A 288,358-nucleotide genomic window follows, 5' to 3' on the forward strand; every position below is an offset into this window, starting at 1 on the left:
TAGCAGTTTTGGACCTTGGAGTTGTAATAATGCAAACAGTAATGGCACAGGAAGTCAAACTGCATTTGATCTTAGGAATAAACAAATAGAACAAAGATTACAAGAACTGCGTCATGAAAGATACGTGAAACAGGAAACTGATTTCTTACAAAAACATCACACTTGGAACATGCAGCAAGCTGCTAAAAAAGCTGCAACTGCAAAACTTTCCCAATATCCAAATTACCAACAAAGAACTCCGCAAACACGATTTTACGCACAACAGCATCCGATAGTATCGTCTGGTCGAACATCGTCTGCAATGACATGGCAGCAAATGCTTGTGGCACATTCAAGAAAACAACACGCCCAATCGAGACCAAGGTATGCACAGCAGTCCACCCGACCAGGATTCTCGCCTAGAGTAGGTATAAACCTAAATGTACCTCAAGTACGTCCTCCGCCTGCTCCAAAACGTATGATTAGACCAGTTAGTAAAAACAGCGATCCTAGACGAAAACAAATCATGCTCAAAGAACGAAAGCGAATCCGTGAACAACAAAGAATTGCGGCAGAAAATCGATTAAAACAAACAATAAAGATACAGGATGCTAACTTAAATGTACCAACACATATTATTAGTAGTGTTTCGGACTCTAAATCAAATAAAATTGTCAGTAATGTACCAAGAAAACATTTTCAAACGAGAACAAACATTAATATGAATTATGAAAGACGTGTGCTTGCTCCAAGGAATAACGTAATTTTGAACCCAGCCAAACATATACAGACACAAAACGGAGTATCAAAGCCAGGTAATTATGTAAATGTACCAAAGAGGCAGCAATTATCTAGAAGGCAAATGACGTTGAAAGAAGAAATAAAAAGTGTTCCAAAGTTTGTTCATCGCAAGCCTGTAGAAACGGTTATAAGCAAACCTAGTTTACATGATAGTGTGCAAACACCTGTGAAACGAGAAAGAATTAAACCAAAACCATCACCCAAGAAATCTGTGCAATCTGTAGTCTCGCCAGGTACTGAGAAACCAAAGAGAAAATATTATAGTGCACCGAATGTACAGATGATCGGTGGATCGTGGAACTTATTCAATATGAAAAATTCAGACATGAAAATTCCATGGAGAAGTTGGATTACTGAAACTCGTAAAGATAGAAGAATTGAAAACAAAACAAAAGTCCAAGCAAAAATTATAAATTCTGATGTGAAAATTGAAGACAAAAATTTAAAGAAAACGAAAACACAACAATTGATGTCACCAAAAGAGTGGGAGAATGACACGGTACAAACGGAAATACTTTCTACTAAAGCACCAAGTATAAGTAAAACTATAAAACCAATAAATTCGTCAAAGGCTAACATGACAGTTGTCGAAAATATAGTAAAACCGGATATAAATTTGACACATTCCCAACAAGAAACGTCAACTCCGGCGTTAAACAATTGTCAACAAAATGTTAATTGTTTTTTACCTGACTGTTTATGCATGACAAACAAAAATCCGTTTGAAATAAAAAGAAACGAAATTCCCCAAATTGTGTACATCACTTTTGAAGGAGACATAAATTTTCTTTCCTATTCAAAAATGAGGTCTTTATTCAAGTCTCAGAGAATAAACCCAAATGGTTGCCCTATTAGTCCAACCTTCTTTGTTTCCGAATCAGGAAGTAGTTATAGTCTTGCGAGAAATCTTCAACGTTATGGTACTGAAATAGCCATGCGTGGCTCTAAAACCCATTACATGGACAAGGCTTCACTTACATCTGACATTGACAAGCAAATACAAAACTTTGTACAACGGATTGGAAATCAGGGAAGATCACTTACTGGATGGAGAAGTCCTGATTTGAAAATTCTCGGTGATGAACAGTTTGAATTTTTCAAAAACAAATCTATTTACGATTCTTCCTTAGTTCTCGATCGGTCAATGAAAGCTTTCCCTTTTACTCTGGATTTCGGTTTGGAAAAACACTGTAAAGATATGAATGTGTGTCAACTGAATGGACATCAAGGAATTTGGGAAGTTCCCATCATTCCTCTTTTTGGATTTAACCAATCTGAACCTTGCTTGTATGCCGATGAATGTTCCAGTCAGCCAACCAACACCAAAGAGACTTACCAGTACTTGTTAAAGAACTTTGAAAAGTACTATCATAACAACCGAGCACCATTTGGGTTACATTTAAAGCAAAACTGGTTTCATTGGTCGTCTAGTAAAAATTTGGCCGGACTGAGTAAATTTCTTGATACCATACTGGAATATAATGATGTTTATATTGTGACTATATCAGATATGATCGAATGGCTTAAAAAACCTACAAAAATTTCAGATATATCAAAAACCAATATATGGAATTGTTAATGTATACGTTCCAAATGTATATCGGATATCTAGAGCTTCAATTGACTTTTGAAAGGTGCATTGAAAATATGATGTATGCTCCCCCTATCAAACATTGCTGACCTTATGCTTTCTTGGACAATCAAATCAAAACGGTATATCATGCTGTTTTAATCCTATCTCTATTGTTTTATGACAAAATTGATTTATTATTTAAACATGGAAACCATATCAATTCCATAAAGCAGTACTGATCAACTTCAATTAAAAAGAAACAAAAAATATATCTGTGATAACAATTTTCATCAGTCATTATTTGCGTCCAATAAATATTTATATAAATTGGCTTATGTATAATAAAAAGGGCATATCAAACTGAAGTGTAACAGAAATGTTTATTGTTTTAGAACAGTATAAGACCAAGGCGTTATCTCGTGAGAAAAACACACATCAGTTAAACATTATGCATAGATAAAACAATACAAAAATAGATGACTCAAATATAATAAACCTAAAACATCACGTAAAGTCCTGTATATAAGACAACTTTCAATGATATACCTAATACAGCATTACCTGGTATAATGAGATAGCATTAAATAGTGTACATCAAACAAATATATATCATTTTGTGTGTTTGTTACTTCTGCATTGGCAAGATGTAACGGGGGAGAGTTGAGATCTCATTTAACATTTTATACCCCGCCGTATGTATACGCATGTCCAATTCAGGAGCCCCTTGCATTTGTTATTCATTTATCTTTTTTAAATTTTAGTTCATTTGTGTGTTTCGGAGTTTAGTGAGACGTTCATTTTTCCCTGAACTAGTACACATTTGTATTTAGGGGTCAGCTGAAGGCCGACTCCGGATGTGGGATTTTCTCGCTGTATTGATGACCTGTCGGTGGCCTTTGGTCGTTTTCTGCATTTTTGGTTGGTATATTTGACACATTCCTCATTCTCAATTGAGATAAAAGGCATATACATTTGACTTACATAAAGGCTATATATATCATTTATTGCATGTAGTTAAAAAAAAGAACCAGATCGTTTGCTCAAGGAGAGACGAAATATACCAGAGGGACATAGAGGGACATTCAAACTCATACGTTAAAAATAAACTTACAACGCCATGACGAGAAAAGGACAAGTCCTTCAGACAAACAACAACATTGAAAACTAAAGGCTAAGCAACATGAACCCCACCGAAATTTGGGGTTAATCTCGGGTGATCCAGAAGGGTAAACAGATTCAGCTCCACTTGCTATTGTTCTAACCCTTAATAGCACCTTATGTTCTGTGATGGTCATGTACAGGCCTTGCTCATACTTGTATTATCATTGTTATTTTTTTTATAATTTGTTTCTAATGCTTCGGATGACTTGGCTATAATAGTATTCATTGTGATTATGCGACTGGATATTTTAAAATAATAAGATGGAAGTAATCAACATCCAATTCTTCCTGTAATACTACATGTAGCAATCAATACTGAATTACAGTAATTAAAGATACGAAGGTTTTATCATGAAGTTCTACATACACGTTTCGACGACGTAAGACACATCAGCGGCGAAAGTTTTAACCAATAAAATTGAAATATATCATTTTCTTCATATATAGTTGATTTTAAACTGAAATTTTACTCTGATCTGAAAAAAATGGTTCTCTACTCCTACTGTGTCTGAATTCGTATAATAAAAGAAAAGGTTAAGGTATATATGGGGTTAAAGGGGGAACCTGTTTTTATACAGACGCCAGCATTGTTCTTTATTTGATGAGTTATCAGCACTGTACTTACATATGATCGACATACATAAATAAACTATTACATAAATTGAACTTACGGCAATAAAAGTCGAATTTGATTTTAGTGCTTATTGTTTTAAATCAGTATCGTGTCGTCTCAATTAAAAACCACAAATCCAAAAAGTATTGATGACAAAAGGTTGTCGCATACAGTCATGACAATGCTTTGATGAGGTGTTAATTTGATTGACAATTTACAATATTACTACATATTTTACATTTATATATGTATATAATTGATACATATTTTTCTGAATGGCAGATTGTACATCAGAAATAATTTACAGTAACATTTTTGTGTCAGACTAAGTGACAATAGGAAACCGATGAAACAGACATGATAAACAATGCGCTAAAAAATCTTAATTGACAGGAGAAAAAGAGGAATTTCATACTGGCTTTCTTATAAAAAAAAATCTAAATTTGTGACTCCCTTTAGAATACTAGTACATTGAATATTTTTTTTCCTATAAGGATGCTTGCGTTTTCGCAAATATTTGGCAGTCTTTGTTAAGTTATGTATTATGAAGAACGTGTCTTGTATGATTCAGACACTTGCTTATTGATAGCCGTATGTGTATAGATGGGGTTTTCTTTTTAGTTTTATTGTGTCATCGGACAGTTGCTTCAACGAAGAAGGCATCTTATACACATTAATAATTTAGAAAAAAAGAAATCAAATAGCTTATGAAATATTAAACAATAAGAATTTAAAAGACAATTGCTATATCATATTTATAATGGAAAATTTACAATGCGTGGAGAATTTTCCACAATAAAAATGTGGACACATGGAAAAATATAACAGTCATGTTTACTAGCTAAATGGTTTAACATGATTCAATAAGTCTGATTAGTGACTTCATATTTTACAAAAAGTGAGTTAACAAGCAAAATATATTTCAAATAAAAAAAAACTAAATTTATAGGCTTTATCAAGTTTTTGTATCGAAAAAATTCAACCTTGTGATTTTTTTCTAGTTAGAATAATGTATTTACTGTTCTCTTATAAAGTATAGAATACTTTTAAAAATATTAAACTTGTGCTAAACATTATTTTTCAGTCAACAATAAACAAATAAAAAAAAATCAAGAAAGGCATGATAGTTATAATGAGCATTTTCAAACTGTTTATAAGAAATTCCTACAAAAAGTCCGTACAATTCAGTTATAGGACAAAAAAGGTGAAACGTATCATACGTCAACAGTAAATTAGTAGATGAGAGTATCGGAGACATCTCTCTGTTAGGGAAACCCCAATAGAGGTAGCACAACAGTATAATTCACGTACAATTGGGCGTTTGTGTCTTTTAAATAAATAAACAGCTTTCTCATTTAAAATCCATTACATTGAATAAAGTACTAAACTAGGATTAAATACTAAAGAAACATCTCCAAAAGTTAAAGCACCATAAGCTGCATGTTTCAAAATCGTTATACTTAAAGGAGAATTTACTATTCTTATTTTTATATACAATAAGGATAATCAGCTTGTGAGATATATGAAATGATGGTTTATTTCAAAAGTTCTTTTTGCGATGAAGTCATATACTAGTCCATAGAATAATATACCAGTTAAAGTTGCAAATAATCTCTTTGATTCATTAGTTAAACTCATAGCCTTATATAATTCAGATGTTACATTTTTGAACTCCTATATAACAAATTTTAGAACCAAAAAAAGGGCAAATAACTCTGGAAAACAATTGGATCCTTTTTATTTCATTGATAAAACACCTTTAGAAAAGTTACACCTACAGTTTTGTAGATATACAATTGGTATAAGAAAATCTTCACTAAATTTAGGTGCAAGAGCTGATCTGGGGAGACTTCCTCTGGAACTAAATATTAAATTTCAATCTATATTGTATCTTATATTGTCAATTGTCTCAAAACTTAGACTCGGCAGGAATTTATTCTTGATTCTCATATGTAAAACATATAGTAGAAGAAGCTGGTATGGACTTGGACACTTTGAAAACATATTCCTCACAAAAGATAACTAAAAATATAACAAATAATTAAAATTGAAGCATTTTTATGAAAAACTAGAAAATGATAAATTATCAGATATAACAGCAAACTCACTATTTATAAACATGTAAAAATAAATAATACAGAAGAAAAATATTTAACTTGCTCAAAACTTGAATTCAGAAAACTGATAACAACATTTAGATTAAGTGAACATAATTGTTTATTCTTTAGTTTTCTATGTTGTGTCGTGTGTGCTATTGTTTTTCTGTTTGTCTTTTTCATTTTTAGCCATGGCGTTGTCAGTTTGTTTCAGATTTATGAGTTTGACTGTCCCTTTGGTATATTTCGTCCCTCTTTTATTAATTATAGAAAAGGGAAGATACCTTAAAATACCAAGAGAACAAATTGAAGATGAAATTCATTTCTTAGACTATTTGTTTTGTAATAGAAACCATAATAATAGAAAAGTTTATTTTGATATTTTGATAAACGAGAATATCCACTTGATAAATATAAATGACTTAGATAAAATTAGTTTAAACATATTTATTAAGAGTGGATTGGGAAACAAATTCTGCAACTAATATTGATCCCTTTCCACTTTGCGGGTGCGAGTGTTGCCTTATAGCGGCATTAGCCTGCTCTTTTTCGAAATCTACAAGGATGTCTTTAACGTGCAACAGATATGGCTCTCTCTTAACACGGGCCAGCCTTTTATCGTTCCCTTCCGACGGACTATATCATCGTTTCTCAAGACCATACTCGCAAATGGTGTCAAGGGAGTGCCGGAAATTCAGTCCCTGAAATTTTCATCCCGAACCGGCAATCGAACCAGGAACCTTTGTGTTAGTAGTCCGATGCAGTATCCACTTTAGATAAAATAAGGTTAAAATAACATATATACTCAACCAAATTTCATACATTCAGGTAAATAAGCTAGGAAGCAGTTTATTGAACTGAGGACAGGGAACTCTTGAAATATTTACTTTTATTGTGTATATTAATGATCTTGTTGTAAAATTTTATTTTCATTTTGTTATGTTGTGTCACATACTATAAATATGTAGTTTTATGGCAATAAATATTTGAATTAAATTGACTTGTTTATTTCAACATAAAGAGTTTACAAAATATGCTACAAAACTGTGACTCACAAACCGCACCCAACAGTAACCACTGGATTACATGTTCCTGGTTTGAGACAGGGTACTATAAGTGCCTTATTGGGGTAACACATATATGAACACAACCCCATAACCTCCTTCCCTCCTCTTAATGTTTTCCTTGGGTGTAAATATAAATACACACAAAACAGTTGACTAATCATATCGGAACTATAGTAATAAAAACAAACATATAAGTAACCAAAAGCTAATTCAAAGACATTAAGACATTAAACAGTACTCCCTTAATTGATTGAGTATATGCCATAAGCAGTATGATAAATTCATGACCATCAGTCTCTTTACCATTGTTATATTCTGTTAAGGTGTAAACTAAAACTGAATATTTGATAAATTTAGTTTTTTTCATGCGAGTAGTTTAGTCATTTAGCAAGATAATTAATTACCACCTTAAATGTTAATTTATTTCATATCATGCAACTTATTATGACCTTAACAATTTTTAATGAATATACCAAACAATTAGTCTACGAGAATTATGTAATTTGTTTCCGCTTCAGCACATCTATATACCTTTTGGTTTATTTCTGTAAATTTTGCACATCATTTTGTTTTCATGACATTATCAGATCATGTTGTTTGGTTTAATTGCCAATGATATAATTAGCCAACAATGTCAAAATGAAGCGGATTTATAAAGAAATCGCAGGTCATTGCGGCCTTCAACAATGAGGAAAATTATTACTGCTTACTCGGATATAAACGGTCTGACAAGTAAACAATGTAAAACAATTCAGACGAAAAGTCTAACGGCCTGATTTTATGTGATAACATTAAACAGAAACACATATGACAGATAGTAACCAACGGAAACACTAAATTGGAGGTTGCTTACTTGGGACCAGCAACCAAAATCTCGAGACTGAAGCAAAACATGGAGGGGTTAAACAATGTCATGTATTGTGAGATCTCAACCCTTCCTTATACCTGTAGACAATACAGAATAAACATATTCGCAGCTATACGCTATACGCACAACATTTATCCAAAATATGCTCGCGACCAAAATGCAATATATGCGTAGTGTACCGGTACGTTAAGGCAATTTAAGCATGACAAGCAGATGTTAATTTATTCAGGGAATATACTGTAATTAAACATGAAACTTATAAAGTATACTGTAATTAAAAATGAAGCTTGTAAATATGAATTATAGAGGTTAAAGTTGTATGTCAGTGAAACCGCAACTCTATGATAAAACAAAACAATGTTCGTCTGATACGAATATGTATTCCTTATAAAACTCAACACAGTTACTGTGTATCAAAGCAGCAATATTAGCAAACTGGTATGTGTTACAAGAGGATGTTCACATAAATAAGTCAGAGATGGGTCCGATTGCTTATTGATTAAATTACAATTACTTTGCCAATTGTACTATTAAATTATGACAAAATTAATGAAAGCAGTTGATTAAATTTATGATAACATTGGCAAGTTATTACGATTACATCTGATTTACAATGAATTTCATAATAATTTCAATTGCATTCTTTATTACTTTAAGCACATTATGTTTATCAGTGCAATAAATACAAATACATTTTTATATAACACAACATGACATAATACATCAGAGAAGCAAATAAATATCAAGTATTGACCACTAACAGTTCGGTCCTATGATCAAAAGTGCTTTAAACAAGAATTTTCACAAATTACGCATTTTTTATTACATTTTCAGCGTTGAGTAGTTGCACTAATTTGAACGACTATGGACGTCTATAATAAAAAGGTTTAATAAACTGTCTCCAATAGTCTCTATAGCATTCTTATTGTAAAACAAAATGGAATTCATCTTCAGTGATATTCAAAGCACAAAGAGTATACTTTCTATTTAACCTATTAACACCATGATAACGGCCTGCTTCAACAAACAAATGACGTAAAGACTAATCTAAGCCGAGTTTAGGTACACTCTAAAATTCAAAATTTTAGTTAGATAATTCTGTAAATATACATTGTTGGCAATATATTTATATAAATAACACTTAGAAGAAATGTTCATTTGATCAGTCAAAGTCTGTTTTGATTGATTATACGTTTTTACAAATAATAATAAATTGTTTTGATTATACCAAATCTTATTTAAACCTAAGTTAAAAAGTTATTTTAACGAGAGAAATTTATGTATCACTGAAAACTTATTACACCGGGGTTTCGATATCACAAACTAGTCAAAACATTTACTAAATTTTATCATCGGTATATGGACATCATTCGTAAATATAGCTTAACATGCAGACTTCTTAAACGTTCAGGTATTTCATATCCAATTTTTCATGGAAATATTCTATATAAAGCTCCAAAATGTCAGTATTCACCTCAGAAACTAACAAAACCGTTACATAGACTTATTAGGAAGGGATACAGTTACGATACTGTTGTCAAGTCATTAAAGATTGCATATTTTGGCGTTAATATTGATTCACTTATAGGGTCTTTGCAGCGGAACTAAACACATTTATTCAAAAACCCGTTTTTTGGAATGACACGGGTTATGTTAGTCATATATGTTATGATGGTGTGATAATAAACCCCTAACGGGAAGGATTGTGCCTGCTATTCATATGATGAAATCATAATCTTTCAATCAGTTTAATTGAAGTCTGGAGCTGGCATGTCAGTTAACTGCTAGTAGTCTGTTGTTATTTATGTATTATTGTCATTTTGTTTATTTTCTTTGGTTACATCTTCTGACATCAGACTTCTCTTGAACTCTGACATCAGACTTCTGTTGAACTGAATTTTAATGTGCGTATTGTTATGCGTTTACTTTTCTACATTGGCTAGAGATATAGGGGGAGGGTTGAGATCTTATAAACATGTTTAACCCCGCCACATTTTTGCGCCTGTCCCAAATCATTGCCATTGTTAGTCTTGTATTATTTTAATTTTAGTTTCTTGTGTACAATTTGGAAATTAGTATGGCGTTCATTATCACTGAACTAGTATATATTTGTTGAGGGGCAAACTGAAGGACGCCTCCGGGTGCGGAAATTTCTCGCTACATTAAAGACCTGTTGGTGACCTTCTGCTGTTGTTTTTTTTCTATGGTCGGGTTGTTGTCTCTTTTGCACATTCCCCATTTCCATTCTCAATTTTATTGTTGTAGTTGATCAATCCAACTACGTCTAATACTAAAGAAATTATAAAGTTGTTCCCTGTAGCAGTTTTTAAGAATGCAGTTGCTTGTGGATAATAATTATAACCAGAACTTCACTCTTTTGTACATTCTGAAATATATCAAAGGATATCTGCCCAATTCAAAATAAACCATAACATATGTTGTACACTGTTTGACACCTTATATATTTTTGCAAAAATCAAGTTGTATTTTTTCTATATTTTTAGCTTTATGAAAAAACCCAATATTTCACAACTATAACATAGAATACTACTAATGTAAGTATCAAACAAATTCAAATATGTAAAAACATTCAAATACAATGACGAAACCTTCGACTTAAACCGAATACAGCTTTTCTAGTTTGCTCAGCGAAATGTTTTTGAGCTTTTTGCAAATTTACCGTTCAAATTTACCAGTACACCAAGATAACAAAATTCATCCATTTTGTCAAAAGCCTTGCCATCCTGATATCAAATTTCTTCGTCTTTCACAAAACCTCCGTTTCTAAATACCATAGTTTTTGTTTTGTCAATATTTACAGTAAAACACCATTTTCAAGTATATAATAATAATGTGTCTTACATATCTTGCAAGCCAATAACTGAATCAGAAAATAAAATCATGTCATTAGTAAAACTTCATATGGTTTATTACTATAACGTAGGAATTCTATTTCAAAGTCATTGACATATAACGAAAAAAGTATAGGAGAAAGAACTTCTTCTTGCACAAGACCAACTGAACATGAAAACTGCTCAGAAATAAACTCATCAATTTACACGCATATTTTTACTGTAGAATACATTGATTTTTAAACAGACAGCAATTTGCATGTTATACCAACTCTTGATAGTTTCGACCATAAGTTAAGTCTGGTTATGGAGTCAAATGCCTGTTTGAAGTCAACGAAACAGCAATATAAACGTTTTTTTTCTTGGAACATGCTTTCTGGGCGAGTGTCAACAAACAATAAATTGCACCAACAGTGTTGATACTGGGTCGAAATCCAAATTGTGTATCTGTAATAATATCATTATACTCAGACCTTTTTTAAGTCTTGAATTTATAATAGATGTGAACAGTTTCGCTAAATTACTGAAAAAACTGATTCCACGATCATAGTTCGCTGGATATGACAAGTCGCCTTTTTTTAAAACAGGAATTAACTCTACGAGTGCCCAAGATTTCGGGAATGTCCTGATGCTAATATCTTATTTAATATTTCCTCTAGGAACGGTAGCAGAATATAGTTTTTTACCATCAATACCACGACTTTTATCACGTTAAAGATTAGAAATACACTTCAGAATTTCATCTTGTGTAATAATAAGTTCATCATATGTTGTGTTGGAAAGGGTCTCTGGAGTATCGACTGTCACATTATTACCATCATTTATGACCAAAGGAGTAGGTCCGGTAAGACAATTTTTGGGCCAAAAAATATAGCAGTTTTACAAAGTTGTTAAAATGTAAACTTTTAGATATTTATTGGAAAGTAGAATACTTTTGCTACATAAATGTGGGCTGATTTTGACAATACGATGCACATATATCGGGTACTAGCATCATTAAGTCATGCTAAATTGCTGAAATATTCATAATTTAAGGATTTTAGTTAAAGTTTAGACGGTTTCCGTCTTAAATGGAAGTGGCCGCATTTGTACTCATTCATAAAAGACTATGCGGTATGGCTTTGCTTATTGTTGAAGGCCGTACGGTGACTTATAGTTGTTAATGTCTGTGTCATTTTGGTCTCTTGTGGATAGCTGTCTCATTGGCAATCATACCACATCTTCTTTTTATATATATAAGGTTGAGGATGAACACGGCCACTTTCATTTTTTACAAAATATCATCTGCAAAGTGACATATTATGGCATATTTGATAGATTTTTCAAGTTTAAGCATTTTTAGCGTCTTTAGTGACTAAATCAGTTCAAATCTTCGACTTAAAATAATTAAATCGACTGAAGTAGACACTTTTAATGTTTAAAAAGTGTCCAAAATCTTTTATCAGATGAACCTGGAATTTGAGGACCAAAATCGGCCCTTATCGGACCTACTCCTTTCTAAAATGCTCGAAGAAATCTGAAAGTGACACATCAGAGGTTTTGGCTCTTTTCTTTTGAAACAGTTTATAATGTTTCTTTGGGTCAAGCAGCTATCATATCACCCTCTTGACATTTATATTTTCGTTTTAGTTTATTTTCCAAACGCTTGAATTGTCTTTTAGATGATGATTTTCAACATGTTTACGGTGACCTATAGTTGTTGATGTCTGTGTCATTTTGGTCTTTTGTGGATAGTTGTCTCATTGGCAATCATACCACATCTTATTTGTTATATTGTCTCTATTAAATTAAATTAATAACCCATTTTAATGATGCTGATATATAGATTATAACTGTAGCATGTCGTGAGAAAGGATTTTATTCGATAATTTTTTCTACATTAGGAAATGCCTGTACTAACTCGGATATATGACAGTTGCTATCTGTTCATTTGATTGTTTGAGCATTTGACTTTCCATATTGAATTTTCAATGCAGTAAAGTATTTTGTAATTTTACTTTTTGACATGTTATTAATAAACTCATCATAGATACCAGGAGGAAATTTTGTGCGTTTCGTCTACAAAAGACTCATCAGTGACGATCGAATCCAAAAAAGTTTAAAATGTCAAATAAATACGAAGTTGAAGAGCATTGAGGACCAAAATTCCTAAATGTGTTGCCAAATACAGCTCAGATAATTCCTCCCTGAGGTAGAAAAGCCTTAGTAATTCAAATATTCAAAAGTTTTGTAATCAGTTAATTTATAAATATCACCATATTCATTTCCTCACAGAAGTACTGACTACTGGGCTGATAATAACCTCGGTAAATTAAATCTCCACCAGCAGCTGCATCGACCCAGTGTTTGTAAATAAATTCATCATAGATACAAGGATTAAATATTGCATTTGCGCCATACGCGCGTCATGATAACTTCTAAATAGTCCTTTCAATATAGCATAAATTTGACCCTAACCTTGAAGTAATTGCAACAGAAGATTTTAAGTTTTAATCTTTAGCGTTATATCCCAAATATAGAAAGTAAAAAGTCCCATAAAATCTTACTTGAAAAAAACTTTTAAAAAATCATTTTAAAATTCATATGGAGATTTGCATTGATAAGAGATAACTCTGCACAAAAGGCCGAAATACCAATAAAAATTGATTCAAAATTATAACTAAACCGCTTCTATTCACCATCGAATTAATTCTTGATATTTTAACCGTCTTTAGAGTATAATAAACAACTCTAAAGGTGTTTTAATATCTTTTATCAAGCTACAACTTAGTTTTCATAATTCATTAGTTGACCGTTTATTAGATTTATCAGCATGTAAAGGTAAAGAATCTCAAATTGAATAAAACTAACTAAGCATATATTCTTCTTTTTGCGGTTTAAAGTTTTCTTCAACAAGTTAGATGCTGAACAAATATAATGAAAAGATATAAACAATACAAAGTATTAACATTATTTTTTTCAAAATGGTCACACAGCCATAAATTTGCAACTTCATTAATCAAAATTGTGCAAAAGAATAAAAAAAAACTTCGGTTTTGTAAATTTCATGAGCAGCATATTATATGATATAGTCAAGTACGAACTTATAACCCCATCAACGTATCATATTTTATATGAATTTTAAGAAAATCAACCAAAAACTGACAAAAAACCCTCATTTTTAGGAGTTATCTCCCTTTCAAATGTTAATTTCCATCAGAAATTAAAATGCAAAATTTGAGTTTTCCTAAAATTAAATTTTATGGGACTTTTTTTGTGTGTATATTTTGGGCTTAATGCTGTAGATTAGAACTAAAACATTTCTGTTGCAATTAGTTTGAGGTTCAAACTTAGTTTGACTTGACTAAAATTCATTGATTTAATATACCGCAAAGATTCACAATATAATTATGTACATAAACATTTTGTCACTGGTTATGGCCCTATACCCTTTACCATTAAATAAGTATAAACCTTTGAAATATTTTGACTTCGATTGAAAAAATGTTTCGTTATAACTTTTCTGTAAACTTCCAAATTGTTTATGTATTTCAGTTACAGTGAAAACATTTTTAATTGTAAAAGTATTATCTAATAGTCATTGCATTTTACATGTAACTACATGTATATGATCCAATTTATTTTAAACAGCATATTAAGAAGAGGGGACTAGAGGAAGACACATATTGCGCCAAGCACACAATAGGTAATTAAAATAAAAAGATACTTTAATTGCACCGTTTCCTATCTGTCAATTCAAAGGTTACTATAATCCCAATATTAACAAAAGGATTATAATTCAGGGTTAAAGAAAAGTAAAAAATAAACAAAACAGTCATTATCAATTAAAAATCTTTTAGTTGTGAATATTTGCATAATACTTTTTAGTTAGGCTAACAAGGACTTTCAATATTGCAATTTATCAAAGAAGTAAATGAATCATCTAAGCCTAAACTAATATTACATGTAGCGTGAATTATTTACGATAAAAACCTATTTTCAATAAAACTGATTCCCTTGAAAATCTTCTTTTTTATATAACAAAACAATTGTCCTCATACCTTCACATAAATCTAATACATCTAACATTATAATAATAATCCTTATTTTGAGATGTGTCAAAAAGTTAAAAGTTGTCTTTGTATGTCCAGATATAACACATGTACCACTTTAAAATGTTAACACAATTTTATGATTTTTCCCCATTATAATCAGATTGTAATCAAAAAGTAATCAGGAGTACAAGGCATTTTAAAAAGTAATTGATGAAATTAAATAACATGCATGTAATCAAATTTTTGGCTGATTAATGATTACATTGATTACTTGAAAAAAAATGTATTCTATTACATCGAACTAATGATTACAATAACAATTACCCGAAGTCTGATATACATCATATACGCTATAGTTTTAAAAGGATATTCCAATATCAAGGATATGTTTGCCAAAAAATAAAAAAATAAAATATGAAGATACATTTACACACTATTAATTATATTTCTATATAAAATAAATACGAGTGTAAGTTTTTAGACAGTTGGTCATCTGTTTTTATGAATGAATCTGATCTGGGATCACAAGGGTTACTTTTTATTATAATAATTACGTTCCTGTGACTCCGGACAAGAGGATATTGTAGAGCTCAATATCAAAGGCAATGACTAGTATCATAATTCAATTTGTGGTCTTGTATGCTTTCCTTTTCCAAGTTTCAAGGAATCTTATTATAGTTGAGCTTCATTTCTAAAAGTCTGTCTTTTTTCGTTTGTTCACATACTTGTATCATTGCTCATTATTATTATTTCAAGTTCTTATATTATCATGCGGCTTTTTATTTGTAGCATATATACAATATATGCATATTTAATCAATATGTGTCAGTATGTCACATTGTAATTGTAGCTGTAAACCGAGCGTAAGTATGAGCGTTGATGTCGTATCTTGGTGTTGCTCGTGGATATCGAATTGGTATTTTTTTCGCAGAAGTTTTTTAATAACTTGAAATGGGCAGTTTGGCATTTGACGCCATGTATTCTTCTGGAACATGTGTCGGCCTGTAAATGTAAGTAATTATTGATTGAGCAAGAAAAGTGTCAATGAGAACAACATTTGTTTTTGGTATTTTGTTTAATATTTTACAAAAGACAATAACAGACATAAATGGAAGTAACAAAACATAATCATTATAGCTTGAATAGCCTTAAATTTTCAAGTGACAACCACCATTTATCTATAGTATTAAAGAATTATTTTTCATTGTTAGGGAGAAAATACTTAACAATACATTTTGGTTCTAATCTTATACAATTGACAATACTCAACATTTTGTTATTACATACGGTTTACTCCTGCATATCTATAAGAATGAATAATATTTAAAAAAAAAATACAAATTATTTTGAATTGTTTCGTACAAAAGTACCAAATCTGTTACACCAAATGTTATATCACATGCATGTGTAGTATGGCCAATCAATATCTTGTAGCTTATGCAATTTACAAAGTATATCAATATGAGCAATCTGCACGGATACGTTCCACTCACAACAATTTCACTTGAATTTGAATGCATGTGAATTTGACCTCAAACGAGCTTATACGGAAAACTCACATGAACTGAGTATCGTGTAAAACTATAGTAAATTTCACATGAAAATCACATGCTTTTTTTTCAAAATTTTAAATTTTAAAAATAGTAAAATTCAATTAACATCTATATTATAAAATTTGGTCAAAATCATGAGATTCGCGTATAAGCTGACTTGAGGTGAATTTTACGTGAAACGATTCACATAAATTTCATGTGAGATTCATATTGAAATCATGTGTGCAAATTCTGCTTGTGTATGTAGGGTGGTTCTTGTATATTTATCTTGCTGCTTTTGCAATATCTTTATAAATGACAATCAAGGGAATCAGAACAGATTAAGTATCATAGACCTAACTTGGTAAATAAAAAGACAATTCACCGTTTCAGAATCTAATGCATCCTGGGTGATATTTTTAAAAGTGTACACCAAAACGTCCTGGTTGGTTAAAAATGTCATGAACAATGAAAATTTAATCAATGAAGTGACGTCATTTTCATTTTGGGGAACGAACAATGAAATTACCCATGATAATTTAGATTCTGAAACGGCCAAATTGAAATTCATTTGTTGCAAATCAAAATAAGGAGACGTTGTAGGGTTTCCAATGATACAACTTTCCATCAAAGACAAAATGAAATGAATTTTTAGGTCAGTACAGACTCCCATACGTCCTTAAACATTGAGAAAAATAAATACCGTATTGTCGGCTATGAAATATGAAACAATTTAAGTGAGAAAACAAATGGTTTAGTTTAAGACAAGATAACTTACGAAAAACAAATATGGCAGATATCTTAACCAGCAACAAACATATTCTATACTTTAAACAGGCACAACAAGAATGTGGCTTGGAAAGTTGTGTAACAGTACAAAATAAAAACAAATTAAATGTATAAAAGTCAGTTGAAAGAAGCTTAACTCGTCTGGTCTGAGACTACTTTACTATGTTATAACAGTTTCAGATCAGATGGATACAAATAGAAATATAACTAACAAAACACACATAGTTTATCACGTACTCACCTTAAGACCCTGTAATAACCTTTTTATCGAAGAAATCCTAGTTTAATTAAGATAAAATGGAGGTATCTTTTGTGACATTTATTCTTGGTTTAGATTTATATGAGGAGTTTGTGTGACTTTGAATTATGTTTTTGACTTGCCTGTTGCAAATAGAAACTATTGTTAGAAAGAAACCTTGGAGACCGTTAACTACGCTATTAATATACGACAAAACAATGGAATCCACATTCGACGAAATAATACCAACTATCCATGACAATCCAAGAATGAAAAATAATTTGAAGTAAATGATAAAAGTGACCCTGCTTTTATGGTTATATGTTGCTAAAGTTGATCCTTGTTTAAATAATTCTACCTTAACCAAGATCAAAATGAAACAAAATAGACTGTAGGAAAGGGCAACACCTACCGGAATAATGTAAAAGTACAAAAGCCCATCCTGTTTAGTAATCCAACATAAACCTTTTTCGCCATAACCTAGATGTGAATATTTGACGTCTAAAATGATAGATGTGACTACAACTATAAACGGAACAATAAAAGCAAATAGTCCGTATATCTTGAAACGCCTTCTTTCGGTTTTCTTTTGGTGTATGGTGTAGTGCTTCATAGAGACCATTCGTCTGGCGATATCAGTTGAAATAACAACAGTCCATGTAAAAACACTTAACCAAAGAAAATGGTGGCAGACTGATATTACTCTAAGAATCATCTGATGTAGTGGCACGTGTCGGCATACAAGAAATACCGCTTGGGCAAAGAATAAAGATGTCGAAAACATGACAATATTCTTTCCATGGAGGTTGCGTAATTCTTTAAAACATATATAACACGTTATCATAAACAACAAAGATAAAAGGGAGACAATCATGCAAACATCTGATATGCTATTAATTGCACTGTACAGTGATGATTGATTGGAACACACGTATAATGTGTTGTCTTGCACAAAATGTTCTGCTGGTGTTACTTCTCCGTTTATTAACAGTGTCCCATTGACGTATTCAAATTGGCTACTGGAATAAGCAGTAAAAAATATGCATTTCATAGTACTTTTCGAAAATGCATCCTCACACACAAACAAAGTTCCGTTTTGTATGAAATGATGTCGCGTTACGTCAAAAAATTGTCCCAAAATAGAGTAAGTGCCATTTAAAATACTGAAAAAATGCGCTGAATATTGAAAGAACCGTGAGCAAGGTTTTGGCGCACAATATGTGATAACTGATAATGAACTTTCTAACAGAGTCAGAGAAAACCAAGAATAGAATATATCAACGCCCTCCTTACCAGGAACTAAACCTACAACCGTTTGGTTATTGTAATCAATTTCCACCGAATGCAATGTTACAATGTATGTGTACTTTGTGCACAAAATTGTGTTTTTGTTTTCGAAATTATCCAAAGACGCGGTTGTTAAATACGAAATATTTAACGTATTCAGTTCCTGTATCAAATGATACAAAACAGTTGGATGCGTTACATTAAAGATAAGAATAGACACTAACTGGGTTTCGTTTTCTGCCCTGAAAATATCTACATTCAGAGCAAATAATTCTAAAACTCCAACAGCTGCATTAGAAATATTCTCAAATTTTGCTATTGTTATATCGGTAATGTTTGCATCAGTTTGGTTAATTTTCATTATTAACCGATACCTTATACTGATATGCATATTTTTCGACAGATGAAGTTCATTAGGGATACATTGTGATTCATATACTATAAAACCACTTGGACAAGACATTTGTGTACATGACATCGTGATAAAGTCGAAGTGTAGATCTTTTGGGCAAGTGATTTGTATCAGGTTTGTGTCTGAAACCAGTCCATGTCTATCGTATGCAAAAAAGATATCCAATCCCTGATACTTTGGTCGGTGGTCATTTAAAAGCCATTTGCTAAATTCACATGATGGATTCAATAAAAAATTGTCATTCAGACAACCAACACAATGCCGATTCTTGAAAGTGATTCCTGATTTAATCGGTTCTAAGTAAGAAGGACATAGAATACTTTCGACATTTGGTGTTTCGTTGTCGCATGTTTCAAACTGATACGGATAAGGTGAAATACACTTGTTAGGTATCAATTCATGTTGGTTAACATTTTTTTTCACATAGCAACCGTCTAATTCTGGTGTACGAAAATCGGGACAATAAAGAGTGGCATTCCAAAACTTTATATCATTGATATTGTACCCATGACATAATGCACAAAACATATTACGGAAAGTTATTTGATATTTCTCGAAAATTTTTATATAAACTGGAATGTCCCATACATTTCCAAACCGTGTATTTCTACATTGATTTTCATGGAAATAGTTACCATAATTATCTGGACAGGTAACAATAACTGTAAAAAAATGATAACTTAACTCAACTAGTGTACATTCACCGTATTGAGCCATCATTTCAGCTAGTTTGATTTGATGTGTGTCGTATCCCAAGCTTTGCAACGCAGTGGTTTTATTGCTAATCCTTTCTGCAAGTATAGCTTCTTCGGATGTGTTAAATAATTGTTCTAACATAACGTAACAACAGTCATTGAATATAAAACAGTGTTCATCACACGAGCATATCCAACTGGAACAATTTAGTCTGAAAAAGAATCAACAGATGACTTGAATCGAAGAGTATATATATAGCATGTTTCTCTATTGTCATAAAAATTCATAATATCTAATAAAATTTATAGATTTAGCTAACAAAGTCCTTATATTTCAATAAGGTAACTTTTGTTAGTGGAAAATTGTTTTAATGTTAATTAGTCTTAAATTAACAATTGTTTGCTTTCCCCTCTCTGTGATTAAAGTAAGATAACTCTGGTCAATTTTCCTAACATTCAATCATTATGGAAAGATGACATAGTTATGTTTCCATTTATAGTCTTTTTCAGAAAAGTTCTAATTGTTTTGGGTAGGTCCAAATAACAATTTTACACTCTAGCATTCGGCATCAGTCAGAAGATTCTGGAATAAAGTGATGGCTATGGTGTACTGTTTTGTGTTTATGCGTATGTGTGTTTGTGTTAGGCGTTATTACACTTCTTTCATGTATTTGTCTTAAGGGATCGAGTAAAGCAGATAAGTTACATCAGCTATCTGCTTCATTTGAGTTCTGGCATAATGGTATACACCATCAATCTTATCGATCTTAGAAACAAATACCTTTACGAGTAGAAGGACGAATGCTGTCGAGTCAATAAAATGATATGGAAAGATTTGCTAAATAAGTGGAATGAACATATAAGTAAGCCTTACTTAGCCATTTAAATGAAGATGAACTGTACAATCTCTCTATTAAAAGCTTACGTCAAAAGAAAGGATTGAAAACCAATGTTTTTTCCACGATATTTTAAATGAAATTTAGTAGGAATAACAGGGATCAACGGACATAGTCTGTAGTAACTAAAGCCATCTTCAGTAGATAACAGGACCGTCATCAAGTGTATACTTTATGTCATATTAGTAGTACTTAGCACCGTCTTCAAAAGTACATAGCACCGTCTTTAGCAGATTTCAGCTCCGTCCCTTCTGGTACCTATCACAGTTTTCTGTAGTACATAGAGCCGTCTTCTGTAGTATCTAGCGACATCGATATCTTAACTTATTTGTGTTTGTGCGTATGTGTGTTTGTGTAAGGCATTATTACACTTCTTTCGTGTATTTGTCTTAAGCGATCGAGTAAAGTCAATTAAGTTACATCAGCTTTCTGTTTCATTTGAGTTCTGGCATAATGGTATACACCATATCGATCTTAGAAACAAATACCTTTACGAGTAGAAGGACGAATGCTGTTGGACTTTTTTTTATGCATACCACAACTTGAAACAGTGTATTCTTGACAGCATAATTAATGTTTTTCACCGGCATATTGTACCTCAAATTAAAAGTAGGAAAACAGTTTTTTTTTAATAATTTCCATGGCTTTAATAGAGAACAATTTCATGAATACTTGGAAGATGCTTTTTCTGTGACATAGTCACTTGTTTCAGAATATTTCCCCCTATATACCTTAATAGTATATTAAGGTATAATAATTACATAAGATGTATTTTTCATAATAATACTTTATTCTGATTGGCTAACTGCACACAGGAGTCAAAATTGGCGCTGGTCCGGTGTTCCGATGCCAGTTAAATTTGCGTCGGACCAGTAGATTTTGTCAGCTGGTGGTCCAATGGACCAGTAGAAATTTGTCGATAAAAATCACTAATTGCATCGCAATCTCAGTTTGTATACTAAAAAATACCTGCGACATCAATTAAACGGTACCAGGGGTTACTCAGTATTAAAATTGATCAAGTTAATTAATATATCGGTTCACTTCACAACAACACAAAGTGTAGAAATGTTTGGAAGGAGTTAAACCGCTGGATCTAAATATTAAGGGACATTCAAGAGGAAGATCGGAATAAAGTCTGAGGTGAACCTTGTTAAGAATGATTGGCGATAAAAATTGCTTCCAACTATTTTGTCAGATCTAACATTCATAATGTTTCACACTGAAGATAAAGAATCATTTGATCCGGTCCCGGCTATTGAACTGTGGAACATTTGCGCTCCAGTCTGACGACCTAGTCAGGCACCTTATACTATTGTCGTCGTAAAGCGGATTATGATGATTTGAAAGACAATGTTAACATTTTTGCTGCCCCTCATTCTGATTTTGATAAAGAAAAGAAAGTCATTGGAATTACCAAAGACTTTCTTGATCTTGTCTATAACATATGTAAAAGAAAACATGAAAATAAAAGTAAACATCTTTCATTTATATTAGTGTGTTTCAAATTAAATATCTTCTGCGCTTCATACATAAGAGGGACGAAAGATACCAAAGGGACAGTCAAAAATGTACTTCGGTCAACGTTTTTACACCCCAATCAAGTTACAAAAAGAGGCATTCAATTCATAAATAAAGAAAATTTTTATTTTCAAACGAGTGCCTGTGATCTGCAATTTAGAGCAGTTTGTCTCATCGCTCTAAGAATGAAGGCAGATTTGCCCTGATTTTTTTTATCATTATGATTTGCCTTGCATTCTTTTGACGTATGAACACGGTATGAATACTTACAGATAACAAAAACATATTTATAAGATAACAAAATAATTCTTTTTATTGGTATATATTAATTTTAAACATTTCAAAACAAATAAAAGAAATTATAGATATACATAAATAATAAATAATAATTAATAAACTAATGGAAGATTCGAGTATCTTGTACATTACAGATTTTGAAACGATTTTAAATTCAATAAAAAAAAAAAAAATGTATAAGATAAAATTATAACCCTGTTCAAGGTAGACAATCAACATATTGACTTTATGAAATTTAACATAGGCTCATAGTTCAAAGGAATATAACTCGTGTATACAAATGACACATCAATCGAATTATTTAGCTGCGAATTTGTGCGCCACCTTTAAGGAAGATTCTTAATTATCAATGTAACCACAAGTTGTTAATCTATAGATACTGAAGACTAATGAACGCTTACTACAGTCAAGAATATTTGTTTGAAATTTGTTAACACTTACTCAGAAAAATGCTCGAACTACTTGAATTTCAAAGCTCATAATTAACGTGTTTACACACTGTGAACTTATCCAAAAATATATTTATTTCAAATCTAAATATTTCGACATGTTGTTTACATTTTATAAATTTTAGAATTCTATAGTGTCACAAATTCCGGTTAAGATTTGACTAAATTCCAATATCCTGATATCGTCAGGTAAATATGCTAAAATATATATATAAACCACTAGTCTTCGTAACTGATTTAATGTATCTAATTATGGTTAACCATTATTTTAAGCCTGAATTTGTAGTATTGGTATTGTCAACTGATATTGTCATACTGAGTATAAGATGCACAGTTTTCTCCACTTTCAAATTATTTCTGTTTGAACCCTGTCGAAATTGAACTTTTTTCATTAGTGGTAATATTAATTATTTAGAAAACAAAAAAAAAGGCCTGGAAGGGTGCAATTTTTTATCAACTCCATTGTCCCATACATTTGTTATATATAGGTCGAATTCTGTAATGAGCTGTTTTTTTACATAACAGGAAGTTACCCAATAATGTTTACGATATAGTAAGTAACAAGTAGCAGTGGCGAGCAGCGAAGTTTCGCCGGGTAAGAGAAAACGATAAACTGCGAGATTATTATCCTTCTTACTATACAAATCATGTATGTTTGGAAAAAATGCCTGGAATAGTGTAATATTTAATATATTAACACCATTGTCCTATATTAGTTATATATACACATGATTAAGTTGAATTGTTTGATTCGTCGTTGTACCCTATGTCGACTTACAAATTTTACCTCTTTAATTTAGTATCATAGACATAAATCTTTCGCAAGTTGTTGTATCCTGTAGGTTTGTATAGAATTTTTGTTGCATCCAAGCTCCTTTTTCCCCACAAGGGGTGATCCGGCCAACAGGATGATCTTACACTGACACACCGCGTCCTCATTTGAAAACTATTACTTATCCTTCTGTGTTATTAGATGAGTCTATACTCATTTCTCTAACTGTATACTCGTTTCTCATATAAAGCTGAGAGTCACTTAAAGCATATATATTGTATTCACATGTTCGAGGTAACGAAATATACCGCATTTATTCTGAAACAAACACAGGAGAAAATACGTCTGTATTTTTTAAGATCTCACATTTAAGATAACCAATGTAACGACTATCAGAAATCGTATAGCTGTAACCAAAAAATTGCAAAGCCAGAATCACAACAGATGCGGATAGCCAATCCTTAATTAAAACATCGAATGATACAGTCAACCACAGTTAAGACTAACACAAAGTACAGTCTCAACACGAAAAACAACTAATCAGAGTTTAATATTTTGGTTTATTGATGAGTTTGATTTGTCATTGATATGTCATATTATGCTATCAAAACTGCAATATTATCATCAAAGGTCTCTTTTAAATTTAGCAATATTATCTCGTGCACATTTTTTCACACTTAAATACCAAGTGATAAAACAAATTTCAGATTTTTAAGTTATATTAATATGCAATTTTTGTTATCGTATGTTCGATACTCAAGCTATACAACTATTTGTTAATCTCTTGTTTTTTTCTCGGTAATGTTTTTATGTCCCATAACTCTTATAGCGATTGATTTTTAATACATAGCGATGAAAAAGCACTTCGACAAATATTTTCAACTGTCTGTCACATCTGTCATATTCATCTTCATACAAGCATTCTTTACCGGCCAAACATAACTCAATTTTACAAATGCATGTACGCATAGTTTTTATTTTTTTTTAAATACACGCTCTTATTATTTACTTTATTATTTACAATATTTATATTGCGCATTATCTAATTAAAATTACTCCAAGCGCTTAACATTAAACAATCAATGCAGTTAAAAAAAAAGGTGTTAGACATTAAAACAATCAATGCAATAAAAATGAAATAAAATTTTGAAACACATATAAAAAACAAAAGGAACAGAATAGTTGACACATAAATGATTATATTTAAAAGACATATTATACTACAACGGAAATAACAAAGTTAAAAAGTCATTGTCAGTATGAAAGTTACATGTAATCACTGAAAGCGAGTCTAAAATAATGGGGTTTCAATTTTTTCTAAAAAAAAAGTTCGATTGAGTGTTCTTATATTAAAACATATTGATTAAAACAAGCTTCATCTGATAAAATGTTTAAATTCAGTCATGTGAAATATTTCTTTAATAAAAATAAAAATAAATCAGCTGAATTATTGAAAAATGTCAAGAAAAAGAATGATTAACAGCAAAATTCCTACCTTGGACAGTATGCCTTTATCGGTTCATAATCGTTATTCTGATCATTATACTTTTCTGGAAGAAAACCAGTTGCATTCTCGTAATTATAATCATCAGTTTTTAAAATCATCTTATATGAGAAAGTGCTAGTTGGTTTCCATGGCTTAGTTGAATATGATTTAAATCCAGCAGTCTCGGTGGTGATAGTTCTGTTTCTTTCATTTTTCATTGACTGGACGTTTCTATTTAGACTATTGGTGTTGCCATGATTTTGTAATTCTGTGGAAAACGTTTGATTTGAATAACTTCTTGAAGATTTTGTTTCTCCAATTATGACTGAAATTTAAAACATAACATGATTTAGCCTGGATGTGCTTTCTCTGAATCGATTTACCACATTTGGACAGCGGTATACTTACGTTGCCTTTTTTAATTTGATGAAATAGTGAGTTGATAAATAAGACTAAAAAATAAACAAGGTTACGAAATGTAATGTAGATGAGCTATAAAATTCAAAGGAAGCAGATCGCGTCTTCACAATAAATAGTTCAGTCACATGTGTAATTGTGTTTTAAATACTTGTAATCTAAATGTATTTCTGTGAAGTTAGCATGGTAATTTTACACTTTTATATCCCAGAGTAAGCTTATTTTCTGCCCCACAAATAAAAATTAAGATGAAACTAAGATACTTTAGTTTTACATTGTCTAAACTGCACAACTTACCGGTCTTAAGAATCATTAAAAAGATGTAGCATTGGAACATATAGACTTCCATTTTGATAAACTAAGATAACATTACTCAAGTCTGGTGGATTTATACTCTTACTCGAGAGTAATTATTTGTTTTTTTTATTTCATATTAAAGAAAGCACCATCTGATGTTTCCCACAGGCGTGTGATCAAATGAAAACATAAAATGTAATTAAAAATATTTTTTTGCAAAATATTGAAACTCCTGAGGACGTTTGGGGTATTTAAATGAAATTTTATTATAAGAATTGACCATAACTTTCAGGAGTATATGTTTGATAAATGATACGATACCATAAATAATTGTTCAAGTCTACTTTAGACATGCGATATTGACAAAATCAAAATCATATGTTTGGCTGGTTTAAGACTGAAATACATTACTTTTGAAAATATCAATCACAATAGAAACTAAACCGTTTTTGCAGAATGAAAAAAAAAGTTTGATTAATCACACGCATTCTTGTGGTAGCTTTCTTGATACACGACTTTGATAATGATCTTGTCGCGAGTTAATTATATATTTTCATTTTCTGTCTTTCGTGTGCAGTACTGACAATATTACTTGCTTCAATGTATGTTACCAAATGAGCTAAAATGTAAAAATCCTTGGTTGTGGATTGGTCTAGCATAAAAACGTATGGTTTGCTTCATAAATGCTCTATATATTATTTAATTTAGTTAAGCCTTCCAATTGATATTTTATACTGTGTCTTTCTATGTTGTGATTTTATAGTATTGTTTCAGAAAAGGGAGAACTTCAAGGTTTGGTACCATTAAAATGTTTACTCTCGCTGCAACTGTTTGTACCTGTCCTAAGTCGGGAATCTAATGTTTAGTGGTTGTCGTCTGTTTATGTGGTTCATATGTGTTTCTCGTTTTCTCGTTTTTGTATAGATTATACCGTTGGTTTTCTTGTTTAAATGGTTTTACACTAGTAATTTTTGGGACCCTTTATAGTTTGCTGTTCGGAGGGAGCCACTGCTCCGAGTTGAAGGCAGTACTTTGACCTAAAATGGTTTACTTTTATATTGTTACTTGGATGGAGAGCTGTCTCATTGACACTCATACCACATCTTCCTATATCTATCTATAATTGATAAAAGGGTGTAGTTTGATGAATGTAGCCATTCAATAACAGAAAAGGATATCTAGAAAGTATCATGTGGCATTTAATATAGACAAGCGGGAATGTAAGGGTATTTTTAAATAAATTACGCAATTATGTAACAGAAAAAGATGTCATGAGAGTATTGTGTGATCTTTAACAATAACTTGTGGAGTGTAAGGGTATACTTAAATTAATTCAGCAATCCAATAAAAGAAACAAAATATCTAGAGGTAGTATTTGACATTTACATTACACAGTTTGGAGTGTTATGGTATACTTTTATAAATTTAGCAATCCCATTATAGAAAACGATATATTGAGGATATTATAAGGCGTTTTCTACAGCCCAGTGGGGTTGTCATGTTATACGTAAATATATTCAGTTATCCGATAGCTAAAACAGATATATACAGGGTATACTATGGCATTTATCACTGTCCATATGGGGTGATAGATAAAGGCAACAGTAGCATGCCGCTGTTCGAACTTAATAAATCCATTGAGCAAAAACAAATCCGGGTAACAAACTAAAACTGAGGGAAACACAGCAAATATAAAAGAAGAACAACGACACAACAGAAACAAACTAGCCAAACCTCGCGCTTTAATGGCAATGTTGAATATAACACTAAAATAATAATATTACATGTCAGGACTAAAGTCCAAATAAATGCAAGAACATTCAGGACAGAGAAATACACAAAGAAACATTACAATAAGACATTTCGACATGTTAATAGTTATCAAAGGTACCAGTCTTATAATTTAATACATCATACGTGCGTTTAATCTACATAAGACTAACCAGTTACGCTCAGATCAAAATAGTATAGAAAGACAAACAAGTATAAAATTGAAGAGCATTGATAACCAACAATTCTAAAAAGTTGTGCCAAATACGGCTAAGACATCTATGCTTGGGATAAGAAAATCCATAGTATTAAGAATAGTTCTTACTTTTGCAAACAGTAAAATTATAAAAATTAAAAACCAATTGTTCAGAGAAAAATTGAAGGTCTTTCCACATAAAATAAATTGTGAAATGAAGCTAGTTAATTTATACTCGTGCTATACATGAGCGGTTTCGAAATACTTTTAAGTGAAATAAGGGAGATAATTAGCTACTTCCGGTGAAGTTAATGTCACTTCCTGTCTCATATGATAGCTTTTTTCACACTGATTCCAAAAATATATAGTTTCTATATACTTTTGCCTGTAAACCAGGAGATAATTGGCCACTTCCGGTTTATCGAAAGTCACTTTTATTTTTTAGTGATGAGAAAATGTATCAAACATACAAAATATATGGATTCTGAGTTCTTTTATGAAAAGAATAGCGAAAAAATGCTACTTCCGGTTTTCTGTCACTTCCTGTTGTTATTTTTCAAGGTCATATGTCACCAAACCTTTTGTTAAGGGTCATTTGGCTTTATAATGAACCAATTTTAAGTAATTATCAACTAACCTTATAATTAGACATTTATGGGACACTAACTCCTATAAGATACCAATACATTGTATCAGACCAAATGTAACATATCTTTATTATCATAAAGCAAACATTTTGCACTTGTTCTTTTATACATATCTTTTAAAGTGTTGGAGAAAATGCAAAAATAAGCAAAAGTCAAAATTTAGAACTTGACCTTGACCTTTGACCTTGACCTTTGACCTTGACCTTTGACCTTGACCTCATTTTCTAAGTTAGTCCCTAAGGACCTCAAATGAAAACATTTCAGGGTTATACAATTTACGGTTTATGAGTTGAAAAGACATACCAACAAATTTAGTTTGTAAAGGTAGAAAACTCCTATAGAATTTCATCGAATCGCTTCGATCCAAATTAGCCAAACATTCCTTAGGATTTAACGAACAATTTATAAAAGAAATTTAGTTGATATCATTATCTGTTACGAAGGAGATGCACACATTAGATAAACAGTGAATAGGGAGATAACTCTTAGCAGGGTAAAATTTAAAACCGCATAAACTGTACGATACTATATAAGATATATCTAAGCGACAAATTGCTGAACAAAAATTTCAAGATGTGGCGAAAAAAGAATTAATAATAATCAGAACAAATACAATAGGTCTTTCCACAGAAAAGTGGAAAGACCTAATGATCATATAATTCATGTTCTTGTCAACACCAAAGTCACTTTTTTAAATCACTAATTTACAGGAGATTGAAACAGAAATGTTTTTGTATTTGGAAATCTGAACTTTACAAAGAGAGATAAAATAAAAAGTATGGAAATAAACTAAGAACTTACAGATTGTTTAAAGAAATGTTTGTATGGAAAGATACTTATTTATTTGAATGAGGATGACAGGCGACTGCTCACTAAGTTCAGAGTCAGTGCACATAAATTAGAAATTAGACATTGAAAGAGGCAGATATGTGGGTCTTCGAGTGGAGGATAGAATATGTAAATTATGCAACACTGAAGTTGAAGATGAAACTCATTTTCTTCTTCAGTGTCCTGTTTTAGAAATTAAAAGATCTGAATATATAAATTACTCAAATAAGGTTAACAAAAACTTTAAAACCTCCTAAATAAATCAAAACTTATATGGTTAATGTCAACTGAGGATAATGTTATAATTCAAAAAGTAAGTTTATTATTGTGTACTTTAGTCACCGGTAGTTTGTTCATCTATATTGTATTGTAAATAAAGGCAACAGTAGTATACCGCTGTTCAAACTCATAAATCCATGGACAAAAAACAAAATCGGGGTAACAAACTAAAACTGACGAAAACGCATAAATATAAGAGGAGAACAACGACACAACACTACAATGTAACTAACACACACAGAAACGGACCAAGCATCAGACAAAATCCCACGAGAATAACAAATATAACATCAAAACCAAATACATGAATTTGGGATAGACAAGTACCGTGACACGTCTTATCGCAATGTCAATTTACACTCAAAAATAAGAGAAAACAAACGACGCAACGTTAAATTGTAACACACACAGAAACGAACTATAATATAACAATGGCCATATTCCTGACTTGGTACAGGACATTTTTAAAGGAAAAAATGGTAGGTTGAACCTGGTTTTGTGGCATGCCAAACCTCGCACTTTAATGGCAATGTTAAATATAACATAGAAATGACAACATAATATTACAGGACTACAATACAAATAAATAGGAAAACGTATTAGACAAAGAAACACATGATTAATGAATAACAAAAAGCATCAGGTTTAAAATTTAATACGCCAAAAACGCGCCTCGTCCACACAAGACTCACCAGTGACGCCCAGATATAAAAGATCGAAAGCGAAAAAAAAGTACAAAGTTGTACAGCACTGAAGATCAAAAGTTGTAAAACTATATATATTATTCCTGTAGAAACTATTCTGCTGAAAAAGGCATGAGTTTGTTTGATTGTTAAATAATCAATGTAATCAATATGTAATCACTTGTATGAAATTGAACTTAATTGTACTGCTCAAAATATTGGGCGTCATAATTGACAATAAAATACTTTTTTGTATTTGTATCTTTAACACTATAAGAACAAACAAATATAGTAAAGAAGTACAAAAAAAGGCTTACATCAAAGGTAACAACTTCAGTAAACCTTTTATTTATTTATGTAAAGACAAATGACCATAACAGTTACTGACAGACCAGCTCCAGGCGTCAAATAAACTGATGTATTTATATAAATTTGTTTTTCTGTGCGTTATAACGATCTTGTTTTTTTTTTTGTACACTGCTATTTTGACTAGTTCCAAAAGATACAGTTTCATTCATTTATTTAGTTGAAACTTTATGCAAATAATATTTGGGGTCTTTTTTCTTTCTGAATCACTGTAATTCTCAATTTTGTTTGGATTTACAATGTCAAAGCTTTATTTCGAAGAGTCTCACTTTTTTATTTGTTCATATACTTGTATCATTGCCTCTTATTATTAATTCAAGTTGTAATATTATCATGGGGATTTTTATTTTATACCTTTTCTTTATTTTTATACCTTAGCCATGTTTCACTGATGAGTCTTATGTAGACGAAAAGCGCGTCTGGTGTATTAATTATAATCCTGGTACTTTTGATAACTATTTTGTATCATAAATTTGTATTTATTCGGTATGTATTCGGTATGTTATCATAATGAGTCACATTAGAAAATAAAGTCAAAGAAATAATAGCTGTATACCGAGCATAAGTGTTAGCGTTGGTGACGTATCTCGGTGTTTCTGGTTGGTATCAAATTGATAAATTTTGCTGAAGTTTTCTAATTACTCAGACATTTTGGCAGTGACGCAATGTGTTCCTCGGAAACATTTGTTGGCCTGTAGATATAGGTGATGTTCGGTGATGTTGGGTTGTTGTATCCCAAAAGGTTGTCCTTATTATCGTTTCGAATACGTCAACGCCCTGGTTCATTCATATCGGGATAATACGGGGTGAACATATATCAAAATAATTGTAAGTAGTAATTGATTGAGTGTAAATAGTGTCAATAAAAACAACCTTTTTTGTATTTTTATTTTATTTTATACAAAAGACAGTAACAGACATAAATGTAAGGAAACATAACATAATAAATAATAGCATTAACATTTCATTAAAAAGTGTCAACCTCTATTTACCTTTAATATCATAGAATAACACTGCATTTTCGTTCCAATCTAATACAATTACTAATAATTACAATAATAAATACAAATACTCAACATTTTTTTCGTCCATACGGTTTACTCCTAAATTCTATAAGAACATATACTATCTAAGGAAATTGATTTTGAACTGTTTAGTACATATCTAATTTATCTGTTACATCAAATATTTTATCACGTGAGTCAATCTTTCGCAAAGTAATCCAATAATATTAGTAAGTAATATCAAAAGTAGTTCTCGGTGTATATAATGAAGTAAAGTACTTATTAAATGGTATTAAGTTGCGACGTAAAAGTAACTTTTTTACAATTACAGTTATCGAAGAAGAATACCGTTATCTTTTGAGTTCTTACCGTCACAATCAGATAACGGACTGAGCTCAAGAACACGTTTTCGCTTCTTTTTTTTTCAGATCATGGCAAGATGATGTACAGCAATGGAAACAGCAATTGAAAAATGATGTAATTCGTATCATTTCATAAAATATGACCATTAAGATAGAAGACAATACATCAACCAAAGTAGCAGAATCACAATACGCATTTGACAAAAGGTGAGGCAAAGAAACAGTGAGGTCTTCAACATTAAATCAAAAGATAAAAAAAGGTGAGATCTTCAACACTACACCATAAGGTAAAGAAACAAAAAAAAGTGCGGTCTTCAACACCACACCATAAGGTAAGGTAAGGAAACAGAGCGGTCCTCAACACTACACCATAAGGTAAAGAAACAGAGCGATCTTCAACACTACACCATAAGATTAAGGAACAGTGAGGTTTTCAACACTACACCATAAGATACGGTAAGGAAACAGAGCGGTCCTCAACACTACATCATACGATAAAGGAACAGTTAGGTCTTCAACACTACACCATAAGGTAAAGGAACAGAGCGATCTTCAACACTACACCATAAGGTTAAGGAACAGTGAGGTTTTCAACACTACACCATACGATAAGGTAAGAAAACAGAGCGGTCCTCAACACTACATCATAAGGTAAGAAACAGCGCGATCTTCAACACTACACCATAAGGTAACGGAACAGTGAGGTTTTCAACACTACATCATAAGATAAGGTAAGAAAACAGAGCGGCCGTCAACACTACACCATAAGGTAAAGAAGCAGAGCGGTCTTCAACACAACATCACAAGGCAAACGTACAGTGATATTTTCAACATTAACACCATAAGGTAAAGGAACAGTGCGGTCTTCAACACTACACATAAGGTCAAGGAACAGTGAGGTTATCAACACTACATCATAAGGTAAAGTAACAATGAGGTCTTGAACACCACACCATAACGTAGGTAAAGAAACAGTTAGGTCTGCAAGACTACACCATAAGGTAAAGGAACAGTGCGGTCTTCAACACTACACCATGAGGTAAAGGAACAGTGAGGTCTTCAACACTTCCCCATAAGGTAAAGAAACAGTGCGGTCTTCAACACCACACCATAAGGTAAAGGAACAATGCGGTCTTCAAGGTAAAGGAACAGTGCGGTCTTCAAGGTAAAGGAACAGTGCGGTCTTCAACACTACACCATGAGGTAAAGGAACAGTGTGGTCTTCAACACTACACCATAAGGTAAAGAAACAGTTAGGTCTGCAAGACTACACCATAAGGTAAAGGAACAGTGCGGTTTTCAAGGTAAATGAATAGTGAGGTCTTCAACACTATACCATAAGGTAAAGGAACAGTGAGGTGTTTAACACTACACCATAAGGTAAAGGATCAGTGCGGCCTTCAACACTACACATTAAGGTAAAGAAACTGTAAGGTTTTTAACACTACACCATAAGGTAAAGGAACAGTGCGGTCTTCAACACTATACCATAAGGTAAAGGAACGGTGAGATCTTCAACAATAAGCCATAAGTTAAAGTAACAGCTAGTTTAACACTACACCATAAGGTTAACACTATGGTCTATAACATTACACATGTGTTTTTCGTATAAAAATCGTGAATATACCAATTATTATTTGTTGGTAAAGTTCACTTGAAATTCATATGAAAAATTTCACGTGAGTTCCATGATAGGTGAATTTTAAGTGAAATGTTTTAACATAAACTTCATGTGAGATTCATTTGAAATTCACATGAGCAAATTTTCCTGTGTATTCAGTGTGGCCCTCGCTATTTATACCTTATAGCTCTATATTGTGCTACTCTTCCAATATCTTTATAGACGGTCATCAAGATAATCAGAGGGGATTGACTATCGAATGAAAATAATGGGTTGAATATAATAATAAGGATAATAACAAACAGGTCTTTATTTGAGACATCCAGGCAAATAAAGAATGGGGCGTGATTACAAATGTTTGTCAGCACTTAATTCATATAATGGATGGATACAAATTGTTTAACAAAAACACAAAGTTTATCACGTACTCACCTAAAAACATGTAATAAACTTTGCATCTAAAAAATCCTAGTTAATTTAAGATAAAATGGAAGTATCTTTTGTAACCTTTACTTTTAGTTCAGATTTGTCTGATGAGTTTGTGTGACTTTGAATTATGTTTTTGACTTGCCTGTTGCAAATAGATACTATTGTTAGAAAGAAACCTTGGAGACCGTTAACTACGCTATGTATATACGACAAAACCATGGAATCTACATTCGACGAAATAATAGCAACTATCCATGACAATCCAAGAATGAAAAATAATTTGAGGTAAATGATAAAAGTGACCCTGCTTTTATGGTTATATGTTGCTAAAGTTGATCCTTGTTTAAATAATTCTACCTTAACCAAGATCAAAATGAAACAAAATAGACTGTAGGAAAGGGCAACACCTACCGGAATAATGTAAAAGTACAAAATCCCATCCTGTTTAGTAATCCAACATAAACCTTTTTTACCATAACCTAGATGTGAGTATTGGACGTCTAAGATGGTAGATGTCACTACAACTATAAACGGTACAATAAAAGCAAATAATGCGTATATCTTGAAACGCCGTCCCTCAGTTTTCTTCTGTTGTATTGTGTAGCGCTTCATAGTGACCATTCGTATGGCGATATCAGTTGAAATGACAACAGTCCATGCAAAAACACTTAACCAAAGAAAATGGTGGCAGATTGATGTAAATCTAAGAATCATATCATCTAGTGTCACGTGTCGACATACAAGAAATATCGTATGGGCAAAGAATAAAGACGTCGAAACCATGACAATATTCTTTCCATGGAGGTTGTGTAATTCTTTAAAAAATAGATAACACGTGATCATAAACAACAAAGATAAAAGGGAGACAATCATGCAAATATCTGATATGCTGTTAATTACACTGTGCAGTGATGATTGATTGTAACACACGTATAATGTGTTGTCTTCTACAAAATGGTCTGCTGGTGTTACTTCTCCGTTTATTAACAGTGTCCCATTGGCGTATTCAAATTGGCTACTAGAGTAAGCAGTAAAAAATGAGCATTTCATCGTACTTTTGGAAAATGCATCCTCACATACAAACAAAGTTCCGTTTAGTATGAAATGATGTCGCGTTACGTCGAAATATTGTCCCAAAATAGAGTAAGTGCCATTTAAAATACTGAAAAAATGCGCTGAATATTGAAAGAACCGGGAGCAAGGTTTTGGCGCACAATATGTAATAACCGATAATGAACTTTCTAACAGAGTCAGAGAAAACCAGGAATAGAATATATCAATGCCCTCCTTTCCAGGAACTAAACCTACAATCGTTTGGTTATTGTAATCAATTTCCACCGAATGCAATGTAACTTTATCTGTGTTATTTAGACATGTCATGGTGTTTTTGTTTTCGAAATTATCCAAAGATGCGATTGTTAAAAACAAAACATTTAACGTATTCAGTTGTTGTATCAACTGAAACAAAACGGTTGGATGCGTAACATTAAAGACAAAAATAGACGTTAACTGGTTTGCGTTTACTTCCCTAAACGTATCTACATTCAACGCAAATAATTTTAAAATTCCAACAGCTGTGTTAGAACTGTTCTCAAATTTTGCTATTGATGCATCGGTAATGTTTGTATCAGTTTGGATAATTTTCATTGTTAGCCGATATCTCTTATTGAAATGCATATCATTCGATAGATGAGGTTCGTTGGGGATACATTGGGATTCATATACTATGAAACCACTTGGACAAGACATGTGTGTACATGACCGCATGGTAAAGTCAAAGTATAGACCATTTGGGCAAGTGATTTTTATCAGGTTTTTGCCTGAAACCAGTCCATGTCTATCGTATGAAAAAAAGATATCAACGCCCTGATAGTCTGGTCGGTGGTCTGAGAAACCCACTTTGTCAAGTTCACATTTGGGATTAGGATCTGATTGGGGTACATTGTAATTCAGACAACCAAGACAATACTCATTCCTGAAACGGTATAATCCTAAGATAACCGGTCCTACAAAAGAAGAACATAAAATACTTTCGCCATTTGATGTTAAATGGTCGCATGTTTCTAATTTTTCTGGATAAGGCGAAATACACGTATTAGGTAACAATTCATGTTGGTTAACATTTTTTAGTACGAAGCAACCGTCTAATTCCGGTGTACGAACATCAGGACAATGAAGAGTGGCATTCCAAAACTGTATATCTTTGATAGTAAACCCATGACATAATGCACAAAATATATTACGGAAGGTAATCTGGTATTTCTCGGAAAATTTTATATACACTGGAATGTCCCATATATCTCCGAACCGTGTATTTCTACATCGATTTTTAATGAAATAGTTAAGAAAATCATCCGGACAGGTAGCAATAACTGTAAAAAAATGATACCTTAACTCCACTAGTGTACATTCGCCGTATTGAGCAATCATTTCTGCTAGTTTGATTTGACGTGTGTCATATCCCAAGCTTTGCAACGCAGTGGTTTTATTTTTCATCCTTTCTGCAAGTATATCGTAGTTCAATGTTCCGAATAGTTTGTCTAACATAACGTAACAACAGTCATTGAATATCAAACAGTGTTCTTCACACGAGCATTGCCAACTAGAACAATTTAGTCTGAAAAAGAATAAAATATTACTAATGATACGTATTTTTAACCTGAATTTGTAGTATTGGTATTTCATCTGAAAAAAAATATCATGCTTATTAAAAGATGCACGGTTTCCCTTGCTTTCGAAAATATTCTGTTTGTACCCGTCGACCTGGAACTTATTAACTAGTGGTAATATTATCTATTTGGAAAACAATAGTGTCAGGAATGGTGTATTTTTAAATCAAGACTATGGTCTAATATTAGTTATATATAAAGCCGAATTCGTGTATTCGCCGTTTTTACGTCATGCCGGCTAACAATTTGGAAACTTACCTACATTTACGCCTTATTTTAAATTAATATTTTTTAGTATTCGTATTATCGTCTTAGACAGTAGTGTTGATTAAAATATTACAGCCGGAAACAATGAGACATAATTAATTTAGTAGTGTCAACCAAGGATTTGTATAGTCAAATCTGTATAATGCCGACGTTTAGGTGTAATTATGACCTGTGTATATGGGCAAGAATTCTTTAAGAACTGTTTGGTGTCCACTATGTTTATTTGTAGGAAACATATAAAAAGACAGGTTTAGACACATTTTAAGACATGTATTTACACATTTATACCTTACACATCGTTTCGTGAAGAAAAAAAGAATGAACTTAAAATGAATTGGCACCAAGTAAAAAAGCCTTAAACATCATATTTCAAGTTTTTTTGAGTCACAAAAAAGTGTGACATTTTATACATGCACTTTAATGTGTCTGTATAACAGCTTATTTTACCATATTGTATAGTGTAAATGATTCATAACTTATATATAATAATCAATTTTCCAAAACAAATCATTCCAATGTAATTGTTTGCTACCATTTTTGTACAATGAAAATTTACTTTTTTATGTAATATTTGGTGTCAAACATTGTTACATGCAACCATTTATAAATTGCAGCAGCCAAGGACTTTAATGTTGTCTTATAATATTCTACATTAATTTCCCGTGTCTGCGGGAGATATGAAGATTTGTTCAACAAAGAATATTCATATTTCGCGAGGGCTCTGTCCGAGGGAAATATGATTTTTCGACGGTGAACAAATCTTTATATCTCCCGAGGCCAAGGGAAATGAGTGTTTTATTCCACTGCCTATCCTTTTTTTTTACTGGAAGTTCTTAAAATAAGATATAAGTTTACATAATTGTTTGCAGATGGGTGTTTTATAACTAAACACAACATACACAATGATAATGAGAACTGATTAAAAGTCAATTATTCAAATAATTCACTTTTAAGATCTGAGCTAGTTTTTAAAAACGAAATCACTGTACTATCCTTAAAAAAAGTGATCAAACAGTTTTAAAACATTAATTGTGGGTAACGTCGCTCAAGGCAATCCCGACTTTCAGAGGTGAAAATGACACTAAGAAGGGAATATAAAGTTTTGTCCGACGTCACGTGGAATAGTTTCAACCAATTAGATGTTGATTTCGCTATCAAAATCAACATGCAGTGGAATACTATTCTTTACTTACCCAGTTTATGAAACATATCACACTTTCTTTAAATCTTTGTGTGACTTATAATAGGAAGGCCAAGAAATATGTCTTAGATACTGGTGTCAATCAAATCTTACAAATTTTGATAAAATATTTCATAAATGGAATGCTTCCAGTTACTTTTATTTACTGCAATAAATTAGAGCAACAGTAGTAATTCATAAATCGATTGCGAAAATAACAAATCCAAATTATAAAATAAAACTGAGAGAAACACCAGTGTATGTAAAGTGCGGATCCTAAAATATCATTTTCACTGTATATGCCAGAAATTTTTGATGTAGAATGATAAATAAATAGACGACTTTTTTTTTGTTTTTGAAGAAAACGAAGAAAATTAGTTAAAAAGTATATGTTAAGAAACACATAATACTAATAAAACAAAGTAAGAGATGCGAACGGGTTTTTTTCGCGCCTAAATCCAAATAGCTGTGAAATATATACCAAAAATAGGTGAATATTTAGGACATTTCACGAACAGATCGTGCAGGTGTTTTATAACTAACAGGTAAGATGTTGTTGCAGAAAAAATATTCATTTCAACACAATTATTAAAGTTGTATAACGTAGAATAGGTTTTGTCATTCAGTTTCTTCATACTGAACTGAATTCCACTATGATGCTTTCTTTATGCGAGTCATGTTTACTGTCGAATAATGATACTATTCTTTCATTTTCACTGTAGAGCGATTCATTAGTATTGTATATGCGGCGCATTTTCACTGTATGATATATTTATTTTTTTATCTATTACAGCGTATTTTTTTAAGCATGTAAAGCAAGACTTTAGTTAGCGTGCTTGCTTTGTTTTTTTTTGTACAATCATTATGATAACACCCAATTTAATTCAAATATAATAATTATATAAATACAGGTTAAACTATGCCGATACATATTGTTTAAAGATGTCAATCTTATTTACAAAGTTTGTATAACTTTATAACTTGCTGTTCGGTGTGAGCCAAGACTCCATGTTGAAGACCGTATTTTGACGTATAAAGGTATACTTTTATAAATTGTGACTCGTTTTGAGAGTTGTTTCATTGTCACATATGACATCTTATCTATCTGTGGCTCAACCCGAAACGAGACGGGATAAAAAGGGATAAAAAACACACTTTTTTAATATATTTATAATGGGCTTAATATGAGTCATAAAAGAGTAGAATAGTGGGTCGTGTTGGCGTATAAGCGTGACTCGGAATTGCCGATTTTTTTGTAAGCGTGACACGTGATAGTCAAATGATTGTGTCGTGAAAACGAGAAATAAAGTATAACGGGACACAGAAAATTTAAAAAAAAATGAGAACTGCATAGTATAAGCGGGATACGGGAATATGATAAAGCAGTAAGCGGGATCAGGGATTAGACCCCCTCCCCACCAATGAGACCCTAGAATAAGATATTTTTTTTATCTTCATCCTATTGTTACAGTCATGCCTTCAATAACAAATGTATCCCATGCATGCATTTTTATAGACAAAAGACCTTATGGATATTTGGGGTTCTTTGACATGCTGAATCTAACCTTGTATCCAGTTTGGGGATTTTTATCAAGTTACCGAAATAGCCCACATAGAGGTCCAAAGGGTCTAAGATCATCAAACATGAATAATAGCATGCATGTTGTGTACAATTACCCAAATGTGCATTGTTTGACCTCTGTGGTAGTATCCACTCGCGGATCTAGAAATTTTTATAAGTAGGGGTCCAATGACTACGTAAGAGGGGGCCCGCTCCAGTGATTCCATATAAAAGTAACCAAATGTTTTCCCAAAAAGGGGGCAACCCCCTGTCCCCCTAAATCCTCTTCTGGTATCGAGCTGTTCATTACGGATAATTTTTTTTTTGTATCAAGGGTGCTCTACTTCACGTACCAATGCAAACAAAAAAGTTCGCCCACACCTTACATTTCTTGTTTTAATGACTGTGGATAATTTATGTCACATACCGTTTCACGTTATACAGTTAAAATCATGCAAGCAACAATCGAGTCGAGGACATTTGTTCTACCAAAACTGTCTTTTTCAACTGGGGAAAGTTAATCTTTTATAAGCTTTTCTGTCACCATTGCGTTTCAAGATGCATATTTCTCTGTTCGCAAGTGTATTTATTGCGTGTAAGATAACGTCCTCAAATGTACTCGTCTCTATTTTACACAGACTGCACCTAAACTCCGCAATATCGATCTTTGACTTCAAAAAAATACAGAAATATCTTTTAATTTTTTTTTAAATCAAGGAAAAACGTAATTTGAAGAATACAATATGACATTTTGAGAAGCGTTTTTGTTACAAGTTTGAAAAGCTATATACATTTTTTTGTATTTGATAAAGAATGAATGAGGAGTTTGTATTTCAATTTGAAAATACATTTATCATAAATTCTAAAGTCATCAACTAAGTTTTTTCATTTGTTTCAAGTGCATTTATCACATAATTCTACAATAAAAATTCCTCGCATCTTCGAAAATTCCACATCAGAAATGACTGCACTAACAGTGATAATTCATCGCATCTATAGTTAAAATGGATCGCTTTCAAAAATCGATATGCTATATTATGTTGCTTTTATAACACTTATTTGAACTTTAATGCTATGTTTGTACATAATAAAGACATATCACAATGAAAATATGTAAAAACTTTCCCTTCAAATCAATTAATTTGGTATTTTCAAAACGTAAACAAATACAGTTTTCCCATGATCCTTTATTCTACAATAGACATACCCGCATATGACAGTGAAAATGAACTAGCTGGATTCGCACTTTATATACACTGAACACATAAAATATAAGAGGAAAACACAATTAAAAAATTATTAGATAATTTTAAAATCTGTACTTATATGAATTCAATTTATACTATATAACGAAAATTAAACGGATCTTGAAATGTGCATGTAACATTGTCAATGTTACATTCAACAATAAATATAACAGTATAATAATATCTATAAGGTCATAGTTTTAAGATATTTAAATTTATTTTAGATAGAACATCACATACAAGATAATAAATAACAATGAATTTTGTAAATTATAGAAATAATGTAGATTTCTAAATGTATGTAACTATTTCAGTGGACACGAAAAAAATCAATGTTCTATATACTTCAAATATCTTCCAATCAAACATAAACAGTAGTAAATACTTTAAAGCGTAAGACGTGGTCCATAATCCATAAACCAAAGAAGATTATATATTGTAATGGAAATAAATGACCGTTGGATCTATGGCTAGCAACGAGCCAAAGTTACATGCATCAAATGAAGCTTTAATTCTATTTTTTTGGATGTTTATTAATATAGTTAATTCAGAAAAAACACTCTGATCCCATCAGCCATGAAATATGCTAACTAGTTATCAAAGGTACAAGGCGTATATTATAATAATCCAGACGCGCGTTTCGTCTACATAAAGACTCACCAGTGACGTTTAGATCAAAATAGTGTTTACCCACAACCAGTACAAAGTTGATTCGTCTACATAAAGACTCATCAGTGACGTTCAGATAAAAATAGATTTTACGCACAACCAGTACAAAGTTGAGAAGCATTGAGGACCCAAAATGCCGAAAATTTGTGCCAAATACGGCTAAGGTAATCTATGCCTGTGATAAGGCATTAATCAGTATTTCGAAAAATTTATACTTTTGTACACAGGAGATTATAAGACAGAAGCAAGATATTTTATTTGAAACAAAAATAGATATGCACAAAATTTACAAATGTGACAAGTGTAACATTGACCCCCAAAAAAATAGTTTTGGGTATTTTTTCCTTTTAATTGACAAGACATGATTTGTCATGCAAGAAGTAAATTCACCATCACCTCACACCATAGCAACCATACATATACTATTTTTATTAAATGAGTATTTGACAACTGAAATAACCTTGGTGTCAATGTTACATACTTCATATATCAATGAATATCGTATTATAAAGTCTTAGAAGACATATTTCCAAAAGTCTTTTTTAATGTCACACCTTATGTATGTTAAGTGAATTCTTGCCCATATATCAAATTCCAAATACACTCTTTGGTGATACGCTAGATATGTGCACAACGTACAGATTGTGTGTATGTAATAGGTAATAGGTGATATACACTATTGGTGTCAGTATCGGATTCGACCAGGATCTTGTTATTGTGCTTATTCAGTGGGCTTTGATGTATCACAATAGCAATGGCTTATTTATGATAGAAGTTTTCATGCCGAAGTTAGACTTTCCCAATCAGTGATTCATATTATAGTAAGTCATTACTTTGTTTGAAATTCATTACAAAGACATCAACTAACTGGAGCTGGTTGTTAAGTATGACTTTTTATTTCACAGCACTCTCTTTATACTGACAACTTTTCACTTAAGTTATTTGTTAAAATATTTTACCAGTTGATCAGTTAGTGAAAGAAAAATTCCAACTGCTCTCTGGTAAACTGTTTTAGCCATTGCTATTGTGATACCCCAAAGCTCATTAAATAAGCATAGTTATAAATTATAATACAGTTACCTAAGAATCAGACAAGCAAAAAGTACCATCTCACCACTTAAAACAGCTATTCAGTGTAAAAGTGTTTTCTTTTTTTGGTTTGTTGATGAATGTGATTTATGATGGATATGCAACTTTTGAAATAATCCTATTTTACTTGTGCAAAATGATTTATATTGTCTGTTTTTGTAATTTCTCCTTATTTTTTCCCTCTTTGTTTTACATTTCTGAGTTTGTTTTGTGGTATTATAGTATGTTCGATACTCAAAATTAACAACTATGTGTTAATCTCTTGATTTCCCTCTGTAATATTAATGTTTAATGTTACTCTTAAAATTTAGCAATTAAAATACACTTCGACAAAATATTTTCAAACGTCTGTCATTCTTTTTTTTTTATATTCATCCTCACACAAGCATTTTTTTTCACGCCAAACATAACTAATTTCACATATGCATGCAGTAAAACATAATACACGCACCTATCTCCCAAAAAAATGTTTAAAACAAGCTACATTTGTAGAAATGTTTAAATTTAGATATGTGATATATTTTTTTAATAAAAGGCAAAAGAAATCAGATTAATTGAAAAATATCTACAAAAAATGATTGATTAACAGTGACATTCCTACCTTGGACAGTATGCCATCTCATAGTCATACTCATATTCGTCATAGTGATCATAATGAATTTCTGGAAGGTCATTGTGAATTTCTGGAAGGTCATTATGAATTTCTGGAAGGTCATTATGAATTTCTGGAAGATCATTATGAATTTCTGGAAGGAAACTAGTTGCATTCTCGTAATTATAATCATGAAGGTCTTCCGCAATCGTTTCCATTGTACTGGGTGATGTCGTACTATTGTGATTATCTAATTTATGGAGATCTGAAGTTTCGTCAACTCCAGGCTTTATTGAAAAACCGTCACTTTTTAAAATCATCTTATATGATGAAGTTTCAGTTGGTTTCCATGGCGTAGTTGAAAATAACTGATTTGTCTGCCGCTTTGATCTTTTTATTTCAGCAGTCTCGGTGGTAAAAGAACTCTTTCTGTCATTTGTCATTGACTGGACGTTTCTGTGTAGACTACTGGTGTTGTCATCTTCAATATTTTCCGCATGATTTTGTAATTCTGTGGAAAACGTTTGACTTGTGTAATTTCTGGAATATTTTGTTTCTAAAACTATGACTGAAAATTAAAACATATGATTTAGTTAAATAAAAAATGAGTTAATAAATAGGAATTAAAATAAATGTACAAGGTTACGAATTGTAGATGAGCAATAGAATTCCTAGAAAGCGGTCCTCACAATTCATAGTTCTGTCACATGTGTATTTGTGTTTTAAATCGTGTAATCTAGTTAGTTTTCTGTGAAGTAAGCATTGGCATAGTACACTATTATGTTCCAGAGTAAGCTTCTGTTATGCCCCAAACATAAAAGTACGATGAAATTATAATACTTTAGTTGATTGGTTGGTTGTTGGTTTCTTAACGTCCAGTGGCAAATATTTCATGCATATACAGGACGAGAACAAGTTCACAATAAATACAATAGGTAGACCATCTGGGATGATGGTCGGGGAAATTTGGACTGCCACTGGAAAATGAGGATATATTGGATAGGGACAGAAAATTTGCCTTGCAACAGGCCACCTACGGACCCCTCAAAGAGTTGTTGCAAGGGTTCTTAACGTGCAAAGACTGTGGCACTCTCTGTACACGAGGCATCGGATTTAACGTCCCCATTCTGACCGGACGTGACTGCGAACTTGATACATCCCGCACAGCCAAACGGACGCCCCACTTCGGCAAGCGTTTTACTGCTGGTCGGGAGAAGACCAAGTGACCATATCTCTATTCCCCAGTCACCCTTGGGGAATAATACTTTAGTTTAACAGTGTCTAAAATGAACAACTTACCAGTATTAAGAATCATTAACAAGACGTAGCATTGGAACATATGGACTTTCATTTTGGTAAATATAGGTAAAATTACTCAAGTCTAGTGGATTTATACTCTAACTCCAGAGTAGTTATTTGTTTTTTTAATTTCATATTGAAGTAAGTACCATCTGACGATTCCCATAGGCAGGTACTTAATTTCAAATAAAAACATAAAATCTAATTAAAAATCATTTTTGTAAAAAAATTAAAACTCTTGAGGACATTTTGGGCATTTAAATGAAATAGATTAGAAATATTTTGTAAGACTTGGCAATAACTTTCAGGAGTATTTGTTTGATGAATGATACCGTACCAAAGTTATGGTTCGAGTTTACTTTAGACACGTGATATTGAAGAAATTAATTTCATATTTTGGCAGGTAACTTACTGATTTCCAAAATGAAAAAAGGTTTTTTTTCATTAGTTTTATCGGTCACATGTACTCCTGTGGTAGCGTTCGTAATACACGGATTCGATTCCGACCATGTTGTGAGTAAATTATATATTTTCAATTGCTGTCTTTCATGTGCAGGAAGATTCGATGTATGTTACCAAGTGAGCTAGAGTATATAAATCTTTGTTTGTGGATTGATCTAGTATTAGTACTTCAGGCTGGCCTCCATAATGTTCTATAATTAATTACAGGGAATTTAAGGGTAAACTTTAAAAAGTTACCAATCAAATTATAGAAATAGACCAGTGGGGGAGGGGAGGATGGGTGTATAAGGGTATACTTATATAAATTCAGCAATCCAATAGCAAAAAATATCTATAGGTATTATATTGCATTTAACGAGGTCAGTGGGGGTGTAAGGTAATATACTTAAAAACATTCAGCACTCCAATGACATTAAAAGATATCTAGAGGTATTATATGGCATTGACAATAGACCAGTAGGGTGTAAGGGCAGACTTATATACATTCAGCAATCTAATAACAAAAATGTCTAGAGGTAGTAAATTGTATTTACCATGGACCAGTGAGGATGTAGGGGTTTGCTTAGATGAATTGAGCACTCCAATAACAGAAAAAAGATTTTTAGAGGTACAACATGACATTAAACAAAGACCATCGGGGGTGTAAGGGTATACTTAAATAAATTCAGTAATCCAGAAAAAGTTATCTAGAGGTAGTATACGGCATTTATCATAGACCAATGTGGTTGTACGGGTACACTCATATGAATTATGCAGTTCAATAACAGTAGAGGGTATTTTGTTGCATTTATCATAGGCAGTGTCTATACGATATGTCGGTATCTTAATTTTCACCAGAATAGAAATATTGTGAATAAATTTGAAAGTCCACGATAAATTCCCATAAGTACAATCAAGACAATCTCCTTTCTATGGTTATATTATTTCGTTTCAGTATAATAATTCTATTTATCAATCTGACATGAATTCCTCCCAACTTTCGTATGTTGTTGTTGTTTTCTATTCAAGTCAATCATTCCAAGGTGTTCTGTACTCCCCATGACAAATTAAATTACGGTATTTTGAGTTTTTTTTAAATTTATATTTTTGACAATAGGAAAATAAAAACGATTTTTTGCGGCTCTACCATGCTAAATGTCGAATTTTAATTTATTTTTTCTTCACGAATCAGACAAAATTAATGATTTAATACGATTTTATAATTTGATTTGCAATTTTAGCTACTAGAAAATAGTAAAAGCCGTTTTTAAAATATTAACAATTGTTGTTTCACGCAGTTTCTTTGATACATGATTGTTTCGATTATTGTCTAAGATGGTACATCTTATTTTTAAAAATCCACAGGTATTTTATGAATTGAGGTCAACAAAAATAAAAGGACGTTGCAACTGTACATGAAAAAGGTACGATAACAATTGGAATTGGCAATTGATTAAAACAATATGACCGCCACATGCATTTACTAAACGAAGTTTTATTAGTGGGAAATAAATTGAAAGATTATGATTTGAATACTAGTAAAAGAATTATGATATTGGCTTTTTTCTTGTTCACTTTGCAACGACGTTTTAAAAAAATGTTTATTTTCGTTGCGAAGTGGACATTCTATCATGGACATCAGTTAAAAATTGTCTGACACAAATCTTTTTGAACTTTTCTAAATATTTAAATACTTTTTGTGATGTTCCGATGTCACAGTAGCTCTTTGACAAACCATTTAAAAAGGAGAAAACATCATTATAAATTGTAATGCAATGTGATGCGACTGTCGTACAAGTGAGCGGTTTAGCTAGCTATAAAACCTGGTTAAATCCAACACTTTCACATAAGAAAATGTCTGTACCAAGTCAGGAATATGACAGTTGTTATCCATTAGTTTGAAGTGTTTCAGCTTTTGAATTTGTCATTTGATAAGGGACTTTCCTTTTTGAATTTTCTTTGAAATTCAGAATTTTTTATTTTACTTTTTGTATGATACTTTGAAAATTTTACTAACTTGTGGACAATAAAGGCATTTTTTTCAGCCCTTCGGTCTAATATGTTCAGATATTCCTTACCACAAAGCAGACTCAAAGGTTTTTCGTTGTCTTTTATTAATACAATTCAAAGACTGAGATAAGAAAAGAAAAAGAATAAATATGATATTATCACAATTTAAGCCCTTGTGAGTTAAAGAAGATATTTTTTCAAAGAAAAAAAACCCGCTTTATTTAGCAGTACAATAGTTTAAAGGCAATATTCAGAGGCCAACATCCAGTTACATCATTAAAGATGTCTTAAGTTGATCAGTCCCTGTTCTATTTATAGTTTTTTGTTTAGTAGGCATATCCGATATACAAAAACTGACATTTTGGTGAAGCCTACTTTATTATTCAGAGAAACTTTGAAAAGGATATACCTTTCAATGGAAAATTAGTTTATAATCAAACAACTAACTTTATAAAAAAATATTAAATCCAAATGCCTTTTGTCTAGTACCGGTTCATGTTATAAATACACTCATGTATTTGTATTGTAAAACGGTCAATTGCAGGATAAATATATTAAATGTTGAAGCAGGTGCTGTTACCCCTATCATTTTTGTTGTCGAGGAAACAATAATTATTAATGCTGACATTATTTTAGAAAAAATAAATCAAAGAACATTCAAAATTTAAAAAAAATAAAGTTTGTTTTTTTGTTAATGAGGTTAATTATAAATTACTAGATAAACAAATTAACAATCCGGAAGTATTATGTGCGAATATACACGTATAAATTGTGTAACAGTTAACATGAACTCTGACTTAAACTGAAATGTTTCCCCGTAGCCGGTGTAATGGAGTGATAAGTAGAGTAAAGTGGTCATTTCCAGGTGATCTCATAAATATCCGGCTTTGACAACCTTCTTTCTCCATCAATTAGTAGCATAGCGTGGATTCTGAGGATTTACATGTTATATTAATATTGAATTTGGAAGGTAAGCAATCCTAGTTTTTTACATACAACATTACCATGATTACATGACTCAATTTTTTAAAATTTTCATTCACATACAAACATTAGATCTGAAGCAGACTAAATTGAATATCAGGTAATCTTTCTCTCAAATTCAATGAGATTAATTTGATAGCCTTAGCTTTAAATTATTCAGAAAATGAACGTTATTTTTAAACGCGTGACATTAAGGTGTAGGTTAATGTCAAGTTATTTTCATGTTTCCTTGGAAACTTCTTTTAGAAGTCTGCCTCCGTTGGAATAAAGGATAAAACAGCAAGACGATTCGCGTAGTTTGATCCATAAGGAATGCCGTTGAAAAGAAGCGACCAAACGTAACAAATAAATGTCATGTTGTAAATGAAAACAAATCGAGCATCTTGATAATATTGGTTTCAAAGAACTTTGTGAGAATCATATTAGTTCCCTTTACACTCCAATCAAATACAAGTCTTATTTCACCAAACAACAACGAAATGCACAAAAACAGAAATACTATAGCCTGTCATAAGTGAGAAAATTCAGTTTATTGCAGAGATTATCATACATTGTACAGCTTCTTAACGTAAAAGCTGTTCATGTTGTTAAACTCAAAGGGAGAGATTTTTTTAAATGTGTTTTTCTTTTAAATTCTCTAGAATTTAGTTTTATTTTATCTCAGTGTTTTAAATTCTTTACTGTGGAAAACATGGAGAAGGCAACTACATTTGCCTCTGAATAATTATGAAAAAGAACGACCAAGCCGCCATGTGTAGTTCTCTTACACTAGAAGTTATCCACTTTTATTTGTAATTGTAAATAATGTCAAAACACACTTGACAAATTATATCATTTTCTTTGTAGGATGTTACTCTTCAACAAATTGTTCAAGTATTACAATTTAGTTGTAACTCTTCATTGCATAAGATATATACTTTCTGTCGGTGAGTTTAAGTAGTTATCTGTAAACAAACTACACTTGATATTTAGTAACAGCAAATAAACAACACACATGAAAACAAAATAGAGAATAATTCATATAATGGTAAAATTGTCAAACTTCTGCTTGGTCCCGTATACGTTATGACGACAAATTATCAATAAATTGGCTTCTTGGCTTTTGCTTCAAACAAGTCTGGGGTGTTTTGGGTTTTTTTTGCCTTAAAGCATGATAAGTTTAAGTTTCAGTTGGCCCTAGACTGACTTTCAGTGATTGTGGGTTTCGTGTCAGTATTGTGTCTTCAATTTATGTGTTATTTTTTTGTTTTGCTGTTATTGCTGTGTGTCAATCTTATGTTACAGTTTGTTCTTGAAGTGTTATTCTGTTTTATTCTGTTTGATTTTTCTGCCATGACTTTAAAGGAGTTTGAATGTCCCTTTGTTGCATCATTTCGCCACTCTTTTTCTGTAATTTAGAGTTGTCGTTGGTTGCAATCTAACATATTTGATTTCGTTTTTTGTTTTGTTATATCAGGCCTTTGTATTTTCGATTGAATTGTTTTACATTTTTGTCTGTTTGGAGTTTATTAGCATACTATATGATGTGGATGTGCTCATTGTACCTCTGCCTCATCGGTTTGCTAGTTGTGTGATCAAACTTTGAAGATGCACGTCAAAGGTCAATTTAGATAATTAAAGCATGGAGATTAAAAGTTACCGCTATGTAATTGTTATTTTCTATATATTTGCTTCGATTATGTTGGAAGAATAAACATAAAATGAAATGAGGTATTGTTAATGTATTGATGAGGCAGCAACCCAATGACAAAAATAACAAAACGGTGTTAAAAGGGCAACATACAACCCTCAGCAATAGACAAACGTCTTTTTTTATCGTACCAAATATAAAAAATAAATGTAAAAGAAGTTAACTAAAACAATCAAAAAGAAACCTGCAAAAATACACCCACCAAATTGAATGTCTCAATTTAACCCCAAAAAACATTAGCAGTGGCGGATCCAGAACTTTTCCTAAAGGGGGGCACTGACTGACCTAAGGGGAGCCCGCTCCAGTCATGTTTCAGTGATTCCCTATATAATCAACCATATTTTTCCCACCAAAGGGGGGAGGGCCCTAAGTCCCCCCTGGATCCGCCTATGATTAGGATATGACATATGCAAGCAGTGTTGAGATTTTTGAGAAATATTTTTTGTGGAAGGAAACTTCTGTGGTCATTGTAACCTGTATAAACACGTCCATATGTAAGTTGAAGTGGTTAGTAAAATTTAACTACATAACTATGTCAAAGTTTACACATTATTGGTAGGTTTTGGTTTTTTTAAATCCGTAAATCCGGTATCACGATATTTTATAGTATCAATTGAAATACAATCATGGGAAGATATTTATACGGCACAATAGAAATCCACTTGAAAAAAAATTGAGTCACTCCTTTAAAAACTTTAACAGGGAAATAATTACGGGGTAATGGGTTCAATATTATTGCACCTTCTAATGTCGAGTAACGTGCATTAAACATCAAAACTGGAAGCATGGACCTCTGGCGTATTCCACAGTACTTTAATTTTTTTTAAATACAAAGTAGTATCTAAGATATGATTTTGTAGTCCAGTTAAGTAACATGCACATTCCATATTTTGTGATTCACTTCGTGAAAGGTTACACATGAAATGGAATTAGTAATATTTCCATTAAGTATTGCCTTGCAAGGATATTTAATTGATATACATTTTACAATAGATTTGATTGGAAACTATAGCAGTTAACTCCCTAAACATAAGTTTTATAACGCATTTTATAGAATTTATATCTCACCTGGTAAGGGTTCGTAAAAACCTGTTTATGGAGTTATTTGCAGGCTCTCCACCCATAAATCATTTTTATACTTAAATAATCCCATACAATTAGGAACGCAAGAAACAACTTTTAGTTAAGTACACTGTATATCACAGATGCAAAACATTCGTAATATGACTACCAATATAGTGTTCTCTCTCTTTAGATCATGACCAAACAGTGTATGTTCTACTGAACATGACAGAAGTGTTCCTGAACTGTTCATCGAGTAAAGAGGTATAATATTCCTTAATTTGTTTTTCCCTTTTTTGTTGATTGTTCTTCAAAAGAATATGTGATTCAAGTGTTTCTTCTAAACAGTAGTAGTGAAGAACATTTTCAGTTGTGTATGATAGGATCTAACTTACTGATAACACTACATATTCACATAGTAGTAAAAGCTCAAGATAACCACATTGCAGGGTTCGACATAAACAAACCCAACAACACTGAAAAAGGAGACAATTACCAACTTAAGTCAATTTCACTGTGCAGTATGTCTCTTTTTATAATTAGTAACTATATAAACTAAATAATTGTATTTTTTCCTTAGAGGAGATAGGTTGTGTCGGGGTGTCATATCATGGATGTACTAAACGAAATGTATATCCTTAAACGATGTCTTTCTCTGGTTAACATTATAACTAACAAATCATATGTTCACATGTGTAATTATGTCTTTTGTTTGGGTTAAGCCATTTCGATTGATATTTTATAGTGTGCATTTCTATATTTTGATGTTACACTATTGTTTCAGATAAGGGTGGAGGTTTGGTACCATTAACACGTTTAAACCTGCAGCAATTGTTTGCACCTGTCCTGAGTCAGGAATCTGATTTTTAGTAGTTGTCGATTGTTGATGTGGTTCATAAGTGTTTCTCGTTTCTCGTTTTGTTTATATAGATTAGACCGTTGGTTTTCCCGTTTGAATGATTTTACACCAGTCATTTTTGGTGCCCTTTATAGCTTGCTGTTCGGTGTGAACCAAGGCTCCCTATTGAAGACCGTACTTTGATCTATAATGGTTTCTTTTTATAAATTGTTATTTGGATGTAGAGTTGTCTCATTGGCACTCATTCAACATCATCTTATATCTAAATCATTCACAACATTTCAGGTAGCATGGACACGTGGTGAAGAGGTTTTAGTTCAGGGAGGAATGAAAGTAACATCTGATCCAAGAATCCAGTTGATAATAGATACACATGTAAAGAGGCTACATATCAAAGATATAACGAGCAACTATACCGATGTATATCGATGTGTAGATTATATCGCGGGACAGATAAAGAATATTTCCATTGTAACGTATGATGTTTTTGTAGTTGGTAAGTGTTGTCATTTTCATGGGGAAATGTAAAGTTATTATATTTTTATCGTTGTCATGTCTACATCCATTGTTGATTAGATGGCTGTAGTTTTACTGTTACCTTTATTTCAGACATGTATTTTTTAAGCATGCAGTAGTTTTGCAAAAGAAACATACATGTACAGTAGTTGTCGTTTGTTTATGTAATATATACGTGTTTCTCGTTTCTCGTTTTGTTTATATAGATTAGACCGTTGGTTTTCCCGTTTGAATGGTTTTACACTAGTAATTTTGGGGCCCTTTATAGCTTGTTGTTCGGTGTGAGCTAAGGCTCCGTGTTGAAGGCCGTACTTTAACCTATAATGGTTTACTTTTTAAATTGTTATTTGTATGGAGAGTTGTCTCATTGGCACTCACACCACATCTTCCTATATCTATATTTATCAATTTATTTTCAAAACCTATTCTGGTGTACATTACTATAGTTCTACTATGTTACACGAGGCTAACTATTAACGTAATGGTTCTGTTGCATGATCAGTATACTGCAAAGTACGAGCTTTTCATTTAAAAGGGAGTAGGTGTGAAAGTTTGAAGTCGGAAAAAGTAGGATTTCCGTGTCATTATTCCAAAGGTTTTTCATGATTATTCAAGTAAAAAGGAAAATAACAGAAATACCGAATTCCAAGGAAAATCGAAGCGGAATTGATAAATCAAAACCTCAAACAAATCAAATAAATGGATAACAACTGTTATATTCCTGACTTGGTACATGAGTATTCTTGTGTAGAAAATGGTGGATTAAACCTTGTTTTATAGCTATACCTATTCCTCTCATTTGTTAGACAGTCTCATAGAATTCCATTATATTGACTACAATGTATGAAAAAACAAACAGATATATAATAGTTAAAAACGTAAAAAAATAGGTGTCCAGCAGTTGACCTTCTATAAAAACAATGAAATATACCGACAATTAAAAACAAAAAGGTATATAGACAAAGCAAATTAGCAAAAACAACAATGACGGGATGTACCAGTATCGAGCCACGTCACTACAAAAAATAAATAAAATAAAATTATACTGTAACCCTTTATTAAGACGATAAATAACGCCAGTACTTCAAGACCATCGTGTATATTTTGTGAAGTTGATACGGAATATTTATGAACAAACTCTTAGTTGATACAAGGTCGAATACAGTTTCAATCTTTTAGATAATTTACACTTTTGATGTAAACTTAGCAACATAAATGTATCGATGTTAGCGCATTGTAGCTATTATTAAGGTAAGGATAAACATAAACTGTTACTTCTAAATTAAATGTAATTTATGAAACAAAATGTTAAACAAGCTTTACACCAGTATACGTGTGTCAATGAGACAGACATCCAACAACGAAAATACACAAAAGAAACCAAATTTTTTTCTAAGGATCTTGTCTATATTGTCCAGCTATCTTACAAAGTGTCAGTGTGGGAATTAGTGTAAGCTTCTTGTTGCATCATTATTATAGAATTCCAATAAAGGAGATGTGAAGAAAAAAATAATGTCTTTTGATAATAGATTTTGTTTAAACGTTGTAGAGGACCTTTATATAACGGACAATACAGCCAGCTTTACAGCAGTAGAAGGGACGACAGTTAAAATGACTTGTCCTGTTTATGGGAGACCCGAACCAAACATTAAATGGTACATATGGTACATCAGTAGTAGTTATTTACAAGGTATTCACATATGTAAAGACAAAATACTCACTCACATAGGGAAATAAAGGATGCTCGTCCCGTGTACGTCCTGCATAAATCATTACGTTAGATTACATTAGACATTAGTAGAATTTGTATAATTATCACAAATATAGTGTACAGAGAAAAACGCTAGATAGACGACAAAAAGTGAGAAAGGACATATTGTCACGGCAGACCCAAATTGTGTAATCAAATATTACATGTTATATCAATATGGACAAATGATAGTTACACACAAATATCATATCAATAGCAATATGGACAAATGATAGTTACACACAATATCAATAGCAATATGGATAAATGATAGTTACACACAAATACCAATAGCAATATGGACAAATGATAGTTACACACAAATGATAGTTACACAAAAATATCAAAATGAGAAGACAGAAATAAAAACAAACATGTAGCAATGAACGAAAAGTTTTAAAATATTTAATAAAACTACTATTTTTGACAATATGCTTCAACTATAAAGTTATCATTTAAAATATCTTCATATATATTATATAGTTCTTAATACATTGTAAACTTACCGTACACACTAGATGACTGAATCACTGATATGAATACATTTATACCGGTAATCAAACCCTTTTTATAATTAAATGTTTTTTAATTTATGTAATTCGTTTTGTTGTAGACATCGGTATATCTGGAAATGTGTTAGAAATACGAAATTTTACCAGGGATTGTGGGGTTCCTTATATGTGCATAGCGAAGCATAAACTAACCAAATCTTTAAATCATACTTGGACGCCTATGCCAGAATGTAAGTTTATCTCGTGTAACAGCCTATACCAGAATGTAAGTTTATCTCGTGTAACAGCCTATACCAGAATGTAAGTTTATCTCGTGTAACAGCCTATACCAGAATGTAAGTTTATCTCGTGTAACAGCCTATACCAGAATGTAAGTTTATCTCGTGTAACAGCCTATACCAGAATGTAAGTTTATCTCGTGTAACAGCCTATACCAGAATGTAAGTTGATCTCGTGTAACTTTACTCTTTCCTGTGATTTTATCATTGTATTCTTCTTCGTTGTTTTTTTAAAGCAATTGCTTTTATGCCGTCGCGTATGGCCATCTTTGTGACCCAGATCAGAGACTCCGCCCAGATCAAGCCATAGTATTTTGTTAAACAGGCTCCTGGTCAGTCATTCTTTAAGGTTTATGTACCCTTCTGTAGCCATTTTTGTACGAACTTTTCAAACTTCAATTGTATCAAAACTACAGATATAATGAATAATAGAGATAGGCCATTTTGTACATATTCCAAGGGGAAACTTGATGCAAAGCATTATTTTTTACTGTTCCATTGCATTTAATAGAAAAAGAGGACTTTGTGGCAAATAAATCAAGATTTTTATAGAAAATCCACAGCCTTTATCCTTGTACTCTCATATTTGGCAATTTGATGACTGATAGATATAGGATTATTGCATGCAGTGCTAGCATTGATTTCCTTAAAACAAGTTTATAAATGTAGTTATTGGTTAAGACAAGTATAAATATGGCAAAAATCAAGTACACCTTTTAGGGTGCGCTCGACTTTAGTGACTCAGCATGAGGTGTTTTGGAATTTACAGGTTACTTAGAACTTTTTGTAAAAAATAAACACTAGCACATCATAGAAAATCAAGTGAGTAATTTATGTTTCAAATTTTATAACAAAAATCTCTATATTAAAGGCTGTGGATTTTCTATAAAAATCTTGATTTATTTGCCACAAAGTCCTTTTTTTCTATCAAATGCAATGAAACAGTAAAAAGTAATGCTTTGCATCAAGTTTCCCCTTGGAACATGTACTAAATGGCCTATCTCTATTATTTATTATATCATTAGTTTTGATACAATTGAGGTTTGAAAAATTCGTACAAAAATGGCTACAGAAGGGTACATAAACCTTAACACCTATGTATGTTTTCTAATGCAATACATAGCTTGAAACTTTAAAAAAAAGTTAGTGGATTTAAGAAGTTTCAGAATATGTTCTTGTAGATGTATTTTTGTATTTAAAGGGTCAACCGTTTGACTATCAAATAACATAGAAGTCCGAGTGAAAAAAAGTACATTTTAATAAATGCGATTCCGTTTTCCGCCGTTCGTACGATGATTCAACAAAATATGGATTCATTTCAGTTGTTGATTTAGTATTGAAAATTTAACTGAATTATCTCCTAATAAATACGTTTTTTTATGTTTAATTTGTGTTTCTTTAAGAGGTCAGGTGCTCTTGTTCATTCATAAAATTATCGTTCATTCATACATTTATCGTAAAATCAAAATCACTACACAGGTTAATGCGTATGTCAAATTATTACCTGTAATCTAAAAATAGACAAACTTTATTTGCGCAAATAATTTAGCGGAACGAAACCCTTGTTGAAAACACATAACAATAAGTTCGTTTTCCTTTTCTGTCAAAACTCCGTAATATTTATCGATCACCTTACTAATGAAATGGACCCGTCCAAACGTAGTAGATGCCAAGTCGGTCCAGATGAAGAGATATTTACAATTTGGAATTTTCTAGTTTATTAATACATAGATTGAAAAAAAGTACGTCTTTTTAAATATCATGATCAAAACTGGGTTTGCATAACAAATGTCAGATGAAACCATTATCCTCGTCTTTTCAGTGAACAAGTCTACTACGTTTGTTGACACTCGAAGGTCCACCGTGTTAGCAATTTTATTTCACATGTTTTCGAAATATTGAAGATCATTTTTCGCAATGTTTCCTGAAAATTGATAAATATCAAAGCAACGTAGAGCTGTTTGTTCTTGTTCGTATAATAAAATTGAGAATGGAAATGGGGAATTTGTCAAAGAGACAACAACCCGACCATAGAAAAACATACAACAGCAGAATTAAGGTCACCAACAGGTCTTCAATGCAGCGAAAAATTCCCGCACCCGGAGGCGTCCTTCAGCTGGCCCCTATACAATATATATACTAGTTCAGTGATAACGATTTAATGTCATGTTTGTCTGTGATGACCCCCCTTTTCGGGATTGCATGAGAATTGTAGTTATCTCGTACCCACATGCACTTGTTTCTATCCATAGGAAGGTCGACTATCCATATAAAACTATTTATATGGATAATAGACCTTCCTATGGATAGAAACAAGTGCCTGTGCTCGTACCGCATCAGAAGGACACATATCAACTGAGCAATAATGTTTGGAACTTAGTTTTAAAAATGATGACAAAGTAACATTATGAAAATATTTTTATTAAGCTGAAATATACATTTATTCTTTACATGTTTATGTCTTGTAAGATATTTTATTTCTTTCCCGTTTTTTAACATCTGCGTCTGGAAAGTTGAAATGTTTTAACTTAATCATTTGTGTTAATGGTTAAATATAAATTAATAATGAAAATTGTTAAAATTAAATCAATAAAGGAAATTATTGCCAAGGAAGTTACAAACACTACCAGGGGATAATCCATGATGATTTCTTTTCGAGTTATATGTTTCAGCACATGTATATTTGACCCCAACTTTAGCCTGGTAAACGTGTTGTCTCCTTTTGAAATATAAAACATATTAAAAATGACTTTCTGCTAAAGTCTTTTATTTATATAAAGTTAAAACCTTCTTACTTTTAACTAGACAACACTCATGTCAGGTTTAATTCTTGTATATATGTGGATGAAAAATAAAAGTCCCCAAACATTAACATGGCAGCAATTGCTTTTACAGCCTTTAAGGCTTTGATTTAAGAAAGGATATAAAAGTCATTGTTTATCATAGATAAAATCAAAAGTGAGAGAAAAATGACAATACTCTTGCCGATCAAGAAAGGTGAAACATTTATAATTGATATAAGAGGATGTGGTATGAGTGCCAATGAGACAATTCTCACTACCTTTATGCCATATGCACTATTGTTGCACTGTCACTGCCAAACAAACTTGTATTTTAGGAACCATCTGTTTTTCACACAGTATATGATTCAACAGTTCTATTGCAATGTAATGCAAACTTGGTTTCTACTCTGAGATTACTTGCATTTACTGATAGCTATTTCAAAGTCAATAACAACGAGCAAAATCCATACCACACCATTTACTGATAGCTATTTCAAAGTCAATAACAACGTGCAAAATCCATACCACACTATATAGTAAGCTATAAAAGGCCCCGAAATGACAAATGAAACCATTCAAACAAAAACAAGAAAATTAACACCCAAATTTATGTACAAAACAAAAATAAATATGATATACATCAATATATGACACCCACTGAATAACTGGCCCCTGACTTGAGATAGACACATACAGAATGTGAAAGGGTTAAACCTGTTTGTTGGCGCCAACCCCATCAAATACGTACTTAGCATTTGAAAATTGAAGTTTAGCAAACACATGTTTGTATTTAGTGAAAAAGTTAAGGTACATTTCTTTCATTTTCAGTTCCACCTGATATCACTGCGAATGCTGCTTCGCACAAATTCAACACAACGAGTGAAGGAATCTACTTTTCAGCCAAATATAGTGATGAATTCAAATTGTCATGTAATATCACAGCAAATCCGTTTTACAATGTAACATGGACTAAAGGTGATGTGTGGCTAGCAAATATCAATTATATGGATGAAAAAAGGCCAAAAATTGACACAAATACAAACGTAGCTATGAGTTATGATTGTGTTTTTAATTTAAAACCTATCAATCAAAATGAACATACTCATAAAACTTCTATCGTGAGCCGTCTTACAGATCCAGTCATGTTTGGTGAATATAAATGCATAACATCTAATCAATATGGTTATGATGAACAAATCTTCAACATTATTCAGAAAGTTGGATAAAATAATTCATATGATTAATGATTTTTTTAATATTTTTTTGTTACTGCTATTTTATCTGGGTCTTGCCAAATATGGTTATATACGGTTGTGATTTTGCTATGAAGGGTTCGTAAAATAACCAAATGTGTGTGATCAGTCGGATTATAGCAATTACTAACTGTGTGTTCTCAGAAAATGAGAACAATACTAAAATGTGTGTTTTCGGACGGATGAGTAAAATCACCAATGTATGTGATTTGTCAGATGAGAACAATAATAAATTTTAATAAAATGTTTGTGCTCAGGAGATTGGGAACAACAATAAGATTGATGTGCCCTGTCGAATGAAAACAATAACCAAATGTGTGTGCTCAATAGATGGGAATAAAAAAATATGTGTGCTCAGTCGGATGAGAACAACAACTTAATATGTCTTGCCAGGCGAATAAGAACAATAAGTTACTCAATGTGCGTGCTCAATCGGATTATAACAATGACCAGCTATCATGTATTGTCAGTTGGGTGAGAACAATTGCTAAATGTGCGTGTTCAGTCGGATGAAAACAATTGCCAAATGTGCGTGTTCAGTCGGATGAGAACAATTGCTAAATGTGCGTGTTCAGTTGGATGAGAACGATTGCTAAATGTGCGTTCTCAGTCGGATGAGAACACTAACTATAAACGCGTGCCTAGTCGGAAATGAACAATAATGTAATGTGCGTGCTCAGTCGGAAAAGAACAATAACCAAATGAGTGTTTTAAGTTAGATAAGAGCAATACAATATAATGTGTACCCGATAGGATACTAACAACAATAAAATGAATGTTCTCTGTCGTATAAGAAAAAAGCAATAAAATGGGTGTTTTCAGACAGATGAGAGCAATAAACAAGTGTTTCTGCTCAGTCAGATAGGATTAATCCAAAAAGATATGTGTACAGACCCTAAGTTCTTATTTCGTGTAAAGTTTGGATGAAGACTATAGTTGTAACGTAATTGTCCTTCGTAACGTTAGTTCTACATTTTGGTTTGTTCAAAATTGTTGTTATAGATCATTTATAATTTCAAAAATAAAGTTAGACTACTTGATAGAAAAAAAATATAGCATTCGTTTGTTTGTTTTAAGGTCAACGTCTAAAAGCCTACATGTCGTATATATTCATGATAAGAACAAACTGACAGTTATTTAAATAGACAGGTTCTGCCAATTGGACCAGATGATGTAGAGGGTAAATAAAGACAACAGTAGTATATCGCTGTTCGAAAGGTCAAAAATCGATTGAGAAAAATCAAATCCCGTTACAAACTAAAACTGAGGAAAACACATCAAATATAAGAGGAAAACACCAAAGTGCAACAAAAAACCAATCAACAATGCAACACACACAGAAACGAGCTGTAAGATATCAATTGCCATTTGTGAAAGATTTAACCTGCCACTGAAAAAAAATTTGTGGAGACATGTTACACTACAAAGGTCAACCTTCATCCCTATGAAATAGATGTTGAATAAGGCTTTCAAATCCCGATTCTGACCGGTTGTAACTCTGTATAAGTATATTACACACAAGGAAAAGAAAACCCCGCTATTCAGCAGATCTCATGGCCAATATTTAAAAACAAAATTCCCTTTGGGAGAATTAAAAGCCAGTGCTATTACAAAAATTTCTATTTTTATTTGTTCTGATGACATATTTATATACATATTGATTTCCGTCCTTGATCATGTTGATTTAAATTCAACTTTTTAAATATTGAAGTTTTTTTTTTAAACTTCCTATGCTTAGAATTATGTGATATTTTCAATGTAAATATAGATCAATTTAACTACAGTTTCGAATATATTTTTTTAACCAAAGTTTGTTTACACGAGGAAACATTGTAAAATAAATGTAAAGTATTCTCTAAATTATGTCGATGTTGAAAGAACTATATATTTAATTTTTGGTAAATTTCATAAATTTAACCAGAAAATCTGTAAACCTTCTTAATTATATGAGGGATTACATAAAATCGCTAGTTCAAGTAGAGGTTGTTTAATAAAAATAGAAATTTTATCACTCACTTATCGATTTGTTAGTATTTTAAAATCCAGTAATTTATAGATTTTACAAAATTACTGATTTTCCAAATTCGCTGTTTTAGTTTATAATTTGCATTGGTACTTAAAAAGTAATCATTAATACAATTAATTTAACTATATAACATTTAGGCGAAAGATATACATTGTAAAGGGTGGTTAAAACTCATAAATCGACGACAAACCGACGACTGCACAAAACAAACCACCAAACAAAAAAAGCAACATTAAAAAAATTAAAGACTAAGTGTGTGGAGCAGGATCTGCTTACCCTTCCGGAGCACCTTGCTTTTTTTTTTTTTTTTCTATGTTTTGTCATGTGTTCTATTGTTTGTCTGTTTGTCTTCTTTCATTTTTAGCCAGGCGTTGTTAGTTTATTTTCGATTTATGAGTTTGACTGTCCCTCTGGTGTCTTTCGTCCCTCTTTTAACTGAACTCTACAAATAATCTGGGTTGATATTTTGTGCCTTTCAATGGTTAAGCATATCATTTTCTTTATATGTTGCCCATAGAAGCACACAATCGAACTGTATCTCAACTTTGTCTGTGCCACAATTATTTCCTCGACATAACTAACAAATTAAGGTTAGAATTATGAAAGAAACATACCACAGTCTTAGATATAATATAATGTCTATTTAAACTTGGCTTGTAACAAAGGAGGTAATAATGGGTTAATTAGCCTCGCACATTGTTTCCTGTTTCTCAATCTAGTTTAAATAATAGTTATGTTTATATATTTCAAGACAATCTGTTGTTTTTTCCATAACCAGGTGACCGTAAAACTAAGAATCCAAAGAGTATACATTGGTCTTAACTAAAATGTGTTTGTCCCGCATTGAAGCTATTTTACTTGTGTACAGATTGGCGTCCATCCAAGATCCAAATGTATGTGTGTAGATGTTCAAAATAGCAATGATCGGTGAACACGTTGTGTTACATTTTGTATCGTATTTACCTAATCTTTCTCGCAATCGAACAAATTTAAGGAACGCATTTAATTGATTTACATTTTTTCTTTTACCATTTTTTATACTGCATACGTTGTATTGTTGGGTGCCATTAATAAATAATAGTGTATAATATATGCAGATGGCTAAATCTGAAAATGACTGAATGATTATTGTTAAGACTTTTCAGATAGACAATTTTGAGATCAAAATGACTATTTCAGACGAGATTTGTTTACTTAAGTGAATGTTTCAAACATGAAGGGGAAATACAAAAAACTAGTTCCGTAGCCTACATTGTTATACACATGAACTGATTAGAAGGTTCTAAAAAGACAATTCTTTCTAGAAACTTCACCACTAAGCAGTCACTTATGCGAGACCCCTCAAAGTTAAATATGAACGACAGATGAAACATTTTTTTCACGCTTTAACTCATCCTTATTAAGTTGCAGACATAAAATGAATTAGTTCCCTCACAAAGTATTTTAAAAGACATAAAATATTTGACCTTGAACAATGAATGTTTTGTAATTTCTAATCATCTGCAAACAGGATCTTGATGCACGACAGTTGTAAAACTTGCTTGTACGGTACAATAGCCAGCCATACCAAGGTGAAAGAACAAAATAGAAATTGTGCACATCCTGCTACAAGCATGAAATTTGGCATAGACCTTCCTCAACTATTACTCTTTTATTTCAGATAGGGAGGCATTTGAAAAAAAAGTCTCACTTCCGGTAAAATCCAAAACGGCGGACATCATACTTAAATCGTCCCAATATCGAAGGCTAGTGTGTGAAAAGGTATTTTTTATCATGCTGCTATTATAATATCTGGTACAAACCTTTGTTATGTACTACTTTTGGATATATTATATAGATTAGATGTCTTTAAAAACACTACTTCCGGTAAAATCCAACATGGCGGACATTGTACTAAAAAAAGCTTATTGTTTAAGGAGGGTGGTTGAAATGTGTTTTGACGTATTGCTACTATCATTATATTGTGCAGGAACCTTTCTTTAATGCTGCAAATGGATACAATGTATAAGACATATGTCTTTAAAACCCTTACTTCCGGTAATATTCAAAATGGCGGACAAAGAAATATCATTATTTTATTTTGATATTCAACTTCTTTTCAAAATGTAAAGAAAATGTTTTTTTTTTTTTTTTGTGCTGGTCATTTAACTTTTGGCTTTAAGTTATCCTATGTACCACTTATTCTATTCTATAGTTAATGTTTAAATACAAAGTTAACACCCCCGGTATATAAAACCAATATGGCGTAAATGTCAAAGATGAGTCCTCAGTCCATATCTTCGATGTAGAGTTTTGGATAGATTGATTAAAATAAAATAAAATCACTGAAGTACTAAAACACTTTTAAAATTGCTGATTTATGCCCGCAAATACATGTTTATTCACAATCGGAGAGCTGATTTTCCTCATTTACAAAGACCGTGTTATTGTTTCCTAAATCAATAATGTACAAGCTCCTGATAAGGTGAAGAGGCCTCATAAAGAGTTGTCCAAAAGGGTTCCAATGGATCACATTTTCCCCTTCGCCATTCATAAGCGTCTGGACTAGTTAGCATAGGAACCAATTCCAAGTGTGTTACTCATTCACACCCGCCATGTTATATTGCACGTTTTACATGCTGAAAAAACTAGACCGAGTGGTTCAAATAGCCTCGTAAGCGTCTGGACTAGTAAGTATAAGACAAAATTCCAAGCTTGTTACTCATCCACACCCGTCATGGTATATTGCACGTTTTACATGCTGAAAAACACTAGACCGAGTCGGTCAAATAGCATCAGTAAGTCTTTCCTCTTCCACAAACATGTTTTCTTGCTTCGTAAACGCCATCTGATAAGTTTGTTCGATCTTACTACAAAACCACGTATCGTTTTATCAATGACATTCTCAAATCCATATCTGGTGATGTTGGCTGATCAATCATCATTCTTAATCATAAAGTCACATCTTCAAACGCCATCCATGTCAACAACGAAGTTCCCTTTCAAGTAAACGTGCATTTGAAATGTCATGGATAGATATATACATCTAAAGTTTTTCCGACTTCCAAATGCAGGCCAAAGTTAACGCATCAATGTAAATATAACGAAATTTGATGAGACTGTCATCAAAGTGAGAGGGTTAGCGCTATAAAAAAATTCGTAAGGGAACCCAGTGTCTCGCCTACTTTTGCTGTTAATCGCAGACTCAACAAAAATGAGGACAAACATCAATAAAAATTTCCCTCTCGATACTGTCTTTTGGTTGAAAGAAGCTTCCAAGTTTGGTAAAAAATCTAGGATAGTTTATGAATCTTATAAATGTTTTATAAACTTTAACTGCAGACTGTATGTAATGTTAACTGGAAGAAAAACTAAGTCCATTTATAAGTAAAATACGGAAAAAGTGATTTTTTTTTTACAAAATTTACTTCTGAATAATATCTTATGATCAGAAACAAGCTTTTGTCTAAGTTTAATAGAAATCCAGGATAGTTTAAGAACATTATAAAAATTTTAAAGACTTAAACCACAGAGTGAATGTTTGGTTCTGGCAAAAAAACTAAGTCCATTTATAAGTAAAATACGGAAAAGTGGAAATTTATTTTTACAAAATTTTCTTCTTGATACTATCTTATGAACATAAACAAGCTTCTGTCCAAGTTTGGTACAAATCAAGGATAGTTTATGAAAGTTATTAAAATTTTAAAAACTTTAACCTCAGAGTGAATGTAATGTTTCCTCGCAGAAAAACTAAGTCCATTTATAAGTAAAATACGGAAAAGTGGAAATTTATTTTTACAAAATTTTCTTCTTGATACTATCTTATGAACATAAACAAGCTTCTGTCCAAGTTTGGTACAAATCAAGGATAGTTTATGAAAGTTATTAAAATTTTAAAAACTTTAACCTCAGAGTGAATGTAATGTTTCCTCGCAGAAAAACTAAGTCCATTTATAAGTAAAATATGGAAAAAATGGAATTTTATTTTTACAAAATTTACTTCTGGATACTTTCTTATGATCATAAACAAGCTTCTGTCCAAGTTTGGCAGAAATTCACTATAGTTTAAGAAAATTATTAAAATTTCAAAAACTTTAACCACAGAGTGAATATTTGTGGACGCCGCCGACGACGCCGACGACGACGGAATGTAGGATCGCTTAGTCTCGCTTTTTCGACTAAAGTCGAAGGCTCGACAACCAGGTTTAATCCACCATTTTCTACATTTGAAAATGCCTGTACCAAGTCAGGAATATGACACGTTTTGTTATTTGATTTTGCCATTTGATTATGGACTTTCCAAATTAATTTTCCTTTAAGTTCAGTATTTTTGTGATTTTACTTTTTTCGGCTGCCCCTATGTCACGGAATAACGAAACGGCCATGACAGCAACATCAGTATCGACTCTTCGAGTCATGACTCAGTTAAGTCTGTGTATCACTGCATCAGACATATGTATCTTGATTATAGTATAAGCCTCTTCATGTTTACATGGGGCTAAACTTGAAACACCGTCATGTGGGGGATAACACAAAACATCCTGAGCATTTGTTGCTACAACTAACTTTTTCTCAAAATCTATTGAGCAAGCCCCTGTGAATAAAAACTAAAACGTTCTTTCTTAATGTCGTCATCTCTCAGAAAACTTTGTCAATTTTGAGAAATTTGTTTTGACCTTGGATTCGTCTATGTATTCTCTTTCCCCTAAATGTAGCTCTTGTTTCTTGTAACAGCCTTCAAACTACCGGTATCGTCTATGTACGCATCCGAGACTACAATCACTGTTGTTACAGTTTCAAGGTGTTTCATAACGAGTATGCTGAAAGGGTATTATGCCCTTACCCTAAAAAAAACCGTGAAACTGTGACAAGAGTGGATGAAGTCTTGGATGCATATGGTAGTTGTAGCAACACATGTTCAGGATATTATATCCTAACCACCACGTGATGTATTTCAAGTTAAGCACCATATTCACATTAAAGGCTGACACTAGAATCATGGTGCATGTGTCTGATGCAGTGAAACGCGAACTTAAACGAGTCAGTATTCGAACAGTCGTTACTGATATGCTGTCATTACTGTTTCGCTATTCCGTGACATAAGGGTAGACGAACTATGGATTGTGTTTATGAGGGAAAGCTTTGGATAAAAATCATTCAATGACCTTTTAAATGCACTAGCGATGAGTGATTACATACACATATTGTGATCCATGTATTTACCGGTTGTGATACGGATCTCTGTGTGCTTGAAAGGGGGAGACTGCGTGGGAGCCATTGATGGCATTTGAAGATGTCACTTTAACATAAATAATGATAGTTGATCCGCCTCAATCATCGGGGTTTACTGTAAGATCGCACAAACTTATCAGATGGGGTTAGTATGGTTAACAAAGCAAGAAATAACTATTTATGCAAAAGGGAAGGCTAATTGAGGCTATTCCCTCAACTTAGTCTAGTCTTTTCAAGGATGCAAAACGTACAATATACTAAGACACGTGTTTAGGGGACGAGCTTGAAATTAGCTCTTATGCTACCCAGTCCAGGCGCTAATGGATGACGAAGGGACAAAGAGGATCACTTTAAAAAAACTCTTTTTAAGGCCTCATCCTTTTGTCAGAAGCTTGTACATTGTGGATGTAAGAAAGGTTGCCGCGGTTGTTGTTAATGTGGAAAATCAAGTCACCCGTGCCCTGCGTCGTATACATGTGGTGGTGACTGTGAACATGATTTTGGGCCAAATAGTGATTATTTTTAAAATGTTTTAGTACTAAAGCGGTTGTATTTTGTTTTAATCAATCTATCCAAAACTCTACATCGAAGATATGGATTGAGGACTCATCTTTGACATTTACGCCATATATATATTGGTTTTTTTTACCGGAAGTGTTAACTTTGTATTTAAATATCAACTATAGACTATGATTTGTAGTTAAGAGGATAACTGAAAGCCAAAAATGTAATGACCACCACAAAAACCCACTTTCTTCACATTTTGAAAAGAAGTTGAATATCAAAATAAAAAAATGATAATTCTATGTCCGCCATTTTGAATATAACCGGAAGTAAAGGCTTTTAAGACACATGTCTTATACATTGTATCCCTTAGAAGCATTAAAGAAAGGTACCTGCAGAATTTAATGATAGTAGCAATACGTTAAAACTCATTTCAATCACCCTCCTTAAACAATAAGCTTATTTTAGTACAATGTCCGCTATGATGGATTTTACCGAAATTAGGGTTTTTAAAGACAATTTATCTATTATATTATATCCAAAAGTAGTACATAACAAAGGTTTGTACCAAATACTATTATAGCAGCATGATAATAATACCTTTTCACATACTAGCCTTCGATATTGGGACGATTTAAGTATGATGTCCGCCGTTTTGGATTTTACCGGAAGTGAGACTTTTTTTTCAAATGCCTCCCTATCTGAAATAAAAGAGTAATAGTTGAGGAAGGTCTCTGCCAAATTTCATGTTTGTAGCAGGATGTGCACAATTCGTCTGAAATATGCTGTAACCGCTGGACTATGTCGAGAATTAGAAATATGCAGTTTATTCAAACGAATCCAATAGTTCAGTTTAGAGAAGAAAATCTTTGAATGAATAAAAACAGTTTAGAAGAAAGAGAAATTGACTTAATATTTATGATTTTTGCTACCACAAACCGGAAATTTAGAATAATTTATCGGTGGCATTTTTAAACAGATATTTAAAAGTACTAAAGTTAATATTTAATATTCTCAAAAAATCAAAATTACCAAGTAGTATTTACAGACATGTATGTACTACAAATAATGTTTTGGCTTACATATCTAATTTGGAAATTATAAGTGTCATTGCAAATTAATCAATATTACAATAATTACACAACAGGATCCTATCAAATGTTATCATAAATGTGATTGAGATACAGCTCTTACATTTGGATACAAAACACGTACGTTCGGTACCTGTAACGTTTTAACTTTTGTCTTATCTGTAAATAAAGACATATTTTTAATACTGGTTCGGCTTATAGCACTGGTCGGTCGTGAAGCTCCGAAAAAGTGCCTGAGTGAATTTGTCAACCTACGTCCAAGGCCAAGAACACCAGTATTTTTTTGTGAGTTCGATTGAGCATCGTCTTGATTTTTCATCATTTTAGCAAGCTGTGTTATATTTCTAAGATTTTTCTGTGTTTTAAAACTTTTCCATGCACGTTGTAGAGTTTTGGCAGCAACGTCTTCTTTTTTCTTCGTCATAGTACTTGATGTTTTTGTAGTTTTAACCCTTGTGGGAAAAGTTTCTGCGAATTTAATTTGAAGCTCCTCTCTAAGCTGTGTAAATTCTTCAGTTTCTTCCACATTTCCTAACACATGAATTACTAAATGCATGAGAATATCTAAGCAATGCATCTTGTCGCCTTGAACGATAGGAATGTCAAATGCTACCAAAGCTATTTCGTTAGGTGCCGGAATTCCTAACGGTTCATCTAGCTCCGCTACAAAAAGTGATAGTTGGTCAAACTTTATAAACTGTGTAGCCAGCGGGTCATACTTCTCCCACGCTATGTAGAATGCATCAAAATCATCCTCAGTAATTCCAATTTCTTCCTGTGCATGTGCTTGATTAAAATTCTCCAGAATAACAGCAATATAAGTATTTATAATAACTAAGTATGTGATTAAAATATAGGAACACATGAACAAAATTGCCAACCATGGTTGTCCGCAATCACCAATGTCTTGTTTATACAACGTACCATCAGGCCGAGTAATGTAATCTGGATTACAATCCGGGGGTTGTATTAACAACGGTTCTAGGATGTCATTCCAGCCAGCTGATGTTGAAATCCTTAACATCAACACAAAACTGCTACTGAAAGTTTTAAAATTAATTACATCGTCCATAACTCCGCCTGCTATCTTTAAATTACCAAAACTCGACATTCCAATTATGGAATATATAAACATTATGAGAGCTAAAAGTGCTCCGATGTTGACTAAAGCTGGAAGAGATATTACTAAAGCAAAAATTAACTTTCGGATTCCTTTGGCACCTTTGATCATTCGTAATATCCGACCAATTCTGAAAACTCTTGCTACTCGGAATAATGTTGGTGAAATGGATATGTTCTTTAAGGCGTCCTCAAATCCAGAAACTGAAACAAAAATTGTTGTGATTAATCTTTGTTATTTATATACCAGTAGCGGCTTCTGCTCTGCGATGTTTAATTGTTAATTTGTTCGTGTCACAAAGATGATCAGAAATATAGTTTAAGTAAATGAGAAACGTAGAATTGTTCGTTTGTTCGTTTCTGTGGTTTATTTTTATTTGCGTTACGTATTCTTGGTTTCAAGATGATAGTGTACGTATCATTCGCTGATAATCGATATTATCATACCTCAGTATGTTTTTCCTATATAAAAAATAATGAAATAGTTGTGCTAACATACAAGAAGCAAACATAAAAGAGAGAAAATCTTCGAGCGCATTTTTTAAAGATCTAAATTATAGTACCTTATTCATAATATGGGTTCGGTCGTTGTATTCTAAAAGCGAATTTGAGTTTGGTGTACTTTAGCTTAAATTTATCATATGCACGGAAAATTAAACACGAGTATTTCTAGTGTTGTTTGCAATTAATGAAATATTTAAAAATACACGAAAAAACCCGAATAGTTCATATTTTGCATGTCAAGTTATGTGACATTTGTTTCTTATTTTTCAGATGATATATGTACACTTTTAGAAAATTAGTTAATTTGGTATATAATGACTGTGTTGTTCAGTATAATAAAACACCTAGTGACTGGTTGTGCGGGTAATAGCAAGTTTGCTGTCCCTTATACCAACTATTGCTCTCGGCTTTGCCTCGAGCAATCTCGGCTTTGCCTCGAGCAATAGTTGGTATCTCAGGGACAACAAACTTGCTATTACCCTCACACCCAGTCAATAGGTGTATAATGTCCAAATAAAGGCAACAGTGGTATACCGCTGTTCGAAATTCATAAATCGATAGAGAAAAAACAAATCCGGGTTAAAAGAATTTTGATTCAAAATTTAATATCGAAAATGGAAAATTTTCTTAAATCTTGCTTTATTATAAAATGGATGCTCAACGAAAATGGAATCGCAGACCTGTCAAAACAGTGATTTTATTAATAATATATACAAGTTTTCGAGTAAATTCAAGGCTAGGATCGTTAATAAAAAAGCTATGTTCAAAATCTATCAAGCCCTGTTCCCTCCTCTAATTCGAATAGTTCTCCCCTTAGCAGGCAATGCAATCTCAACGACAAATGAAATGATTTGTAGATCTAAATTGCTTTAATGGATGTTGCTGCTTGTACTTTCTTTCTGTTGTATTTATGATTAGTAAGTGATATGCTGAAAAGCTAAGTGTTTATAACAAGAGTTCACATGTTGAAATGTAACGCTGCTTTACTGGCCATGGTCAACTTTATGTTCAATATTGATGCATGTAAATGAAGTCAAGGTCATATGAACCAGACGGACATGTACACATAACAGTTCTTGATACACCAACTACAGCTGACCTATTATTATTTAACATAAGGGGCCTTACCTATTGAATGAAAACATAAAATGTAAAATAGACCAACAAATCATACATTTTTTTTTTACTAATAGACAAGTGCATAATTTGGTAAATCCAAAAAACTAAATCAGTATCTGAAATACAAACTTAACCTTAATTGTCCATAAAATGAGGTAAAGATCAGATAATGAGAGCTTGTTAACGGCCTTGGCTCCCCTTGAGGGTCGGATGGACCAAACTTTTGAGCTTTCGAAAGCACCAGCACCAGATTATCATCCCTATGTCTTATCGTTGTGTTAGTCAACGTTTTCGCCTGTATAAAAATGAGTGTTTTGTGGATCGGATCACTCAAACAAATGGATTTATTTTCCCCTTCTTATAGTTGATATGTTTCCCTCAGTTTTGGTTTGTGCCCCATATTTTTTCATGACTATTGAACAGCGGTATACTACTATTGCCTTTATTTACTCTTGTTTTACTTTAAATTTTGACATTATTTTCCTTTTAAAAACTTAACATGTCTAGTTAATGAGTAACTCATCTCTAACTAATGGAATAAATACTATATGAAAACGGATTCAGTGAGGTCGAATTATTCACTTGAGAATGATTCATCCATCAGCACCGTTTCTTAGCCTTTTTTTGACAAAATTGAAACAAATTGGCTGCTAAAAAGTGAATTATCATTTCACTATTTAACTTTCATTAGTTAATTAATGATTAAAAATAACCCATATTTTTGATATTTAGTTGCTATTGCCCCCTTTAAAAAGTCAATTAATGGTTTTACCAATTTTGCATTTTGAGGAGTTTCAATTTATGTCAAAATATACTCTTTGACTGCAGGTAACAATGATAAATTCGGTCAAATATTTGGTCATTTAATCGTTAGAATTCTTGTGAAGAAAAAGAGGATACTTATAGTTTCAAGCCTATGGACATTTTATTTCAAGTAACATTATTTTGCCATGGAAACCATATTGGTTTGGTCTGGGTAACATTAAACAATGAAGTTTTGTTTATACTACGAGATACTCACAAAAACATTCATAAAAGTTGAAATTGAAGAATATCAAATAATTTCTAAAGAAGATTTTTAACAACAAGACGACGCATACAACGGCATCGACGGGTAAGAGATGACCATGGCATAGCTGACCCAATAAAAATTAATCTGAAAGGCTTTTGATATGGTTTTTTTCTCAAAACCTTTGAGATCAAATTAGGCTTTAAATGGCCCAACTTCTTAAATAATAAAAAAAATGTGAAAAGTACATTTGGGAGATAAACTTCTATTTCATAACTTTTATATCATATGTAATTAAGCAATGCATGCAGACGATTACTGAGAAAATAGTAATAGGGATCTCAATCAGATAAAAAAAACCATGTTGTTCTGTTTTGGAATACATTGCAGGCTAACATTTTCAATGAAGTCTGTGTGTTCCACAAAGGATGGAAAAATACACAAATTCGGTTTATATTTGTGACAAGAACGGTCTTTTCCTTTCTTTGTTTTTTTTTATTGATTATAGTTTTTTCATGTCCTTTCTAGTTGTGCACCACATTTGTTTTCTTGTTAAATAAGACATTCATTTCTACGCTTAACGAGTTTTTTTTGGTTATATATCATTGAGAAATATCTTGTTTTGCCTAAGCAAGTCTCGTGTTTTTCAACGTACGTGTATGATTTTTAATACTTTATTAGTTAATTATTTTTGTTAATAGTAAAACTACTACATGTAAAAGCTATATACTACTGAAATGCTACAAAATAAAAGAAAACGTAAAAATTATTAAGACTTACCTTAATTGTCTTGAACATTAAAATCTTTCTTAACAACGACGAATTGTAAAAATAATACCATCGACCAATAGTTAAAATGTTTAAAAAATAAATTACAATGTAGAAATTTTCTTCAGATGCATGTTCATATCGCTCCTCCTTAAAAGGATACCATAAAATCTATGTTCTACTCTTTTAGAATACGAATGAATAGACTTCTTTTTCTTCTTTAAAATAATATTTTTCTTCCTTTCAAAAAATTCAATTTTACTTAACTTGATTAGCCATGCTATCATTTGCAGTGAGTCTGCAACCCAATGTTGTATTAGTTTCAGACAATGATACATGGAAAAAAACATTCCTTAAGCTATTGACTTTGTCATTTTCCCTCTCCAAATATAAACAAGAACCGAGTGAGTTGACTGAAACTGTTCTAATCTTAGGTGGTAATCAGACACTTAATATATAACTTACCAAGATTTCTAGCAAAAGCAGGAATTTCAATAATAAATTTTGGAAAAAAATATAGTTTATCAACAAAAACACTACGCACATGTGCACCCTAATTCACTAAAACATCAAAACATTCTACAGAAACGAGCTAATAATATCAAATCAAAATAATGGGCAATTTAACTATAATAAAATAGATATAAGGAAGTTTTGTTACAATGATGCTAATTGTGGGATCATTTACATCAACCAGACAGATTTTTGTTCAGTTGAGGTCTACTGGAGCTATCATGTAGCAAGGGTACTATATTAATACGTGTTAGACCCAGTTTGTAAGAGCATTTTTACTCTAAATTAGTATCTATATTTCAGAGTTTGAGTCATTAATGCAATTTCCTGGACCATATAACCCCTTTTGACAATACTGCTTGTGCTTGAACCTTGCTAACCTCGGTAGGAACATATGAACTTCTGATTAACCTTGAACCAAGATTACCGTAAGCTCAAACAAGAATCTGTTAATTCTTAAACTATACTCACCTGTGGATATACTTGGATTTTTTCGTTTTTAAACCAGACTATCAAAATGAACGTTTCAAATACAACTTAGGAATGTTGAATTCAGCCTGCCCTTGAATCATTATAATGTTAAAAAGTGCATATAAAGTTCTTTCACTCATTTATAATGTTCAGTCTATAAGAATACCTAAAATTATGTTAGCCCTTGAACATAAAATTTTGAATTACAAACGAAAGTGAACCAACGCCTGGTAAGTCTGTAGTAAGTTAGAGTCCCTGAAGTGGATACCTCGGGTATGCAGGGTCGTTATGATAAAACACAAAAATGTAGAAAGTCTTATAACAACAACACTTGAGGGACTGCTGCATAAAATTTATTGATCGACATGTTTCGGTGCCTAAAATTTTGAAGTTCTTTTACGTTCTAGCCAATGATCAAGTATGGGAATTTCTGAAATTCTGCTAGCCCCGAGAACTTTTGAAATGCAGTTACTAGTAACTGGGATAGATCCGGACATTACTCGTCTATAAACAAAATGTAAGATTAATTACTCCTCGATAAACACATTGAAAAGTGCTTTTCCTTAAGCCATGCTTACGTAAGTGTGTACTATAAAAAATGTAAGATTCCCTAACCTCAAACTTTATAAATACAGATTACTTTTAGACTCTACAATAATGGTATCATTCTACTAATATACCCTACTTACATCCAACCATGAGAGTAGTAATGCCCTTTAACGTCGAATTTTTAAAAATATTACTGTGATTTACTCCAAGATTGAGTAAAATACCTTATGTGAACTTCATGTGAACAATTATTCTAAGCATGACCTTGTTCAATCTAAACAACTGATGGTGTGTAGCATCCACTGGCTAATAATACAGCATGTCAGAAGATTTGTACATGAAGTATGGTTTTGAACCCTGCTTGAGACTAGAGAGGGGGGTAGGAGGGGTCCTGATCCCGAAATCCCGGGCTTAAAAACACGAAGTCCCGAAATCCCGGGCTTAAAAACATGTAATCCCGAGGTCCCGAAATTCGAAAAAAAGAATTCACGGATCCCGAAAGGGTCAATCCCGAAATCCTGAGCTTAAAAACACCCGATCCCGGAGTCCCGATTAAGGTCCTATCCCCCCTCACTAGACACTACACCAAAACTGCAGAAATGTTAAGTAAATCCAACTGATAAACAAATTAGAGGCTCTGAAGAATCTGTGTAACTCACCTGATTCTACTTTGGTATAAATCCAACTTCAGTTGTATCTAGGTGTTTATTATAATTTTTCCACTAAAATGATAACTTAAAGGGCTTGGAATGAAAATATTGACGTACCTATTCATAAAGCAAAACCATGAACTGATTATGATAGTTGTTGTTTAAGAATACTTGCAGAATAACTACCAAAATTCTTTTTCAAAACAGTTTATTTGGAAAAAGTATGTATGAAATGAGTTGAGAGTTAATATGATGATAAATACACATGTAAACAAAATACATTTCTGGTTGTAATAGCTCAATCTTTATCAGTGATACAGAAATCAAAACTTCAACAAATAATTTCATGTAGTAACTTACAAGGAATTGTTACTTTCACATACTTGTGTATCGATATTTATCTTTAAAAAATCAACAGAATTAATAATAAAACTCTTCATTTTATTTACAAATACTCTGAATGTACAACATATGGGAAGGAATTGCAATATTAGAATATTTCACTCGAAACCTTTATTAGTTTTACAATTAAATATTAACTGTTTTACATCATGATGCATACACTAAAACATGAACAACTTGAATGTTAAGATTTTGTAAATTTTATAAAGAATCAAAGCATGTTTTATTGATTCAAATTTGGGTTATTACATATAATGGGCATGAATGTTTTTATATAAAACTTATTTCAATTTCAATAAATGGGACAGGAAGATTTGTCTCCCCTGCATGCAATGCATCTGATAAAAATCCTATTGACTTCCCATAAGAAATTAGTTTGACAGATCTGAAGATCAAAGTCTTGTATAGTCTGCAATATTTTACTCCAAAATTCAAATCCAGTCAGGGGTGCATGATATTTCAATGCTAAAAGCAAGAAATAAGAAAAATGTCATTTTCACTCTATTTTTACTTCATACTTGCTGCCATGTTTTTTCTTGACAAGGTAGAAGATACCTTTATTTCTTGAATCAATTTTGTAATTTTTATAATCGATATTATCATGTAATTTTTATAATCTATATTATCATGTAATTTTTATAATCTATATTATCATGTAATTTTTATAATCTATATTATCATGTAATTTTTATAATCTATATTATTATGTAATTTTTAAAGAAAAGCAAGAATTTCCGAATAAATAACAAATTGTAATACTTCAGTACATATTTCTTTTAGAATTTCATGGCATTTAAGTCATGATTGAAATTCAGATATGCATTCAGTTATTCATTTAGATGTGATGTTTATGACAGGAGTTTTGCATTTCTTTAAGTAATTTATGTATCAAGAAATAAATAGAATAAATAAAACAATGTTTTACATAATGATAGCACTATTTTACATTTAAAGTACAAAATGTATTCAGAAACTTGTTTGCTTTTCGATTTCCACTTAATGAAAAACACACCTTCTGCATTTGTTTCGGGTGCTTTTTGGCACTTATTTACAATTCTGAGGTGTACATTTCCATTTTTCAAGATATTTTTAATAAAGGAAAGCATACAACCCTATATGACCTGAAACTTATAGATTTTCACTAAGAGATGAAACAGTTTTTGTCCTAAATTCCAATGGCCAAAGAACCAGTTGTGCAGATTAAAAATAAATATAGATTATACACAACTCATTACGGTAATCTTGAGCCTATTAAACATAGATAATGCAACTGTTAAGACTTGTATTAATTGTTTAAACCTGGGTTACTTTTTTTTTTATAAAAAAGCTTCATTACTTTTCTTTTCTTTATGGCTAAAATGAATTACTAAACCTTTCAAAAACAAGCACTTTTGACTGCATATTGACATGACAACATTCAAACTTAGAAACTGAAAGAAAAAAGAAAAAAAACCCACTAAAAACATGAAAAAAATAATTTCATATCCTCAGGTGTGCTTTTTCAACACTCAGATTATTCAAATGCAAAAAGGTTTACACAATTAATTGATGAATTTTTCATTCTTTCATACACAAATACATAAATATAACAGAACATAACATCCGATAAAACTTATAATTAAAAACAAAACTTAGCTGAAAAATAAAATAACAATATAAAACAAGAGGATGTTGTAAGGTTTAAATGAGACAACTATCAAACAAGGTCTATTCAGTATTCAAAGAATGAAAAATATTTGAATATTTGTAAAAATTAATCCTAGTAGACTTTCATATCAGGTATTTGTTTATTTAATATCACATTGGTTACCTTGGTTACCTTGAAAATATCATGTAACAAAAGTTTTCTGGTAAAAAAAACTAAAAAAAATCAAATAAAATCAATTATGATAAAAATAAAAATCTGTAAAAAAGGAATACCCTCTTTAGTTGTATCATAATATAATAATATCACATGGAAATTAAATATGACATGACTACATGTAAACAACTGAGTATATAAACAGAGTCATAAACAAAATAAAAATTAAATAAAAATTAGTTAAATGCTTCATGGTACAAACTGGAATGTGCATATATATATATAATTTGAGCAAAGGGTGAAGGACATTGAATATAATGAAGCAAAGATTTTGATTTTTAGTTAAAACAACACAATATTTTTTTAGTCCAATTTAATCTGTTATAATACTGTATTCAAATTATAATTAATGTGTATTTATCTTACACAAAGGTCACTGAATTTCTTCATGGTGACCTCTCTTAAGTAATAAAAATCCTTGTATTCTAATTTATCAAATTCATCATTATTTCCTTGGTTTTACTGATGCAATCACCAATATAAGAAGTCAATTTTTTTATATGATTAGAAAGCTCTTTCTCGAGTACCCAAAACAGTTCCATTAAATTCAGACAAATTTTGAAGGGCAATTCTTATTGATACCAAACTTGGAAAATATTTGTAAGGATATGAGTTTTTAAAAGACTGGAACCCTGTTAATGTGTGACACATCAAGGAACAGTCAAACAAACAGTGACTAGGAATTGTGGATAAGAATATAAATGCACATCCAAACTTATGAGCGATATCAATGTGCAATACAAATTAATTTTGGCATATATTTTGACATATCAACAACAATGTATTTTTGCATCAGTTGTATAAAATATCACAGAATACATATTTAAAACGCTAGAGTGTCTTCTAATTTATAACAACAGTTATTCGTTCATTTTATTTGTTACAAAATACTGCTGGCCTTTTGTTAAAACATCTGACCAAGGAAGAACTTTGTGTCATATACATAAATACTATGTAGGCTGCATGCATAATAGTTCTGCAAATATTGTTAGATATACCTCCATAAAAAAAAATCACAATTTTCAAATGCCAATACTATATCTCAACTTAGAGGCATTAATTTATTTCTGTTCTTACTGTTGTTTTGATGATTATTTTTGAATGGTTTTAAAATATATCATAATAAAGATTAGATATAAAAAGAAATTACATTTTATTTCAATGTAGGTATACCACAACATTTTCAACATACAAACAAAACTTGTTATGCCATTTTCAGCCATTCATCAATCTTTAATTTAAAACACTTGAAGACTCTTTTGACACTCTACTTTCCTTATTTTATGAAGTCATTATTATCATAAATCTATGTCAGACTTGTGTTGATTTGGTGAGTAGAGTGAGCCTACACTTGGAACTTGTAATGTGTTTTTCTTTGTAGGTTTTCTAGTTAATGCAGTACTACTTTTAACACTAGCTCGACTTGTTGCACTTGTAGGTCTTGACGAGCTGAAGAACTGACTCAATGCACTACTTAGTCTACGACCCAAGCTTATAATACTGTTGCCTTTTTGTGAGGTCAGAGCAGCTTCTTCTTCTTGACTTTTTTGTAATTTTGCTAGCTGTGTAATATTACGTAAACTCTTTTGAGTTTTCCAACTTTTCCAAGCACGCTGTAATGTTTTTGCAGCCACATCTTCTTTTTTCTTCATCATAGTACTTGATGTCTTAGTTGTTTTGACTCTAGTTGGGAACGTCTCAGAGAATTTAAGTTCAAGTTCTTTTTTCAATTGCCTAAATTCTTCTGTTTCTTCAACACGTCCTAGCACATGTTTCACAAGGTTCATTAAAATATCTAAACAATGTATTTTATCACCTTCCACTATAGGAAGATCAAACGCTACTAAAGCTATTTCATTTGGTTTTGGTATCCCTAAAGGTTCTTCAAGATCGGCAACAAAACTAGTTAAATGCTCATATTTTAAAAACTGTGATGCAAGTGGGTCATATTTTTCCCATACAACGTAGAACATATCGAAATCATCTTCTGTTATACCCACCTCTTCCTGCTGGTGAGCTTGATTGAAATTCTCCAAAATAACAGCAATATATGTGTTGATTATAATTAAGAAAATAATTAATATATATGAACACATGAAAAAATAAGCTAGCCATGGTGTACCACAATCACCGTTTTCTTGTTTGTGCAAGGTTCCGTCTGGACGAGTAATGTATTGATCATCACAATCTGGAGGTTGTATTAACAGAGGTTCTAAAATATCGTTCCAACCAGCGGATGTAGATAGTCTCAATAGTAACACAAAGCTACTTGCAAACGTCTTAAAATTCACCACATCCTCATCAAAAATTCCACCTTCAATTTTTAAGTTACCAAAACTTGACATTCCAATAATAGCATATATAAACATAATTAAACACAGGAGAGCCCCGATATTTATTAAAGCCGGTAATGAAATTATTAAAGCAAATAAGAGTTTTCTAATTCCTTTAGCTGCTTTAATTAGTCTAAGGACACGTCCAATCCTAAAAACTCTAACGACACGAAGTAGTGTTGGTGAAACGGACAGACTCTCTAATATATCTTCTAGAATGATTGCTGAAATACAAACATTTGGATAGATTGTAAGTTAATGGTAAAACTGCAGGAAATGAAATTAGCAACACTATGTTCTGCTTGCTCTTACAAACTAAGAACTATTAGGCCAGACAACACTCGAGATTTAAGTCATTAAACAAATTCTCCTCATGTGAAACCAACAACATGTTGTACAATTTGTATCACTGCTGTAATTGTCAGTTCATGAGATGCCAATTTTACTATGGTATTTAGAGGAACTAGAGGATAATAATGCACTCAGCTGGTAGGGGATAGAAAAGGAGTTTGGAGGACAGTAACAATATTCACACTACTTGTCTTATTTGTCTCTAAATTTATCTACATCTAAATTCACATTTCACTTCAAACTTCTAACACAAAACTAACTTTTGCTTTAAATTTTGTTTTGACTTTAATAGATTTTTGTTTTCTTTAGAAATCAACTACTTTTCCATCATAAATTTCAGAGTACAGAAATTTTCGTGTAATAGCTTTTTTTTTAAAATATTTTATGATATATATAAGTATATAATTGAACACAAAGGATATACTAATATCAAAAACAGCATTTGTGAGTTCAAAGCTAGCAAAAATATTACACTTCTAGAAAGTGAAAACAATATATTATCATCTACTTAATAAAACATCCTACAGTGACAAAGTGCGTCTCATCAAAATTAACTGACGTCAAGTCAAATTAGGACTTAGTCAGAATCTACAATATATTACCTGACTCCTGTAGTATTAAAACTGAGAGAAAACTAACAGTATTAAAATAATATCTCACTAGGTACAAATATTAATCCATTTTTCAAAACATTTATTGATGATAATATCTTAAAACTCTTTGAAAACTTTAATTTTTGAATTTATTTTATCTAAAAAACAATTTTTATCAAATAATATGCAAATGAGGAGAATGTATTTCTTGACTGTTATCCCAGTTGTCTGTCCTAAATATATCTGATAAAACATACACAAAATTACAATTACAATTACGATGACAATATCTGTTTTTATGGTGAAACCTTTATAAACTATCCAATATTGTACTCTAAAACTATTTTCATCCCAATACCTTTTCTTATTTGTAAATGGTTCAGTTGAGATAGATTTCACTGCATTGTGTAATTTGACATTTTCTTTCAATGTGTAACAAATGATAATTCAAATGTGTAAAATGTTCTTTTAAAATCAATTGTTCCAACTATTTTACTTTTTTTTTTAACCAATACAAGCTTTTTGTACATAAATGAGGCCAATAGTTTTCTCGTTTGAATTGAAATACTGTTTTTACTTTTGTCATTTCTGTGTTTTTTATAGCGGTATGGGCTTTGCTCATTCTTGAAGGTGGTGGTACAGTGAGCTATAGTTGTTAATTTCTGTGTCATTTTGGTCTTTTATGAAGAGTTGTCTAATTGGCAATCATACCACATCTTTTTATATTTAATCATATCTTCATTGCAAATAATGTTAAACATACGAGATTACATTTATAAACCAAGAAAGGAGAAAGTACATTTTTGGTCAAATTAGCCCTTATAAAATGTATCAAAAGTTCTATATAATTGGGATAGTTTTAATGCACTTTTCAGAAATTCATAGGGCTAAATAAGCACAAAATTTTACCTTCTCCTTTGCAACATAAAGAGCATCTTTTTTTTCATTATTATTTTTTTGTATCATTATAATAAATATTTGAGTAACCTAAGGATGAAGTAAAATTAGCATCAGATTGAATGTCTAATGCAGTCATCTACCCCATGTCTCAAATTTCTAATTTTAAAGGAACAGTTAATTTCTGTGTCATTTGGTCACTTGTGGAGAGTTGTTTCATTGGCAATCATTCCACATCTTCATTTTTATAGTTATATCAGTCCTTATCTATAATCTAAATTTATACCTAGTATAGACAGCACAACAACAATAAAATCAAACACATTCCAGGGCTGTCTAAAATAATGAAACCGCAATCCTGTTATCTTGATCGCTGCTTCCAGAGTGAATACAGTTGTGAATATAATATTCATAATTTGTAAGATATCGATGACCATATCTGACTGTTTGTAATGTTCTATACCCATTACTATCATGTTCATGAATATTACAACCACTATACAAAGATCAAACTTTGTGCTCACTGCTACATCATAAAATACACCTTGCATTGTGTTCTGAAAAATAAAACACAAAAAAGTATGAAAAACAATAATTTCTTACTTGTTCACAATTCAATTGCTATGTTATACCTTTAATATTCTTTCATTCCAAGTTTTCACACAAAAAAAGTAAATATTCAATTGGGGCAAATCGGTGATTTTTCTGCGATCTTTCTTTGAGAACAATACTAGCTAGGATGTGGTATGATTGTCAACGAGAAGTTACTTAAATTATACAGTAAATCAAGGACTTTTTTTTAGATAACAGAATATCAAAGGGAAATATAAAACCACCGTACAGTTTAATATTTATATAGAGCTTTTCAATAAATTCTTTTACAATTTTAAACAAAGTCATTCTGTTTCAATGCAAGTAAGTCTGGTTTTTGGTTTTCAAGAATGAAGAAAAAGTTTTTTTATAGGAATTACTGTAAGGGGTTACCACAACTTATAAAAGATATTTTACTATGTATTATTCATTGTTTTAGACAACTTATAAATAAGTTCAATTAACTTAACTAGGTAGTTCCTATTGTAACAGCAAATGAAAAAAACAATCATATATAATGGTGACAATCCGGGTGACAATAAGTAGAAAAATAAGGTGTAAAATAAATTATTAAATTGATTGCAATGTCTTGGTTAAACAAAAACTGATATTTCTACATGTGAAATAAGGCTGATAATTTCAGTCTTCAGATGTTGTCAAAACACTGTTGAGGAGGTTTCATTCAAACACATTGATAACGCAAAGAAAAAGATATAGTAACTTCTTTACTACTAAAATTCCCTTAAAAAATTTGATGGACTTAATAACAAAAAGAATAACTAATGCAAGAGTTCAAATAAAGAAAAATATTCAACACTTGACGAAACAACCATGTTAAGTTAAAAATTGTTTGGACATGCATTGAATGTTTTTTCTATTTTTAGCATTATTTGATTAGTTATCTTATACGCCAATGGAAAAATGTGAATACAAATGATTAAAAAAAAATATATAAAAATTAAAACATGCAAAGTTTTAAGACAAGAGTGCACACACTGAAATGTCTCGCCTTCTTTACTAATCATTGATATTATGTTGATAGTCCTAAGTATAAAGCTTTATTACAACTGTCACATAAACTTAACATTAACCAAGAAAGCTAAACAAGACCAATGAACCATGACAGGCAGACATGTACAGCTAACAAAGCTTCCATACAACAAATATAGTTGATCTACTACTTATAGTTTAAGAAAATTAGACCAAGACACAAAAACTTAACACTGTGCAATGAACCGTGCAATTGAGGTCATGGTCAAATAAAACCTGCGGGACTAACATATAGATCATAATATATTTCCATACACCAAATATAGTTGACCTTTGGCAAATAATATTAGATAAAAAGACCAAAACTTAAAAACTTAACTTTGACCACTGAACCATGAAAATGAGGTCAAGGTCAGATGACATCTGCCCGCTAGACATGTACACCTTACAATCATTCCATACAACAAATATAGTAGACCTATTGCATAAAGTATTAGAAAAACAGACCAAAACACAAAAACTTAACTATAACCACTGAACCATAAAAATGAGGTCAAGGTCAGATGACACCTGCCAGTTGGACATGTACACCTTCCAGTCCTTCCATACACCAAATATACTAGCCTTATTGGTTATAGTATCTGAGATAAGGACTTGACCACCAAAACTTAACCTTGTTCACTGATCCATGAAATGAGGTCGAGGTCAAGTGAAAACTGTCTGACGGGCATGAGGACCTTGCAAGGTACGCACATACCAAATATAGTTATCCTATTACTTATAATAAGAGAGAATTAAACATTACAAAAATTCTGAACTTTTTTTTCAAGTGGTCACTGAACCATGAAAATGAGGTCAAGGACATTGGACATGTGACTGACAGAAACTTCGTAACATGAGGCATCTATATACATAGTATGAAGCATCCAGGTCTTTCACCTTCTAAAATATAAACCTTTTAAGAAGTTAGCTAACACCGCCGCCGTAGCCGCCGTAGCCGCCGCCGCCGCCGGATCACTATCCCTATGTCGAGCTTTCTGCAACAAAAGTTGCAGGCTCGACAAAAAATCTCTAAAATAACTAAAAAAATGTTGAGAACTTTCTAGTTTTTATCTTAAATATTTCTTCTTGGCTGTTATAAAATAGCAAGATCTTTCTTCTATACATGTTTCTGATGAAGGACAGATTTCAGCATTTTATATTCTACTGCTACTGAAGTATGAATCTTAAATGACATCTATTTCACTAATATTTTTTATAACATGCTCGGCAGGTCTTATTTGAACACAAAACAAAAATCCAAAATCTGAGATACTATTCCAGTTGTACATTTTATACTACAGACAATAAAGCTAAAACAACACATTGACATGAAAAATTTCAGACATGACGACTATCTAAGTGTGGTCTAATACTCTATCTGGTCTCCATACTTACCATAAGACCAGGACCCTGTAAATTGTATTTGGTTCAGGATTTACACACACATTTCATTTTCTAAACATTTTACATGCCCTTTCAAATGCTACATCTAATAACAAAAGCCCAATTATCAAACTGCAGCTGAACTAAAAATTTACATCGTGAAAAAATTTACATCTAAATAAAATTGACTGACATAAATGCCAAACTAAAAACGACAAAAAAACAACTTTATTCATTATCTGTCTGATAATATCACTAAAACAGAAGCTGAAAATCTGACCTTCAACATAGCCTTTCAAAAAATAATTGATGTTGCAAAAAAATGTTCCTCCTAATTTTTTCAAACATTTTATCACTTTAAGAAATTAATGCAAGTACTGAGAGAGATTAATAATCTTATCATGAATTACACTCCTTGAATAATTTCTGATAAATGACAACAAGCTCAATACCTTTTACAGTACCTGTATCTTATGCTCATTTTTAGACCAAAAAAGTCTGTGTTCAGGAAAATTGTCACACCAAAAAACTTTTTTTGGGGGGTTGACCGAAAGCAAACTCATATTTTATGACCACATCAGTCTGGTTGCATTACATTTTTTTGCAACATTACAATATAATGAAAACCGCAATCAACCAATCCACTTCAGTCAAATTCACACATAAAAAAAATCCATCAATTAGTCAATTAATAACTTGATTTAATTTTCCCTACCTTTGGTCTTTTAATGGTTTTCTGTGGTTTTTTGTTTCCCAGTTTCTTTAATGTGTTCATATAGTTACGCTGAGTTGTTGTTAGGAACATGTCTAACACATGTCCTTCATACTGAAATGTGGAGATTTGAAATAACATTAGAGATCACACATATCTAATATACATAATTCTTATCATAAAAGATCATACTAATTCTTGATGGTGTTAATATTCATAGTAAGGGTATTCTACATACTGGATATCAATATGATATGACAATATATGAATTAATAATATTCTTAAAAGTATACTTCTGATCTTCTGTTTCTTTTTATGCTAAATTATAAAAGTATATTATGCCTGGAAATCTGACAAAAGCTGCCTCTTGTTTATTAAAGCTAATAAATTACATACATAAGAATAACGTTTACCTGTTTCTTGAGTTCGTTGAAGTTGTCAATGATGACACTTATAATCAGGTTCAATGTGAAGAAAGATCCAAACACAATAAATGCCACGAAGAAAAGATAGTACCATATGTTGGACTCGAACTTAGGTTGTTTATCAACCTGAAATATACAAGTTACCGCTATAAACAACAATCTGTAAAACATTCTCCGACTTAGCAAAGAAAGTCAATTTTAGTTGAGTCTTTTTTATTTTAAAGAATTAATCATAACCTCTGAGTTTAAAGACAAACTGAAATTTACATTTAAAATATACTTGTATACCAAAGCTTATGTTCTGACAGTCAGTTACCTAATCTTGTCTGAGTCAAATTACTTTCATATTATATAGATATAGGAAGATGTGGTTTGAGTGCCAATGAGACAACTCTCCATCCAAGTAACATTTTATAAAAGTAAACCATTATAGGTCAAGGTACTGCCTTCAACACCAAGCCTTGGCTCACACCGAACAGCAAGCTATAAAGGGCCCCAAAGATTACTAGTCTAAATTAATTTTTGAGAAAAACTAGTATATTTACCTCAGTAGCATCTACAGCATCTTCCATCAACTCCATCCAACCTTCAAATGTGGCCTAAAAATAAAATTATAGTTGTTTTATGAATTCAATTTTTTTTTTGCGTTATGCCCGGTCATCTGTTAAAATCTATTCTACTCAAAACAACTTCAATAATATAATCTGCAGCTTTCAATGGCTAGGCAGTATTTTATATTAGGGTTCGCCAACCATGTTTCAACAAACAAACAAAAAATTGTGTAATAGTTAGCGGCAAAGTTAATGACCCCCCATTTAATTTTCTATAATTATTGAACTCATCCATAGTTCTGGGAGGTGAAAACCTTTATCCAAATTCAAAGATGATCCAATAAAATAAACACCCAAGAATTGTTACAAGTTTGAGTACAAAAAACCAATTCCCTCTATTATTTTTCTCATTACACAATTGATATGGTATTATAAATAAGCTATACAACTTACCACTTGGAATAAGGATAAGAATCCCTGACCTACATGGTCAAAGTTTATTTTAGAATTAGTCCAATTATAGCCACTAGATATACAGTGTGATTTATTGGCTATCACCAATGGATCAAATTTCTCGCCATCATTATCCACACATTTAAAAAACTTTCCAGCGAAGAACTGCACTCCCATAATACTGAATATGAGCCAGAATACCAGGCAAACAATTATCACATTTATAATTGAAGGTATTGACAACATCAGAGCATTGACAACAATCTGGAAAAAAAAAAAAGTTTTTAAAAGATCATTGAAAAGACTTTAAACAAAATCAAGTTTGAAACAAGCAACATATCTATATAAATGCATGGTTAGAAACAAAATAAGAAGATAATAACTGTATTGTACTTACTTTTGTAACATAGATTTTACTGTCACAAATTGAATTTACCTATCAAGGTGTAGACTGTCACTAGGTAAACAGATATTTGTGACAGTAAAATCAAGTTTAAAATACAGTCATCTCCATTTTAATGCCACATATTAAAACAAATTCCATTTAAGTAAATAGTTTTGGCTTAAAAATGCTATAAATCAAAAAGTCTGCAAACTATTACATTATCTTTGGCATTTTAACAATGTGAAATCATAAGTAAAAACCTGATTTAAACATAATCAAAATAAGGATTTATACTTTTCATTACCTTCTGAATGGTTTAAATATTAACAAAAACAGGATATTGAGAAACAAATTGTGACTTTTTTATAATTTTTTTTAGAAAATTCATACCAATTACCAAAAAATTGAAAAAAGTAGATTTTCTAGTTACGGACTGGAAGAAAGTGGAATTCAGCCCATCAAAATATTTCTCAATGTCCAATGAAAACTTAATTCTGAATGAATTGTAGTAGAATTAAACATACCTTCATTCCTTGCCATCTTGAGATGGCTCTGAGTGGACGAAGGGCACGAAGTGTTCTCAGAGATCGGAAAGCAGAAATGTCAGCAGCACCTGCTGCAGCTGCAGCAAAACTGGCCCAAGATATCTGTAAACAAGAATGTGTCCATAGTACACGGATGCCCCACTCGCACTATCATTTTCTGTGTTTAGTGGACTGTGAAATTGGGGTAAACACTCTTATTTGGCATTTAAATTAGAAAGATCATATCACAGGGAACATGTATACTAAGTTTCAAGTTGATTGGACTTCCAACTTCATCAAAAACTACCTTGACCAAAAACTTTAACCTGAAATTTGCACTACCATTGTCTATGTTCAGTGAACCGTGAAATTAGCATCAAAACACTAATTTGGTAATAAAATTAGAAAGATCATATCATAGGGCACAGGTGTACTGAGTTTCAAGTTGATTGGACTTCAACTACATCAAAAACTACCTTGACCAAAAACTTTAACCTGAAGCGGGACGAACGGACAGAAGGACAGACAGGACAGACAAAAGGACAAACGAACAGACGCACAGACCAGAAAACATAATGCCCCTCTACTATCGTAGGTGGGGCATAAAAAAACATTTAATGTCATTGACAATAATAGATATTAAAAGGTATATATAAATAACGACTTTTTGAAAGTCAATTTTTTAGTTCAATTATGACTGATATTAAATTGTTTTATTCATAAAATTTGACATGAAAATTATTTTCCTCTAACAATTATCAAAGCACATAATATTTGACTTGTTTAAAATCTAGATTTACACACACACACAAAAGATTAACAAAAAATTGCAATTTCTTACACAAGAATTCAATTTAAAGATAATCGATTTTGATAGTTAAAAGTTGAAAATTATACAGTATGAAGACCCTTGTTGCTGAAGCAATGATTACTTTTTTCTTGTCTTTGTTTTTTTATATTCCTCTGAGTGAATGAGTCCTCAAATGAGACTGTTAAGTGTACAGTAAATTTTCTCTGAGGTGTTTCAACTGATAGAAATTAAATCATACTTACAACAACAATGAGAAAATCTAGAATAGTCCAAAAACTACTGAAATATGCCTTCATTCCAAGAGCAAACCATTTCATCAACATTTCAATGGTGAACAAGACAACAAATATAATATTGATGACATACAGAGCTTGCTCTAGTTCTGGTTTCTGGTACAAATAAATATCTTCAAAAGCCTGCAAATAAACAGAGGCTTAATCTTAATTTTTAGTATATACACACACTCACTACAGAAGGTTTATTACTAACAACAGAGAACTGTTCAAATCACTAAAATCTTATCATTGCTTACACCATTAACTGAAAAAATGTCTGACTGACAAATATATTATTGTTAACCAACTTATTTTTCGCAACTTTGGTGATTAGAAAAATAACGCAAATAAAAATCATTGTGAAAATACAGGAAATAAATTATCCGTGAAAAAAAGCTGGTTAAAAGTATGCTATAATTCTATAAACCAAAGACAGTTGATTTAAGCCTTGGTCACACCTTACCGGATGGTTCGAACGGACGCCTAACAGATTTTTTTTCAATCCCTTCATTGCCGTTAGACATCCGTTCTTATCCGTTAGACGTCCATCCATACTAGTTGCATGTCCGTTCTGTCCGGTGGAAAATTTTGAGCATGTTCAAAACATTGAACAGACGCCAAAGGATAAAATGTCAGTTGAACGTCTGTTAGGCTTCCGCTTTGTACAGTACTCATCCGTTTCGTTTCCGTTTTGTATCCGTTACGTGTCCGTTATACATCTGTTGAAGATCTGGAAGATAAATTCACCAACGAACTTCTACCGGACATTTAACGGATGTTGAATGGATGAAAAACAGACTTCTACCGGACGTATAATGGATAAAACAGATGATGAACGGATCTGAAACGGATAAATGCCAATTGAAAATTTCGCGTCAGAAATGCCAATTGTTGGTATGTCAGATTTCTTAAGGTTCATGAATTCTTATTATTCATAATCGATCTTAGACGGAATTTTGAAGAATAAACCAAAACCAGTTACACAGAAAATTTTTGAATATAATGCGATTTACATGTATTATTATTGTCGCCTTTGATTTTTCCGTATATCTTGTTAATCCGTTTTATCCGGTTTATCCGCTTCCATTAGGTATCCGTTTTATGTAGTACTCGTCCGTTTGATGTACGTACGACATCCGTTCTGTCCGGTACGTGTCTGTTTCTCGTACCTTGCATATCTGGTGTGTGTCCGTTATGCATCCGTTACACGTCTGTTTTATTTGGTCAGTACATCAACGGACAACTTTTATTTTCATCCGTTAGGCGTCTGTTCGTGCTATCCGGTAAGGTGTGACCGAGGCTTTACTATTTAAAATATCTGATTGAAGCAGTATATAAATGGTTGATGGTGGATGCCAGTGTATGATGAAAATTCTTAAGTCTTGCATTTTGTGACATTCACTGTAAGTAGGACAAAAATGTACTGCACATATTGGTATATATGTAGGACTCTAATCCATGGTGAGTTCCAAATCTATGGCAGATTCCTAATCTATGGTAAATGTGACGTCATGCCATTCCAAATCTATGGCAGATTTTTTACAATCCTAATCTATGGCAAGTTTTGTAGTTTCCTAATCTATGGCGGATTTTTATTGTTTCCAAATCTATGGCATTTTTTTTGCAAAAAGAAAACAATGCAGTACATATTCGACCAATGACTTGTCTTACGAAAGAGGAAGTATACGACAACGGGAACATGTCTTTAAAAATTTGTGAAATAAGCATTCCATAATGGTCAACCAAAAAATGTCATAAATTATAAATTCATCAACCTTAATACAGACTTCAAGATGAAATGGTGTGCTCTGTAAAAAATACACATTTTTTTAAACTGTGCATGGTATCTGTTTAATCCATTCATTAAACCAACTAATAAGTCGTTTAACAAACAAGAAGACCGCTTTTTATAAATAAAAATAAAAATAAATAAAAAAGTAACAAATAAAAACAAAATACAGTTTGAATTTTGAAATAATATTTATTTCAGCGATATCGTTAATTCATCTTTTTTATTTGATGTGGATTTAAATCAAATTTGTATCCGGTAATTTGATCTTTCCCATTATAAACTTTGCCAGCCGTAGACCGTAGAATACTACCAGAACTCCTTTTAAAAATATGCGATACTGAAAATAGCGGTGCCCTTATTCATCGCGGGCATTGACCGGTACAGCACATCTTGTCCCTCTTCGGAATAGTAGGTCACATTTTCCTTAAAACCACCGGCAAATTTTTGTCAGGAAAATAATTTCATCTTGAATGGTGTTCAAATCTATGGGTTCCGCCATCGTTAGCTGCAGCGAAGATGTAATATGGCGTTATTCAATTGTGACGTTATCTGTTACTCTCTCCCCCAGATCTGCCATAGATTTGGAGGAAACAAAAATCTGCCATAGATTTGAGTTGTTTGGCGTTTGTAACGTCACATTTACCATAGATTAGGAATCTGCCATAGATTTGGAACCCGCCATAGATTTGAGTCCTACATATATATTTTGTATCCCTTTTTTGTCCTATTTTGATATAAAGATTATTTACTTTACAGTACTTACCAATGACATACTACTTAAGCCAATACAAATCAAAACAATAGCTTCAAATACTTTGCTTTCTACAATCATGGTCATCACACGACGGAATTTATACCATCTTATCCCACATGTAGTCTGGTCGAAATGTTCCCAGCCCTGACTAAGAAACCTACAATAAAGGAATTTAAGTAATTAGCAGAAAGTGTATTAATATGTTTAATATAACTTGAGTAAATAAAGATTACGGCCACCACTGTTTCCTTTTTCTCTTCTATTGTCTCATGTAAAGATTAGGAAGTTTAGACCTCACAACTATGAAGGCCTTGGTATAAAGTGTAACATGCATAATCCGACACCTTAGAATTCCAACATCCTGCTTTCACCAACACATTTTCATGGTCCCAAAATATGCCTATCATTGCAGAAAAAAACCTGAGTATTCCGAAACCCTGCTTAATCCGACATTTTGTTTTGGTCCACAGTGTGGCGGTTTACACAGGTTGCACTGTAGTTCGAACACATTGCCATTATCTCAATGATGTTTATTCTATTCTATATCTCTCAATTCACTAATTGGTGATCCTAAATTTCTAGTCTTAAAGAGCATACACCTAGTTGAAATAAAGCAAATCAAAACACCAATTTTAATTACACTCAAATAAAATAAAATTTAACAAATAAAGCTGGCATGTCAGTAACTGCTAGTAGTCCTTTGTTAATTCATGTATCATTGTCATTTCACTTAAGTTTCTTTTGTTGCCTGTTCTAACATCAGACTCAGACTTTTTCTAAACTGAGTTTTTACTGAGAGTATTGCTGCATGTTTCTTTTTTCTGCACTGGCTAATTGGTATAGAGGAAGGGTTGAGATCTCACAAAACATGTTTATCCCCCCCAACCACATCAGTAAGATTGTCCCTAGACAGGAGCCTCTGGCCTTTGTTTGTCTTTAATGTTTTTTAATATTATTCATTACTATGTTTAAACTCCATTTTTACTGAACTAGTCAAACACATCTTTATTTAGGGACTAGCTGAGGCCAGCCTCCGGGTGCAGGATTTTCTCGCTGTATTGTAGACTATTGGTAGCCTTCAGCTGTTTTCTGCTCTTTGGTCAGGTTGTTGTCCTTATGACATATTCCCTATTTCCATTCTCTATCTTATTTGAATATGATTGAAGCCTAACTTGTTGGAACCAATGGTTGGGTAGGTGGATAAATGATGATTAGAGAAATGAGTAGATTTTTGTATCAAGAATCTGATAATAAAACGTACATAAAAGCATTATTGAAAACATATCCCTATATCCATGATATCCGTCAGTTTTTTAATTTTCAGTTAGATAAAAGTAGAATCCAAAGCACCAAAAAGGTAAACCATTCCTGATGAAGGTAGAGTCATACTAGAGTTTTGTTAGAAATGATGTTATGTAACAAAAAAGAAGATGTGGTATGATGCCAATGAGACAACTCTCCAAAATGTGTTTTTTTTTTTTACTTAAACATGAAGATCTATTCAAACACACTTAACAAAAATCAAGCAAATACTGAAATAAAAATTGTTTCACACAAAATAAAAGGTTATATAAAAATCTATTTCTATGTGATAAAGCATGCTGTTATATGGACAACATTTTTGTATATATATTAAACGGTGATACATTTAAAACATAAAAATTATGAGAATTTCAACTTTTCATGTTTCAGAAATATATTATAAATTTTCCCCTTCAACTATCTCATGAGAGGCTAATTTTTTTTTTAAATAGTCACAATTAAAAAGGTTTATATAAAGTTTAAGATCTTATCCTGAATTTACAAAAAATATTACGGTAAAGTCTTTTTAGTTATTGTTAAATAATTAATTTACTATTGAAATTGATATCCTTAATTTAAATTAATCTTCAAATGAAAATAATGTGTTACTTTATCATAGATTTTGTTGTTGTTAATAAAGAAATGAAAAGGTTGCAGATCTTACCTCGTTTCAATTCTATATGAGTGAAAATACAGAGAAAATGTCACATGATAGAAAACAAAGTTACAAAATACACAATGTCATAAAAGTTATTTAGTATTTTATAGGTCTAATTTAAACTATTGATTATAATTTTTGGCATAAAAGCTCTAAAAAATGTAGAAGTTTGTCAAAAGGAAAATATCTCATAATTGAGATACAAATTTATCTCCCCTTTAACATGCCAACAGAGCAAATACAGACACAATTATCTCCCTTATGACAAGTCTCTTTGGAGGGCATGTTAGGTCTCTTAATATTTAAATATTTGACAGATCTGTTAGAAATAATGTTGAATTGATGGCTAGGCGTTGTACATCTAGAGAAAAATCTTTTTTTTTCTTTTTTATATTGGTTAAGACTGCCAATTTTACAAAAATATGAGGTTACCTGAAGAAATATAATGAAAAAATATTATAAGAGTTTTTTCATTAACAGCATTCTTACCTTTTTGAGCACATAAGAGGAAAACAATCATTAACAACCACTTCTTTTTTCTCTTCCTCTTTATCTTTCTTTGAATGAGTGGAAGCTTCTTCTCCGAGAGATAGGTCGTCTTCATTTTCTGATTTTGCATCTTTGTTTTTATCATCTTTGTCATCTTTGCTCTTATCTTCTTTCTTAGCTGCAGCATTTTTTGCATCATTAAAGCTGGAATAAGTGTCCCTCTTTGTTTTAAAGGCATCGTCCATGTCTTTTCCTTTGGCACCATCTTTGTCTTTTCCCGTAGCTGCATCTTTGTCTTTTACTTTAGCATCCTAAAAAGTAAAATTCATTTTTGTGCAAAATTTTAAAAAATTCAATGTGTTAAGAACAATTAAAGCTCCATGTGTTTGAATCATATAGAAATTTAAAGATCAATACCTTACAAAACAGGAAAAATATATCTTGAATTTAAAAAAAAAAAATTAATATGAAAGTTTAAAATCTGATCTCACACCCAAATCATGTGACATCAGAAAGTATTAGTGGCATATCTTTGATGTATGAACAACAATTTGTTTGCATGAGATATCAACTTATGGGTAATGACACCTGACTATTAGTCACTAGCATGAAGAGGTGTCGAACAAATACAAAATGAGGAAGACTAAACAGATGCATAGAAAATATCCAACCTTCCCACTGAAACTGCTATCTCTTAACTCTCCTAGTATTACTTGTTTAAAAAAATCTTTATATGTTGATTTATATCAAACATGAGTTTCCAATGAAATGTTAATGTGAATGTTTTATCTTGAGGATTGTGGTACATCAATATATATACATACATGTGTTTTAGAGGTTTCATGATTGGCATATATATTGAATATATATATATATATGTGTATCTGAGAGACCTTGATTACCATACAGCAATCTTTACATATGTGTGTGTGTCAAACTGAGCTTGTACATACCTTATTATTATTGTCTTTATTTTGAACAGCTCCATTAGACTGTGATATTGGTGGTAGTTTTAATTTCTCAGGATCTTTCTTATCCTTTCCAACTTCTTTTGGATTGCCATTTTTGTCTATATATAAAACACATCAATTTTTTTTATCATTTCTCTTTTTAATGTCAATGTTTTTTTCTGTCTATATCAAACTGCACAATTGGTATGATACAGAAGATTAAATTTGTTTGTAACTTATCTTAGGGAGCTACCATTTGATTTTTATGGGGGGGCTAGGATGAAAAATTTTGTCCTGCATTTTTTTTTAGGGCAGAATCAATTTGCGCCAATTGCAGTTTTGAAAAGGTATTAATTGCGCCACTGTCTTTTATTTTGATGGTATTAATTGCGCCAATAAATGAAATGAAATTGCGCCAGATTTACCTGTAAATATTTTTTACCTATATCATACATGTACATGTTTTACCAATATCATACATGTATTATAATTAACCTTTCCACTTAAGATTTAACTGAACACTTATCAAATTTAAGAAAACTCACCAAAAAAATAATTTGTTTAGTAAAAGAATATTTTTTCACGAGTCAAGATGTCTGATATACCATTAAAAAACTAGAGTCTGATAGAGGAAAACCGGTCATCATTGGTGAAGAACACAAATTCCGTCAGGCATTTGTAAAGAACTAATGAGTAGAGAAGTAAGCAGAAAGGAATATGTGTCTAACCTCAACTACAAATACCAGCCTTTAATTCAATGATGAACAGAGACATTGTATATGGTTTTAACTGTATATATACGGGTGAACGTTTTAATTCAGCATACATTTCGTTATTAAAATGACTTTAACTCCGCCAGTCGGTAAACTGCCGGACCCAAGCCCAAAAGTAGGAGGATGGAAGTCAATCATTTAGTTGTTATATATAAATAAAAATAAATAAAATTGGCGCAATTAGATGATTATTTCATTGGCGCAAATGATACCTATAGTTTTGAAAATTATGTGGCGCAAAAGAAGTATTGGCGCAATTAAGTTGTGGCGCAAATGAGTTACTTTTTGGCGCAAAAAGATATCGCCCTTTTTTTAGTTGTAATCTCTGTCCTGCCTTTTTATTTTTCACTCTATTCGGTCCTGCCTTTTTTTTTATTAGTTTATCCTGACTTTTTTTACCTAAATTGTCATCCTGCCTTTTTTACCTAAATTGTCATCCTGCCTTTTTTTTTGCAAAGTGTCTCATCCTGCCTTTTTTTTTTACTCAAAACTCCTGTCCTGTCTATTTTTTTCAAATTTCATCCTAGCCCCCCCCCCCCCATAAAAATCAAATGGTAGCTCCCTTATCCGAACATTAAATCTGCATCTGGAAAAACAAATCATTTTCATATTTTGTGTTTTTCTGTATAACTGGCAATTGTTTAGACCACCCTAAGTTGGAGATCCCCTTCTGATATTTAATTGGGGATTTCTTTACAACCTTTTTCACATTGGATTGATTTTATTTATATTGCATATGATTTGTTGTTGTTGCTTAGCAAACAATATATAACTAGTATTAAAAGAATTTATTAACAATCAAATGAACCAATACTTTTAGCTGAGCGACATGTCAAGAATCAGGGACACTCTGAATTGTGTACTGCAAACAATTTTTTGACAATAATTTGTCTATTTTAAAGAATAAACAAGAACTTATACATTTGTAATGAAAGAGGGAAAGGCAGGAAATTTCTCCAAAGCAGGACATCATATGTTCATCTGTCAAAGAGAGACTGGTTTCAAAAGGAATTTCCACATTTTGGTAAAAAAATCACCGGAGTATGTTTTTTTTATGCAACTCCATGAAATATGCAGAAATATAATAAAAACAAGTAGTGTGAAAATGATGATGAAAAAACATTCTCATCAAAGACAATGTCTACAAGCTGAAGCTCTAAGAAAGAAATTGTTGTATATAACCATGCATATATTTAAGCATTATCAGACTATACTGATTTTTTTGACAAATTTTAAATCTTCAATCAAAATATAATCTGATTTTCAATTGAAATCTAAATCATAAAGTTTAATCATGCATATCAATTAAATTTACTCTATTGCACACACGTTTAATTATGTGAATTTTGTGAATTAGTTATTAAGGATAACACATATAAAACAAGAGATGCCACACACTTTATAGAATACACAGTAGTCACAATGTACACAACAAGAACAAGAACACAACACACTAAGTTAGAGTATTATAAAAAAGAAGTGTTAAAGTTTTCAGTACATTACAAACTGGTGGCCATACTAACATCTATAGCAAGAACTAGTATTGATATAAATTTAATGGTCTAACTGCAGGGTTATCACACAAATTTCATATTTTTTCTTGAGATAAAAGGGATATAACTCCATGTAGAACATCTTATATTTTTTTCATTATGGTCATGTGAAAGTAATTAAACGTCATCTGGAGATATTTTGATCTTTGGATGCCTAACTTTCATTCTAAGACATTTTATAGAAATTTGTTAAACATGAGTAAAGATGTCTCCTATAATCTTTATATTTATGAAAAATTACAAGGTTGTACATTATGTAAAAGATTTCAAGAAAAATGAGGAAAACACATACAAATACTTTCAATAACATTTACAAAACTGTTGATACTCCAGAGGGTTGAAAAATCATTATTTAAAGCTACAAATCAGAAGCTTCTAGAAAGCAAACAAATGGGAGTAAATTACCCAAGGAATTTGCTTATTCCAAGTAAGCTGTTCTTTTATATCAATCAGCATATCTTATTTAGATTTGTGTAAGATACTTTTAGCTACTTTCACTCAATCTTAAATGACATTTTTTTACATGGGAAAAAACAATGAAATTAACTCCATTTATATATCAAACTCTATACATATTATTTAATCAAAAAAGATTTGCATTCAAAATATGACTAACTTCATCTCAAACCTACAAAATTTTCACACTTCTAATGGGTAAAGTAAAACTTTTATGCTTAATGCGAAATATGCAGATGTCAAAAGCTTCCCTATAGATAATATAAAAGTTATTATCTAATTATTTTCCATTAGTAAAAAATCTAGTTATTCCATGGGAATTAACGATTTATTAATTAAGAAAATATACAGATTAAATTTCTTCCAGGGGTATTAAAATCAAATAATATTAAATGGAAATGTTTAAAAGTTTATCATGAGAAATGTAATTCCACATTAATCCAAACAAATTTAAAAATATAAAAAATAGTAACATATAAAATAGGGAAAATTGTGTGACCTATTTATTGTTACCTATCTAAGTTTATCTACCATGTCTAATTCAAATGCTATGTTTGTCTCTCTATAAGGTTAACTTTCTAGTCTTGAACAGGTAAGAAATATTTGCCACTGAATTTTAGAAAATCCCTTTCCAGCTTCAGGTTTAAAGTTTTAGTCAAGGTAGTTTTTGATGAAGTTATTTTATAAATTTTTAATAAAGTTGCTTTATAATTTTTCAAAATAACCAGTCTGTTTTTATTCAATGAGAGAAACAATGATGACGGAAGTTTTTAACGACCTTGACTGGCTACACAGCCCTTGCATGACCTTGACTGGCTATACAGCCCTTGCATGACCTTGACTGGCTATACAGCCCTTGCATAGTCGGTAGAGAAACAATCATGACTGACTACCAGTTAATAAATGTCTAGGTTAGTAGAGAGCTAGTACTGCAGTGTGCTTACCATTGCTATTAATACTCTCAATATCAGAAGAGAGTTCCATACCTTCCTCAATCGCAGCCTCATTAGGTGCTACTTTCTTACTTAAACAGCAACAACAAAGCTCTTTGATTCTTCTGACAGCCGCCAACATTTTGTTGTCTTCTTCTTTATCACTATTGGCCTTTAAATTATCACTAGCAAAAGCATTAATTAACAAGGCAAGAAAGAGATTCAGTACCTGAAATAACAATGGTAAGATTTTATCATTACAATTGTAAATAAAACAAATTGTCAAAAGAAATAGGGAAAAAACTAACTTCAAACAAGTTAAAACCACTGTAGAATTAGACATAGAACAATTTTGATCCAAATATTTTGGAAAATTCAGAAACCTGTCATCTGATATTTCATAGATATAAATATTTATAAAAGTACCTTTCCTTTTTTCTAGTAGTAAATATTAATTTAGGTTAATGGTATGCTATGTTGCAGTAATTATCAATCACTATTTTTTTTGTTTTCATCATGCCAATCTTTATGTTATCTTTGGGAATATATGTTATCAGCAAAAATACTGTTTATGAATGTCAACATTAGTGTTACTGTTAAGCTTTTAATGTTTGTGCTTCATTTTGAGTTAACAAGTTGAACTATAATTAAAGTAATTGCTGATATCTGCTTATTACCGATACCCCTGCAAGAAGTATACAGTAAGCAGGAAGTGATAGATTTGAAAATGCATCAGACAGTGAAGAATGATCTCTTTAAGTTTGATACCTAATTTCAGAAAACCTTAATTTGTAGTTTATGAGTAAGAAGAAACAAAAATTTCATACATATCTATCGCGTGTCAGAATATACAAGAATTCTGTTAACAGGAAGTTGATGAATAATGGATCTGAAAATTTATCCATAGTATATAAGCAACCTCACATGAAGTTTAATATCAAATTTCAGGAAATTCTGATTTGCAGTTCCTGAGAAAAATGAGAGCAAAATTGTACAAAAGGGACACAAATACATAATTAGTCCAGCAATTCCTCATTCTAAACTATGGGTATGAATATTAAATAAACTTCAATACAGCCACTTTCTTAGTTTAATCTTTATAAAAAATTAAGTTTAGAGATCTTGGATTATACTGTGGGTCCATTTATTTCTGTGGATTTCACTTTTGTGGATTGAGAAAATAATGTATGTTCTGGGATCTCTGATTTCATGGTTTTGCCAAAGTTAGCATACAATTCTTTACAAAATGTGCACATAGACGTGTGAAATACAATAAAATCCCTAGACAATAAATAGATACACAGTAAGTGATCATTTCCATCTAATCTTTTCTTATTTCATATAGATTGATCCATTTTATTACAATTTTTGAAGTTTGTGGGGTCTTTCAAGTTAGACAATAATTTCCACTTGAAGCTTGTGAAACCAAGAAGTATTAATTAGACAAGATATCATATATGCCTTCAAACAACCATATGATAAATATCCTTGATGATCGAGAGTGAAATCCACAAGATAATGGACGTTACTGTTAAATGTTGTGAATTTTTATTATGTAATTCATAGTATCAAATATCAGCATTTTTATAAATTTTATTTTTATTTATATATATCTATTAACCTTTGAAACTTGAGAACCCTAAGAGTGTTATAGAGGATGAATTGTACCTATTCATCAATATCTAATTTTAATTGCAAGGTAATCTAATCGAGTATCTGCAGAACTCATTTCAATAATTTTCTTTGTAAGTCGTTAAAGATTATTTATACCGTTGTCATAAAGAAAAAATCATGTTCTCAACAACATGAGATTTGAAAAGATTTAAATGGAACATGTATATAATTAATTATCAAGAAACATTTAATGTTTTGGACTAGCTCCAACAGGAATCAGATTCTTTGTGTACCCGACAATAAAGTTCATAGGTACCCTCAATATTGAAGTCTCGGTAAAACTTCAGTTTAATTGTATGTAAAAGTGGTTCAAACTTTTTCTAATATGCTTTGAGAAATGGGTTAATTGTAAATATTTATCTAAAGTCTCTAAGTAATCTCAACAGTCATAACCTGAAGTGACAAAACAAATGAATGTTTATATTCCCACAAATACTTCCTCTTTGTAACACCAGTAATATATGGTATACATTACAGGGTAACAGTATTGTTTCCTATCATAACACCCAAAGCCAGGGGGGGTAAGAGGTTTGTAGGACCCCCCCCCCAAAAAAAAAAAAATAACAACAACAACAACAACAAAAAAACAATGAATAAGCACTGTTAAAGTAGGTTGTTCTGTTTGAATTACAGCTGTTGAGGTTGAGTATGATTGTATCAACCCCCCCTGGAAATTCCTTGCAACAGACCTGATATTTGCAGTAGCAAATAATCCAATGACTATAGTAGTAACAAGTTTATTAACAACTTGGACCATCTTAAATGCAAGGACCACATACAGATAATTTTATTTGTGGGTTTTTGATTAATGCAAGTATTTCATAGTGTTTTTTAACAGGTCCTGTAGGTACTTACAATAAAGTTCCCCAATACTAGTGTGGGTAGAAAGACCACCATACAGAGTTCTCCTTCAGCTCTCATACAGTCCCACAATGGTTCTATCCACTCCCCACACAGAACTCGAAACACCATCATCATAGAATGGAAAAAGTCTTTGAAGTTCCACCTGAAATCAATTAACAAATTCTTCATTTTGTATCAAATGATTATAATTTTATTTTGTTAAAATCTTTAAACTATTTGTTGTTTTACAACTATGAATCTGTGCCCTTTCACAGAAAACAAAACTTTTAACAGATGAATAAAAAAAATGTAAACTGAGCCAGCAATTAAAAAGACAAATTTATAACACAGACTTCTTGAGGTCCCCTTGTGACTTAAACTTTTAAACAAGCACCCAAACCACAAGACAGGATCTAAATCAACTGTAGTATTTAATTGCTATACTTTACCTAGACATATCTAGCTTTTTTCTCTTATTATTATCATTTTGTTTTTACTTGTATTGCATACATGTATATGAGGGCCTCAGGGAAGATTAGTAATTGTAACTAACTGTGTTTACCCTCTTTAAATAAAGAATTTATTATTATTATTATTATTATTATTATATCTGAGTGAGCATTATACTGAAACTGTGAGATCAATACAATGTAATGGAATTGTAAACAACCTGTTTTATACTTTTTCCAACATTATAAATCGTCTCATATGCATTAACTTTTCTATCCATTCTTACATTTCAAAATTAAAAATGTTTCCTTGATCATGAACCAAAAGAAGCAAGAACAAAAACCCACCTTGGAATGTCATCTCCAAATACATCTGTTGTGTAACTTTTACTGAATAATTGTAGTCCGATAACAGCAAAGATGTAGATAACAATAATCAGAATAAGGGTTAAAGGTCCAAGAGATCCTAACGTATTCAAAATAATCTGTAGCAGTAGTCTCATAGTCTTCCAGGACTGGGCCAGCTTCAGAACTCTCAACTGAAATAGACAAATGTATAAACATGACATTTAATTACTGGTCTATCTTCAGAAGGAAAGATTAAAATATATATTTCTCTGGTGATCTGCAATGATTTTAGAAGCTTTACAACTCTCAAATGAAACAGGTATAAAAATATGATAACTTGTTTTTTTTCTTCAGAATTTTAGAATTTTAACATCATATTTAATTTTAACTCCAATTATAAAGATTTATGAAGAAAAGAGATCTTGCAAAAAGCATAGAAAAACCTGGAAACTTTGTTGAGTTTTCAGGGTCATAAATGGCTGTTCTAGATTAATGACCAGATCAAATATATCTATTTACAGCTTATTGACAGTAGTTTGATGCATAAGTGTCAAGTATTTGGATTGTCACAAAAACACAGAAAAGAATTATATAAGTATGGAAAATAGTGTTTGTATGTATGAAGTCAGCATGATTTGTAAATTGAAAATATTAACCTATCTAAACATTCTAGATAAGCTGGAGATGTTTTGACCATGCAGTGTAAAGAACAAACCCCGACTGAATGGTATGTCTTATTTTTTCTCATTGCTGAAGGCTGTAAGGTTTCCTACACTGGCTTAAATCCACCTTATTTTACTCAGGTGGATAGTTGTCTCATTGGCATACATACTACATATACTTGTTTTAATAAAAAAAATATAGCCGTCAAAACATTGATGTTTAACCTGCTTCAGTACCTACCAATCTGAATGATCTAAAGACAGAAAAACTTGGAATATCTGACAGGCTAATATCTATAATACTGGCTAAAACAATAACAAAGTCAAAAAGATTCCATCCAGACTTAAAGTAAAACTTGCTCCATGACATTATCTTCAGGACAGCTTCCAGTATGAAAACTGAGGTAAAAATCTGAAATAAAAAACATATACAAATTTATATTTCTGAGAGATAATGATTATTGATATTTCATTTATTACTACTTATTTTTGCTTAATTTTTTTTGCATTATATATTTATGTTGTCTCTCAACATTTCTGAGCTTCCACAGCTACTATAAATTATTTATAACTAAGTACTGTTACTTTAAATGCACATTGTTTTCATTTTTTTTTTTGTGTATAATAATTCATGATAAAGATATTTCTTTGGTGTTTTGTTATGCCATTGCAGTTTATTTAATTTCTCGTTCATTGAAACATGTCAATGGAGAAGTATTAGGGAACTCCAGTAGGGTTCATCCTTATTTTTTTACATTCATAAAATGTCAACTCCTTGATATGGTACACTTATTGATGTACTATGGCTGTGTTTTGCTCTTCGGTCGGGTTGTTGTCTCTTTGACATATTCCCCATTTCTCTTCTCAATCTTATTTGCCTAAATGTTTTTTTATTTAAGTGTTGAATTTATCAGTGTTAACTCTCTGAAATCAATTGCTTTAAATGTCTATTTTTATTTGATTTTGAGAATTTTTCTAAGATATAAAAATGAATACACTTACATAGTTAGACACCTCTAAAGTTGTTGTAAGTGATTGTGGTTGGCCATGATGTTCAAGCATCATAAACAGTGTATTCAAAACAATACATATTGTGACAAACAGGTCAAAAAGTGGGTCGCTGACGAAGATATTAAGAATATTCTGGAACTTGAGCCAACACACAAACATTTTTGTTTTGGAACAACATGCACAATTTCTGTCCACCAGTTCACCTTTTTCTCTAACAGCAACATTGCCTTCCTCATCAGCTGTAAAATGATAATTAGTATAATAAAAATTACAAAAAAAGAATCTGTTATCATTGTGCATATACTGCTTGGCTAGTCCAATTTTTGAAATGGAGAAACTATATACCAGTATACACTTTGGTACATAATCACTTTATTTTGGTACATTAACTCTGTCCATTAAGGCATTTCGAAACCTTATTCTGCACACTGAGCCAAAATTTTGAAATTGCTGACTCACAAGACAGGCAGTGTACACAAAATGCACAGGGAATACAATTTCTATTGATTGATGTTGAATGCCAGTGCCACTTTCAGGCCACTGTTTGCTATTTCATGGTGGCTAGTTTTTATTGGCGGAGGAAACCTTGACCGTGAACAGAGAGAACAATGACCTTTTGGAAATTTTTAACGAAGAAAATCTTACAATTTTTTAGTGTAACATAAAATAAAGGATGTTCATTTCAAACAATTAGCATTGATTTCATCAGAATAACAAAACATTTTATATCAAAATCTACTTTCAAATCAATAGATCTAAAATCTAAAATGACATCTACCTAATATAAAGTTGATTTCCTGCAAAGTAATTCTGGTAATTATGCTGTATACTTATTATTAGACTTCAACACTAACTTTGTGTTCGATTGTTACTTATTGTTAGTTAATGGAAAACAAAATAATAAAACAAATTTTTACAGCCAAATGTCCTTAATTACATTGGTATATTCAAGTTTTACAATGCATGTCACTTTTCCCATAGGAGGTATAAATGCTTAGCTTTCAGGCATTCAATGTCATTATCCATTTTATACATACATATATATCTACATTATACATGGAAGCTAGATATATGATTGGCATACATATAAGTTGATGGATAATTAATAATACATGTACTTCCCACATGGTTCTATGTTTGCATGTCCTGTCAAAGGGACAGTCATCTTGGTCTTTAATTTGCAAGTTTATGTAGACAATGACTGGTCAGTTTTCACAAACCAATGCCAAAAGATTTAAAGATTCTGGCCAATGTTTTCACAAAAGAAGGCTCTAGTGGTGTCTTTAAATAATTGTTTGTTTCAGAAGAAGTGCAATGATAAACATTTGTAAAACGCAAAACACCCTAATTGTATCAAAATAATATATGAGACAAGACAGGACCTTCAAGTAAGAATGCAAATAAGTTAGTTAAATAAATTAGAAAAGCCACTTTCTTTATGGTAAATTAAAAGATAAAATTGATTCTTCATACACTGTTTGCACTTTTATTTAAATGTCAATTCTTTGAACTACAAGTATTATTATTTAAAATCTAATTTTCTGCCTGGTTAAACTCTATCAGAGTATTTTAATGAAATAATACACTTAAATTTTGAGCCCAGCTTAAAGTTCTAGTTCTAAAACTTCACCTGCATTAAATAATAAAAGTAAATGCAGTGGTTTTGTTTCCATTTTAGATGTACTATTATAAAACTTTAATAATGCAACAGTTTGGCGTCCACTCAATAAAATTTTCAGCTAACCTTGAAGAAATGACAAGGTTTCAATACATATAGATTTAACTCTCATATTACACTTTAAGTAAAATGAATTTAAGCGTTAAGATGAATCAATAAATTAGAGATTTCTATAGACGGTCATTGTCAGCGCTACAAAGATTTTACAAGCCAGGTTTATTGTGTCCCAGCTAGAAGGTGTGCATCAGCTTAGACACTCTATTCATAAACTCCTCATCCAGGTGAAAATATTTACTTATATGAAATGTACATTTTTCATGTTGAGAAATAACCTTTTATAGAAACGTCAATTTCAGACCTAACTCTTTTTATTTTGTTATATGTCATTATGCATACTTAGTTTATAACAGTACATATTCAATAGAAATATTGGACTGATTTATTCCAAGGAATTTATAACAATAATAATATTATAAATCAATTTATGTAAGGATAATCCAGTACATACTAACAACTTAATGTGGTATGGACTAATTTCATTGACTTGCGATTCTTTTCATATTTCAGAAAATTTTATTATTAGTGACGCATGTACTGTATTCATTTTTACAATTTTAGAAGGCGATATTAAGTATTTAAGTAATTATCATTATAAATTGAATCAGAAAAATGCATTAACTTCTGGTAGATTTCGTGCAGTTCTCTACTAAGTCTCAAAATTAATCTTTGTCTTCTGATACGGTTTGTATTGCTTATTCAGAGGTAAATATCAATGAAACAGAAAATCAAAGACTCAACTTTTCGTTTTTGTCCCCTTTCTTTTCATTTTTCACAGAATTGTTTCCCCTTCTTTAACTAATATCAGTATTCTGATAAAAATGAACTTTATAATGATAAACATATCCATTGTACCATGACATAAACACCTATTTCCATTGGATTTCTTTTAATTATCTTAAGGATAGGGTAAATTTCTATTTTTGTGATCATGGATTAACTTAATTTCGATGAATATAAAAATATTTTCAAAACTTTCATGAAATTTAATGTTCACTTTTAGGGATTTAAGACACTAGGTATCTGTTATACTTGATCTTTTTCACCATCATTTCATCCAGGAACAATTGAAACTTTTGTAACCATTGAATTTACTCAAGCATAAGGCTATCATCCTTAGATATCTTATTAACAACAATAGAATTGTTCACCCTCCCCTTTCTCCCTAATTAAAATTTCCAAGAATATTTATGTTCTACACATAGTGAATTACCAATAACAATTTGTAAATAAAACCAATTTCTGCAAACTTGAGGTTTTTCCGCTAATTACTAGATTAGAAACGGGAGAATTAATTATTCATGTGTGAAGCACTGATTAGAAGCATTGATGATCTTTGTACCTGGGTTAACTTGATTTTTATAATTACTATGTGTCTAATGTAGCACAGAGGAAATAATTAGTTCATTGGAAGGTATTATTGGAATAATCTATTACCAAATAGGTACCGATATAAAGATAAGGAGATGTAGTATATCATTGCCAATGAGATAACTATCCACCAGAATTCAAATGAAGGGAATGTAAGCAATTGTAGACCTATTTAAGTATATTTTTTGTAATCATACTAGGATGCTGGGTAAATCTTACATTTAGTTGCAAGCTTCATCTGAACTTAAATTTGAGATAAAATTGAGAATGGAAATGGGGAATTTATGTCTGTTTTGGTATCAACTATACTATGGACATATGTTCCATATTCCAATTATCAACTACATGTACATTTTAAGATTTTGCACTAAATGACTAAAAATAATGATACAATAGACAACTTTCAAATTTATGCATTTTCTTGCACATTTCCTATGTAAAAATGTTATGTCAAGGTCACAAAAAGAAAAAAATGTTCAATGACTTAATATATACCAATTGACCAGGGGTCAACAAGTGTACTTATTCTTAAAAAAAACCCAGCTTGAGATTGGTCTATTCAAGTAGGCCTCTCTTTTATTGCCTTTTTATTGTTTACACTTATGCCTTCATGAAATACATTTATATATTTTTTTTTAAATCCAGAGATTTGATCAAACCTAAAAATATATCTTTTTGTGTATAATTAAAAAAGGGCATGTTTTTCTGATCTAAACAACCTTTTGTAGATATAGGAAGATGTGTTGTGAGTGCCAAATGAGACAACTCTCCATCCAAATAACAATTTATAAAAGTAAACCATTATAGGTCAATGTACAGCCTTCAACACAGAGCCTTGGCTCACACCGAACAACAAGCTATAAAGGGCCCCAAAATTACTAGTGTAAAACCATTCAAACAGGAAAACCAATGGTCTAATAGGTTACAAATACTACATTAATACTTATAAAATAATAATCCTAAAAAAGTTATTCAAATAAAATAAATTTTTATTGTTATAAATCCAAAATACAATCAGTTTATAACTGTTGATATTTATCAGCAATAATGAATTAATTACAGGTTCTGAAATAGAAACGAGGATATCTTTTAATCAAGGACTGACGTCACATTTACGTCAGTGCAGTATTTTAAACAAGAAATGTCTATTGAATTGAGTTTCATTAGATATATTAGACAAACATTATTTATCAAACTTGTTGAAATCCTAGATAATTAAGTTATTTGTGACAATTAGAATTTAAAATTTAAAATGCATTATTACAATCAATATTTATTTAAAAATATCCTTGGAAGAATAAATGTTTTGACTGGTAGGGCCTTAAGATCATAGGATTGAGTATCAAAAACCGGCTATATATAGAAAATCTGAAGCAAAGCTGGGAAGCTATTTGTTAAAGACATTATATTGGTGTTTCATTTAAATAGTTTTATTGCATGTCATAGGCAAAAGGTTTATGTCTCATAAAATCAAACTACCGGTTAACCAGATCATGATATACATTTACTAGTATTCATTTTATGCAAAACAATTCTTAATCCATATGATACAACAAAAGAGTTCGTATGAAAATTGATAATAGCCAAAGGTACATTTAAAAGCTCACAGTCCCATTCCAAAAGTACTATTGTAATTCAATTTGGCTTGTAAATAATTATATTCTTAAATAGTTTAATCAGTCTAAATTATAAAATGATTTTGAATGAGTTTTGTCTATGAAAGTAATACATTTTTGTGGAAAAAGTGAGCTTTGTAATGTATATTTTGCTGAGGACCATCTCTGAATCAGAATTTTCTCCCTGCGTTAGAGATTCATTGCTGGCCTTCAGCTGTTGTCTGCTCTTTGGTGGGGCTGTTGTCTCTTTGTCATATTCCCCATTTCCATTCTCAATTCTATTATTACTTACGTTTGATAATGACAACAGTTTCCTCTCTTGACAAACTACTGAATCTTCCTGTACTTTTCGCAAATTGAACATCTGAGGAAGATACCTGCAAAAAAAACCATCATATACTGTAAAAGTTAAAGGAATCATAACACGTTTTTTACAATTTCATTATCATAACACATTTTTCATGATTTTATCATCATAACATTCCATGTTACAGATAAACAAGAAATTGAAACTCTTAGGTAGCTGAGATGTATTTTTTAATTTTGTCTTATTGCTTAAAACTCCTCCCAATGTAATGCAAAACTGTAAAAAAAAAAAAAAAAAAAAAAAAAAAAAAAAAAAAAAAAAGCCATAAGAGCTAGCTGAGTGATATTTCTAAGATCTTTCATTACTTTTTGAATATGTTTCTAGACTTATAAAGATATGTATTTTTTTTTATCCTTAAATGTTTATGGGGGTAAAATATCTTTTTGGGTAAGGCCTTGTCTCATAATTAATTTTGATCCAAAGTGTGTGCAAAATGGCAATGTTAGGAAGAGAAAATCAACATTAACATGTGTATGATATCAAAGTGACATCACATTTACAAATGAACTTTCCAGAGTAAAGCATCCTTTATAAATTTTGAAGATTTAAGAACCAAGTATTATTATGACTCATCATACCCTGTTCCATAATATTACTCCTTTAAAATTTATCGATAAAAAAGAGGTATAAAAACAAATTTTGTTTTTATAAAACACAGCCTTAGTAGCTGTCATCAGTTGTGCATTTTTAGGTTAATTCTGGATTTAAATTCTTAGGATTCAAACTTACAGGTTTCTTTTGTTATTAGAACAATGTGCACATTCTTTTCTGGTGAACAACAGTGCAATGGGGATTAATACAAATCACTTGATTCGATCCTCAACGAAACAGATAAAATGTTAATTCTGGTGATCAACAAGTAAACCATAAAAATACTCACAACTGTGATTCGTCGCTATAAATAGGTATAAAATTTATGTAGAACAAAAAACTAACGCAATATTTAATCTCCAATACATTGTAAGTATCTGATTCTGTTTCAGTAGGAGCATGTATCATTATTCACAGTGTAATTAAATTTCTACATATTGTGGTACAAATGAATTATGCAAGGACAAAATATCAGAGTTCCTTTTACCTTCTCTTTTAGCGGTTATGCAAAACCTAGGAAAAAATTACAGACAAACGGAGATAAACTATGGCTAAGAAGTTAGAACACCAATAGGTACCTGAAGTGCAACTATTGTCCCCACATGATAAATTTAGTGAAACAATACATAAACAACTTTATTTTCAAAGACCTTTTATGTTCAAACAAATATCACATCAAGCTTACTATACTTTGAGATGAGCGTGCCTGAAAAAGATTAATATTGAACGAGTTGATGACAGTTTTTGGATGCTGTAAACTAGTATATACATATATGCTTTCCAAAAAAGCTTGGCTGACCTGCACCATTTCTCCTTTTTCTAAACCAAATTATATGTAATGCAGAAACTTCAAATATTTACTGATTAAGTTCTAGTAAAGTTTAGGAAAGAAATTCAATGAACTATTACACAAAAATAATTTTCTATGGTTTGGTAAACTTTTTTTCAATTTTATTCTGGTAGAGTAGGGTGCTCATTTTCGCCATATCTTTCCATGTTATCTTCAGTTTATGTTCAGGTCCTTATGTTTTTGAAGTATACTGATATATAGAGATAACTTCAAACGCAAAATATTTTTAGCTTTAAAACATGTTTGTTTTGAGAAAAATCATTTGAAATGTTGGATTAAAGGGTGTTTGAAATTTCCTGATGTTTTGTCAACGGGATCGAGACACATATTTGCCGTTGTTACACATCTATTTAAAACCAAATAACTGCAGCTTTAAACAATATGTATCAAATATATTTCATTATAGATGAATAGCAGACATTTGAAAGGTGTAAAAAAAACTGAAATCTAGGGCAATCAGTCAAAGAATTACTAAAGAAATACTTCTTTGAAATGGTTTTTTCATTCAGGAAATTGGCTGAAAATTGTTGTCTGTTTTTCGGTCCTTTGCGGTTAGTGCTGAAATTTGGTCTCATTTTCAAAAATTATCATATTTGTTATAAAAATATAATTAACAGGCATATTTCTTCAATTTCAACCGTCCTCTGAAGTTTTTACACCTCAAAATTATAAAACGGCGAAATTGTGTCCAGGGCGAATATGAGCGCACCACTCTAGTTTAATTTTGAAAGTAGTAGGTAATTGGATTCTGTATTTAATCGATTGTTTTCATGGGAATGTGTAAGATCAAAGAAACATTTGTAAATATAAGAATTTAAGTTATTGACCAAGACTAAGCCAAATCTATATATACTAGTAATATTCCTAGAAACAAAGAAAGTGTGATAGGCAGTTCTAAATTCTGTCAGCACTTTCATTGTCTGAAGCTATTCATAAGTCTAAGACAAATTGTTAGTACATTATTGATTTTTCCGATGCCCATACTAAGATACAAAACACCATAAAAAGAGGAAAATGGATTATTATAAAATATTTCAACCATGAAAGATACCACAGCTTAAAATGTAATCCTAATTCTTACAGTATATTTGATCTGAAACAAGTTGTATTTATATATATATTACCATGCATCTTTATATTTCTACGTTTTCAGAGTAGACATATAGACAATTAAAAACATTGTGCCTGTCTGTTTATAAGTAAATACAAGACGTTACAGCCTTGATGTTAAGACATAGACATGGGATGTGCTATAAAATGTACATTTACAGGATGCTCAGCTACAGATGTAACATACAAGACGTTATAGCCTTGAGTTAAGACATAGACATGGGATGTGCTATAAAGTAAATAAGTAAATAGTCAAACATCAAGCATGTATTAGTACCTTCTAACAAGTAACAGTTTAAATTTACTTTTATGGTCAATATTTATCTATGACAGCCTGTAAGATCACTTGGTACTTGTAATTCACATTCAATACACAAGTGATTATAACGAACTTTCATAAGGGCATGAGGGAGGTGAAAACACATTCATACAATGTTGACATAACTAAATAGTAGTTATCTCCAAATAAGGATTATAAATTAAGTCAGAAAACCATTCACAATAATTACTACATCTGCAGACCATTCAAATGTTACCCTCATTAAAGGGTAGAATTTAACAAACCAATTATGTTAAAAAGGGAGATAATAATTAAATCCCAAATTTGATATTGCAGAAACAAGAGATCATAAAAAATATAAGACAGTTTACAAAATTTATATGAACAGAAGCACCTGAAACTAAAGCTTTGGACAATAAAGACTAAATCCAAGCCAAGTCTTAAAAAAAAAAAAAGGAAAAGTAGTGCAAGGAAGACATGCAACCCAGCAATGAAATTGATCAAACAGACCTCTCAAGGTCAACATTCAGGGATTACTCATTAATACCCAATGTACCAATAAGCCTTGTTTATAAATAAAATGTTAAGATCATCATGCCTTTCCTGTGTATTACTTCAATAGAATAATGCAAATGTTGAAATTTAAATGCAAACACTTTAACTAATATATTACAACAGTTTCAAAGTCTACTAATCCTCATTGCCTGACTGCATGAGTGGATGGTTTCAAATAGTCTCCATTCCGTTTTCCTAACCAATGCAGATAATATATATCATGTTGTGGAACTACTCAAGAAACAGCAGCCCAAATGTATTTCTCGATAACTTAATCATTACAATAGTTACAGCTTTATAGCAATAATAGTCTTTGAGAATAGGAATATTCATACAACCTTGTTTTAGTAAATAAGACAGCATTGATGTTAAAACATAGATGAGGAATGTGCTATAAAATTTACATTAACAGGGTGCTCAGCTACAAATGTAACATACAAGACGTTACAGCCTTGATGTTAACACATAGACATGGGATGTGCTATAAAATGTACATTTACAGGGTGCTCAGCTTCAGATGTAACATACAAGACATTACAGCCATGAGTTAAGACATAGACATGGGATGTGCTATAAAATGTACATTTACAGGGTGCTAGGCTTCAGATGTAACATACAAGACGTTACAGCCTTGATGTTAAGACATAGACATGGGATGTGCTATAAAATGTACATTTACAGGATGCTCAGCTACAGATGTAACATACAAGACGTTATAGCCTTGAGTTAAGACATAGACATGGGATGTGCTATAAAATGTACATTTACAGGGTGCTCAGCTACAGATGTAACATACGTTAACGTTAAAACATAGATAAGGGATGTGCTATACTATGTACATTTACAGGGTGCACAGCTACAGATGTAACATACGTTAAAACATAGATAAGGGATGTGCTATAGTATGTACATTTACTGAGTGCAAAGCTACAGATGTAATATACATGACAATATTACAGCAAGAAATGTAACATTTACACACAATTTCAGTAACTTACATGTGTCATTCCACCCTGTGTAGTGTAGAGTAAAAATGTTTAATGTATTTTATGATATCACATACAATAAAACAGCACTTATTTCTTATATTTTGACAGTAGACATAGCCAGTACTTGTACATCATTATGTATTTCAGTATTTTCAGAACTTTGTATTAATAGCAGGTCTTTGTTGTTTCTGTTTAATTTAATTATTCACAATGTTTATAAACATGGGACAATATATTATTATATCATAAATTTTCGTACCCTAAACATCTTTTGGTTATTCTGTCAATAGGTTGCTGTCTCTTCGATGTTTACCCCACATCAAAAGTGATTAACTGTATATTTTTTTTAACTCTTATTTTTTAAGTTTCTAATAACACTAGATATTTGTGTATAATTTTTTTTTGTCAAAACTGAGAAGTGTTTGTTTAAAGATAATAACAATGGAGGTTTTTAATTGGCCGTATTATCTTAAAATAAGATTTAACACACAACTATTTTAAAATATTTCATAAAGCCCTTAACAGAAATTGAGACTGGAACTTCTTGTTCTTTATATAATCAAATAATTTTGTAGGTCTACATCCCAGCAGGATAATCATTTCCTAACTACAATTAAATTTTTATTTGGTAAAATGTAGACTTAAGTTACATAAATGGACTGATACACAATTTAATTATTCTTTTTTTATTGCATTAAATGCATGACAAAATGTTCGTCTATCGTCCAAATTTATCAAAATGTGACAACTACAGATTTTATCGAAAACAAATTAGCTCTTATTCAATCCAAACTTAATCTGTTTTGGATCAGTAACTATGTTGGAATTATTTAATACAAGGATCATATTATTAAATAAATCCTTCGTGTTTTATTGTATAGTAATAAAAATCCCTAATTAGACTTTAATTTGCTGGTAACAATAACAAGTCACACATAAAAATCAATGGATAACCCAAGATATCTTGTTAAACATTTCCAGATTATTGCCATATTTCAGCCATTTATGTATTATATCAACTGGAGAGATCATGAGATAAAATAAAATGAACAATTTGAATTCGTCTAGCTTAATTTTTAATGAATCATACCATTATAAAGAGACTGAAATTGAGATAAAAATGGGCTAAAAATGCAAAATATTTGATTTTATACCATTATTCTTGTAACATTCAGGATGCCATGTTTAAATGACCTAATTCTTACATGGTCACATGATGGTTGAATAATTAGGAACATACAGTACCAAGTACGGTGACCTCTGATCCTATTACAGGACACCTCAGACAACAGATTATGAATAATCTTGATCCAAGAGACAGGTCACTTCTGAATAGAAGCTAACATATTTACCAGTACCTTTATGTATATCAATATATTTTCTAGTTGAATGTATTTTTACTTTAGTATATATCATTATGCACTTGCCATTTATTTAAAAAAATTAAGAATGGAAATGGAGAATATGTCAAAGAGACAGCAACCTGACCAAAAGATCAGATAACAGCTAAAGGCCACCAATTGGCCTTCAACACAACGAGAAAATCCCTCACCCACAGACTATATTTATTGGTTAAGCTGTAGGTGTAACACCACTAATTCGGGCCCGGCCAGAAAGCACATACCAGAAAGTAGTACATATTTAACGCAAAATAGTTCCTACGCATGAGTGTAACTTTCAAAATATGTAGGATATTTAGGTATTTTTGGCATCAAATGAAAGCTAAAGGACTGGTGATCATTGTAGAACACTTTTGGACTTTTAATTTTAAATATTAAAAAAACTGCACCAAATTTTAAAAAGAGGGTACATTTAGTCTGTTTGTCAGATCTGAAGTACCTGTTTTGGTACATCCGAAGTTCCGGGAACCAGTTCTTTCTTATATGCCATGTAAGGTATGTTGATTTTTTCAGTAGAAGACACCATAAAGTGTTGCTTTGAAATGCAATGATTGCCACTTTATTTGAACTTAAAATGATCAATCTTAGTCGTAAGTTTTTTTTTGGTGAAACAAGACTCCTGAATTTTAGGATTGCTTACATTTAATTCTTTTGATTTCTTCTTATCATAGACTGGTTCCTGGCTGAGAGATCCTGTTCCTGAGTCTGCTTTTCGAGGATTAGAGTCGCTATCCCAACTGAGGTTGTCCCCTTCATCTCTAGGTGTATCCTTCCCATTAGATTGAGAGCTACCTTTACTTCCCACAGAATAACCACTGTCTTTACTGGGCATTTTAACCATTGGATTTCTACCTTTCCCATATTTGATAAGAGCTGGTTCACTATTTGTTGTATCAGTTTTTTTGTCATTTTTATCATTTTTTGAACCAGAATCTTTTAGGGTTTTATCTAGTATCCCGGTTTTGTTTTTTCGATGTCCTGGATTCCATTTTTGAGCAGCCTTTGTAGCACTTGTTAGTTCCTTTAGCTTTTGTTTTTCTCTTTCTTTCTGTTTCTTTTCGTTGTCTGCTTTTTCCTAAAATAAATGATAAACAGTATTATAAAAAATACTCTGTGTCTCATCAAAGACTACTGCTGTTAGCTTGAAAGTGATATGTGGACCACCAAAAAACCTATGATTATTAGAAAAATATAAGTTTTGATCAGGGTGTTATGTTATCTCTTGTTATATCTAAGTTTGGCATATCCCATAAAGGTCATCTGTTGAATAAGGAAAACTGAAATGAAAAAAATCAAACTTTTGAATCTAAATGATATCAAGAACAGCTTCTGTAAAAGTTTCATTACTTCCAGGATTGTTTAAAAAAAAAGGTTATAGATGTTCTTAAAAACTTCATTTATACATAAAATATAGATAAAAACTTAAAAAAAAAACATTCAAAAAAGGGTTTTCATACAATAGTTTATCATGATCTTTAAGAAGTTTCTGTTCAAACACTTTTCTTTCTTTCTTTTTCTTCTTAAATTAAAGATTAAATGACAAACCCTAAGTTGAGAAGCAAATATAAGAAAAATTGTGACGATTGATATTATTTATAACATTTAGTGGTCATGAATCAAACAATTCATTTACTCAATAATCGTTTCATACAAATATTATTTCAATGGATTACACCTAAAAGAAAACTTTGTTAATCTGACACATTAAGAGGACATGAAAGTGACCATGCAAAGATATTTTATTATTTGTATTGGTTATATAGTTTGTTAACCATTTATTCAATGGAAAAAATTATATTACGCAAAAGATTCATTCATTGATATTAAAATTTTCAGACAATATACGTAACAATATCTGGTTAGTGATCGGGTCTCATGTGAACTTTTATTCCATGGATTCTGTAACTTTTATTACATCAAACTGAGAATCAATAGGGAAAAAATAGCAACATTAATTATCCTCAACTCATTAATTTTTAAAATCTATATGAAGTTTAATTTTGATATTTAAATGGTTGGAGACGGCAGTTAATTAAGACATTTCGTACAAAATTGATTATAACAATAATTAGGTTTTTCACAACACGGGAACACAGATACATAATTATTTAATTTCCTTCTTGGTAATGCAATTCCATTCACATATAGCATCTTTTTATTCCTGTAATTACACCAGACATAATCAACATACAAAACAATAATTACTTAATTATCCTAAAAATATTAGCAATGGGTTATTTCTGTCCCAATGAATCTGGGAAAAGAGTTTTTAGTTTCACATAGAAATAATTGACCAATATATCCAACCATCAAAATAATCATCACACTCGATTATAGCATAAAATAATTGTATATTACACAATATTACAGTATTATAAAATCATAAAAGCTGCTGAAAAATAATACACTCTAGGTCTGAAGAATACATGCAATTTATCTGAATACTGAAATGTAGAGAAGGGCAATTTCAATTAAATACTTGGGTAAAAATTTTCTTGTAATTCTGGTCACAGAAAAAGGGAGAAAATTTTCATGCAATGTTACTTTCATTCAAAACATGTTAGGTTTATTCTCAAGCTGGTGATGGAAAGCCCCCCCCCCCCCCCCCCCCCCCCCAAGATAGGAAAATAAATATTTTAACAGTCTTATTATCATACAAAAATATACTGTCAAAGAATAGCTATTTCTTTTTCTTTTTTTTTCTTCAGAAAAGGGTATTCCACAATTCATGCTACAATTGGGACCATCACCAAGGAGACATCATATAGCTTTTTTTTTTAAATTTCATTCATATAGCTGTTAATTCATAATACCTTTTTTTCATCCTCATGTTTTTGCTGCATTGACAAAAATAATATTTATAGATATATAATTTATTCATTATGAAGACTTTTTCTTTATATAATATTTCATATTTTTATTCTACCACCAATGTATTACGGAAAAATCTTTTAGAAAGGAGCAATGTTTTTTTTCTCTCCATTTCATCCAAAATAAAAATAATATAAATTGAATTCCAATACTTGATTAAAACATAGATACATATCCTTATTGGCATCAGAAAATGTCCTTAAAAACTTCACAACAATACACTTCTATTTAATACTTTCATTTTGTGATTCTGAGATATATTGGAGAGCGAGACAAACTTTTTAACTACTATTATTACTGTTTTTCAGATGGCACAAGTTTATATTACTTGCAAAATAAAGGATTTTTTTTGTTTGTTATTCTATATATAAATTTGTATAAACATATATGGAAATAAGGAATCCCAGAAATTGTATTCTTATCTCCCTTGAAGATAAACACAGGTAATCATTCACTTAACATTATGCCATGTTTACTTGCATATCTGCACAGATACATGTAAATAAGTATTTCAACAATTTTAGTTATTTTTTAAACTCTTCACATAAACAAGTTATTAAAACTCAAAAGAAATAAAAAATTTCACATAACACCAAACTAACTTCTGGAACTGAATCAATGTTGATGTTGCGGGGGAAATTTTCTTTAAAAAAATTATTAGTTCAACCATTTTTACAGGGCAAGTTTGTAATGTTGGATACAGTGAAAAGAATTATTGTGTAAAACATGTTTCTTTTTGTTTCTTTTTCTGTAACATCTTCTTTAATGTTTTGGACAGAGAGAATAATGTCAGAACTTTTGATATTAAAACAGTAATGATAAACTAATACTACCAGAATGTGCTTGTCACAATGGGAAAATTGGGCTTCAAATTGCCAAAAAAATGGTGAATATAACAGATAAATGTGAAACAGTTCCAGCTTTAATCAAATTTAACAAAACTTTGTTGCAACCAACGAATCTGTATATGATAAACATCAACCAATAAACAGACAGCATAATAATTAAAAAGCTAAAACACTGTTTAATTGTGGATGATCGTTTCTTGTAAATAAAAGGCACTGCAATTGTAAATGAATTAACCATGCCAAATGATCGGATGATGATAAGGAACACAATTATGATGATAAACCAACAATAAAGCTGTTGTTTGTTTAGCTGGTAAACCCAACATATAAGCTGTCTGCAGTAGACTTACCAATGCCTGTTCTTCCTATAGGTTAGAAAACGAAATATTTGATCAGTTACAGTACACTTTATATCTAATCTCTAAGTGTAGAGGCTTCATATGTGACATGCCACTGTTCAGTCAGTGTGTGCACAAACTAAAAATTCTTATCATATCTTTTCTTTTACTAATTTTGAAATAAAGCAAACAAAAAAATGCAGACATCAATTTTTCTGTTCCTTGTGTTTTATTTAGATTAAGTTTACCCCCACCCTTTTCCCCCAATCATTTCCATCATAACTGTGGGAAAATGAACTTTAATAGATCATATCAAATAATAAAATTATCTATAATGAAGCATATAAGGAATGCAAGCGATAATTCCATTTTTTCAAAATATTTCTTTTATTGATTTTATTTTTTAAGGGCTTTCAATCTCCAGTAATGAAGCAAATATTCATTATTTATTAATTTCAAAATGTTTGCTAATCAATATAAGTTACTAATCTCTTTGAATATATCGTCTGGATCTACGCAAGCGTTTCTATTTATCATTTATTTAGTAAATACTTTGTATTCTTTCACATAACAATACAATGTATATACTAAATCTGTATAATGGGTGGAATGAGGTATTCTTATAAACTGAAAAAGTACAAAAAAGGAAGGGACACATTAATAAGTGTAATTTTCTTTTATGTGCCTCCCCGTACGAAAAACATGACACGTACTCCAGCTGGACAGTAGCCGTACTGGGAACCGTACTTATAATAATCATTTGGACTTTTCTTTGAATGTCTTATAATGGATAACCCGGCTGGACTTTCAGCGAAATTAGCCGTAAACCGGCTCGAAATATTTAAATTAGCAGGAGTCCGGTTCAGAAAGTCCAGCCGGCATTTCTGGCAAAAATATGGCCTCTATAAAGTTCAGCTGGACTTTACAAAGTCCGGCTGAACTTTAAGAAGTCCAGCTGAACTCATAAAAGTTCAGCTGGACTTCAAAAAGTTCTGTTTGACCTTTAAAGATGATCTCAGCAGGGGCTGATACACAAAAAATTAGGGGGGAGGGGTTCCACCCCTGCAGAACCCTCCCTCTTGATTACTTCTGCTTAGTTTTTCTTTAGATTGTGGATTCTTCTGATTTGATATGCATCCCTTGTTATTATCTGAAAATTAAAAAAAAAACAGATGGCATTATGCATATACGTACTGCTTATTTCTTTTTCTTTTTTCTACTGTCTTGCTGGCAAAATCAAGAAACGGGGAATTGTGAAGCTAAATGCTTACTCCTAAAAGTTTGTGGTTATAATTATCATGATTATATATTAAGACTAAATAAATTTAAAGTGCATAAAATAAAGTAAAGCTTTGAAAATCACTCAAACTGAAATATTTTGCATAATTAAGTATTTAATGTAGTTTTTTTTAATTCTTTTCACTCTTCAAAAATAAAAATTAAGCTAATATATATTTATAATGTTGTAATCATTTCATTAATATGTTGAAGAAAAAAGAGCATATCAGATTGTACTTACCAGAATATGCAATCCAAAATACATGATGCAAACAACAATCTTCCTAAATTGAAATTGATGCCAGTCAGAAGGATCCATCTTCTCTAATATAATGTGAAAAGAACAAACATTTGCTTTACATCCAATGTAAATTTCTCATTTTGTTTAAGAAGACACATCTTCCTGTTTATTCCAAAATTCAAATTTTGTTGTATTGCAATACATGAGGTTGTTTGAGGAGCTGTGAAAAAATTTCTTCTTATGACTTCTTGCATATGTCTTAATTTTGAATATGTGATATATTAAAAAAAAGAAAATCAATTAATAATTTGTTCAATTAAGAAATGTTTAATAAAAGTGATAGTTATTGCAGATATATGTATTTAGAAATGTGTTATGGCATAATCCCTCAAATGGCCCCATGATCAACCTCTGTGTAGATGCTACTTCCTGTGACCTGTCCAGACTGAGGTTAATTGAAAACAGATGGCACTCTCTACAAGACTTTAATACTGCTATTAAATCACTGTTATGGCTCAAGTTTCTAATTGATATTAATTTAAAGAATGATGATAATTATTTATTTTATGCATTCATCTAATTAAATATATACTAGAAAATGTATAAATTTAACCTATTAATAGATGTAATTTTGCTAGGGGTTTTATTTCATGAAAAAGTAACAAGAGGCTCTCAAGAGCCTGAATCGCTCACCTGAATTTTTTTGGTTTAATCTCTCATCAATGATTATTTTGGCTTTTCAATTTATTTAAATGTTCTTTGAATCGTCCTATTTTCTTCAAAAGCAAAAAAAAATCATTTTCTCCTATGTTCTATTTTAGCCATAGGAGCTATGTTTCTTGACATACAAGGAAATGAAATATAAAATTTATACTAGATACTCTGAAACTCTGAAACTCATTTAGCCTAAGTTTGGCTGAAATTAATACAGCAGTTTCATAAGAGAAGATTTTTTAAAGTAAGTCAACATGATGAACAAATTGTGAAAAAAGTCTTTAAAGGGCAATAACTCCTAAAGAGGTCAATTGACAATTTTGGTCAAATTGACTTATTTGTAGATCTTACTTTGCTGATCATATTTGCCTTTTACAGTTTATCTTTATCTATAATAATATTCAAGATAATGACCAAAAACTGCAAAATTTCCTTAAAATTACCAATTAAGTGGCAGCAACCCAACAATTGGATGTTTGATTCATCTGAAAATTTCCGGGCTGATAGATATTGACCTAATGAACATTTTTACTCCATGTCAGATTTGCTCTTAATGCTTTCGTTTTTGAGATATAAGCCAAAAACTGCATTTGACCCCTATGTTCTATTTTAAGTAACGGCGGCCATGTTTTTTGACGGATCAAAAATCAAAGCACACACTTTGTGCAGGATAATCTAAGGAACAACCATGCTAAGTTTTAACCAAATCCATTCAGTAGTTTCAGAGGAGAAGATTTTTTAAAGTTAGCAAATATGATGAACAAATTGTGAAAAATTGTCATTAAAGGACAATAACCCCTTAAGGGGTCAATTGACAATTTTGGTCATATTAACTTATTTGTAGATCTTACTTTGCTGATCTTTTTGCTGTTTACAGTTTATCTTTATCTATAATAATATTCAAGATAATGACCAAAAACTGCAAAATTTCCTTAAAATTACCAATTAAGTGGCAGCAACCCAACAATTGGATGTTTGATTCATCTGAAAATTTCCGGGCTGATAGATATTGACCTAATGAACATTTTTACTCCATGTCAGATTTGCTCTTAATGCTTTCGTTTTTGAGATATAAGCCAAAAACTGCATTTGACCCCTATGTTCTATTTTAAGTAACGGCGGCCATGTTTTTTGACGGATCAAAAATCAAAGCACACTTTGTGCAGGATAATCCAAGGAACAACCATGCTAAGTTTTAACCAAATCCATTCAGTAGTTTCAGAGGAGAAGATTTTTTAAAGTTAGCAAATATGATGAACAAATTGTGAAAAATTGTCATTAAAGGACAATAACCCCTTAAGGGGTCAATTGACAATTTTGGTCATATTAACTTATTTGTAGATCTTACTTTGCTGATCTTTTTGCTGTTTACAGTTTATCTTTATCTATAATAATATTCAAGATAATGACCAAAAACTGCAAAATTTCCTTAAAATTACCAATTAAGTGGCAGCAACCCAACAATTGGATGTTTGATTCATCTGAAAATTTCAGGGCTGATAGATATTGACCTAATGAACATTTTTACTCCATGTCAGATTTGCTCTTAATGCTTTCGTTTTTGAGATATAAGCCAAAAACTGCATTTGACCCCTATGTTCTATTTTAAGTAACGGCGGCCATGTTTTTTGACGGATCAAAAATCAAAGCACACACTTTGTGCAGGATAATCTAAGGAACAACCATGCTAAGTTTTAACCAAATCCATTCAGTAGTTTCAGAGGAGAAGATTTTTTAAAGTTAGCAAATATGATGAACAAATTGTGAAAAATTGTCATTAAAGGACAATAACCCCTTAAGGGGTCAATTGACAATTTTGGTCATATTAACTTATTTGTAGATCTTACTTTGCTGATCTTTTTTGCTGTTTACAGTTTATCTTTATCTATAATAATATTCAAGATAATGACCAAAAACTGCAAAATTTCCTTAAAATTACCAATTAAGTGGCAGCAACCCAACAATGGTTTGTTTGATTCATCTGAAAATTTCAGGGCTGATAGATCTTGACCTAATGAACATTTTTACCCCATGTCAGATTTGCTCTAAATGCTTTCGTTTTTGAGATATAAGCCAAAAACTGCATTTGACCCCTATGTTCTATTTTAAGTAACGGCGGCCATGTTTTTTGACGGATCAAAAATCGAAGCGCACATTTTGTGCAGGATATACTAAGGAACAATCATTTTAAGTTTCATTCAAATCCATTCAGTAGTTTCAGAGGAGAAGATGTTTGAAAAATTGTTAACGACGACGACGACGTCGACGACGACGACGTCGACGACGACGACGACGACGGACGCCAAGTGATGAGAAAAGCTCACATGGCCTTTTAGGCCAGGTGAGCTAAAAATGTTAAATAATTGTTGAAAACATATTAGCTGGATTATAATTCAATCAAAATTATATCACCTATATTAAATTTCAATTTTCCATTTACAGTCTATTTTAAATATGTTATAATGGAATTGAAAATTTTAGAGGAAAAGATCACAGCTGATAGTTTGATCTTAAAGTATATTGTGAAAAAATATGATATCATTATTATAACTTGCAAATTTTCATTTATAACTCTTTTCCATTTTGAAAGAAATTGTTCCTTTCAAAGAACAGAATCCTAGTGACAAACTTTTTATTTCTGTAAGGGCAGATTTGGATGATGAAAATTTTCTAAGTCTTAATTCCTGCTCATAAATGACTGTAAAATTTTCTAAGACAAAAATCCTGCTGATCATTCTACAGAAAGAATAATTTCCCTCAAAAGTCCAGCCGTGTTTATTTTCTTGTCAGAATTACAAAAAGTGCGGTTGGACTTTTAAGAAAATACCGGCTGGCAAATAACCGAAGTATAAGAAAAAGTACGTGTACGGCTCAAGTCAGACTGGACTTTTCAAAGTCAGACTGGAATACGTCTCAAGTCCAGCTGAAGTCCAGTTGAACTCCTGTTAAAATTTTCGTACGGGTCATATCACTTTTGTGTGTATCTCACATATTTACAAGAACATACATGTATTTAAATTCTGAATTCAAACAATAAGAATGTGAAAGACTATATGTTTCATAATGCAATTTTTCATCTTTAATAAAAAAAATTGAGAAGCCATTGTCTCTCCTTTATGGGATTTAAAGCATTCAACATTGTCTTGTCTTAACCAGATAAAACATACATGACATGCTGCTATATACTCAATTCATCACAGCCAAATGATCATTTTAAGAAAAGAAAAAAAATGTCTCTCAATTTGATATTTTAATTGATTAGGGTTAGAATCAATCCCTCCCATAAAGCTTGGTGACTGATATCATTATTGAATTTTATTACTTAAGAAAATATAACAAATAAAATCCTTCACAATTTAATAAACTTTGTAACTTTATATCAAATCTTATTTCACCTGAATAGCACAAACAGTAATTCTAATATAAATTTAATCTTAAATAATTTACAAAATTTTTTAAACATATTTGCACACCCATAAATTAAAAAAAAAAATGTAGAAGTTAAACATTTATGGCAATCTAATGCATGTAACTATATCAAGTTATGGGGTTTTGTAACTCATTAATGTTTCACTGCATATCAAAGAACTCGGATACATGGATAATTAACTTTCTACCTATAACCACTGATCAATTCATCACAAACAAACATTTTCAAATATATTTCATCAAAGAAAACACATTTTAAAAATAAACTTTTATACAAATTTTTTAATGATAGCTACATTATCCTATGGGCATATCAAATGATTTTTTTAAGAAACTACAAATTGAGAAGTTGTACACTGTACAGTAATGAGCAAATATATTCAGGAGTGTTTCAAATAAACTTTGTAGTCCGAGAGGAAGAGTGAACGTAAAAGTTAATCATTATCATCAACAGGTGATGCTTATGATGGCAATAACTCAAACTGGCTGAAGCTCTATATGCCAGGTGAGTTAAAAAAAAATAAAACAAATTATTAAAATAATAAAACCAACTTGACATTTTCTGTAAGCAATGATGGGTTGAAGATACAATAACAGCTAGTACAAATGGGACGAAAGATACCAGAGGGACAGTCACACTCATAAATCGAAAAATAAACTGACAATGCCATGGCTAAAAATGAAAAAGACAAACAGACAAACGATAGAACACATGACAAAATGACACATGACAACATGCTACACTGATCTACATAACGTCTGGACTAACCTTTTTCTTCTGATTGCCAAAAGCAGCAATAATGTGAAGAGAGTATAATGTTATTGTGAATGGTATTTAAGAAGTAATACTAAAATTTCCCTACATTTATATAAAATAACAGAAGATTGACAAGTCATATCATTCCAGTAATTCCATATACAGGTCTCTGTCCATTCATAACTTATGTCTCTTAGAGAAGTAAATGTAATATAGTGATTGCCGCAGTTATTGATTTATGTCGCATCAGCAAAATAGGCTGTATCTTGGCCAAGTACGTTAGTACTTTTAATAACTCAATTCCATGTCAATTATATGGTCAGTATGTATTGTACAAATAAGGATAAACAAGATTTAATAAAGAGAATTTTATCTAAATCAAACTTAGGTTCCAAGGAATACAAGCCCTATTTTGGACTTTTAACAGACAATCACAATTTATTGTGGATACAAGACAAACAATTTAAAATTATTTTTCAATTTGACTGATATTGAAAATTGTTTAGATGTATTGATGATCGTAATAAAAGCCAGATAAAGCAGTGTTGTTTCTCATGTTGACAACTAAAAAGCAAACTCAGCAGAAACTTTGCAAAACAATGAAATGAGCATAGATCAATTAAACTTAAATTTATCCCGTTTTTCTTTCATTCAATATGCAATTACCACAATAAAAGGCAAAGAACATAAAATTTCAATCAATTTTTAGCATATTGCTTAGCTTGTGAAGGTATAAAGATCAATCAGAAACAAATCACATTTAATAATTGATGAAATCGAAGCATAAAGCGAATCAATTCAAGTGTATATAGCTCACTTAACATAAGCATTAGTATTCAGTCTGTAGTAAAGATAGCAATTAGCATTTAGTCTGAAATAAATGTAAAACATTGACTGTTGTGATTTCGTTATGCAATAAAATGTTGGCCATCTAGAGTAAACAGTAAACACTGATTTTAACTTTGTTGATGAGAAAAATGTATAGTGAGAACATTTCAACAACTCATTCATCAAAGAAATTTTATATTACTATAATATAGTCCCCAAGACATACATGTACTGAACAGAAAACATAATGCCTCCAATTGTCATAGACAGGGCCTTTAAAAAAATTCATAATTTCCTGTCTTGTGTCCCTTTTTCTTGTTCCCCTTAAAAAAAGCTTAGATTGATTGGTGGTTGCTTAATGTCCAGTGACATATATTTCAAGCAAGCTTAAGCAGGACAAACTTGACTAAAGAGCTTCAATCCTCATGGTTGTTAGAATCCAAGACCAAACTATTTTTCATTTAATATTACTTTCTATTGATTAGGTTCCTGGTCCAGAAACATTAAAATTGATTTTCATAACCAATTAACAATTAATGTAGAACATGTATTGAATTTTCTTTAGTCCACTGATAACTAAGTAACTATAAGAATTAAAATAATATAAGCTTTCAGTTTTAATTTATTTTGCAAGTCATAACATTACAGCTCCTGAAGTAACTGAGGAAAGTCCACCTGCCTTTTCTTGTCTCTACCTTTTAGAATAAGTCAAGTCAAAGTTAGCTGGTTAGTGTACTGTTGATATTTTAAGAATAACAATATAAAGTTGAAAAACTTTACATCTTCAAAGCTATTACAATGCATATATATGCATACACATTAAGCAGTCCATTAAACATATGCATACACATTAAGAAGTCCATTAAAGCCAAATGATTTATGGATGTTTGCATGGATACAAAATGAACAGACTATACACTATTTCAGCAGGTGAATGGTATCAACATTTTGTTGGTTAAATTATGAGAAAATCAGCAATGGCACAAAGAATGGCAAAATAAATTTCACAAAAGCAATATATCTAACAGCCAAAGCTAAACTATAGCTTTTGTGTAGTCATAAAAAAAAAACAAGGAGAAAATGAGAATCCTTAGCTCAAACAGCTATTGAGATCGTTTTTTAAATAAAAGGTCATTTATGGAGAAAAAAAATGTTATATTATATCAAGAACCAGGATGATGGCAGGTCTTTCAAATCAACCCTTCTTTCTATGAAACATAATAGTTGGATGAAACAGTACAGTGTATTGCCAAAAGCATAGTTAGTGAAGTCAGGAAAAGCCAGGGTTAAAGCATCAATATTGCAATGAGATGGGCTAACAAATATTGCGATGAGATTGGCTAACAAATATTGTTTCTGCCTAAATATAACTACTGTGCAAACAAATTTATTCATTTAAAATTGCGAAAAATTAACAACCTGGGGAAATATGCAGTACAGTGTTTACAGTACAAACATGAAGTTATTTTATTCCAAATTTCATTAAAACATAATTTTTTCACCAAATCATTCTAGTATCAAATCTTACTTCCATTTTAATAAAAATTTCTCCACATTTAGAATTACTTATAGTTTTAAATGATTGTATCATTTTAATCCCTACAGATTTTATATGAGACATTCTTGAAGTAAAATTCAAAAAGATTTTGTTTTCATGGTAAACTCAGATAAAAAGTTATGGCAATTTTTCCCCATTTAAATTTGCTATGATGCTATAATAAATTGATAACGTACACAGATTCTTTTTTTTAATCAATCTGAAAAAAATTGTATTGAAATGAAGTTTAGTGAACAAATGTATTAGGTATGCCAACTGGCAACAAACTGAGAAAGTTAGGATTTTTAGGAAGGATTATGTGTGCTGGTATTTTATGGTGCATCAGGTAAACAACAGTTTTGATTTTGACTACCTGCAGTTCTTCCTTAAGTAATGATTAGCATGAAAAACATATCAGATTTGTAATAATCAGGCTTCCTTAAGTAATGATTAGCATGAAAAACACATCAGATTTGTAATAATCAGGCTTCCTTAAGTAATGATTAGCATGAAAAACACATATAAGATTTGTAATAATCAGGCTTCCTTAAGTAATGATTAGCATGAAAAACATATCAGATTTGTAATAATCAGGCTTCCTTATAAAGTAATGATTAGCATGAAAAACACATCAGATTTGTAATAATCAGGCTTCCTTATAAAGTAATGATTAGCATGAAAAACACATCAGATTTGTAATAATCAGGCTTCCTTAAGTAATGATTAGCATGAAAAACACATCAGATTTGTAATAATCAGGCTTCCTTATAAAGTAATGATTAGCATGAAAAACATATGATGCTTCATAGGCAAAGTCCATATTTCTAGATTAATATTTCTTGAGTACATACTGATAGGTTCTGATATATAAAAACTGCTCTACCAAAGAGTATGCCTTAAAAGCATGCTGTCTAGCGCTAGCACAGAATTGTCCATTTATAAAATATTAAAAGCTTTCGCTACAATATGCCACATTACTATGTAAGCAGATTTAAGTCACTATAAATTTACATTTCTGGCTAAAATGCACAATCTCAGAAAAATGATGTTGAAGTTGTAACATATATTTGGTACAGTCACAAAATGGTATTATGTCTTATGATGTACTAAATAAATATACTCAGAATGAGTTTTTACTTTACTTTATCGTTAATCTCTACAATTTTTTCTAAAGAATTTCAATTAAATATTTTATCGTTTTTCTGATCAACTTAACATTTTAATTAAACATGAATAGACAAGTTGGTCAGATAATCAAAAGTAGCTATCTAGATCAACTTAAAATCTTCTTTTTCTTTTATCAAAATCTAAATATGTGAAATTTGTAATTGCAATTTAAGAATATTTTGCAAATAAAAAAATATTATTATAATTTAAAATATTAGTTTCCAAAACTGTGACATTCATCCAATTACAACATTAATTCAAAATGATACAAAAACATTGTTAGTATTTCTGCAATTACATTACAGAGATGATTTAAAAAATATCCGCAGCTCATCAACATTACCCATATTGATGAAGTAAAGTCAATAACAAATAACTTGCAGTCTCATTTTCAAAGATTGTGAAATAAACATGCAAAATACCCCATGCTTCCCTGGAAGTGATACTTAGGTAATCGTACAATGCATTATCTAATATATAAGAAAAATATATTTAAATTTAACTTGAAATAAAATACTTATGTGAGAATTACTCAAACTTTTAACCTCTATTGATATCTATTTGAAACAGACCCATATAAAACATGTAAATCGACCATGTAACAACAGCAATTTCTCAAAGAATTACATCATTTGAAGTCAAATTATGCATGAATTATTCAGAATTTGATAATCTATATTGCATAATGGATTTAACAATAGTTGTTTAACGACAAAGACCTTCTAAAACAACAATTGAAGGGGTCTAAATTGTTTCTTTCTATTGTGTGAGTCTGTTTCCGAAATCAAATAAAATTAACCATTTATATTTTTCTTGCTGTATCTAATAATGCACTGTTTCTATAGAGAGTCAATTTAGAGTTAAACATTGACATTATAAAAAGTATGGAAGATGGTATACCAGGGGGTATGATCTTGGTCCAAAACGCCAAACCTGAAAATTCACATGAATATCTAATAAAATAAAGTGAGAAAATGATAATAGTGAATTAATTCAAAAAAAATATATTGGATTAACTTGAGATGATGAAATGAATAATTATATCATGAACAAAACTCAAGTGCTAGAATTTTTGTGAATGTATAAACTTTACACGAGACCTTTGATAAATCTAATTAATATATAATAATGCTGACATTAATATTGTTAATATATAAATCTGAAATTATTGTTAGTTCAGTATATTTATATCTTTAAATGGAAAATAAGCAAAACGATAACGTGGAAATCTACAGCAAAAAAACAATTCAAAGCAAATAAATTCTACATTAAAAACATTGAGATATTATTATAAATATTGTATTCGTACCTTCCCTGCGCTGACAGCCTCTTCTTGGTAGGACATGGCCACGACAGCTAACATCAAGTTTATCAGGTAAAATGATCCAAAGAATACAACAATAACAAAGAACAACACATTCCATGGACCAGAGGCACGGATGATCTGAAAAAATTAGGAACATAGATAAAACATTTCATGGACCAGAGGCACGGATGATCTGAAAAAATTAGGAACATAGATAAAACATTTCATGGACCAGAGTCATGAATGATCTGAAAAAAATAGGAAATTAGATAAAAACATTTCATAGACTAGAGCCACGGATGATCTGCAAAATCAGGTACATTAGATAGTTAAGAACATGATATATTTTAGTCCGTAGACCAAAGGCACATGTAATTTAAAAAATTAGTAAGATAAGAAAGATCCGTTCTTGGACCCTGAGCATCTGGTGATCTCAAAAAATTAAAGTTAGTATAGGGTACATTGCATATTCCTGCAGAAAGATATCTAACACATTCACCTTGAATTTGTTGTCTCATTGATGAAGCCCACATCTCCTTTTGTTTAACTTAAGGAAAGCAAGTTATAGCTCGGTATTTCAAAGTACTGCACAATTGGTTTGGACTAGTTGAGGTAAACAAAATATGAGTGAATCAGTCTTTTCCTTCTTTATAAACATATATAAACTAGACAACTGACATGTCAGCAAGGGCCTGCTGGTATATTTGTGTGAGGCGCTTAAGCAAATAATTTACACTGAGGAAAACAAAGCAAGTCACCACTCTTGATAATATCCAGATTACCTTATACAAGCTATGCAGACAAGAGTCACCACACACTTTTAACGCGAGTGAACCTGGTCCTATGGATAAGAATGGATGGCAAGAAAAAGATGGGCATCTGAAGCCAAGTAACAGTGCAAAGCAAAAATAAATTGATAACTTTCATTTATATACTTTTGCACAAATTTGAAATTTTTAAGGACAGAAGAAGTTAAACAAAGTTTTAAATGATAAAATTTGTGATTTCTAAACAAAAACTATTTTCCCCCAAAAAATTATTGAGTTGAATTTCACCAAAATATAATATGCCCATCTACATATCATGCACAACTGTGCAAATTTTCACTGGCCTCCTATCTAAACTTTTTAAGTTTAAGTGATTACAAAAATTGTTGACAGACAGACACATTTAAAACTATAGGGCTCCTGCATCCCTAGCCCAATGCAGGAGCTCTAACAAAAAGCCTAGGTCCAAAATATGAATTATTCTTCAATAGCTCTCAAATATTCACTAGCAATGCTAAACAAATATTCTCATTTTGCTCTTTAACTAGCTACTCTATTTCAAATAAGCCTTTATAAGCTGCGAACACTGGCATATATATATATATACATTTACCTACTGTTACATATTCAGGTATCAAAATAAAATATAAAATTAAATAATATTGCATGGCAAAAAATCATAACTATCGACCATGGCTTCACAAAAAAAATGTTTTTGTTTGGTTATTTTTTTTTAATTTAAAGACCTATTGTAAGATAGTGGTAGATCTAAAGTGTGGGATACAGTACCTGGCTGAGTAGATTCCATATAACTTGTATAACATGAAGGAATTATGAAAGGGTAATTAATTGTCAAAAAAACATTGTCCGTGAATGAAACAACACATTTCTTTTCTTGGCTGTTGCTGAAAAGTATTTGGAATGTTTCTTTATTTCAATTAACAGCATTTTATTCATTTTCACCTTATAAAATATTTTTGTTAAACTTTAAAAATCTCTTAATTCAATTACATCTTATTTAAACTAGAAATGGTTGACTTATAGTGCAAAAACTTGTCTACTATTGACACCTATGTCGAATCTTTTTTTTTCTATTTTTTATTTTTTGTGTATTTTTGATTGCTTTCCTATTGATCATGAAGTCTTTTTACTTAACACCTGCAATAGTGATTTTCAAAAACAGGTAGGTTTGTAATACCGACTCTTACCTTGTTATACGAGTCTTCCCAGAAGTCCAGAGTAATGAGCTGGAATGATGTTAACATGGCCCAGCCAAAATGGTCAAAACTTGTGTAACCATAATTGGGATTTTCTCCTATGTCTGGTAAACATGTATAGCCACTATTACATTGTCTGAAAAATAGCAAAATTTACCACAATAGAGAAAGCTTTCTTATGTAGAAGGTAAAAATTGAATTTACAAGCCTCAAAGAATTCTGTATTTATTGCATAGAGGCACAACAATCACTCACTTTTTGAAACATCATGTTACAACACACATGATTGAAGAAAACAGAGTGTAAAATGCAATTTAACAGGCTATATTCTAAGACTTCTTGATTAAGGTATGGCAAAATCTCATAAAATAGAAGCGATCAGAGTGTCAGCTAGGACAGTTCAAAATGGCTGGTCTGTAACTCTGATACAGTTCAACTACCATGCTGCCTTGAATGTCATGTATTCATTAAGGCAAGCAGTATCAGTCAGTATATCAATTTTTTTGCAAGTTTATTGGAGAAATATGTATCCAATACAGTGTAATGTTCAAACTCTTTGAAAACACCGAGCCAAAAGCATCACAGGTGAATACTGATCTGATATAAATAAATGAGTTAATAGTTTATAAGAAAGTAATCATGCTAGATCTCTTGGTACCAATTTCATTTCTTCTGTGCTAAATGAACCAAAGAACCTTAACTTTTGAAATTCTCTTGAGTAAGTGTGGCATGTTAAAACCCTTCAAGGAGACCCAAATTTATTACCAATCAGTAAAAAGAAATTGTAAAATTAAAAACCTTTTCTGTTTTTACATATATATCAATAGGTACATGTCAAGGTATAAGTCAAACTTAGTTAAATTCTGTCAATAGCTTTTTAAATCTTGATAACTTAGAGAATTAAACCTTGAGCAACAAAGCCAACATTAACTGAACATGTATTTTGAATACTGGTATAAGTGCACAAAGCTCAGAGGTACTCTATTGTATATATGTATATACATCTTTTATATCTTATAGACAACTATATGGTACAAGGTCAAGCGTTTCGTTAAATAACTTATAAGCAAAAAGGTCATGGAAAGTTATTTCCTATAGTCTTGGTAGACATTGCTATAATAAACGTAACTGTAAACATCATACCCCGTGGAATTCAACATAACATGTCTGACTGATAAAATATGCAGAACTCACTTCCTTGTACGTATATGAAGATACAAGATCATACAAAAAGAAGAACTTTCCCACTATAAATTTTGCACAACAATTCATAACTTTTGCCTGTCTGCAATTGTACAATAAAATTATGCACTCTTAGTTCTCAAATTTATAATAAAGTAATCAATTTATATATGACAGTTATAAATTACACTTTCAGTAATTCATATTTCATTTGAAAGTTTTTTTTGCTTATAAGTTATTTAACGAAACGCTTGACCTTGTACCATATAGTTGTCTATAAGATATAAAAGATGTATATACATATATACAATAGAGTACCTCTGAGCTTTGTGCACTTATACCAGTATTCAAAATACATGTTCAGTTAATGTATATATAATCCATGAGGAGTATGTATTAGACCTTTTAACATTCCCTAATATTGTTGATAGTTGTTTGTACTTAATAACCTATGGGTAGTTAAGTGCAAAAGAAAAATCATTTTATTTCCATACAATATATTAATAATAGAGTACAGTTATGAACTATTTCTCAGACAATTGTAATAAACAAAAAGTAATAATGATCTAGTACTAGTAGCATGTAACCCTTCAGTTTAAATAAATGTATACAGCTATCCAAATATTTAAAACAAATATTGTGAAGAGAAATACCCCTGTATGTATGGGCAAAATTGGACTTAATGGTATTAATAAATCAGCTCATCATTTGAGTGGTATCCTTTAAAATCCAACTTGGGTAGCTTGTCCAAAACAGACTTAGGTCATCTGTCCAAAATAGACTTAGGTCATCTGTCCAAAACCATCAAACTTGGTAACCTTTCCAAAACAGTTAGACTTGGTAACCTGTCCAAACAGTCAGATTTGATTAACTTGTCCAAAACAGTCAGACTTGATTAACTAGCCTTAAACAATCAGACTTGGGAAACATGTCCAAAACCATCAGATTTGATTAACTTGTCCAAAACAGTCAAACTTGGGAAACTTGTCTAAAACAATCAGACTCAAATAACTTGGCCAAAACAATGAGATTTTGTAATGTGTCCAACACAAGCAGACTTGGTTAACTTGTTTAACACAATCAGCCGTGCTCCTAGTGTCTTTTAAACCTGTCATTTTGAATGCAAATAAAATTAAAAGTTTGGGTGTATTATTTCAGTATCCTAAGCATTACGCACAGGAATTGTTAGTGATGGCACAAAACACTAATATCAACTTGACAACACATTAGTTTTGCCAACAATTATTAGACTCACCCTGAACCACTGGCATTACCACATATAATGTAAGTACCACCGTTATCTGGATCTTCATACCAATTAGCTGTAATAGAGAGTAGAGTCATTACAGTTTACATGACAACTTTAGTGGGCAGTTTTCAACACTAATTCTGCATTCTTAACTAGATTATATATGATATGATCAAATGCAGACTTTTTTATTGTGGCAAGTTAAAATCTTTCATTCTAAATGTCAAAAACAAGTATTTTAAAAGGGCTGTAGAAAATACATGTAACATGCACAGAACATGACCTTTATTCATCATGGCTAATCAAGATTTGCAATCCAAAATACTTGTTTAAGTTTGATTACATTGCTCTCATTTCCTTTTGATGAGAAAGGACAATAAAATTTAACTGCAACTAGCAAAGATGGCAGCTGATTGCATTATAACCTTTAAAACATTTCTAGAGACACGGAATGATAGTTTTCCAGCATGTGTGCTAGACAAGGAGGACAGCAGCTATTCATTGGTATGTAATACACAGTTGAAACTCCAAAGATCGGACCTTTATTGAACATTTGGTATATCATTGAAATCATATTGTAAATGTTCTAGGATCACTGAAAAACTCTATATGAATACTATGTTTTACTAGGTTGGCAGATAGTGCAAGGACTTATAGCCACCCAAGGTCGTTAAAAACTTCCATTTGTTGTGACTAGATTATGGTCACATCATTAAATCAGAAGAATTCATGGTTTACTGAAAACTGATAACTTGAGGATGAAAATATATATGCATAACAGTTGCCTATAAGGGTGAAAATATACATAAGGCTGCCTATAATTGCTTACATCAACTTTATTTGAACTTTGGTGGATAGTTTTTTCATTGGCAATCATACCACATAGTTTTACATGGCCCATATAAGCTGATATAAAGTTGTACACTTACATGTATTTTTGATCCAATCGTTGTAATAAGCTAAATAATTCATAGAACTAGTGGCATTATAACTGGGAACATCTACAACACACTTTTGTCTTAATACTCCCATGTAAACTTGTAATCCAAATAAAGCAAACACAGCTAAACAGAACGTTATTAGGATAATCACTTCAAATAATAACTTGAAAGCCCTCAGTAATGCACCAACTAACGTCTTTAGACCTGAAAACAGACAAAGTTAATATCACATAATTGGTAGTTTATATAATAAATCATTGAGAAGATAGAGAATCTGGAGTCTGGACAGCACTCAAATTTTCAAATAATATCAAAGATATATTTCATATCCTTAGAAGCAATCTAAAAATCAGATATCCTTCTGGACCAATAAAAAGTAATCAAAAGACATATTTACCAAATCATTTCCCTTTTAAAGGATTTTAAAGTTTAAGATGTGATATGCATCCTTTTGAGCGTTTTTTTTTATGCCCATTCTGTCAATTGAATTAATGGCTTTGCTTGTCCTATACATTTGTCATTTTTCAAGTTTCCTTGTCTGACAATGTTTTTGTAATGCCCTATTCATGTTTTTTTGTTTCCTTAGTGCCTTGTCTGACAATGTTTTTGTAATGCCCTTTTCATATTTTTTTTGTTTCCTTAGTGCTTTGTCTGACAATGTTTTTGTAATGCCCTATTCATGTTTTTTTGTTTCCTTAGTGCCTTGTCTGACAATGTTTTTGTAATGCCCTTTTCATATTTTTTTTGTTTCCTTAGTGCCTTGTCTGACAATGTTTTTGTAATGCCCTATTCATATTTTTTTGTTTCCTTAGTGCCTTGTCTGACAATGTTTTTGTAATGCCCTATTCATGTTTTTTTGTTTCCTTAATGCTTTGTCTGACAATATTTTTGTAATGCCCTATTCATGTTTTTTGTTTCCTTAATGCCTTGTCTGACAATGTTTTTGTAATGCCCTATTCATATTTTTTTGTTTCCTTAGTGCTTTGTCTGACAATGTTTTTAATGTTTTTCCTGGTATGCTATGTCAGTCCTTTTAAAAAAAAAAGTTCCCTACCAGTATTTTCGTTATATTTTATCTGTGCACTGCCTGTCATTTTTTATGTTACCCCTCTTAAAATCCAATAAATTATTTTATTACTTTCATAAATGATTTATAATCTGATTATATTTAATATTTCACAGCTTTAAATATATATCAATTTTTTCAATCACTATACTGTCAAAGCTCTGTCACAGTGTTAATGATTTTCTTTATCTATTTGACCTGTTGTCCACTAGTGCATTATTCCGATTCATATCCTACACTTTTCCACTTATTTCCCTATTGATTCACGACATGAAATCTACCTTTTATCCATCTGAATCTCTAACTAATGCTATACCAGAACAACTTGTTTGCTAACGTTAAATCAAATTTTCCAATCTGTTGAATGTTATTGTAGATCTCCATTGATTCACTCAGTTCATTAAAGCAGTATCAAATGATTTAAGAAATTGTTAATTATCAAGGCCATGAATTACTAATTATTTCTATTGACCAATTACAGATGATTATAAGGAACTATCTGATAAACAGTGTCACAGAAATTATCAAAACACTTCAAATTGCCCAAGTTAATATGAATGCCATGTTATTTGTTCACATGACATTTTGAAGTGGTCTTGTTCTCTTGTGTTTTACATAGTACAAGGTAAAAGGTATATTGAACCTCAAGCTTGAATAGGAACTATAGCAAAAAATATCTAAAACAATATATTGACCAAGTGAAACGATTTTCTGTATGTAATGTATGAGAAACCAGGAGATATTTCTACTAGCCAACAGGCTAATTAGTATTTAAGAAATCTTTAGAACTGACAAGATCTTCATATTAAACTGTAATGAATTTCAGCCTTATCTTGTCTTCTATTGAAGATAAAGAAAGTCAAGGCTGCAAATAGTTGCTCTGACTTTGTGATGAACTTGGTAATTGTAGCGAATTTCAACAACATGTACTATTATCATCTAGCATGTCTAGTAATTCTTGGCACACTCTGTCTATTTCAAATTGTTTTGGTTAAGAAAAATCTAAAAACTGATGATATTATGTATAAGTAGGTGCATATTTTATCTTCTTTAGATGAGAATGGTAAATCTCAAATCAATATTTTACCTGGAACGATAGAAATTGTTTTCAATGCTCTGAAAACCCTGAATGTCCTAAGAGCCTGTAGATTTGTCCCCGAGCTGCCACTGACTTCAGAAATTATTGTTGTAACGTACCTGAAATATCAATAAAACATCTTTTATCATCTCTCTTTATTGATATTAGAATGATTTTTATCCTTATTAAATCTATTTCTTTGTTTGTGAGAAGATATGTGGTTATATTTCACTGAAACATTGACGCCAATGGAAACAAAATGAAGTTGTATTAATATACAGCTGTACTTAGCAATTGATTTCTATAAACAAAAATAGGTGTATAGTATTTTTTTTGTTTGATTTGAATCTCCCTCCACAAATAAAAAAACATACAATAACCAGATGCTCTGCAGGGCGCAGCTTTATACGACCGCAGAGGTCGAACCCTGAACTGGCCAAAAAAATCTCCTGTAATTTTCAAAGATATAACAGAAGACATATGTGTGTTTATTTATTAGTCTGTCGATCCATACTAATTATTCCACATTTTCCTCCTTATTTAACTTATAGATTACAGTCAAACTTATGCTTTTTGAATAAGGAAATGTTGTACTATTGCCATCCTTAAGAATTATAACAATACATCTATAATAAACTTACGCTGAAACTATGACCGCAAAATCTAACCAATTCCACGGATCTCTCAGATATGTAAATTTGTGGAGTATAAAACCTCTTGCTAAAATTTTGATAATTGATTCTAATGTATATATGGCGAGAAAGGCATATCTGAAATTAAAAATACATACAAATTATTTGACATTTCACACATATGGCAGTGTCATATGAAAATGTAAATAGGTAGATTTCAAAACTCATTATAAAATGTTCTCTTATTTTACCAAAAAAGAAAGAATCTTTGAATAATGTTATCATATTTCAGCAAAGTGATTACTCATAATAATTAGCTCAATTAAGTGATGTAACATCTTACAAAACTCTATCCCAATTATGTTTGCAAACAATTCTGCTCAAACTGGTGCTTGGGGCTGTATTAAACTTGCAGTAAGGTGAGAATTTTTTTTAATTACATTTCATCAGCCTTACTGTGAGATGAGGAACAGTTATAAAAGCGCTGTTCCTTTGCATTTTGTGTGTTTTTTGTTGTTATTGCTGTGCATGTATTGATCTTATGTCATGGATGGATACCCCATATCCTGGCTTTGTTTTTCTATTCTAACAACTTACTCTGCAGTTTCTGCAGCTTTTGAATCTGGTCCCAAGGACATAAAAACACAGTTCGTTAAAATCGTTAATATCACAACATAATCAAAGAACTGATTCGTTGCAATGAAAACTGCCAACTTTCTAACAGGATTCCACGGGGTTAATAAAAACAAAGCTTTTTCTGAAGTAAATCTGTAGATGAATTTTCTTTTAAATCTAGGTGCTACTGCAATAAATGTCTGAAAAAAGAGAAAGAAACATATTTTAATAACTACACTTTTCCATCGCATTAGAAATTCAACATTATTAGGTTTTCATTATACATTATATTGTTACAAAACATAGTGTGTCATGCATAATACAAAATCACAATCTTTGACCTTCCACTTTCAAATGAACCTTCGATTAAAATTATGAACCTAATCAACCCGATCCTTACACAATCATCTAAATATGTAAATTTTACAAGTAGAATAAAGATAGTTTGTTAAATATTATATCTACTAATAATACCAAACTCAATTAGGGAAACACTTAACCACAAGTCCTAAGCCCCCCCTCCCCCCCCGAAGTCAATACTGACCATCCCCTCATGGTATGGAAACTTGTGGTATAATTCCAGAGAGATTCATACACTTAAACACAAGTTATTGACTGAAAACTACAAACATGCTTATATATTGGGCCCCTTTTTTGGCCCCTCACTTATTGAAACCTCCCCTCCTTGAAGCAAGTACCCCAAAACTCAATTTCAGCCTTTCCTTTGAAGTAAGAAACCTTGTAGTATAATTTCAGAGAGATCCATACACTTGAACAAAAGTAATTGTCTGTAAACTAGAAAAATGCTTCTTTATGGCCCTTTATGGCCCCTTATTCCTATATGTTCAAGGATATTAACCCAAAACTGAATCCAAGCCTTCCCTTCCTCATATGGAACCTTGTGGTTCAATGTCAGAGATGCATATAGTTACATAAATTATTGTCCAGACTCTACAAAAATGCTTGTTTTTGGCCCTTTTTTGGCCCTTAATTCCTAGACTGTTTGCCCCATAATCCTTAAAGTAAATCCCAACCTTCTAATTAATGGTATGAACATTGTGGTATAATTTCAGAGCAATTGAAATACTTATACACTACTTTTTGTTTTGAAAATAGATAAATGCTTGTTTTGGGCCCCTTTGGGCCCCTAATTTCTAAACCATTGGAATCATGACCCCCAAAAATCAATCCAAACCTTCCTTTTATGGTTATAAACATTGTGTTAAAATTTTATTGAATTCTATTAACTTATACTAAAGTTATTAGCCGGAAACCAATATACAAACAAAATTTTTTAAATTTTTGCGGTCGTATAAAAATGGTAATTAAAACTATGCTAGTTTACAATAACTTTCAAGTATCAATTTCATAGCTGATATTAGATAGTGTTGAGCATTACTTTAAAAAGTATAATAGCACTCATTGACACCCTGGCATAGCTGATACCGTATAGCGGGTTATTTTCGCGGGGTGTAAATTTTCGCTTATTTTCGCTAATAGAACAAAATCGCCAAAATAAATTCCCACATTTAAAAGTGTACATGCAAAGGTATTGATAAAAGTTTTGAATTTGCCAAAATAATAACCACCAAATTTTTTCTTATACCTTATTCAATGAAAATCGTGAAATTTTACACCTGCGAAAATAATATAGAACCATCATAGGGTTGAACAAATTTGACCTCAAGTATGATATTAATACTTATTGAAATTATGACAGTACTTATTGAAAGTATGATAGTACTTTTTGAAATTATGATAGTACTTATTGAAAGTATGGTAGTACTCATTGACATCTATAACTTAGGTGGAACTCATGTATAACTAAAGTAGAGCTGGTATGATTCCCATACCTTACAACCTTTTTCCTTAGCTGACATGACAAAACTGAACTTTAACCTATTAATGCATGCAGTTGTAATAAAATACCTTAGCTCATGACAAACCTGAACTTTAACCTATTATGCATGCAGTTGTAATAAAATTGGTTAACATATATGTATGACTTCAGCTGTATTAACAAAATGAATTGAAACATTTAGAAGACAATGGATTCTAAAAGCAATGATAAATGTCTAATAAAACTTGTAACAATGGCAATCATGATGAACTGTTTAAATGTTCAATCGTTCGATCTATAAATTAGGATTATAGGATCTGCTTGAGTGCCAAGTTGATACAGTAACTATTTAAATAGGTTTTGCTTGACTAAATCGTCATAGTTTTTGTAACATTATCCATTGAAAAAGATATTGATCGGTCATTATCCGTGAAACAATAAATTGTCAGTGTTAATCGGGTATCTGATCACACATCAATAAGACATATTATACACTTATTACACTAATAGGTCACTGTGCAAACCCCGTCAAACATCCCCGAAAAAAAGCATTTAAAATTACAAAATTTATGTTAACCGTTGTAGTGATAAGAAATTATTATTTCAAGTTCTTTTATTCAACTGAACAAAAATTATTTGCTTTCAACTCCGATCATTATGAAGATCTACAAGAAGACCTTGGTTTAAATTTGAGGGGGTTTATAAAGTTTGAATTTTAAATGGATTTATTTGATTTTCATCTTTAATATTAAATTAAACATTGATAATTGAGATTTATTCTAGCTTTGTAAATATTCAAAACATTGAAACAGAAACAAATGGAAGTACAAATAATTTCTTAAAAAACGTTTTTAAGAAATTATGTAAAATAAAATAATACGTCAATGAAAACCAATAAATTTGTCTGTGAAAAGTTAGGATATATACAACAAATAGGGAACAGACCTTGGGCTTCATTTGTTAAAATTTTATTTAGGTGTTTTATCTGTACACATAAATTTGATTTCATCTTGTGAAAGTTCAATTTTATCTTCATCTAACTGCACAAAACTTTCAAAAAGTTAGTGTAGTATTCACCCATTTTTGTAGTGTTTTTGGACTGCTGTTTGTTTTTATTTGGTCATGGTGATATCGGTTTTTGACTGTCCTCTTTGTACGTGTTGTCTTGCATTTCTCAAACATTTTATGTTTGATTATAAAAGTGAACAAAACTAAAAGAAACAGTGAAGGCATTTGATCTGCACACAAAACCTATCGTGTCTTACTTTCCCCCCACATTTTATGTTTGATTATAAAAGTGAACAAAACTTTAAAGTCAGAGAAACAGTGAAGGCATTTGATCTGCACACAAAACCTATCTTGTTTTACTTTCCCCCCACATTTTATGTTTGATTATAAAAGTGAACAAAACTTTAAAGTCAAAGAAACAGTGAAGGCATTTGATCTGCACACAAAACCTATCGTGTCTTACTTTCCCCCCACATTTTATGTTTGATTATAAAAGTGAACAAAACTTTAAAGTCAGAGAAACAGTGAAGGCATTTGATCTGCACACAAAACCTATCGTGTCTTACTTTCCCCCCACATTTTATGTTTGATTATAAAAGTGAACAAAACTTTAAAGTCAGAGAAACAGTGAAGGCATTTGATCTGCACACAAAACCTATCTTGTTTTACTTTCCCCCCACATTTTATGTTTGATTATAAAAGTGAACAAAACTTTAAAGTCAAAGAAACAGTGAAGGCATTTGATCTGCACACAAAACCTATCGTGTCTTACTTTCCCCCCACATTTTATGTTTGATTATAAAAGTGAACAAAACTTTAAAGTCAAAGAAACAGTGAAGGCATTTGATCTGCACACAAAACCTATCGTGTCTTACTTTCCCCCCACATTTTATGTTTGATTATAAAAGTGAACAAAACTTTAAAGTCAGAGAAACAGTGAAGGCATTTGATCTGCACACAAAACCTATCGTGTTTTACTTTTCCCCCACAATTTATGTTTGATTATAAAAGTGAACAAAACTTTAAAGTCAGAGAAACAGTGAAGGCATTTGATCTGCACACAAAACCTATCGTGTCTTACTTTCCCCCCACAATTTATGTTTGATTATAAAAGTGAACAAAACTTTAAAGTCAGAGAAACAGTGAAGGCATTTGATCTGCACACAAAACCTATCGTGTTTTACTTTCCCCCACATTTTATGTTTGATTATAAAAGTGAACAAAACTTTAAAGTCAGAGAAACAGTGAAGGCATTTGATCTGCACACAAAACCTATCGTGTCTTACTTTTCCCCCACATTTTATGTTTGATTATAAAAGTGAACAAAACTTTAAAGTCAAAGAAACAGTGAAGGCATTTGATCTGCACACAAAACCTATCTTGTTTTACTTTCCCCCCACATTTTATGTTTGATTATAAAAGTGAACAAAACTTTAAAGTCAGAGAAACAGTGAAGGCATTTGATCTGCACACAAAACCTATCGTGTCTTACTTTCCCCCCACAATTTATGTTTGATTATAAAAGTGAACAAAACTTTAAAGTCAGAGAAACAGTGAAGGCATTTGATCTGCACACAAAACCTATCGTGTCTTACTTTCCCCCCACAATTTATGTTTGATTATAAAAGTGAACAAAACTTTAAAGTCAAAGAAACAGTGAAGGCATTTGATCTGCACACAAAACCTATCGTGTCTTACTTTTCCCCCACATTTTATGTTTGATTATAAAAGTGAACAAAACTTTAAAGTCAGAGAAACAGTGAAGGCATTTGATCTGCACACAAAACCTATCGTGTCTTACTTTCCCCCCACATTTTATGTTTGATTATAAAAGTGAACAAAACTTTAAAGTCAGAGAAACAGTGAAGGCATTTGATCTGCACACAAAACCTATCGTGTCTTACTTTCCCCCCACAATTTATGTTTGATTATAAAAGTGAACAAAACTTTAAAGTCAGAGAAACAGTGAAGGCATTTGATCTGCACACAAAACCTATCGTGTCTTACTTTCCCCCCACAATTTATGTTTGATTATAAAAGTGAACAAAACTTTAAAGTCAAAGAAACAGTGAAGGCATTTGATCTGCACACAAAACCTATCGTGTCTTACTTTCCCCCCACATTTTATGTTTGATTATAAAAGTGAACAAAACTTTAAAGTCAGAGAAACAGTGAAGGCATTTGATCTGCACACAAAACCTATCGTGTCTTACTTTTCCCCCACATTTTATGTTTGATTATAAAAGTGAACAAAACTAAAAGTCAAAGAAACAGTGAAGGCATTTGATCTGCACACAAAACCTATCTTGTCTTACTTTTCCCCCACATTTTATGTTTGATTATAAAAGTGAACAAAACTAAAAGTCAAAGAAACAGTGAAGGCATTTGATCTGCACACAAAACCTATCGTGTCTTACTTTTCCCCCACATTTTATGTTTGATTATAAAAGTGAACAAAACTAAAAGTCAAAGAAACAGTGAAGGCATTTGATCTGCACACAAAACCTATCGTGTCTTACTTTTCCCCCACATTTTATGTTTGATTATAAAAGTGAACAAAACTAAAAGTCAAAGAAACAGTGAAGGCATTTGATCTGCACACAAAACCTATCGTGTCTTACTTTTCCCCCACATTTTATGTTTGATTATAAAAGTGAACAAAACTTTAAAGTCAAAGAAACAGTGAAGGCATTTGATCTGCACACAAAACCTATCGTGTCTTACTTTCCCCCCACATTTTATGTTTGATTATAAAAGTGAACAAAACTTTAAAGTCAGAGAAACAGTGAAGGCATTTGATCTGCACACAAAACCTATCTTGTTTTACTTTCCCCCCACATTTTATGTTTGATTATAAAAGTGAACAAAACTTTAAAGTCAAAGAAACAGTGAAGGCATTTGATCTGCACACAAAACCTATCGTGTCTTACTTTTCCCCCACATTTTATGTTTGATTATAAAAGTGAACAAAACTAAAAGTCAGAGAAACAGTGAAGGCATTTGATCTGCACACAAAACCTATCGTGTCTTACTTTCCCCCCACATTTTATGTTTGATTATAAAAGTGAACAAAACTTTAAAGTCAAAGAAACAGTGAAGATATTTGATCTGCACACAAAACCTATCGTGTCTTACTTTCCCCCCACATTTTATGTTTGATTATAAAAGTGAACAAAACTAAAAGTCAGAGAACCAGTGAAGGCATTTGATCTGCACACAAAACCTATCTTGTTTTACTTTTCCCCCACATTTTATGTTTGATTATAAAAGTGAACAAAACTAAAAGTCAAAGAAACAGTGAAGGCATTTGATCTGCACACAAAACCTATCGTGTCTTACTTTTCCCCCACATTTTATGTTTGATTATAAAAGTGAACAAAACTTTAAAGTCAGAGAAACAGTGAAGGCATTTGATCTGCACACAAAACCTATCGTGTCTTACTTTCCCCCCACATTTTATGTTTGATTATAAAAGTGAACAAAACTTTAAAGTCAGAGAAACAGTGAAGGCATTTGATCTGCACACAAAACCTATCGTGTCTTACTTTCCCCCCACATTTTATGTTTGATTATAAAAGTGAACAAAACTAAAAGTCAAAGAAACAGTGAAGATATTTGATCTGCACACAAAACCTATCGTGTCTTACTTTCCCCCCACATTTTATGTTTGATTATAAAAGTGAACAAAACTTTAAAGTCAAAGAAACAGTGAAGGCATTTGATCTGCACACAAAACCTATCGTGTCTTACTTTTCCCCCACATTTTATGTTTGATTATAAAAGTGAACAAAACTAAAAGTCAAAGAAACAGTGAAGGCATTTGATCTGCACACAAAACCTATCGTGTCTTACTTTTCCCCCACATTTTATGTTTGATTATAAAAGTGAACAAAACTAAAAGTCAAAGAAACAGTGAAGGCATTTGATCTGCACACAAAACCTATCTTGTTTTACTTTCCCCCCACATTTTATGTTTGATTATAAAAGTGAACAAAACTTTAAAGTCAGAGAAACAGTGAAGGCATTTGATCTGCACACAAAACCTATCGTGTCTTACTTTCCCCCCACATTTTATGTTTGATTATAAAAGTGAACAAAACTTTAAAGTCAGAGAAACAGTGAAGGCATTTGATCTGCACACAAAACCTATCTTGTTTTACTTTTCCCCCACATTTTATGTTTGATTATAAAAGTGAACAAAACTTTAAAGTCAGAGAAACAGTGAAGGCATTTGATCTGCACACAAAACCTATCGTGTCTTACTTTTCCCCCACATTTTATGTTTGATTATAAAAGTGAACAAAACTTTAAAGTCAGAGAAACAGTGAAGGCATTTGATCTGCACACAAAACCTATCGTGTCTTACTTTTCCCCCACATTTTATGTTTGATTATAAAAGTGAACAAAACTTTAAAGTCAGAGAAACAGTGAAGGCATTTGATCTGCACACAAAACCTATCTTGTTTTACTTTCCCCCCACATTTTATGTTTGATTATAAAAGTGAACAAAACTTTAAAGTCAGAGAAACAGTGAAGGCATTTGATCTGCACACAAAACCTATCGTGTCTTACTTTCCCCCCACATTTTATGTTTGATTATAAAAGTGAACAAAACTTTAAAGTCAGAGAAACAGTGAAGGCATTTGATCTGCACACAAAACCTATCGTGTCTTACTTTCCCCCCACATTTTATGTTTGATTATAAAAGTGAACAAAACTTTAAAGTCAAAGAAACAGTGAAGGCATTTGATCTGCACACAAAACCTATCGTGTCTTACTTTCCCCCCACATTTTATGTTTGATTATAAAAGTGAACAAAACTAAAAGTCAAAGAACCAGTGAAGGCATTTGATCTGCACACAAAACCTATCGTGTCTTACTTTCCCCCCACATTTTATGTTTGATTATAAAAGTGAACAAAACTTTAAAGTCAAAGAACCAGTGAAGATATTTGATCTGCACACAAAACCTATCGTGTCTTACTTTTCCCCCACATTTTATGTTTGATTATAAAAGTGAACAAAACTAAAAGTCAAAGAAACAGTGAAGGCATTTGATCTGCACACAAAACCTATCGTGTCTTACTTTCCCCCCACATTTTATGTTTGATTATAAAAGTGAACAAAACTAAAAGTCAAAGAAACAGTGAAGGCATTTGATCTGCACACAAAACCTATCGTGTCTTACTTTTCCCCCACATTTTATGTTTGATTATAAAAGTGAACAAAACTTTAAAGTCAAAGAAACAGTGAAGGCATTTGATCTGCACACAAAACCTATCTTGTTTTACTTTCCCCCCACATTTTATGTTTGATTATAAAAGTGAACAAAACTTTAAAGTCAGAGAAACAGTGAAGGCATTTGATCTGCACACAAAACCTATCGTGTCTTACTTTCCCCCCACATTTTATGTTTGATTATAAAAGTGAACAAAACTTTAAAGTCAGAGAAACAGTGAAGGCATTTGATCTGCACACAAAACCTATCGTGTCTTACTTTCCCCCCACATTTTATGTTTGATTATAAAAGTGAACAAAACTTTAAAGTCAGAGAAACAGTGAAGGCATTTGATCTGCACACAAAACCTATCGTGTCTTACTTTCCCCCCACATTTTATGTTTGATTATAAAAGTGAACAAAACTTTAAAGTCAGAGAAACAGTGAAGGCATTTGATCTGCACACAAAACCTATCGTGTCTTACTTTCCCCCCACATTTTATGTTTGATTATAAAAGTGAACAAAACTTTAAAGTCAGAGAAACAGTGAAGGCATTTGATCTGCACACAAAACCTATCTTGTTTTACTTTTCCCCCACAATTTATGTTTGATTATAAAAGTGAACAAAACTAAAAGTCAAAGAAACAGTGAAGGCATTTGATCTGCACACAAAACCTATCGTGTTTTACTTTCCCCCCACATTTTATGTTTGATTATAAAAGTGAACAAAACTAAAAGTCAGAGAACCAGTGAAGGCATTTGATCTGCACACAAAACCTATCGTGTCTTACTTTCCCCCCACATTTTATGTTTGATTATAAAAGTGAACAAAACTTTAAAGTCAGAGAAACAGTGAAGGCATTTGATCTGCACACAAAACCTATCGTGTCTTACTTTCCCCCCACATTTTATGTTTGATTATAAAAGTGAACAAAACTTTAAAGTCAGAGAAACAGTGAAGGCATTTGATCTGCACACAAAACCTATCTTGTTTTACTTTCCCCCCACATTTTATGTTTGATTATAAAAGTGAACAAAACTTTAAAGTCAAAGAACCAGTGAAGGCATTTGATCTGCACACAAAACCTATCGTGTCTTACTTTTCCCCCACATTTTATGTTTGATTATAAAAGTGAACAAAACTTTAAAGTCAAAGAACCAGTGAAGGCATTTGATCTGCACACAAAACCTATCGTGTCTTACTTTCCCCCCACATTTTATGTTTGATTATAAAAGTGAACAAAACTAAAAGTCAAAGAAACAGTGAAGGCATTTGATCTGCACACAAAACCTATCTTGTTTTACTTCCCCCCCACATTTTATGTTTGATTATAAAAGTGAACAAAACTTTAAAGTCAGAGAAACAGTGAAGGCATTTGATCTGCACACAAAACCAATCGTGTCTTACTTTCCCCCCACATTTTATGTTTGATTATAAAAGTGAACAAAACTAAAAGTCAGAGAAACAGTGAAGGCATTTGATCTGCACACAAAACCTATTGTGTCTTACTTTCCCCCCACATTTTATGTTTGATTATAAAAGTGAACAAAACTAAAAGTCAAAGAAACAGTGAAGGCATTTGATCTGCACACAAAACCTATCGTGTCTTACTTTTCCCCCACATTTTATGTTTGATTATAAAAGTGAACAAAACTTTAAAGTCAGAGAAACAGTGAAGGCATTTGATCTGCACACAAAACCTATCTTGTTTTACTTCCCCCCCACATTTTATGTTTGATTATAAAAGTGAACAAAACTTTAAAGTCAGAGAAACAGTGAAGGCATTTGATCTGCACACAAAACCTATCGTGTCTTACTTTCCCCCCACATTTTATGTTTGATTATAAAAGTGAACAAAACTAAAAGTCAGAGAAACAGTGAAGGCATTTGATCTGCACACAAAACCTATCGTGTCTTACTTTCCCCCCACATTTTATGTTTGATTATAAAAGTGAACAAAACTTTAAAGTCAGAGAAACAGTGAAGGCATTTGATCTGCACACAAAACCTATCGTGTCTTACTTTCCCCCCACATTTTATGTTTGATTATAAAAGTGAACAAAACTTTAAAGTCAGAGAAACAGTGAAGGCATTTGATCTGCACACAAAACCTATCGTGTCTTACTTTCCCCCCACATTTTATGTTTGATTATAAAAGTGAACAAAACTTTAAAGTCAGAGAAACAGTGAAGGCATTTGATCTGCACACAAAACCTATCGTGTCTTACTTTCCCCCCACATTTTATGTTTGATTATAAAAGTGAACAAAACTTTAAAGTCAGAGAAACAGTGAAGGCATTTGATCTGCACACAAAACCTATCGTGTCTTACTTTCCCCCCACATTTTATGTTTGATTATAAAAGTGAACAAAACTTTAAAGTCAGAGAAACAGTGAAGGCATTTGATCTGCACACAAAACCTATCGTGTCTTACTTTCCCCCCACATTTTATGTTTGATTATAAAAGTGAACAAAACTAAAAGTCAGAGAACCAGTGAAGGCATTTGATCTGCACACAAAACCTATCGTGTCTTACTTTCCCCCCACATTTTATGTTTGATTATAAAAGTGAACAAAACTAAAAGTCAAAGAAACAGTGAAGGCATTTGATCTGCACACAAAACCTATCGTGTCTTACTTTCCCCCCACAATTTATGTTTGATTATAAAAGTGAACAAAACTAAAAGTCAAAGAAACAGTGAAGGCATTTGATCTGCACACAAAACCTATCGTGTCTTACTTTCCCCCCACATTTTATGTTTGATTATAAAAGTGAACAAAACTTTAAAGTCAGAGAAACAGTGAAGGCATTTGATCTGCACACAAAACCTATCGTGTCTTACTTTCCCCCCACATTTTATGTTTGATTATAAAAGTGAACAAAACTAAAAGTCAAAGAAACAGTGAAGGCATTTGATCTGCACACAAAACCTATCTTGTTTTACTTTCCCCCACATTTTATGTTTGATTATAAAAGTGAACAAAACTAAAAGTCAAAGAAACAGTGAAGGCATTTGATCTGCACACAAAACCTATCTTGTTTTACTTTCCCCCCACATTTTATGTTTGATTATAAAAGTGAACAAAACTAAAAGTCAAAGAAACAGTGAAGGCATTTGATCTGCACACAAAACCTATCGTGTCTTACTTTTCCCCCACATTTTATGTTTGATTATAAAAGTGAACAAAACTTTAAAGTCAAAGAAACAGTGAAGGCATTTGATCTGCACACAAAACCTATCGTGTCTTACTTTCCCCCCACATTTTATGTTTGATTATAAAAGTGAACAAAACTTTAAAGTCAGAGAAACAGTGAAGGCATTTGATCTGCACACAAAACCTATCGTGTCTTACTTTTCCCCCACATTTTATGTTTGATTATAAAAGTGAACAAAACTTTAAAGTCAGAGAAACAGTGAAGGCATTTGATCTGCACACAAAACCTATCTTGTTTTACTTTTCCCCCACAATTTATGTTTGATTATAAAAGTGAACAAAACTTTAAAGTCAGAGAAACAGTGAAGGCATTTGATCTGCACACAAAACCTATCGTGTCTTACTTTCCCCCCACATTTTATGTTTGATTATAAAAGTGAACAAAACTTTAAAGTCAGAGAAACAGTGAAGGCATTTGATCTGCACACAAAACCTATCTTGTTTTACTTTCCCCCACATTTTATGTTTGATTATAAAAGTGAACAAAACTTTAAAGTCAGAGAAACAGTGAAGGCATTTGATCTGCACACAAAACCTATCGTGTCTTACTTTCCCCCCACATTTTATGTTTGATTATAAAAGTGAACAAAACTTTAAAGTCAGAGAAACAGTGAAGGCATTTGATCTGCACACAAAACCTATCTTGTTTTACTTTTCCCCCACAATTTATGTTTGATTATAAAAGTGAACAAAACTTTAAAGTCAGAGAAACAGTGAAGGCATTTGATCTGCACACAAAACCTATCTTGTTTTACTTTCCCCCACATTTTATGTTTGATTATAAAAGTGAACAAAACTTTAAAGTCAGAGAAACAGTGAAGGCATTTGATCTGCACACAAAACCTATCGTGTCTTACTTTCCCCCCACATTTTATGTTTGATTATAAAAGTGAACAAAACTTTAAAGTCAGAGAAACAGTGAAGGCATTTGATCTGCACACAAAACCTATCGTGTCTTACTTTCCCCCCACATTTTATGTTTGATTATAAAAGTGAACAAAACTTTAAAGTCAGAGAAACAGTGAAGATATTTGATCTGCACACAAAACCTATCGTGTCTTACTTTTCCCCCACATTTTATGTTTGATTATAAAAGTGAACAAAACTAAAAGTCAAAGAACCAGTGAAGGCATTTGATCTGCACACAAAACCTATCTTGTTTTACTTTTCCCCCACAATTTATGTTTGATTATAAAAGTGAACAAAACTTTAAAGTCAGAGAAACAGTGAAGGCATTTGATCTGCACACAAAACCTATCGTGTCTTACTTTCCCCCCACATTTTATGTTTGATTATAAAAGTGAACAAAACTTTAAAGTCAGAGAAACAGTGAAGGCATTTGATCTGCACACAAAACCTATCGTGTCTTACTTTCCCCCCACATTTTATGTTTGATTATAAAAGTGAACAAAACTTTAAAGTCAAAGAAACAGTGAAGGCATTTGATCTGCACACAAAACCTATCGTGTCTTACTTTCCCCCCACATTTTATGTTTGATTATAAAAGTGAACAAAACTAAAAGTCAGAGAAACAGTGAAGGCATTTGATCTGCACACAAAACCTATCGTGTTTTACTTTCCCCCCACATTTTATGTTTGATTATAAAAGTGAACAAAACTAAAAGTCAAAGAAACAGTGAAGGCATTTGATCTGCACACAAAACCTATCGTGTCTTACTTTCCCCCCACATTTTATGTTTGATTATAAAAGTGAACAAAACTAAAAGTCAAAGAAACAGTGAAGGCATTTGATCTGCACACAAAACCTATCTTGTCTTACTTTTCCCCCACATTTTATGTTTGATTATAAAAGTGAACAAAACTAAAAGTCAAAGAAACAGTGAAGGCATTTGATCTGCACACAAAACCTATCGTGTCTTACTTTCCCCCCACATTTTATGTTTGATTATAAAAGTGAACAAAACTTTAAAGTCAGAGAAACAGTGAAGGCATTTGATCTGCACACAAAACCTATCGTGTCTTACTTTCCCCCCACATTTTATGTTTGATTATAAAAGTGAACAAAACTAAAAGTCAGAGAAACAGTGAAGGCATTTGATCTGCACACAAAACCTATCGTGTCTTACTTTCCCCCCACATTTTATGTTTGATTATAAAAGTGAACAAAACTTTAAAGTCAGAGAAACAGTGAAGGCATTTGATCTGCACACAAAACCTATCGTGTCTTACTTTCCCCCCACATTTTATGTTTGATTATAAAAGTGAACAAAACTAAAAGTCAGAGAACCAGTGAAGGCATTTGATCTGCACACAAAACCTATCGTGTTTTACTTTTCCCCCACAATTTATGTTTGATTATAAAAGTGAACAAAACTTTAAAGTCAGAGAAACAGTGAAGGCATTTGATCTGCACACAAAACCTATCGTGTCTTACTTTCCCCCCACATTTTATGTTTGATTATAAAAGTGAACAAAACTTTAAAGTCAAAGAAACAGTGAAGGCATTTGATCTGCACACAAAACCTATCTTGTTTTACTTTCCCCCACATTTTATGTTTGATTATAAAAGTGAACAAAACTTTAAAGTCAGAGAAACAGTGAAGGCATTTGATCTGCACACAAAACCTATCGTGTCTTACTTTTCCCCCACATTTTATGTTTGATTATAAAAGTGAACAAAACTTTAAAGTCAAAGAAACAGTGAAGGCATTTGATCTGCACACAAAACCTATCTTGTTTTACTTTCCCCCACATTTTATGTTTGATTATAAAAGTGAACAAAACTTTAAAGTCAGAGAAACAGTGAAGGCATTTGATCTGCACACAAAACCTATCGTGTCTTACTTTCCCCCCACATTTTATGTTTGATTATAAAAGTGAAGAAAACTTTAAAGTCAAAGAAACAGTGAAGGCATTTGATCTGCACACAAAACCTATCGTGTCTTACTTTTCCCCCACATTTTATGTTTGATTATTAAAGTGAACAAAACTTTAAAGTCAAAGAAACAGTGAAGGCATTTGATCTGCACACAAAACCTATCGTGTCTTACTTTCCCCCCACATTTTATGTTTGATTATAAAAGTGAACAAAACTTTAAAGTCAAAGAACCAGTGAAGATATTTGATCTGCACACAAAACCTATCTTGTTTTACTTTCCCCCACATTTTATGTTTGATTATAAAAGTGAACAAAACTTTAAAGTCAGAGAAACAGTGAAGGCATTTGATCTGCACACAAAACCTATCGTGTCTTACTTCCCCCCCACATTTTATGTTTGATTATAAAAGTGAACAAAACTTTAAAGTCAAAGAACCAGTGAAGATATTTGATCTGCACACAAAACCTATCGTGTCTTACTTTCCCCCCACATTTTATGTTTGATTATAAAAGTGAACAAAACTAAAAGTCAAAGAAACAGTGAAGGCATTTGATCTGCACACAAAACCTATCTTGTCTTACTTTCCCCCCACATTTTATGTTTGATTATAAAAGTGAACAAAACTTTAAAGTCAGAGAAACAGTGAAGGCATTTGATCTGCACACAAAACCTATCGTGTTTTACTTTCCCCCCACATTTTATGTTTGATTATAAAAGTGAACAAAACTTTAAAGTCAGAGAAACAGTGAAGGCATTTGATCTGCACACAAAACCTATCTTGTTTTACTTTCCCCCCACATTTTATGTTTGATTATAAAAGTGAACAAAACTAAAAGTCAAAGAAACAGTGAAGGCATTTGATCTGCACACAAAACCTATCTTGTTTTACTTTCCCCCCACATTTTATGTTTGATTATAAAAGTGAACAAAACTTTAAAGTCAGAGAAACAGTGAAGGCATTTGATCTGCACACAAAACCTATCGTGTCTTACTTTCCCCCCACAATTTATGTTTGATTATAAAAGTGAACAAAACTTTAAAGTCAGAGAAACAGTGAAGGCATTTGATCTGCACACAAAACCTATCGTGTCTTACTTTCCCCCCACAATTTATGTTTGATTATAAAAGTGAACAAAACTTTAAAGTCAGAGAAACAGTGAAGGCATTTGATCTGCACACAAAACCTATCGTGTCTTACTTTCCCCCCACATTTTATGTTTGATTATAAAAGTGAACAAAACTTTAAAGTCAAAGAAACAGTGAAGGCATTTGATCTGCACACAAAACCTATCGTGTCTTACTTTTCCCCCACATTTTATGTTTGATTATAAAAGTGAACAAAACTTTAAAGTCAGAGAAACAGTGAAGGCATTTGATCTGCACACAAAACCTATCGTGTCTTACTTTCCCCCCACATTTTATGTTTGATTATAAAAGTGAACAAAACTTTAAAGTCAAAGAAACAGTGAAGGCATTTGATCTGCACACAAAACCTATCGTGTCTTACTTTCCCCCCACAATTTATGTTTGATTATAAAAGTGAACAAAACTTTAAAGTCAGAGAAACAGTGAAGGCATTTGATCTGCACACAAAACCTATCGTGTCTTACTTTCCCCCCACATTTTATGTTTGATTATAAAAGTGAACAAAACTTTAAAGTCAAAGAAACAGTGAAGGCATTTGATCTGCACACAAAACCTATCGTGTCTTACTTTTCCCCCACATTTTATGTTTGATTATAAAAGTGAACAAAACTTTAAAGTCAGAGAAACAGTGAAGGCATTTGATCTGCACACAAAACCTATCGTGTCTTACTTTCCCCCCACATTTTATGTTTGATTATAAAAGTGAACAAAACTTTAAAGTCAAAGAAACAGTGAAGGCATTTGATCTGCACACAAAACCTATCGTGTCTTACTTTCCCCCCACAATTTATGTTTGATTATAAAAGTGAACAAAACTTTAAAGTCAGAGAAACAGTGAAGGCATTTGATCTGCACACAAAACCTATCTTGTTTTACTTTCCCCCACATTTTATGTTTGATTATAAAAGTGAACAAAACTTTAAAGTCAGAGAAACAGTGAAGGCATTTGATCTGCACACAAAACCTATCGTGTCTTACTTTCCCCCCACATTTTATGTTTGATTATAAAAGTGAACAAAACTAAAAGTCAAAGAAACAGTGAAGGCATTTGATCTGCACACAAAACCTATCGTGTCTTACTTTCCCCCCACATTTTATGTTTGATTATAAAAGTGAACAAAACTAAAAGTCAAAGAAACAGTGAAGGCATTTGATCTGCACACAAAACCTATCGTGTTTTACTTTCCCCCACATTTTATGTTTGATTATAAAAGTGAACAAAACTTTAAAGTCAAAGAAACAGTGAAGGCATTTGATCTGCACACAAAACCTATCGTGTCTTACTTTCCCCCCACATTTTATGTTTGATTATAAAAGTGAACAAAACTTTAAAGTCAGAGAAACAGTGAAGGCATTTGATCTGCACACAAAACCTATCGTGTCTTACTTTCCCCCCACATTTTATGTTTGATTATAAAAGTGAACAAAACTTTAAAGTCAGAGAAACAGTGAAGGCATTTGATCTGCACACAAAACCTATCGTGTCTTACTTTCCCCCCACATTTTATGTTTGATTATAAAAGTGAACAAAACTTTAAAGTCAGAGAAACAGTGAAGGCATTTGATCTGCACACAAAACCTATCTTGTTTTACTTTCCCCCCACATTTTATGTTTGATTATAAAAGTGAACAAAACTTTAAAGTCAGAGAAACAGTGAAGGCATTTGATCTGCACACAAAACCTATCTTGTTTTACTTTCCCCCCACATTTTATGTTTGATTATAAAAGTGAACAAAACTTTAAAGTCAGAGAAACAGTGAAGGCATTTGATCTGCACACAAAACCTATCGTGTTTTACTTTCCCCCACATTTTATGTTTGATTATAAAAGTGAACAAAACTTTAAAGTCAGAGAAACAGTGAAGGCATTTGATCTGCACACAAAACCTATCTTGTTTTACTTTCCCCCACATTTTATGTTTGATTATAAAAGTGAACAAAACTTTAAAGTCAGAGAAACAGTGAAGGCATTTGATCTGCACACAAAACCTATCGTGTCTTACTTTCCCCCACATTTTATGTTTGATTATAAAAGTGAACAAAACTTTAAAGTCAGAGAAACAGTGAAGGCATTTGATCTGCACACAAAACCTATCGTGTCTTACTTTCCCCCCACATTTTATGTTTGATTATAAAAGTGAACAAAACTTTAAAGTCAGAGAAACAGTGAAGGCATTTGATCTGCACACAAAACCTATCTTGTTTTACTTTTCCCCCACATTTTATGTTTGATTATAAAAGTGAACAAAACTAAAAGTCAAAGAAACAGTGAAGGCATTTGATCTGCACACAAAACCTATCGTGTCTTACTTTCCCCCCACATTTTATGTTTGATTATAAAAGTGAACAAAACTTTAAAGTCAGAGAAACAGTGAAGGCATTTGATCTGCACACAAAACCTATCGTGTTTTACTTTCCCCCCACATTTTATGTTTGATTATAAAAGTGAACAAAACTTTAAAGTCAGAGAAACAGTGAAGGCATTTGATCTGCACACAAAACCTATCGTGTCTTACTTTCCCCCCACATTTTATGTTTGATTATAAAAGTGAACAAAACTTTAAAGTCAGAGAACCAGTGAAGGCATTTGATCTGCACACAAAACCTATCTTGTTTTACTTTCCCCCCACATTTTATGTTTGATTATAAAAGTGAACAAAACTTTAAAGTCAAAGAAACAGTGAAGGCATTTGATCTGCACACAAAACCTATCGTGTCTTACTTTCCCCCCACATTTTATGTTTGATTATAAAAGTGAACAAAACTTTAAAGTCAAAGAAACAGTGAAGGCATTTGATCTGCACACAAAACCTATCGTGTCTTACTTTCCCCCCACATTTTATGTTTGATTATAAAAGTGAACAAAACTAAAAGTCAAAGAAACAGTGAAGGCATTTGATCTGCACACAAAACCTATCGTGTCTTACTTTCCCCCCACATTTTATGTTTGATTATAAAAGTGAACAAAACTAAAAGTCAAAGAAACAGTGAAGGCATTTGATCTGCACACAAAACCTATCGTGTCTTACTTTTCCCCCACATTTTATGTTTGATTATAAAAGTGAACAAAACTTTAAAGTCAGAGAAACAGTGAAGGCATTTGATCTGCACACAAAACCTATCGTGTCTTACTTTCCCCCCACATTTTATGTTTGATTATAAAAGTGAACAAAACTTTAAAGTCAGAGAAACAGTGAAGGCATTTGATCTGCACACAAAACCTATCGTGTCTTACTTTTCCCCCACATTTTATGTTTGATTATAAAAGTGAACAAAACTTTAAAGTCAAAGAAACAGTGAAGGCATTTGATCTGCACACAAAACCTATCGTGTCTTACTTTCCCCCCACATTTTATGTTTGATTATAAAAGTGAACAAAACTTTAAAGTCAGAGAAACAGTGAAGGCATTTGATCTGCACACAAAACCTATCGTGTCTTACTTTCCCCCACATTTTATGTTTGATTATAAAAGTGAACAAAACTTTAAAGTCAAAGAACCAGTGAAGGCATTTGATCTGCACACAAAACCTCTCACCTAACTAGAAGTAAATATTTTATTATGAGTTGTAGTTGTGCAGGGTGTAATGTGTTCCCAACAAAGAATGCTATGTATCATCATTCAACATTTTATTATCATTTACTTTAAGGTACAATATAAGTAATACATTGTCAAACTTACTTCTTATAGGTCTAATGTATAGAGAGATATATTGGTTTAAGGTTCTAATTGTGTCTATGTCAGCACTGTGACTTAACGCCAATTTTGGTACAAAAAAAAACATACACCTTTTTTGGTATAGACATACTTCTTGATATTTGATTTGTTGAGCTCAGAAGCTTTAATATCTTATCACAAATAATAAAACTGATCCAAAGTTATACTGAAATGTTTATGACTTGCAAGTATATTTTTTGTAAGATTTGTTGTAAAAAATTTTATAAAATGAATCACAGGACCCAAACCTAATAAGTGTATACGTATGTTATGGTAATTTCTAGATCCAGACACTTAGATGAGGGGTTGGACTCAAAAATGTTATCCTGTTGTTATGTCTATTCAATTTAGCAGTACATGTACTAGGAAAAGTTTATTAAATTTCTTTATAAAAAAAACACATTACATTTAATTAGTTATAAAGACAGTCGACTTAATTTCATGAGGTTTCTAAAAATGTACAAAAATTTCTAGATAGAAATTATATCAATGAATATAAACTACTTCCTCTAAGAAGATAGTACTATTGATTTATTGTTAAGAAATTGTTTTTATCACTTTTTAATGAAAAGTAAACTGAACAATATGAGTTGAGAAAATGGCTTGCTTTAGGGAGAAAATTTTCCTAAAATGTCATTGTGATAAAGGCTGAATAATCTATACTTATTAAATTCTTAAAATGCCATAAATAAACTTAAAGCTTATTGGATAATCGCTATTAATCCAGTTTTGTATTCAATACATCTATTGTTTGTTTTAAGTGAAGAAATAACAATGACCATAAAAATGTTATGTACCTGACCATGTGTATTATTTTAAAAGCAATATTATATGAAATAAGCATATTTCTTAGTAACATTTAACAAATTCTACTTCTTGTCAATGTGAAACACGTTTCTGGTGATGCTATGACATGTGAAACAAGTTTCTTGTGATGCCATGCAATGTGAAACATGTTTCTGGTGATGCCATGACATGTGCAACAAGTTTCTTGCAATGCCATGCAATGTGAAACAAGTTTCTGGTGATGCCATAACAAATCAGAAATGTCCAAACCCCTGATATTCCTATAAAAAACTTCAAGATTCATTCTGAAATTCTAAATCAGTCAAATTAATTTTTGTATTTAATAATGGAAGGATTTATAAAAAGAATTCTGTTTTTAAAAGCATATCAACTTCCATTAAGATTTGTTATGATTGATAGAGTCTCAGAATTGTCTGTGGTACAAAAACTGGCCAAAACAATGATAAACCTACACAGGATAGGGTATGTATAGAACAAAATACAATTCCAGATGTGTTCCCTCACTCAGTGGTCAAATTCTCTATAGGATATATAATAGTCAGAAGAGTGCAAGTTTGAGGTTCCATAGACAAGGCTTAAGCTGTATTGAGTCACTTTTGACTAATAATTTTGCAATCAAATCTTGATTTGGTGTTAATAAATGCCTGGCAACTTTCAAAATCTACTGAATGATGTAAAAAAAATCCTGAACCAAGGTTTTTGTACCAATGTGTTCAGTCACGCAATGCCTTAACTCAAAACAAATTGTATGCCTTTAAATTTCAAGCACATTAAACTAATTGAATAAAAAAATTGCTATTAAATCATGTTTATTCTATTTTAAATGAAAGTTGAATTTGAATGCATAAATGTTTTATTTATATGTATTTTGTGTAACTTGATCATTAGATATTTTCAAATTGTCAAGGCCCATTTGTGTATCATCATTATAAAATAAGAATTTTGAATATTTAAACATATTTATGTGAAAACATTCACAAAGAAAATGAAAAATTACTTTAAAAAGCTACTGAAAGTTTAATTCTTTATAATAATGCATGGTAAAGAAATTACATAAAAATTATTTGAATATGACTAATTATTGTTAAATTGTCCTTAAATGGTTGTATTATTACAGGGTTTTTTCAACAATACTATCTCTAAGAAAATCAAAACAGTAGTTGAAGCTATCTTGTTTTTATTTTTTTGTGCATTAAGACAAGCCTCGAGCTTCCGGTACCATCAACATTGACAGCTCCGGCAGTTTTCACATCTTATTTCTGCGGAAAAATTGTATTAAGAAGATTCGCCTATTCATTTTCACAATACAAATTCCTCACAGCTAGATCTACAATATTGCTAAGCATAAGACTTAGTTGAGTAAAATGATTTTAGAAAAAAATGGGTCATAATCAATAAAATTTTACTTTCAAAAGTCATATGTATCCTTGTGTTAAATGTAAAAAAATCAACATTGCAGCTTATTGTATGGTCTGTAATGTCTAAATACGTATATTTCATAGAAGTAATAAATAGTTAATAAGTTTCTACAGAAACTTGACTCTAAAGCATTTTACTCTTTTATTTAATCAAATGGCAAAGTTCCAGAACATTGACACTGTTGTGTGGAGCAAATGTATGCATAATTTTAATGGATTATAAATTATTAAAAAAGCCCATGGAAAAAATCATTAAACAAAACATAAATTGTTATAGATCTGGTTCTAGTCTAAGGTACTGATGGAATAATCCATACTCATATCTCAATCATGCTCCAATCAGTTCAGACTTTCGCTCATCAACCAGAAAAAAAAGATAATTTATATGTAATTTTTTTCCTTGAAAAATCATAAACATGAGTTATTGCTTTTGTGACCTTTACATATATACATGGTACTCAATAAAAACTTCTGATAGGTTTCTTAGGTCCATAGTATTGTACCAAGTCTAAAGAAGTTATGGATGATACAATGGTCATTTAAGTATCCTCTAGAATTTGTCTTTTGTTTTTCCCATGTCACAGATCTCTTCATTAATATATATATGAATGGTATAAAAAAAAACTTATTTTGAACTGGGTTTAGGTGCTGCACTGGCCCCCAATACTCAATGCAGTTACCTATAGATATATAACTTATGATATGTAATAGTTTCTTAACCAACTAGTTGAAAACTGAACATTGGTTTATACAGAAATGATCGAGTTCCCAAGTATGGGATTGTAAGAGGTTGTAGAATCTGTCTTGACTGTCTGTCATGTCAGGCAAATTTTGGTTTTGTCATTTATGTCTTTTTTGGCAAGGTGTTGTATATAACAAGATAGTCAAAAATAATCCTTTAGACAGCCAAAACTACTTAGTCGAGCAGATTGTATATTAGACCAGTTATTCCTAGAGGTAGTCCATCCCAATATTTGTCAAAAAATCTGGGAATTTCAAAATGTCAGGGAAAATGTTCTCAGACAGAAAATGTTCTTAAACCTGGTAGTTGGAATGTGGATAACTGTACAGTCTAGAGTTTCGTTTAAATTTTAGTAATCTACATAAAAATGGAAATATTAAAAATATTACATCTCATGGGATAAATGTCCTTCCATAACAAACGTTTTAAAGGTTGGAAAATAAAATCTAGCATAGGATTACTTTAATAATAAAGCATTAGCCTTGGGTTGTTTCTACATTGGTAAATTTACACCAGGATTTTTAAAAACAAGCATTATAGAATATGCAGAAAAATATTTGAGATGAAGATAAAAAGATGAAAAGATAACATTTATATTTTATCTAAAAAGATTTTTTCAACATCTAAAAATTTCAAGGGAGAGAAAGGAATAGATAAAGACATCTCATGCAATAATATATACATGTATATAAAATCCTCATCATTTTATATTTGAAAAAATAAGTTCACCTCTCAGAATGCAAGATTTCAAATACAAATTCAAATCAATTTGAAATTCTGTAAAACTGCTTGTGGCAAAACTAGTTTTATAGACTATCAATGAAGACATGAAAACGAAATATTTCAATTATTACATTTTTCCCCAGCTAATTATAACTTGACACTTTAAAACTGGAGATATTGGTACAATGCCACAAGCATTAGTTTTACATTAAATGATATTTCAGAACAATGCATATCTTGGTTATAATCTACTAAGCATGCAGTACTTCCTTGGTTCCCATAAGCAGGATAATTATACTACTAACATGTATATATATATATATTATATCATACCATACTATATGGAGAAACTACACTCTGTATAACAAAACAAACTATGATTATATAACATGTAATAGGGTGACAATTAGTGATACGAGTAACAATACTTTTGCAAAAATACATGTGAAAATGCATGAATGTATATAGCAAGGATTCGTAAGTGAGATACTTCCGTATAGTAATCAAATCATGCAGGGGTTATAATTTAATTACACTACAAGTTCCGTTGTTGGAAGAGATTTCTCTAGTGTCATCAATACATCATCTAAGATGGGAACCTGATTCCCATTTGGTAAATAGGAATTTAAATGATAGCAAGGGATTTTAACAGCCAATGAATAATATATCTACAAAAGATATATGCATATATAATATATGTTTTCTCTTACATTTACTTTTATCATATTTACAGTTTTACTCTGGACTGTATATTTTTTTTTTTATTGAATATATTAAGGCCTTTGGTAGCATGATATACACATGTATTACATTTTACTATTACTGTTAAATATATAATAATGATTGTTTCAATTTTCTTTTCAAAAAGAACATTTTATTTTTATTTTTATTTTCACCTTTTTTTATATTGTGAAGTTGGCATTAAGGATTAATTTTTGATGATTTAATCTCTAATTATCCATCAATTCCAAGCCAAAACCTGTAAATAGTGGACAATTAAAAAAAATATAAAAAAAGAATGAAGAATATAGATGACATATATGTTAAAATAAATAGGTGAGATATCATTTCAGCATTGTTCAGTGCATCAAAATCTGCATACATGTACATGGCAAATAATTAAAAGTTTATATGTCACACCAAAATAAACATATGCAAAAGGGATTTGGTCTTAAAAATAAACATAAGCAGAAATTGGCTTAGTTTTAAAAATGTTTGTATAAAGTTGCTATGTGTGTGTTTTCTCTGGATTATAATAATCATAGTTCCTATAATCCTAAAAAGGTTTAATTTGTGTTTAATTCCGACCAATCTACTTACCTGTATATAATTAAACCTTGATTAAATCTTTGTCACGATAATCTACACTTTTTTATAATCCATAACATAATTTCTTTACTTTATTCATACCTTGTCTTTCATATACTTGTCGATTTCTTCTAAAGGTTTTCCTAGTAATTTATTATCGAAAACATCTGAATATTCCACGGGGAGCAGATTTCCTTCCACCAAATTTGGATCTCGGTCCTTTTTAGCTTCCTCTTCATCATCATCGAATTTCAATTCCCCGTCGACAAGATGGGCTTCAGCAACACCTCCTGTTTTCTCGAACTTTTTCTGAGCTGCTGCCGCCTGTTCTACTTGTTGTTTCCATGATTCCGGTGTATACTCTTTGATTCGTGATTCGGGACGTTCATCTGGTTCTTTTAGGGGCTCGGTCTTACCAGCCAAAGCAAAAGCTGCTGTTGTAAGACTAGCAGGACCAAAAGGGTCTTTTTTCTTAACTCCGTCATTTCCACTGGCAGCCATATCAATTTACCCACAGTATTAATGACTTCACGGTTTTACGTTGTTAAAATCCCAAACATTTTATTTCAGAAAGAAACTCACAAGGCTGCATTGCTGCATTTCGTATATACTGTAGCCTGAAGAAAACAAACAAGAAAAAGTTTCAGCATTGTCATAATGATTAGCTGAAATTATAGCCCCTCATGCGCAAGTCTTGTCAGAATATCTTATTGAATGTGGGCAGCATTTGGAAGAAGAAAAGAAGATTCCGACATGTCGACGCTAAAGCTTTTCTTGTCTGATTTAAAATGTAAAAGTAAGTATACCCCAGATTCCTTCTCAAGTTAATTTTTTTAACGTCTGGTTTCTTGGGAAAATGTGTAGACTGTCATGTCACAGCAACCTAACAACAAATGTTCACCCTAAACAGTCCTAAAGTATACGAGCACCGAACACCGTTTTATAAATCCTCCTATGTCTTAAGAGATTGTATTAGACTTGTGCATTTTCTTTGGCCACTGAATCGTATGACACGTATAAATAGAGACCGCGACTAGTTTTGTAAGTACTCCATCCTATCCGCCGTTGAAACATTTGTTTTAGTGTAAATTTGTATACTCATCAGCCAAAATGTAAATGCCTTTCATACACATCGTTTTTACTTAATTCAAATAGACAAGACTTAAGTACTTTTTGTATTTAATGGTAACTATGAGTTAAGCATTTCAATCATTTCATCGGACAATATTACAGACGGCAAAACACAAAGGGGGACAAGGGGAAAAATTTCTACTCTATATGACGAGGACACCGTCAAATTTTCAGTTAATAAATATATTAAGTAATTACAGTAAATTCATTAAAAAATCTAAAAATAACTAATTTCATCTCATATCGTTTTTAATGTCTATCCACTTGCACTAGGTCATGTTGTAATTATCTGATTGTTTGTTTGTTTTGTTTTGTTTTGTAGTCTATGTTTATGTTTTATTTTATCTTTGCCAATTAACACACGTAAACATTCACATTCACTCAAAAGACCGTCAGTGTAATATCAGATATCTGAATACTTTGAAATACTGAAAACTTCTATTCCGAATACACCATTAAAATTATTAAAATTAAATAAATGAAAATACATATGTTTACACTTTGTCTTACCTTTTAGTTTATAAAGAGTATAGGTATATTAAACATGTAATTCCAAGTTCAAAAACGTATATACGAATTAGCAAGTATCTCGTTGTTTCTTTAAATTTATTATCCCAATCCGAATTACGTAAAGCAGAAAAAATATATATTTCTTGTAAATATGTGATAATATCCTTTAATATCTCTTTTGTTAGGAAAGTCACTGCTTAAAAAACTAATGATTTTTTAATGGATTCCAGCACTCAATTCTTATCCCAGGATATTCAGCTATGGAAACTTTTTAACTTTGCCAACGATGACGTCAGTTCAATATATATGTATTCCATTGTATAAGAATAATACCATCCGTTATAAATTGATTTCACGGGTGACTGATGATTAAAGACAATTAATAGATAAACTAGTAAGATTGTGTAAAAGAAGACATGGACTTCTGCGAAATTTACTTGTATATTCCACCGCGACTGTCTCCCGTTTCACTCCTTTTAATCCGACTTTTATAATGGAACGTTTGTTGTTGAGAAAATTAAACTCGACAAATAAATGAAGCTTAAGTATTTTAAATCTGAAAAGATATATTATAGTATATAAAAGTAGTCCCACAATAGTATACGGTCGAATAATTTTGTTCTGTAGGATTTATATGGAATTGAGAGTATTTACCCAATGTTTTGGACACGCCATTTAAAATTGATCACAACTTGTACAAATACCTACATTGGAAGTATAACTAAACAGTCACAAACAAAAATCGTTAAGCTACTATTTAATTTGAAAAAGCAGAACTAATTAAATCGTTATTGAAGTTAAAACTGTCCTATTTAAATATACGAAGGCCCTTGAATTCCATAACTCTTATCGACGAAATTTTATTTTGACGACGTTTTTAAGTCACCATCGAAAAATATCTCTATGCAGCTTAAACATTCAGCAACACATTACAATATAAACAATGTATCGTAATATTCAACTATAATAAACTTTATTTGCTAAATGTCAAAAAAATATTGTAATTTTATTTTCTTTCTATTTACCTTTATACTTCCCTGGGAAGATAACGAAGCATAAGTAATACGCTACATATATCAATGTTGTCAATCCTAAATGGGGACCACCCTATCATATGATATATATATATACATATATATATATACTGTAGGTATTTTGTAGCATCACCTTATTCTCCATTATGTACTTTATAGTCGTTATTTTCCTATTTTATTTTATTTTTATTTGATGGGGCGGGGGGGGGGGGGGGGGGAGAAGAAATGTGTCATCCACATAATGCTACCATGGCCTGTTCTGTAAACCCAACCAGATCGTCATGAATGAGCATATTGAGTCAAATTTTAATTGACTATTTGTTTGTATTGTAGTCTTTTTTATTATTATTCAAAAAAACACATATATGTCATCCATATAATGCTGCCATGACTTCTATTAACATATTTGATTTGCTAAATGTCTAAATATACTGTAATTTTTTGAAGCTATATCGATGTTGTCATTCCAAAGCAAAATAGGGACCATGCTATCATATGATATATAGGTATTTTGTAGCTTACCCTTACTCACCATTCTTTATTTATGGTCGTTATTTCTCTATTTAAAAAAAAAAAAAAAATTGGGGGGGGGGGAATAATTCTCTGTTCTGTAAACCCAACCAGACCGTTATAAATGAGAATATTGAATTGAAGTTTCAATTAATTATTTGTTTGTATTGTAGTCTTTAAAAAAAAAAGAAGAGATGTGTCATCCACATAATGCTACCATGGCCTCTGAAAAAAACAACTAAATTCTTAATAGACAAGGTTTCTGCAGTCATTCGCGAAGTATGTACTTTTAATTCATGAAATAAGTATTGCACAAAGCTGAATTTAACTCATTAACGCATGGACGCACTGAAGTTGATATATCCGTACCATAAAGAGGAACAGTAACGCCATTGCTAAAATCCATAATTTATACACTGCTTTGTAGTACATTAAAGCTTCATCTGTTTACTGAAACGCTGAATTGGTGTATTGTTCGAACATTCTTAATAATTGTCTCGTTGGTCTCGTGCTCGGCTACATTCGAACCACCACTTGGTCAAACCTAATAAAAGTCCAGTGGAAGAAATTGATAAGAGGAACACTGCTATCAAAACCTCTAAACTATCAATTATATCATACTAGTACTATTATACGGATAAGTACATTCAGGATAGTACAAATCATGGAGACAACGTTAATAGTTTTTTAATACAAGTAGACAAAAAATACGAAAAATGAAATTACAATGATTGTAAAATACATATGTTCACCGAGTCCCTGTGGTTTTACATAGACATAAGAAGATGTGGTATGAGTGCAAATGAGACTGCTCTCAGTCCAAGTCACAATTTGTAAGAGTAAGCAACGGAGCCTTTGGTCACACCTAACAGCAAGCTATAATAAGCCACAAAAAGACTAGTGTAAAACCATTCAAACAGGAAATTCAACTGTCTAATCTATATAAACAAGACTGCACACGCTGTAATGTCTCGCCTTCTTTACTAATCATTGATATTATGTTGATAGTCCTAAATATAACTCATGAACTTAACATAATCATGAAAATGAGGTCAAGGTCAAATAAACCAAACAAGAAATACATGTACACCTCACAATCAATCAATACACTAAATATGGTTGACCTATTGCTTGTAGTTTCTAAGAAACATAATTAACCATGAAAACTAAACATTCATTTGACCAATGAACCATGACAATGAGGTCAAGGTCAGATGAACCATGCCAGGCAGACATTTCTTTATTTAAATAAGGCCGTTAGTTTTCTCGTTTGAATTGTTTTACATTGTCAATTCGGGGCCTTTTATAGCTGACTATGCGGTATGGGGATTTGCTCATTGTTGAAGGCCGTACGGTGACCTATAATTGTTAATGTCTGTGTCATTTTGGTCTCTTGTGGACAGTTGTCGCATTGGCAATCATACCACATCTTCTTTTTTATATGTACAGTTTACAGTTTTTCCATACAACAAATATATTTGACCTATTGCATAATAGTTTAAGAAAATCTGACCAAAACACAAAACTGAACACTGAGCAATGAACCGTGAAAATGAGGTCAAGGTAAAAAAAAATCTGCAAAACTCACATGTACATCATAAAATATTTTCGTACACCAAATAAAGTTGACCTATTGCATTTAGTATTAGAAAAAAATACCAAAACTCAAAACTTAACTATAAACACTGAATCATGAAAACTGTCTGACAGACATGAGGACCTTGTAAGGTAAGCACATACCTAATATAGCTATCATATTACTCATAATAAGAGAGAAATTAACATAACAAAAAAATCTTAACTTTTTTCAAGAGTCAACTGTACCATGAAAATGAGGTCAAGGACCATGGACATGTGACAGACGGAAACTTCGTAACATGAGGCATCATACAAAGTATGAATCAAAAAGGTCTCCCACCTTTTAAAATATAAAGCTTTTAAGAAGTGCATATAGCCAACGCCGCCGCCGGATCACTTTCCCTATGTCGAGCTTTCAGTGACAAAAATCGCAGGATCGGCAAAAAAACGAAAAACGAGACCTGATGTACATTTTTTACTATATAGACTTTTTTACTATGATTATTTATATATGGAGTTTTTGCCAGTAAACACATTACAAAAAAAAACGAGAAACACTTTTACACGAAAGAGCACTGGCTCAATTTTTTATGACTAGTTTTATTTAGTTCTTTCCAAAACATTTACTCTAAATAACAAACAAAAAATCAACCATTTTTTCAAATGATTTATGGAATAAAATATACAACTACCACACATTGAGAGTTCGTAAAACGTCGTCAAAACTAAAAACTTGAAATCAAGCAGACAAGGGGGAAATTATGTACAAACTAAGAAAAAATTTCAATTAATTGTTTGCCTGGTCGTGTTTTCCGATCTAAACAGTTTCCAACATACACAAAATGTCAATTTAGATTATCGGGATGAAAAATAAAGGTTAAATCATAAGAACTAGAATATCAAATACGTATTTTATTACTCGCTTTAATTTGAATTTGTTATTTTTCAAATTCTAGTACTATTTGTAATGAATCATTAGAGTAAGCAGCAGTATCTATATCTATGCAAATATGAACATATTTGATCCTTCATTCTGAAGTGTACTGATATTTATTTTAATTAGACCCGAGAAAATTTTCAATTTTTCTTTGTTGGATGTTATTGGACAGTGGGTGTGGATACTCTCAGATTAATACTTATGTGTTAGGGGTTTTTTTTGTGTGTGCTTCGTGCGGGTCTGTTGAATCAGGTCATTTCCAAAATATTAAAAAAAAAATCACTTTAAATTTATTTTGTGCTAACACATCGGGTACCAGGTTACGTAGGGGTGGATAACGACAGAACCCTCACACACATTTTTGTTTTATTTTCCAAAGTCGCGGGGATCGGGACCCCTTATATAATGCAGCTGTTGTCGTTTGTTGCTGTGTGACATCTATGTTTTTCAGGTATTGTTTTGCCATAATTCAGGCCGTTTTCCTATTTCAATTGTTTCATATTTGTGTTTTGTTGGCCGGTTGATATAGATAACTATATACGAGTTTGCTCATTGTTGATGGTCGTTCTGTGACCTATTGTTACTAACTTCTGGGTAATCTGGTTGTTTCATCCACATTTCTTTTTTTTTTAAGAATTGATATACTAGTATATTGAAATAAACTTGATTGGAAGAAATTCAGTCGGTCTTCAACAATCACAACTTTATTAACTTCGATTTCAACCGAAACTGAGAATATCATATCATGTATGAAATGGTCATTATAGTTGCATATAAATGTCAATGGAAAACATTCTATACCAGTGAGGGGTTAGGGCTTTCTGTTTGAGTTGATAAAATGTCTGCTAAGGCCAGTTTCTAAAACCTTAATATCAGATTCCTTGTTTATAAAGTGGTAAATATAGAAATCGAATGCACTATTTGAACCAAAACAAAGAAAAAAAATGAAAGAGTGTAAGGAAAATAAGGATGAATTGATAATAGCGTCATAAAATTAAAAGAAATTAAAATAAAATAGCATGGTAACATCTAGGAATCATCATAACATACTTCAATATTAAACCTAGACAGATTCTTTTTTAAATTTACTCCCCCACACATCCCTTCTTTTCTAATCTAAACATTACGAGTTTCAACCTAATCAATTTTTTTTCTCAATTAAATCAATTCAAAATATGAATATTTTATTAGTTTCAGTTAAATTTCAAATAACAATCAATGCTAATAATTATAGAATTACAATTTTTGAAATATGACACAAAACAGGTTGATTCTAACTATAAAATCACAGTCTGAATAAAATAAAAAGAATTTTTCAGAAACAGCACTTCCCCTGGGAGCAGGACCAACAAAATTTAAAAAAAAAAAAACAAGAATCATAACAAACATGTCCATGAAATAAAATAACATGTCACCTTACCTGGTAATGATAAAATTCCAATACATCTAAAAGCTGTAATATTATAAGCTGCATTTTTCTAATTGCACATATACTCCAGAAAGAAATATCTTGTAATCGATTGGTGTATTATCAGGTGAACTTTCTTTTGTATATACCTATAGGAATCAATACCTGTCCGATCAATCATAGGGTATTGTTTCAATATAGATTGTCAAGTGTCAACATCAAACTAACGTGTTTTAAAAGCACAAAACCTCCAATTCCAAAGCACACACTGTTCAACTCGTCATAGATTTTTTTCTCTCGGTTTGGCTTATTTTGTCAATGTATCACGGTCATGTATGTATATATAGCATATGAAATATGATTTTGAGATATCCTTTATATAATATTATATCAACTGTACAACAAAAGATTTGAAGATCTGAAAATATATGACCAGCAATTTCATCGTGGGCTGATTAGACGTCAGGTGGCAATCAGAGATTTATAATTGGGGAAACTAAAAAATACGCAGCATAAGAGAAAAAAAAAAGGTAGAAATAGAAAACATTTTTGTTTCTAGTGGATTGGAGAAAGGGTGATAAAGTATATAAATGGGATAATATACCCAAGATATTTCGATGTTTCTGTGCTAAATTTATTGTTCGACCATTTGCAAACTGTAAGAAATATACAAAATTTCTCCCCATTAACATCAGCGTACTTGTATAATAGATAGTCTTGATTAGTTTTTTTTCTTAGACGACACATGCGATTACGACTTTAATACCAGAATTAAGTCTGTGTTAGTTCGTTATGACGGTGGTGTATGTGTTGTATTGACCGATGCGGCTTTTTTCACGATAAAAAAGTCAAATGTCAATCATGGCACGAACACTTGGATACATATATATAGTTTCCAGAAATCACTTATTACTCAAACGAAAAACACCATATAGATCCAAATATTCATACATGGACATCCTGTTCACACGAACTGCTTATAACAGTGTCACATACGGTTCGATCAAGTACCCTTAAATGTATATTTGTTTACAAATAGATTATGTTTGTTAAACTAACCGCAACTTATTACTCCACACATTCACTTCGCTATATTCAATCACTTAATATAGAAAAAGTTTAAAACTTCAAGTGGAAAATAAACGAACTCAACAAATTATTTAAATTGTGAAATAATCTTGATGTTGCTATATATTGTCGCCAAGACGGCACTAGATATGTCAATTCTTTTATTCTAAGGGATATAATTGTCTTTTAAACATGCGCTATCATCAAAAGTCGAAATAAAATAAGATAAATAGTCAAATAGATTGTACAATACAATATGACCGTCCAAGAAACACCATATATATATGCGAAAGCAAATTTACAGATCTAACATTGTTGGGTTGATGTTTAGACGAGTTGTATATATATATATTCTTACTTGCGGAACTTGCAAGCTGCAGTATGTTGGTGAAACAGAAACTAAATTCAACATCAGACTTAACAATCACCGGTCGTTCTATACAAAAAAAGAAGAAACTGTCCAATTACGAGACACCTCTTAAGAACAGGACATACTTTTGATAATATCACCTCTCAAATAATTGAGGTAAACCAAAATTGAGACACCGAAAAAAGAAAACAGAGAGAAAGGTTCTGGATGCATCAGCTACGTACTCTTGAACCTGATGGACTTAATGAGAGGGATGAAAAACAGTTCTACCCAAAACCAAAGGAATAAATCATGAATTTCATTCTATTTAACTAAAACAACTATTTGTTAAGATTTAAAAATTGTTATGTACAATAAACGACAAAAATATGTTTTATATAGACCATCAATCAATATTTTAAACTTTTACACGAACTTTGTGTAGCTCAAGCTACAAAGATATTTTTTGTCATGCATCCGATTTCACCTAGATAGATGCACACGCCCGATGAAGCTAATTTGTTTAGCGAAATATTGCGCGAATAATATATAAAATATAACAACTAATTTTATAACACTCATTAGTGTGTTAAAGTTACATTCTTAATCACTTATATAATTTAATTTAGTAACTGCATCAGTTTATTTACAAACTGATCCACACCTAGATAGATTGAATGTTGATTGTTGCTATTTTTAGACACTATATATATACATATGATATATGGAATGGTTGCCAATGAGACGACTATCCACTAAAGGTCAGAGAGGTGTAAAAGTTACATAGGTCACCGAAAAAGCCATGAACACTCAGCAAATCACAAACATTCTGACTTTCGTCTGTGAAATAAATCTCGACATAACAAAATATTTTAAAAATTATTACAGTGACTTGACTGTTAGTGTTGCTCTCCACCAATTGCAACTTACTCAAAATTCTGACGAAATTGCAATTTGTTTTATAAAATCAAATTGTTCAACTGGTCAGAAATTTAAACTAACTGCTGTAGAAAATCACAGCCAAGTCATGAAAGTGCAAGGTGATAAAATAAAACATACTTACAATCCTAAAAGACTTTAACTCTAACTCCACTTTAATGATGTTGTGATATAATCAGTCTATCAGTTTGTATAGGTATATTATAGTCAGTTCCATGCTGAAGGAACTGTTATAATTCTGAATTGCTATAAAAATGTCCAAACTAAGTTTTCATGTAGTTTTTCTTTCTAAAAGTATTCTATATGCATAAGAATCAGACATTATGTGAATAAAACATTTCATATTCAGTAAAATTTGTGTAAAATTGCAATATGTTTGTAGGAAGTTTCCATGGGGAGATAATCATTTTTTCTTTCAAAAAGTCTTTATTCAAAAGAATAATATTTTAGGTTATCTCCCCATGGAAACTTATCAACAGCATATTGTTATTTCACACATATTTTTCCATGTTACGATGTAAAAGTTTTTGTAATTTTTGTCATAACCCTGTCCTCGGATGCCATATATATAAAACAAAATGACAAAATACAGTTTCATGCGTTTTTCCCCCAGATGAAATTGGATACAAGTTATCTTATCCCCAATATTCTTTTAGTACAGTTCATAGTATGTAATGGGTTCAATTGTACATAGCTATTACTTGATCTTTTCTCAAAGTTTAGTAGTTTTAGCAGTTTTTATAAACTGTATCTTTTACAGGCCTTACGAAATTTTGAGCTATCACAAACATGTATGGTTTTGTATGAATGGGCAGTTTTGTTAACTATTTTAACGATTGATATTAACCGTAAGTAATAAAACAAAATGATTTGTGGGGTGGGATGGGGTTGTTGATTGTATGTGCTTTGCTGATCGGTAGTTCTAAATAGTGACCAATATGAAGGTCAATAATTAAATGCTCACTCACAATCCAAATGTACTAAGTTTAAGGGATTACGAAATCAGAATAAAGAGTAACAATGGAATAAAATGTAACTAAGAAACACATATATCAACCACTCTAAAATAGTGGATAGTAAGATTTTGGACAAATATGATAAAAAGTTAGAAACTTACCTTGATAAATTATTCCAACAATAAGTTAATATATTTTTCTGCAGGGTTTAATTATGTGTCGTAGATCTTTAAATCTCTTCCAAAAGGAATATTAAATACTATATTGAATTGCAACTATGCGGCTAAGGTGTTATTTTTTATGAATCTTTTCAGATCAATGAACAAAGACAGAGAATTTTTTAGATTAAGAGTTAATTAAGAATTCTAGAAATGGAAAGGTTTAGATCATGGAATGTTACTGTAGCGTTGTCATTAGTTTTCTTTTTAAAAAAAGGCTTTCCATTGGACACAATGTTTTTGGAGACCATGTATGTATGGTTACACCCCTATGATCATGTATGTATGGTCACAACACTGTGATCATGTATGTATGGTCACAACACTGTATTGTCACAATACTGTATTGTCACAACACTCAAGTACATTTGTACTGTGGTTTTCAAAATTGTTAATGTCATGGTCAATGTGCTGTAACCATTCCAGAATAGTCAAAATTAGTGCTGCCAATCCATAAAAGTCAATGTAGTGTTGCCATTCCAGACAGTAGAAGTACTGTTACCATTCTAGAATGGTCAATCTAAAGGATACTTTTGAAAAGATCAATTAATTAAATGGTAACACTAGTAGTCAAACACGTCATTGACCATTCTGGAATGGTACCACTACATTGACCATTCTGGAATGGTAACACTTCATCAACCATTTTGGAATGGTAACACTACATTGACCATTCTGGAATGGTAACATTACATCGACCATTCTGGAATGGTAACATTACATCGACCATTCTGGAATGGTAACACTACATCAACCATTCTGGGATGGTGACACTACATCGACCATTCTGGAATGGTAACACTACATTGACCATTCTGGAATGGTAACATTACATCGACCATTCTGGAATGGTAACATTACATCGACCATTCTGGAATGGTAACACTACATCAACCATTCTGGGATGGTAACACTACATCGACCATTCTGGAATGGTAACACTACATTGACCATTCTGGAATGGTAACATTACATCGACCATTCTGGAATGGTAACACTACATCAACCATTCTGGGATGGTAACACTACATTGACCATTCTGGAATGGTAACACTACATTTACCATTCTGGAATGGTAACACTACATCCACCATTCTGGAATTATAACTACATGTCGAGCATTCTGGAATGGTAACACTGCATCGACCATTCTGGAATGGTAACACTACATTGACCATTCTGGAATGGTAATACTACATTGATCATTCTGGAACGGTAACACTACATTGACCATTCTGGAATGGTAACACTTGATTCAACATTATCAAAAGTAATACTTTGAACAGTGATTGCAATTTTTTGTAGATCCAGATTGGCAGTACAAAAAAATGAATGTGATAATAGAACCCTAAGATATGTAAATTAATAATCCATCACTGAAAACTTATATAGTGATGGAAAGCAAGTGAAAAACTATAAATATTTGAACTAGATCTTACAAAGATTTATATTTTTATTAAAATAATTGTTTCTCCAATAGCTCTTTGCATCCATGACAGCTGTTTATTCGGGACAATTATATAATTTTTAATGTAAAATTTGTTGTACGAACGTACATGACTTTTAGAACGCACCTTCGCATGTGAGATTTCCGCGGGGTTTTGGTGAATATAAACAGAAAGATACTATAGGACTGAGAATACTGAACACAAACAGAGAAAACGTTATTTAAATGGTAAATCACTTATTTAAATATAATCGGAATATTCACAAAACAATTTGTAATATTAGTTTTAAACATAAACTCAAATTTAAATACGTCGGATATCTTTTTTAAAGATAGTTCAAAGATAGTTCTTGTTTTTTAATAGGATTCTTTAATAACTTTTCTATATAAAATGAACTTTACCATATACTGAATAGAAAAATGAAATAAAAATGGGGTCACCAATCATTTAAGCTCCCAATCTGTCTCAGAAAGAGGCATATATTTTTGTTTATGTCCTTCCTTTCTGTTGAACCAATATGAGACATAGAGGTAATATCGAAATACAAAAAGGAATAAATAACAGAAATCGCTTAAATATTACAATTGTTTAGTTTATGTTCAGTTTATTTGAAAACAATGATAAAAAATATAGGTCATCGTAAGGGGGATCACAGGTATAAATCATTTTTTTTAATAGGATTCTTATATACTTTTCTATAAATAAACTTTATTATATACTGAATAGAAAAATGAAATAACAAGAATGTGTCCAAAGTACACGGATGCCCCACTCGCATTATAATTTTCCATGTTCAATGGACCGTGAAAATGGGTTAAAAATATAATTAGGCATTAAAATTAAAAAGATCATATCATAGGGAACATTTTTACTAAGTTTCAAGTTGATTGGACTTCAACTTCATCAAAAACTACCTTGACCAAAAACTTTAACCTGAAACTCGCACTTTCATTTTCTATGTTCAGTAGGCCGTGAAATTGGGGTTAAAAGTTTAATTTGTCTTAAAAATTAGAGAGATCATATCATAAGGAACATATGTACTAAGTTTCAAGTTGATTGGACTTCAGCTTCATCAAAAACTACCTTGACCAAAAACTTTAACCTGAAGCAGGACAGACGGACAAACGAACGGATGGACGAACAAATGGACGAACGGACGCACAGACCAGAAAACTATCGTAGGTGGGGCATAAAAATGGGGTCACCAAACATTTAAGCTCACAATCTGCCTCAGAAAGAAGCATATATTTTTGTTTATGTCCTTCCTTTCTGTTGAACCAATATGAGACATAGAGGTAATATCGAAATACAAAAGGGACTACAAATGTAAATAACAGAAATCGCTTAAATATTACAATTGTTTAGTTTATGTTCAGTTCATTTGAAAACAATGATAAAAAATATAGGTCATCGATGAGTAAAAAAAGATATTTCCATTTTTATGCAAAAAATGGCAGTTTTCCACCAAAGGGAGATAATTTGGATCTTTTTCAATGATAAAAAACATTTAAGACCCTCTAAAATATAAGGTATTTTATATTTAGTGAATGGATGTAATACACAGTCATGACCAAAGCAACTGTTTTAATAATTGTTTTAATAATTGTTTTGTTTTTTTCAGATTTGGATATAACAAAAAAATTTATTCCATTGCATGTTGATTTTGATAGGGAAATCAACATTTGATTGGTTGAAACGTTCACATGTGACGTCGAACAAAACTTCATATTCACCTCTGAGTATCATATTCCCCTCTGAAATGTCGGGACACATCATGCAATTGTGTCATGCGACGTTACACGCCTTTTATGTAACGTCTTGAACTTCTTATTTTTTCTAAATAGCTTTAGCATATATCATTATCATGTTCAAATTTATTTTAGATGTTTAAACAAAAAGACTAATTCTGTACTGTTTATCAATATGTATGTCGTGTTTAGTAATAAAAACAAGCCAAACAGAAAAAATGCCGGTATGCAAACTAATACTTGAAGTTCAGATAGTATACAAGCTTAGGCAATGGAATAAAACATTAATTTCCCTTTGCCTCAGGAGATATGAAGATTTGTTCACCCCCGAAAAATCATATTAAATCAAGACGTCACTTGAAATAAAGAAAAGTGACGAAAAGCTGTTATAAGGTGCAAGTGTAACAAGATTGTTTTGACGTATTAACTGTTAGGACTTTTTCGGGGTACAAAATAAGTTGTACATGGGTGGAGTTAACAACACTAAGGATCTTAGATAGCTGTTCTGGGTATTAATTTGTTTTTGTAAGGGAGTTTAAGGGGACACAAAACAGTTACAAAAAGGAGGGAGGTAATACACCATGTCCATAAAAAAAAGTGAATGGTTTTTTTTTCGCATAAAACTTAACATTTACCAATCAAACACCATAATGAGGTCAAGGTCAGATGATACCTGCCAGACTGACATATATACATCTTACAATCACTCCATACAACAAATATAGTTGACCTACATTGTATTGCTTATAATTTAAGAAAAAACAGACCAAAACACAAAAACTTAACACTCACGAACTATGAATCGTGAAAATGTCATAAAATATTTTCATACACCAAATATAGTTGATCTATTGCATTTAGGATTAGAAAAAAAAAATCAAAAGCTTAACTTTGACCACTGAACAATGAAAATGATGTCAAGTCCAGACAACTCTGTCAGTATGACATGTACACCTTACAACCATTCCATACACGAAATATACTAGACCTATTGCTTATACTGACTATAGTATCTATATATGGTGTGTTTTTCTTTTTTATATCACAAAAATGTGACTTTCCATGCATAATCTATACAATATCTGAAAATTTTGCACAACCCTTATTGTGGAAAAAGCATGGTGACCAATACTTTTTATTATATTTGTTTAAAAGGCATACATTATGTAACATATATACATTGTATAAAGGGTGATGACCTCTGATTAATGTGTTTGATACAATCACTTATCCAAGACCAAAAGGTATTAACAATTACCATTACATGTATTAATCCTTTTTATGTATAAACTTTAATTTCCCAAAGGTCAAATTTGTAACAGTTATTATACTGAACTATGCATGTCTGGAACCTGTTAGTAAATAGTTCTATTGGGTAGTTGTAATTTTTTACCAAAAAGTTACTCATTTAAACTAACTTATAACTAACCAGGCAGTTTTGATCCTTATTTTTACAGATTTTTTAAAAGTGCACTGTTATTTTTCCATGTTTGTAAATGTGTCTTATTTTAAGTTTTGATCAGAATAAATATCCATGAATTTCCTTTTCAAGCTTTTGCAATATATCTTTAAAGAAGGTTTGAATGTGACAATTTAACTGGAAACTAATGAAATCAGATTCAAAGATAGAATGTGCAATTTCCAAAACTTAAATTGAAGCAGTTCTATTTAGTGTATGAAAAATTTTAATGAATCAAGTTTAATATGTTGTACCCTGAAAAAAAACCGATTCACCAAAAAATACTGTCTGTGATAAGATTTACATGATGTTTCCCATGTCTGTATGTCATGCGCGTAGCTACGTTTACGTCAAAACGCCCGGGCGTACACTTGAATTTGGTAAAAAAAAATATTTTCATATAAATAGAAATAAAGGAATTGGTTAACAGTACATCAACTTTCTAATTCTTTCTTCAATGGCTTGTAATCGCTGACTGACCTAAAGGGGGGGGGGGGCGCTCCAGTTATGCTTCAATGATTCCCTATATAATCAACCAAATTTTTCCCACGAAAGGGGGGCCCGGGTCCCCCAGGCCCCCCTGGATCCTCCTATGGATATGTGACTTTCATTTTTTGCCTTTAAAATGCCTCTGACGTTAAAATTTATTACATAACAATTACTTTGTTAAACCTTCGTCGAATTCACTTAAACTTCCTTGAAGTTTTTTTTTCGTGGTTAATTTCAGAAGCCATTTTTTTTCCGTTTCTATTTTAGTTTTAGCGCGATTTAAGTTAGACGATCTGGTCACCGTTTAGTAACATATTGCAAGCTTTCAAATACTTGTAAGATCTAGTTACGTTGTTACATCAGATCGACAGATGCAGAAGCCATCGCTTTGCTAAGTTCAATTTCAGATGAAAACATTTTACGAAAGAAGTCGAGAACACTTTTCTGCGATTGATCCATCTTGTTTTCATAAAGTAAAATAATTCTAAATGAAAGACCACGCATACTGCTTCGGTAATGATTGAAGGTTATCCACGGCTCCCTTTAATCATTGTTAATCATAGTTTAAGGTAACTGGTTTGGACGTTTACTCCAAATTAAACCAATGACCGTCATTAGATTCATTCTAAATAGATTTTAAACACAAAAATAGATTAAACATAAAAAATAAATTATATTGAATCTAAAAAATGTTGTTATTGGTGAGTTTTCAATGACAGGAATTTTATGACATTCTCTATTACTCTAAAACTTCCGGAGGCTTGTCCCTGCTTATCAACTTCCAGTATTTATTTTTTTGGCCTGGAACCATTTGGGCATTCAGGCCCCTTACCGATGTTCGGGCGTACACGTAAAAATGACCTAGCTACGCCACTGGTACATGTATGCATTTTCAATAAAATGACAACAGACACGGAATAACAGATTGAAATGGCTATGTTTGAAAAGATTACGTTGTATCTGCATATTGAATGATATTGTAAAATATTAGTTTTGAGTCACAATATAAAGCTTTTTAAGGAGTGAGGGTAGCAAAAGAGTTGGAAAAGTCTACGTATTGTGGCAGGCAGTTGTAACTTTACAATTTATGATATGATGAAATATGATGATCAATATAACGGAATAATTTTGTGCAGTTTGCATGATAGAAGCAAGTGTTTTTCTTTATTTCACCAGCACACTGAGATGACTTGATAAGTTTGGCACAAACTTATTTACGTCAGTTCATACATCATGTTCATTTATATGACATTGGTGATACATGTTTGTCCAGTGCAAAGTTGCTTAGACTGGTTCAAGGTATGTGATGTCACAAAGCAGTAATATGTAATTTTATTCAATTGAGCAAAGTAAATTAAACAGACAGTGGGAACACTGATAAATCTCTTTATAAACTACATGTACAATGAACATCCAATCTCTGTGCATAAATATACTAATTAACCTTATTTGTTCTTTAATTAAGAATAAAAAGAAACACATGCTTGGTTAAAAACCTCGGAACGTAAAATGGTTCTGAAGGACTGTAATTAAGACTGTACAATAGCATAAATGATATTCGATTTAACAGGTCAGGCACATTGTAAAAGATAATGACTTTATAGTATACAATGTAATAATAGGTTTTTATGATATTGTAACATTTGATTAAAAAAAAAAAAATTCTGGCAAGCATGTACATTTTGCATGTTTTGTGTATAAATATTATAAACTCTATAATAAACATGAAAAACTTTATTATTAACATGATTAAAAGCTCAGCTCAAATTCTACCAAAAACACATTTTTGATATATATTCAGTATACATGGTATACACGCATGGGTTATACATAAAACTTGTAAGAAATTACTCTTATTATGTGAACATATATTTTTTGGGGATAATTAATATAAATTTGCAATGACTGTCATATTAAATAAACCCTGTTTCTGACTTAAGCTTTCAAGATTAAATACAATGTTATCGTATGATTAAGACTACTAATTATAAGAGGTGAATATATAGTACAATTTTAATTTGGCATTATAGGTTTTTAAATATATATTGCCTTTTGATAGTAATTGAACAGACTGTCAGCAGACATGAATGTCACCTTTTAACTTTCTATGGCGATGCCAATGTTGCAATGTTTTAGCAAACCATACATGTAACACATATATTATTTTTTTTTATAGCAGTCTACTCTTGAAAGTCTCCAGTTTTACATGTTCATCAGTCATGCTCATATATATGCTGCAGCATGATACTTGGTCAATTAAAGAAATATTATAAAACACAAGTTATTTGTAGCAAAAAAGTTAGAACTTAGATCATAAGATGGAACAAATATATGTTAACATACATGTGTATTCATACAAATAAAAAGTGTTCTGCTTGAATGCTGCAAATAACTTGTGGTTAGGCAGGCAAACAGTGGACCAATTTATTCATGATAATGGTCAGGGAACACAGTTATCGTCCCATGATTTTCGTTTTTTTTTTATTATACTGCTTCCAAGTTGTTGTTGTTTTTTTTTATCTCAGAACATTCTCCATTTTGATAGTCAACTCGATGGAAGAGTTTTACTTTGATATGGAAAGGCTGCCCATTAGCACCATTAAATCAAGTCATCATGAGTTGGACGAAATGAAGTACATTGTACAATGCAGACACATGAAAATATGGTTCCTTCATATTCATAGGTAGCTGTGGAACCGTAACTCTTATGGTCTTTTATTTTATTTTGTTATATATGAGGACCATAGCAGGGGTCTCATTGGGGGTTCTGATCCCGGATAGATCTCCGACGCTTACTGTTTTGTCAGATTCCTGTATCCCGCTTATACTACATGCACGTAAGCAATTCTCATTTTTTTGTAATTTCACTGTATCCCGCTAGACCTCATTTCCTGTTTTCACAGCACAATAATTTGACTTTTACGTGTCACGCTTACAAAAAATCGGCAATCCTGCGTCACTCTTAGACCCCAATGAGACCCACATAGAACAAAATAAATACATTCCTGACCTAAGCTACAAAAGACATTCATCGAAAAAGCCCCTGTGCATGAACAAGGGATAAATAGCCAAACTAATGGAAAGAAGTGCTGTCACGGAATATATTTTAAAGTTCCTTCATAATATAAGTTCCAAAAGAATAAACATTCTGGAATATTATTTCCACAGGAATAAATATTACAGTATATGTTCCTAACGGAATAAATAGTATAGAATATTTGTTCCAACAGGAATAGGTATTCTGACATTGTTTATACCAAAGTTTCCAGTGGAACTTCTGTTAGGCAGAACAAATATACGTTGAGTGAAACCTGAACTTAGGTTAAAATTTCAAAACGTTTTGAAACAGGAAAAAATTGTAGCTTGTTAGTCTGCATGACCTAACAGCTACGGTTCCATAGCTAACTTATCTTAAGATATTACTAGGAAATTGCAAGGTTAGGTGGTAAATACCACCCCCGGTATTTACCAGTGGTATTTACCAGTATTTACCGCCCCGGACAATACTCCCCAAGTGGTCAATACTGGGAAATACTGGTCGATTGAAATTTTCATTGGTTGTTTTTACTATTAATTGAAGTAAAAACTTGATAAAAGTCAAATATACTTAAACTTAATGTTTATGCATGTGTCAGCTTATAGAATTAATCAATTTGATATGTTTTATTATTACATTGGTTGCAATGCATTACATTGATTTCCCAGTTAGATAAAAACCGATAATTTCACATGTGAAATAAACGTGGTTATTTCACTCTCTGACGTCATACAACAATAGGCGTTGTCAAGACGTTGATAACGTCGGATCAAAACAAATTGTCAATGCGTAGGAAAAAGATATAGTTCCTTACATTTTCTACATTAATTTCATAAAAAAAAGCCATTTACCAATGTAATAAAAAGAATAACTAATCGCCGTATTTGAATATCAAAAATAAGACAACTTGTGACCGAACGCCGCTATGGATTAAACTCGTGCTGCGCACTCGTTTAATCCATGCGTCGTTCGGTCACGCGTTGTCTTATTTTTGATATTCAAATACGGCGATTAGTTATACTATAATTCATTTATAACACTTATTCATACTGATCTAAAATTTAGTTATTATGAATTATGATATTGTCTACTTAAGATATATATATAAAAATTTACATATTATTTCAACATTGATAAATCAATATATATTATTTATTCAAAATGTATGATTTTAGAGGTAATTAAAAATTAAAGGTAAATAAAACTGCAGGTAAATGAAGTTACATGTGTCTTTTTACCTATCTCCTGGCATTGCTAGGTGTGAAAATTTAATTACTAAAACAACAGACCCCAATAAAAGTTGACAGTACATGTGTTGAAAGTAATAAAAGTGATATATATGAAGACTTCCTCAAACAATAAATTATGTCCTGTCTATTTAACTATGTGACAAAACTTCTCCATGCTGGAAATAGAAATTTTGAAGCAGGGAAAAAAAGTTTTTATCTTTTAGGCCACACCAATTTGATTAATAGTCTTTGGACAAAAGCTCCAAAAAAATATGGGGCAAGCGAGCGAAATTTTTTTGATTGTAAAAAAATCTTGAAAATGAGTTTTGTTGAGGCGGGTGCTCTACAAATGGAGCGAGCAGTATAATTTTTTTTTAAATGACAATGTGCATTTTAGAAATTTATGTTCATGTTAAAACTGGGTAACTTCAAAGAAAAAAGAGGAGAAACATGCTCTTATGCATATAATTTCATGTGTTTGTGCCTGTAGTACAGTCTATACCATTCCAAACTTTCTGGTTTGCTTTGGTTTAGTATAATTTTGATTATTTTCGTCAAATAAGCTTTAACCATGTTAACTGCGTGAATTTTTATTTAAATCCACAAAGCGGATAAAGTTTAGCGGGAGTAATCATGTTAGTTAGGTAAATATATTGTATGGAATAAAATTAAGCTATGTGTATTTATAAAAAAATAGCCCTTGAAAAATATTCAATATCTTTGATACAGTTATTTTCCTATATATACTAGTGATTGTTTGTTGGCTGCTTGGCATCTAGTTGCAAGTATTTCTCCATAACAGGATCAACATAATGAGCGACTGAGGTGAATATTTCAACAACATCTTGAGTATTAAAGATGCCATTCAATTTAATCTGAGACTACTATAACACATAGTAGTCTCAGATTTAATTTATTGGAATTTAATATCCTTTCAAGACGTCATAGTAGATGGAAAGAGTTTATAAATACAATTATACATTGAACACCAACATGGCATTCAATACGTTTTGACTGATTCTTTTTGGAAAAATATCCAAGAAGGAGTAGAAACTAGACCTGGTGTGTCACTGTTTGTGTGTGAATGTCGTGTTCTTTTTTCGTGTTTCGAATTTGCCGCCTCACGAAATTAAAAACAGCAAGAAGTGGAAAACGAATTTGTTGTCATTAAAATTGTATTTAATGCAATGAATATGTGAACAGACTTTTTAACATGCGAAAATCCATTATAAATGAAATATTTTTTCTTACCATATGATTCTAAAAAAAAGAAGTTGGATAGAATTATTTTGCGTCAGGGTACCAGCTGCTTCTAAGGAAGTCGATTTATGCACTTGCGCAATGTAGAACTTTTTTCTCCGTTCATCAAAACGCTTTTAACGATCGAAGTTCTATTTGCATTTGAAAGCATTTTCACGATTTTAATTGTCCACATGGCTGAGCAAAACAGTGTCTTTGTAAATGTAAAATTATCTCAATTGTTGCAAATTAGGGAAATGTCATTTTAAAAGAAAGACTTACTTTCTGTACAAATTGTTCAAAAATCGGAACAAATGTACTGTCTTCCCTGTAGTATTTTTCAAAATCTAGAATTTGTACATTTTGGGTCAATTTTGGTTGTCCTAGAAAATGACCTTTAATAAATCTGAATAATATGGGAGCCTAATATGAGATCTAGCACAACTGGGACATCATAGATAACATATTGTTTGTATGGCATAGTAAGGTATATGTCTTTTACAGAACTACCTAACGACATAAATAGAACAATTAACAACAGTCTGAACAGATATGTAGAAAATGACTATGTGGTCGGAGACCACAATTATTTCGTTTAGAACATAAATGAAAATTTAAAAAATCCCACCTGCGCTTTCTCAATGAAATTTTTACAGTGTGTTGTACTATTTTTGGGACAAATTATATCAAAATTATAGAAAACTTCATCAGCTCTAACTCAAAATACGGACAATTATATGACGTCTTGAAATCTTTTGACAGCTTCCGAAGTGCTAATTTTTAACATTTTTTTAGCTGGACCAAATCACTACTTTCCTTTAAAATTCTGGACCCAAATTTTTTTACAGTGTAATTTCACCCCCCTACTTGCAATTTGAGGCATTAAACATTGTTAAACATGGAGAAATACATTTGGAAGGGGTATAAAAATTAATTGCAAGTAACCCACTGTCAACACTAGGGACTATATTCGTGAAATCAAGGGATGACAATTGTGGTCTTGGACCATGTAACCTTATAGATGCTGTATGTTATATAGCGATATCTGATCTAGACCAAATAATCTGTCTCTTGTGTGGGTACATTTGTCATTTCATATTTGCTTTTCATCATTTGGCTATTTATTATTTTTTTTTTTTTTTTTTTTTGTGTCCACACGTGAGCCAAATGATGAAAAGAAAATACGAAATGACAAATGTACACACACAAGAGACAAATTATTCGGTCTACATCTGATCATTCCTTCCCTAAACTGATCTGGCCCCAAGTTGATCAGGCCCCAGGACGATCAGGCCCATGTCGATCTGGCCCAACGTCTATCCAGCCCCATAATAAAAAATAAATAATCTATATTGACTTCAGTGGATTTGGTGACAAATTTGAAAAAGAAAAAAATGGAATTTGTATTGTTGATTGATAAAATATGGAACAACTAATTGTTTATATTATAATTATACCCAATAATCTTGAAAACTTGTAATGAATAGTACTCATAGATACCAGGATTAAAATTTTGTACTTGCACCAAACATGTGTTTTGTCTAAAAAAGACTCATCAGTGACACTGTTATAAAAACAGTTAAAAAGGGCCAAATAAAGTAGAAAGTTGAAGAGCATTAATGAGCAATAATTCCTAAAAGTTTTGCCAAATACAGCTAGGATAATCTATTCCTGAGGTAGAAAAGCCTTGGTATTTTAGATATAAATTAAAGTATGAAGAAGCAATAAAACAACATAAAAATACATTTGAAGGCCTTTAAGGTTTCTTGGAACTATAAGAGCCTTCTTGCACCCTAAACCCCCATGGGCATTTTGAAAAGTCGGGAGGATGTGAATCCCAAAACATCAAATACCTGAGCAGGTTTCAAGTTAAAACATTAAAAAAATATGTATAAACTCGTTAACCACCTTAATGTTTAAAACAAACAGTGTATCCACTTTATAGTCATGTCAGTGTTTAATAAAGTCTCCTCACTCCACTGAATTGTTTTTCTGTGAATTATTTACAAAAATAAATCAAAATGATCACAGTTTTGTAATGTCAGCAGATTGTAAATATCTGTCAGTTTGTTCAAATTGATATTTTACAATGTGTTTTTTAATTTAGACCTGCATTGAGTATTTTTGGGAATGCAATTTCAAAAATAAATAATTCAATAAAAGTTAGAACAAATTTAAAATAAAACATATAATATCAACATATAAAATGCTAATTACCAAATATTTACAAATTATTAAGGCCAATTAAAATTAATTGATAGATTTTCATCCCCGCCCGCCCCTCTGAAAACATCCCGCCCCGATTTTTTTTATTTTTATAAATTTACGATTTCCGGATTTTGTTCATATCCGTTTCCGGTAACCGTCAACATTTCGTTTCAATTTTAACTTCCTGTTTCAAATTTCGGTTTTCATATTTCTTCAAGTAGCTTAAAATAATTCTGCAGCTCTATGATGACAAAATCATCTACCGAGAATAGAGATTGATTACGAAAAGGGCATGAAATAATAGGCTTTCAAGTTATACTCTGTGTCCAAGTCTCCAAGTCACGGAATGACACAAATTCTTGTGATAAAAAAACGGTTGATTTTTTCTTTAATAAAAATGACTTTGTGTCAGGAATTTTGGACTGTGCACCCAAAGAGCAAGAATCGTAGAACACATTTGTATAAAAACATAACTGATTAAACAAATTGACACAAGCACGACCTTGTTAGATTTATGACAATATTGAGTTCAAAAAGTCAGCAAACATTCACTTAGAAAATTTTACCCTTGCCGATTTTTTTTTTTTTTTTGTTGTTGACAAACAGCAAACACCCTCAGTTCCAATACCCTCAATAGAGTCATTAAACAACTTCTTTTTTTTTAAGTTCATGTTTTACATTATAATTATATTTGCATCTTGAAGAATCAGAAAAGCACCAACCCTTTTATTTTCAAAACTGTTTAAGTTTTCATTTTATTCTGCACTCGTAATACTTATGTTGCATACAAATGAATATTTGCTTCATTTTATGGAGACAAAAAAAAATTGCTTAGAAAGACAAATAACTTCTGTGAAGGTAGTTCAACTGAAGAGAGCATTTCTCTATTTTTTTGCTGTTTACTAAAAATAGGTTTTTAAAGCAGCAATTACATGTAGAACAGTGGTTGCCAAATAGGGATTTGTATTAAAGATTTGAACAATTCTGTACAATTCCTTATACACGCCGTACATTTACCTATACTGGTTTACTTTTATAAATTGTTATTTGGTTAGAGAGTTGTCTCTTTGGCACTCTTACCACATCTTCCTAGTTCTATATATATGATTTAAGCTTATTATTATGCTTCCCCTTTTAAAAAGGGGTTTTACCTCTGTCTTTCCATCCGTCAGTCCTTCAGTTGTTTTCAGGAACTACTTGACAAGGATTTCTGAAATTTGGTTTCAGGGTTATATAATTCAGCATACTCTGTGATGGGTTTTCAGATTCATCACTAAACAACTTCCTGTTTACCAAAATATTGAGACAGGGATATTACTCAGTGAGAAGTAGCTCACAGTTTAACTTATTACACTTGCATGAATGAAGAACACGTCACCAGAGGGTTTCATAAGAAATAAAAATAAAAAAATAAAATCCTCCCACCCTCCCCATTTTTTTCAAAATTTTGGATGAAAATCTACTAATTAATTTTAGTTGGCCTAATTAAAGATTGATATTTACTTATTAGCTTTTTTGTAAACACTGGAATAACAATTAATAGTTTTAGAATAGCATCATTATTCTGTGTGCCTATCTATCATTGTAGACTTGGACATTATATTTTGCTTGTACAAATGTCCCCGTTTTAGACATGAAAAACAATGAAAAAGACTAATGACTATTATTGACTTTTGTTTTATAAATGTTGATTGTGTTTACGAAATTTGTTTTATAGTTTTACACCCACTAGAAATGACCCTAATTATATAGAGTTTCATTTAAACATATCCTATTTCTATTGTTTAAAACCTGGTACAATGTACTAAAGTTTAAATTAGTTTAACACAAATCAGATACAACAATATTTCATTTACTGACCGACTTTAAAAACGCAACACTCATTTTTGTAGATATTTTTACCAAATCATGTTTTATCCTCATACAACTACTATTCATGCTTATCATACTTCTTTCTCTCTCGAAGAAATCAGCATCTGACTTACCTGTGGTTATTGAACATACCAGTTTTTTGTATCGCACAAATTTCAGAAAGCGAAATTTTGAACCAATAAAAGATTTTTTCTTTTTTTTTTCTTTGTGAAACAGTTCTTTCAATCCTTGGCCATACTTAAATCGGTTAAGAAATGCTCAGACTGAGGAATGTAAAGCTGATTCAAACCATTAGAATTCTGCAAACAAGAAAACGTGAAAGTCCTGAAATCAGACAATTTGACGTCAGAAACTCATCTTACTGTCCTTCTGACAATGATATCGGTAGACAGGATTTGTTCAAGACCATCAATGATCAGATAAACATGTAGTGACAATGCAACGTCAATAGAATTTGATTGCGCAACGTCATTTGCGAGACATGTCAACGGCTAATCAAATTGCTGAATGCCATTTTGCACAGATTTATGGCAAAAATGTTTCCCATTAACTAAACTGGCAAAGAATCGACTGCAGAAAAACATTTAAAGCCTAAAAAGTTTCAACCGCATAATTGCCAAAACCCATTGTCATGGTTGGAACAACTGCAAAATCAGAAGGTGCAAAACAGAACCCTAAACGTGCCGAATAGAATTAATTGACCTTTCTGACAATCATTTTGGCCTTTGTTACAGGCAGTCATTGCTTTTAACGGTGACACATTCATTGGTAAGGGGAATACCAGAGTTACAGTGTATACCACACTATTTGAACATTGAAAATGACGTAATCAATTCAACTTTCAAACTTGCATTTTTTTTTAAACATTGAAGTAATGACAGAACTCTCTGTTCATAAGGTTTTTTTTACAAAAAAATGCATATTTGAAAATGGAAATTAAAAAGAATAATCTAGTGTTGCGTTTCTAAAGTGCATCAGTATATAAACTGTTTCTGTGGATTATTATAGTGTTATTTAAGATAATTCTTGTAGCTTTTAAATTTGAAATATATTTATTTAAAGGTGTCAATCTTTATGCTAGCAATTGATATTTGAACCCTTTCCACTTTGTTACAGTGCCACTGTACAGACTAGATAGTTTTAGGAGTTATAATAATTTGACTTATTATTGGAATTCACATTCACCCCACCCTCATTGTGTTCATATAAAAATTTCATACCAGGATTTATGAAAAAAAAAAGAAAAAATGTCTGAAGACTGTAAGCACTGAAGACCTATGGTATCATTATTTGTGTATAATCAAAGGCTGCATGTTAACCTCTATATATATCCTTTTCTTTTATTATTATACCCCTGCTTTAAAAAAATGGGGGGAATACAGTTTTACCTCAGTCCATCTGTCTGTCTGTCCCATGAATATTTTTGTTGCATCTTTCTCCAGAAGCACATTTCAAGGATTTCTGAAATTTGGTGTCAGCGTTTATATGAGTCAGCTATACCGTCACAGTGATGCGTTTTCAGATTCATCACTCAACAAAGTCCTGTTAACCAAACACTTAAATCATTTTACACATGACATCCAAATTGAAAATTTGCGTCACATATTTCTTAGGAACTACATTACAAGGATTTCTGAAATTTGTTTCAGGGTTTATATGAGTTAGCAATACCTTGTGATGTGCTTTTAGATGCATCACTCAACAACTTTCTGTTTACCAAACACATATTTTTATACTATTAATATTATCAAGTGCAACAGGGTTTCATCAGTGAGCAGTAGCTAGCAGGTAAACTTGTTGCTGTCATCTGACCATCCAAGTCAATTAGGACTATCATATATATAGATAATACATTTGCTGTAAAAAAGGATTTGAACTGACAACATTAGATGAACTTCATAGACCATGTAGCCACCACGTTGACACATATACTGTGGATTCATTAATATTCGTTGGATACCAATTTTCGTGAATTTTGTGGGTACAGGGAAACCACGAAATACAAATGTTCTTAAGGATTGTATGCAGACTTTGCCAAAACCAGGAATTTAAATATCCACGAACATGCAAGTTTCCCTCAATCCACGAAAATTGGTATCCACGAAAATAAATGAATCCACAGTATATCTGATTTTATATCATCAAGAAGTAGAGCTGAAAGAAAGTTGTTTAAACTGTATTTAAACACATATTTAAAAATTCTTTTATTTTCAGGTGAATATATTGTTTTTTGCCAAGAGTAGAGAGTTGAGTGGTGTAAACAGTGCACAGATTACAGTCCTAAGTCAGTGTACATTTACAAATTTGTTGGAGAATATTTTACAACAATACCCTAGGTAATGTTATGAGGGAAGATATCAAGTCCTTTTAAGGTAGAAAGGGGTTGAAATTAGATTAGATCATTTGCTATAGTTTAGAGTTTAAATCAGGCTTTTTATAGGACGGCAAAAATTAAAAAAATTTTGGTCGTATAATGGTATCACTGCGTCTGTGTCATCGTCATCAGCTTCGTCCGAAGACAGATGATTTCCGGATAATAACTTAAGTATAAGTAAATAGAAATCAACAAATTTTCAATACAAGGTTTATAACCACTAAGGAATTAGGGGCACAAATAAGCATTTTCTTGGTTTTTTGCACACCAACATTAGTAAAATTAAATAGAAATCTATGAAATTTAAAAGCAAGGTTAATTACTACAAAAGGAAGATTGGGATTGATTTTGGGAGTTTTTGTCCCAACAGTTTAGGAATTAGGGGCCAAAAGGTCCAAAATCAAAATTGGATTGATTTGATCAAGAATTGAGTTATTGGCGTTCTTTGATATATGCCTAATCTGACCATGTATTTAGATTCTTAATTTTTGGTCCCATTTTCAAATTGGTATACATAAAGATCCATAGGGTCCAAAATTAAACTTAGTTTGATTTTAACAAAAACTGAATTATTGGGGTATTTGATATGCTGAATCTATACATGTACTTAGATTTTTAAATATGGGCCCAGTTTTCAAGTTGCACCAAATCAGGGTCCAAAATTAAATTTTATTTGATTTCAACAAAAATTAAATATATGGGGTTCTTTGCTATGCTGAATCTAACCATGTACTTAGATTTTTCATATTTGGGCCCCTTTATCAAATTGGTCCACATTGAGTTCTAAAGGGTCCAAAATTGAACTTTTATTTGATTTCATCAAATATTGAATTTTTGGGGTTCTTTGATATGCTGAATCAAACCATGTATTTAGATTCTGGATATTGGACTATAATAGGCAAATGTCCAATTTGATTTTTTAGCTCACCTGGCCCGAAGACCCAAATGAGCTTTTCTCATCACTTGGCGTCTGTTGTCCGTTGTCCTTCGTCGTTGTCATTAACTTTTTACATTTTGAACTCCTTCTACAGTACAGAACCACTGAATGGAATAAAACTATACATGGCATGAATGTTCCTTATGAGTTGCTGACCAAGTGTTGTTACTTTGTAGCCTATCCATCATCCAAAATGGCCGCCAGCAGGGGACTTAGTTTAACATAGGACCCTATGGGAAATGCATACAAATGACTTCTTGTAGAAAACCACTGAATGGAACGAAACCAAACATAGCATGAATGTTCCTTATCAGGGCCGTAACTAGCCTCTTTTAAAAGTGAGGCAAAACATCTTCGCCGAGCGTAGCGGTCGACAAAATTTTGGCGAGGGGTCTGGGGGCCGTTCAAGGCCCCCCCCCAGAAGCTCTGAGAAAAATAACGCAAAATCGTGCATTCTCAGCGTTTCCCGGACTCTTTCTTACATTGATAGGCAATTAATTTTTAGCTATTTTTCGACAATATTGTGGTCTCAAAGCAAAAACATAGATTCTATGTAATTATAGACTTTAAGGTTTTAGGGACAACATTAAAAGATCGATATGTAGGATAAGGCAAAAATTGTAATTCTCATAATCATTAATACCGGAGCTCTCTGTTCTTGTCTTGAATTGTGCTTAGACTTTGGTTATTTTTTTATGACTAGATTTAAATATACATGTAGTGACAGTGCAGTATTATACTTTAAGTACTAGTACTGCTTAAGTCGACACTATGGACCATCTTGACCTTGTTTTACGGTATTAATGATTCTTTTATTGTTGAAGACCCTCCAGCAACTATAGATGCAAGATGAAAACAGGAATAAAACTTTGACCATTAATCATTTGTATTTTTTCTATGCATTGACTTTGTGTGCGATTAGGTCCCGTGCACGTTTACTCCATATTCCTTCATGTCCTGTTAAAGGGTGTTAACACGACTTAATGCAAGTTTAACCCTTCAATGTAAAAGGTCAAATGGCAATACATTTTTTTTTCAAATTATTTGATACCGGGAAATTGGTGACCTCACTTTAATCTAAACCATGTCAGCTATCTAGTTTATCTACAAAAAAGGCGAGTTTTGTATTCTTTGATATCAAGTTCAATTCTCCATGCAGAAACAACCATTTTTTTCTGTGTCCAGTAGCATCGTATATTCTTAAAATATTTTCTCGCAAAATGTCTGTACATAGTTGGACATGCAACTTTGCAAAACCACACGTTTACAAATGAAAACCAATACTCAGACTAAAGTCTTAATTTAAAAGTAGGACAATAAATGAACAAAAGACAAACCTGGGACACAGAATTACAAACAATAGACCATCAACACTGAAAACTAAAAGTGAAATAGAAACATGGATCACGAAAAACATGCAGGGGCGACACCAGAGAGTGAAGAGAATTTGCTTTTTGCAAATTACTTTCCATGAAAACAATTTTATATGAAGACAATCTTTTATTTCATTTTTTTTTAAATTTCTAACATGAGGCATTTGCCTCATTTGCCTCAATGTAGTTACGGCCCTGCTTATGAGGTGCTGACCAAGTGTTGTTACTTTGTAGCTGATCCATCTTCCAAGATGGCCGCCAACGGGGGACTTAGTTAAACATAGGACCCTATGGGAAAAGCATACAAATTTCATTTTTTTTTTAGAGAATCACTGAATGGAATGAAACCAAACATAGCATGAATGTTCCTTATGAGGTGCTGACCAAGTGTTATTACTTTGTAGCCAATCCATCATCCAAGATGGCAACCAGCGGGGGACTTAGTTTAAAATAGGACCCTATGGGAAATGCATACAAATGACTTCTTTTAGCGAACCACTGAATGGAATGAAACCAAACATAACATGAATGTTGGTGCTGACCAAGTGTTGTTACTTTGTAGCCGATCCATCATTCAATGTGGCCGCCAGCAGTGGGACTTAGTTTAACATAGGACCCTATAGGAAATGCATACAAATGACTTCTTTTAGAGAACCACTGAATGGAATGAAACCAAATATAACATGAATGTTGGTGCTGACGCATTTTCTCATTTGCATTGATATGCATTTTGTGGCTTAAATTTTTATAGCTTGCTATGTGGTATAAGGGTGATTGTTCAATACTGTGTGGTGATCTATAGTGCTAACTTTCATGTCATTTGGTGACAGATAGAGAGTGGTTTCCTTGGCAATCATACTACCGATCTTATTTTTATGTTGAAAGTTATCTTTGTGATATCAAATGCTTTACTCATTTATCATGATTATACAAGTAATGTACAGCAGAGAAAAGTTTTGATTTGGAGTAAAGTCCTTGAATGAAAAAAAATAAATGTGTATAGATCAGGAAGTGTTTTCTAAAAAACAAAAATGCCAAGGTGATGTCTTTAAGAGAAACATGCCTATGTAAACTGCCCAAATAGGTGTTAAGATAAGGAACAGATTGTTTTAACAATAATGACGCAGCAAAGTTTTGAAATCTCTCTGAGAAAACAAAATATTATAATTTTCCAGTATTGCTGGGTTTTTTTAAAAGAAGTTTGTTGGATGGAAGTTTCCAGTATTTATTTCAATGATTGACATTTCTAGAAATGAAATACAAACAATTTCCAACTGATTGCTATCGTTTAGTAAATGAAACAGATTTTGTAAAATTTATGACAGTTTAACATGACAGTTTTGTTATTAATGTATATTCATTCTCATCTCGGCCGATTACAAAAAGTAGATTTTTTTAAGTCGATATTTAAACTTGAGCAAATTTTGTACATTAAATTGAAATAGATGAGTTATGTCTATTTAATTAATTGAATTGACCTATTATTAATCGGTGACCTGCTTTTGTTTGTGTATTGTATTGTAAACATGGAATGTTAAGTCTACGGTAGATTGTAAGGGAGATAATTTACAGGGGGTATAATTAATGATATGCAGGCTGTAAGAAATGATTGTCTGTGTATTGTATGAAGGACCCGTTACTGTGACATTAATTCTCCATTACTATAACATCTGTCTTGGGTTTTTAAAAGGCTGCTCAAAGATTTAAATGTATTATAAAGCTAGATGCAGTTTAAACTGGATAGGAATACCAGATTTGGAATGTTCATGAAGAGGTTGTTATTATATATTTCATAGATTCTTAATTTCATTGTGCTTTTGGAAATAAAGAAATAAAAACAAGGGTTTCATAAATCAATGGCAAATTGTGTTTTTTTTCAGGGAAAATGAAAATCATGAACTTTAAGAGTTATCGTACTTGAGATCTACTTTTAAAAATGGTCAATAACAACAAATGTGTTCATCTGTTAGGGGTCATCCATAATTGTCAACCATTTTCCAAAGTGTACAAAACATACACTTTTTCAGACCCCCCACCCTCCCTCAGAAAGTGTACATCAACCATTTTCAGATTTCAAGACAAGAATCAATAATTCTTAATAAAAGAAGATTCTGTCTATAAAAGTTTAGTTTAATATAGAAATTTGCATTGAAAAGAAACTGAAACATATCTGACTGTTTTATTTCATTTGATGAAAAAAAAAGCGTACTGTAAAAATGTTGATTTTATAACCCCCTCCCCCCAAGTGTACGTTATGTACACTTTGAAAAATGGTTTGATAATTATGGATGAACCCTTATCCAATTTTCTTTAAAATGGTTGCTAAGAAGCCTAATGGATATAATTACTTATTTTTATGATTTACCTTGATTCAGCATACTATAAATCTGCTTCAGCTAAATAAAAACTTAAAAAGCTCTTGTAACATTCAGAATTAAATTAAATTAAAAGAAGAAAATAGGTGGACCAATGAATAGTTTTAAAGCCCCTTTAATTATATCTAAACATTTATTCAGAAATGAGATATGATTCTTTTTTTGTACAAATTTAATTTGATGTGTAGAAAAGTAGGTAGTTTATTTGTATAAGTTAAGGCAATATCTTTAACTCAGACAAATAGTTCTGATCTGGTTTCCTGCCAATAGATTGCACAGTAGATATAATTCAATCAGCTTATATTCATTAATTGTACCAAAGGTCAAACAATTATTAGATCAAGATGATTTTTAATCAAGGATGTATTTTGAAATTCATAAAATAAAACATTTAGAATATGATTAAAAATGCATACTTTATTGTCATTTTCACAGTTTACAGCTCGTGATGGCCGCTATGCAAGAAAACACATAGAAAAGACAACTGCAATTATCCATTAACATTATCATCCATAAACTGAGTGTATTTGTTAGTTTTGGGTCATTATATGATTTCTCTGTAAAGACTAAATAGATGGATGAAGGAGAATAAAACAGAGTCAAGTTCTGGTGAAGAGATATCTAGAAAGATATTGTTAATTTCAGAAAAAAAGATCTACAAACTTTTAAGAAGAGAAAAGATATTGACTATAGTTTGGTTGATATTTTATACTTCACCAAATTTATTGTCTGTAACAGTTAGGAAGAACTTTATAGGGAAAAAGTTGTTATCATGTGTGTTATCATGATCATAAATTGTTCAGCCAAACAGTAGATTTCAAGTATTAGTTCTTTATTTAATTTTTTACAGCTTAGCTGTTATTTCTGAGAATATTATATTAGCTCTGAATGAAGACTACTTATCAAAAGACAGTGATGTAAATTTACAAGAGGGTGATGAAATAGCAGTGATACCACCTATAAGTGGAGGGTAATTAAAATGGTGAGTATCCGCTTCCAGCTTCAGTGGCAGTGGCGGTGTCAATAATGTATTAGTTTATTTTTAGGTCTAGTTTATGAAGAAATACAAGTGGTAGGTCAAGGACATTTGGTATGCACTTGTATAGCATTGACACATCTCATTTCCATGGAGATTATGTGGCCTTGTCCCCTCAGTCATGGTCTATTGACACTGAAACTTTTGCTTACATGTATTAGTTTTTGATTAGGTCAGTTTACAGGGAACTACTAGTGGTAGGTCAATGATTTTTTGGGATGCAGTTGTATAAGCATTGACATTGGCCACAACATTTGTAAGACTAACATTCTGGCAACAAACTTTTAAAAGGGACCTTTGAAATCCAATTATATGTCTTTAATTCCATTGAGATTATTTGACTCTGCCTCCTTAGTCATGGTCTATTGATTTTGAACATTTTGTTCAGTTTACATGTATGAGTTTGTGATTAGATCAGTTTAAGATGAACTACTAATGTTAAGTCAATGATATTTGGTATGCAAATTTATAGGCATTTTCAAGTATCGTTTTCATGGAGATTATATAGCCCCATCCCCTCTTCATGGTTCATTGACCTTGAAACTTTTACATAATTTACAAGTTAATGTTTGTTTTTAGGTTTATTTAAAGGGTCTTAAACTACAAATTATGACGTAGAATAATTGTTATATTGCTGATGAATTCTATATGTTTATCTGTAGATGATTTTGACTGGGTTGAACAAAGTCACCAACAACTATCCTATGTGCAGTTTTCAATCTAGATTTCTGAAAAAACATCACAAAATAAATGGTACATATATTAAAGTTGGCACCTGCTATTGAGAAATTGTGTATGGAACTTTCACATATAATGTTTCAAATATTTAAATGTTCAGTATAGAGAACTTTTAAGGAAACATTATGCCAAACCCTGCTATTTTGAGTCTGATCTATTTTGAAGTTTTTATACATAGTTAATATTATACAATAACAATATTAATAGTATGTGATTTATTACTTTCAGGAAAATCATGTAGAAATAAGAGAGAACAAACTAGATCTTGAAAAGATCACCAGTACTGTAACATCACCCAGCTGTGGAGCTGTTTCTGTCTTTATAGGTAAGAGAATAACTCATCACCATTAGATGAAAAAACAGGTAAGCCAGTCATTGGACACAACATTCTGGTAACACACTTTTAAAAAGGAACCTTTGAAATCCTATTATGTCTTTGATGAGGGCACACAGATATTGTGGTTCTGTAAATTTTAGGGAGAGGGAAGTCAAATTTAAATTTTTTGTAGAATTTATTGGCAAAAGATGTAAAATTTATTTAAGAATTGAATGCTTCTTTTTGTAAATTTATTGGGGTTTAAAAGCGTTGACCAAAGTGCATTTTGTTTGGAAGCACTTCATTCTAAAAATGTCTGCACGGTCAACTCTTTTACAGCCTTATAAAATTTCGGAAAGTAGCATTCAATACTTACAATTACATTTTTTGCTAAAGTTTTTGTTTTATTTACCTTTGCACTTTATTGTGGAAGCTTATGTCATCATGATTGTTACATTTCATTTAGAAATGAAAGTTACTTTCAGTATGACACAAGATTACTGTTAGCCAATCAAAATAACTTATTATAATGAAACACACATGGAATGTAATTTTATAGTTAAAAAAACTAAATTGCAACTGAAAGTAAAGAGTGGTGAATAGATTGTGTATATCTTAAAGTATACCAAGCATGCTTAATTGAGTGTATATCTTAAAGTAAACCAAGCATGCTTAATTGAGTGTATATCTTAATGTATACCAAGCATGCTTAATTGAGGCATTTTGTCTGATAAAATAATGTTTATTATATTCTAATTCGCCAATTCAAACGAATATAAATTATTTAATAAATAAAACAACACATAAATAGGATAAGTGTGCCGACAGCTGTAGCAGCCTTTAATATTAACTTTACATTCAATATGATTCTCAAACTAAAGTCCTTAAGTTTAAATTCAGGCACACTACCAATCCAATCATACAATAGCACAGTAATATACAGTAACAGTAACACAATCAAAAACTATCTACAAAAGAGGAAAAATTCATATTAATATAATGTAATATATGCATATACTCCCATTAACGATAACCATCTCATAAAAGGGTGGGTGGGTGGGTAAACATAATAACGAATGCTGCTACGTTGAACTATAGGCAAACTTCGAATAACTTAATTTTCTCAAACTAACCCCTTAAGTAATACTTAATCATGCTTTTCACAAAAATCATGAGGGCATATACCAGTAAAACCGGCAATACGGGTATATGCCATCCAATCAAATTGAACGTAAACACACACCATGTGCTTGATATAAACACACACACATGTTTATAGTAAACAATCACTTGACCGTTACAACGTCATGTGACTTAATACCTTTAATAAATATATTAATTTTCAACAAATAAAATTGGTGTGATTGTCTGCAAAGAAGTTATAATGAAACTGTTATGACTTAACACATCAATGGTCACTAGAGACATATCAAGTATTGACACTATGTGATTTTGTCTTTGACATCAATTACGAAACCATAATGATATATCATGGTTGATTGATTTGTAAGTGAAACTTATAATTACACTATTGATGAAATCATTGGTAAAGAGACTTTTAATGACTAAGGGTCAATAGAGTTTTCTTTAGATAATTTGATTTATTACTTAGTCTTAATGGTGGATGTTTGTTGCATGTATTTCTAAAGTAAAACATCTTTTGTCAGAGAAGTAATTTCTCGAAATAATTGATGCAATCCAGTGACATGAATGTAATGTCATAAGATACTGATTTAGGAACCAATACTTTGATTGATTCATTTTAATATTTAATTGGAAGTTTTATTTCTATCTTTGAAGTAAATTAGTTCATTGAAATAATACTTGTGAAGTCCATGATTCCAAAATAGAATTAAAACAGTACAGACTAGTTAACCTAATACAGAAAAATGAAACTTTTGGTGCAATAGAAGTGCATTTGTATTAAAAGTTTCTGATCTTTTACGATCAAGACCAAAATATATGAAAATCCACAAACCAAGAAACATATATATAAAGATCAAGCAACTGGAAATGGTCTAGAGCAAAAGATAAAACTTTTTGTTTATTCATGTAAATGGATAAAATATATTGGAATCTTAAACCTAAAGCAAAAATCTTCATTCTATAAATTAAAAGCAGTATAAACAATGTACATTGAAAACAAAGCTAGTTCTGATACTTGTTTTCTCTATTTGATTTCTTCATATTTTGTGATCCAATGAACTGTTGTTCATATCTTTGACTTTTAAGTTATTGGATATTCATGAATAGATAATTTAGTTTGAATAGTTTTACACAAGTCATTTTTGGGGTCCTTTATAGCTTGTTACTTGGTGTGTGTCAAGGCTCTGTGTTGAAGACCTTACATTGACCTATAATGGTTTACTTTACAAATTGTGACTTGGATGGAAAGTTGTCTCATTGGCAATAATACCACATCTTCTTATACTGTGACCTATATTTTGAATTTTAAGTTGTTGCCAATCAAAATTATTTGTAGTTTTCAATAACCACTGACATGGTTCATACTATTTTTGTTTAATTTCAAGGAACTACAAGAGATAATTTTGATGGAAAGAGAGTGAAGACATTAGAATATGAAGCTTACATTCCTATGGCAAAAAAGAAAATGTCTGAAGTTTGTCAACAGATTAGAGATAAATGGGAAGTGGAATGTATTGCTATGGAACATAGAATAGGGTAAGGGAGACAACTATTGTGACAAATGTAAAGTTTTTTGCAAAACATCATTTGAACAAGACAAAAAGGTATTCTGCTTCAAAAGTCATTTCTAAAACACCTGATATTTTTTTAAACTGGCCCTGGCGCCATAAAAGTTCAGAGTTATTTTTTTGCTTAGTCTGAGAATAATCATTTTAGCTATGATGATAGATGCCTGATTTTTCAATTCCATTTTTTGTATTTTACCATTGACTTCTTGATTTTTAGATTGCTTAGTAATGACCGACAAACATGTATCTGACCATATCTTGACCCTTATTAGGCAAAGTACCATTCATTTGACTATTCTTACTTAACATTTAATACATTTAATTATTTATTTTACAGACTTGTTCCAGTAACAGAGGCCAGCATCATTATAGCCATATCCTCACCACATAGAAAAGAAAGTCTAGAAGCTGTTCAATATGCTATTGATACTGTTAAAGCTATTGTTCCTGTTTGGAAAAAGGTACAATTATAAAGACTAAGTATGAACATCCTTTAAATGTTACTGTTTATTGTTATAATGCATATTGGAATTTAGATAATGTTTAGTATGCCAATTAACTTTTAAAGAAAGTTCATACTTAATAAGTCAATACTGTAACTTAAGAAATTATTTGGTTCACTTATTATTACGATTTTTGAAAAATGGACAGTAAAGTGAGATTAATTATTGCAATTTTTGGGAAAATCTTAATACAGTATCAGATATCAAAATGCAAATTCTTCTTATTATGGCTTTCACCCATTCCAATTATTGGCATTTATAAAAACCTCACAATAATTTCTAAATTAACAGTAATTGTATTGTCAAGGGTGTTTTGTACCTTGGCTGTGAAATATTCAGGACCTGGTACAATTTCATTTTTGATAATGAAATAGGTTACTTAAAATATGTTAATTAGAAGACAGTTAAATGCCTTGTACAATTTAAAGTTAAAATAGAGATTTAATGTTCAGCATACCATGAACATACAGTCTTCTACAAAAGACAAGTATCTTTCTATATATCAAACTCTTTTAAGAACTACCAATGCACATTCACTACTGTAGGACAAAATATTTGTATAAAACTTGATTGGTTACTGCTGCAATTAAATAGGATTTAAAAAGATTAGGTTCGATAAGGCCCTAAATGGCCCCCTTTTTGGCCTCGCAACGAAGTTGTCGGTGCCATATAGTTTTACCTTTGTCCGAAATTCCGTAATTCCGATATTCCGTAATCCGTCATTCTGTCATTCCGCAACAAACCATTATAAGGATTTTTTTTTCTCAAAGCCTTCAGATATTGGGCTGATTTTTGGTATGAGAGTTAACCATGATGAGTTACAGATCAATTACAAGTTTTGTTCCACTTCACTTATTTTTGCTGAAATTACAGGACTTTGATAAATTATTGAAAATCATAGTTATACAGATTTTTTTTCTATACTCCTTCAGATTTTGAGCTGATTTTTGATATGTGAGACTACCATCATTTTTGTGTCCACATGTGTTATTGAAATTGCTGATTTTTCAAAATTTTTGGGACGGGGCCATTCGTGTCGCTTTGACACATCTAGTTTAGCCTTAATTTCAAATTGGGTTTTATTTACCAATATCACGATGAATAATAGCTAATACAGTGTCTCGATTGGAAATAAGTCTTTTTGTTGCAAATTTACATTCCTGTGTTTTATTCATGATGTCACAAATAGTACTCATTTTGATTTTCCACAAAAAAAACAAGTAGTTTCCATTGAATATTTGGACAGGAAACAAAGAGAGCAAACAAATGTCTTTACAAACATTATTGTCAAAGATCTTTTTGTTGTCTAACTTGGATATTTAGGTTGTTTACCGCTGCACTCTATGTTTCCTGATCTTAAATTTGGCTGAAATCCTGGTGATTTTGTCAAATTTCGCCAAAATCTCTATTATGAACTAACTGGGATGTAAAAATCAACGCTTAAGAATGAAACTATGAAAGAAATTGTTCTTTAAAATATTCTCTCATATCTTAAGTCAACTTACAATATTTTTTATCTTGTAGCATTGAACTTGACTCTTACCGAACTTACTCCTTTCATGTACAAATTATTATACCCAACCTTATTAGTATACCCCAAATCTGAGAGTTGGGGCTATATTGCAATCACCCTGTCCCTCAGTCTGTCTGTCTGTTCATCTGACCATTCTTTCGTTTTTTATCAAGCATGTATTCTTGTCTTATCAAATAATTAGCACTTTTTGCATTTTGCATAGAATTTTAGAATTAAAGTTTAATGATGATGGTTAATTAAAAAAATAATCAATAATTGATTTTATATTTATTTCTAGGAAATATATGAAGACGAATCATCGCAGTGGAAAGAAAATAAAGAATGTTACTGGAAATTTTCCTGACCAAGGTGTCTTTAATAAGACCATTGTGTTAATAAATTGACTCTATTACAAAGAATGATATATGGTCGCAAACAGATATTACTGTATGTTTTTAGACTTGAACATATTGATGGGATATCTCCAGATTTGGCATGAAAATCTGCTAAATAAGGGAAACCTTCCATATTTCCTCAAAATTCCACTTGGATGACTTCTTATCTTTTCAATTTATATATTATTTCTAAAGTAAATAAATTCTCATTCTGGGTTGAAGAAATTGGATGATTAAAATTAATGTTTTTGTCAGATGTTCTTCACCATAAATTTTGGTCTTTAATGATGAGGTTACCTCTGATTTTTGTCGAGCCTGCAACTTTTGTTGCAGAAAGCTCGACATAGGGATAGTGATCCGGCGGCGGCGGTGTTAGCTCACTTCTTAAAAGCTTTATATTTTAGAAGGTGGAAGACCTGGATGCTTCATACTTTGTATATAGATGCTTCATGTTAAGAAGTTTCCGTCAGTCACATGTTCAATGTCCTTGACCTCATTTTCATGGTTCAGTGACCACTTGAAAAAAAAGTTCAATTTTTTTGTAATGTTGAATTCTCTCTTATTATAAGTAATAGGATAACTATATTTGATATGTGCGTACCTTGCAAGGTCCTCATGTCTGTCAGACAGTTTTTACTTGACCTCGACCTCATTTCATGGATCAGTGAACAAGGTTAAGTTTTGGTGGTCAAGTCCATATCTCAGATACTATAAGCAATAGGGCTAGTATATTCGGTGTATGGAAGGACTGTAAGGTGTACATGTCAAACTGGCAGGTGTCATCTGACCTTGACCTCATTTTCATGGTTCAGTGGTTTTAGTTAAATTTTTTGTGTTTTGGTCTGTTTTTCTCATACTATATGCAATAGGTCTACTATATTTGTTGTTTGGAATGATTGTAAGGTGTACATGTCTAGCAGGCAGATGTCATGTGACCTTGACCTCATTTTCATGGTTCAGTGGTCAAAGTTAAGTTTTTGAGTTTTGGTCTTTTTATCTAATACTATATGCCATAGGTCAACTATATTTGGTGTATGGAAATATTTTATGATCTTTATGTCAGTCGCGCAGGTTTTATTTGACCGTGACCTCATTTTCACGGTTATTGGTCTTTGCTTAGTTATCTTGGTTAATGTTAAGTTTATGTGACAGTTGTAATAAAGCTTAGCTTTATACTTTGGACTATCAACATAATATCAATGATAAGTATAAAAGGCGAGACATTTCACTGTGTGCACTCTTGTTATAGACAAGTAAGATGGTCCGAGACCACAATTAATTCGTAGTGCATTTCTTTTAGAACATAAATGAAAATTAAAAAAATCCCACCTACGCTTTCTCAATGTAATTTTTACAGTGTGTTGTACTACTTTTGTGACAAATTATAGAAAAATTATAGAAAACTTCATCGGCTCTAACTCAAAATATGGACAATTTTATGTTTAGGGTGTCTTGAAATCTTTTGACAGCTTCCAAAGTGCTATTTTAAAACTTTTTCAGCTGGACCAAATCACTACTTTCCTTTAAAATTCTGAACCCAACTTTTTTTACAGTGTAATTTCACCCCCCTACTTACAATTTAAGGCATTAAACATGGAGAAATAAATTTGGAAGGGGTATAAAAAATATTGGCATGTAACCCACTGTCAACACTAGGGACTATATTTGTGGACAACGAAAAATCAAGGGACGACAATTGTGGTCTCTGACCAGATAAAGAAAGCAGGGGCAATATTGTTACTGCTCTAGTTTCACTTTTTCAGACTTCTAGTTTATTACTAATTTTGGTTAATTTTTCTTGAAGATGATTTTAAATGGCCTTATGAGTAAATTGTTTAATATATAATCATTATGTATGAAAAATATTAGTTTATTAAATATTTTATAAATTTAATTTATTAATAATCTATTTTAAAATTAATGTAATTGTGATGGTTGTAAATGCAGAAATAAAATTGGTGCTTTTTGGTGTATGATGTTTAATAAAGAACAATTTTATACTTATAACAATGTCTCTTATTTTTATGAACATCTGTGTGTTTCTTACATGTATTTTGAATTTATATTTTCTCCAGTTTAAAATTAAAATAAAAATTATAATTAAAAAAAAAAATTCAATTATCATTATCATTATACTGATAAATTTTCAGATCTCCTTAATTCCCTGTTTTAAAATAAGATGTACAAAGATTTACCTCTGTTTTTCTGCCACTCTATAACACTTTATTTATGCCCCTGCCACAGCAGAGGGAGCATTCAGTTTTAGCCTTGTCTGTCTGTCTGTCTGTACATCTGTAAGTAACTCCAATAGTTATTTGCTGTTCTCTAACTTTAGTTTGCCTCAACCAAATGTTATGAGATTTATACACAATGCTCATTACCACAACATACAGATAAAGTTTAAATTTTGGTGGTGTCACTTTTAACCATTCAGAGTTGAAGTTTACCCCTACCAGCTGTTATGAAACTTTAACACAATGCTTATTACCACAAAATACAGATCAAATTTGAATTTTGGTGTCATCAATTATACTGCTTTTGAGTTATGCCCCTTTACAATTTGAAAAGTTGCTGAATTTTTCGTTTCCTTTCTCTAACTAAATTTTGCCTGAACCAAATGTTATGAAACTTATACACAAGTAGTGTTGTCAGTGGTGGAGCCAGAACTTTTCATTAAGGGGGGCTGGTTGACGGACATAAGGGGGAGGGGCCGCTCCAAAACCAAAGTAGAATAAGGTGGGCAACACATGCTCTGTGAGCCTCTAGTTTTTTCATGCTATTAGATATGGATTTGATATTTGGTATATAGTTTTATCATGACCAGGTACATATTGGTAAGTTTCAATTTTGCTCTAGTCTACACATTTTGTGCAGAGTTATGGTCCTTATATTTAGAAAATATATGCAAATAATCAGTTTTCTGCGCTTATTTTTTTTGAACTTGAAGATATTAATTTCCTTTTTGGTGTATGGTTTTATCATAAATAGTTAAATATCAAGTTTGAATTTGTTCCTGTCTGATCATTTTGTGCAGGGAAATGGTCCATGGACTTCTAAAATTCATGCAAGTTATCAGTTTTTCACACTTTTTCATCATGCTTTTAGATATTTTTTTGATATTTGCTATATAGTTTTATCATGGCCAGTTACAGATTGGCAAGTTTGAATTTTGTTCTAGTCGAAAATTTTGTGCAGTTATGGTCCTTGTACTTTGAAAATACATGAAAGTAATCAGGTTTTTGTACTTATTTAGTCATTTTGTTCCAGTACCTACCTTGTTATATTACAGCATTAGCAAACCAAAGGTTCTTGACATGTGGTGGCAAGCAATATGATTGTTAGCTATCTTGCTAATTTCATTTACCATTTTGCTGTCTGTTTAATCAGTAAACACTATCAGTTTATTTTGCATGTTTAGGCAGTTACTTCATACTGGAGGTAACAAGACCTTATTTGATACAGGGTTCTTGTGAAGTCTCATGCAAATCCCCTGTATGTTATTTCTTTTGTCTTATGTGCAATTTAATGAACCAGTGCATGTAAGAACAAAGTTTTAAACAACTACAGGCCAAGTTCGTCTTTTAACAATGAGAAAAACGATATGTTCCACAGATCCAAAAGCCCAAGTAAGCTTTTTTCATGACTTGGTATATGTTGTTGTCATTAGTAATTATCTTCATTTTCTTGCATTAACTTCTCCTCAAACTACTGGGCCCAATTTAACCAACTTATCCACCATCATTATTTACATGTCTTGTTCGAAACATGTGTCCATGTCCAATGATCAAGTTGTGGTAATCTCATTGGCAATCATACCACAACTTCTTAAATATACACGTACATTTGTAAAATGGTAGTTGTGTCTAGAATCTTGAAAACCACTATAAATAGAGAAAATCTAACCTGATAGTCTAGACATGTTAAGAATGTAAGAATTTAATTACCCAGTAGCCGTTTGATTTAAAGGAGTTATTGCCCTTAGATGAAAAAAAATGACATCGTGGTCTATTATTTTGGGGAAATAAAACGGGTAGATATATAGAAAACTTAAATAACAAAAATCATCGGCAAGACGAGAATTACAAATAAGTCAACTTTGCCAAAATCGTCAGTAACCTGTTTATTGGAGTCATTACCCTTTAATAACAATTTGTTTTACCCTTCTTGTGTTTAAGGCAAAAACTTGAATAGAAGTACATGATCAACAAAAAGAGATGATCGTTTATATCAAAGTCTACAAAGTTGTAAAGTGTTCAATTCTAAACATTCACATAGACATCGGTGAGTAACACAGACACTTTAGAGCATCTAGCTATATTAGTATGTATACCATATAAACTTTACTGAATGCAGTGTTATAAAAGAGTTAAGTTTCCTACCGAAGGTCAGTGTTTCTCTCCTAACAATCCAGCATTCCTATACCGATAAAAACTCGACTGCAAAAAAAAGGTAATTGCAATAGTACTGAAAGTGACATCAAACCGATCAACCAATCAAATCGATCTCATAAAGTAAAAATCTGTTTGACTGAAAAACTTTTTGAAATTTCGTACCAAAATTATTTTGAAAACAATGGCAAATTAATGAAGCCTTTTCAATTTACATTCTGTTTGCTGAATACCACAGGGACTAGGTTAGCATATTTAAATTTTGTCAATCAATGGGTTTTTTTTAATTTTTTTAAGTATTTCCTGTCTATTTGTATTACATTATTCACGTATTTGACGTTAACAACATTATTTCTTTCAGTTTTTTCCAATGTGCAATTTACTTTCCATATCCGTATACTGAAAAAAACATTATTTCTTTGTTTTCCAGCAATGCGCAGTTTACTATCCATATCCGTTTTTTCAGTATACGGATATGACAATCACACCACCGAAGGTATGCTTATCCAGAAAGTCACTGCCGTGGCTCAACAGAGATTTCATCCGAATGTTGGAATGTAAAATAACACATTATAAGCACGCAAAGAGAATCAAAACAGTGAAATTGATGTTTAAAAGAGCTTCCAGGAAAAAACAAAACCATTCTGGCGTTATGTTTAATCCAGACAACAGGAAAACATTGGTATGTACCAGCAATGAAACAGAATGGAGCCCTTGTTATATGTAATTTTAAGAGACGGCATATATACTTCTAATCGACATTTACTAAAGACGTACTAAATGTAACACTAAACATTGAGAAGATAGCTGCTGAGTCAATACCACCACTGATAATAACAACAGACAACTTACCACACATCTTCCTGGAAAATTGTTCTAAACAATTAGCACCTGGGTTAAGACACAATAATATTTCGGCAAACCATACGCTCAGGTACCTATAACATACTCATTGGTTAGAATCGGAAATCAATCCTGTATTAAGAAAAGGAAATATTAACACACCAAAAAAAAAAAACCCACCATAATAGATATAGGAAGATGTGGTGTGAGTGCCAATGAGACAATAAACCTGATTCTCTTACCTGCATTATCTGAAAGATGCCTGGATATTATATGCTCACATCTCCTGAAACGCATAGTAAGGAACCATAAACTCTATTTGTGACGATAATACATATATAGGAAGATGCGGTTTGAGTGCCAATGAGACAACTCTTGCATCCAAGTCACAATTTGTAAAAGTAAACCATAATAGGTCAAGGAACGGTCTTCAACACAGAGCATTGGCTCACACTGAACAGCAAGCTATGAAGGGCCCAAAAAAAATACACGTGTCAAACCATTCAAACGGGAAAACCAAGTCTAATCTATATGAACAAACGAGAAACACTTATGAACCAACAAAACATCGACAAATGACAACTACTGAACACCAGATTCCTGACTTAGGACAGGTGCAAACAATTGCAGCGGGATTAGACGTTTTGATGGTACCAAACCTTCTCCCTTATCTGAAACAATAGTGTACATCACAACATAGAAAGACACACTGTAAAATATTAATACATATTCTGTTTGTTAGTTTTGTTCACACAACGACATAGTTGTCACTTTAATTGAATTTTACACGACTGTCATACACGTGGGAGGTTTAGCTAGCTATAAAACCAGGTTAAATCCACCGTTTTCTACAAAAATATTCTACAAAAATAAATGCCTGTACCAAGTCAGGAATATGACAGTAGTTTTGTGATTTTAATTCGCACTACACTCAAGCATGGCTCTCGTTCAGGTTTCTTGTGTGAAACCCAACTTTCAATTACAGCTTTGAACGACTTACTACAACATTATTACAAAGCTCATCAGACAGATAATATTGTGATACTACAGGGGCGGATCCATGTCCCCATTTAAATGCATTGATTGTTAAACAAAAGTTGAAAATCACGCTATTCATACATTCATCATATATATATATATGAGTAAAATCTACATTTAAAAGTTTATCAAAATAATTATACCATTCATGATACCTTTCATCAGAGTATATACAATTATGTTTTACTTAGTTTTGCTCATAAAAATCCAGAGCACTCACTTGGCGTCCGTCGTTTGTCGTCGTCCGTCGTCGTTATTATAACTTTTACAAAAATCTTCTCCTCTGAAACTACTGGGCCAAATTAAACCAAACTCGGCTTTAATCATTATTGGAGTATCTTGTGTCCGGTGACCGGCCAATCAACGAAGATGGCCGCCATGGCTAAAAATAGAACATAGAAATAGAAAATGTAGATTTTGGCTTATATCTTTGAAACTAAAGCATTTATAGCAAAATTGAAAGGAGTAAAATTGTTCATCCGGTCATTTTATATCTGCCCTGAAATTTACAGATGAATTGGACAATCAGTTGTTAGCGGGTTGGTAATTTGGTAATTTTAAGGAAATTTGCCGTTTTTGGCTATTATCTTGAATATTATTATAGATAGAGAAAACTGTAAACAGCAATTCTGTACAGCAAAGTAAACTCTACAAATAAGTCAAATGACCAAAATGGTCAGTTGACTCTTTGAGGAGTGATTGCCCTTTTTAGTCAATTTTTAACAGTTTTCATAAATTTAGTAATGTTTTACAAAATATTTTCCACTGTGACTACTGGGCAAAGTTTATTATACATAGAAATAATTGTAAGCAGCGCTGAAGAATGTTCAGTAAACGGTAATTACGATCTACAAACACATATCACTATCACCAAAACACAATTTTGTCATCAATCCATCTGCGTCCTTTTTTAACATGTTTAATATGCACACCGGCTCTTTAGAGCCTCTATATATATATATAGTTATTTTATACAATTGCTTTTACAAACAGTCGCGGTCTGTAATGTAGAGCAATACCTTATAATGTCCGAATGGACGGTGGATTTATATTTCCCAGGACGAGTGACCTTTTTCAGTAAGGTATCATATTATATCTATGGTATTAACTTGCAAGCATATGTCATATTCCTTGTCATAATTGAGTTTGCAATATCCATAGATGTGTCGGTCATGGTACACAGGATCAACATACTTAATTTATATTGTTTTTTATTCGTCCGGGATCGTTGTGTTGGTTTTTACTGAAATTATTATGGCGGGAAATACTTAAGACGAATTCTACCACAGACCTGTCTTTATTTACATCGATCGTTTTTGATGTACTGAACACACAAACTAGTAATTATTGTTTATTGCTTTAGAAATTCGTAAAAAGTTCCGTGGAGTCGCATTTGATCTCTGTTGTAAGTGAAATATTACAGTGTGGACTGTCATACATAGACCACATGCAAGGGCGCGTATCAAAGACAAAGATGTTTTGGGGCGGATAATATGATAATGCCATTCGACTGGATGACTGGTATGCGTTAGGGAGCTACCATTTGATTTTTATGAGGGGGCTAGGATGAAAAATTTTGTCCTGCATTTTTTTTTTTTAAGTTGTAATCTCTGTCCTGCCTTTTTATTTTTCACTCTTTTCGATCCTGATTTTTTTTACATAAATTGTCATCCTGCATTTTTTTGCCAAGATGCTCATCCTGCCTTTCTTACTCAAAACTCCTGTCCTGCCATTTTTTTCAAATTTCATCCTAGCATAGATATGGTAGTCCGTATTTTAATGTTATTAGGCCACACCAATTTAATTTCTTGTTCTACGGATTTTTGGACTCCAAAATTTGGGGCGAGTGAGCGATTTGAAAATTTTTAATAAAAATATATTTAATTTGCAAATTTTTGAGGCGAAGCTTGAAAAGTAAAGGCGAGCGATTATAATTTTTTTTTGTAAACATAAAATAGTATGTTTTTACAATATTACAATATTAAAGCTTGATTTATCACTTGTACTTTGTCATTTCTTTAATTTCTGAAGTATTTTTTCCCTGTTCACCAAGAAATAATTAAATCTGGTCTATGTATGTGTGACTGACAATGAGACAATTCTCCATCCAAGTCATAATCATTTTAGGGACAACCTCTTAATGTTATAAATATCCCTTTTACATGTTTTATGAGGGATCAATATAAGTTATAATATATTTGTTTGTACAAAAAGGCTCATATTTTCTCAAAGAACTATATATCTATCTGGTATTAAATGGTCAAAACATGTTCAAGAATTTTGTAATATTCCTGGACTTTAACCATGTTAACACATTTACTTTAACAGTTTAATATTATTCAAAATAAGTGAACCCCTCTTTTAGAAAAAGTTGTTTAGAAATATGATGCAACTCTGATCTTTTTGAGTACAAAATTCTAAGTTCTCAAAGGTTTTGTATAGAAGAACTATATACAAATCCTTGGTATTTCTATTTTCTTTTCTACATCAGTAAAATGACCCCTTGTCTGAGGGAGGGTTGTTCTCAACCTGATAATAACAAACACAGGTCAAAGTTCAGCCTTTTACACAGGGCTTTGATACAGACCAAACAGCAGGCTATAAAGGATCCCAAAATTATTAGCGTACACAATTCGAACAGGAAAACCAACGATATAATTTATATATCATGTATATCCAATCGGGAAAAAACCAATGAACAACATCAAAAAATGTAACTGCTGAATGACAGGCCCCTCAATCAATCAGGACAGGTGCATAAACATGCAGCGGCTATGGATAGTTTTGTTTCGCCAGCATACAATATAATTGCAGTTGAAGGCAAATACTTCAGAAGTTCTTTGTACTTTATTCTAACAACGAACATTTTTTGATAGGGAATATAAGTAAGGGGGAAAGTAATCAATTTTTTGTTCTTTACAGGTATTTCCACTGTTATAAATTTATATCGGAGCACTCCCGCTTAGGATAAATAGGTTTCATGCTGAAACAAATATTCTCACAGATATTTACAAAGTGTGGTGGGGTGCTTTTATGTTTAAAATCGTTATACAAATGTATACAGGTTAGACTGTGATTTTAAAAACAAATGTTGATATCTTTTTATAATATTTACAAAAAAAATGGTGCGGGAAATGGACATGATTACATTTCCGGATGCGTGAAGCGGTTATATAAAAAAAAATTAAAAAATTCTGAAAAAAATAGGCGCGGGCGGGTCCGTCGAACAAGGAATCAAATTGGTGTGGCCTTAACTACAAAGAGTTCATTAATAACTGCAAGGCCATGATTTATAAAAAAGAAGATGTGGTATGATTGCCAATGAGACAACTGTCCACAAGAGACCAAAATGACACAGACATTAAAACAACTATAGGTCACCGTACAGCCTTCAACAATGAGCAAGGCCCATACCGCATAGTCAGCTATAAAAGGCCCCAATATGACAATGTAAAACAATTCAAACGAGAAAACAAACGGCCTTATTTAAATAAAAAAATGAACAAAAAACAAATATGTAATATTTGACCAATTTCCATCATGTCCATTAATAAAATTACATCAGATAAAATGTGTTTTATTTATGACTAATTCATATCAGATTAAAATAATTTTTGCTCTGCATCCTTGGCAGTGTGTTTGGTTCAAATTCAGCTATATTTCGTAGTTTAAAATCTTTCCTTCATTCAAAATAAGGAAGGTGTGAGCGAAATCACCGGCATACCTGCCAACTTTCACGATTTAGGCGTGTACTACACGATTTTGACCCTTTGTCACGATTGCACGATCGTGTTCCTGAAAAACCCTCTAAAACACGATTTGGTGAAAATTTACACGAAAAATATTGTTGTTCCCGATTTTGAACTGTGTCCAATGGAGGAAAATCGTGTTCAGCCAATCAAATTTTGCGTTTTTCATGATCAAATTAATCAGCCAATCAAAAACGTTTTCTCTCAAGATTGTTTTAACATGCTAGATATTGAACTTGTGTTGTATTCCTCTGTTTGTTGGTCAGAATTGTAAAAACGTGAACATGGCAAATGATTTTTCAACTGCAAGGAGGTTCTTACACTGAATAAGAATAAAAGCATGGCTGATTGACAAACTTCAATGATGCAGTACTACCATGAATATAATAAATAGTAGTTTATTCACTAATTTATTGACATTACATGTACACTTACTGTAACATAATTTTATTTATGTATTCAATCATTTGAAGGAAAATGTACTCTTCATTATTTTCCACATGGAACCCCCCCCCCCCCCCACATCAACATGACAAATCCCTTAAATGAGGGACAACCCTTAGTCAAGGGGTCACTCTTGTAAAAATTAAATAGGAAAATGTAGATTTGTTAACTTAAAAATGGGAAATTCTGACATTATATTTGGAACAGCTTTTCTAAATGAAGAGTCCTATTATTTTGAATAATACAGAAGATATAAGGCCAAGAACATATCAAAATTCTTGGACATGTGTTGACCATATAATACCAGATAGACAATGATAGATCATAAGATGTACAGTTCTTTGGGAAAAGTTTCTTCAAATAATATGAATGCTCATTTGTACTTAAAAAGTGGTTTTTAATGTCCTAACATTGAGGGGGGATCCCTATGTGTTGTTCCCAACCTGATAAAAGTCCTTCTTTGTGTATAATTTTAAATTGGAAAAGTCAACAACTATTTAGTATCCTTACACATGAAAATAATTCCTGGTCTTACAGCTACATGTTCATATTTTCTGCTGATATAATAACTAGAATCATGCAAATAAACTTGAAAAAAAGGGATGTAAGCTCATCTTACAAATCATGCAAAAATGACACTTTTTCGCGCAAAATAGTCGTCGCAAAGAATTTTAAACTTTGAAATTGTTGTCGCGCGCTAAAACCCCCATGGGCATTTTCAAAAGTTGGCAGGTATGATCACCGGACATTGGAGGAACTCTCTGCCTAATTTTGGACGCTCAAAATCTTGAGGGTGAAACCATACAAACAGAAGATTTTATGAAATAAAAGTATGTTATGAATGTGTTCATACAATATTATCCAATTATTGGTTTAATCAGTTGAATGAAGTGAAATTATAAGTCTTGGATGCGCAAACACAACATACATACTTGTTTGTTTTTTTACCACAACAAGAAGTTGAAACTATTTTGCTACTATGATTTTCTATTAACATTAAACAAGAGCATACATGATATATCAAACATAAAGTGTGTTACTCACATATGTATTAATTATCAGTAACTTATTTTGTTTTCCAAATTTGATGCATGAACTCTGGAAAACTCATTCCCGTTACAATTTCTAAAGCTCAAATCAGCATTTTCATGGACAGGTGAAAAATTTGATACTAAATAAAATTCAAAGAAGTAGTAATACCCCTTGAAAACGTAAATTGTTGAGAAATTTGCATTTTAAGTACTCTAATGCATATATTTCTTGTCTGATTTTTATTACATTTATGTCAAAGGTTTATTTGAGCAATTTTTAGGACAAGTTTAAGAAACCTTGCTGATCAATATTGTTAAGGGTGTTTTACAGATTGGAAATATGAGTTATTTGGAATAATGTATTGCAAATGCTCTCACACGTACTTTTCTTGTTTGATTTTATTGAAACTGTGTAAAAGAACGAATAAATTATTAGAGTTATAGCTCTTGGATCAAAACGTATTTACGATAATAGTCTATTAGCTTGGAAGCATAGGATTGTGTTTGTTTACCTTTTTTTTAACCAGAGATATGAGAAACTAAAATATTAAAGAGGGATATCTTTCTAAAGAATATAAAAAAGTGTCCTTTCAGTACATGTTCATACAATTAAATGTTTCAGAAAACACATCTTTGAAAGTGTTTCATTATTGACATATACATGCACACTGTAACCTGGTAACTAGCAATAAATATATGTGATACAGGGAGGGATCCAGCCATATTTAAAAGTGGGTTCCAATCCAAGGATAAAGGGGACTCTTGGGGGGGGGGGGGGGGGAGGGACTCCAACTGTTTGTCCCCATCCACTATTGTGATACTCTTTTATAAATCTTGCGTCAGCTTTTCTCGTTTTTATTTTATTTTTTAGATGGATCAATTCATGTTCTACAATATTTAGTAATTTTTTTAGTCTATTTAATTATTTACATGTAGGCAAAACATTTTACCATTTTGCCAAGTTTGTTTATTGATAGTTGTAAAATATTATTATGTTACATGTATTAATATTGTATGGATGTGATACTCAGAATTTCATGCCTGTCTGAGAGTTTTCTAAGACTTCAACTTATTTAACCAAGTGACATAAAGGCTTCAGCATGTTCAGTAAAAGTGAAAATAAAACTTTAAAAAAATAAGTGAAGAAAATGACATACCATAGTTTCTATGTACATGTACTGATTAACATACCTTTGGAATGTTTACACCTTTTTAAAGTTATGATGTTGCACACCTCGAGATTAAGTATTAACTTTATCTTTTCTTAGACACTAATGTACTCTTAAACTATTTGTGTGGTCATTAGGGTAAAGTCCACATTTTCCCATCTATCAGACAGTGACTTTAATGTTGATTCTCATGATAGTTATATTTTTGTTGATCAGGGAAACAGACCATTTTTATAATATATTAGTAAGTACAGACTTTTACATGGTAAAATATGTCTTTGTTATCTCCACATTATCATCAGTCAACATTTGAATGAATTAAATAACTTTTACAGTTTGAGTTCAGAAAATTCATTAACTTTTCTTCAGTGATCAGTCTGAAAGGAATTAAATTTTCAAAATTTACCTAAATTTGTCATGCAAGTACCATATTTCATAGACAGTGGCAGATTTACAGTATTATACCCCAGCCCCTTAATGGTAAGAGCATATATAGATTTATCCATGTTCATGATGTTGCCCTTTTCATCTTTCATTTATTTTGAAACACAACAGATGTCTTGAAATTTCATTAAAGTCATAAGAAACCTCAAATTAAAAAAAAATATGCATATGTTTTTTATAACTAAATGGATAGTTTTCATTATACAACTTATGTACATATACTTTTTTCTGATGAAAATTCTTTAATTAGTCCACATTTAGAAGAAGTTTACTTATATTTAATTGCTTGCTTCCAGCAAGCAATTCGCCGACATATTTTCCGTATGCATAGTGACCCGAGCGTAACCCTCCTCGTAAAAATCCGGTGACCACAATACGCATGGATCTGTCATTGAAATAAACAAATATCTGATTATACATGTTAAACACGTGCTCAATACCCATGCTTTTTGTGATTTGTTTACTATAAGGTGACAATCGGTAAAACTCGGCTTCAAAACACGGCATTTAATGAGCAGCCATATTTGTTAAATCATAACAAACAGAGAGAAAAAAAATTGACGATTATATGATATATTTGCGAAAATAATGATAAAATCGTGCACAGATGACTAAGTTTATGATGTATACATGCATTGGTTCAAGAATTGGACAAACATTATTTTTCACCACTCACTCGTTTCATATGACTTTAAGCCAGTAGATTACAAGTAGCATTAATGGAGTTACATATTTTAAAATTGAATCCTGTCTCTTTCCTCAAAAACACTGTTTTCTAGTACTTTGAATTACAAATGGATTATACCTGATGTACCTATAAGCTGTTCTGCTTCTGGTTTGAAGTTAACTATTTTAAATAAAACATGTACATGTATTTGAATACTGATAAATGTAGCTTTGGTATATTCAAGTTTCTACTGAGAGTTTACTAGTTATTAATTAATAGTATGAAATGTATTATTCTCAAAATACCCAGTTGAATTCATTTTACCTTACTAGATTTCTTCAAAAAACAAATACATGTTTATAAGAATGAATGACCAAAGGGAGACAACTCTATCTTTCAAACTTTTATTTAAAATTCATCTAAAATGGACCATGAATCACCTGAGTCTTCTAATAATGGTGCTTCAATGTACATGATGTAAAATGTTATGGTTTAAAATTTTGTAATAAGAGATATTGAGACGTCTTTTTTTTTCTGTAACTTTATATGATAAAAGGTTTTGGAAGTGTGGCTTTTTTTCATAAAATTATGATTTAAGGTGGTTTATTTTTTAGGCTTACCCAACCTTTAATTTAATTTCAACATTTTACAATAATAATAAGAATTCATCATACTTGTCTTATTATCTATGCCAAGATCAAGATTGATGGACATTTTTAATATACAGATTTAAGAACTTGAAAAGTGAGAAAATAAAGTTGTTTTGATCAGTTGATCGAAAAGTCACTTCAACAACTTTGAATTTAAAATAATAAATTTAAGCCATTAACAACTTTAGACATACTCTTATTGTATATTCATATATGTCAAAATTACAGCAATTAAACCTTACGAGTCAATTATTTGCATCATAAGAGTGTCAATTTTCCACATATCTTAATTGCCTATTTGAAACTCATGATACTTTTCTTTCTTTGTAACATAAGATTTAGTCACTTGAAAAGATTACATATGACTGAATGAGGTTCAAGGGTTGTTATTTTTTGCTTTATAATTAAAATTTTGGTGTATAAACCAAAAACATTATAATCTAGCTAGTTTACTTGAGGTTGGGATTAAAGACATCAGGTAAAAAAAAGTATGTATTGGAAAGATTGAGTAATTGCTTTTGGAAAGAACATTCTGTTTTAGTACGTAAGAGATCTGTAAATTAATATCTGCATGATTAAGACTAATTTGAGTTAGGACATTGAACATACATACCGTCGTACGTCTAACACACCAGGCATAGTGCAAGGTGATCTTATGCCACAATATCTCAGTAGCATGAGTCCCAGCCTGATTTACCTAGACACCTGTCATATGGCCTTATTTTGTGTACCCAGACATCTGTCACATTGCTTTCTTTCATTTTACTTATACACTTATCATACTGTTTTATTTTTGGACTACCAAGACACATCAGTCCTGTCACAGTGCTTTGTTCTTTGTCTGCTCTTTGGTCAGGTTTTTGTCTCTTTGACACACTCCCCATTTCCATTCTCAATTTCATTTATTCTGGAGTACCTAGACATCTGTGACATAGCTTAATTCCAGTTTACCTAGGTGTCTGTCACATCGCTTTATTGTGCTTTATCCAGAAACCTGTCACCTGTTTACCTGGACACTAGTCAAATTGCTTTCTTCTGATTAACTCAGACGCCTGTCACATTGCCTTTATTATGGTTTACCTAGACACCTGTCACATTGCTTTATTCTGGTTTACCCAGACACATTTCACATTCCCTTTATTCTGGTTAACCAAGACACCTTTCACATGGCTGTATTCTGGTTAACCAAGACACCTTTCACATGGCTGTATTCTGGTTAACCAAGATACCTTTCACATGGCTGTATTCTGGTTAACCAAGACACCTTTCACATGGCTGTATTCTGGTTAACCAAGATACCTTTCACATGGCTGTATTCTGGTTAACCAAGACACCTTTCACATGGCTGTATTCTGGTTAACCAAGATACCTTTCACAGGGCTGTATTCTGGTTAACCAAGACACCTTTCACATGGCTGTATTCTGGTTAACCAAGATACCTTTCACATGGCTGTATTCTGGTTAACCAAGACACCTTTCACATTGCTGTATTCTGGTTTACCTAGACACCTGTCACATTGCTGTATTCTGGTTTACCTAGACACCTTTCACATTGCTGTATTCTGATTTACCTAGACACCTGTCACATTACTTTATTCTGGTTTACCTAGTCACCTGTCACATGGCTGTATTCTGGTTTAGCTAGACGCCTGTCACATTGCTGTATTCTGGTTTACCCAGACACCTGTCACATTGCCCTTATTCTGGTTAACCCAGACACCTGTCACATTACTGTATTCTGGTTTACCTAGACACCTGTCACATTGCCTTTATTCTGGTTTACCTAGACACCTGTCACATTACTTTATTCTGGTTTACCTAGACACCTGTCACATTACTTTATTCTGGTTTACACAGACACCTGTCACATTGCTGTATTCTAGTTTACCTAGACACCTGTCACAATGCTGTATTCTGGTTTACACAGATACCTAGACACCTGTCACATTGCTTTATTCTGGTTTACTTAGAAACCTGTCACACGGCTTTATTCTGGTTTACCTAGACACTTGTCACATTGCTGTATTCTGGTTTACCTAGACACCTGTCACATTGCTGTATTCTGGTTTACCCAGACACCTGTCGCATTGCTGTATTCTGGTTTACCTAGACACCTGTCACATTGCTGTATTCTGGTTTACCTAGACACCTGTCACATTGCTTTTATTCTGGTTTACCCAGACACCTTTCACATTGCCCTTATTCTGGTTACCTAGACACCTGTCACATTGCTGTATTCTGGTTTACCTAGACACCTGTCACATTGCTGTATTCTGGTTTACTCAGACACCTGTCACATTGCTGTTTTCTGGTTTACCTAGACACCTGTCACATTGCTTTATTCTAGTTTACCTAGACACCTGTCACATTGCCTTTATTCTGGTTTACCCAGACACCTGTCACATTGCTGTATTCTGGTTTACCTAGACACCTGTCACATTGATTTATTCTGGTTTACCTAGACACCTGTCACATTACTTTATTTTGGTTTACGTATGCACCTTTCACATTGCTGTATTCTGGTTCACCTAGACACCTGTCACATTACTTTATTCTGGTTTACCTAGACACCTTTCACATTACTTTATTCTGGTACACCCAGACACCTGTCACATTGCTGTATTCTGGTTTACCCAGACACCTGTTACATTGCTTTATTTTTGTATGTTTTTTTCCTAACCTGGAACAGTGGTGTCACAGTACAACATAAGAACTAACTATAAAAATCAATTGAAAAAGGCTTAACTCATCAGATGGATACAAATACAAATACTACATCAGATGGATACAAATATAAATACTACACAGTCCGGCCAAGTCCTCTCTGACAGAGAGGACTTGGCCGGGTTTTTATATAAAACAATAAGTTTTGCATTTAAAACAATAAACTAGGAAGGAAAGGGTATATGAAGACTTAAATACATAGGAAATGACATCAGTTATGTCAATAATCTATAGTAATTATGAGGATAGAGAAATATAATCCCTACTGAGACACAGACCTATTAATCACAGGATAAGAAAATAAATATTTAAGGTCATTGATGTTCAACTGTGGAGTGTAAAAAATTCACTGTAAATCTGCACCCCCCCCCCCCCCCTTTTCCAAAAAAAAATACACACTAAAAGATAATTTTAACAATTAAGGACAATTTAAAACAAAGTACAAAACATGAAAATAATACACAGATTAACAAACAAACAAACATAATCGCTTATAAATATATAAAACTAAAACTTAAAACACCAGGAAAACAATGTTTTATCAAGTTAAACGTAAGAACTACTTGATGAAACCAACTTTCCTGACTTCAACAATGTGTTCTATCTCATGTGTTTTATAAGTTCTGAAAGGCCTGAAAACAGTTTGAATATTTATTTAAATGAAAAGATCACAAGTTTTTCTTTTGAAATATCCTTTATTTTTCATTGTCTGTATTGAAAATACGCCCAGGAAGAAAGTTTTAATGATACATTTATAAAGATTAGAAATGTTTTGCAAAATTCTTATACTAAGTATGTATAAGTAGACGATTAAAATAAGGATGTATTAAAAGGGGAAGTAAATAATTAAATTTACAAAAATAGTAAATATCCTGGGTAATACACATTTGTCAGGTAAGAACCATGTTAACAGAAACTTACATAAAACAAAACTGTATATATAAAAATCAAGAACATGGTTCCTCAGGCATCAAAGATTTAAGACTGTGTTATTTTGTTTATTTTTTGCATTCATGCTCTAGTGGAGGATCCAGAATTTTTCATAAGTGGGGGCCCACTGACTGCCTAAAAGGGGGCCCACTCTGGTCATTTTTCAGGGATGCCCTATATAATCAACCAAAATTTTCCCAGAAAAGGGGTGGCCTGGGCCCCCTCTAAATCCACCCCTGCGCTCCTTGATAATAACATGGTAAATTGATTGATTGTTGGTTGCATTATAATGTTTTAGTCCAATGGTAATAAACATGCTGAAGGTAAATATAGAAGATAAGGGACCAGCAACAAGTTTGCTTTTCACTGTTGGTTTAAACATGAACATGATGAATGTAATAATTGTTCCTAGACTTTAAGCAATTAAGTCGATCAATCAATCAATTTATCAATTTGTTTTGTTTTGTATAAAAATTATTCAATAAAATTTTAATTGTACTTAGTATTCATATTTTCACTTTTATCAAAATCCCAATGTTTCTAATAGGATAAAACTTTTCATTTATTCGTATTGTAATACTTTTAAAATTTGTGACTTTTTTTTATGCAAAAACTGTTAATTTTTACAAGACTTTCACCTACAACACTTACTTTTTTACGTACTATGAACGGTAGGAATTTATACAATTTGACATAACAAATACGATACACATGACATGATTATTAGGATACTTCCATGGTTGGTTGGGTCTTCATGATTTTATTACTTGATATGGTAGGAGTATTAGATACCTAAAAATTGTTATTCTGATACAGGTGTGGTCGTTTTCACCTGAGATTCCCTCGTACTAAGGTTTGTTTAGTAAAAACAAGGGTAAGTAATTCATTAACTCTGTTTTACATGTTAATGTGTGATGTTGCATTTTATTTCAGGCTAAAATACTTTAATTTATTATCATGGTTATTACACTTTCAAGTATATACTAGGTATTCATCTGATAACATACTTTAATTGATAGGTGTTCACAAGGTAGACTAGTCACCTCAGTTTACCTTTGTTCAGGTAACAATGACCAGTCGTGATGTTTTGTTATAATACCATTGTTTTGTTTTCTTGAATAATGCATAAAAGTAGTCCTTTTCTTTAAATTAAGTGCAAAAGTTTGTTTTCAAATGTTCTTCAGTAAAACTAGTAGCCCTATTTCACACTTGAATATATCCACCCCAGGGAAGGATCAGCCCTTATATCAACAGTAAGTAGATGCATAGATGTATTGATATAAAATGAGTTTTGAAGAAACCCTGACAAACCCAATGAACATGTAAATGAGCTGAGGGTCTTGTTTAAGTATAGTAAAGATAATTAGGACCATGCATTGTAATAAATTTATACAGGTGAAAAATTTACAAAAATAGTATATGTTTTTATTTTGTTGCTCCAAGCATTTTCATATCCTACACCATTGAACGCTAGACAGATCATATATGTAAGGCATTAATTTTTATTATGCCCTCTCTCCAAGTGGGGTATTATTTTTTCTGATCAGTGTGTACATCCATCCATAGTATACCCTGTATCAAGTTACAATAGTTTACTATTAAAATTGTGGTCACATCACCTTCAAACTAAGTACTAATGTTTATTACGATATGAACTTTTTAAAAAATGAGGTTTTAACCCATTTCACTATTCACTGAGCATTGAAATGTGATCGTGGGAAATTAGTACAAAATGTTTGGTTCAGGTAGTTTACCATGAACTTGAGATGAATTCTGTTGGAATGATAATTTTTTATTTGATTAAGAACCCTAATTTTCTTTTCAAATAATCTTATTTGGTTGGCAATTCCTCTCAAAATACACAGATATTTCATTATTTGGAGGCATTATTTTATATAGTTTCTTTGGTTCACCTTGGCGTTAGTTTTCCAGTAGCACTTTTTTCTGCATAGCTGCATAGGATAAAACTAATCCTATTCATATGTTGTTCATGTTGTTTGTCACAGAAAATGAATGTGAAACTGTAAAACTACTGATTTTTCATGAACATGTATAGTCTTTTTTTCTCAATAAGCCACATTTTTTTATTTTGTTGGAGTATTCATATAATAGGAAAATCTTAGTTTACAAGACAAACTTGTTACAAATTATATTTGTCAATGCATTACTTTTGCACTCCCAAAGGTTGTGAGAATTAACTGCTCCCAAATGTTATTTGGTTCGCAGTAAACTTAGAGAAAATATTTTAAAGATAAAAGGTTGAAGTCATAAAACTTTGCTTAGTGCTCAAGTGCATGAAAATCATGCTCTAAGCATAAAATCCAGCATTTTGATTGGTTGATTTTAGAGTATGAATACAAAAAAAATATGCCTATTTTTTCTACAGACTCAAAAGTTCACAACAATTTTTCAAAATTCTTTTTCTAAATTTAACCAGGTTAAAACTTATTAACGTGACATACAGGGTTCAACTCAATTAATGCTACTTCAAAATTAGCAAACAGCTCGCTACCCAACCATACTCTTGATTTACCTGATATAGAAACATGCAATAATTCACAATTGGAAAGTGCATCTCTCAAATCATTTTCAGAAGAATGCACTGGGACATTGACTTTAACATTACTTTCTTTAAAGACATAAACTTCATCCTGTTCTTCCCAGACAAGTATTTTACATAATAAAGTTATTAAAATAAGCATGAATGTATAACATGTATAATACTTTTATAGAAATAATTGACCTAATTTTTGACCTGATATCTTAAGATTGAGAATTATCTTTTAAATGTATTCTGTTCAAATAACATCAATTTAAATTCCTTGTAGACTATTTTGTTCTTGAATATGTGAGAATTATACATGTAAGTGAACTTTTTCTTAAGAATTATTTTAAAGGCTGTCTATTTAAATGGTTATCCATGCTTAAACTGGCTACACAAATATAAGTTAAAGGTATTGCATTTAGAGTAAACAATTTTAGGAGATACTTTAATATCTTAATAAAGATTTCATTACATTTTTCAGGAATTAAAATGTCGGAAGTAGAGAGTGGTGGTGTTCCAAAGGAGGCAGGGGATTCTTCTGACTTGTATGTACAAGATAATCATTATTTCATATGAAACTATTTGTTTGGCATTTCAGAGGATGATATTTGTTAATTTTCAGTCAAATGATAAAGACTTAAAAATTTTCTTCTTCAGTGTACATAGTGTACAATTCATAATTTACTTTCATCAGGAATAGTAAAATGTCCTTTGAGAACTCATGGTAGTGTGCTGTCCTTGGGTGGACAAGGTTATTTGATTGATTTAAAATTGGTGTCTGCTTCTTCTCTGGTGTACAGGGTATAAAGGAGTAAGTATTGGTATCTGCTTCTTCTCTGGTGTACAGGGTATAAAGGAGTAAGTATTGGTATCTGCTTCTTCTCTGGTGTACAGGGTATAAAGAAGTAAGTATTGGTATCTGCTTCTTCTCTGGTGTACAGGGTATAAAGAAGTAAGTATTGGTATCTGCTTCTTCTCTGGTGTACAGGGTATAAAGGAGTAAGTATTGGTATCTGCTTCTTCTCTGGTGTACAGGGTATAAAGAAGTAAGTATTGGTATCTGCTTCTTCTCTGGTGTACAGGGTATAAAGAAGTAAGTATTGGTATCTGCTTCTTCTCTGGTGTACAGGGTATAAAGAAGTAAGTATTGGTATCTGCTTCTTCTCTGGTGTACAGGGTATAAAGAAGTAAGTATTGGTATCTGCTTCTTCTCTGGTGTACAGGGTATAAAGAGTAAGTATTGGTATCTGCTTCTTCTCTGGTGTACAGGGTATAAAGAAGTAAGAGCAAATACTCCTTAAAAGAGTCTGAACAATCTGTTGGAGAAGGATAAATAACCTTCTGGAAGACTGATATACATTTCAGCATATATGCAATCTTGTAATATTTTGTTTATGAATCATTACTTAAAAAAGATCTGTTAGACACCTTGTTAAACATAAATATGTTGAAAGTTCAAAAACTGTATTTTTGTGGGCACCATTCTTTTTTCTTTTTTTTTTTTTTAGATAATTGATTTATTGATGGTCTGAATTAAATCCTATAGAAAATTGTACTCCAGACAAACCGACTGACTTTATATCCACCTCCAGATAATCAAACCGACTGACTTTATATCCACCTCCAGATAATCAAACCGACTGACTTTATATCCACCTCCAGATAATCAAACCGACTGACTTTATATCCACCTCCAGATAATCAAACCGACTGACTTGATATCCCCATTCAGATAATCAAACCGACTGGCTTGATATCCACCTCCAGATAATCAAACCGATTGACTTGATATCCACCTCCAGATAATCAAACCGACTGGCTTGATATCCACCTCCAGATAATCAAACCGACTGACTTGATATCCACCTCCAGATAATCAAACCGACTGACTTGATATCCACCTCCAGATAATCAAACCGACTGACTTATATCCACCTCCAGATAATCAAACCGACTGACTTTATATCCACCTCCAGATAATCAAACAGACTGACTTTATATCCACCTCCAGATAATCAAACAGACTGACTTAATATCCACCTCCAGATAATCAAACCGACTGAACCTAATTAATTTTATCTTTTAGAAGCTCGTCATTTGTAACAAAGATCAATGTCACCTCTGAAGGAGCTGCAAATGGTCATGTGACAGAAAAGGTTAATGGTGAGGTCATTGTCAATGGACACTCTGACTCCTCTAATGAAGATAAGGATAATAAAAAGGAACCTTCTACAGATAATGTAAAAATAGAGGACATTAATCAAAATGAAAGAGTATTGACTGAAAAAGGTGAATCTGTTTCCATGGAAACTGAAGAAAGGAATATCAGTAAAAATGAATCTAAAGAAGAAATCAGAGAAGATGTGATTACCGAAGGACCAGATACTGATGACAATGAGACCAATGCCAAAACTACTGCAGAAACTAAACAAAATGAAAATCATGACACAAGTGAAAATCTGATAACGGAAGAAGATAAAACAAACATGCTACAAGAAATAGATCTGGAAAATAAAAATGAGAACAAAAATGTTGAAGAAATAGTATCAGAGGCAAAAACTGTTGAAATAACAAAAACAGTACAGGAAACAAAGGCTTTAGTAGAAAATGATGTTGTTTTGCAAAAGGAGATATATGAACCAAAGCCAGTTCTTTTGTCAGTCGAAGGTAAATTTGTAAAAGAACATTGCTCATATACACTCAAATCACATCTTATTTATATATATACCCTGATTCTTGTGACACCTGACCAACTTAATATATATCTAAAGATCAATGTAATTTGTTGGACACATTATGACATATTAGTGAATTCTATACCAATAAGATTACTGGGACTTAATTTATCAGATTAATGCACTAAAGTAAAAGAAGACAACTGAATATTTAAGTTGATTATAGTTTGGTTCCATTTTAGGCATTGAGCTTGAATCTATCAATGCAAAACAATTTAAAAGAGGCATGCATGACAAATTGTAGTCCTTAAAGATTGGTGTTAGCAGTATTTGTGTCATTATCCCAATTGTGCACAGACCAAATTGTTCTGAAATCAAATTTTTGAATTAAAACATAAGAATGTTCTGTAGCCTCGCCTGTCTGTATTGTTTTTGGATTAATGCCATTTTGTACAATAGAATGGTAGAAAGTCTTTTATGTCTCAAATAAAGTACTTCCCTATATTGACCCTCAAGAACAACATTCGACTTACTTAAGTATTTTGTAAAATCAAATTTCATTCCATGGTTTCAATTGCTTTGTAAGTAATATTAAACTTAAAATGTAAAAAGAAATACATTCAAGTATCCAGTATTAAGTAACATTAACTCAAAGTTCTGTGATTGTTAGATTATAATCTAAGATGCATGCATTTAAATACTGATATGTTAATACCATAGAAGTCATAGAGTTATTCCCCCTTTGTTGTCATGTGCAACAAAACAGAGGCTGTCATTGAATGATAAAAATACATTTCTATTTCCCTAATTTATTTACTTGATCTGAAGATGCAGTTTGGAAAATGAAACTAACAATTGTTGTGCTCTGTGCTAAAATTAGATAGACAAACAAATCATGTTAACCACTAAAATATAAACCATCATAAATAACAACACATTGAATTAATTTAATATGTTCAGGAAAACAATTGTTGACATTTCCTCGTTAAATGACATAAGATATAACAAACAATCGTATTTACATTCATTGATCTTAACACGGTTGAATGGGTCTAATAGAAAAGTGTATTATTATTGTAATCAATCAACCAAATCTACCTATAGATATCACCTGTGTCTACCTGTACGTTTTATCACCTTTATAACGATATCATTTGTAATACATATTCTCACCAAGATCCTCACAGTTCACATGATAATCTCCAAAAGATATATTTCTTCAAACTTTGTCAACTGTATCTGATGTGTTTTGTTTACGAGGCTATTTTGTTTACAGTTATTTGATTTATAAACAAAGGTCTAATGTGGACTCTGTTACTTCATTAACAGTGTGTAATTAAATACCTACATGAATGTGACCAAGAGTTTCTGTAACAGGATTATAATGTTTTGATTGCAATAGTGAATAGTGACTTTTGTAGAACTAGATTTATTTTTATTTTGCTCTAGAATTATAATTGTTAGATATTTTCAAAATTTAACAAGAGATTTTATAGTGAGATTAAAGAATTGAATTTCTATATAAACTGGATGTATTTAAATATTGCACTACATTTGGATGAGAGACTTATTTTGTTCAGTACTGGACTGTTTGGACAATGAATTTATCAACATCAGGTGAGAATGCATTGTACATTAAGCAGTAGTTATATTTGTTTTGTAGTTATAGAACTATTCACATGAAATTAAAAAGCAGTTTAGTTGTATTAAAATCAAGACCTATATGTATAAGATAAATTTGGTTCTATAAAAATCATAAAAAATTGTTTGATTTGTACACATGGTTAATTAAAAATATATAGGGCAAGTAAGCTTATAAAAATTATCTAACAATGAACAATGAACAATGCTGCTTCTGCTGCACACATAAATTTTTGATTAATAGCAAATGCTGGTCGATTGCGAATTGGGATTCTGCATATTGTGTCTGTCTAGTCATTTTTGCTAGTCTGAAGATTTTGATTACAACATTTGCAAGGCACTCTAATATAATATTTTACTTCTGTACAAAGTACAACAGCTTTGACTGCAGGCTTTGTTGTAGCATAAAAATGCAATTTTAAGAATAAGAGCTTCTTTTTTTTATGTTGTAGGGTTGTAAAGCATTGATCATATGCACATTTTAGTAGAAGGCTTCTACATTTCATAGAAAATGTGCTTTGGTCAAAGCTTTTCCAGCCCAATAAGATCATGAACATTATTTAAAGAAGCATTCAATTCTTTAATAAATGATTTAAAATAGAAATTCATTAGAATATTTTAGATGGTGTAACTGTAAGAAGTTTTACCCTCCATAACTGTTTACATAAGTTTAAACTCCTAAGTTGCCTAAGGAATTTGTTCTTATGTATTCAAAGCCCTATAAGTATTGCTTACGTGCAATAAATTCTCAAAAATGTAAGATATTGAGTGCTTATTTTAATCATGAAAATTGGTTTAACTTTTTCATGTTGCAAGTTCAAAGTCCACGTAATGTCATTTAAAGCAATGTAGAATAGAATCAGACAGAAATTTAATCATAATCACGCAAAATAGCAAAAATTCTCATGAGTGCAAAGTCCAAAGTATACATGTTTTACATGACAAAATCCCAAGTAAAGCCTGTAGCATACCTTTGTAGTACAGATATTTAAATGACAGAGCAGATTTAGAATACTAGGTGACAATTCAAAATCAGATGGCTCACAGTATGCCTGGCTAATTATAAACAGTCAATTGTCGAGATATATATAGTTATCTGAAAGATCTTATGACAAATGATGCAATATGTAGGACAAAATTTTTGCATCTTGGTGTTTTGTTTCAATTAATGAAACTTAAATATGAAGTATACATGTCCCATGGTCTGTCATATGCTATCCCATGATCTACTACATGTAGATGCTGTTTCCTTTGATATATCAGATGCTATCCCAATGATATATTAGATACTGACCCATGATCTATTAGACACTATTCCATGATCTATAAGATACAATCCTATGATCTATGAAATGCTATCCCATGATCAATTTTTATTTGATACTGACCCATGGTCTATTAGAAGCTATCCCATGATCTATGAGATGCTCTCCCATCCTGGCCCATGATCTACTAGATGCTATATCCTTTGATATATCAGAAGCTGTCCTGATATATTATAGAAACTATCCATGTTTGATGCTAACCCATGATCTATTAGACGCTATCCAATGATCTATAAGACGCTATCCCCTGATCTATGAAATGCTATCCCATGATCTATAAGATGCTATCCCCTGATCTATGAAATGCTATCCCAAGATCTATAAGATGCTTTCCCATGACCTATGAAATGCTATCCAAAGATCTATAAGATGCTATCCCATGATTTAATAAATGATATCTCAAAATCTATAAGATGCTATCCTATGATCTATTAAATGCTATCCCTAAATCTATTAAATGCTATCCCATGATCTATCAGATGCTATCCCAAGATCTATCAGATGCTGTCCTATGATCTATGAAATGTTGGTTCCCAAGATCTATAAGATGCTATTCTATGATCTCTTATATTCTATCCCATTATATATAAAAAAAAATATCTTAAGATCTAGAGGATGCTATCCTATTATCTATTAGATGCTAAAAAAAGCCTATCACATGAAAACCTGTGAAGAGAATAGGCCAGAAAGAATGAATCAGAAACCATCTTGTGTACACTGAAAATATAACCTAATAATAATGTTTCAACTTTCAAATAACTTTCTATAATGGTATAAAAATATAAGCCCTTTAAATAAGAAACTTGATCAACCTTGCCTTATTTGAATTGATTACATTTAACAATTATTATTATAAGATATGATTGAAATTTTATACATATGTAAAGAATTTATAGGACATTTAATTTTGATTCAGCTGACTGACTTTTTGTTTGTTATTTTGATCAAGAGACCTAGTTAATATAAGTACTAGATAGCCTGACAAGAAGACAATATTAAACAACTAGAAGCAATCTAAAACATAGCTCCTGTAAAATACTGATTTGTGTGAACACTTTTAGGTTGTTTTACTTTATTTTATCTAATTTGATTTTAACAATAGAGTACTTAACCATCAAATGGTATGGTTGTATATATATAAACTGTAGATACCTGTATAATTTATGTACCCACTCAAATATTACAGTTATAGTATTTACAGAAGATAGGCCAAAGTAAACATACATTTTCACACCAATGTAGAGTTGATATAATGTAATGCCCTTATGATTTATCTGGGCTTCTGCTTATCAAAACAAATTTAAAATCCAAATCATAATAAATATTTAACTGAATATAGGTATATCAGAGAAGATTTCTGTATAAAATACCCCAACTTATGCATATATTTTCTGTTGAAACTTGAGGCTTGTCATTAAGGAAAAACAGTTGCCTCAATTGCCTGGATAAAAACTGAGGAGGCAGCCACTTCTCATATGTTGTTAGCCTTATCCAAAAATTAATCTGCTACAAGATATTGTTTACATAGAAGTTGAAGGGAATATCATTGAGTGGAATGAGAGATGTCTGCAACATATTAACCATTGTTTTTTAACTTGCCTATGTTCTGAATTATGATTTTTTTTTATAAAGACTTGCCATATCAGAACTGATTTTTGTTGCATCAGGTTTATAGACTGAGACAAAAAGTTCTGAGAGCTAAAAATCAATCATAGCATATAAAAACCACACACAAAAAATAATTGCAGTCAAAATGAACTACTGTGAAACTATGATTGATTGAAATGCAACCTTTGTAAATAAAAAAAGTTACATCATTGATGACAGATAAAATGTATTAGTAAAGTTATGCCAGTACAGGAGTACTAAGGTAGATGATACACTCAAGGACTGATTGTTCACCAGCCACAGTAACCCAGAAGCAGTGAAAAATACCATGTGGTCCATTTTTTCATGTGTATGTCACATGATGTTGGAAGAACCTTCCATGGATGGGATTGAAAAAAAGTGTATTAAAAAGAATGAATTTAGTTCCTCAGTTTTCTCAAAATCATTCAATTGCATTTTGTAACCTTATAGCTATATATATAGGTTATTATGATCATGGTTATCTCAGATGTGAATGCATCTATCTCAGATGTGAATGAATCTATCTCAGATGTGAATGCATCTGTATTCAAACTCATACTGGCAATGTTAGGAAAAGAAACATAACAAACTAGTAGTAAGATATCTGTAAATCATGTAATGTTATCTAATTAAATCAAGGTATAATTATAGGGAAATTTAAACATGAGAAATCTTCAGTTTTTTACCTGTTACTAATCTTATATTATAATATATAACCGTTCAACCTTTTCTCTTGATAATAATTGATATAACTAGGTGATAAAACCTACAGCTTTTTTATTGACATTAAATAACAAGGTGATAATTGTAATTATTGTATTATTACAGGTATAGATGAAGTTATCCCTGCTGATTCTTGGTCTACAACAAAACGTGATGGCACTGTTAAGATACGTATGGGAACCAAAGGGAACCAGGCTGATCAACCAGTTACGTTAATCACAGTGTTTAAAAAGACTTCTGAGAGAGCTCCAAATCACCTAGCCTTAGGTAATTAATTTGTGTTGACAGGCATAAGGGTACCAGGCTAATATGGTTCTCTAACTTTGTGACATTTTATTCGCTCATAGCGCGTTAATTTACGTTTTTTGATTGAGTTAAGCCTTCCAATCGATATTTTATCGTGTTGTTTTCTATGTTGTGATGTTATGCTATTGTTTCAGTAAAAGGGAGAAGGTTTGGTACCATTAAAACGTTTAATCCCACTGCAAATGTTTGCACCTGTCCTGAGTCAGGAATCTGATGTACAGTAGTTGTCGTTTGTTCATGTAATTTATACATGTTTCTCAGTTCTCGTTTTTTATATAGATTAGACCTTTGGTTTTCCCGTTTGAATGGTTTTACACTAGTAATTTTGGGGCCCTTTATAGCTTTTTGTTCGGTGTGAGCCAAGGCCCCGTGTTGAAGGCCGTACATTGACCTATAATGGTTTAATTTTATAAATTGTTATTTGGATGGAGAATTGTCTCATTGGCACTCACACCAAATCTTCCTCTATCAACCTAATGATAAAACTGTGGGTTCTAGTCTTGTATAATTAATCAGTTTCGAATGGTACATTTTTTACTATTAACTCATCTTACTGCATGTATACATCATGTGCATGTTCTTCCGAGTCTGAAGAGCATGCACATGATATATACATGTATGCTGTCTGAAATTCAGACTAATGATTGAATCACTTTATATCATTCTTACTATTCATTACAGCTGTTAAAAGAGATAGTATTTGGAAGAAATGGACCTACAAACAATACTATGCAGATGTGTGTGCTGCAGCGAAGTCATTCATTAAAGTAGGTTCTAAATAATAAAATTGAAAAAGAAAGGCTATGGATTAAAAAAAAATGAAAATTTTGGTATAGATCTTAAAATCTTGATCCCAACTAGTGGCCATTATGCAATTTTGGTGTATTAACATTTAGTTTATTGCAAAAAAGCATATAACCACATGTCTATTGCATCAACGATTCTTGTTCACCAGGATATTTACATGTAGGTACATGTATTACCAAATAAAAACAGACAAAACAACTTGATTTTGTAGAATGTATTTGGCAGTTTTATAGGTAGTAAAACATTTAAGCATGAGTCATTTCATGAAAGTCTGCAAAATATTGATGATTTAAAAAAAAATGAGTTACAAATTTTGATACATATTAGTTTACTCACATAGCCCTTTAAACCTGTACGTTAGCATGCGGGAAAACATTGTGTATATTGTACACACTAATGCATGTAATGTGACTCATAGCTTACCTAACTGCAATTAACATTTGCATAAGCAATATAAAATTTACCACCATTTACATTATACCGGGTAGTTATAAATTGTTTTTCAGCTTGGTCTTGAAGCATATCATGGTGTAGGAATATTGGGATTTAATTCTCCAGAGTGGTTGATTTCTGACTTAGGATGTATATTTGCCGGGTAGGTATTGAGTAGTGTTTCTAAATTATCTGTTATAACTTCTTTAGGATTGAGGTTTATGAGAACTAAGACCTGGTTGAACCTCACTAGAGTTTGTGCCCATATGTGTTAAGAGATCATTTCACAAAGCTGTCATACTGTTTAATGCATATTACCTCTCAAATTGTTCCTCAATGGAACTGAATTTAGCTATAATCTTAAATTGTTCCTCAGATTTCAGCATACGATTTGACTTATTCCCCTTTACAAGTGAACATCAGCAATTTTTAAATGGCCAAATATAGGCATTTTAAACTATATTTAAAAAAAAGGGTTCAAAAGTTTCCACTGAAGAAAGAAATAGTAGCAGTTCACATCATCATGTTATAAATATTCATGCAATACAATGAGAAACCTGACAATGAGAGTTTACCAAAAACAACCAACAAGAAATGAGAAGGTGCAGATTGTTAAGAATATGAATTAACTTTGAATATGCATCAGATTTTTTTAAACCTTTTACTATTACTATTGTGTTAATTGATTATTGATATTTCACCAAAATTGGACATGTTGCATAAATATACTGTTAGCTGTAAATTTTATTATTCTGTACCGATATGCGACTGTAAGAACATACTCAATGTCTATGGAATTTATAATTTTTGTATATTTTAGAGGGTTTGCCACAGGAATCTATGCCACAAACACACCAGAGGCTGTGGAATATGTGGCAAAGCACAGCGAGGCAAATGTATTAGTAGTAGAAAACAATCAACAATTACAGAAAATACTAAAAGTGTGGCCAAATCTACCGTGTCTGAGGGCTGTAGTACAATATACAGGAGAGGTAGCCGAGAGAAAGGATAATGTATATAGTGTAGGTATATTGTTTTAACAAACAAAAAGTAGAAGAAACCTTTGGACTATTTAAGATACGTGTTAGAGAAACACATGCCTCTAATGAATGACTTAATATTTACTTTGGATTCATGGATATTAGTTGTGGAACACCGATTTCTGGGATTTCCTGTCTTTTTGTAAACACAAATTTAAATGTTCAATAAACATGAAATCTAATAGCATTATTTAACCTCAATTTATAAAAATTGATATTCATGAAAATAAATGAGTCCACAGTTGATCAGAGAATTATTTTGTGTCATAGAATGTCTTGTGCTAATTCAATATTGTGACAGCTATATTCATCTTTCAGTATACTTCTTATTGCTTGTATAGTTATTTTATGGACATTTTCACATGACATTTTTTTATCATACAAGTTTCTTGTTATTTTCTTTAAAACCTTTGCTTCTTTGTACAGACAAGTTTTAAAATTCAAAATATCTGTGGCCTTGTACTCTTTTCCTACCTGCCAATATCCATTTAATCAGATAGTTCTAAAATTAAATGGTGAACTTTAAATTTACAATGTACTTGCCATGCAAAAGCATGTGGGTTTAGTCCAGATTTTTAAACAACCCAATAATAGAACAGCGTTATCTTTCTTGGGACATGCACTGCAAGAGAATAACTATTGTATCTCAATAAAACAATGTTTTTTTATACAGTGGGAGGAGTTTATGAAAGTCGGCAAGGATGTTACAGATCAACAATTACAAGAAAGAATTAATTTAGCAAGACCAAATAAATGTTGTACATTGATTTATACTGTAAGTCATGATATTTTAGTTTATTTTTTGTAATTGAACAAGTTGAAGAAAAATATTTAGAAAAATAGAAATCATTGTAATTTCAAAAATATTTTGAGAATTATGATATGAATTTAAATCTTTTAAAGGGGTCAAAATGTTAGAAAAGGACAATGTTAAGATTTGTTCTTTTCTGAAGTGGCCATTATAAACTAAGTAATGAAATAAAGCGGCTGCACAATATATATACACATGTAGGAAGACAATGAATAAAAAGGTAAAAACCATTAAATTTATTATAAATACCCTATTTTTTTTTAAAGACATAAGATGTTTAATAGAAACATTGTTAGAAATATTCCCAATTTAGATGGACTGCAATAGTAGCATTATCTTCTCAATTCCTGGGATATGTCTGATGGATCATTAGGAAATTGAATCATTTCACAATTATCGTGTGTATATATTGTTTATTTTTCAGGGTGCCAAGTGAGATTACATTTTTTTATAATTTAAGAAACGTTGTAGGGCTCAGTGTGATGTGGTTCAAACAAAGAAATGATCCCAATTTAGTCACAATTAAATTATCTAAATATTTAGTTTTTATTGCACCAATATTGTATAATTTTCATTTATTTTTTTAGTCTGGAACAACAGGAGATCCAAAGGGAGTGATGTTGAGTCATGATAATGTAAGTTTATTTAGAGCACTTGATTTGTTGGAACGTAAACATGATTTTAATATGATGTGATTCTTTCACTAAGGAAACAAAAATGTGATAGATTTCTGAATAGATCTATATTTTACCTAGAATAATATACTCAGGGATCTCCATGGCCTGTTTAACGATGTCGCCCCGCCATCGTTCAAATGTCTTGCGCCATCGTCAAATGACTTGCGCCATCGTTCAAATGTCTTGCGCCATCGTTAAATGACTTGCGCCATCGTTCAAAACTGTGATCGTTTTTTATAGCCTGACACCATTTTTTTACCAATTATAATCAAATGCATTTAATTGCATAACCTTCAGGCTTTCTTTATAGTATAATCCAGTTCTAACGCCTGAGGGATATCCGGATTAAGATCGCTAAACACTTGTACCTGAGCTTGTACAGGTAGATCAACAAAGCAGACAGGAGAATACTATCTGAAGATAGACGATTCATTTGTCGAATTATTTAATTAAGTTTCCGCAAATGCTTATGATAATTCAGATTAAATAAATAAATTAATAGTCCAGTTACAAAGTTTAGGAACAAGTAGAACACGTGCTTTTATTTTGACTTACGCAATCAGCATCCCCCTTTTTTAAGAAGTACAAAATAAGACGTAAAACAGTAATTATTATTTCATCGCAAATAACTCGAGTACTGCTGTATTGTAACGATAATATAGAATTACTTTAAAAGTTAAAAAGTAAAAACTTTTAATATTTCCTGTAAATAAATATTGTATCATAATTCCGAATTCATTTCATAGTTTACAATCAAATTGATACATCCGCGTTTCCGGTTTCTATTCAGACTCGAAAGATGCATGTTGCATAGCGTCGATTTGCTAGATAAAGTCATTAAAAACCTTTTCATTTGACAACGTTCGCTTTACAAATCTTTTTAACCTTTTACATAACCCGTACGACTCGTTTTGTCGTTGCTGCAAACCAGACATACCGGTAATGGGTTCATGAATTCTGAATTTGTCCGTGAAAAATAACCCCCATAACAATTACCAAAAATAACAAGAAAACTACATTGGGACATTCGTGATAGCTATTGGTCATTCTTGACTAAGGGAAAGGGAGGGGGCATGAGGGCTTGGCCTTTGAAGGGTTACAAACGGCAATTATTGAAAATATATATACTTTTATATAGTATTTATAATGAAAATTCAAATAAATATAATTTAAATAAGCAATGAATTAGCATGTTCACCTATCCTTATGTGGAGGGATGAAATATTTTCGATCGCGCTACACTGTATGGCGTAGATACGGTTTATGATGGTGAAAGTTCCTCCATCGTTCAATGTTCATCCATGGAGATCCCTGATACTTTTGTGTTTATGGCTGTTACATGAGGGTGGTAGAGAAGGAGTCTGAACACAGAAACATGTAAAATGTTGGATGAAAATAAAAAAAATTTAAAAACAAAGCATGAAAAATAAAATCTGCAATATTAGGGAAAACGGCACTAGAACTTGTTACTCAGCCGTTCTTGGAGATCCGCTAGTGCCATATGACTTGAAAAAAAATACTATTCATAGTGATTTGATGGGCTTTATTACATACCATACATATATAGCTTGCTGTTTGGTATGAGCCAAGGCTCTGTGTTGAAGGCTGTACCTTGACCTATATGGTTTACTTTTATAAATTGTTATTTGGATGGAGAGTTGTCTCATTGGCACTCATACCCCATCATACTATATCTATATACAATAGAATTGGAAAATTAGAATGGTAAGAATGTGCATCAAGTTTTATTAGATTACACAAGTTTCATAAGATATTATGACACATATAAATACTCATAAACATTAATGGGGGACAAGCACCAGAAATTAGAATACCGATACGAAACACTGAAAATAAATAAGGTGAAACACGAAGCACTCACATCAAACATGAGTAAACAAGAAATAAAACGTCAAAACATGTGAAATGTAAAAACTGAAAATTTTGCATGAAAAAAACCTTGGCCACCCTCTTTCAGTTAACCCCACACTTACAATTCATATGTTTCACTATATAAATTTGCTGTATGAAAATTTATATTTAGAAATTTTACTTAACTTTATATATTACTATTCTAATGTTTAACAAAAAGAATGAATGCACTTCAGTTAAGACAATGTATAGAGTTTATATATAATAAAATTCAAGAAATATACAAGATTGATCTTGGTGCATAATTCATAGAAGCCATAGATTTGTTGTCATTTTTACATGGCTTGGTTAATTTATCACTTGTATGATACACTAAAAGTGGAGTGACATGAATAGTTTACGAAACTGCTACCCCTTGAAAATATGCTGAAGAGTCAAACTTTTTTCCAATCTAGAGCATGGAAAAAAGTTGACATTGTCTGATGTATTTTTATTGTTCAAATCACAGTGAAGTTAGACAGAACAACTTTTATAATACTGTGGATATATATATTTATATATTGGTGGGTACCAATTTTTGTGGATTGATGAAAAATCTTTGATTTTGTGGTTTTGCCAAAGTCTGCATATAAACTTATAGAAAATTACTACTTTGTTGAGTATTGAAATTTGAAACCCATGAACATTGGTATTCCATGAATATTGATTAATCCACAATATATTATTAGGCCACCAATAAAAACTGGCCGCCACACATTAGCCTTAATGCAGTGCTTAAAAGTGACGTTAAAACACCAAAAATCAAATCAAATTATATTATTAGGTGAAATAAAGTGTTTGTTAAAAGTGTGAAGAAGAAGAGATATTACTGAAGTTAGTGCTATACATTATAAAGGAAAGATCCATCATTGTTTTGATATAAGGAGGTTCACTGAAGGGAGATACTTGTTTATATTGCTGCAAAACTGAATATTATAATAGCTTTCTAAAATTAAACCATTTTGTAAACACTGGTTGGAATTTTCAACACAAATGGCTTCTTCTGTTTTGGTGATTTTTTGAAATTTGAAAATTTCTAATTAGGTTACAAAAATATACTATGCTTATAGTCAAGATCAAAACGGTGAAATTTAGAAAGGCTTTTTTGTATACAGCATTCCAATGTCTTATGATTAAAGCTTTGAATTAAAATATTAAAATAAGATTGAAAGTAAGCAAGTCTGATTTCAAATTTGACCCAACCTTTATATGACAAAGGTTAATAAGATAAGATAAGATAAGATAATTTTATTAACCAATCATGGTGCCCAAAATTTGAGCTATACAATCAAATGAATTACAAAATAAAGCACAGAAAATGATTAGAATGATTAAAGTACAATTAAACAAAAAACCACATGAATACACATTTACACTAATTAACCTGATATAAACCAAGTTATTGACAAAACATAGTTGTTATGGGTGCCACTGTGACCTGGAGAAATTACATAAATCTTTAGGATAGTTCTTGGTCTATGGGAGACAACTCCTGATCAATTTTAATATGTGTGTAAACATTTTAATATTGTGCAGTGTTATTACTAATACTAGTTTGGCAAAGGTTGATGTAAACAGTTTTTCTTTTATAAAATGCAACTTGGATGGAGAGTTGCCTCATTGGCACTCATACAACATCTTCTTATATCTGTTTACATTGATTTGTTGTGCAATGTTATTACTAATACAATACAGATGGTCTGGACAGCTAGTGCATTCGCCAAAGCATTTGGTTTACGTTACGAGGAGGAAGTCATCATTAGTTATCTCCCTTTAAGTCACGTTGCTGCTCAGATGGTTGACTTAACTTTTCCTGTTTCCTTCGGTGCATCTGTATACTTTGCACGACCAGATGCTTTAAAGGTTTGTTATGTTAATTAGTGAAGAATACTCTGTATTTTTGTGGAATCAGTTATTTTCATAAAAAGTCAAAAGTAAAGTTTTGAACATTATGTTGAATTATTTGTTCTATATTGAATTTAACATGTATAGAATGATAATAAAAGCTTAATCTTTAGAAAATGTTTTTGGCTTTTAAAGAAAATGACTGGTTCTAAATTGTTCACAGAGGTGTATATAAGAAATATCATTTTAGAATTAATAAATAATATTTTGGATTTCTTCACAGGCAACCTGGACAGCGTCATGCATCAGTAAATTGTTTGAATTAAATTTTGGATCCGAAGTTCTTGCTAGTTACCTCCCTTTAAGCCACATTGCAGCTCAGTTAAATGACATATTGATACCAGTTACAATGGCATCAGCTGTGTACTTTGCTCAACCAGATGCGCTCAAGGTTTGTTAGGTGCAATATGCACTAACACACAATAACTTTAACCTGCTTGAAAGTTTTATTTAACAGATCTATTTTTTAACAGGCTACATGGGTTGCTGTTGCAATGTCTACAATGTTCAAGTTTGTTTTTGGATCTGAAGTAATTATAAGTTATCTCCCTTTGAGCCACATAGCGGCTCAGATGATGGATATACTTATACCTGTTACTATGGCGTCTGCAGTTTATTTTGCCCAACCAGATGCCCTGAAGGTTTGTCAGATTCTTCGTTACTACTTGGTTGTTTGATGTATACAGAAACTTTGTTCATGTGTGGATATTTTTACTCAATACTAAAATTGTGTGCATGTTTTTAACTAACCAATGAGCTAGTTTTGTATTTTCCATTTTAGTTCTAGATATTACACTAATATTGTTCATATTTTCTTTTTCTAGCTAACACACTTAAATATAGATCATGTTATTTTTCTAGCTAATACACTAATTTTGTTTTTATGTTTTTATTGTTAGATGGTGTTATACATTTACTAACATTAACATTATATTTGTTAAATTACTAATGAGAATATTAGTTTTATATTATGCTTTGTATATATTTTGTTTAGTTCGGACTGTCCTAGAACATAAATGACATTACAAATGTATCAGCAAATTTGTACATTTTCACTTTGATCAAACTGTCTTTAGTTTTTAAGATTGTGTATAGGATGTGATACTCGAAAATTTGAGGCAATAATGTCACTTGACAATGCAGCAACATCATATCCATCAATGGCAATAAGTCAATTAATGGCATGCTTCCTCATTCATACAACAAAACCAACTATCACAACAATTAATTTTATACTCATAAAAAAAGTCTTTTATTACAGTGAGTTGACTGTTAGTGTTGCTCTCCACCAATTGCAACTCATTCAAAATTTTGACCAAATTGCAATTTGTTTTATTAAACCAAATTGTTCAACTGGTCAGAAATTTGAACAAATTGTTCAGTCAAAATGTGAAAGTGCAAAGTGATAAAATAAAACATACTTACAATCCTATAAGACTTTAACTCCACTTAAATGATGTTGTGACAAAAATTAGTTTATCAGTTTGTATAGTTATATTATATTCATTTCCATGCTGAAGGGGAACTGTTTATTTTGAATTGCTATCAAATTGTCCAAACAAAGCTTTCATATAGTTTTTCTTTCTAAAAGTATTCTATATTTATAAGAATCAGATATCATTTTAAATAAAACATCATATATTCAGTAAAATATGTGTGAAATAACAATATGCTATTGATAAATTTTGAGGGGAGATAACCTAAAATATTATTCTTTTGAATAAAGACTTTTTGAAAGAAAAGTTATTATCTCCCCCATGGAAACTTCCTACAAACATATATTGCAATTTTACACATATTTTACTGAATATGAAATATTTTAATTCACATAATGTCTGATTCTTATAAATACTAGAACACACCCGTGATATCGCAGGTCCCTGACTGAAGTATATAACTATGCGCAAGCGTTATTTTAGTATTAGTATTGTCATTTGATAAAGTCATGCCGATTATAAGATACACAGTTTTCTCCGCTTTCAAATCTTTCTGTTTGAACCCGTCGAACTGGAACTTATCAATTATTGATAATATTAATTATTTGGAAAACAAAAGGTCCTGGAATGGAGTACTTTTTAATCAACAGCATTGTCCTATATTAGTCATAAATAAAGTTGAATTCTTTGATTCGCTGTTTTACATCATTCCTGCTAACAAATTGAAAACTGTACCTATACGCCTTATTTTAGTCCAGATCTTTAGTATTCGTATTGTTATCTTAGAAAGTCTAACTGATTAAAATACTACAATAGGTAACAATTTGACAATTAAGTAGTGTCAACCCTGTGATTATGACCCGTGTAATACTATATAACATATTAATCCTGAATCAGTGTTCTCCCCAGGCCGTTTTAGCGTCGCGGTACCGCGACGCTATATGTTTTTACCGTGATGCTATAATAATTCCCGTGACGCTATAATTATTTTGAAGATGCTATTTCACTTCAATACTTGTCCTCAATTTTGAAATTTCATCTATTATCGATTATGATCATAAACATTATATCACCTTTAATTGTAATCCCTTTAAGTCGGACACTACAGGCAATTAAGAGATTAAATAGCTAGGTGTTAATTGCCCTCAGGGTGATAACTGTTTGGATGCGAATATCCCAAGCTGACACTTATGACATGACTAATACCACGGCACGTATCTGCAATCACCAATTTCGACATGGAAAAGTGCAATCACAAAACAATTCGAAATCTACGTTTTGTATTACGAAATTTGCAAAGATTGGAACGATTTTTATTTTTTTAATAAAAGGTCGTTTATTTGTGCAACTCTCCAAAAATTATTTTCTTCCTCTTCCGAGAGCGAGAATTTTGGTTTAGAGCTAAAATAAGTTTAATACTTCTTTCAAAAGTTATCATAATTGGCTTCAGTTTATGTTTAATCTATTTAATGCATTAAAAGCGTCTTATTCATTCACAATCTCTTGTCAAACAATGTTTATTCTCGGACTCATTTTCGTAAATTTTTCCACGGCCGCCATTGCACATTTTTGGGAAAACTACGGATCGGAACCGGACCAGATATGACAAAAATCCGCATTTTCATGATAATGACAACAGATCGAAAAAATATACCAAGAGAGAAAACTACGCATTAACAGACTTAGTATTTGTTAGATAACTTTGTTAAAAATACATATCATTTTGATGTAAAGATAAGAATCAACTGGGACTAATTGATTGAGTGCCATGAAACAATGAATTTCATAAACAAACAAAAAGTTTTTACTGTGCTTATCCAGTGACCTTTGGGGTATCACAATAGCAATGGCCAAAACTGCAATTTGGTAAACTGTTTTGGCCATTGCTATTGTGATACCCCAAAGGTCACTGGATAAGCACTGTAAATTGATTTTTATTTTGCTACTTTTGCTACTTTATCTTTACTTAATATAATATAAAAAATAGTTAATTTTGTGTACTAGATATTTAGTTTTGTATATATACAGCTTGCACTATAATGAACCATTCATCATTTGACTTATTGTTGGGTCACTGAAACCACATATTTATTTTTATTTGGCACAAGAGGAAAAAAATAATTCTGTAACTATAAATGAATAAAGAAAACATAAACTGAAACAACAGTTTTTGTTGTTATAGTTTAATTGTATTCTCAGTTATGAATATATAACAATATAAACTAAAACATATCAAGGAAAAAGAGCATCGATGCGACGCGACAAATGACATTAAAAAAAATACAGTTATTTTTTTTTACGCAAAATGTGATGCTATCCAAAATTTCTGGGAAGAACACTGCCTGAATACACCGTTTGGTGGTGCGCCTGTCAGATGCGGAACGTACAGATAAGGTAATCGGTAACAGGTGAATATACTATTGGTATCGGTATCGGACTCGACCCGGAACTTCTTAATTATTGGCAATATTAATTACGTGGAAAACAAAAGGGCCTGGAGTGGTGTAATTTTTAATCTACACCTTTGTACTATATTAGTTATATGTAAAGTTGAATTTTTTTATTCGTCGTTTTTACGTGATGACGGCTGACAAATTGGACCTCGTAATTTTAGTATTATAGATAGAATTCTTTTAGAAAGAAAAACTATATGAAAGCTTAGTTTGGACAATTTAATAGCAATTCAAAAAAGTATTCTATATTTATAAGAATCAGACATTATGTGAATTAAAACATTTCATATACAGTAAAATATGTGTAAAATTGCAATATATGTTTGTAGGAAGTTTCCATGGGGGAGATAATAACTTTTCTTTCAAAAAGTCTTTATTCAAAAGAATAATATTTTAGGTTATCTCCCCTCAAAATTTATCAATAGCATATTGTTATTTCACACATATTTTACTGAATATATGATGTTATATTTAAAATGATATCTGATTCTTATAAATATAGAATAATTTTAGAAAGAAAAACTATATGAAAGCTTAGTTTGGACAATTTAATAGCAATTCAAAATAAACAGTTCCCCTTCAGCATGGAAATGAATATAATATAACTATACAAACTGATAAACTAATTTTGTCACAACATCATTAAAGTGGAGTTAAAGTCTTATAGGATTGTAAGTATGTTTTATTTTATCACCTTGCACTTTCATGACTTGGCTGTGGTTTTCTACAGCAGTTGGTTCAAATTTCTGACCAGTTGAACAATTTGATTTTAAAAAACAAATTGCAATTTGGTCAAAATTTTGAATGAGTTGCAATTGGTGGAGAGCAACACTAACAGTCAACTCACTATAACTACTTCATGTGATTCCATATTCTATCCAAAGGAATTTGTTGTTTAAAGACAAATTGCTGGTAAAAAGAAAAAAGGCATTTTATTTTCCTATTTTTTTTTAGAGGTCAGCTGGCTCACTTGATATTTTGCTGATAAAGTCAGAATTGAAACAAAAAAGCCATTATTCTTTCTAAGAATATTCATTTTGTTGTCTGTTATACTGTGCATTCATTTGATTACGTGGGTAGATTGTATCAATTTAAACAGTACTAGGGAAAGTTGTATTTTTCTTGGCAATTTGAATTTATGGTTTTGCCAATATCTGCTTATTAGTCTATATAAAATCTTCATTATGTTTAGGTAGATACATGGTTTACCGCGATCTTGGATTGTACAATCACTCTAGTTATTTGCCTAAATCTGCAAATTTGGAGACCGATTTGCAATTTAAAGGATAGACTGTTGAATAATATAAAGAAAACTTGGTAATTTATTGTATAATTCAAAATATTTAAACAAATATCGTTATTTTTGTTTTTAGAATCATTTTTTTCAAATGAGCCATTTAAGGGAAGATAACTTTTTTTAGTAAAAAAATTATACTGGACTGATAGGGATTTTTTTCCCTTTTACTTGTACCAAGAAAACAAGTTCGGTGACACCATTTTTTCTTTTTATTTTCTTAAAATATATTACAAAATCTATCTTTTCACAATTTATTTCAAAATTCTATCTCATAGGTTTTTTTTATGCACACAAATGTGTTTTTCTATGAACAATCTAACCAAATTTAGGCAATTTTCAACGACTCATAGCTTGAAAAATAGCACGGTAACCCATACTTTTTATTATATTTTTGAAAAGAGCATAGTAAAATCTTCATTTTGGCTAAGTATAAGAAAATTCTGTCTCAAAAAATATTTACTTATGATCTACTTTAAATGTGTTATTTTGTGGGTCATTAATACTCACAAATTCCATCAAAATTGGTATCCCACAAATAACAATGAATGTACAGTGCATCAACATTTGAAATCATACATTTCCTTAGAACATTTATATTGACACTAACATGGATGGATGGCTGCATAACTGTCACTAAAATCTATATTTTGGTATCGTTAATTTCTTCAATTGCTGGTTCACTAAGAAATTGTTTATTTTTAATTGATATTGTCTTATTATATAAAATCTCAGCAGAATTAATGGTATTATATTATAGTATACTAAAGTTATATATGTAAAATATGTAGGGAAGTCTATTAGGAACACTGCAGGAGGTTCGACCAACAGGATTTTTTGGAGTTCCACGTGTTTGGGAAAAATTTTATGAAGGCATAAAGATCAAGGCTAGAAGCTCTGGTGCATTGAAGAAAAAGATTGGCATGTGGGCCAAAGGTGTTGGCTTAAAAGGATCTCATGCCATGATGAACAAGTGAGTCAAATTTAGTTAGATCTGCCCCAACCTGTTAAAACATAATTTATAAACCAGCTTTTGCTAAATGGGAGTTAAAACTGGTTTAATATAAGTCCTATTTATATTAGTGTATAAAAAAAATTAAAATCAATACTTGTGGCTCATTTTGTTAGATTAAATAACCATTCACAACTTTGTAAAGTGAAAAAATAGACCATGTAAAAAGCTTTGAATTTTTAGAGGCTTTTTTTTTTAATATCATTTTCCAGTTTTGTTAACATTGATTTAAATTAGAATAATACATTTCATTTATAAATGATACCCATTTACAAAATTGATACAGGTTAAATAGTGTCATGTTCTGTACATTTAGAATTAAAACATAGGGGGTTGTCTTTAATTGTTTTACTCATCCAAAATAGAGGATTGTAAACCATATAGTTCCTTACAAGCTTTGGTTGATGTTTTGCAGACAGTCTATGCCATTTGGATGGGGACTTGCCAACACTTTAGTCTTTAAGAAAGCAAAAACAGCCCTTGGATTAGATAGGTGTCGGTTTTTCATGTCAGGAGCAGCCCCAATCATGAAGGAAACACTGGAGTTTTTCTACAGTTTAAACATGCAGCTTCATGAAGTTTATGGAATGAGTGAAAGCACAGGTAAATTGATATGTGAAAATACAGGTATACTCCTGGTAATAGGAACAAGTGAAGGAACAGGTAAATCAGTGAAGGAAAGTACAGGTAAATGGAATTATCACATATTTTGTACTGATATGTACGTTTTTGCATGGCCAATAATAGCCGGAAGTCAAGGTTGGTTATCAGCCCTCGAAAACCATATCGAGCCCCAGAGTTTAACTTCCTGTAACCTGTCAATCAAAAACTATTTTGTAAACAAGTTGTCGTCCGAAGCAGCTAGACAATCAGGAGAGGTTTCTCACAGATCAAATTAAAACATTTGAAACCCTTTTCGAGTCGTGTGTTGTACCAGTCATTGATTATTGCGCAGGTGTTTGGGGATATAAAACATACCACTCCATTGAATCTGTACAAAACCGTGCTATTAGATATTTTTTGGGATTACACAGATTTGCACCAGTAGTTTCTCTAAACAGTGAACTAGGATGGTTACAGCCAACTTTAAGACGGTGGATTTCTATGGTTAGAAGATGGAATCGGCTTGTTAAAATGGACAATGATAGACTAACGAAAAAGCTTTTTCTTTGGAACTATAATAAATCGGGCCAGTGGAGCTCTCAGATGAAGGAAATTTTTCACAAAGTGGACATGGACAGTTGCTATGAATATGTAAATTTATGCAACATTGGACTTTTTAAAACAAAGATTATGGAATACTGTGAAAACGATTGGACTGGTAAAATCACTTCTCTACCCAAATTAAGGACTTACATTACTATTAAACAGAAGTACGAGACTGAACTTTACGTCAAAATGAACATTAAGAAACAGGAACGATCAGTTATGGCACAATTTCGCTGTGGTATTCTACCCTTACGCATTGAAACTGGACGATTTAGAAATGAGGCTCCTGATGAACGATTTTGCACTTTCTGCGATGACGGATCTGTTGAAGATGAAAAACATTTCTTGTTGTACTGTAAAGCTTACCATAATTTAAGACAATTATTATTTGAATCAGTGAACCTTGATAGACATTTTATTGATAATAGAACATTTGCTAATTTAATGACACTTCATCAAAGACAAACTGCTAAATATTTAAATTTATTTTTCTGTAAAAGAAAGGAACTTCTTTATAAGTAACAATCACATTGCGCAATGCAAATTTGAACATTAGGTTTAAAGTGACTTATAGGTCCAACGGGCCGGGTGTAAATTTATTTAACTATTGTATTCTTATTATGTAATATTATATATACTACACATGTCACTATAATAAATGATATACTTACTTACTAAAAGATGCATGTAAATTCATACAAAAAAAAAAAGAAAAATGAGAACACAATGAAAAGAAATTTAGAAAGTTACGTATCTGCTGTAATAGAAAAAAATGTAAAAATCAACAGTGGAAATCACAAAAGTTCCTGTAAAATTTTGACGTCATAAAGAATATAGAAAATATATGATGCCACAATGGAAAAGTGATTGTTGTATGCCATTGAAAGTTCAAGTGGAACATATTTCCAAATCATAGTGTGAGATGGTGTATTCTACCTCAACATTAATTGGAAATGTAACACTTTTTATGTTTTTTGATATTTACAATTCTGAGAATTTATATATTTATTGTTAATTATTTGTTAAATTTTTTACAAAACTTTGTTTACTCACTGTGATTCGAACTTCCTCTTGCTTGAAAATATGTGATAAATAGATTATAACATGTCATTTTCCATATAGTCCGTGGTATCAGCCCACGACCCATTATCAAGCCCTCTGGCTTGATATGGGAGTCTAGGGCTGATACCAATATGGAACATGCCATGTAATAATCTATAAGTATAGGTAAAAGCCTGGTAAGTGGAATAAGTAAAAGAATAGTTAAATGCAATGTAATTAGAATAAGTAAAAGTATAGGTAAATGCCTGGTGTTATTCATAATTTTAGCTTATACACTGAATAGAACGATAACATGAAAAATTTATCATTAATTAAGTTTACACTTTTTATAGTAAAATTGTACCTGTATAAAAGTAAGGAATGTGTTTCCATTAAGGTATATCCCTTTGAGAACATATTTTTGGTCAGTCAGTGGAATTTTCTAGGATTGGTCAAGCTTGATCAATCAAAACTTTGTTTTTACCTGTTTTATTTTACTCCTCAGGACCACACACAGTAGGCTGTAATGAAGACTTCAAAATCTGTAGTGTTGGACATAACTTTCCTGGATCTGAAACAAAGTTAGCCAACCCTGATGAGGATGGAAATGGAGAAGTAAGTCTGGTCTTTAAAAGGAACTTTGAAATGCCATTATAGATAGATATTAATGCATCTATTTATTAGACCTCCTCTCCAAAATACTGGTTTACATTTGCTTCTATGGCACATAAAATTCTAAGTTCACTTTAACTATGACAATGTCATTATTTGTTACCAGAAAATCAGTTCTAGTGACATAAGGTCCGAGACCACAATTGTCGTCCCTTGATTTTCATTGTTCACAAATATAGTCCCTAGTGTTGACAGTGGGTTACTTGCCATTAATTTTTATACCCCTTCCAAATTTATTTGTCCATGTTTAATGCCTCAAATTGCAAGTAGGGGGTGAAATTACACTGTAAAAAAATTTGGGTCCAGAATTTTAAAGGAAAGTAGTGATTTGGTCCAGGTGAAAAAGGTTGAAAAATAGTACTTTGGAAGCTGTCAAAAAATTTCAAGACGCCCTAAAGATAAAATTGTCCATATTTTGAGTTAGAGACGATGAAGTTTTCTATAATTTTGATATAATTTGTCCCAAAAGTAGTACAACACACTGTAAAAGTTTCTTTGAGAAAGTGCAGGTGGGATTTTTTTTATTTTCATTTATGTTCTAAAAGAAATGCACTACGAAATAATTGTGGTCTCGGACCATGTAACATCATTTGTATAAATTGATATCAATTCCACAATGTAAGTTTGATATTCATGTATTATAACCTTTATCTATCTATTGACTTTCATTATTGTTATTGGTAAGACATTACATCATACTATCTTTTCAGATCTGTATGATGAACACACAAGTAACTGTATACATGGGATATTATTCTTTTTTCTTAAGAATGCCTCTTGCATATCAAGCAACAATCAATCTCTTTTAGAATGTGATATTGGAAAGAGTCTATTCATGTATTTATGGAATATTTTTCTATTTTTAGATCTGTATGTGGGGAAGACATGTGTTTATGGGATATTTGAATGCCCCAGAAAAAAATAATGAAATTTTTGATGAAGAAAATTGGTTAAAAACAGGAGATCTAGGAAAACATGATGACCAAGGATTCCTGTTTATTACTGGAAGAATTAAAGGTAAAAATTGTCACTCACTGAACAAGGATTCCTGTTTATTACTGGAAGAATTAAAGGTAAAAATTGTCAGATACTCACTGAACAAGGATTCCTGTTTATTACTGGAAGAATTAAAGGTAAAAATTGTCAGATACTCACTGAACAAGGATTCCTGTTCATTACTGGAAGAATTAAAGGTAAAAATTGTCAGATACTCACTGAACAAGGATTCCTGTTTATTACTGGAAGAATTAAAGGTAAAAGTTGTCAGATACTCACTGAACAAGGATTCCTGTTCATTACTGGAAGAATTAAAGGTAAAAGTTGTCAGATACTCACTGAACAAGGATTCCTGTTCATTACTGGAAGAATTAAAGGTAAAAATTGTCAGATACTCACTGAACAAGGATTCCTGTTTATTACTGGAAGAATTAAAGGTAAAAATTGTCAGATACTCACTGAACAAGGATTCCTGTTCATTACTGGAAGAATTAAAGGTAAAAATTGTCAGATACTCACTGAACAAGGATTCCTGTTTATTACTGGAAGAATTAAAGGTAAAAGTTGTCAGATACTCACTGAACAAGGATTCCTGTTCATTACTGGAAGAATTAAAGGTAAAAATTGTCAGATACTCACTGAACAAGGATTCCTGTTCATTACTGGAAGAATTAAAGGTAAAAATTGTCACTCACTGAACAAGGATTCCTGTTCATTACTGGAAGAATTAAAGGTACAAATTGTCAGATACTCACTGAACAAGGATTCCTGTTCATTACTGGAAGAATTAAAGGTAAAAATTGTCACTCACTGAACAAGGATTCCTGTTCATTACTGGAAGAATTAAAGGTAAAAATTGTCACTCACTGAACAAGGATTCCTGTTCATTACTGGAAGAATTAAAGGTACAAATTGTCTGATACTCACTGAACAAGGATTCCTGTTCATTACTGGAAGAATTAAAGGTAAAAGTTGTCAGATACTCACTGAACAAGGATTCCTGTTCATTACTGGAAGAATTAAAGGTAAAAATTGTCAGATACTCACTGAACAAGGATTCCTGTTCATTACTGGAAGAATTAAAGGTACAAATTGTCAGATACTCACTGAACAAGGATCCTTTATCATTACTGGAAGAATTAAAGGTAAAAATTGTCAGATACTCACTGAACAAGGATTCCTGTTCATTACTGGAAGAATTAAAGGTAAAAATTGTCAGATACTCACTGAACAAGGATTCCTGTTCATTACTGGAAGAATTAAAGGTACAAATTGTCAGATACTCACTGAACAAGGATTCCTGTTCATTACTGGAAGAATTAAAGGTACAAATTGTCAGATACTCACTGAACAAGGATTCCTGTTCATTACTGGAAGAATTAAAGGTAAACATTGTCAGATACTCACTGAACAAGGATTCCTGTTCATTACTGGAAGAATTAAAGGTACAAATTGTCAGATACTCACTGAACAAGGATTCCTGTTCATTACTGGAAGAATTAAAGGTAAAAGTTGTCAGATACTCACTGAACAAGGATTCCTGTTCATTACTGGAAGAATTAAAGGTAAAAATTGTCAGATACTCACTGAACAAGGATTCCTGTTCATTACTGGAAGAATTAAAGGTAAAAATTGTCAGATACTCACTGAACAAGGATTCCTGTTCATTACTGGAAGAATTAAAGGTACAAATTGTCAGATACTCACTGAACAAGGATTCCTGTTCATTACTGGAAGAATTAAAGGTAAACATTGTCAGATACTCACTGAACAAGGATTCCTGTTCATTACTGGAAGAATTAAAGGTAAAAGTTGTCAGATACTCACTGAACAAGGATTCCTGTTCATTACTGGAAGAATTAAAGGTAAACATTGTCAGATACTCACTGAACAAGGATTCCTGTTCATTACTGGAAGAATTAAAGGTACAAATTGTCAGATACTCACTGAACAAGGATTCCTGTTCATTACTGGAAGAATTAAAGGTACAAATTGTCTGATACTCACTGAACAAGGATTCCTGTTCATTACTGGAAGAATTAAAGGTAAAAATTGTCACTCACTGAACAAGGATTCCTTTATCATTACTGGAAGAATTAAAGGTAAAAATTGTCAGATACTCACTGAACAAGGATTCCTGTTCATTACTGATAGAATTAAAGGTAAAAATTGTCTGATACTCACTGAACAAGGATTCCTGTTCATTACTGGAAGAATTAAAGGTAAAAATTGTCTGATACTCACTGAACAAGGATTCCTGTTCATTACTGGAAGAATTAAAGGTAAAAATTGTCACTCACTGAACAAGGATTCTTGTTCATTACTGGAAGAATTAAAGGTAAAAATTGTCAGATACTCACTGAACAAGGATTCCTGTTCATTACTGGAAGAATTAAAGGTAAAAATTATCAGATACTCACTGAACAAGGATTCCTGTTCATTACTGGAAGAATTAAAGGTAAACATTGTCACTCACTGAACAAGGATTCCTGTTCATTACTGGAAGAATTAAAGGTAAAAATTGTCACTCACTGAACAAGGATTCTTGTTCATTACTGGAAGAATTAAAGGTAAAAATTGTCAGATACTCACTGAACAAGGATTCCTGTTCATTACTGGAAGAATTAAAGGTAAAAATTATCAGATACTCACTGAACAAGGATTCCTGTTCATTACTGGAAGAATTAAAGGTAAAAATTATCAGATACTCACTGAACAAGGATTCCTGTTCATTACTGGAAGAATTAAAGGTAAAAATTGTCTGATACTCACTGAACAAGGATTCCTGTTCATTACTGGAAGAATTAAAGGTAAAAATTGTCACTCACTGAACAAGGATTCTTGTTCATTACTGGAAGAATTAAAGGTAAAAATTGTCAGATACTCACTGAACAAGGATTCCTGTTCATTACTGGAAGAATTAAAGGTAAAAATTATCAGATACTCACTGAACAAGGATTCCTGTTCATTACTGGAAGAATTAAAGGTAAAAATTGTCACTCACTGAACAAGGATTCTTGTTCATTACTGGAAGAATTAAAGGTAAAAATTGTCAGATACTCACTGAACAAGGATTCTTGTTCATTACTGGAAGAATTAAAGGTAAAAATTGTCAGATACTCACTGAACAAGGATTCCTGTTCATTACTGGAAGAATTAAAGGTAAACATTGTCAGATACTCACTGAACAAGGATTCCTGTTCATTACTGGAAGAATTAAAGGTAAAAGTTGTCAGATACTCACTGAACAAGGATTCATGTTCATTACTGGAAGAATTAAAGGTAAGAATTGTCAGATACTCACGGAAAAAGTATTACAGATATTCTTCTGGACCAAGGGTGTCTGGGGTATAGAAATATAGTCAACTTAGTCTTCCTCTGACAGACAGTAAACTGATGACAAACTAGTGTTCAACATAGAACCAATGGTTTTGGAAAAAGTACATTTTTTTGTTAATGTGAACTTTGATATATATCAGAGTTCGCAAAAAGTGTCAGTCCTCAACATTTACCATCAAAATTTTGCATAGGACTGACACATTTTTTAGTATTTTTCAATAGAATTAATAGTGAGGACAAGCAGAAAATAAGGACCACCAGGGAAAAAAATATTTCGGAAACTCTGATATATCTACATTGTACTAATAAAAGATATGTTTTAGATATGTCAATAAAACAGCAACCCAACCACACACAAAAAAAGAAAAACAGATATAGGCTTTTGATTCAATTTCTTTTTTACTGATATTCATGACGTCAATAGAGATTCTTTTTGACATTATCATGAATAGACTTGAGAAATGGCTTACTTTTTTAAGTAACATTTGAGTGTTGGATATTTGTAGAACTAATCATAACAGCTGGAGGGGAGAATATTGCACCTGTACCAATGGAGGATGCTGTGAAAGAAGCTTTACCCTGTATCAACAACTGTATGTTAATAGGAGATAAAAGAAAGTTCCTGTCCATGATTTTGTGTCTGAAGGTGGGTTTCTTCCTATTGGTACCTCTCCAAACTTTGTATCAGTAACTGTATGTTGGTTAAAAGGAAGTAATAATAGAGGACTGACGCCACCTTAATTTTACACCTCAGAAAATAGGTAGAAGTAAATTTATTATTTGCTGCCCTGGTAATAAGAAAACAAAATTGACATAATGAGGAGTGAGTGTGCATGGTCATTGGTGTAGAAATAGAGAGAAATTTGTCATAATTCAGAATTCAACAGTTTTATCAACAGATCTTTTATAGTGAAAATGAATGACCCAAAAAGGCTACCATTGTCACTTTGTAAATTATTACTTCATTTTAACCAATTAATGGATTTCTGTCCATGATGTTTTGTCTTAAAGTGAGTTACCTCTTTTGGTAATTCTCTTTACTATGTTTCAATAACTATATAATGATAGAATAAAGAAAAAAGTTCCTGTCCATGTGTTTATGTCTGAAGGTGAGTGCCCCCTTCTGTACCCCTCCTTTCCCTGCATCAATAACTGTAAGTTGACTGGTTTTATTTCAGTCATGATCAGTGAAGCAAACAAGACATCATTCTCTTTCTACTTATTTTCTTTGGAAAATCAAATTGAAATTGCAAATATTCTTTTATACATTTTGTGAATGATATTTTATTATTGTCCCCCGCACATGTGTTTGCTGTGGACATAGAAATACTGGGCGTCCGCCCGTCTGTCTGGTCTTATTAGCACTCTAAAAGGTTCAATTCTTGCAAGGTTTTTGGGATATGATTGCCTTCAAGCAATCTGTAGACTTATACCATTGACTCAGGGCCATATCCTCACGTCAACTGTTTTATTCTAAACCTTAGGTAGCAATAAACAGTTAGGAAAAAATATTAAAATTTGCCCTTATAAATTTTACCATCCCCTTTTCATTGCTTTCTTGCAACATCAAGCTTCCTGTTTGTGTCATATATGGGCATATGTATGTAATCAGAATCTTCCATAGATTTTATATCCAGTATAAAAAATGGTAAAATATAATTTCTTTTGTTTGGGTTTATCCATGGCAACAGTCTGCATTTATTTGTTATAAAATATTGCAAAAAGGGGGGAAAAGATGTCAAATATTTCCCCAAAATTTGACTAAAAGTAGAATTTCAATCGCTTGAAGTAATACCTTTTCTGAAACTGTGTACATATATCATTCAGCAAGTCCAATGAAAATCATATGTCTTTCATCTCATTTTTTTGTAAAATTGCGTCATAAACTTCTCGTAGAAAAAAAGTGTTTGTAAACATTACATTAATTTCTGGAGCGATTGCTGGTCTAGCTATGAAAATACGGATTGTCAAACTGAAAACAGCCCATAAAACATGTAAAAAATAATCTTGATGCTCTTATAAACCATCTTTGAAGGCTAAATTAGCACTCAGCTGTCTAAAAATGAATTTTATTACACAATAACTTTTCTATTTGAAAAATCCACAGGGGCCAAAATGCGAAACTAAACTCCTAACTGTGTATTGCTACCTTAAGGAACATCTCAGATTCTTAGGATTGTCTTGCTTTAAAAGGTAAAAACAAACAAAAGGATTGAACTTAAACAACTTTCCTGTAATGTTCTTCTCATAATCTTCATGTTTGATATTTCCCTTGACTTATGCGTGTTTTTAACAACACGGAAAATCAGAATGAAGCAGTATTTATATTTAGTGTTTTTATAAATTTAGAACACGTCAGAGGGAATTCCCCAGTTTTGATAAAAATGCAAGAGTTCTCTGAATTCCAATAAATCTTTTTCTGTCATAATTGGAGTTTATCTTATATGTCACCGTTATGAAACTGATATTTGATATTGTACTCTCATAAAGAAATGGAGAACCATCTAGGTCGTTAAATTATCAATTAATAAACGTTCTTGTTCCAAATCGCAAGTCGCGGGTTTGTTTATGTAATTATGCGCATGCGTATAGTTTTCTTGACTTCAAGGGGTATCAGATTGAATGGTTGCTCTGGATTCCACACTCCATCGATTAATTTGAAACTCATGGGATCCTTTCTATGTCTGTCTGCTATTGAGGGTTATTGTTGTTGCATAATTTTAAATAATATGCATCATTTAAATTAAAATAAATGTAGTCCACATCGTAAAGGTGTAACTACAACACCCCTTCAATGGAAGTGGAGTCTTCCATATTATCGTTTCGAGTTGTCTCCCTTCCGTAAGTAACTTATATCAAAATCAAAATACGACTCGTTGAGAAAAATTAACTTTTTAGATGTTGATAAACGATGTATCATATTAAAAACGATCGCAATTTAAATAGAGGAGTGTGTATGTATGTATATACGTGTAGATTCCTCCGATATCCGAAGAACCCCTCGAGAGCTGCGAGGGTACAGTGGAATCCATGTACACTCCCTATCGGAATTAATGGAAATGTGTCACTAACGTATTTACAAGGACAATCCCCAACCCATCAACAAGGAGTGTTAGGACACTGGGCAGAGTCTGTTATTGTGGTGGAGGAAGCCGAAGTACTCTAAGAGAACCACTGGGCTGCTCGGCGGGAACAGACAAATCGAAGAGATATCAGCAGATTGATCTTCAGGTCAAAGTCAGGAGCAACTTTGACCAACCTAGGCCCCCATAGTACCCATGCTAGTTTTAACTCCGGTCTGGGTACCAGAGTTGTGTGTGAGAGGGTGAAAATCCCCCTTCTGATGTACTGACATTTTTAGCGTCCTGAGTGAGGATAGAACTTGGGACCTTCAGCACTGTAGCCATCGGACTTAACCACTAGACCACGAACTCACAGTGTGTACAGAAAGGAGTCATGCCCACTGACCCAAAGGAAATTAAATATTTAAAGAGTTAGAAATGGGGTTCCTCCTAGAATTAACGGTGATAAGATACGAAGTGAAATACCTCCTCTCACTCTCAGTGACTGCTATGGAAAGTAAATTTGGAATTGATAGTACAAAAATAAAACACAATAAGTACATTGCTCATACTCTTGTATTAGGGATTGGCTATTATTAAAGTTGAGTAACTATTCAGATTACGAAAATTACATTTTACATGTGCAGTTGAATTAGTTTTGAAAATAATACTATCCAGCTATGCCAGGGCTGCCAAAAATGCATGAGACTCACGCATGTTCATGCTTTTTTTGCGGCATTATCCTTTGATCTATTGTTTTTTTCTCTTTGATCTTTTCAATTTTGGCCAAATCTCAAGCATTTGTTTATGAAAAGTTGACAGAACTGCTATACCTACGTCAATGAAAACAATGGCAATCTTATCCCTCAGAGCATTCTGCTTTTTGATTTTATAAAACTTATACTGTAGGTTAATATCAGCAATATCGCTTGACAAGTTGGCTGATCAACCTTTTTTAGCTCACCAACTGAGCTTTTCTCATCACTTGGCGTCCATCGACCGTCCTCCATCGTCCTTAACTTTTACAAAAATCTTCTCCTCTGAAAATACTAGGCTAAATTTAACCAAACTTGGCCACAATCATCATTGGGGTATCTAGTTTAAAAAATGTGTTCGGTGACCCGGCCAACCAACCAAGATGGCCACCATGGCTAAAAATAGAACATAGGGGTAAAATGTAGATTTTTGCTTATAACTGAAACTAAAGCATTTAGAGCAAATCTTACAAGGGGTATAAAAATTCTTTATCAAGTCAATATCTATCTGCCCTGAAATTTTCAGATGAATTGGACAACTGGTTGGTGGGTTTCTGCCCCCCCCCCCCCCAATTGGTAATTTTTAAAGATATTTTGCCGTAAGTAAGAACTTCAATCACATCACCATCACCAAAACACAATTTTGTCATGAATCCACCTGTGTCCTTTGTTTAATATGCACAAAGACCAAGGTGAGCGACACAGGCTCTTAAGAGCCTCTAGTTTTAAAGAGTTATTCCCCTTGGAATAATATATTTAGCAGGAATAGCATGTCTTTTGCTCTGAAGCCTTCATTTCTCTTTGATATTTATAAATTGTTTTAAATATGAAAAAGGCATGTTTTATTCAGTTATTGGTCATGTACATTAGATAGATAAAATGTGTGGGACATTGGAATTCTGTTCTTTTATTATACAGGTTGATGTAGACACTGAGACAGCAGAGCCCAGTAATAATCTCACCACAGACTGTAAGGAGTGGTGTAAAAGTATTGGAAGTCAGGCTACAACTGTAGAAGATATAATAGACAAGAAAGATGCTGTGGTGCTGAAGGCAATCCAAGATGGTATTGACAGAGCTAATGCAAAATCAGTGTCCAGAGCAGCTAAAGTACAAAAATGGTCAATAATTCCTAGAGACTTCTCTATTCCTGGTGGGGAATTAGGTAAGGTTATTATACACCTTATGATGAGACAGGTATTGTCTTATCTGCTATGAGGTTTCAAAAGCTGAAGGAGTGCTGTGTTTGAGTTGCAGTAGTTAATGATCTGTTAAGATTGTGAATAGGTCAGTTGAACCCAAACCACTTATGAAAAGACAATGATATTTAGTTTGTAGTTGTATTAACATTGGCACATTGTATTTCCTATGAGATTACTGTAAATACAGAAATTATTACTTGCATTTATTATTGTTTTTTTCTCATTTTAGACTAAAATGCCATTTTAATTTTTGAGATATTGAGAAAAATCCTGTTTAATTCATATAAAAAAATCAAAATGCCAGTTTAAATTATTGCAATTAAATCCCTGTCACATTTTTTCGCAATAAATAAAACGACTTTTCATTCATTTTATTTGCCCTTCTTTGATTGAATTATTCAGGTCCTACATTGAAATTGAGACGTCCTGTTGTGACAAAGATGTATAAAAAGACAATTGATGCATTCTACACAGAGGCAGAGGAAAAATAGATGACAACATAGAAACCAATGGTTGTGATGACAGTGGGAAGAGGAGCAGAGCTAGGATCAATTGTTTAATATTGGTATACAGAATCAGGGTACAATCAGCTGATCTCAGGAAGTGTGATCTTCTTACACAGGCTAAAATAAAAACATGTGGGATTTTCTTTTGTGCCTTTGTACTGTTTAATGTTCTCAAGCAAGTGAAACTTATTTGCATAATTAGTATAGTTTTAATTATAAAACTTCTGTCAAAAAATATGTCGAGTAAAACAGAGCTAAAGTAAAAAAGATGGAGTTTTGTTAAAAACCTTTTTTAGTGGTCCTTGCAGTTTGAAAGTGCTTTAAATTTATAAAATCATGTGTGAGGTACTTACAAGACTTTATTCTGTAGATATATTAGTTCTAATACTTTTTTAATTGTGTATTAAATATTTAACTTAGGCCTTATATTGTCCTACTTGTAACTACAAATTATAGAAATATTACTAAGCTTGCACCAATCATTTTACTTTTATTGGATAAGCTTGATTGAGAGTTGCCAAAAACTGTGTTATAAAAAAAACCATCATGTTGGAAAAGTGTTAAATATCAAATGTGACATATATTGCAAATTCACCCTTTAAAAAATATGCCTGGGAGTCTGTTTTGAATATTGAACAGTGTTGTTACTGACAATCTAATCTTTGTTGTATTATAATCTCTTCGGGCATTATATTGTGGAACTAACTGAAAAATGGTAACTTTTTATGTACCAATATTTGTATAAAGCATGCACAGAGATGTACTACTTGTATTCTTCTAATATGATTTATGTCATCTGATGTTATATTTGTTATATATAAACTATTACATTCCAATTTAGAAAAGTAAAGGGTTAATATTTACTGACACAATCAAATGGGACTATAATAATAAATTTTAGACAATCTGAGAAAATATCCTCCTGAACTTGTTACATCATTAATTTTCAAAGGAAATGATCAAAGATGTTAAAGGGTACAGTGATAGAAAAAATATTAAAATTAAGTACCCCTCAAGATACTCCATGTAATATGATGTGAAATACCTCCCTTGAGTTATTGTTAGAATCAGTTTTGAAAGTTCATTTATTACACAACATTCTCAGAGAGTTAGAGTAACTCACAGTATTTTTATGGAGTACCATTTATACTATAGATTGGTAAAATTAGGCCGTAATAGTTGTTAAAATTTGACCCTTCAAATTTTATTTCACAAAAAAATGAGAGAACAATTGTAGTAGTTTTCTATATATCTTGTAGTGCTTTGAAGTCGTTGAATATGAGTAACATGTACTTTTTGTATGTAAATGAGATGTAAACATATCAATACATTTATTTTTGTTATATATATTTTGCAGTCTACTTAATGAACATTGAAAACAAATTTATATTTTTAATATGTTGTAATATTCATTCATTCATTTGTTTGTTCTTTGATATATGCTTTACACTGTATATAATTAACATACACACATTGACTTCACACCTCATAAAATATTTGTAGAAATGTGTAGAATTTGAAATTAAGGCCAATCATTGCACTTGAAAAACAAGTATTTTTAACTAAATTTTTAAGCTTTTCGTATCTAATAACAGATTAAATCGTTTAAACTGCTGATATATATATTTTTAAACACTTGAATTAGGCATTTAACAGCTAATTGATGTGAAAACCTATCTTGTTTACATTATACAGATTCAATTTAGTATTAGAGCAATAAATATGCAATCCTAGTTATATTTGCAATGATCAAATAAAGCAATAAAAATAAATGATATTGATAGTATGTGCCATGCATGTTCCCCTTATTATTGCCATGCATCTCAAGATGACATGTACTCTTGGCTGAAAATTAACATCACAGTAATTTGTAAAGTGTTTAACATGTTAGATATTTTTGGATACAGATAAGCACTATGGTCTCTCATATTCTGTATCATGTTTAACCCTCATTCCAGATTACTAGAATAAAACCTAGACAAGACAAGACAGAAAATTTTACTCTTTAAACCACTGTATACACTTTGGTACAAGGAATGCAATAATAGTACAAAGTATATAATATAATATGTGCACCTCTATTATTTGTATACAATATTAAGAGAATTGAGTTATGATAATTATTATATATATATTGTAGCAGCATGTACTTTAATAACAACAGTTTCCATCTTTTTCTTGTGTTAATATTTTCATTTTGTATTTCCAACATCAATCATATTTGTAAACCCTTTAAGCAAATTTATTTATTTTAATTTTTATTTGATTTGATAACTTTACAGTCTTACAAAACAGATTTTTAGAAACTAAAAGTATATTTATAAGCTGAACTTATTTCCTAAAGGCCAAATTGTTTGAAAACTTTATAGATGAATAAATAATTATAAAAAAATAACCTGTGGATATTGTTTTTGAAGGATAATCATTAGCCGGGTTCTTGCTAGATTCCAAGGATATGTAAATGGTGAGTCCTGGAACTTTTTAAAGTGGTGAAATACTGCTGGTTTTGATGAGTCTATAGTACGAGTCAACCTTTTACTTGATTCTGATCTGAATTGTCTTATTTGAATAATTGCTACCCATGAACCTTAAATTGAATGATCTATCTGAACACTATATGAAATATGGGTTTTTTTGTTGCTCTTCAGTCGTCTGTTTTAGTTTGTAACCTAGATCTGTTTTCTCTCAATCAATTTATTACTTTTGAACAGCAGTATACTACTGTTGCCCTTATGTATGATTGCTTATGAGGCAACTATCCCGTAGTTTAAGTGAAGTGGATGTCAGCAAACAATTCAATGGAGAAAAACTAACAGCCATCTTTATAACAAAACCATTTTCGAAAACCAAATAAGACAGACACTAACCAAGGACAATCATTGAACTACAGGCTCCTGACTTAGTACAGCCACTTAAGGAAAATGACTCTGTTAAACATGTTTGTGAGCACTCAATCCTACACTGTAAACTGCACGATATAAGAATTAATAATGCATCCTTGTGCTAAGTAAGGTCTTCTCAGAATAGTTCTTATTTACATCATATCTCATTCCAATATATTTTGATATAGTTAAGTTTTATATTTAAAACTCATGAAAGATACTTTCCATAGAAACTGGTACGCCAGACATGCATTTGGTCTTCAAATGGCTCACCAGTGACGCTCAAATCACAACAGATTAGTGCTAATGCAACTTGAAACATACCTAGAATGAAAACAATGAGAATGTCCAAACTGAATTTGAAAATATCAAATATATTGCATCTTTTATTAAATCTTCAGAATTTTGTTTGTTTTTAACACCGTCTTCTCTTTAATGACCAAACTACATTGGTTTAAGATTTATTTTTCAGGGCACTTTATTTGTTTAAATTTAAATGGTAGGCTCCACTTTGGGTAGTTCAAAAAGCTGAATGTAGCTTTCTACAATCTCTATGTCAGGCTTTTTAAAGCGATTGTTCTATAAAAGAGTCAAATGTTTACTGAGAAAGACACTAATAGGATACATCATGGTGTTTGTAAAGATATAGTTAGAGACATTATTGTGGCAGAAGAAAACATAATGCCTTCAACGTAGCAAACTGTGATAGATAAGAATTCTAATGACCTTCGTTTTTCTTGGTTGATGAATTAAGGAAGCTGGCTTGTCATGTTTTGGATTTTTGACAGATTTTCGGAATCCTCTGGTTTTATCCATTTGAATGCCTTGACAAAAATTGCCCGGTGACCCCCATTTTTCTTTTTATACATCTTTTACATGTATAATGATAAGCCATCTGTAAAAGTCTTATAAAATTTTAAATACTTTTTAACAGTTTTTGAGAACTTCAACTTGTCAATGATAAAGCTATGAAAAGTCAAGAGAGAATATTTTCCCGCCAAAATTTCATAGGCTAATATCTCGAAAACAAGCACGGTGACCTATATATTTTTTTGGCTCTTTGGATTCCTTTATTAATCCCCTATCAATATAAACTAGTATTTTAAAAAGTTAATTACTCTGAAACTGAGAAGCGAACTTCCTTAAGTTAAGATTGTCTGCAAGGCCTTTAAAAATTCCGCAAATGTATCGTTAAGTTTCACACCTGTTAGATAAAGACGTCAGAAGGTATTTCCACAGAAACAGCTACAAATTCTTATTTCTAGGGTTGTTCTTGCCAAGTCAAGATTAAGGTCGACTCTTGTGTTTAGTGCTTTCAAATTGTGACATTTTCTCGAAGTATATCATGCATTTAAAAATGTAATCGAAGACTGATAAATGTATAGCAACCAGTACAGTCTCTTTACTGGCAATCTGTGATACAGATTCGTTTGAATTAAGATATAGAATACCATTTGCATTTCAATATCGAGATAACTAATGTATCACAGCCAATTAATTAAGGGACGATGAGATCATGGTATTCATTTGAACAATGTGTAGATTTAAGATTTTTTATAGGGTAAAATATTGAATTCAGAGGAAAATTCAGAATGGAAAGTCACCAATCAAATAGCAAAATCAAATCTCAAACAGATGACACGAATGGGTAAAAAAAAACCTTATTAAATAGCTATATGAACCTCCCACTTGTATAATAATAAGACCCCTAACTTAAAATGAGACGAAGGTACTAGGGGACATGCAAAACTCACATATTGCAAAACACAAAAACCATTGAAAATGATAATCAAGTCAACAAAACATTACAGACAAGTCAGACTTTCTCTAATCGAATTAACCATGGAGTTGGGTACTTGTGTAAAGAATATTGATAGAATAAAATACCAGATGGGAAAAATCTTCACTATTCTAACTGTAACGTAATTGATCTAGATCTGCACTCGTAAAAACGCAAAAAAAAAATCAACATTATCATGGTGAACGTTTGATCACATGCGCAATATCTTCCTCATGGTGGCATTGAATATAGTTTGCGTTTGTATATTACATCGTTCAGTACCCCTTGGAAATGAGCAAACTGGGAATCATGATTTAAACTATCAGACAAAGAGGGTTGAAACTAGACACTATTTTCCAATAGAAATAAAACATTTCTGTACGAAACACTCTCTAAGGGACATTCATATGTATTGTAAACTAATTTTACAAGTTATCTACCGATGATAACTGCTTTAGTTTACTTGATTGACTCTATGTTCATATCTGTTTCAGTAATTGAAATAAGAAAGACCAAGAATCTAAATATTTTTTTTATGGACAGATATATGAAAAGTTGAAGGCTAGACTTGACACGAAAACTGTCGTCTGTAATTTATTTGCGTGGATACACGAACTTGAATATGAATAAGAACAATATGTTTGATTAAATGGTCCGAGACCACAATTGTCGTCCCTTATAGTCCCTAGTGTTGACAGTGGGTTACTTGCCATTAATTTGTATACCCCTTCCAAATTTATTTCTCCATGTTTAATGCCTCAAATTGCAAGTAGGTGGTGAAATTACACTGTAAAAAAATTTGGGTCCAGAATTTTAAAGGAAAGTAGTGATTTGGTCCAGCTGAAAAAGGTTGAAAATTAGCACTTCGGAAGCTGTCAAAAGATTTCAAGACGCCCTAAACATAAAATTGTCCATATTTTGAGTTAGAGCCGATGAAGTTTTCTATAATTTTGATATAATTTGTCCCAACAGTAGTACAACACACTGTTAAAGTTTCTTTGAGAAAGCGCAGGTGGGATTTATTTTATTTTCATTTATGTTCTAAAAGAAATGCACTACGAAATAATTGTGTTCTCGGACCAAATGCTGGGTCTTACTTTGAATCACTAACAAACGACAACACAACATACGTAGAAACCAATTATTAGATAACAAATGACATATTCTTGACTTGGCACAGGACATATAAATAATATATATATGATGAAGGTCATATTGCTTGTCCATCCATGAGAGAGAAAATATACATATTGTAAATATCGAAAGAGTATAAATTATGTAGGTCCTATTGGTTGCTTTTCCAACTTCTGTTACTTTCCTATCCAATGGAGAGAACTTATGCATCGTTCAGTTGGTGTAAGAAATAAAGGTAAGCTGCTTTGAAAAGGTGGTACGTTGAAATAAACTACACGTTAACCACACATCAAAATCCTGACGAATTCCACTGATGGGAAGAAAATGTATATATACGTTCCAAAAGGCAGTTCTTACATTGTTTGTCTGAATTAAGCAAATAATTTTCTGTTGGTTCATGCTTCAATGACTGAATAGCGCATCGATGTGAACATAAAAGGAGATTTTGAGGTCAAATCACAAAGTGCATGTACATCATGTTTTCATCAAATCAGCAAGAGTCTTCAAATATAAAAAACAAGTTAACCGTTATAATTAAAAGAAGAGAGTAGCGACGTTTATATAATGTAGAAATCCAAGGAAAGATAAATTTTTTTTACAGAAGTGGCATACTGGTTTGATGCAAGACGAATGATTCTCTTGTCCCCCTCGAAATCTGTATTTTGTTCTGATGTCAGACTGTATCTTTACTATACTGTTTAGGACATTGCTATATAGAGTCTTATATGAAGTACATATATCGATATACTAGTAAGACTGCATGATTCCATAAACATATGTTAAGAAATGTGAGCCTCCTTCCGTTTGCTACTAGCATTTCTTCATATGTCGTTATACAAAATACATTGTTAAAGTGCTAATTTTGATTTCATGTTGTTTCACGTACCTAGACTTACTCTGCTCCAACATCACATGTCAGGTTCAAGTCAGGATCTTAATGTTTTTCTTTTTCAACATTTATTTTTATGGTAAGTCCTGCTGAATTAAATCCTCATTTTTAACGGTCGGGGTGATTTTACGTTTGACGTTAACCTCAAGGTTTCAATTATTTAGGCATACCAGCTTTTTTTTTGGATTTGAGAGTCCCAAATGAAGGTCTTAATACCGTTATTCTAAAATGGACAAGCTTTTCCTAATGAGCCCCATCTACATGAATATTCAAATCCCGAATTTTGGTTATAAATTTAGTATTGTATGAAGTAAAAAGGCAAAAGTACCGAATTTCTGGGGAGATTTAAAACGAAAATCCATTTTGAAATGTCAAAATTGAAAGTTAAAACACATTAAATAAATGGATAAAAACTGGCATTTTCTTAAGTAGAAAATGATATATTAAACCTGGTTATATATTTAGCAAAACATCTCACTTGCCTGAATTTTATAAAATTCGATTATATTGATAATGAATTGATCTGAATTGACATCATATATTCATGCAATCTTATGGATGTTGTATGAATCACCGCATACATCAAATAAAGGCAACAGCAGTATACCGCAGTTTAATAGTCTGAAATCGATTTTACTGAAACTAATCCGGTCACAAATCAAAACTTAGGGAAACACATCAACCATCACAGGAAAACAAAAGCAATGCACATCTTAATATAATAGCAGCAGAAGATTTAATGTTGGTTTGCTATCAGCAACCTCGAAAATTCTTTGCCTACATATGAGAGAGACATCAAAACATAATTGACGATGAACACATGAAAGAATTATTAACCGAAGGCCCTAAATATCGGATGAATTGACCAAAGTTGACCCTCATGCATTCACAACCTACGATGTACAATGATCTATCGGGTTTTCGATCTCTTAGCAAACCAGATGTTGTGGATGCATTTGCCTCTTTCACAACAAATATGGTGTTGATTCAGCAGACAAAGCCTAAAACAATACCGTCTCATTGAAAAGAAATTTGTTTCTACAACGATATGAAACGTAGATAAAATTTTCCTGTTTCAGGTAATGAAAAATCTTACTTTATAAAGAACTATTCTGATTTCAACCACAAATACACCGAAGCACCAGTTGTCGTTTCTTTTGCAAGATTTGAATAGTCACCTCAATTTGACCAAAATGCGCACGAGTGCCCTCATTTAAGAACATCGTGTTTCAATAGAGCTGTCTGCTGTTTATCCTTTTATTCAATTGCATTCATTCATACATTAAACTTGATCCTCTTCAATTACAAAACAAAAGAAAAACGTTAGACGAAAAACGTTGGATTATTGGGGAAAAAAATTGTAGTGTCTGAACAATTAACCGTAAATTACCAAAAGTGATTTAAAGTTATATATGAGCGTTTGATCATTTCAATGTGAAAATAGTAAAAAAAATATATTGAGCCTCTCCATGTAATTGGTTATCTTATATTTTTATATTGATTTCGAGTAATGAATTTATAACCAGAGTCAAAGCAACATATTTCTATATATTTGTCAGACGGGTCAATATGTCCCGAATGCTGTAATTTAGAAACTACTTAATAATAGTGAAATAACATTGTTCTATAAAACCTATTATTTTTTTCCATTTAATTTACATTACTTCCTTCATTTTCAATTTGAAAGGATTGATACACTCTGTAATTAAGGATTCGCTTAAAACAATGTTATAAATTAAAGAAAATAATGGAATAGTAAAATAATGAGTTAGGTGTAATGTAAAGAAGTCACTGGTATGTTGTAATTACATAATTTCTAGTAGCGATCCCAGAAACCCGTCTTTATTAATTTTATAAGAAAAGAATGCAGAATCTGCAATTATTGAAATGGTATAAGAAGTATGACGCCAAAAAGTGTCAAACACGCTTCAGTTTCTATCAGTTTTGACTTATATCAGAAGGAAGTAAAGCAACACTGCGTTAAACTGTAAATTTTTCAGATTTTGTTAAAATTTATTTGACATTTGCAATTTCCCTTTACAATGTTTATGTGACGACTGTGTCGGTTTGCACATGTGCTTGTTGTATATTACACGAACCATGATAGGTTGGGACCAACTTGTTCTGCCTTGTATATCATTCATATCAACTGTTTCATGTATTATCATAATTTGCTCTGCAAAATAGTTTCCAGGTACAGGCATACGTATTTGAGTCCTTTTACACAGAAAAGGTATAACAAAAATCATTTATCTGCATCTGAATATTACATAACGTAAAGATTGGGGGACCAATGTCATCATGTTACCAACTTTTTATTTGAGGTCTACCTAAAAGAAGATACCATTTACCAACTTCTAAAAACAAAATGGGAATGATTGCGAACGAGACATTTATCAAACATAACATGGATTTAACTACATAACAGTTAAAATTACCGTATAGTCAGCAACAACGCCCCGACATGTACAAATTTCATCAAAAATGTAAAAAAAAAAACGAACTCCAAGCAAAATTCAAAACGGAAAGTCCGTATACAAAAAGCTCAAGCACCTCAGACGAATGGATAACAAATGTCATATTCCTGACTTGGTACAGCATTTTCTTATGTAGAAAATGGTTGACTAAACATGGTTTTATAGCTAACTAAACCTCTCACTTGTATGTGACTTATTAGTAGTCCTCTGATCAAAACTTTTAGGGTGTTTAATCAGTTACAAGGTTTAAAAGATTCCAAAAAGCTGTGCAAAAATCTAATGGTATAAAATAACTTATACGTTACATTACAGCAACTTTACATAAAATTTAGGTATCGATATTTCCTATCAATACAGCATCATTGACAACAGTTGTTGATACATTACAGACTGAAATGTTCACCAGGATAGTCATTGCTAAAGTCAAATATTTATCAATAACTAGAGAGACATATTACCAAAAGTGAATCTTAAAGTAGAATAGTCAAAGACAGACAAACATTAGTACACAAGACACCTCACAGAAAACAATTATAATTGACATTATTGTACTTATCAATTAGTGGCATGACTGAAACAATGGCCAATAAATGGGTAATACCGTCGTAGAAAAACAGTCTACTACCAGTTATCTGATTTATAAACTGCGGATGAAAAACACTAAAGATTATTGAAAGAATATAAAGTCGGTTATTACGCTTGTTGAATAATCAAAAACACTAAAGCATTGTGGAATATTGAACCTTCTGTCTCCCACGCTTTATGTATCCATGTTATCACAGGAGATATTCCCATTGGTACGGGGTTTAAAAAGTAATCAAGAGAATCAAAGTAATAGATGGGACACATATATGCTAAGCCATGTTTAACTACTGGAAGTAGAATATTCATGAAGAATTTTGAATACACTTTGAAAGTCTTTTAACGGAAGGATTGAAATGAATACAACTAATTACACATGATACCTTATTGAACCTGTCAATATTGATGTTTATAGATATTGAGTATATGTATTCTTACTGACCAGATTTTAATCTAAATATATGCCTACTAATGGTTAATATTTTCATACCGCAAAAGTCTTTTACGAGTAATTATTACTAGGAAGAAAGTGTGTTCAGTTTATTCTTTTTTTACGGTATTGATTTGAAACATGTATATTTCAAGGCTGTCGAAGACCCTCTGAGGGACGATTGCTATTTACCAGAAGAGTAATGAAACTCAAAAGAGTAATGAAAGATACCAGATGGTCATTCAAACTCATAGATAGAAAACAAACTGATATCGCCATGGCTAAAACGACAAAAAAAAAAATAACAGACAAATAACCTTTTAAAAATATCTTATTAATGCTAGAAATGTATTGTAGATTTAGACGTTGAGTTTGATATGTGAATGCATATAAACTGTAAAAGTTTTATTTATATATGTATGTTGTGGTCGCCTATCATATATCCAATATGTCATTAGTTTGGAATGGCATTAAAATGATACATGTAAAGCGGACAATCTTAATAGACCACTTTCGAGTTTGTCCTTCACGGTAAAAAAAATCCATCGTCAATGATGACCTAATTTACCATATACAGGGAATCGAACGTATCCCTGCACTGTTAACGTTCATCTAGCGTCTTAGTGATCGTCATTGTGCAGGATAAACTAGAAATAATATATGTTTTGAATTGGAATTCTATTTGCCGAATAATTCGTGCAATATAGCATCACAGTTTTCCAACCACTCGCCCAACATTGGAACGGAAGTGACGTTGCCCTTAAACGAATGATGTTCACAAAAACCCAAGTTTTTGACGGAAGTGCATCGAACTCGAAAGTTGTCTATTTTATAGACGCATATATGTAAGGACTATCTTCTTTTCATTGTGCAAAATAATAGAATGTTGATACCATATCACTCGGGGTTTGTCTAAATAAGAACCAACAGTGGTGTCCAATGTTAAATACTTGAATAGTCAAATCGCAGTTGAATAACATTACAACTGGAAAGAACCAAAAAGCGTAGCGTCACATCGGTATGTTAGCATCTTTTTTAAGGGATAAAAAAAACACCAATAGGAATTTGTATGATTTTACATTTTATAACAAGTTAATTTACAGAAAAGTTACCGTATCAATGATATTGCATTAAAACAGGAGTGTTAACTCTGAGCATGTTATACAGAAGTAGCATTGTGATTATAATTAAAAAAAAATGATTTCTTTAAAAACATAGATAATTTTTAACCTTCTTATCTCAAACTTAGTAGTGTAAAAACACTATGTATGTTGACTAAGCGCTAGTCTGATATAAGAAAAAATCATCCTAGTATCGATGACATGGATGATCAGTTTATTCATAGATGCTTTCTTACAACAGATGAATCTTTAAGTCTGTGACTTGCAGTTGATCTGATTTTGTCCTGAAATAAAATTCAAAATAGTGTGCATATCCGTACATTAAAGATAAGCTCATGATTGATATCATTTTAACTGTATGTCAATAACAAAAGATGAATCTAAATTTAAAAAAAATTAACCCATTTGTAATTATTTACACATATCAGGTATCCTGACCTTATGTCTATAATAACGTATATACACGTGTATGTAAATGCGTTTGCCATTACGTACAATCACACAGGTTCCGTAAACTTTGACACCACAATTTCAAAATTTTATTTTATTTTTTAAATCTCGGTCTTTTTCTTAAATTAGTTCTATCAAAACTTTTGATTTTTCAACCCTGTATACCACCATTCCCCATGTGAAATTGAAAAATCGCCTTAAAGAAATAATTGACAATGCCTTTCAACATAAAATGGTAGCATGCGCTATAAATTTATTACTTTGGAATTTCTTCAGGCATTTTTCGTTTATAGTGAAAAACAAAAAGGTAAAACATGCTACACAGAAGAACAAGTGGTCAGTATGCTGGAGTTTCTTATCGACAATATATTTGTTGAGTTTGGAGGTAGACTTTTCCAACAAATTGTCGGCATTCCTATGGGAACGAACTCTGCGCCTCTTCTTGCTGACCTCTTCTTATTTTCTTATGAATCGGAGTTCCTCAAGACACTTGTCAAAAACAAGAGGATCAAAGAAGCCAGATTATTTAATTTCACTTTCAGATATATTGATGATGTTCTTTCCATAAACAATCCGAACTTTTCTGATTGGGTTTCATTAATATATCCTCCAGAACTAGAGATTAAAGAAACAACAGACACTGCTTCCTGTGCCTCATTTTTAGACTTATATCTCGAATTTGACTTACACAGTCATCTCAGTACCAGAATCTATTACAAACGAGACGATTTTAATTTTGAAATTATAAAGTCCCCCCACCTTAGTAGCAATATACCAACTTCACCTGCATATGGGATATATATTTCCCAACTTATTCGATATTCAAGAGCTTGCAGCTCCTACTCAGACTTTGTAAAACGTCATCAGTGTCTGAGTAGAAAATTGATGAACCAGGGGTATGTCAAAGAACGTCTCGTCCTTTTTCTAAAAAAAGTTCATCGGAAGGTACCAAGACCTTGTTGATGAATATTCCGTATCAACCTCACAAATAATACACGATGGTCTTGATGTATAGATTCTGCGTACTGATGTTGTTTATCATCTTAACAACGTGTTTTGTAGTTCTTTCATTTGTCTTTCTTCTATTATTAATATTACTTTTACTGTTGAATGGTTTTATGTGATATCCGTTTGCCGTGGCTCGGTACTTATATATCTCGTCAATATGTGTGTATTGTCTTTCATTTTTGGTGGCGTGTTTTGTATATGCGACTTTTTGTATTTCTTATAACGTGACTCTGTACTTTACAAGATCCCGTAGATATGATATTTTTCTATTTTATGTCATTATGATATATTTCTATTATGAATTACAAAATACGTTGAACCATAAACGTCAAAATCATTCAATCGCGCAGTGGAATTAACTATTTGTGGATTCTTATAAATTCTATATATAACTTTTGGACTATTTTCAATCTCGGTCTATTTCTGAAATTTATTCTTACATACTTATTTTTTTTTTAACCCTATATGCTAACATTGCCTATGTTAATTTTAAAATTGTTTGTATGCACATTGAACGACAAATCTATGTGACGTATAAAATTTTCTGACGTCAGACACACAAATCAAGGAATGTGTTTGGATTTTCTTATCCCAGGCATAGATTACCTTAGATGTATTTGGCACAACTTTTTGGAATTTTGGATCCTCAATGCTCTTCAACTTTGTACTTGTTTGGCTTTATAAATATTTTGATATGAGCGTCACTGATGAGTCTTATGTAGACGAAACGCGCGTCTGGCGTACTATAAATTATAATCCTGGTACCTTTGATAACTATTTGTAGATAGATGTTTTTGTGTTCTGTGAAATTGTTCCTTTTAAAATTGTTATACGATGATGACTGATGTGCCCATATTTTGACTGTTTTATTTATTGTGTCTGTTTAGTTAACGCATCAATGTAAATATAGCGGAATTTTATGAGACTGTCATCATAGTGAGAGGGTTAGCGCTATAAAACCAGGTTTAATCCACCATTTTCTACATTTGAAAATGCCTGTACCAAGTCAGGAATATGACAGTTCTTGTCCATTCGTTTTTGATGCGTTTTGTTATTTGATTTTGCCATGTGATTATGGACTTTCCGAATTGATTTTCCTCTAAGTTCAGCATTTTTGTGATTTTACTTTTTTTCATTGACACGGCCCTGGTTTTATAGCTTGCAACACCTCTTACTTGTATGACAGTGGCACAAAATTTATTCATATTGACAACATTGTGTGAACAAAACAAACTCGCATACTAGGTAAAATGTCAGTCAACATTGTGTTATAATCTGAATAGGAACAAATTTAATCTGATGTTAATGTGTTTTCATGTCACGTGAAATAAAAGATGTACTATGTTAATGGCTATATTATTAAGTCAAACGAATTATTTTTTGTGAGAAAATACACTTACCAATGTTTCTCCATTGAAAGGAAAATATGAAAATAACATACAACTATGAAAAGCAATAAAACATTTGAACATTTATTTTGAATCAACACATACAAATTCCACTTAAAAGTAAGGAGATCATATATAATTTTCAATGATACGACTGCCCATTAGGATCCAAACTGCGTGGATGAATGCAATTGTTCGACCGCCAAAAAAAATTCTGTCATATAATTCTTTTTTCAGAAATGTTCAATAGCTGACTGCAAAACACAATTCATTATTGTTAGATGAGAATTCTTGGAAAATACATGATTCATTTCTATGTTACATGAAACAAAAATTCAGATTCCATTATATGTGTCTATTATTATCATAAATTATCCATTGAAATAGCCAAAAAAGTCGTAATAGGATGATATAATTGATATCAATGTACACATTTACAGTTCGGATTGATAAAACAGACAACACCTAACCATGCTGGTATATAGTACCATTTGGCTCCAACGATACAATGAATTGTCCGCGTTGTTCCCGAGGGTCGCTTCATTTGATTATCCTGTCTAATAACTGCTGTATGTAATCCAGATACACACACAGTAAGTAAGATGATCAAACAAAGATTCATGTTTACAGAATTTATTCACCAAGCCAAGTCTTTAACGTCTATATATCACAAAGTAGCAGAGTTAAATATCATCTTCTTCTCTTATGTAAATTCTTAATTTATATTCAGACTTGGAATAATTACGTTGTGATCAAAGTTAATCAGCAATTTGAATTCTTTACATGTTAATGCAGAGCAATTTTGAGTCGTAATTACATATTCTACCTGTTTCAACAAAAACTCTTTTGTGATTGCTGTTGTCATGTTATTCCCTTTTTTTCTAATATAACGACCTTACTTTTATAAATTTTGACTTGGATGGAGAGTTGTTTAATTGGCACTCATACCATATCTTCCTATATCTACTTATTATAGTTATGAATATTAATAAAAGTATTTTTTTTAAACTTTTAAATCCTTACACGTGATTTCCTTTTGCAATACAATGAGTAGGTGTACGTACATGTACTATGAAGTCTTTAGTTTCTAGATAAAAAGAAACATCCTAAATGTTTAAGTTGAATCTGACTTTCGGTTGTCAGGAAATCTCTTTAAGACGAAACAAATGAAATAACAAAAATACTGAACTTTATGAAAAATCCAAAACGGAAGTCTCTTATCAAACGTCGAAATAAAAACATCAAACACATCCAACTAATAGATAAAAACTATGAAACACTTTTTTTTTATTTAGTATAACATATTTCTACAGATGCTAGGTATACACTTTTAAGCTTATTATGGCATTGTTGATTGACTTTTTACAGGGTTTATTGTCCCTGATATGTGTACCTTTGAGTTATATATTTAAGATAGATCTATTAAAAATGTACAGGAAAAATCAATCTATTCATTGAAAGTAGTATAATTTATTGCAAACCATTTTTTTGTTAATATCATAGTAAATAGCGTTAATTATTATGATCTAGTCATAGCTTTAAATGTATATGTTTTCCGACAAAAGAACTTAGCTGGCATATATGGGACAAAAAGGAAAACTGCTGATTCAGTGATTGCAAGTCTTATAACATGTCTGGTCAGAACTTTATTTGATAAGATGATAGCAAAATATTTGTCTCATCTGATTGTACACAATCTAATTAAAGTTATTGTAGTTTACTCTTCTGTAAATGTAAAATAATTAATAATTTCAATATTATTTCATTTATTTATTCAAAAGACGATATGAAATTACAACTTCTAACATTAATTACAACAAAACACAAATAAAATATTTTATCATGGTCACAACAAAATAACATCAATCTTTAAACAATGATGATTTGGAAGAAAATTGTATTTTAATTTAAAAATTAAAACAGAAACAAACAACACACTTTTTCTCAATCTTCCAAATATGAACATTTTATCATTTAGAATTTTTATTAATTTTGTTATCAGTAAATCAAAATAGTATTGCTATGTACATATGCAAATGTACAAATAAAGGCAACAGTAGTATACCGCTGTTCAAAACTCATAAATCCATGGACAAAAAACAAAATCGGGGTAACAAACTAAAACCGAGGGACACGCATTAAATAGAAGAGGAGAACAACGACATAACACTAAAATGTAAAATCCCACGAGAATAACAAATATAACATATATATATAACATCAAAACCAAATACATGAATTTGGGATAGACAAGTACCGTGACACGTCTTATCGCAATGTGAATTTACACTAAAAAATAAGAGAAAACAAACGACACAACGTTATAATGTAATACACACAGAAACGAACTATATTATAACAATGGCCATATTCCTGACTTGGTACAGGGCATTTTTAAAGGAAAAAATGGTGGGTTGAACCTGGTTTTGTGGCATGCCAAACCTCGCACTTTTATGGCCATGTGAAATATAACATCAAAATGACAACACAGGACTACAATATAAATAAATTGGAGAACACAATTGACAAAGAATCACACGAACAACAGCCAACAAAAGGCAACAAGTTCAAAATTTTAATACGCCAGAAGTGTTTTTTGTTCACACAAGACCTACGTGTGACGCCCAGATACAAAAGTTTGAAAGCCGAAACGAGTACAAAGTTGAACAGCATCGAGGACCAAAAGATCAAAAAGGTTGTGCCAAAAACGGCAAGGGTTTTCTGTTAGTTACCAGAAAATCCCTATAATTTAGAATAATTTATACTTTTGCAAACAGTAAATTTTATAAAGTATTAACTAATTACAGGAAACAACTGAAATACATTTATATAACCAGACATTTGAAACACAAAAGTAGACACATCCGAATAAGTTTAAACCTCTACGCCAAGTGACGTCTTATTTGAAACTGAAAAATGACGAAAAAATGACGTGTTCGTGTTTTCTCTGACTGTTAATGTTGATGATTTAATCCCTTTTCAACTGAAAGTTTTATTGTTTGTTCATATGATGTACTGTTACACCACTGTTCTAGGCTAAGGAGCGGGTTTGGCGCCCTCAAACACGTTTACTCAGCCACATCATGTAAGTGCATGTCCCAAGCCAAGAGCATGTCTTTCAGTGGTCCTTTGTTGCGATATATCAAATTTTGTTCTTCGTTAATTGTTTGAACATAATTCCGGCTATTAGTTTTTTTCATTTGAATTGTTTTACCTTAGTATTTTCGGGACCTTTTAAAACTTACTATGCAATATTGATTTTGAGTAGTGTTGTAGGTTGCACTGTGGTCTTTAGTTGTTAACTGCTATGATGGACACCTTTTTTTTTATATGAAACTGTCAAAATTGGACATGTGTTTTTATCATCTTGTATTATTATGTCCTTGTCGTTTTATTTTCGATTGCATATTGTTAGTATTGTCGATATTAGGAACATCAATATGATGACCTTCTTAAAAGAGCATTACATTTGTAGCTGCAATTTTGATATTGTAAAAGTTTGGGTTGAATAATTTATAAGAGGCTAATAATTATAGATAATTTGCTATTAACACAAAAACTTTCACATATATCAATCATTTAGTATACTTTTTCTTCAACCTTTTTGGACAAGGAAAATGATAGTGAATAATTGTTTAATGTCTGCCAGGTTTTTATCTATTTTTCTCTCGAAATTCTTCTTAATAGTATACCCCTCTCAACATCATAAAATCACTAATAGTTGTTTCGTTTCATGGTGTATCGCAAAACTTATGATTGAGCATAAATCGATAGTTGAAGATGATATCTTGGAGTCAAGTGATGCATTTTAAATACGTCTTAACGTTATTTATTTCTTTTATGACCTAGAGGTATGGAGTTGACCGACCTAAAGCCTACGCTTCCTCTTACAATTAAGAAAATTATTTATTCTATTAGAATAGACATACATATTTTATTATGTTATTGTGCCTCATATTTCATATTAGTTGACGCAATTCTTGCTTTGAATGATGGCCTTTGTTGCCATTTATGCACGAAAAGAGACATTTGCGAATCGTTTTTGAGTATTGTATACTTACAACATTTGTTGACTTTCATTCTTTACGTTTAAGCATAGAACAATTGACATAACAGATCTGAAGTTATGAAACAACTATCTATATATATTTTTACAGAGACAGATATGCATGAAAACAAAAATCTTGAACTCCAAGGAAAATTCAAAACGGAAAATCCCTAATCAAAAGCACAAACACATCAAACGACTGAATAACAATTGTCGTATTCCTAACTTGGTACAGGCATTTTCTTATGTAGAAAATTGTGGATTGAACCTGGTTTTATAGCTAGCTAAACATCTCACTTGTATGACAGTCGCATCAAATTCCTTATATTGACAATGATGCATGAACAAAAACAAATAGACATAAAAGATAAAAATGACAAAAATAGTCAGTCAGAACGATTATTTCGAATGACCCTGTTGATTTCCTGTTTGATAGCCTTTATTTTTCCGACGTAGTCGGTATAGTTTCGGTTTGTGCCCTTTTAACTTAAGGATGCTTAACTATCGCAACAGAATACGCATGCTCGAAAATCCTTTCTGTGATTGGACAAAATGCTTTCATGGTGGGTAATTTGGTTGTGCTTGAAAAAAACGTCTCCTTAATTATATCGTGATGGATAGCAAGTGAAAAACTATAAATATTTGAACTAGATCTAACAAAGATTTATATTTTTATTAAAATAATTGTTTCTCCAATAGCTCTTTGCATCCGTGACAGCTGTTTATTCGGGACAATTATACAATTTTTAATGTAAACTGTGTTGTACGAAAGTACGTGACTTTTACAACGCACCTAAGCATGTGAAATTTCCGCGGGGTTTTGTTGAATGTAAACAGACAGATACGAGGACCGAGAATACTGAACACAAACAGAGAAAACGTTATTTAAATGGTATCTTTGTGCTTCTGAAGGTTATCGAAATGATAGTTTTAAACATCAAATTTGGAAAACGTAAATCAAGAAAATGGATGACAAACGTCAATGAACATAACAAAGCTGATAATTTTAGAAGCCTAAAGAAACAAGGAAAGAACTGCACAAATGGTTACTCAAATTTATATACGTCGGATATCTTTTTTAAAGATAGTTCTTGTTTTTTCGGTATCCTTCCTTAATTTAACGTTAATTATCTTTTTGGTACATGTAAGTGTGCAATTCACAACTCAAGGCTCATGTGTGCAGATCTAACTTTCTAGAATGTTTAATCAATTTCATTAAAAACATAGTGATTGTCATTATAGCCTTTAAAAAAAATGACTTCAATCATGCCCATGAGAACCATTTGTGCAGTTCTTTCCTTGTTTCTTTAAGCTTCTAAAATTATCAGCTTTGTTATGTTCTTTGACGTTTGTCATCATTGACATCCTGATAATGAACACAGTTGGTCTCTTGGCAATCATACCACATCTTCTTTTTTATATATAGAAGCTATGCATTTTCGTATCTAATAAGAGGTATAAAAGTGCTATATTCAGTTTTCTGTAAAACAGGGACGAAAGATACTAGAGGAACATTTGAACTCATAGATCGGAAATGAACTGACAACGCCATGGTTAATAAAGAAATAGACAAACACAAAAACACAAAAACACAAAAGTACACAAGACACAACATAGAAAACTAAAGACTAAACAACACAACCCCCATCAAAAACTGCAAAATTCATTTGGATTACTTCATTTTCTTGATTTACGTTTTCCAAATTGGATATGAAATGTTTTAATATCTTTAATAAAGGCAAAAGTAGTATACTGCTGTGCAAATGTCATAAATCGATTGAGAGAAAACAAATCAGGGTTACAAACTAAAAGCGAGGGAAACACATCAACTATATGAGGAAAACAACAAAACAACAGAAATACTGAAGTGCAACAAAAACAAACGACAATGAAACATACATAGAAACGGACTATTAGATAACAACTGCCATATTCCTGACTTGGTGAAGGGTATTTTAAGAAAAAAAATGGTGGAATTATCTTGGTTTTATGGCTAAACCCGTATTAAATTTGTGTAGCTTTTAGTTAAATATAAAAGTGATTTATATAACTGAAACTCATTACATGGAACATACTATTTTTAAGGTTCTAAAGAAAAATAATGGGAGGATATTTTGTGTATATTCAATAGGTTGTGGTATCTTAATTTACAACAACACAACTAAAATTATTTGAAACGAGGTTTTTAATCTGTCATAATAAAACCAAAAGTTTTTTGTACCATATTGGAGGAATTATATGAAAAGTTCACACATTTGATAACCACTATTTTCATGATATATTGGATTTTCATAATAATTCATACAACATCTAATATGGTTGCATAACTGGTTAGTTGCTTTCATGGCTTTGAATATATAACTTGTACTTCTGGCTACTAAATGTTTCTGTAATGCTTTTCCAAAAATATTTAAAAAAATAATAATAATTTCCTTAATAAATAGATATGTTATAAACTTTTAATTCCAATTAAAAGAGGGGTGAAAGATACCAGAGGGCAGTCAAACTCATAGATCGAAAATAAACTGGCAACGACATAGCTAAAATGAAAAAGACAAACAAATAACTGATAGTACACAAGACAGAACATAGAAAACTAAAGAGTAAACAACACCAGTCCCACCAAAAGCTTAACTTGATTGTTTCCTTCTTTTTTTAAAATGGAGCGTCACTGATGAGTCGTAAACAAAACGTGTGTCTAGCTTACAAAATTTAATCTTTGTATATAAATAAAGTAAGATCACAAAACTACTGGACTCAGAGGAAAGTTCTAAACGAAAGTCCCTAACCAAATGGCAAATCAAATGATAAAACACATTAAAGGAATGGACAACAACTGTCATTTTCCTGACTTGGTACAGGCATTTTCAAATGTAGAAAATGGTGGATTGAATCTGGTTTTATAGGCTAAACCTCTCACTTGTATGACAGTCGCATCAAATTTCATTATAATTACATCGATGCGATGTGTTTATTTATATTTTACTTGTTAATGCATAAATTAAGCTTTACTTTGGGTTATTTTTTTCAAATTTAAGGTTAAGGATCTTTTGCCTACATTGCTATTAAATGAAATAAATAATAGTAAGCGAATCCTGATTTTGTGTTTAAAAATTTTAACAATAGAATAATAAGTGACTTACTTATTTCATTGCAAAACGAGTATGTTGCAAACCAAATTAATGGTATTATAGAACATTTTCAAAAAGTACATTACTTATATAAAATTGTGTATAAATCTAAAACAAATACTGAAATAATTGCTTCCTTACACAAGAATAAAGCAACTATGGCAGTTAAAGGTTTAATTATAATTTGTCGTTTTGGAATACTATAATATTTGTACACTAAGCGTATAAACATATCAATTTGTGTTATATTACTATGCATAAAAACATCTTGTTTAACAGTTTTGTTTAGTACATTTGAATAACAAGCTTATAAACATACCAATTTAACAGTTTTCAATACACATTCCTTTCATTATAAGTATATCACGTTGTTTTCATTATCAATACTAAATATGTCTTGATTAAATAGTCATCTTCTAGTTTTCTGATTCTTATTTCAATCTTGCGAGTCCAATATTTTCTAGTTAATATGTCTAATAATAATGCGCTCTATAACTTTGATTCATTCAATAAATTAGAAAACACATGAATGTTTAACAGCGTCTCACCACACCATATCACCTAAATGTTCACAACGACATTTAGGGTATTTGTTACATATTGCTGCAATTTTAGGAGATACCACATACCATTTCCCGCCGATAATACAATGTACTCCTTTCGCTGATCCCCATGATTTCTTTGTAGGATGTTGAAATGTAGAAACACTGGCAGCATAAGATCCAGAAAGAAGTCCGAATAAAAGAACAATGAATAAGACTCTCATATTGCTTTCAAAAGTTGATCACAACTTTGACAAGAGGGTCCAACAACTGGTAAATGAAAGTACGTGTGTGGTATATTATGTAAACGCGTAGGCTTTAAATGTACAACTATCTATTTAAGAATTCAAATTACATGTAAAGTAGTTAATACTTTTTAAGCATTATTCTTTTTTTATAATTGGTGATGGTTAACCATTAATATTTTTTTTATCTAATTAGTTCCAAAGAATACATATCCATAAGGTCATACGTCTACTAACTATATATCGGCAAATTTTGAATTTCTAATAGATCTTGCCTTGCTGATTATTTTTGTAATTTCCCGGTATACCGAAAACAATATGATTCTCTCTAAATATCATAGTTTATATTATAATAGGCAAAATGGAAAAAAAATGGTAAAGTTTGTCATTTATGGGCGACAACTCCTATGAGAATATGTCTAACAGTTTTAACGTATATGAACCATTGGTAGATATCATTAATATAACCATTTTTGCTCCTTTCAGATTTTTCTCTATTAAAAACGGTTAAAAATAGAAAATTCACAAAATAATGGAGACGTCAAACACCTTTTTTGCCCAATGGTTTGTTCGAATAAGAACATGATTAATTTCCATATAAAACAATGTTTGTCAATGGGAATGTGCTTTTCGTTACTGTATTTATTCAAAATTAAACACATATTGAGATGTATCTATGTGTTACAGCATGTGTAAAGTTAGGCAACAGTAGTTGACGGATGTTTTAAATGAACCTTTGATTCTCTTTCGATGCATCAAAGTTCGATGGAACTTTTAAACCTGGTTCCTTACTACTATGTATTTCCTTAATAGTATTTTTGACAATCTTTCAACTTTTCGTCTTGTAGTTTTCTGTTCCCATGATGTTTTCTCAGCCTTGCATTCCCATAATATTTTTACAATCTATACAAATGTCACCTATGCTCTTCAACTTCTTATCCTATTTATTACCTTTTGATTCGACCAACACCGATGAGTCTTTTATAGACGAAATGCACGTCTTGCGTACACATTTTTAATTCTGGGATCTATAATGAGTTTTTTTTTATAATTCCATTTATCTGTAAATGTGTTGTTTAAATTCATAAATGTTATGCTTTAAATTATATAAATAATTCCAAAAGATCAGAGTTAATGATCAAATAAATGGCAATTAATTCGAGGGGAATTTTTACGATTATATCAAATCGTGAAGGAAGGGAAAATATATCCGGTGTACATGTACAGTAGCATATTTATTGCAAGCATATGACTGTAGCATTAATCAATAGGGGTAAATTCAGTAAAAAATCTACCATTGACTTTAATGCTAATCTATGTGTGGAAATAAATTTAAACCTGATTTACCTTTAGAAATTAAAAACTTTCATATATCATTCACGAAAGTACAAATGTAGCCCTATCTTTTGCAACAATAAAAACATAGGATCATGCGGCATTTTTGGGCATTCACATGGCCTGGTTTACAAACCATGTAGATTCGCACTGAATTCCTATACTGACCCCCATTACGTTTCAACCCTGTAGGAAATAAAATTAGTACATACAGCATTTTTTTTTTTTTTTTTTTTCAACTCTAGTTTTGATCCATCTACCAAAAAATATTTATTACAAACATTATCTACCAATCAGAAGAGCACATGACTTCAGTTTTAGACAGAAAGCTCTCCCCCAAATGGGCGGTCTCTGATGACGTATATTTATTTACTGAATTTACCCCTCCAAATACAATAACACTGTATTTTTATATATTTTGTTATTTTCGAGTTATCTTCCTTTGAATATCAACTACAACTATGACGGAGTAATGTTTGGTATGCTGTCCCATGTGGTAACCCAATGTTGTAAAATAAAAATGAAAAATTTAGACGTTCGAAAATCTGGTAAGCATAGATACATAGAAACATTATAAGCTATATGACCACAAGGGATCTGCATAGAAATAACCAAATATATAAAATGTTAATTCGGCATTGAACCGTTGTTTCATATTGATTACCTAATTATCGACGATGAAAGCGTTAAACTTCATCAAGTTTTATTTTGGATAGTTTCCATAAATGCTTGTATTATTTTTAAGACTCGTTTTGAAGTTCATACGGTTCCCTCAGGGTCTGTTTGATACATAGATATCTAATTTTAGAACAGAATTAAAAGACTAAATTTGTTTGCTTCAACCTGATTTTTGTTTTTTTAGTTTAATTATATTTGTTTAGTTTGGTTTTCACTTTGTGTTTTTTATATTTATTTTAAATTTCGTTTTGTTTTGTTTTGATCCAACAAGAAACCAAATAAATTTTGATCGAAAGCTATCTTCCTACTATGAATAAAGACAACAGATGCTAATTGCTGTTCAATAGTCATAAATCGGCTAAGCGAAAACCAATCCTGGTCACAAACCAAAATCGAGAAAAACGCATCAACTATAAGAGGAGAACAACGGAACAAAAAACAAAACCCAAGATACATATAAAGGAACTTCCAAATAAATCAGTCCTTATATACATGTTTCATTGATTTCAGTTTAAAATAACGAAAGCATGTCAAATGCAAGTCAAGTCTTAAATGAATACATGCTCAATGAACATAAAAGACTACCCAAATTACCACAATTTATGTTTTTCTTTTAGACAAAGTTACAGCTTTGTGTAGAAACGACTGTGTTTAAATATGTTCTTCTTTCTTTATATTCTTTCTGACCGGGCTGAACTTGTGGTTTTGTACCACGTGCAATCGTGTTTGTTAACCGAGTACGGAAATCAAACTTTATCTTGGTAAACTTATTCTAAAAGGTTGCCAATTTAACACTGTAATTAAATCTTTGGATATTATTTTTAATAGTACATATATTGATCTTGTTATTAGTAACATAGAAACACACTGAATATTAGTTGTATATATGTAGTCAGTGCTCTACAATCTTTATCTGTATCTTGCCTCGCACGAGGTGGACACTGAATACATTTGATGTTGGATGTATACTGATTACTATTTTAGTCTTCGTTGCATATTTTTTATCAGAATGTCTAACGCAAACTGAATGGTATACAATATTCATCAAACCCATCAAGACAAGTATTTTAGTCAGCAGGAACATGATATCGTCGCTCGGCTTCTAAAATGTTGTAAATCACAAATTTTTCAAGAAAATAATATCTCACAAACAGATTTTGAAAATTTTGGCAAAATGCATGCTTCCAAAATGACGTATGTGAACTTAAACATGTTTGTAAATAGCAGTGAAATAAAAACTTTGAAATTTCTGGATTATCCAAGAACTTAAATTATTTTCACAGAAATAAAGAAATGTACAGTTATTTTTTTCCCAAAGCCATTCTACAACGATTTTCATACAACATATTGGAAGCAAAGTTTGCAAACAACTGACATTGGCAATTTTGTAATATGTCTTATTTCACACATTTTGATTGGTCTAACTGTATGCTATTTTGTAATACCAAAGATTTCCTCTCGCCCAGACCATTGGTGTCAAAAAGTATTTTTAGCTAAAAAAAAAAAGTCTTATACGACATTTTAGAAGCCCGGCGACGATATCGGATATGTTTCTTATGTCGTAACTAGAGTCCACTTCCCTTTTTACCACGAATGTGACCTATCAAATTAGACTATCTTCATAATATGGGCAACACGACGGGTGCCACATGTGGAGCAGGATCTCCTTGCCCTTCCAGAGCACCTGATATCACCCCCAGTTTTCGGTGGAGTTCGTGCTGCTTATTCTTTAGTTTTTTTATGTTTTGTCTTTTGTACAATTATTTGTCTGTTTGTCTTTATATTTTTTAACCATGGCGTTGTCAGTTTATTTTCGATCTATGAGTTTGACTGTCCCTGTGATATCTTTCGCTTGGTAAATGACGTAAATTGCAAATTTAAACAGCCTGGTATTCAAAAGACATACCATCCATCATATAGAGGCACGTTGTTTGTTCAGCAGGGACATTGGTAGCGTATTTGGATAATAATTGAATACTGCATGGTATTCAATGGACATTCCACGAATCACAGAGAAACCGCATTTGATCAGCAGACACAATTTTAAACATAGTTGTCGTTTGTTTATGTGTTACATAATTGTTTTTCGTTAATTTTTTGTTAGTTTTCTCGTTTGAATTGTTTGACCTTGTCATTTCGGGGCTTTTTATAGCTGACTATGCGGTATTGGCTTTGCTCATTTTTGAAGGCCGTACGGTGACCTATAGTTGTTAATTTCTGTGTCTTTTTGGTCTCTTGTGGAGAGTTGTCTCATTGGCAATCATACCACATCTTTTTTTTATATATTTCTAAACTAATATTTAACGCAAGATGCATAATATTTAATCAAAAGTCAAACCATCAAACAGACCGGTCATTAACTCACAAGGAATATTTGTGAACTGATGATTATAGCTCGTTTCTTATGTTGTGCTGTTCCACCACTGTCCTCGGTAAGCGAGAGGGTTTGACGCTCAAAAACTCAAAAAAAGGTTAAACCACGTGTTTGTCCCAAGTTAGGAGCCTGTAGTTCAATTGTTACGGTTGGTTCATGTCAATTATATCTATTTATCGTAAATGATTTTGTGTAAAATTTGGCCGTTAGTTTTCTCAATTGAATTGTTTCATGGTTAGTGTTGGGGCCTTTTATAGCCAACTAAATGGTATTGGTTTTCTCTCATTGTGGAGGCCGTATGGCTGTCCACCTTCCTTACATCCATTTCACCTGATTTTTAGTAGATAGTTGTCTCTTTGGCAATCATATTAAATCTCCTTATTTTAATTTTTATGAGTATCAAGCAAAAATTGTATAGTATTCATTAGACATTTCCCCATTTTTACAGACATGGTGACAAGTATCCTGAAACATTTCTCTATACATAAGATCGACATAAATTATAACGTAATCTCTGTTAATCATGAAATTATTTCGAATAAAATAACTCATTATAGAAATTAAGATTAAAACGCTTTCGTCTACACAAAGCACGTGCACATCAGTAGAACACGAATAAAAAAAGTTTTAAAAGGCAGATAAGATATAACAGTTGATGAGTATTGGGAGTCCCAAAATTTTGAAAGGTTTTGTGAATTACAGCTTTTCCTGCAATTGGCATTTCGAATTCATATGTTGAAAACAGCGTGAAATTCAACAATTATCCACTAATTAAAGACTTCATTTTGTCTACAGATGCAAAATACCCAATCAGAAAATGTCTTTCTATCTTCAGCTTTATATTTTTATTTAGAGTTTTCAGAGGAATATTTGATTTATTACCTTGAAATTCCTTGACGTGCGGTTTGGGTTAAACAGATAATTAATAAAAAGAATAAAACATACACGTTGTAAATTTCATGCTTAGGGAGCGCTTCTCTGTATTTACCTTTTTATGTTGACAATAACACATTTTCTAATTAAATACAATGATTAATTGATTGACTTATATTGTTTAACGCCACTACCAAAATAAAAATAAAGGTATATACGTAGTAAAAGTACTAAAGTAAATAATGCTGTCATCTCGGAGAAACATAACATAACAGCTATGTCCATTTCAAAATTGGACTGCCAACACATTGTAGTGACAACTTTTCACGAGAGGATTTGCAAGTTTAGTTGTAACTTTCTACTTTTATATATTTGATGAGTATATATAACGTAACTTGAGTTTACAACGGAAAAACTTTCTTTTCTCCTTGAATATCTTCAATCGATCATAACTAAAAGTGTAATTGCTTTATCCAAGGCAGATGCTGGTATATAATACGCTTAAATAACATATCTTATTTCTTTATCATATGATATAACATTTGTTAAGAATATGTAGATAATTGTACCTTTAAGATGTGGTACGGAAGCTGTCTCTATAACCAACAATTGGTATGGAAACTTGTCAAATATTATACAGACTGTGGTCTCAGATCTCTAAATAAGTGCTATAACTTTAGTCTAACTTCACAAATAATTAGCTGCGTTATGATAACTCAAACAACTTCACCTATAGTAATACACATGGGTTTTACTATATACATAACCAATTGAATATATCAATAATAATTCATAGAACTTAAGACAATGGTATGATATGTTACCATTACAGAACAATCAATACAAGTCAGTTTAGGGCAGACGACACTCTTAATCACGTGCGTTTTCCTTGTATTGATGTTTAGTATTTGCTCTCTGTGAAATAGAAAGGAAGAAAAAGATAAGTAAATAAAGCATTAAATATTAATACCAGTGCATTATTGAGGGAAAATATCAATATTTCCAATTTAAATCACTGTACCTTGTGCAGACAGATGCATCCAAACATTATATATTTTTTTTATATTTATTATGGAATATACTGTGAATTTTATGGAATTTTATTCTAGTGTTTACGTAACCAGTATGGGATGATTCGTAACTTGCAAAGGTACCAATGGAGTACCATGTTTACAACAGTAGTCACAGTAAACCGTAAGTCACTGTTTTGTCTTATTTCATGTTATTTCTGAATAACAATAGTAAAATGTTGCATAACATTCCTAGCTGACTCTTGCATGAAGTTTCTCCAATATAACAGCGTTAGTTACTTAAGTACTTATACTTAGTAGATACTTTCATTTTTATTTCAGGAAGTGGCGTTCAACACTAAACATCAACAAACTAATCAGTGCCATTTTAATAAAAACAGTTGGGTTTTTGTTAACATAACATGAATTTGAAATATTATCTGACAGTACAACAGAAGCAAACTTGAAATACTTAAACAGACTAAAATGAAACATATCCAATTCCTGTCTTAGGCAATGCAGAACTTACACATGAATATCCCATTCCTGTCTTAAGCATGGCTAAAACCTAACCACCAATATCAATACTATTGCTATTTATATACTAGATTTTTTCTTAAATGTGATTACTTCTGACAAGGTCGCTTTTCTTTTCGGATAAATACTAGTACTGCATGTTATAAACGATTAATCGCTCCACAGAACCAGACCATCAATAATGCTAACAATAACAACAATTACAGGTATTACGTCTTCGATTTGTTCAATACAAATCCATTCCATATTCTATTATTGTCTATTACAATCATCAGGAAAACTATCACATGTTTACGAATTGTCTTTTCTAGATAAATCATTTTCCGTCGGCAACCTTATATACTTTGCGTGAAATATAGACTAAATTCCTCAATTTAAATCGGATGGAATGAGAATTAATATAGATATTCATGATATATAAAAGTAGTACTTTGTATTATGTATTGTCGAAGGCAGATAGATATAATGAATGGCGCAAAAACCTTCACATCATATTTATTCAAAGCTTGTTTACTAGATATCCGTTGACTGGTATGACATTACATACATATACATTGTTAATTTATTTTAAGTCTCTAAAGCATAATAAAGTGCTGAATTCTGTAACGGATGGAGTCATATACACAGTAAATCACACGATCAACTAGTTTTTACAAAATCATTGTACAAATCATCCGAACACGAAATAAATATACAAATTGGTTTCATTTAGAATTGTTGTTACTACTTGTAATGTTTTCCTCAATATGTTTAGAGCATCATGTTTACACTCAAACTTACATTTTGACTATAGCCTTCGACTACACAGAAATCAATATATTAAATATTAAGGAAATTTCATAATTATAAACAAATGTCGTCGTTTCAAGACCGTGACAATTTTATAGTTCCCTTTAGAATTACAGAATAGAGTAAAGTTGTTATTTATTTCATATCAGTGAAAAGCTTATTCCCGTTTGCTGATAAGTATATACATCGATTTTTATTCTCTTATGTGCGGGATGTATTTTACATTTTTTTTTCAATTGATAATAGAAGAATAAAACTATCTCTGGAATTACTGTAATATGTAAAATGTGTGTACATGAGACGGCAAAATCATATAATGGTTAAGTTTTTCTATAACGTAACCAGATTATTTAACAAGAGCTGGTTGGAGTAAAACCAAGTATTAAACCAGGAGAAGTTACAGTATTTCCAATAAAAAAAACAAGGACTTGTTTGAGAACTACCAAGTTAATTTACAAACACTTTAGATTTAAAATAACACGATTAATATTAGTAGCTTAATCATACAAGTGATACCATATCGTTTACCATGACTGGTCACCATAATATGTTCTATCATAATGACTGGAAAGAGTAGTAGTACCTTCTATATGTCAATTAATAGCAAGAGTCATGACATGAATCATGGTTAATATAAGCCATATCGAACTAGTAACTTTCATTATCGACAGTCATGACGAAACATTTTACCTATTATCTAATACCAGATAGGTTAAAAGTGCTGGTTACAAATTCATAATAGATAAATTGATTTACGTCAGCATGCTTTTTAATAGTCATAACAGGTTATGAAGTTGATTAAAACAAAAACGGTACCAGTTTTTTTCCAGCACCTCTATGGGCATTTCGACAATATATGTCTTTTCAGTCATGATTAAAACACAAATATTTCAACTCGTTACCTTTGAAAAAATGAAGAGCTCATAAAACAAGAAGGACAAAAAGATGGCAAAGCCAGCGAAGAAATAAGCTGTGTATGAAAAGATATATTCCTTACTGTACTATAATTCTAAATTTTGTAACAGCAAGTTTATATGACATAACATCATTATTTTCATGACAAAACCTAAGTAATGGTAACTGACCTTCGGGAACTTTGAATCTATCAGTGAAGACATCAACCCAGTGGTAGAAATAACATAAACGATGAACATTTTTGGCACTCGATACAATTTTTTTACAAAAACATGTCTTTTCTGTGATACCCAAGACCAAACTATTTGAAAATTCAAACCTTGTCAGAAAAAACTGATAAGCTTAAAAATAGCACAACCCCTAATAATATGCGTTAGCGCAATTTTGTAAGCATCATATTAGCATTATCTGTTATCTGAATTCAACAAACCCTATATGGTTTATCTAACGTTGAAAGTCGTACAGTGGACAATAGTTACTAGACTTAAACGTCTTTTGACGGAGAGATTTTTCACTGGCAGTTATACGACATCTTTTCTTTGTGTAACTACAATAACGAATGCCCTTTACGTCAAACCTAAAAGAATACACGCTAATCGCTATGACAGCTTTAAATACAAGATACGTTTAATCCTGAACATTGTAGGGATTTGACATCTCCCACGGCATTATGTGCGTCGTATTTTACGCCAAGAATATCAAATACTAAGCTCTCCTTGTTAAATCGTTTCCCCGTTTGTTTCCTCTCTGGAAGCACAGTTCTCATTAAAGGTAACGAGTCAAAAAAAACCTTACATTTTTGTTTAAAACTATTAAATGATGAATCATTCTCCATATTGCGCAAGTAAAATACAGTCGTCGGGTAACCAATTAATAAATTCTATCTAGTATGTCATCTGTTGGCATGATTTCACCGTTCCGGT

General features: G+C 31.6%; 6 protein-coding genes across 36 annotated transcripts in view; 5 read left to right on the forward strand and 1 right to left on the reverse strand.

The window, feature by feature from the left end:
- LOC139519185 (uncharacterized) overlaps positions 1-2,718 on the forward strand; it is a 3,880-nt gene extending 1,162 nt beyond the window's left edge. Inside the window, exon 1 of the mRNA XM_071311048.1 lies at positions 1-2,718. This exon is cut by the window's left edge and continues 1,162 nt beyond it. Within this exon, the coding sequence (XP_071167149.1) occupies positions 1-2,359 (2,359 nt within the window). The 3' untranslated portion in view covers positions 2,360-2,718.
- Positions 2,719-47,893: 45,175 nt separating this feature from the next.
- On the forward strand, positions 47,894-60,079 carry LOC139519204 (lachesin-like). Its single transcript, XM_071311104.1, has 7 exons — positions 47,894-48,311; positions 49,172-49,251; positions 51,271-51,341; positions 52,222-52,432; positions 54,002-54,142; positions 54,816-54,944; positions 58,604-60,079. The coding sequence occupies exons 2-7, from the start codon at positions 49,173-49,175 to the stop codon at positions 58,999-59,001; spliced, it is 1,029 nt and encodes a 342-aa protein (XP_071167205.1). The 5' UTR covers positions 47,894-48,311; position 49,172; the 3' UTR covers positions 59,002-60,079.
- A 7,683-nt stretch (positions 60,080-67,762) lies between these two features.
- On the reverse strand, positions 67,763-183,069 carry LOC139519193 (sodium channel protein 1 brain-like). Of its 19 annotated transcripts, none has more exons than XM_071311066.1 (33): positions 182,995-183,069; positions 161,798-162,312; positions 160,721-160,744; positions 137,695-137,912; positions 137,107-137,235; positions 136,475-136,584; positions 134,310-134,525; positions 133,387-133,453; positions 130,941-131,085; positions 128,969-129,103; positions 128,560-128,592; positions 114,292-114,726; positions 112,261-112,275; positions 108,757-108,771; positions 107,802-107,886; positions 102,779-103,026; positions 102,018-102,188; positions 101,115-101,305; positions 100,330-100,480; positions 97,813-98,029; positions 94,090-94,205; positions 93,137-93,447; positions 92,654-92,665; positions 90,697-90,844; positions 88,109-88,282; positions 87,056-87,178; positions 86,147-86,410; positions 85,688-85,741; positions 85,131-85,268; positions 84,721-84,831; positions 81,286-81,556; positions 80,112-80,132; positions 67,763-69,183 (listed from the first exon to the last, which is right to left on the reverse strand). In XM_071311066.1, the coding sequence occupies exons 2-33, from the start codon at positions 162,194-162,196 to the stop codon at positions 67,934-67,936; spliced, it is 5,997 nt and encodes a 1,998-aa protein (XP_071167167.1). In that variant the 5' UTR covers positions 162,197-162,312; positions 182,995-183,069; the 3' UTR covers positions 67,763-67,933. The 19 variants fall into 19 exon arrangements, with proteins under 19 accessions (XP_071167167.1, XP_071167177.1, XP_071167172.1 ...); XM_071311076.1 differs by lacking the exon at positions 182,995-183,069 and adding an exon at positions 163,337-163,997 and having other exon boundaries at positions 97,855-98,029; XM_071311071.1 differs by lacking the exons at positions 128,560-128,592; positions 182,995-183,069 and adding exons at positions 117,721-117,735; positions 163,337-163,995.
- Positions 183,070-183,096: 27 nt separating this feature from the next.
- Positions 183,097-195,104, forward strand: LOC139519208 (molybdopterin synthase sulfur carrier subunit-like). The gene is made up of 3 exons (XM_071311110.1): positions 183,097-183,206; positions 189,277-189,398; positions 194,972-195,104. The coding sequence occupies exons 1-3, from the start codon at positions 183,177-183,179 to the stop codon at positions 195,093-195,095; spliced, it is 276 nt and encodes a 91-aa protein (XP_071167211.1). The 5' UTR covers positions 183,097-183,176; the 3' UTR covers positions 195,096-195,104.
- On the forward strand, positions 194,972-202,928 carry LOC139519206 (molybdopterin synthase catalytic subunit-like). The gene is made up of 5 exons (XM_071311108.1): positions 194,972-195,103; positions 196,124-196,220; positions 198,743-198,893; positions 199,263-199,386; positions 201,240-202,928. Exons 1-5 carry the CDS (start codon positions 195,101-195,103, stop codon positions 201,303-201,305), a joined length of 441 nt encoding a protein of 146 aa, XP_071167209.1. The 5' UTR covers positions 194,972-195,100; the 3' UTR covers positions 201,306-202,928.
- Positions 202,929-208,830: 5,902 nt separating this feature from the next.
- Positions 208,831-258,992, forward strand: LOC139519197 (long-chain-fatty-acid--CoA ligase ACSBG2-like). Of its 13 annotated transcripts, XM_071311093.1 has the most exons (18): positions 208,930-208,945; positions 220,598-220,666; positions 222,440-222,503; positions 224,045-224,625; positions 230,057-230,218; positions 230,939-231,024; positions 231,571-231,659; positions 232,317-232,518; positions 233,210-233,311; positions 233,935-233,982; positions 238,314-238,481; positions 243,815-243,996; positions 244,451-244,638; positions 246,791-246,900; positions 247,824-247,974; positions 251,799-251,938; positions 256,028-256,274; positions 256,714-258,992. In XM_071311093.1, exons 3-18 carry the CDS (start codon positions 222,448-222,450, stop codon positions 256,800-256,802), a joined length of 2,601 nt encoding a protein of 866 aa, XP_071167194.1. In that variant the 5' UTR covers positions 208,930-208,945; positions 220,598-220,666; positions 222,440-222,447; the 3' UTR covers positions 256,803-258,992. The 13 variants fall into 13 exon arrangements, with proteins under 13 accessions (XP_071167191.1, XP_071167190.1, XP_071167194.1 ...); XM_071311090.1 differs by lacking the exon at positions 220,598-220,666 and having other exon boundaries at positions 208,831-208,945; XM_071311089.1 differs by lacking the exon at positions 220,598-220,666 and having other exon boundaries at positions 208,855-209,010.
- Positions 258,993-288,358: the final 29,366 nt, after the last annotated feature.

The sequence above is a fragment of the Mytilus edulis genome, chromosome 4 (assembly GCF_963676685.1).
Source record: "Mytilus edulis chromosome 4, xbMytEdul2.2, whole genome shotgun sequence".
In the NCBI taxonomy this organism is placed as follows: domain Eukaryota; kingdom Metazoa; phylum Mollusca; class Bivalvia; order Mytilida; family Mytilidae; genus Mytilus; species Mytilus edulis.

What these genes read in the sequence shown, in the direction of transcription:
- LOC139519204 (XM_071311104.1), top strand. Translation starts at nt 49,173, where the DNA reads ATGTTACTCTTCAACAAATTGTTCAAGTATTACAATTTAGTTGTAACT. An exon ending in ACTGTTCATCGAGTAAAGAG is followed by an intron (nt 51,342 to 52,221) that starts GTATAATATTCC and finishes ACAACATTTCAG; the next exon opens with GTAGCATGGACACGTGGTGA. An exon ending in TTGGACGCCTATGCCAGAAT is followed by an intron (nt 54,945 to 58,603) that starts GTAAGTTTATCT and finishes TTTCATTTTCAG; the next exon opens with TTCCACCTGATATCACTGCG.
- LOC139519193 (XM_071311066.1), bottom strand. Translation starts at nt 162,196, where the DNA reads ATGGCTGCCAGTGGAAATGACGGAGTTAAGAAAAAAGACCCTTTTGGT. An exon ending in TCTTTAGATCATTCAGATTG is followed by an intron (nt 101,306 to 102,017) that starts GTAGGTACTGAA and finishes TGTCTATTTCAG; the next exon opens with TTGAGAGTTCTGAAGCTGGC. An exon ending in TGTTGTGCTGTCTATACTAG is followed by an intron (nt 80,133 to 81,285) that starts GTATAAATTTAG and finishes GTTTTCTCTCAG; the next exon opens with TTTTAATACTACAGGAGTCA.
- LOC139519208 (XM_071311110.1), top strand. Translation starts at nt 183,177, where the DNA reads ATGGCTGAGCAAAACAGTGTCTTTGTAAAT. An exon ending in AAAACAGTGTCTTTGTAAAT is followed by an intron (nt 183,207 to 189,276) that starts GTAAAATTATCT and finishes TTTTATTTTCAG; the next exon opens with GTGAATATATTGTTTTTTGC. An exon ending in ATTTTACAACAATACCCTAG is followed by an intron (nt 189,399 to 194,971) that starts GTAATGTTATGA and finishes AATTTTTTACAG; the next exon opens with CTTAGCTGTTATTTCTGAGA.
- LOC139519206 (XM_071311108.1), top strand. An exon ending in AGCTGTTTCTGTCTTTATAG is followed by an intron (nt 196,221 to 198,742) that starts GTAAGAGAATAA and finishes TTTAATTTCAAG; the next exon opens with GAACTACAAGAGATAATTTT. An exon ending in GCTATGGAACATAGAATAGG is followed by an intron (nt 198,894 to 199,262) that starts GTAAGGGAGACA and finishes TTTATTTTACAG; the next exon opens with ACTTGTTCCAGTAACAGAGG.
- LOC139519197 (XM_071311088.1), top strand. Translation starts at nt 209,099, where the DNA reads ATGATAATGCCATTCGACTGGATGACTG. An exon ending in TTAGGATGTATATTTGCCGG is followed by an intron (nt 231,660 to 232,316) that starts GTAGGTATTGAG and finishes TGTATATTTTAG; the next exon opens with AGGGTTTGCCACAGGAATCT. An exon ending in TCTCATGCCATGATGAACAA is followed by an intron (nt 243,997 to 244,450) that starts GTGAGTCAAATT and finishes GATGTTTTGCAG; the next exon opens with ACAGTCTATGCCATTTGGAT.